Source organism: Macaca nemestrina, chromosome X, assembly GCF_043159975.1.
Source record: "Macaca nemestrina isolate mMacNem1 chromosome X, mMacNem.hap1, whole genome shotgun sequence".
Lineage (NCBI taxonomy): Eukaryota > Metazoa > Chordata > Mammalia > Primates > Cercopithecidae > Macaca > Macaca nemestrina.
In genome coordinates, this window is record NC_092145.1 from 106,756,326 (window position 1) to 107,028,523 (window position 272,198).

The following is a 272,198-nucleotide window of genomic DNA, read 5'->3' on the forward strand; positions in this document are numbered from 1 at the left end:
TTATTGCTATCAGTTCTCCAATCTTGTTCCTTCCAAGTTTCTGACTATCTGGCCAGACGCAATCTGTATTGATCAGTGCCCCTGGCCAGGTCACTTTCTGGACAGAGATCAACCACACGGCGCGCATGGCTGTTTTGACTCTGAAGAGGATTTCCCTTCCTTACTTCCCATCAGGGTCACACTTGTTTATTATGCGTGTCATTTGCAAACCATGCTCCTGGGCTTTTTTCCTTCTTTGGGAAGCTGCCTGTTGGGAACTCCACACAAGGCCCTCGGTGTGAGCGGAGGGAGGGCAAGCCATGCGGCAGGAGAAGGTGTTATGGGGAGGGTGAGCCTCCCGTAACTCACTTGTGCCTGCAGGGCCTGCTCCGGTCTGATCTCCTGTGACCACTGCCCTTTGGTGACAAGCATTGTCATTGCCTGCCCGACTTTATGATTTGGTGGATAAGATGGCACAGGCCCAGGGTGGGCAGCTCAGGTTGCATGGTCACTTGGGGTCCCGTGGTTAAGTGCTCACACTCTACCAGGAGCCAGTAGTTCGACCTTGTGTTAATCATCAGGTGCCAAGTGCCGCTTCTCAAAAAGTGAGCGGTTATTTGATGAAGAGAGCATGGCTTTTGCTCCAAAATGCTAGAAGCTCATGCTTCGATTCTCCAGATGGGGCTTGTCACAGGCTCCACACAGCATCCCAGTCTGTCAGATACTCAACGCATTCAGACATTTATTTGTTCCTTCAACTGTCATGTATAGTGACTGCAGGGTTCCACGTAGTGAGCACCCTGTGCTGGGTGCTGGGGTGTTCCTGTTCTCAAGACACGGCCAGTCCAGTGAGGGAAACACTGGCAGCACCGAGGGGAACCATAAAGGGCTGTGGGAGGCCAGAGGAACTGGTGATTCACTCCTCTGTGGTTAGGTGTGTTGTTAACCGCTGATGGCATGTGTTAGGAACATCTGCACAGGTGCATAGGTCCAGGCACACATTTCTATATGCGGATATAGGCGTTTCATACATACATTTTATTATGGACATGAGTCAGCAGTCAGCGTGCTCTGGTGGAAGGAGCCCTTGACTGGGAGGTAGGAGCCGTAGGGTAAACTCCCCCAGCTCCCTTACATGGTCCCTTGTGCCCTCGCACATGTCCCTGCCCCTCTCTGGCCTCATATCCAAAGAGCATTGGCTCACCCGGCCTGCTCTCTGGGGGCCACACTTTAGATAGTGGGTGGGGAGCACCCAGTCCGCGGCCTGATACACAGCGGGTGCTGCACAAGTGACAGCTACCTCGACGGGGAGGTGCTTTGTAAACTGGGCCTGGTGCTCTGTGATGAACATGAAGGTGGCACCGGCTGTATGCATGCACACACACGCTTGTGTGCAGGGAGGTATGCCCTGTGGAGACGGCCACATGTCCATCTGGGCTCTGAGCTGTGTCGGCAAGGCCGGGCTGGCTCCAACCAAGATGGCCCTGGCTGTAGGGGCTGCCATGGGCCAGGGTCACGCCTCCAGCGACCTCTGACTCTGCTCTGAGGAGTGGGCCATGGGGCAGTCACAGGTCAGAGTCTACCTAGAGAGGAGGCTGTCAGTCTGGAGGTAACAGAAAGGGAGCCACTAGGACGGGGCCATCGGAGCAGCTCCTTGCCCGGGGCACCACCACCTCTCCAGTAGGGGAGCTGAGGGCAGGCGGGTAGGCCCAGCTTTCAGTCTGGGATTTGTTTTGTCCCGACCACCTGCCCTGGGGCTGCTTTCTGCTTCCTCATCCATAAACCGGTGGCAGGAATGTCCACCCCATGGAGCTGTGGTGAAGATGAAATGAGCCACACATGCGGAAGCAGATGGCACCATGACTGTGCATAGGTGTCCAATAAATGACAATTGTGACAACAACTGTCCTTCCTGCACTTCATTTCCCACCTGTCCCACCCCCAAGCAGTCCTGCCAGCAGGAACAATACCTGTGCTAACAAGCTGAGGCACAAGGCCAAATGCTGTAGTAATGGATCCCTTTATTCAGCCAGCAATCAGAACGTGTAGGTCACTGTGCTGGGCTGGGGAGAAGAGACTCGGGCCAAGAGAGTCACACATGGGCCAGAACTGGGAGAGCTGGAACCCAGGTCACAGCAACCTGCCTGGGAGGGAGGAGAGGATGGGGAGGGCTTCCTGGACCACACCATGGAGTGGGTGCTGGGCCTTGGAAGGAAGTTGGGGGACAGGCAGGAAGGACACAGTCACGGATGGGGACAGGGGCTGCCAGTGTGACACCTGTGTTGGGGTGAGGCGGAGAGGGCAGTATCTGCCCTGTGTTGGGGAGAAGAAGAGTGATTCAAGGGTGGGTGTCTCAGGGCAGCTGTCTGTGTGACCAGTATTGGTCACCCGCTGACAGATGGAAGAGAGGAGGGCCGTCTAGGTGGGGAAACTGTACCAGCAAAGGCACAGAGTTGTGAGAAAGATGAGGGGACCAGTCAGGCAGGACCAAGCGGGTCACTGTCAAGGAGCAGCTGGCTTTGGGCAGGCCTTGGGTGCCAGGGCCAAACTCTTAGACCTGCAGAGCAGGTGGCATTGGGAGCCATTCGGCAGCTGAGGCAAGACTGAGTGGCTGACGGGTGGAAAAGCAGGAGTGACAAAATCTGCTTCTACCGCATCCCTGGGTGGCCCACCTCAGGACCCAGAATGTGGCCACCCCTACACCTCCAGCCCATCTGGGACAGGCCAGCCAACCCATCTGGGTGTGTGTGGCCCTCCCTACCTGCTTGCCTCCAATGCGGCCTCTGAGGTTGAGTTTGCTCTCACCATGCTGGTATAGGTAGATGGAGTGGGGCGTGATGGGATGTTCATGAGGTAGTAGACTGTGTGGCTCGGGATGTGATCCTGCCCTTGGTTACCACGTAGCATGTGCCCACATTGAAGACCTTGAAGTGGGACGGGTGGTTGGGCCAGACCCAAACAGGAGCGAGGGCAGCTCAGGGGCTAATGGTGGGGGGCTTTCTTTGTTACTCCCCGCTTGCTCCTCTAAATCCACTCCCCATATATGCCTGTCCCGCTCTGTGCTTCAGGAGACTGACCCCTGCTGATTGCATCATCTGGGCTCCTTGTCCTGCAAGTGAGAGACAATGGCACCCGATGTGCGGAGGTCAGAGCAAGATCTTTCGGGTATTTATCCCTATGCCTCCCTATCTGCTGGGTTGTGCTTTAGCTGTCGCGAGGCTCCCCTAACTCGGGCCATCAACTCCCATGGGCAGCTCCTCTTCCATGGCTATGACTCTTGCCACTTTCTTTTAACTGCCATTGCAGCTTGACCCTTCAGGGCTTTTGGCAGATACAGTTCCTCAGTCTCTGCCCATCCCTTGTGGGTCCTCTAATGCCACCCACCTCTGTAAATTATGTCCTCATGAGTTCACCGTCAGTTTGCCCATGGAGTTTGCCATGCGTTTTGGGACAGCAATCTGCCTGACACAGAGAGTGAATGTGAGTGTAAAAAGGAATGAATAAATGTGAGTGAAGGAAAGAGTGGGTGAAAGTAATGCCAGTAAATGCGTGAATGAATGAGAAAACAAGTGTGAATCAGGAATTTTTGTGTGAAACTTTCCCTGTTTATTCTGCTGAGATTGTAGAAGCCACACCAGCCAAATCGTGCTTTTCCCTGGATCCCCACTGAGAATGGCAGGACAGTGAGCGCACAGCAAGTGCAGGCTCTTTGGAGGACACCGTCTCACACCCTGGAGGGAAGAGAAGCTTCTTGCCTCACAGACTTGCTTCAAATTTCACCCAGAGGTTTTGGAAGGCCAGACTGGCTACATCAGAATCACGACATGGGCTGCCAGAAATGCAGACTTCTGGTGCCCAACCTTCAGGATCTGGCATGGGGATGGGGCCCAGGAAGCTGTGTCTTTAACCAGTCTCAGGCAACCTTGATGTCAAGACAGGTTGGAGAACCACGGAGCTGGCCTGCTCACCTCATCTGAGACGAGAGGACAGATACAGAGAAATCCCTGGTTCATGTGGCCACCCCTCCAAAGCTGCTTAGCATAGGAGGTCCTGCCTGATTCGACCCTGCTGAACTAGAGAAGCACTGGTGAACAGTGGATGTAGCAGACACAGACAGACACACAGACTGGATCCAAATCCCAGTGTTGACACTCCCTTGATGTGGGACCATCAAAGCCAGTCACTCCACTGCTCGACTTCACTTTTCCCATCTGTAAAATGGACGAGATGCCATCTACAGCTCAGGACCATTGTGAGACTTTGAGAGATTCCTCCCTCCCAATTACGTGGTGAAGGGAAGATTGCATGATCATTGTATTCGTTAGGACTAGGTGGCACTCACTGAGATGCAGGTATGGCTCCAAACGCTTTACATGAATGGCCTCATTTATTTCCAACAGCACTGCCTATGAAGTAGGAGCTGTGGTCATGCCTGCGCTGTAGATGAGGAGCCAGAGGCTTAGAGAGATTGAGTGGCTTGTCCAGGGACACACAGCAGCAGCGGGGAGCTGGGCCCACAGGCCATTTGAGTTCCTGCAGTCTGCACTCTTCAGCCCTAAGCTATAAATGGCAGGTCCCTCCCCCATTCTCCTTAAAGGTTAAAACAGAGGGTAGAACCAATCCTGTGGGGGAGAAAACAGAACAAAGAGCTCTGAGAGGAAGGAAGCCAAGGGAATGTATGTGAGCAGGCGCCTCAGAGAGTATGGGGCTCGGTGTGCCCCTGAGCTTCCTGACAGCTGTAGCAGGAAGGAGGCGGGGGCAGAATTCCCAAGTTTCCATTTTCTGGAAAAAAAAAAAAAAAAAAAGGAGAGACATTTCTTTTTGTTTTTTTTTCTTTTGTTTTTTTTCTTTTTTTGAGAGAGAGAGTCTCGCTTTTTCGCCAAGGCTGGAGTGCAGTGGCGTGATATTGGCTCACTGCAACCTCTGCCTCCCAGGTTCAAGAGATTCTCCTGTCTCAGCCTCCCAAGTAGCTGGGACTACAGGTGTGCGCCACCATGCCTGGCTAATTTTTGTATTTTTAGTAGAGATGGGGTTTCACTATGTTGGCCAGGCTGGTCTCCAACTCCTGACTTTACATGATCTGCCCACCTCAGCCTTCCAAAGTGCTGGGATTACAGGCGTGAGCCACCATGCCCAGCCAGGAGACATTTCTAAGTGGAAATTTGCCTTGGAATAAAATTCCAGGGGAGTTTATCTTGTGGCCAGCTCAACAAACATCTAGGACCAGAAATTCATTTGTGGTTTCATGAGACATTAAAAGAGGTACTCACACACATAATTCTGAGCATCTCCCTTTGAAGGCAGAGAAAATATGAAACTCTAGCCCAAATCTCCGCAGCAGTTTTGCCAAATCCCCATTCTCTTCAGCCTTCCCACACCTCTACCTCACCCTCACACTCACTGTCATCTCACCTTCTCTGCGTTGAAAATAGAAGACAACAGACGAGAATGTCCTCAACTCCTTGCAACAAACTACTTACAAACTTAACCATCCCTACCTGTCCTGTACTCACTCCTTCCCCCTGACACAGTGGAAGAGGTGCTCTTTTTCACATCCGCTACTTCTTCTACCAGTGTTATGTGTCCTATTCCCCACTACCTCATCTGGAATCTTGATAAATCAGTTACCTCTCTCCCTTCTCTATCTCCAACCTCTCCCTTTCTCCTGACTCAGCCTTTAAACATGTTCAATTATCTTACATTATTTTTTATTTTTTTTTTTTTTTTGAGACGGAGTCTCGCTCTGTCGCCCAGGCTGGAGTGCAGTGGCCGGATCTCAGCTCACTGCAAGCTCCGCCTCCCGGGTTCGGGCCATTCTCCTGTCTCAGCCTCCTGAGTAGCTGGGACTACAGGCGCCCGCCACCTCGCCCGGCTAGTTTTTTGTATTTTTTAGTAGAGACGGGGTTTCACCATGTTAGCCAGGATGGTCTCGATCTCCTGACCTCGTGATCCGCCCGCCTCGGCCTCCCAAAGTGCTGGGATTACAGGCTTGAGCCACCGCGCCCGGCCATCTTACATTATTTTTTAAAAAATATGGAAAAGATGTGAAGTCCACTTCTAGGACAGTATAATGAGCTCCATGGACCCACACCCTAGCATACAAGCAAAACTGATGAAAATGATGGAAAGAACAGCCATTTTAAATGTCTAAAAATTGAGCAAATGAAGAAACATTCATTCAAGAAAATTCACTCAAACTTGATAAGAACAGTAAGAGTCTGTGGCTTTTGAGTTACAACCCACTCACTCCCTCCTTCCTCATTTTCCCACTCGACTTGATGGGAGAAAGACGGGCTCCCTCTCTTCTCAGCACCCAACCAACAATTACCATATCTGACCTGGAGGGACAAGCCACTAGAATTTCTCATCCCTTCCAACTCTGAGTTGAAGAGGCTAAATTCCTGGCGAGTACAGTCAAAAGGCATAGGGGCTCCCTTCCCCCACTTAGCTCCTGCTCATAGGGCAGAGGCTCTACCCCAGGGATGAAAGTCCAGGAATACAGGTGGCCCAATCAAGTTCACTCCAGTTCAATCATGGAACAGAGGTTCCACTCTGAAAGAGGCAAGCCGAGAAGACAAGGGTCTACTGCCTTGCTCAGTGCCCCAATAGGGGCTCAGAGATTTTTTTCCTAGGGGGAAAGGAAATGTATAAGAAAAGGAGCTCCTGGCTCATGCCTGTAATCCCAGCACTTTGGGAGGCTGAGGCAGGCAGATCACCTGAGGTCAGGAGTTCAAGACCAGCCTGGCTAACATGGCAAAATCCCGTCTCTACTAAAAAATACAAAAATTAGCCATGTGTGGTAGTGTGCGCCTGTAATCCCAGCTACTCAGGAGGCTGAGACAGGAGAATTACTTGAACCCGGGAGGCAAAGATTGCAGTGAGCCAAGATCGAGCCACTACACTCCAGCCTGGGCAACAGAGCGAGACTCCGTCTGAAAAAAAAAAAAAAAAAAGAAAAGAAAAGGAGCTGCAAAGCACTCCCAAAAGAATTGACTTTGTCTGTAATCAAGTGTGAGGAAGTCGAAAACTAGAAACACTTGAAAACAATAGCTCCTCTTCATTAAGAGCAACAAGCAAAATCATAGGCCAGCTAGTTCACCTGACAGAAACAGGGAACTATACAGCTATGAAGAACCCTGCTGGGATTATAACAAACTTCATAGCCTGGCCTTAAAAACTACCCCTGCCTGAAACTCACTGAATCGGACTGTGGAGCAAATTATGCCCCAGAGCATTGTCAAATATAACAGAGCAATCCACCAGGAAGTAGTGGAGACTGACAGCTGTGTGTGATACCAAGTGAAGTAGATACTTTGACAGAGAGATCAGGGAAAGAGACTGTCAAAATGAGCCCTGCTAAAAGCACTGTCATCTCATGGCGACTGTGCACATGCCCAAGTCAGAACCCTGAGGAGCAGCACCAGAGGTTTCATACTGTGGGGAGATAGCTTTCAATAGTCTAGTTAAGCTACCAAAAAATACGCAGAAAACAATGACAACAACAACAACAACAAAACAAGCAACTACATAAACAAACATTGGACAGAGGGCAGGCAAATCAGTATCTAGAGTTGCTACAATATATTACCAACAACGGAAAGTGTGACCAACAACGGGAAAAAAAAAAAAAATCAGGCAACAGAAGCTGCCTAGAGAGGGGCCAGATATTGGATTTAACACAACAGGCAGGCTGATCTCTAGGCTCAGAATAAGCCTAATTGGTAAGGATGGCCTCAGCAGAGGGCCAGTCTGCAAAGATTAGGACAGGTGGTTGATCTCTTTCTCTTTCTCTCTCTTTGGATTTTTTTGTTTGTTTGTTTCTCTGTTTCTATCCCTGGAATTCAGAGGAATTTCTATCAAAATATTAGCTGAACACAAGCTAAAGGAACATAGATTATAGTGAGCACGTGTGACAAGAAATGGTCTTTGAAAAATAGTTTGGAAAGATCTAAAAGCAAACAGACTCCTACAGCCTTCAATTAAAAAAAAACAAAAAACAAAAAACAGAAAACCCTAGGGAAATGGGAGAATTTGATTTCCAGAGTTATTACATTATAATAATAAATGCTCAATTTTGAACCAAAAAAAATCACAAGGAATACAAAGAAACAGGAAAACATGGTTCATTCAGATTAAGAAAATGAATTGACAGAAACCGTCCCCTTGTCATTTTTTTCAGAAATAGGAAAACTTATCCAAAAAGTCATATGGCTTTTAAGAGATCCCAAATACTCAAAACAACCTTGAAAAAGATCAGCATTGGAAGATTCACACTTCCTGATTTTGAAACTTACCACAAAGCTACAGTAATCAAAACAGTGTAGTACTGGCATAAAAACAGACATATAGACAAATGGAATGGACTTGAAAGCCCTGATATGAACCCTCACACATAAGGTCAAATGATTTTTGAGAAGGATACTGAGACTAGTCAATGGGAAAATCTTTTCAACAGTTCGCGCTGGGAAAACTGGATATTCGTATGCAAAAGAATGAAGATGGATCCTTATCCTCCACCATGTACAAAAGTAAAATAAAAATGGATCAAAGACTTAAACATAGGAGCTACACTTGATCTTAGCCAAAAGACTGAGAGGTGATAAACATGGGAGCTAAAACTGCAAATCTCTTAGAAGAAAATAGGAGGAAATCTTCATGACATTGGATTTGGCAATGATTTCTTGGATATGACACCAAAAGCACAGGCAAAAAGATAAAAAATAAATAAATTGGGCTTAACTTTTATGCATGAAAGGACACTATCAAGAAAATGAAAATTGCCTGTAATCCCAGCTACTTGGGAGGCTGAGGCAGGAGAATTGCTTGAACCCAGGAGACGGAGGTTGCAGTGAGCCGAGATGACACCACTGCACTCCAGCCTCGGTGACAGAGTGAGACTCTGTATCAAACAAAAAAAAAAGAGAGAGAGAGAGAGAATGAAAAGTAACCCATAGACTGGGAGAAAACATTGTATCTGTTAAGGAATTGTTATGGGCTGAATTGTGTCCCCTCAATGTAACTGTATTTGGAGATAGGGTCATAAAAGAGTTAATTAAGGTTAAATGAGGTCATTAGGGTGGGTTGTAACCCAATTTGACTGGTGACCTTATAAGAAGAGGAAATTAAGAGACAGATAAACACAGAGGAAAGACCATGTGAAGACAGGAGAAAATGGCCATCTACAAGCCAAGGAAAGAAGCCTCAAAATGAAACCACCCTTGATCTTGGATTTCTAGACTCCAGAATAATGAAAAAATAAATTTATGTTATTTATGCCACCTAGTCTGTAGTTTGTTATGGCATCCCTAGCAAACTAATACAGGGAATACTATCCATAATATGTAAGGAACTCCTACAATTCAACAACAAAAAATAATCCAATTAAAAACTGGGCAAAGAACTTTACACATTTCTCCAAATAAGGTATACTCGTGGCCAATAAGCACATGAAAAGATCTTCAACATCCCTAATCATTAGACAAATGCAAACCAAAACAAACATACTGAAAAAAGAAACAGAAAATGACAAGTATTGGTGAAGATTTAGAGAAATTGGAACCCTTGTGCATTATGGTGGGAATGGAAAATGGTGCAGCCACTGTGGAAGATAGTATGGTGGTTCCTCATAAGATTGAGCATAGAATTACCATATTATCAAGCAATTCCACTTCTAAGTACATAACCAGAATATTTCAAGCAGAAACTAGAACAGATATTTGTAACTAATATTCATAGCAGCATTGTTCACAATAGCCGAAAGGTGGAACCAACCCAAATGTCCAGCAAAAAATGAATGGATAAACAAAATGTGGTATATACATACAATGGAATATGATTCAGCCTTAAAAAAGAAGAAATTCTTTTTTTTTTTTTTTTTTTTTTGAGACGGAGTCTCGCTCTGCCGCCCAGGCTGGAGTGCAGTGGCCCGATCTCAGCTCACTGCAAGCTCCGCCTCCCGGGTTTATGCCATTCTCCTGCCTCAGCCTCCTGTGTAGCTGGGACTACAGGCGCCCGCCACCTCGCCCGGCTAGTTTTTTGTAATTTTTAGTAGAGACAGGGTTTCACCGTGTTAGCCAGGATGGTCTCGATCTCCTGACCTCGTGATCCGCCCGTCTCGGCCTCCCAAAGTGCTGGGATTACAGGCTTGAGCTACCGCGCCCGGCCAAAAGGAAGAAATTCTGATAGATTTTGCAACATGGATGAACCTTGAAAATATTATGCTCAGGGAAATAAGCCAGACAAAAAAGGACATATGTTGTATAATTTCACTTACATGAGATACCTAGATTAGTCAAATTCGCAGAAACAGAAGGTAGGTTAATGGAAACTAGGAGGGAGGGAAGAATAGGAATTTATTGTTTAATAACTATAGAATTTCAGTTTGAGATGACAAAATAGGCCTGGAGTCAGATATGGTGATAGTTGCACAACAGTGTAAATGTACTTAATGCCACTGAATTGTACACTCTAAAATGATTGAAAAAGTAAATTTTAGTTTATGTGTATTTTACCAAAATAAAAAAATTAGCAAAGTATCTGAATACATATGTATCCAGGCAAGATATACAAATGGTCAATAACCACATGAAAAGGTGCTACACATCATTAGTCATTAGGGGAATATAATGAAAACCACGATGAAATACCATTTCACACCCATTAAGATGACTATAATTTTTTTTTTTTTTTTTTTTTTTGAGATGGAGTCTCACTCTGTCACCCAGGCTGGGGTGCAGTGGCACGATCTCAGCTCACTGAAACCTCCGTCTCCCAGGTTCAAGAGATTCTCCTGCCTCAGCCTCCTGAGAGGCTGGGACTACAGGCATGTGCCACCACACCCAGCTAATTTTTGTATTTTTAGTAGAGACAGGGTTTCACCATGTTGACCAGGAGGTCTCGAACTCCTGACCTCATGATACACCCGCCTCGGCCTCCCAAAGTGCTGGGAGTATAGGCTATAATTATTTTTAATGGAATATAAGGTGTTGTTGAAGATGTGGAGAAATTGGAAGCTTTGTACCTTGCTGGTGAGAAAGCAAACTAGTGCAGCCATTGTTGAAAAAGTTGGGTGGTTCTTCAAAAAGTTAAACATAGAATTACTGTATAATCCAGCAAATTCCACTCTTAGGTATACGTCCCCCAAAACTGAAAGCAGGGACTCAACTATTTGTATACTCATGTTCATAGCAGCATTATTCACAATAGTCAAAAGGTGGAAACAATCTAAATGTCCGCTAACAGATAAACAAAAGGTGGTATATACATACAATGGAATACTAGGCCGGGCGCGGTGGCTCAAGCCTGTAATCCCAGCACTTTGGGAGGCCGAGGCGGGCGGATCACAAGGTCAGGAGATCGAGACCACAGTGAAACCCCGTCTCTACTAAAAATACAAAAAAATTAGCCGGGCGCGGTTGTGGGCGCCTGTAGTCCCAGCTACTCAGGAGGCTGAGGCAGGAGAATGGCGGGAACCCAGGAGGCGGAGCTTGCAGTGAGCCGAGATCGCGCCACTGCACTCCAGCCTGGGCAACAGCGTGAGACTCCGTCTCAAAAAAAAAAAAAAAAAAAAAAAAGGAATATTATTGAGCAGCAAAACAGAATGAAATTTTGACATATGCTATGACATGGGTGAACATCAAAGACATTGTGCTAAGTAAAACAATCCAATCCGAAAAGGACAGATATTGTGAATGTAGTTAATGCTATGGAATTATAAACTTGAAAATGGTTAAAATGGATTATTCTAATTTGCTCATTACACGTTACATGTATCAAAATATCACATGTACTCCATAAATATGTACAATTATTTTGAATCAATAAAAATGCTAAAATGGCAAATTTTATGTTATGCATATTTTATCACAATAAAAAAGTAAATAAAAATAAAATAAAAAGAATAAGGTAACAATCAGTGAAATCCAAATTGTGGGAAAATCTATAGTGCAAACAACCTGATTTCTTCAAAGGATAAATTTCAAAGAAAAAAATATAGGTGGAGGGCAAACCTACAGAGCTAAAGGAATGTGAGAGATATAGCAACTAATTACAATGTTCAGGCTTTATTTATATCCTGACTCAAGAAAGCAAACTATAAAACAAAATATGGCATATATGAGACAGTTGGAAGTTGGAATACTGATTGGGTATTTGATGATATTAAAAACTTGACTATTTCATAATGTTTTAAACTTGTTCATTTTTAGGCATGAAATGGATACTGTAGTTACTTTTATAACAAATGAGTCATCTTTAGAGATTAATACTGAAATATTTACAAATTATGGAAAAAAGGAGGTTGAAATAAAGACATTTTCAGTCAAACATAAGTGAATTTGCCATGAATAAACCCTGATGAAAGGACATCTTTTAAGGCCGGGCGCGGTGGCTCAAGCCTGTAATCCCAGCACTTTGGGAGGCCGAGACGGGCGGATCACGAGGTCAGGAGATAGAGACCATCCTGGCTGACACTGTGAAACCCCGTCTCTACTAAAAACTACAAAAAACTAGCCGGGCGAGGTGGCGGGCGCCTGTAGTCCCAGCTACTCGGGAGGCTGAGGCAGGAGAATGGCGTGAACCCGGGAGGCGGAGCTTGCAGTGAGCTGAGATCCGGCCACTGCACTCCAGCCTGGGTGGCAGAGCGAGACTCCGTCTCAAAAAAAAAAAAAAAAAAAAAAAAGAAAAAGAAAAAAAAGGACATCTTTAAAAAAAAAAAAAAAAGAAAGAAAGGACATCTTTTAAAGAATGTATTTCAGGAAGAAGGAAAGTGATTCCAGATGGAAAGACTGAAGATGAAAGAGGAATGAAGAATGAATGTGGTAAACATTAATGTCTTCAGGAGTTAAAAACAAGCAAGATAAACTAAAATATAAGACAACATGGCACCCCTTAAAAGTATAAAAGGTAGGTTTTTTATTTTTATGAAGTCCAATTTACATATATTTTTTCTTTTGTGACCCTTGCTTAGTGTCATATTTAAGAAACCATTGCCTAATTCAAGACCATGAAGATTTATTTTTGTATTTTCTTCTAGAGTTTTATAGGTTTAGTTTTTGCATTAGGTCTAAAATCCATTTTGAGTTAACGTTTGAATATGATGAGATGTGGATATATAGTTGTTCCAGTACCATTTGTTGAAAAGGTTATTGTTTTCCTCTGAATTGTCTTGGCATCCTTGTCAACAAATCAGTTGGCCATAAATGTAAGGGTTTATTTCTGAATTATCAATTCTCTTCCATTGGTCTATATAGCTATCTTTTTGCCAGTAGCACACAGTCTTGATTACTGTAATTTTGTAGTAAGTTTTGAAATAGGGAAGTGCAAGCCCAAATTTGTTCTTAATTTGCCAAATTGTTTTGGCTATAATTGTGTATATTTAAGGCATACAATATGATGTTTTAAGATATATATATATATATATGTGTATATATATATATATATTACAATGGCCACCATAGTGGAACAAATGAACATGTCCATTATATCACATTGTTATTCACATTTCTCCCCTGTGGCAAGAGCAGCTATAATCTACTCATTCAGCAAAAATTCTGAGTACAGTGGACTATTACTAACTATAGTCTTCATATTGAAAGTTAGATATTTTGACTTGTTCATCCTAAATATCTGCTACTTTGTGTTTTTTGACCTACGTCTCATTTCCTCCCTCTCCACTCCCCTGCTGGTAACCACTATTTTATTCTCTATGGCCTTTTTAAAAAAGATTCTACATATAAGTGAGATCATGCACTATTTTTCTTCCCTTATCTGGCTTATTTCACTTAGCATAATGTTCTCCAGGTTCATTCATGTTCTGGTAAATAGCAAGATCTTCTCCTTTTTAAGACTTAATAATATTCTGTGGTATAGACATGTATATATGTATACACGCTCCCAACATGTATATACGTGTGTGTGTATACACACACACATACACACACCCGTTTCTTTTTTTGTTCATCCATTGATGGACACCTAGGTTGTTTCCTTATTTTAGCTATTGTAAATAATACTGCAATGAACATGCGAGTGCAGATTTCTTCACAAGATGGGGATTTCCTTTCCTTCAGTTATGTACACTGAAAAGGAATTGCTGGTTCATATGGTATTTCTGTTTTTAATTTCTTTTCTTTTTTTTTTTTTGAGATGGAATTTCAGTCTTGTCACCCAGGCTGGAGTGCAATGGCGTGATCTCGATTCACTGCAAACTTTACCTCCTGGGTTCAAGCGATTCTTCTGCCTCAGCCTCTCGAGTAGCTGGGATTACAGGTGCCCACCACCACACCTGGTTAATTTTATATTTTTAGTAGAGATGGGGTTTCACCACGTTGGTCAGGCTGGTCTTGAACTCCTGACCTCAGGTGATCCACCTCCCTCAACCTCCCAAAGTGCTGGGATTAAAGGTGTGAGCCACCACACCCGGTGAAAGCAATACACATTCAGTAGAAACCATAGTTTTTTTCTTGAGGAAAACTACAAAATAGTGGTGAAATAAATTGAAGAGGACACAAACAAATGGAAAGACATCCCATGCCCATGCATCAGAATTAACATTGTTAAAATAACCATACAACCCAAAGCAATTTACAGATTCCATGCAATTCCTATCAAAATACAAAGATTACTTTTTACGGAAATAGGAAAAACAACTCTAAAATTTATATGGGAACATAAAAGAGCCTGAATAGTCAAAGCAATCTTGAGCAAAAGGAACAAAGCTGAATGCATCACACTGCCTGACTTCAAAATATATTATGAAGTTATTGTAACCAAAACAGTATGGTATTGGTATAAAACCAGATACAGAGACCAATGGAACAGAATAGAGAGCCCAGAAATATACCCACCTATTTACAGCTAACTGATTTTTGATAAATGTGCTAAGAACATACACTGGGGAAAGAACACTATCCTCTTCAATAAGGGTGCTGGGAAAATTGGATATCCATATGCAGAAAAATGAAACTGCACTCCATTCACCATATACAAAAATCAACTTCAGAAGGATTAAAGACTTCAATGTAAGACCTGAAACTATAAAACTACTAAAGAAAACATAGGTGAACACTTCAGAACTTTATCTAGGCAAAGATTTTTGTGGCTAAGACCTCAAAAGCACAAGCAACAAAAATAAAACTAGACAAAGGAGACTATATTAAACTAAAAAACTTCTGCATAGCAAAGGAAACAATCAACAGAGTGAAAAGCCAACCTGCTGAATGGGAGAAAATATTTGCAAACTATTCATCCAACAAGGGACTAATATCCAGACAATACAAGGAACTCAAGCAACTCAACAGTAAAACAAGCAAACAATCCCATTAAAACGTGGCCAAAGGACATAAATAGATATTTCTCCATAGGAAACATACAAATGGCCAACAGGTATATGAAATAATGCTCGATGTCACTAATCAGGGAAATGCAAATCAAAACCACAATGAGATATCATCTTATCCTGGTTAGAATGGCTATTATCAAAAAGACAAAAAAAATATAACAGATGCTGGTGAGGATGCGGAAGAAAGGGAACTTTTATATATTGTTGGTGGGGATGTAAATTAGTACAGCCAGCATGCAAAACAGTATGGCGATTTCTCAAATAACTAAAAATAGAACTACCGTATGATTCAGCAATCCCACCACTGAGTATTTAGTCTAAGTAAAGATATCAATATGTCAAAAAGATACCTGCACCTCCATGTTTATTGTAGCACTATTCACAATAGCAAAGATACAGAATCAACCTAAGTGTCCATTAATGGACAAACGAATAAATAAAAATGTGATATATACACATAATGGAATACTCTTCAGGCTTAAACAAGAGTGAAATCATGCCATTTGCAGCAACATGGATGGAACTACAGGTCATTATGTTAAGTGAAATCAGCCAGGCACAGAAAAACAAATATTGCATGTTCACACTTACACGTGGGAGTTAGAAAAGTTGATCTCATGGAGATAGAGTAGAATGATAGCTCTACAGCCATACCACCCTGAATGCACCTGATTTCATCTGATCTCAAGGGTAGAATGACAAATATCACAACCTGGGAAGGGTGTGTGGGTAGGGTGGGGGAAGATGAAAATTTGGTTAATGAGGCCGGCTGCGGTGGCTCACGCCTGTAATCCCAGCACTTTGGGAGGCCGAGGTGGGCGGATCACGAGGTCAGGAGTTCGAGACCAGCCTGGCCAACATAGTGAAACCCCGTCTCTACTAAAAATACAAAAATTAGCCAGGCATGGTGACGCGTGCCTGTAGTCCTAGCCTCTTGGGAGGCTGAGGCAGGAGAATCGTTTGAACCCAGGAGGCGGAGGTTGTGGTGAGCCGAGATCACGCCACTGCACTCCAGTCTGGGCAACGGAGCCAGACTCTGTCAAAAAAAAAAAAAAAAGTTGGTTAATGGGTACAAACATACACCTAGACAGAATAAATAAGTTTTAATGTTCAATAGCAGTGTAGAGTGACTATAGGTAGGAATAATGTATTGTATACTTCAAAGAGCTGGAAGAGAGCACTTGAAATGTTCCCAACACATAGAAATGATAAACTCTTCGGGTGATGGATGCCCTAAATACCCTGATTGATCATTACACATTCTACGCACGTTGCAAAATATCACATGTACTTTATAATATGTACAAATATTAGATATCAAGAAAAAGTTCAAAAAAAAACTAGAATGAAGTAGGAAGGTGACCTTTTTACCATATAGCCAAGATTTATTTTAAAGCTATGGTGATTAAAACAGTGTGAGTCTGGTGCAGGAATAGTCAAATGGATTACTGGAAGAGAATAGAAAACCCAGAAACAGATTCATGGAACTTAGAATACTATAGAAGTGGCATTTCAAACACCAGGGAAAGGAAAGAATATTCAATAAGTGGTGTTGCAACAACATATTTTTACATGGAAAAAATAAAATTAGATCACTACCTTATATCTTACACAGAAATAAATTCTAAATATATTAAACCTCTAAATGTGAAAAGCAACATTTTAAACCTGTTAAAAGAAAATCTATGAGAATTTATGACCTTGGAGCGGGAACAATTTTCTTTTTTTTTTTTTTTTTTTTTTTTGAGACGGAGTCTGGCTCTGTCGCCCAGGCTGGAGTGCAGTGGCTGGATCTCAGCTCACTGCAAGCTCCGCCTCCCGGGTTTGCGCCATTCTCCTGCCTCAGCCTCCCGAGTAGCTGGGACTACAGGCGCCCGCCACCTCGCCCGGCTAGTTTTTTGTATTTTTTTAGTAGAGACGGGGTTTCTCCGTGTTAGCCAGGATGGTCTCGATGTCCTGACCTCGTGATCCGCCCGTCTCGGCCTCCCAAAGTGCTGGGATTACAGGCTTGAGCCACCGCGCCCGGCCTTTTTTTTTTTTTTTTTTTTTTTTTTTTTGAGACGGAGTCTCGCTCTGTCACCCAGGCTGGAGTGCAGTGGCCGGATCTCAGCTCACTGCAAGCTCCGCCTCCCGGGTTCACGCCATTCTCCTGCCTCAGCTGGGACTACAGGCGCCTGCCACCTTGCCCGGCTAAGTTTTTGTATTTTTAGTAGAGACGGGGTTTCACTGTGTTACCCAGGATGGTCTCGATCTCCTGACCTCGTGATCCGCCCGTCTCGGCCTCCCAAAGTGCTGGGATTACAGGCTTGAGCCACCGTGCCCGGCCGCGGGAACAATTTTCTTATCCAAATTATAAAAAGCCCAAACCATAAAGGAAGAGAATCGGTTTGACTTTATTAAAATTAATATTGCTGTAAAATAAAAGCACCATAAGTAGATTAATAAGACAAGTGACAGCCTGGGAAAAGATACTCGCAACACATATCTTAGACAAAAAAAAAAAAAAAAAAAAAAAAACCTCCAGAATTTATTAAGAATTCCCTTAACTCAATAAGAAAAGACAAACGAAACTCAACAGAGAAAGAAGCCAAGTAAATGAAAAGACTATTACAGAAAAGGAAAACCAAATGAAAAGGTACTAATACTCACTGAATATCAAGAAATGTACATTCAAATAATGAAATATCATTTCACATTTATCGCATTGGCAAAAATTTAAGTCTTTTGACACAGAATATGTAACAACAGAAACCCTCACACACTGCTAGTGGATGTGTAAATTGAGACAATCACTTTAGAGGACAATTTGAAACTATTTAATAATATAAAAAGTATATTTACCATATTACCCAGTAATTTTACTCCCAGTTATTTTCCCTACGAACCTCTCCAACATGTGTACCAGGAGAGTGTACTAAGATATTCATTCGGGAATTGTAATAGTATAATATTGGATAATGTGGCTGGGTGTGGTGGCTCACGTCTGTAACCCCACCACCTTGGGAGGCCAGGCAGGGGGCGGATCACGAGGTCAGGACATCAAGACTATCCTGGCTAACATGGTGAAACCCCGTCTCTACTAAAACACAAAAAATTAGCCGGGCATGGTGGCATGCACCTGTAGTCCCAGCTACTCGGGAGGCTGAGGCAGGGGAATCGCTTGAACCCAGGAGGCAGAGATGACAGTGAGCCGAGATGGCACCACTGCACTCCAGCCTGGTGACAGAGCAAGAATCCATCTCAAAAAAAAAAAAAAAAAAATTGGATAATGTGTAAATGTTCTGAATATGTAAATAGATAAATAAAATGTGGTACACTCCTACAATCAAATACTACATAGCAGTTAAAAGAGATGAACTGGATCTATATATTATCAACATTTGAGTGGAAAAGCAAGTTGCACAACAATGTATATTATGTATATGTATAGTCTGAAAGTATTTTTGTAAAATTAAAAAGTACATAATGCAATACTTTATTGCTTACAGAGACATAAATGTGTACAAATAGTATTAAAATATGAAAACCAAATTCACAATAGTATTTGCCTTCAGATGTGAAGAGGGAAGTAGGATGCTTCAACTTAATTGCTTAATTGTTTTTATCACTTATAATAATGCAGATTTGAATGTGTTATGAATGTGCGTAAATGTGATAAAAGGTTAACAATTGAGAACCCTGGATAGTTTCTATTGGTGTTTCTTATATTATTTTTTGCATTTTTCTGCATTTTTTTGCATTTTTTAAGTTATAAAATAAAGTATGCCATACAAGGCAATATTAGAGGCTCTTCTCAAATGATGCTGACAGAGGGTCACATTTTAGGGCCAATTCCAAGATGTTTGTGCTGAGTAGCAACCAAAAGTGTAAAAGGAACAAAAGGAAAAGACGATCATATGCATAATCACCACACTGTTCCCATGGACACGCTACTCAAGTATTCTTGTCTATTTGCAAATCATATTAGTCCTCCCAAAGCTTAAAATGATATGATGAGATGACTCATACACCATTAATATTCCTATGTGTTCTATGAGGAGAAGCTTCTAAGGCTTTGGGCAGCAACTCTATAAAATGTCAAATTTTATAGGAACATAAAATATAGATGTACAAAATTATTGAAAACCTTGCATATTAAAACAAGATTTCTAAAGGGGGGACTTGGTAGAGTAGAAGCCCTCTTATCTGATGCAGCTAATGGAAAAAGTCAGTAAAGGAGGGAGTAATATGATATATTAATACATTAAAATGTTAAGTTAAAATATATAGATGTGCATTATTCACCTTTCTTTTTTTTTTTTTTTTTTTTTTTTTTTTTTTTTTTTGAGACAGAGTCTCTCTCTGTCACCCAGGCTGGAGTGCAGTGGCATGATCTGGGCTCACTGCAACCTCCACCTCCTGGGTTCAAGTGATTCTTCTGACTCAGCCTCCCGAGTAGCTGGGATCACAGGTGCGCACAACCATGCCCGGCCAATTTTTTGTATTTTTAGTAGAGATGGGGTTTCACCATGCTGGCCAGGCTGGTCTTGAACCCCTGACCTCGTGATCCACCCGCCTTGGCCTCCCAAAGTACTGGGATTACAGGCGTGAGCCACCACGCCCAGCCTTATTCACCAATCTTTAAGATCAAGGCATTTTCTTTGTGTGTACTTCCACTGGTTGGCCTTTGGTCTCATTTTTCCGACATAAACCATACTCACAGTGCATTAGCTATGAGATACAGTTTCGGTCTTTAAAGTGGAGCAAGAATTTAAAGAAGATTCTGAAGCAATCTGAGAGCAGGATCCTTTCAGAATTTTAAGTTCTGTAAGTGTAATGATATTGAATGTCTTTTCATATGCTTATGTGTCATACATATATCCCCTTCCATAGAATGTCTCTTCATATCTTTTACCTATTTTCCAATTGGGCTGTCTATTTTTCACTATTTAATTTTGAAATTTCTTTATAAATTCTGCATTTGTGTCAATCGTATTTAATGACTCAATTTTAAAAAATGGATTTGCTTTTATCAGGTCTTCCCAAAGCACTCAATTTAGTTTTTAAAGAAACTACAACTCTCATTTTTTCCGCATTTTTATTTTATCAGTTTATGTACTATTTAACCAAATTATGTTATTACCATTCCAAATGCAATGGCATCAATAGGTTTGAGAATAATAGAACTGATTCTTAGTAATCATACAATCCATCTTGTGAAAGCGAAGTGTGGGCATACTCGAGAGGAGCCTACTGGCTGTTAGAATTCTTTGTATTAGGTGCATCAATTAGTACGCTTTTATGGAAGGGCTGTAGAGATCTAATGGTAATTAAGACAGCTTCCTTTGTAAATGACAAATGAAGTATGACAAGCCAGTTGGGGAGGGAATGGGGTTTTCAACAAATGGTACTGAGGCCGGGCGCGGTGGCTCAAGCCTGTAATCCCAGCACTTTGGGAGGCCGAGACGGGCGCATCACAAGGTCAGGAGATCGAGACCATCCTGGCTAACACGGCGAAACCCCGTCTCTACTAAAAACACAAAAAATTAGCCGGGCGAGGTGGCGGCGCCTGTGGTCCCAGCTACTCGGGAGGCTGAGGCAGGAGAATGGCGGGAACCCGGGAGGCGGAGCTTGCAGTGAGCTGAGATCTGGCCACTGCACTCCAGCCTGGGCCACAGAGTGAGACTCCGTCTCAAAAAAAAAAAAAAAAAAAAAAACAAAAAACAAATGGTACTGAAAATGTTGCCTAAGTATTTGCAGGAAAATAATAAAATTCACTTGTTTCCTCTCTACCTGGAAAATATAATCAAGAAACAAATAGGTCTGAAAAGAGCCCAAGCAGACTTTCTAGAAATTAAAAATCTAATAACTGAAATTAAAATGTATTGGCTAAAAAATGTATAACCTGAATATAGTTATGAAAACATATTAGACAACCCCAGAATGAGAGACGTTCTACAAAATATCTGGCTTGTACTCTTCAAAAATGTCAATGTCATTTTTTTCCTATAAATGACATTATTGGGTGGTAAAATTTGAGTGAGATCTGTTGATTAAATGATAGTGCTGTATCAATATTAACTCTTGATTTTGATAACTGCACTATGGTTATGGACACTGTGGATGCTCTTGTTTAAAGGAAATACACTGAAATATTTATGGATAAAGGGGCACTAGGCCTGTAGTTTACTCTCAAACATCTCAGAAAAAAAAAAAAAAAAAAATATATATATATATATATCTCTCTAAAATCACACATGTATATATATAAAATCACACATGTATATACAGGAGTCCCGAACTCCTGACCTCGGGATCCATCCTCCTCGGCCTTCCAAATGTTGAGTTTACAGGCGTGAGCCACTGTGCCTGGCTGACTGATGGTGTTTTTAGCACATACTGAGTCCTTGAAAATCAATAAATCAGCTAGGCGCGATGGCTCACGCCTGTAATCCCAGCACTTTGGGAGGCCAACGCAAGTGAATCACCTGAGGTAGGAGTTCGAGACAAGCCTGGCCAACATGGTGAAACCCCGTCTCTGCTAAAAATACAGAAAATTAGCCAGGCGTGGTAGTGGATGCCTGTAATCCCCAGCTACTCTGGAGTCTGAGGCTGGAGAATCGCTTGAACCTAGGAGGTGGAGGTTGCAGTGAGCTGAGATTGTGCCACTGCACTCCAGCCTGGGTTATAAGAGCAAGACTTCGTCTCAAAAAAAAAAAGAAAAGAAGGAAGGAAGGGGGGGAGAGAGAGAGAGAGAGAGAGAGAGAGAGAGAGAGAGAGAGAGAAGAAAGAAAGAAAGAAAGAAAGAAAGAAAGAAAGAAAGAAAGAAAGAAAGAAAGAAAGAAAGAAAGAAAGAAAGAAAGAAAGAAAGAAAGAAAGAAAGAAAGAAAGAGAGAGAGGCCGGGCGCGGTGGCTCAAGCCTGTAATCCCAGCACTTTGGGAGGCCGAGACGGGCGGATCACGAGGCCAGGAGATCGAGAGACGATCCCGGCTAACACGGTGAAACCCCGTCTCTACTAAAAAAATACAAAAAAACTAGCCGGGCGAGGTGGCGGGCGCCTGTAGTCCCAGCTACTCGGGAGGCTGAGGCAGGAGAACGGCGTAAACCCGGGAGGCGGAGCTTGCAGTGAGCTGAGATCCGGCCACTGCACTCCAGCCTGGGTGACAGAGCGAGACTCCGTCTCAAAAAAAAAAAAGAAAGAAAGAAAGAAGTAACAAAATAAGTGCAAGACTTGTACACTGAAAGCTACGGAACATCATTGAAATAAATTTTAAGAAGGCCTAAGTAAATGGAGAAAATGCTGTGAAGGATTCAGCTTAAAAAGATAGAAATTTTCCTAAAATTTATATACAGGTTTAGTGAAATTCTTATCAAAATCCCAGCAGGATGTTCTGTAGATATAGACAAGATTATTCTAAAATTTACATGGAAAAGCAAAGGAACTATAATAGCTAAAACAATTTTGGAAAAGAAAAATAAAGTAGGAGGACTCACTTCACCTAATTTGAAAACATATCATATGGCTGCCGTAATCAAGTCTATGAGTTATTGGTAGAAGAATAGACACATTGATGAATGGAACGGATAGAGAACCCAGAAATGGACCCACACAAGTCTCAGCAATTGATTTTTGACAAAGATGTAAACATAATTCAATGGAAGAAACAGCCTTTTCAACAAATGGTGCTGGAGCAATTGGATATACATAAGCAAATAAATAAACCTCAACCTAAACATCAAACCTTATACAAAATTAACTTAAAATTAACTATAGATTGAAACATAAAATGTAAAATTTTAATCATCTTAGAAGAACACATAGAAGAAAATCTTCAGAACCTAGGGCTTGTCGAAGTGGTCTTAGACTTGACACCAACAGCATGATCTGTAAAAGGAAAATATCAACAAATTGCACTTCATCAAAACTTAAAAATTTTTCTCTGCAAAACACCTTGGCAAGAGGATGAAAAGGTAAGCTATGGACTGGGAGAAAACATTTGCAAATCACATATCTGTTAAAGACATATCTAAAATTTATAAAGAAATCTCAAAACTCAATTGTGCAAAATAAATGATTCAATTAAAAGGTAGACAAAATATATCAAAGGAGATTTCACTAAAAAGGATATATGGATGGCACATAAGCATATGAAAAGACATTCAACGCCATTAGCCATTAGGGAAATGGAAATGAAGACGACTACACACCTATTAAAACAGCTGAAGTAAAAAAAATAGTGACAAACCCAGTGCTGGTAATGATATGGAGAAACTGGATCTCTGATGGTGAGAACGCTGATGGGAATGTAAAATGGTACAGCCACTCTCAAAAAGTATGACAGTTTCTTATAAAACTAATCATGCAATTTTCATATTATCCAGGAATTGTACTCTTAAACATCCCAAAGAAATGAAAAATTATGTTCACACAGCAACCTGTACACAAATGTTTACAACATCTTTATTTCTATAGAAAAAATATTAGAAACAACCAGAACATCTTTCAATGAATGAATGACTGAACAAACTCTAGTACATCCATACAATAGAATCCTACTCAAGAATAAAAAGGATTGAACTATTGATGCATGCTACAATTTGGAGGATCTCAAGGGCATTATGCTGAATGAAAAAAGCTAATCACAAAAGGCCACACATTTATGATCTATTTACATAATATTCTTGGAAAGACAAAAGAATAGTGATGTAGAATAGATTGGTGGCTGAAAGCATTAAGGATACTAGGGGATGGGGAAGGGCTGGGTGTGAATAAAAAGGCATAGCACCAGGGGATCATTGTGGTTATGGAATAGTATTGTATGTTGGCTGCAGTGGTGGTAACACATATCTACATACTTTATACTAATGTCAATGGGGGAAACAGGGGAAGGGTATCCTTGATCTCTTTGTACTATCTTTTTAACTTCTTGTGAATCTATAATTTTTCCAAAATAAAAAGTTTCTTTAGAAGACAAAACGGGTTGCTTACAAATCAAGCTGACCTTCCCTGTAATACTAAATTCCAAAAGACAAGAGATCTAGGTCTATAGTTTTTAATGGAAATGGTTGTGACCCAAGAATTTTATGCTTAGAAAAATTCTTTCACATGTGAAGTAAAAAAAAAAAAGATGTGTTCAGTTTCATTCATTTGTTCTGTAAGATATTTGAGCTACGGCCGGGTGCGGTGGCTCAAGCCTGTAATCCCAGCACTTTGGGAGGCCGAGACGGGCAGATCACGAGGTCAGGAGATCGAGACTATCCTGGCTAACACGGTGAAACCCCGTCTCTACTAAAAAATACAAAAAACTAGCCGGGCGAGGTGGCGGGCGCCTGTAGTCCCAGCTACTCGGGAGGTTGAGGCAGGAGAATGGCGTGAACCCGGGAGGCGGAGCTTGCAGTGAGCTGAGATCCGGCCACTGCACTCCAGCCTGGGCGACAGAGCGAGACTCCGTCTCAAAAAAAAAAAAAAAGATATTTGAGCTCCTGCTCCATACAATGTGCTAGCCACGGGAGATAAAACAGTTCACAATGCAGATGTTTCCTGACCTTGTGAAGCCCAAAAAAGTCTAGTGGTGTAGAATAACAATTAAAAAGTAGGCCAGGTGCGGTGGCTCACACCTGTAATCCCAGCCCCGCTCTTTGGGACGCCGAGGCAGGCGGATGACCTGAGGTCAGGAGTTCAAGACCAGCCTGATCAACATGGAGAAACCCCATCTCTACTAAAAAAATACAAAATTAGCCAGGCGTGGTGGTGCATGCCTGTAATCCCAGCTACTCGGGAGCTGAGGCAGGAGAATCGTTTGAACCCGGGAGGCGGAAGTTGCAGTGAGTCGAGATCACACCACTGCACTCCAGCCTGGGCAACAAGAGTGAAACTCTGTCTTAAAAAAAAAAAAAAAAAAAAAAGCAAAGACATAAATGAATAAATAACTTAAAACTGAGATAGAGTCCAAGAAGGAAACAAATAGCCATGATTCAGAACAACATGGGACAACCTAATTTAGAAGATATGGCAGTCACTCACTACTGGTTTCCTGCCCCAATCATTTCAGTTCTTTTCTTTGTTAACAGTCTAGACCACTTTTTTTCTTTCTTTCTTTTTTTTTTTTGTTCCCAGGAGGAAAACATATGCATATTTAATGAACATGCAACGGGGTAAATCACAGGAGAGCAATGACCCAACAATCCAAGGATGGCCAGATGCCCCCATGCCTTCACAGGAGCCAGGGAGATGGGGGAAAGAAGGTAATATTGAGGGGTAGTCAATATTTTTAGGGTTGGGGGATGGAACTCCCAGGAGGCAGACGTTAGCTTATCAATGACTCTCTTTGGAACTTGAATGAACTGGATGTCTTGTGAAAGTCCTCCAGGTGGGATTGCATTCATGTCTTCCCCCTGCCATCCAGAATGAGGTATCTGGGAGGGAATGAAAGGCCATTGTGTTTTCCATGGCAGATTGGTCTTGGGGCAGATAAGTAAATATCAGAAGAAAGCCTCTTGGGGAACCTGCTGATCTTCAAGGGACTTGAATTGGAAACAATTAGTAATCCTGGGCTGTCCTATGTAGGCTGACACTCTCCGGAATCCTTCAAAGCCAATATATCAGGATACACCAGAAGGTGGTTATTCTGACTTTTTTGATTCATCCTGAATATTAAACCACAATAACACTGGATGCTTTCAGACACGTCTTCTTCTTAGGAAGACATAACGTAATGTTTAGTAAAGATGAACTGAAAACCAGGTTGAGAACCACTGGAGCCATTTGGTTGAGTGTGATTGTATAAGGATCTTCTTCCCTAGAAAGGGACTCATCTGTTATAGGAAAACCATGAGTGCATTCTCTGCATGTGTAATTCTTCTGGAAGATACATTCTTCCCTTATATATGACCCATGTGGCCACAACCTCCAGGAGCAATTCCCTGGCTGTGTGTTTGATGTGGGAAATCATAGATTCCTCGGAGAACAGCATGAGTGTGCCTGTTTGCCTCCTTCCTCATGGTGATTTCAGTTCTGAAGTATCTTCTTTTTACAGAAGTCACCAAAATGCGTCAAATGAGTCCTAATTGGCCACAGAGAGGGTGTAGGAGGTAGATGGGTCCCTCCACCAGTTCTGAAGAGCAGGAAGAGGCATTCGAAGAGCACAGCACTGGACCACAATTAAGTGCACAGGAGAGTGGAAAGGGTGTTTGTCAAAAGCTTTTGTGTCTGAAGATAGGATCATTGCAGTTCTTTGAATACTGGGGAGCTCATGAGTGGTCCCTACAGACAGTCAGCTTTTCTGATTTTACACAAAGAATTCATGAGAAAGACCCAAAAATTCTTGCACCCCTTTTCACCATAGAGGCTGAGAAAGCTAAACACTCACTTTGCAGCTAGGCGGTGGACCCAATACTGGCCAATGGGATCTAAGGAGTCTACTGTGAGGCTTCTTGGAAAGATTTCTCTCTCTGATACAGAGGAAAACTTTTTCTTTCCTGTCTTTGAATGTGGTTGCATGGGAGATCAATGTCCAGAACTGGGGCCACCACCTGCAGAAAACAGGTTAAGGACAAAAGCCAAAAAGTTTTCTACAATTAGGCCACCATTTTCCTGGCCTTTTGACTAGATGGGAGAGGTTTTTCTTGGAGCCTTTTTGTTTGTGCTGTTGGCAATTTGGGGTTGGAAGCACCACCAGCACCCTCAGCAATCAAGAAATATGAGGAGCACTAAGGAAACCCAGGGAACTCACTGCTGTGTCATTCCTCAAGTCATAAGATCCCGGGGCAGTGTGCCTTCTTTCTACTTTTCAGAGCTTTCCTATGCTTGTTTGTTGAGTTCTGTCCAAGATTTGCCAGTTTTAAGAAGGAAGACCAGGAAGGAATGGGGTTACTCCATATTGGCGAGAACTGGAAGTCCAGAAATAAGATTAAAATATTAATTCTGGTTGCTCTGTAGAGCTTGGCTTATATGGAGGCAAGGATGAAGCACAAACACTTGCTGAAAGACTGTTGCGTTATTCCAGGACCCAGAGGGTAGCTTGGACTAGAGTGATGGTGGTGGAGTGGGATAGACACAGACATACCTGAAGTATACTTTAGAAATAGAATTAGATAAATTTACTATTGGATTATGAGGAGCGAGAAAAAGAAAGAAATCAAATAAAACCATTAAATATCTCTGGCATTTTCTGAGCTGGAGAAGACTGGGGCAAAGCTGGGCTTCAAGGGGAGGGGAGAGAAAAATCAGCATTTTCACATGTTAGATTTAAAATGTGTATGAGACATCCTAGCAGAGATGTCATTAGGCAGTTGGATGTATTAATCTAGATCTTGGAGGAGTGGTATGGGCTAGAGAGTTTAAATTAGGAATCTATGAGACTGAATGAAATCACTTAGGGGCTTACATTTAGAGAGAGAAGAGGGTTCAGGAGCAAGTCTCAAGGAGCTCCAAAGTGTAGAGGAAGGGAAATCATAAAGAAGTACAAGAGGCAAACCCACAAACCTTCTGTGTCTGTGGCGTCACAGTAGCTGAGGAAGAAAACATTTCAAGAAGGAAGGAGAGGTAAACTGTGTCAAATCCTGTTGAAAGTAGGAATTAGAAGGCAATAAGATGGCCATTGGATTTGGCAATATGGCCATTGGATTTGGCAATATCATCAGTCATATTGACAAGAGCCGTTTCAGTTGAGTTATGAGGGTAGAAGCCAAATTTAAAGGGGGTGATAAGGAAAGTCAAGAGGTGGGAGCAATAAAGAAGTGTACAGACAACCATTTTTATAAGTGTGGCTCATGAAGAACAACAGAGATATTCATTTATTCACTCCACAAATAATTACTAAATGACTAATAAGACCTAGGCATTATTCTAGGCTCTGGGGATGTATCTGTGAACAAGAAAGGTTGGCATATCCCCTAATGTGGAAGTATCTGCAGGACTCAAAGGATGATTGTTAAGGTTGGAGAAGCTAGGGTACGGCAAAAATCTAGTTGAGAGGGAAATACTGATTGTATGACAGAGGGCATAATTCGAGTAGATTCTTCTTTGTTTTAAGAAGACAAAAGGTAATTGCAGGCTCAGAAAATAAATATCCCCAGGGCCTTATTGTGAAAATTACTTGAAGATGTTCTCCAAACAAATGTGAAGTGAAGTTAAGTTTAAGAATTTATTTCCAGGCCAGGTAGGGTGGCTCACGCCTGTAATCCCAGCACTTTGGGAGGCTGAGGAGGGCGGATCACCTGAGGTCAGGAGTTCGAGATCAACCTGGCCAACATGGTGAAACCCTGTCTCTACTAAAAATACAAAAAAATTAGCCAGGCGTGGTGGCAGGCACCTGTAGTCCCAGCTACGTAGGAGGCTGAGGCAGGAGAATCACTTGAACCCGGGAGGTGGAGGTTGTGGTGAGCCGAGATCATGCCTCTATACTGCAGCCTGGGTGACAGAGCGAGACTCCATCTCAAAAAAAAAAAAGGAAAAAAAAAAAAAAAAGAATTGATTTCCAGTTTAAAGATAATGATTTTTCAACATTGTATTATGATACTTTTCAAATATATAAAAAATTACAGATATTATATAGTGAACACTCATACTCATCACCTGGATTCTAGAATTAATATTTAGCTGTATTTGTTTTATCACATATATCTATCCATCAACTCATCTTATTTTGATGCATTTCAAAGTCAGTTGGAGACATCAGTATACATCATCCCTAAGCATTTTGGTATGCAGAAAAGATAATGATTTCAACACATATGTTTAAGTCTCTTTCTTTCATAATCTGATTGAAATGACCAAAGAAATGTAAAATAGGAAAAAGTCTTTCTCAGTTAACAACGAATATATCAGAAACTTTATAAAACATCTAAAAGACAGTTTGATAAAAGCAGCAACTAACACACAATTCAACACAGGCAAAGTAGGGCTCAGTTTTTTAAAATTTTATTTATTTATTTATTTATTTATTTATTTATTTTGAGACGGAGTCTTGCTCTGTCGCGCAGGCTGGAGTGCAGTGGCGCGATCTCGGCTCACTGCAAGCTCTGCCTCCCGGGTTTACGCCGTTCTCCTGCCTCAGCCTCCCGAGTAGCTGGGACCACAGGCGCCTGCCACCTCGCCCGGCTACTTTTTTCTTTTGTATTTTTCAGTAGAGATGGGGTTTCACCGTGTTAGTCAGGATGGTCTCGATCTCCTGACCTCGTGATCCGCCCGTCTCGGCCTCCCAAAGTGCTGGGATTACAGGCTTGAGCCACCGCGCCCGGCCTTATTTATTTTTTTGAGACGGAGTTTGGCTCTGTGGCCCAGGCTGGAGTGCAGTGGCACGATCTCGGCTCACTGCAGCCTCTGCCTCCCAGGTTCAAGCAATTCTTCTGCCTCAGCCTCCGGAGTAGCTGGGATTACAGGTGCCTGCCACCACACCCGGTTAATACTTTTATATTTTTAGTAGAGACGGGATTTCACCATATTGGCCAGGCTGGTCTCGAACTCCTGACCTCAGGTGATCCCCCGGCCTCAGCCTCCCAAAGTTCGCGGATTACAGGCGTGAGCCACCGCGCCGGCCAGTAGGGCTCATTTAAAAGGTAAGAAGGCTATTCCCCAGAAGAGATTTGGAAACGTTCAAAGTTAGTAGCAGGAACTGGGAGCAGGGACAGATTCCACAGAGAGACCCAAAGGATTGCGGTAACTGTCCCAGCATTCCACATCGGGACCAACTAGCTGAATCCTGACCCCAGCCTTCGTTTGCTGCAGATGGCATGAAAAGTGGGAGGCGTCATCACAGTAAGATCCTAAAGAAGGTCGTTGAACCAGTTAGAGGAGGGGTATTATGCCCCAATTTACTGCAGGCTATCATAATAAACATTGGCACATCAGGAAGGTTCTTGTACCATGAGCTCCCTATTTTCCACAGGCAGTTACACTTATGACCTGACACAGGAACTCCAAACCTCAGACAGCAGGAGCCTGAGGCAAAAATGGAATGAAATGTCACTCTAAGGAGAAAAAGGAGAAAATTCAAGTCATGAGAGACATTGGGAACCACATGGACTGGCCCACAGACTACTTAAGGGGGGAAAGCTCATCATTTCAAAAAATAGTTTAAATCCCTGGCATATAACTACATATAACTACATTTTGGTGGCTCATATCATACTCCTCATGTCCCAATTGAATCCCCCAACATAGAAAAATAAAACTACAGAAAATATAAACTTTCTCTTTTCTCCTTTGTCTGAAATACCATCTCAGAGAGAACCTGTCTCTAATACCAGTAATAGACAAACATTAAGTCCCTTCTTCAGAATGAACAGTCAGAGACAAATCATGAGTTCATGAAAATACTCAAAAATTAAAGAGAGGGGACAATTCTGAGAAAACATTTACTTTTTTTTTTTTTTTTTTTTTTGAGACGGAGTTTCACTCTTGTCGCCCAGGCTGGAGTGCAACACCACAATCTCGGCTCACTGCAACCTCCGCTTCCTGGGTTCATGCAATTCTGCCTTAGCCTCCCGAGTAGCTGGAATTACAGGTGCCAGCCACCAGGCCCAGCTAATTTTTGTATTTTTAGTAGAGATGGGGTTTCACCATGTTGGCCAGGCTGGTCTCGAACTCCCGACCTCAGGTGATCCACCCGCCTCGGCCTCCCAAAGTGCTGGGATTACAGGCGTGAGCCACCGCACCCAGCCACATTTACCTTTGAAATGGACTTGCTGCAATAAATAGGTGGTAACTTTAGAAAATTGCAAATTACAGTTCACCCTCAGACAATGTAGAGTACTGACCTCCACACAGTCAAAAATCCACATACAACTTTTGACTCCCCAAAAACTTAACTACTGTTGATCAGAAACCTTACTGATAACATAAACAGCTGATTAACACATAGTTTGTATGTTATATGTATTATATACTGTAGTCTTGCAATAAAATAAGCTACAGGAAAGCAAATGTCATTAAGAAAATCATCACGAAGAGAAAATATATTTACTATTCATTAAGAGGAAGTGGATCATCATAAAGGTCTTCATCCTTGTTATCTTCACAATGAGTAGACTGAGGAGGAGGAAGAAGAGGGGGTTGGTCTTGTTGTCTCATGCGTGACAAAGGCTGAAGAGTTGGAGGAGGTGGAAGGCGAGGCAGGAGAGGCAAGTACATTCTGTAACTTTACAGAAATGCATCATAATTTCTGTCTGACTGTTTTGCTTTTTCATTTCTCTAAAAATGTTTCTATTCGATACCAGTCTTTCTTCCATCATTTGCTTTAGTTTCAGTGGCACCGTCATAGACGGGTCCATGTCATAAAAGAAGTCAAAAGTATTCTTGAATAATCAGAAACCTTCTGCCAGATTGTCTAATGTCAATCTGTTTTCTGGCACTGCTTCTACCTCTTCTTCCTCATGGTCTGGTACTGGTTCAGAAGCACTCATCCCCATCAAGACGTCTTCTGTTACTTCCTTTGGTGTGGTGTCTATTAGCTCTTGAATTTTTCCAAGATCCATATCTTGAAACCATTCACCCCCCACCTTTTTGCCGTATTGACAATCTTTTTCATGATTTCCTTGATTGGCTCTGTCATAAATCCTGTTAATTATTGCACAACATCTAGACAGTTTTTTTTCCAGCAGAAATTTATTATTTCAGGTTTGATGGCTTTCATAGCTTTTTCTATAACAACGATGGCATCTTCAATGGTGTAATCCTTCCAGACTTTCATGATGTTCTATCTGGGTTCTCTTCTATAGAGCAATCCTTTCCATAGGATATTGCATGTAATAGTCTTAAAGGTACTTATGATCCCCTGATCTAGAGGCTGAATTAGAGATGCTGTGTTTGAGGGCAAGACCACTCCAGCGCCTTTGTTCATGAACTCACGGAGTGCTGGGCGGCCAGGGGCATTGCCCAATATCAAAAGAACTTTAAAAGGCAATCCCTGATTGGCATGGTACTTCCTGACCTCAGGGACAAAGTTTGGATTGAACCGATTCAGAAAAAGGGTTCTCATTGCTCAGACCTTCTTGTTGTACAAACAGAAGATTGGTAGCTGGTGTTTATCTTTTCCTTTCAAGGCTCAGGGGTTAGTAGCTTTATATTAATAGATAAGGGCAGGCCCGGCATAGTGGCTCACGCCTGTAATCCCAACACTTTGGGAGGCCGAGGCAGACGGATCACTAGGAGGATGGGTCGGGAGCTCAAGACCAGCCTGACCAACATGGAGAAACCCTGTCTCTACTCAAAAAACAAAAAATTAGCCGGGCGTGGTGGCGCATGCCTGTAATCCCAGCTACTGGAGGCTGAGGCAGGAGAATCACTTGAACCCGGGAGGCGGAGGTTGCGGTGAGCCGAGATCGCGCCATTGCACTCCAGCCTGGGCAACAAGAGCTAAACTCCATCTCAAAAAAAAAAAAAAAAAAAAAAGATAAGGGCAGTTCTGATCATAAACTCAACTGCATTTACACTAACAGGAGAGTTAGCCTATCCCTTCCTGCCTTAAAACTCCTGGTACTCACTTCTCTTCCTTACTAGTAAATGTGATTTGTGGCTTTTTTTTTTTTTTTTCTTCAGAATAGGGCACTTTCACCTACATTAAAAACCTGCTCAGGCAGATATCCTTTCTCCTCAGTGATTCTTTCTTTCTTTCTTTCTCCTTTCCTTCCCCTCCCCTCCCCTCCCCTCCCCTCCCCTCCCTTCCCCTTCCCTTCCCCTCCCTTCCCCTCCCTTCCCCTCCCTTCCCCTCCCTTCCCCTCCCTTCCCCTCCCTTCCCCTCCCCTCCCCTCCCCTCCCCTCCCTTCCCTTCCCCTCCCCTCCCCTCCCCTCCTTTCCCCTCCCCTCCCCTCCCCTCCCCTCCCCTCCCCTCCCCTCCCCTCCCCTCCCCTCCTCTCCTCTCCTCTCCTCTCCTTTCCTCTCCTTTCCTTTCCTTTCCTTTCCTTTCCTTTCTTTCTTCTTTAATGGAGTCTCACTCTGTCACCCAGGCCGGAGTGCAGTGGCGCAATCTCGGCTCAATGCAACCTCTACCTCCCTGGTTCAAGCGATTCTCTTGCTTCAGCCTTCCGAGTAAGCTGGGTTACAGGTGCACGCCACCACACCCTGCTAACTTTTGTATTTTTAGTAGAGGCGGGGTTTCACCATGTTGGTTAGGCTGGTCTAGTACTCCCGACCTCAGGTAATCTGTCTGCCTTGGCCTCCCAAAGTGCTGGGATTACAGGAGTGAGCCACCACGCTTGGCCTCGTCAATGATTTTCTAAATGGCATCTGGGAACTCGTCTGCTGCCTCTTGGTCAGCAGAAGCTGCTTCTCCTGTTATCTTAATATTTTTAAAACCAAAAATCTTGCCAGGTGGGGTGGCTCATGCCTGTAATCCCAACATTTTGGGAGGCGGAGGCGGGCAGATTATGAGGTCAGGAGTTTGAGACTAACCTGGCCAACATGGCGAAACCCCATCTCTATTAAAAATACAGAAAATAGCCAGGTGTGGTTGCGGGCGCCTGTAATCTCAGCTACTTGGGAGGCTGAGGTAGGAGAATCGCTTGAACCGAGGAGGCGGAGGTTGCAGTGAGCCGAGATCGCGCCACTGCACTCCAGCCTGGGTGACAAGAGCAAGACTCCGTCTCAAAAAACAACAACAAAAACTCTTTCTAAATTTTTTTTTTTTTTTTTTTTTTTTGAGACGGAGTCTCGCTCTGTCGCCCAGGCTGGAGTGCAGTGGCCAGATCTCAGCTCACTGCAAGCTCCGCCTCCCGGGTTCCCGCCATTCTCCTGCCTCAGCCTCCCGAGTAGCTGGGACCACAGGCGCCGCCACCTCGCCCGGCTAATTTTTTGTGTTTTTAGTAGAGACGGGGTTTCGCCGTGTTAGCCAGAATGGTCTCAATCTCCTGACCTTGTGATCCGCCCGTCTCGGCCTCCCAAAGTGCTGGGATTACAGGCTTGAGCCACCGCGCCCGGCCTACTCTTTCTAAAATTATGGTTTCATCCTTTGCTGGCATTGAATTGTTCAGCTTAGATCTTTCACCTTCCTTTTGCTTATGTTGACATATAATGGCTTCACTATTTCTCACATCATATTAGAATCTATACATATCACTTTCTTATAGGAATCCTGCACCCACATAAAAGCTGCATTTTCGGGGCCGGGCGCAGTGGCTCAAGCCTGTAATCCCAGCACTTTGGGAGGCCAAGGCGGGCAGATCACGAGGTCAGGAGATTGAGACCATCCTGGCTAACACGGTGAAAACCCGTCTCTACTAAAAATACAAAAAATTAGCCAGGCGTGGTGGTGGGCGCCTGTAGTCCCAGCTACTCGGGAGGCTGAGGCAGGAGAATGGTGTGAACCTGGGAGGCGGAGCTTGCAGTGAGCCGAGATGGCCCCACTGCACTCCAGCCTGGGCAACAGAGTGAGACTCCATCTCAAAAACAAAACAAAACAAAAAACAAACAAAAAATAAACCTGCATTTTCAGTACAAGATAAAAGGGTATTTCACAGAAAGTACAAGGTTTTCACAACAGTTTTTACTTTTCTCTCTCTCTCTTTTTTTACAGTTATCCTTACACTGGATTTATTTGAAATGGCAGGCGATAGCAGTTGAAGTCCTCAATCTACAGAACATATCAAGCAATTCAACTTCTTTTTGTAATGTCATGACTTTTCTCTGCTTCCTGGGGACAGTTCCAGCATCTTTAGTGGCACCTCTTATGGGTCCCCTACTGTTACTCAAAGTTTACAGTATTGCAGTAAACATCATGAAAAATATGCAAGAGCTGTGAGGGATCACTTTTTACTGGAGATATGAATTACTCACATGGAGATGATTAGTGTCACATAGCATTTTAAGCAGATACTTGCAATACTTGCGCTCACCTAAATAGTGGTTATTACAAATTATTACAGCAGACACAAATACATTGTATAGCTATACAAAAATATTTTCTCTATATTCTTATTCTATAAGGTTTTTTTCTATTTTTAATTTTTTTACTTTTTAAACTGTTTTGTTAAAAACAAAGACACAAACACACACATTAGCCTAGACCAACACAGGGTCAGGATCATCAAGACGTCACTAGGTGATAGGAATTTTTTAGCTCCATTATTAATATTAGGGGACTACCATAGTATACCATATATACTACTCTTCACCAAAACAGCATTACGCTGGCACATGACTGTCTGATTTTCTGTCTTTGGCTGTCTACAGAAGTTGCCTGTTGTATTTGCTTTATAGAACTCCTTTTTGTCATTTTTCATGTTTTATTTCTGTATTAGTCAATGTCCTTTGGGTTGCAAGTAACAGAAACAAACACATTAATTTATGCAAGAAAGGGATGCTTATTAAGAATACAAGAGTAGCTTGAGAAATCTAAAGACAGGAAAAAACTCGGTCTCAGGAAGGAACTAAAGTCTCAAACATTACAGAGAACCCTGAAAGTCCTCTTTCCATCTCTAATCTCTGCTCCTCAATAAATATTTCCTTCATTCTTCTCTCACATTGTCAATTGATTCCTGGTGCTTCCTGGTTCACAGAGTGATTACTAAAATGATTACCAACAGCTCTGGAGTTTTCTTCTCCATCATTTAAGAGAGCAATCAGACTGAGACTGGACTCCCTTAGCTTCAATTCCAAGGGCTGCAGGGACTCCCTTAGTTTCAATTCCAAGGGTAACCTTGTGATTACACCAAAAACATTGAATTGTATACTTTATAAGAGTGAATCTGGCCAGGTACAGTGGCTCAAACCTGTAATCTCAGCTCTTTGGGAGGCTGAGGCAGGTGGATCATTTGAGGTCAGGAGTTTGAGACCAACCTGGCCAACATGGCAAAACCCCATCTCTACTAAAAATACAAAAATTAGCCAGGCATGGGGGCACCTACCTGTAACGCAGCTATCTGGGAAGCTGAGGCAGGAGAATTGCTTGAGCTTGGGAGGTGGAGGTTGCAGTGAGCTAAGATTGTTCCACTGTACTCCAGCCTAGGAGACAGAGCAAAACTCCGTCTAAAAAAAAAAGTGAATTTCATAGCATATTAATTATATCTCAATTTTAAAAATATATGAAGAAAAAATCAATAATGAAAGAGACCTGGCCGGGCGCGGTGGCTCACGCCTGTAATCCCAGCACTTTGGGAGGCCGAGGCGGGCAGATCACAAGGTCAGGAGATCGAGACCACGGTGAAACCCCGTCTCTACTAAAAATACAAAAAATTAGCCGGGCGCGGTGGCGGGCGCCTGTAGTCCCAGCTACTCAGGAGGCTGAGGCAGGAGAATGGCGTAAACCCAGGAGACGGAGCTTGCAGTGAGCCGAGATCGCGCCACTGCACTCCAGCCTGGGCGACAGAGCGAGACTCCGTCTCAAAAAAAAAAAAAAAAAAAAAAGAAAGAGACCTTTGCTTAGTATTGCTTATTATTGCTTATTGCAAAAAGAAAAGAAAAAGAAAATAAATCTAAACAAAGATCTTTTTTTTTTTTTTTTGAGACGGAGTCTCGCTCTGTCGCCCAGACTGGAGTGCAGTGGCGGGATCTCAGCTCACTGCAAGCTCCGCCTCCCGGGTTTACGCTATTCTCCTGCCTCAGCCTCCCGAGTAGCTGGGACTACAGGCGCCAGCCACCTCGCCTGGCTAGATTTTTGTATTTTTTAGTAGAGACGGGGTTTCACCGTGTTAGCCAGGATGGTCTCGATCTCCTGACCTCGTGATCCGCCCGTCTCGGCCTCCCAAAGTGCTGGGATTACAGGCTTGAGCCACCGCGCCCGGCCAACAAAGATCTTATGAAGTAAAAAGTATAAGTTGTTTTCTGACCACCTGTAGGGAGTAATCCTTATTAATAATTTGCTGTATACTATTAACAAACTATATAGGCTGGGTGCGGTGGCTCACGCTGTAATCCCAGCACTTTGGCAGGCTGAGGTGGGCGGATCACAAGGTCAGGAGATCGAGACCATCCTGGCTAACATGGTGAAACCCCGTCTCTACTAAAAATACAAAAAAATTAGCCAAGTGTGGTGGTGGGCGCCTGTAGTCCCAGCTGCTCGGGAGGCTGAGGCAGGCAGAGCTTGCAGTGAGCCGAGATGGCGCCACTGCACTCCAGCCTGGGCGACAGAGTGAGACTCCATCTCGAAACAAACAAACAAACAAACAGACAAACAACTATATCGTATACAGCAAAAACCTTTTGCTGTATAGACCCTTTTTTTTTTTGATACAAAGTCTCACTGTCACCCAGGCTGGAGTGCAGTGGCGTGATCTCAGCTCACTGCAACCTCTGCCTCCCGGGTTCAAGTGATTCTCCCACCTCAACTTCCCAAATAGCTGAGAGTACAGGCACGTGCCACCATGCCCAGCTAATTTTTGTATTTTTAATAGAGACAGGGTTTCACCATATTGGTCAGGCTGGTCTTGAACTCCTGACCTCATGATCCACCTGCCTCAGCCTCCCAAAGTGCTGGGACTACAGGCATGAGTCACGGTGCATGGCCTAGATCCTTTTTCTGAGTTTGTCTAATGCAGTCTTGCCCTGTCGCCCAGGCTGGAGTGCAGTGGCATGATCACAGCTCACTGCAGCCTCCACTTCCTGGGCTCAAGTGATCCTCCCACCTCAGCCTACGGAGTAGCTGGGACTACAGGCATGCACCACCACTCCTGGCAATTTTTTTTAATCTTGGGGTCTCAATATGTTGCCCAGGCTGGAGTTCCAGACCCTTTTTTATGCATATAAAATGTGTATATGCTTTCCATAAATAGGTTTGATGAGGTTTTTATTTTTCTTTTCAAAGATCAAATAAAGGGAATTATACTACACGCTGATTTGAAATTTTCTCTGAGCCTCGCAAAAATGGTGGGTTGTGTTAAACAAAACCTGCATTGGGGTTGTGGTACAGTAGATGTGCTGCTGGACAGAGCGTACTCGTAGGTAGTCTTCTAGGGGTGGGAGAATTTCTTTCCTTTCAAGGGACATTAGTTTCCTGGATACTATCTTGCTTCTGTAGCCCAAGGGCTTCTCCTCACATGACCGTCCCTGTTTTAGCCTTCAAGCAATCACTCTTGGCTCTCTTGCTACAAGTTTCTATTATCTCTAAGCTTGGAACAACCCCTCCTCCAAGACGTTCCCACCTTTTGCAACATGTTTTGCCTGCTTGCTTAATTCAAGGGTTTAGTTTCCTTTGTCTTTCTAATCACATCTGCCTTTCTTCTTTCAGAGATTCCTTGTAATTCTAGGTCTACTGAAATATCTCTTCTAGTTTCCAGGCACTATATTTACATTTTTTAAGATACATCATTTCTGTCATTTCCAAATATTACGCTAGGAGCAGGGTGTTGGAGTATATGCTTAGTCTTCCATTTTGATCTACTCTCCTCCATGCTGCTTTATGACTTGCCTTTTTCATTCAGCAGTATATAATGGGGTATTGATTATTGCAAGAAATCAAATCTGATTTATTCTAATGAAAGAACAAAAGGAATTTACTGGAAGAAGAATGGGACCAAAAAAATAAAACAACAACAACAAAAAAAAACAAAACAAAGCGAAAAAAAAAAGCAGAATGGGATCACAGAATGAAAGAAGAAACCAAATAACTGAACCTTAGAAAGGACACGACTCAAGACAACTTTTAGGGATCTGGATCAGCTTTAATAAACAGGATACGGTGATCGAGATGAATCTGCTCCATCCATATTTTTCGCAATCTTCATGTTATTATATGCAAGGTTCAAGTTCCTGAGAGAGTTGTATTGTCCTAAACTAGATCACTTGCTCACCTCATCAGCATGAGAAATAAAAGAACTTAATGGGCAGTTACACCAAGAGTGTGTGGAATTACTGGGGTAGGGGAGTTCCTGTGGGAAAAAGGAGGAGTTGTTACTAAAAGGAGGACACATGCTGCACAGACAAAACCAGCATTTGTCCACCACAGGCCACTCTTTGTCTGTCCAACAGCCACTCCCTTATACATACAATTTCAGAAATGCCCCCTTCATAATGCAACTATTCCATATGCAACTGAAAGCACATTCACCCCTTCCCCAAAGGGAATCAAGAGTCTCATCAGTTACTGCGTCCAGACCCAAGTCCAGAATTTCTGGGTAAGGCCCTTTGATTCTCCGGTTCCATCCTGATTCCTATTTTCTGTAACGTATGGACCAAATGATGAAATTCACCACCACATCCTTCACTTTCTACATAGAGCAATGAAAAGAGTAATGAAAATTAATTTTAAAACATATATAAATATATATACACAGGAGTAACACATACAGTAAGGATATTCAGGTAGAAATCTCCCTTTCTACAACTGATCAAGAGGCTGTGGCTGGTATTTATCACTTCCTTCCTCCACTACCTATTCTAAATTCAGAGCCTTTGGTGGTTCCACCTACATGGAGTTGCTTTAGTCTTCCATTAACTTTTACTCCTGAATATGGTAGCAGCAGGAAGTACCCCAGAGGCCTCCCTGAGTGTCTTCCATACTCATCTCTACCCAACTAGACAGTAGCAACCTTATTTCCTCTTGACTGAGTCTGTCATCCCAGCCTAACCAGTAACTCCTTCCCATTTTTGTGGCCTGTTTGTCCAGTGGCATAAGAAACTTGAAATGACTAAGTGGCTATTGCCAAATATACCTCAGAAAAAGTTTATATCTTCAGTACTAAAAACCTCTAAACTGGGCAGTTCAGAATTGCAGAGAGAGGAAACAAAATTTTTGCAAGTGATTCATTAAGTATAACAGTAAGAGGGATGACTCTTCACTCCATTCCTTAATTCCTGAGTCTATATGTTCTGCCTATGACAGAAAAAGCAACGGGTATTTATCAGCTACTGTACGATGTCACCCCGACCTAAGTGTTGTCTCCCAATTTGTGCTATGACTGCTCTTTTCATTCTGTAAGGTCAATTATTTTTTGGTGCTAGGATAAGGGATAAGACCAGTACATTTCACAAATATCCATTCATTCCTGATTTTTTGTGCTGTAAGATGATGACGTAGCTTGGATACTTGTCCCCTCCAAATCTCATGATGAAATATGATCCCCAATGGTTTTTTTGTTTTTGTTATTATTATTTTTTTTTTTTTTGAGACAGAGTCTGGCTCTGTCGCCCATGCTGGAGTGCCGTGGTGTGATCTCGGGTCACTGCAACCTCTGCCTCCTGGGTTCAAGTGATTCTCCTGCCTCAGTCTCCTCAGTAGCTGGGATTACAGGCACAAGCCACCATGCCCGGCTAATTTTTGTATGTTTAGTAGAGACGGGGTTTCACCATGTTGGTCAGGCTGGTATCAAACTCCTGACCTCAGGTGATCCACCTGCCTCAGCCTCCCAAAACGCTGGGATTACAAGCGTGGGCCACCGCGTCCGGCCTATGATCCCCAGTGTTGAAGGTGGGACCTGGTAGGAGTTGTTTAGATCCTCGGGGTGGACCCCTCATGAATGGCTTGGTGCCATTCTTGCAGGAGTGACTGAGTTGTCACACTTAGTTTCCACAAGAACTGCTTGTTGTAAAAAGCCTGACACTGCCTGGGCACAGTGAATCATGCCTGTAATCCCAGCACTTTGGGAGGCCAAGGTTGGGGGGGGATCACCCTGAGGTCAGGAGTTCGAGACCAGCCTGGCCAACATGGAGAAATCCCATCTCTACTAAAAGTTACAAAAATTAGCCAGGCGTGGTGGTGCATGCCTGTAATCCTAGCTACTCAGGAGGCTGAGGCAGGAGAATTGCTTGAACCCAGGAGGCAGAGGTTGCAGTGAGCTGAGATCGCACCACTACACTCCAGCCTGGGCAATAGAGTGAGACTCCATGAAAGAAAGAGAGAGAGAGAGAGAGACAGAGAGAAAGAAAGGAAGGAAGGAAGGAAGGAAGGAAGGGAGGGAGGGAGGGAGGGAGGGAGGGAGGGAGGAAGGAAAGAAGGAAAGAAGGAAAGAAGGAAGGAAGGAAGGAAGAAAACCTGATGCCTACTCCTGTTTTTCTTTATTTCTTTCTATCTTACCATGTGAGCTGCACATGCAGGTTCCCCTTCATTTTCTGCCAAGAGTGGAAGCTTCCCGAGGCCCTCATCGGAAGCAGATGCTGACACTGTGCTTCTTGGATAGCCTGCAGAACCGTGAACCAGATAAACCTTTTTAAAAATAAATTACCCAGCCTCAGGTATTCCTTTATAGCAACGTAACTGGACTAAGGCAGAAAATTGGTACTGAAAGTGGGATGTTGCTATAAAGATAGCTGAAGATGTAGAAGCAGCTTTGGAATCACGTAATAAGCAGAAGATGGAAAAATGTGAAGGGCTGAGAAAACAGGAAGACCAGGGAATGTCTGGAACTTATTAGGGACTGGTCAGTGGTTATAACCAAAATACTGGTAGAAATATGGACAGAGGCCGGGCGCGGTGGCTCAAGCCTGTAATCCCAGCACTTTGGGAGGCCGAGGCAGGTGGATCACGAGGTCAGGAGATCGAGACTATCCTGGCTAACATGGTGAAACCCCGTCTCTACTAAAAATACAAAAAACTAGCCGGGCGTGGTGGCGGGCGCCTGTAGTCTCAGCTACTTGGGAGGCTGAGGCAGGAGAATGGCGTGAACCCAGGAGGCGGAGCTTGCAGTGAGCCGAGATCACGCCACTGCACTCCAGCCTGGGAGACACAGCGAGACTCCGTCTCAAAAAAAAAAAAAAAAAAAAAGATTTAAAAAAAAAAAAGAAATATGGACAGTAGGCTGGGTGCGGTGGCTCATGCCTGTAATCTTAGCATCTTGGGAAGCTGAGGAGGGCAGATCACTTGAGTTAGGAGTTTGAGACCAGCCGGGCCAACATGGGGAAACCCTGTCTCTACTAAAAAAAAAAAAAAAAAAAATTAGCAGGGCATAGTGGTGCACACCTGTAGTCCCAGCTACTTGAGAATCGCTTGAACCTGGGAGGATGCAGTGAGGTGAGATCGCAAGATTGCACCACTGCACTCCAGTCTGGGCAACAGAGCGAGACTCTGTTGAAAGAAAGAAGGAAAGAAGGAAAGAAGGAAAGAAGGAAAGAAGGAAAGAAAGAAAGAAAGAAAGAAAGAAAGAAAGAAAGAAAGAAAGAAAGAAAGAAAAGAAAGAAAGAAAGAAAAGAAAAGAAAAGAAAAGAAAAGAAAAGAAAAGAAAAGAAAAGAAAAGAAAAGAAGGAGGAAAAGGAAGGGAAGAGAAGGGAAAGGAAGGGAAGGGAGGAAAGGTGAGGCTGACGAAGTCTCAGATGGAAATGAGGAAGTTATTGGGAACTGGAGCAAAGGTGACCCTTGTTATGCCTGAGCAAAGAACTTGGCTGCATTGTGTCCATGGCCTGGGGCTTTGTGGAAGACCAAACTTAAGAGCAACGACCTAGGGTATACGGCAGAAGAAATTTCTAAGTAGCAAAGCATTCAAAAAGTAATGCAGCTGCTTCTAAAAGCCTATGATCATATATGGGAGTAAAACAATGGCTGGGTGCCACGGCTCATGCCTGTAATCCTAGCACTTTGGGAGGCCAAGGCAGGTGGATCACCTGAGGTCAGGAGTTTGAGACCAGCCTGGCTAACATGGTGAAACCCCATCACTACTAAAAATACAAAAATTAGCTGGGCATGGTGGTGGGTGCCTGTAATTCTAGCTGCTCAGAAAGCTGAGGCAGAAGAATCGCTTGAACCTGGGAGGCAGAGGTTGCAGTGAGCTGAGATGGTGCCACTGCATTCCAGTCTGGGGGAAAAGAGCTAAACTCCATCTCAAAAAAAAAAAAAAAAAAAGGGAAACAGCATGAAAGTTTGGAAAATTGCAGCCTGGCCATGTGGTAGAGAAGGAAAAAGCATCTTCATGAGGGAAATCCAAGGGTGCTGGAGAACAACCACTTGCTAGATAGAAGATAAAAGGGAGCCAGGTGCTAATAGTCAAGACAATGGGATAAAGGCCTCCAAGCCATTTCAGAAGACTTCCAGCCCACCCCTCCCATCACAGGCCCAGAAGGCTAGGGAGACAGAATGGTTTTGGAGGCCAGGCTGGGGCACCACTACCCTGTGCCACTTTCAAACGTTGCTCCCTGCATCCGTGCTGCTGAGACTCCAGCTGCAGCTCAAACAGCCCCAGGAGCGGCTCCCACCACTCCAGACGATGCAAGCCATGAGCCTTGGTGGCTTCCTTATGGTGTTAAGTCCACAGGTGCACAGAATGCAAGAGCCATGGAGGCTTGGTAGCTTCCCCCTGGATTTCAGAGGTTGTATGGAAAAGCCTGGGTGTCCAGGCAGAAGCCTGCCACAGGGGCAGAGCCCCCACAGAGAGACTCTACTAAGGCAGTGCTGAGGGGAAATGTGGGGTTGGAGCCACCACAAAGTGTCCCCACCAGGGCACTGCCTAGTAGGGCTGTGGGAATGGGGCTGCTGCCCTCCAGACCCCGGAATAGCAGAGCCACCGGCAGCGTGCAATCTCAGCCTGGAAAACTCACAGCCATTCAGCTTCAACCCGAGAGCAGCCACATGGGCTGTGCTCAGCAAAGCCACAGGGGTCGCACTGTCCAAGGCTTTCAGGGCCCACCCTTTGCACCTGTGTGCCCTGCATGTGGAACATGGAATCAAGGATTATTCTGGAGCTTTAAGATTTAATGTCTGTTCTGCTGGGTGTCAGACTTGTGTGGGGCCTGTTGTCCTTTTCTTCTGTCTGATTTCTCCGTTTTGGAATCCGAATATTTACTCAATGCCTGTACCACCATCATATTTTGGAGTAAATTATTATTATTATTATTATTATTTTTTTGAGATGGAGTCTCGCTCTGTCGCCCAGGCTGGAGTGCAGTGGCCGGATCTCAGCTCACTGCAAGCTCCGCCTCCCGGGTTCACGCAGTTCTCCTGCCTCAGCCGCCCGAGTAGCTGGGACTACAGGCACCCGCCACGTCGCCCGGCTAGTTTTTTGTATTTCTTAATAGAGACGAGGTTTCACCGTGTTAGCCAGGATGGTCTCGATCTCCTGACCTCGTGATCCGCCCGCCTCGGCCTCCCAAAGTGCTGGGATTACAGGCGTGAGCCACCGCGCCCGGCCCGGAGTAAATTATTTGTTTTTGATCTTACCTGGAAGGAACTTGCCTTGAGTCTCAGGTGAGACTGGACTTTTGGGTTGGTGTTGGAACAAGTTAAGACTTCTGGGGACTATTGGGAAGGGATGATAATATTTTGCTATGTGAGAAAGACATGAGATTTCAGGGGCCAAGGACAAAATATAGTTTGGATATCTTTCCCTTGCAAATCCCATATTGAAATCTCATGTTTGGGGTTGCACCTGGTGGGATGTGTTTGGATTCTTGGGGTGGATCCCTCATGAATGGCTTGGTGTCATTCTTGCAAGAGCAAGTGAGTTTTCACTGTTAGTTCCCACAAGAACTGCTTGCTGAAAAGTGCCTTGCATCCCTTCTCGGCCTTTTGGCTAAGATCAAGTGAAAAGCGCCTGGCACCTCCTCCCGTGTTTCTTCCTTTCTATTTTGCCACGTGATCTACACATGCAGGCTCTCCTTCACTTTCTCTCATGGGTGGAAGCTTCCTGAGGCCCTCATCAGAAGGAAATGTTAGTTCCATACTTCTTGTACAGTCTGCATAACTGTGAACCAAACAAGCCTTTTTAAAAAATAAACTCAGATATTCCTTTACAGCAACACGTATGGACTAAGACAGATGAGTTGCTTGGTCAGAGTACTGTTCTACTCTATATCATAATGGTGAATAAGAGTATTCAGTAAGCCCATGAATGGCGAGATTTGGAGAAATATGGTGGGCAGGGAAGGTAAGTCCATTCCCGGAATAATTAGGCATTCTAGTGACAATGAATGGCTGCCTGCTCCATAAGGGAAGGAGTATAGTACAATTAAAATACCACTGTGTGGCTGGTTTGTCCTTTCATGTCATAATCTCTCATTGGAAGCTCATAATAAGTAACTAGGGTTAACAAATTGGCCACTCACCAAAGGTCAATTCAGCCATATGAGGGGAAATTGGCCCTTTGTTCATGAACCTCTTGGGCAAGCACTGAAGTGCCTAGGAAAAGAAGGCTGACAACCCTAGGGTGAGTCACTCAATTTGAGAGCCTCTCCCATAGTTGGGAGCTTTGGTGAGTATTCTCAAGTTATTTAAGCAGTCTGAAACTCTGGGACCATTTTGAGAGTTCCATGTTCATGCTTTTTCCCCAGATGTCTATGCTATCAAACCTCCAATGTTGTTCCTTTCTATTTCTTGAACCTCTAACCAAACCATTAGAAATGTTTTCGTGTAGATTCACACCTCTATCTCTCCTTCCTGGCAACATGGACAACCAGATTTATTGCTTGAAGTTCTTCCTGCTGAGAATAAGTCCTTTCACCATTGTCCAGGACAATGCCTGAGTGGAACTATAATACTGCAGCATTTTACTTCCAACTGGTGCCAGCAAACATATCATAGAAATATCCATAAAGTAGGCCCAATCATTTTTTAAATTCCTCTATAATCTGGACATAGATAATTCTTTATGATCCATAGGTGTGGAATCCAGGAGATGTAAACTCCCTGTTCATGCAACTTAATTGTACCTCTAGGATCTGTTTGAGCCCAATCTTCTATTGACTTCCCTTTCTTTCTTTTATTTATTTATTTATTTATTTTTGGTTTTTTGTTTTTTGTTTCTTTGAGATGGAGTCTCACTGTGTCCTCCAGGCTGGGGTGCAGTGGTGTGATCTTGGCTCACTGCAACCTCTGTCTCCCGGGTTCAAGCGATTCGCCCGCCTCAGCCTCCCGAGTAGCTGGGATTACAGACTCCCACTACCACACCTAGCTAATTTTTGTATTTTTAAATACAAAAATACGGGGTTTCACCATGTTGGTCAGGCTGGTCTTGAACTCCTGACTTCAGGTGATCCACCCACCTTGGCCTCCCAAAGTGGTAGGATTACAGGTGTGAGCCACCGTGCCTGGCCAACTTCCCTTTCTTTATGGAATACTGGTGTGAACACTATACTTTACCACTTGAGAGATCAGAAAAGATTAATTGTAGGCAGCTTAGGTTGTATGTCTGAGGATGTCCTAGGGTCATGAATTCTGTCTCCACCAAGGCAAACTAAGATATGCTATTCCTAAAGGAGATTAGTGCTTGATTTTTTTTTTTTTTTTTTTAAGGCATAGCTTTTCTTTAAACCCTTAAATATTTCAGCTGTGATTCCCCTATCAGGGCCTTCTATTGGATCCCTTCCCACTGCAGATTAAGCTGTTTGTTCCGGCCAGGCGCGGTGGCTCACGCCTGTAATCCCAGCACTTTGGGAGGCCGAGGCGGGCGGATCACAAGGTCAGGAGATCGAGACCATGGTGAAACCCCGTCTCTACTAAAAATAGAAAAAAATTAGCCGGGCGCAGTGGCGGGCGCCTGTAGTCCCAGCTACTCGGGAGGCTGAGGCAGGAGAATGGCGTGAACCCGGGAGGCGGAGCTTGCAGTGAGCCGAGATTGTGCCACTGCACTCCAGCCTGGGTGACACAGCAAGACTCCGTCTCAAAAAAAAAAAGAAAAAAAAAAAAAAAAAAAAAGCTGTTTGTTCCATAAGGGAGACAGAGGAAAGAGTCTGGGAGAACTGGGGATTTTCGCAGTGGATACTATCCTCCAGTCCCCAGCCAGCATCTTAGGGATGGAGGGAGGAGGAAGGGAGCTTTCTCAACATTCTTCCTATGCTTCCTGTGAGAGCCTGGGATGGAGGGATTCCCAGAGGAGAATGCAGCAAGAGGTTTGGAGTGTTCCTGTCACTGAAGCTCTCAGGAGATCCATACTGTCGCACTAGCTCACACTTCAGCAATTGCCTCCAGGAATTCATCAAAATTTCTAGTTTAATGTTTTTACTGGCTTATATAGTATAAAGCAGAGTCTGCCCCCGGTAAGCAAATGCTTGAGTCTTCAGTCTCCCTGCAGGCGCCTGTCTCTCTTCAGGTCATTTGGCCTGTGACTTCAATTCTCTGAAGGGTTCATAAAGGGTTTGAAGAGTTGCTCATATGCAGTATGTCCTCCAGCTAGCTTGCTTCCTTCCTTCCTTCCTTCCTTCCTTCCTTCCTTCCTTCCTTCCTTCCTTCCTTCCTCCCTTCCTTAGTATCTTGCTCTGTCGTCAAGGCTGGAGTGCAGTGGCATGATCATAACTAACTGTAATTTCGAATTCCTAGGCTCAAGCAATCCTTCCACCTCAGCCTCCCAAACTGCCTTGATTACAAGCATGAGCCACCATTCCTGGCCTCAGTTCTCATTCTTATTAGCGTAAGAGTGACATCTTTTTAACTCCTTACATCTCCTAGTTGAAGTGGAAAGTTCTCTGGACACTGAAATTTGAGTTTCATATAATTTTCACATGTCACAAAATATTATCCTTCATTTAATTCTTTTAACCACCTAAAAATATAAAAACCACTGTTATATCATAGGCTGTACAAAAACAGGGAGCAGGCTGGAGTTGGCCCACTAGCAGTAGTTTCCCAACCCCTGATATAAGGAGTTTATGCTAGTCTAATTTGCAGATGGTTATGTGACTCAGTGCTGGTCAATGAGATGTGAGTAAAGGTCCTCTGGGGTTCTTCTAAGAAAAGTTTCCTCACTCTTAATGAGAGACAGATAGAAAAGATGGTCTAGATTCTTCCTTTCTCTGCTGCATGTCTGTATGTGACGCAAGGAACTTCAGCAGCCACCTTGTAACTAGCCTGAAGAGTACCAGGAGCCTGAGGATGACAGAGCAGAAAGATTGAAAAAAAGAATCTGGGTCCTTGATAATATTGCTGAGAAGCTAAATTAACCAACACTGGAGTCATCCTACCTCAGAATTTATTACAGGTAGAGTATGCCTAATTCAAAAATTCAAAATCTGAAATGCTCCAAATTCTGAAACTTTTTGAGCAATGACTTGGCACTCAAAGGAAATGCTCACTGGAGCATTTCAGATTTTTGGATGTTTGAATTAGGGATGCTCAGCTGGAAAGTATAATGCAAATATTATAAAATCTGAAATCCAAAACACTTCTGGCCCCAAGGACTTCAGATAAGGGATACTCAACCTGTATTATAATAAGTTGGAGATAATAAAATTTTCTTTTTCTTTCTTTCTTTCTTTCTTTTTTTTTTTTTTTTTTTTTGAGTCAGAGTTTCACTCTTGTTGCCCAGGCTGGAGTATAATGGCACAATCTCGGCTCACTGCAACCTCCGCCTCCCAGGCTCAAGCAATTCTTCTGTCTCGGCCTCCTGAGTAGCTGGGATTACAGGCATGTGCCACCACCAAACCCAGCTAATTTTGTATTTTTAGTAGAGACAGGGTTTCTCCATGTTGGTCAGGCCGGTCTCGAACTCCCAACCTCAGGTGATCCACCTGCCTCAGCCTCCCAAAGTGTTGGGACTACAGGCGTGAGCCACCGCGCCTGGTCAATAAAATTTTCTTATGGTTAATTATCATTTTCTTATTGAGTTATGTTTTCTGTTAGGCATTCTAACTGAAACAATGAGTCAAAAATTCTCACTTCGTCAAATAAAGAATTCTACTGTTTGAAAGACACTGTTAAAAGAATGAAAGGACATTCAGAGTGGGAAAGGACATTCAGAGTGGGAATGAATATTTGCAAATTATGTATTTGATAAAGAACTTGAATCTGGAATACAGTAGTCCTACCTTATCCACAGGTTCTAAGACCCTCATTGGACACCTGAAACTAGGAATAGTACTGAACCATATGTATACTATGTTTTTTCCATCTGATAACCAAGTTAGTTACTAAGTGACTAATGGGGTGGGGAGGTAGCATAGACAGCGTGGATATGCTGGACAAGGGGATGATTCACAGCCAAAGGCAGGACAAAACAGAACAGCATACGATTTCATCATTCTACTCAGAATGGCGCACAATTTAAAACGTATGACTTGTTTATTTCTGGAATTTTCCATTTAATATTTTTGGACTTCACTTGATCTCAGATAACTGAAACGGCAGAAAGTGAGACTGCAGATAAGCGGGATGTTCTAGTCTGTGTTGCTATAAAGGAATGCCTGAGGCTGGGTAATTTATAAAGAAAAGAGGATTATTTGATTCATGGTTCTACAGGCTGTACAAGAAGCATGGTGCACTCAGCTGGGCGTGGTGGCTCATGCCTATCATCCCAGCACTTTGGGAGGCAGGAGGACTGCTTGAGCCCAGGAGTTCAAGACCAGCCCTGGCAACATAGCAAAAGGCTATCACTACAAACAAACAAACAAACAAAAAATTTAACCAGGTGTGGTGGCGCATGCCTTGTAGTCCTAAATACTTGGGAGGCTGAGGTAGGAGGATCCTTTGAGCCCAAGGGTTTGAGGCTGTTGTGATCTATGACCATGCCATTGCACTCCAACATGGGTGACAGAGCGAGATCCTGTCAAACAAAAAAACAAAGAACAAACAAACAAAAATAAAACGATGACGCCAGCACTTGCTTCCAGTGAGGGCTTCAGGAAGCTTCCAGGAAGCTCCCAATCATGGAGGAAGGCAAAGCGGGGCAGGCATCACATGATAAGAGAGGAGGGAAGAGAGAAAGAAGGAGGTGCCAGGCTCTTGGTTAACAATCAGTACTCATAGGAACTAATACAGCAAGAACTGACTCCTGACCATGAAGATGGTTCATAAAGAGCCACCCCAGTATCCAAACACCTCCAGGCCTCAACCTCAATATTAGGTATCAAACTTTAACATATCCGAATATAACATTCCACCCCTGGTTGCCCAAATCTCATGTCATTCTCACATTGCAAAATACAATAATTCCTTCCTAATAGTCCCAAAAGGTTTTTTGTTGTTGTTGTTGTTGTTGTTTGAGACAGGGTCTCACTCTGGTTGCCCAAGCTGGAGTGCAGTGGTATAATCTTGGCTCACTGCAGCCGCAATCTCCCGGGCCCAGGTGATTCTCTCACCTCAGCCCAAGTAGCTGGGACTACAGGTGTGCACCACCATGCCCAGCTAAATGTTTTTTGTACTTTTAGTAGAGATGGGGTTTCTCCATGTTGCCCAGGCTGATCTTGAACTCCTGGACTTAAGCAATCCATCTTCCTCAGCCTCCCAAAGTGCTGGGATTACAGGCCTGAGCACCAACCCAAAAGTCCAAAGTGCAAAGTCTCGCCTGAGACTCAAGGCAAGTTCCTATCAGGTAAGATCAAAAACAAATAATTTACTCCCAAAATATGATGGTGGTACAGGCATTGAGTAAATATTCGGATTCCAAAACGGAGAAATCAGACAGAAGAAAAGGACAACAGGCCCCACACAAGTCTGACACCCAGCAGAACAGACATTAAATCTTAAAGCTCCAGAATAATCCTTGATTCCATGTTCCACATGCAGGGCACACAGGTGCAAAGGGTGGGCCCTGAAAGCCTTGGACAGTGCGACCCCTGTGGCTTTGCTGAGCACAGCCCATGTGGCTGCTCTCGGGTTGAAGCTGAATGGCTGTGAGTTTTCCAGGCTGAGATTGCACGCTGCCGGTGGCTCTGCTATTCCGGGGTCTGGAGGGCAGCAGCCCCATTCCCACAGCCCTACTAGGCAGTGCCCTGGTGGGGACACTTTGTGGTGGCTCCAACCCCACATTTCCCCTCAGCACTGCCTTAGTAGAGTCTCTCTGTGGGGGCTCTGCCCCTGTGGCAGGCTTCTGCCTGGACACCCAGGCTTTTCCATACAACCTCTGAAATCCAGGGGGAAGCTACCAAGCCTCCATGGCTCTTGCATTCTGTGCACCTGTGGACTTAACACCATAAGGAAGCCACCAAGGCTCATGGCTTGCATCGTCTGGAGTGGTGGGAGCCGCTCCTGGGGCTGTTTGAGCTGCAGCTGGAGTCTCAGCAGCACGGATGCAGGGAGCAACGTTTGAAAGTGGCACAGGGTAGTGGTGCCCCAGCCTGGCCTCCAAAACCATTCTGTCTCCCTAGCCTTCTGGGCCTGTGATGGGAGGGGTGGGCTGGAAGTCTTCTGAAATGGCTTGGAGGCCTTTATCCCATTGTCTTGACTATTAGCACCTGGCTCCCTTTCATCTTCTATCTAGCAAGTGGTTGTTCTCCAGCACCCTTGGATTTCCCTCATGAAGATGCTTTTTCCTTCTCTACCACATGGCCAGGCTGCAATTTGCCAAACTTTTATGCTCTGTTTCCCTTTTAATTATAAGTTCCAACTTTAGGTCTTTTTTTTTTTTTTTGAGATGGAGTTTAGCTCTTGTCACCCAACCTGGAGGGCAATGGTGCTGTCTCAGCTCACTGCAACCTCTGCCTCCCAGGTTCAAGTGATTCTTCTGCCTGAGCATCCCAAGTAGCTGGGATTACAGGTGCCCACCACCATTGCCCAGCTAATTTTTTTTTTTTTTTTTTGAGACGGAGTCTCGCTCTGTCGCCCAGGCTGTAGTGCAGTGGCGCGATCTCAGCTCACTGCAAGCTCCGCCTCCCGGGTTCCCGCCATTCTCCTGCCTCAGCCTCCCGAGTAGCTGGGACTACAGGCGCCCGCCACCTCACCCGGCTAATTTTTTTTGTGTGTTTTTAGTAGAGACGGGGTTTCGCCGTGTTAGCCAGGATGGTCTCGATCTCCTGACCTTGTGATCCGCCCGTCTCGGCCTACCAAAGTGCTGGGATTACAGGCGTGAGCCACCGCGCCCGGCCTAATTTTTGTGTTTTTAGTAGAGACAAGGTTTCACCATGTTGGCCAGGCTGGTCTCAAACTCCTGACCTCAGGTGATCCACCTGCCTTGGCCTCTCAAAGTGCTGGGACTACAAGCGTGAGCCAAGGAGCCTGGCCAGTCATTCTTTTACTCCCATATGTGATCATCGGCTTTTAGAAACAGTTGCATTACTCTTTGAATGCTTCGCTGCTTAGAAATTTCTTCTGCCATATGCCCTAGGCCATTGCGCTTTTTTTTTTTTTCCGGAGACGGAGTCTCGCTCTGTCGCCTAGGCTGGAGTGCAGTGGCATGATCTCGGCTCACTGCAACCTCTGCCTCCCAGGATCTAGTGATTCTCCTGCCTCAGCCTTCTGAGTAGTTGGGACTACAGGCACATGCCACCACACCCGGCTAACTTTTTGTATTTTTAGTAGAGACGGGGTTTCACCGTGTTAGCCAGGATGATCTCGATCTCCTGATCTCGTGATCGGCCCTCTTCGGCCTCCCAAAGTGCTGGGATTACAGGCGTCAGTCACCGCACCCGGCTGGTCATTGCTCTTAAATTTGGTCTTCCACTAAAGCCCCTGGGCATGGACACAATGCACTCAATTCTTTGCTCAGGCATAACAAGTGTGACCTTTGCTCCAGTTCCCAATAACTTCCTCATTTCCATCTGAGACTTCATCAGCCGGACCTCTCCTGTCCATATTTCTACTAGTATTTTGGTTACAACCACTTGACCAGTCCCTAATAAGTTCCAGACATTCCGTGGACTTCCTGTCTTCTGAGTCCTTCAAATTTTTCCAACTTCTGCTTATTTCCTGATTCCAAAGCTGCTTCTACATCTTCAGGTATCTTTATAGCAACATTCCACTCTCGGTACCAATTTTCTGTCTTAGTCCATTTGTGCTACTATAAAGGAATACCTGAAGCTGGGTAATTTATTTTTAAAAAGGTTTACGTGGTTCATGGTTCTGCTGGCTACACAAGAAGCACGGTGTCAGCATCTGCTTTTGGTGAAGGCCTTGGGAAACTTGCACTCATGGCAGACGGCAAAGAGGAGCAGGCATCGCATGGTGAAAGATGAGGGAAGAGAGAGAAGAGGTGCCAGGCTGTTTCTAACAATCCGTTCTTGCCGGGCACAGTGGTTCACCTCTGTCATCCCAGCACTTTAGGAGGCCTAGGTGGGAGGAAAGCTTAAGCCTGGGAGTACAAGACCAGCCTGGGTAACATAGCGAGACCCCATCTCTATAGAAAACAAAAAAATCAATCAATAATCAAAAAAATCAGTTCGCGTAGGAACTAATACAGTGAGAACTCACTCATTACTGCAAGGATAGTTTATAAGGGATATGCCCCCATGATCCAAACACTTTCCACCAGGCACCACTGCTATATTTGGGCTCAAATTTCAACATGAAATTTGGAGGGGACAAACATCCAAGTAACATCAGGTAACTACGGTATATAAAGAACTTGCAAAACTCAGTAATAGAAAGCAAACAATCCAATTAAAATTTTAAAAAACAGGCAAAAGATTTGACCAGACATTTCACCAAGGAAGATATATAGATGGAACTTAAGCACATGAAAAGATACTTCACATCGTTAGTCATTAGAGAAATGAAAATTAAAACCACAAAAAAATACCAATACCCTTTTATTAGAATGACTAGAATTAAAAAGGCTAACCAAATCAATGGAACTGGAACTCTCCTTCACTGTTAATGGAGTGTAAAATAATACAGGAACTTTGGAAAACAATTTGACACTTTCTTAAAAACTTACATATATCCCTGCCACATGGTTTCACCATTCTATTTTTAGGAATTTACCCAAGAGAAATGAAAGTATGTTTCCATATGAAGACTTGTACAAGAATGTTGATGGCCACTTTATTTTTAATAACCCTGAACTGAAAACAATACAAAGATCCTTTAGCAGGCGAATTAATAAACAAATTAATCCATACAGTGGAATGCTACTCAGCAATAAAATGAATTACTGGCCAGGTGCAGTGGCTAGTACCTGCAATCGCAGCACTTTGAGAGGCCGAGGCAGGAGGATCACTTGAGGCCAGGAATTAGAGATCAGTCTGGGCAACATAGCGAGACGTCCGTCTCTACAAAAAAAAAAATTTTTTTTAATTAACCAGGCGTGGTGGTGTGCACCTGTAGTCCCACTGTCTGGGAGGCTGAGGTGGGGCCCTTGAACCCAGGAGGTCAAGGCTGCAGTAAGCCATGATTGCACCACTGCATTCCCGGCTGGGCAACAGAGCGACCAGAACTGGGCAACCTTGTCTCTAAAAAAACAGAAAGAAAGGAAGAAATAAACCTAATCTCAGAATAAAGTATGCTGAATGATAAAAGCCAGACAAAAAAGACTGCTTATTATACTACATGATTCGATTTATCAAAAAGTCTAGAAGATGCAAATTAATCTATAGTGACAGAAAGCAAATCGCAAATCAGTGATTCTCTGTGGATGGGGACAGAGGGACAAAGGTGAGAGGGAGAAATAACAAAAGGACACAAGGGGCTGGACGTGGTGGCTCATGCCTGTAATCCCAGCACTTTGGGAGGCCGACGCAGGCAGATCACCTGAAGTCAGAACTTTGAGACCAGCCTGGCCAATACGGTAAAACCCCGTCTCTACTAAAAATACAAAAATTAGCCAGGCGTCGTGGCACACACCTGTAATCCCAGCTACTTGGGAGGCTGAGGCAAGAGAATCACTTGAACCCAGGAGGCAGAGATTGCAGTGAGCTAAGATCATGCCACTGCACTCCAGCCTGGGCAACAAAGTGAGACTCCATCTCAAAAAAAAAAAAAAAGGTCACAAGGAAATTTTGGATGGTATGATGGTTAATACTGAGTGTCAACTTGGTTGGATTGAAGGATGCAAAGTATTGTTCCTGGGTGTGTCTTTGAGGGTGTTGCTAAAGGAAATTAACATTTGAGTCAGCGGACTGGGAGCGGCAGACCCACCCTCAATCTGGGTGGGCACCACCTAATCAGCTGCCAGGGCGGCTAGAATAAGGCAGGCAGAACATGGAAGGACTTGACTTGCTGAGTCTTCCAGCCTTCATCTTTCTCCCATGCTGGATCCTTCCTGCCCTCGAACATCAGACTCCAAGTTCTTCAGCTTTGGATTCTTGGACTTATACCAGTGGTGTGCCAGGGGCTCTCAGGCCTTTGACCACAGACTGAAGGCTGCACAAAAGAAGGTTTCCCTACTTTTAAGGTTTTGGGACTCTGACTGGCATCCTTGCTTCTCAGGTTGCAGACGGCCTATTGTAAGACTTCACCTTGTGATCGTGTGAGTCAATACTCCTTAATAAACTCCCTTCAGATATATGTCTATCCATAAAATTCTGTCCCTCTAGAGATAGAATAGAGACAACCCTGACTAATACAGATGGTGAGGTTTACATTCATTGATTGTGATATACATATATATATATATATACATACATATACCAAATTCGGCACCTAAATATGTCCAATTTAATGCATACCAATTCAATCTCAAGAAAACTGTTAAATTAAAAAATATTTGCTTGCCAGTATTGGTGGGTTTTCTATCACTTTTTTTTTCTTTTTGTGATGGAGTCTCACTCTGTCACCCAGGCTGGAGTGCAGTGGCATGATCCCAGCTCACTGCAACTTCTGCCTCCCGGGTTCAAGCAATTCTCCTGCCTCAGCCTCCCGAGTAGCTGGGATTACAGGCGCCCACCACCATGCCCGGATAATTTTTGTATTTTTAGTAGAGACGGGGTTTCAGCATGTTGGCCAGGCTGGTCTCGAACTGCTGACCTCAGGTGATCCTCCAGCCTCAGCCTCCCAAAGTTTTAGGATTACAGGCATGAGCCACCGCGCCCTGCCTTCTATCACTTTTAACTGAAAAAAGTCTGAAATGATACAGTCCTCATGGTTGGGCAAACCATATTTAAATTATACTTTTAAGCAAACTCCAATATAAACAGTGCACAACAGTAGAAGGAAAACCAGATAACTGAAATTAAAACTACCATTTGGAGTTGGCAGAGGGATGAGATGGTATATGGAAACTCTCTGTACTTCCTGCTCAATTTTTCTATGAACCTAAAACTGCTCTAGAAATAAAGTTCATTAATTTGAAAACAAACCAACAGCAACAGCAAAACACCTACCATTCGGAAAAGGGAAGAGGAAACAGCACATAGTCACTACCAGTCCAAAGTCCTGACTACACTGGGGTAGCAAAGATCCTCTTCCCTGATAGTAGAGTGAGTTCCTTGATCAACCAATCTCTCTGCTCCCAACTCTGGCTCTGTCTTGGGAGAATTCCTCTGGCCTGTTGTCCCTCTTGGTCCCATGGAAGATGATTATTGGGGAGAATTCTCCTTCTTGGGACTGTATCCACTTTAGTGGCCCATTTCTTGTTGGCAGGTTCAGTGTTTCTTTTTTTTTTTTTTTTTTTTTTTGAGACGGAGTCTCGCTCTGTCGCCCAGGCTGGAGTGCAGTGGCCGGATCTCAGCTCACTGCAAGCTCCGCCTCCCGGGTTCACGCCATTCTCCTGCCTCAGCCTCCCGAGTAGCGGGGACTACAGGTGCCCGCCACCTCGCCCGGCTAGTTTTTTTGTATTTTTTTAAGTAGAGACGGGGTTTCACTGTGTTAGCCAGTATGGTCTCGATCTCCTGACCTCGTGATCTGCCCGTCTCGGCCTCCCAAAGTGCTGGGATTACAGGCTTGAGCCACCGCGCCTGGCTCAGTGTTTCTTAAAGTATGATCTGTGATACCCCTGAACCAGAATCACCTGTATAAAATGTACACTTCTGGACCTCATGCCTGAACTACTGAATCAGAATTGCTGGGAGTAGGGCCTAGGAATGTACATTTTACCAAGCATTGTAGGTGATTCTTATGCATACTATATTAAGAAACATTAGATTAAGCCTTTAGTCATCACCCCTCATGTCACACAAAGAAAAGTCCAATTTAGGTTTTTTTTTTTTGAGACGGCGTCTCGCTGTCACCCAGGCTGGAGTGCAGTGGCGCCATCTCGGCTTACTACAAGCTCCGCCTCCTGGGTTCAGGCCATTCTCCTGCCTCAGCCTCCCGAGTAGCTGGGACTACAGGCACCCGCCACCAGGCCCGGCTAATTTATTTGTATTTGTAGTAGAGACGGGGTTTCACCGTGTTAGCCAGGATGGTCTCGATCGCCTGACCTCCTGATCTGCCCGCCTCAGCCTCCCAAAGTGCTGGGATTACAGGCGTGAGCCACTGCGCCCGGCCCAATTTAGGTTTCAATATTACTTCTTCTCATATTGATAATCTCTTCCGAGACTGTCCTAACCTAATGTTTCTCAAACTAGGGTCCATGGTCTCCTGGGAATCCAAAAATGTATTCTCAGCTGTTCATAAATTCTTCAAATACATTTTAATTTTGTATTTTTCTTTTGATAATAATCTAAATACAACAATTATAAGCATGTTCTAAATTTGGATGACTGCCTTATAATTAAGTCCAGCCATATAGTTTTAGTACCCACATTGTCATTGGGTTTTTTTTTTTTTTTTTTTTTTTGAGATGGAGTCTCACTCTGTTGCTCAGGCTGGAGTGCAATGCGTGATCTCTGCCTCCCAGGTTCAAGCAATTATCATGCCTCTGCCTCCCAAATAGCTGGGATTACAGGCGCCAGCCACCACGTCTGGCTAATTTTTGTGTTTTTGGTAGAGACAGGGTTTCACCATATTGGCCAGGCTGGTCTCAAACTCTTGACCTCAGGTGATCTGCCTGCCTCAGCCTCCCAAAGTGCTGGGATTACAAGTGTGAGCCACCACACTCAGCCTGCTGTTGCTTTTTATAATAAGATTGGTATCACAGCCTAGTATTTCAGTTTGCAAGGGTATAAAAATGTCTACGCCCCTCTGTCCCTAGCTGGTGATGTACTAAATGTCCCAGTCCATGTCACAAAGTGTAGGTATAAGAGCTCCTCTCTGACACCAGTAGATGACCAGGGTAATCTGAAAGCACTCCTAGAAGTGCTGTGGCTAAAAGTTCTCACACATTGGCTAGATGACTGTGGTACAAGGTCTTGAAGCACAGACAGCATATTGTTTCCATTTATGTAACAAGAGGGTAGTGATAAAGTGAGGTCCTGGAGTACCGGCAGGACAACAGTTCTCTCATGTATTCACAGAGGCATGGATAGCAAGATCTCAAAGCATAAGTAACATAATGTTTCTGTTCATGGGATGGATGCCCTTGAGACTTAGCTCCTGGCCATTGGTCTAAGTTTGGTTCTGTGGTCCAAATCAGTTTTTCTCACGGTACTACTCGTCCTGGTCCATTAGTCTGGCCCTTCTCACGCCACTAACCAGCTACATTACTACACCCAGTGGTTGGTCTCCATTACCTTGAAGGACCGGTAAATGTTTCATTTTGTTCAGGATCTCAGCCTACTCCCCAGGACTCCTTGCCACAAGGTATTTGCCAAAATGTGAGCTTTCATAACCTGCTGCTACACTATGTTCCCAGTAAAAATCTTTGTGCCTACGCGCACACACACACACACTCTCTCTCTGTCTCTCTCTCTCACACACACACACACACACACACACACACACACACACAATTCACTCTCCATCCCACGACCCTTTCCCAGATAAAATGGGATGGGTCATTTTCTAGAATTGGTACAAAAATTCCTACATGGTGGTTTCAGAGTTGACTGAATCACCAATCAAATGGCATCATCAAAGGCACAGGGGCTTTCATTCTTTTTTCTCTGCCTTCCTCTGCTGACAGCAGATGTTGCTTCCTGGTTGCAAGGTGGCTGTAGCAGTGCCAGCATTGCATGCAGACCACATCCTGTCAAGAAGAGGGGAGTTTCCTCCCATAAATCTCTTTTTATTACAAGGAAACCCTTTCCCAAAAGTCCCCAGAGATTTCCCCTCAGGTCCCAGGACTGTGTCACATACCCATACCTAACCCAATCACTATCAAGGAGCATGAGCCCATCAATTACTGGCATTGACCATTCAAGATTCCACCATCACCGCAACACAAGGCAAGGGTAGGGTCCTTTCCCTAAGCATATGACCACAACAGGACCAAGCCAATGAGGAAGAAGGGGGAGAAATGGATTTGGGCAGCCAGACAGCGCTGTCTGTTTTACCCACCTACCTCCATGTATGAATTGTTTGGTTCAAAGGGTGCTGCACAGGATTCCCCAGGGCTACACGTGAGTAGGCAGCTTGATAGGTGGCTGTCCCCCTCTTCCCACTTGAATTCACTACCCAACTCCCTCACTTTCTCATGGTTTAGATAGAGTTTTCCTCAATTTCATACAAAGCTGTATCCCTCAAGGGATTTGTTCTTGCCTTCTGATCTGGGTGGGTAGAGGTGGGGAGGGGTTGTTCTCTGTCTACCCTGGAGTATGTGGGGATAATTTTTCTAACCAATTCTTTTATAAGCAAGAAGTTATTTTGGTAGATCACTTTATCTGAATTTGCCCCACTTTGTGCCTACACCTTATACGCAGCAGAGAGGCCCAAGTTTCCTTACCACATGCTAGGAAATAGCTGGCTAGTGATGGCTCACCAGGCAGCCCCAAGTTTTACAACAGCACTCAGTCTTCTCAGCCTGCTGTTGCCCTTGCTTTTGCATTTTCTTATTCATAAAGAGCAGCAGTAATGGCTAAGTGGTAGGACCAAGGGTAGCTGAACACCGAGTGAAGTTTCCTGTAGTCTTGCCACCCTCATCCACTTCAAATCAGAAATCAGTGGGCAACCAAGTGGAATATCCAAACACTTAGATGCAGCAGCAAAACCTATGACACTAATTCATCCTTGTGGCATTTCAGGTATGTACCAAGAATGCCTCATATTTGTTCCACTGCTGTTTCTGACCAGATCTGAGCATCCCAAACATGTTTAATAAAAGTCAGTTAAACCTCTCTGGTTGTGGGTCTCTTCAGGGATGGTGGGACTCAATTTTGTGCTTCTGTACTCTCGCTGATCCAAGTACTGTTGTCAGCAAATGTGAATCTAGGTAAGAGTTGATATACTAAGAATTTTAGAGCAGAAGCTCCCTAGAATTGTTATATCTAGACATCTGTGGAACTAAATGACTGCAACCAGAAAATATATTGTGTTGCCCGACTTTGTCCTCAGTTATGTTTAGGTGCGGCCCATCCAGGGATCAAAGGCAATGGCTTGCTGAGAAAAGTACAAGTCACTCTAAAAATCTCTCTCCCCACCCACCACTACCACCCACTCGCCCCCAGACCACCCAAGTCAGGATGCCAGGCTCTCTAGACAAGGAAGTTGTATTCTCAGGACAACACCGATTGCTTTCTGAGTTGTACCAGGCACTGAAGCTCCTGGTACAGCTCCCCTCTCCTTTAGTCAGTTCTAATTTCCTCCAGTCTTGCAGCAAAATATTAAGGCCCTGGAGGGAAACAGAGCTCTTGTTTCTCTGATCAGTTTCCTCAGCTCAGGGTCAGCCTACTCTGCCCCCAAATGAGGTAGCAATGACTAACTTGGGGGCCACGTGACACCGAGCAGCCTCCAACTGTCAGCCTGTGCTGGGTCATTTGCTATTCTTTTCGGGTGTACATTTGAACCCACTTCCTCTGGTTGGGGACTTCCCCATCTTATGATTCTTGGAAGGAGGCAGAGCCTACCTCCCTCTACAGACTCGAGAATGCCACATTCACTCTCCCTCCTCACAGCTAGGGGGCTGGCACATACCCTAGCCCAGTCACTCTCAACTTTGTCTTAGGAGTTAGAGACAAAGATTCAAGGACGCTGGAAGAGTCTCTCTGTCAAGGCAGTGCTGGCATCTGCAGCAAGATAGAGCTCCCTGCAGGGTGGCCATGGCGAAAACTGCAGACAAGTGCTCTGAGGTGCTGCTGCAGTGGGCTCCTCACCAGACCAGTTCTGCAGCGTGGTTTGAGTGTTGTTCCTAGCTGCAAACCTGCTTCTCCAGCCCGCCTACTGATTCTGGAAGCTGCCCAAATATCCTTTTAATGAATTCCTCTTCTGCCTAAATCATCTAGAGTCCAATTCTGTTGCTTGCAATCAAGGTTCTAGACTGATACGCACCTATAACTCCTTCAGGAATTTGTCCTACTTCTGAGAAGTCCTAAAGGGCTTTGTCCCCACGGACAGTTTCTATGACAAATCTACAAAGGGGATTCTCTGTAAATGCCCATTCTGTTATGAATACTAAAATTAGAGACCGTAAGGCTACCCACCATTGTTCCATAGTATCTAGTTTAGTACCAGCGAGCACATATGTTCTGAGCAATGCTGGAAAGCCCCTTTCAAATAACTTTTGCCTTGGCAAAAGACATTGTAATGCTTCTTGAAATAGTTTCATGATGTCATTTATGTAGTAGACCTGATTTCTGTGAACACATTATTTTGAAATAAGGATTTAAATTGTGCTTTGGCAGGAACTGAATATTCAAATGTAATGAGTTTAATTGATTATGAAAATGTTTCTTTTGAGATGATGCAATAACTGCCTGATATTGAGCCTGCTGCTCCAGTGTGCACTAGTAGAAAGGCTTTCAAAGTTGATCTTGGTACATTTGAAATCTGGTAAGCAATTGATTCTCTCGCTAAGCCTCAGTATAGGATCTAGTTCTAAGTGATAAGGCACTAACAATGCCCTGAATCCAGACCAAAATGGGGCTGCCTCTTGCTAGAGCTTTGAATTCCAGCCATGGGAGTATGACTGGGGAGAGTTTCTTTTTTTTTTTTTTTTTTGAGACGGAGTCTCGCTCTGTCGCCCAGGCTGGAGTGCAGTGGCCAGATCTCAGCTCACTGCAAGCTCCGCCTCCCGGGTTCCCGCCATTCTCCTGCCTCAGCCTCCCGAGTAGCTGGGACCACAGGCGCCGCCACCTCGCCCGGCTAATTTTTTGTGTTTTTAGTAGAGACGGGGTTTCGCCGTGTTAGCCAGGATGGTCTCGATCTCCTGACCTTGTGATCCGCCCGACTCGGCCTCCCAAAGTGCTGGGATTACAGGCTTGAGCCACCGCGCCCGGCCGACTGGGGAGAGTTTCAACCTGTGGGGCCATCTCCTCCTCTCATGACTGCCTGGACCCACTTTCCCCATTTGTCTCTACCTGCTGTGTCCACTTCAGGAGGGCCAAAAGTTTGCTGTATTCGAGGTTGTACCAAAGATGTTACCAGAGCTGCTGAGCATCTGAGACTTAGTGGGTACAGAGGGTGCCTGCATGCCAAAAATATATGTGCTGGCAAAGGAATCTTGGAGGGGCAAGAAACTGATCTATATCTAGATTGTGGTGGTGGTTATGACTCTAGGCTTCTGTTTAAACTCATAGACCTGTACACTAATATGAGCAAATTTTACTGTATGCAAATTAAATATAAACCAGGCATGTCAATTTGCATGTGTAATCTCAGGTACTCAGGAGCTGAAGTGGAAGGATTGCTTGGGGCCAGGAGTACAAGAGCAGCCTGGGCAACATAGCAAGACTCTGCCTCTAAAAAAAAATATTAATTAGACCAGGCGTGGTGGCTCAGGCCTGTGATCGCGGCACTTTGGGAGGCTGAGGCGGGTGGATCATGAGGTCAGGAGATGTAGACCATCCTAGTTAACAGAGTGAAACTCCGTCTCTACTAAAAATACAAAAAAATGAGCAGGATGTGGAGGCGGGCGCCTATAATCCCAGCTACTCAGGAGGCTGAGGCAGGAGAATGGCGTGAACCCAGGAGGCGGAGCTTGCAGTGAGCCGAGATGGCGCCACTGCACTCCAGCCTGGGCGATAGAGTGAGACTCTGTCTCAAAAAAAAAAAAATTAATTAATTAATTAAACATAAATTTTAAAACAAGAATATATGTGCTAGAATATCCACTTTCCACATGTGAATTGCTGTACAGTGGCACAGCGTGCGGGCACATGACCACAGTGTCTCCAATCTAATCTGGAAGCATTATGTAGCTCAGTTCACACTTCAATACCCAGCTCAATTATGTAATTCTTTCTTTTTTTTTTTTTTAAGACAGGGTCTCACTCTGTCACCCAGTCTGGAGTACAGTGGTGCCATTAAAACTCACTGCAGCCTCAAACTCCTGGGCTCAAATGATCCTCCTGACTCAACCTTCTGAGTAGCTGGGACTTTGGGTGCATGCCACTGAGCCCAGCTAATTTAAAAAACTTTTTGTAGAGACAAGGTCTCGCTTTGTTGCCCAGGCTGGTCTCAAACTCTTGGACTCAAGTGATCCTCCCACCTTAACATCCTAAAGTGCTGGATTTGCAGGCATCAGCCACCGTGCCCAGCCTCAATTATGTAATTTTTTTTTTTTTAAATAGAGACAAGGTCTCCCTATGTTGCCCAGGCTGGTCTTGAACTTCTGGGCTCAAGGAATCCTCCCTCCTCAGCCTCCCAAAGTGTTGGGATTACAGTCATGAGCTACCGTGCCTGGCCCCAATTATGTAATTCAAAAATTTGTGAGTGACTGCCCACTTTTGGGCAGAGAATTAACAGGTGTGAGGAAGGTACGGGGCTTGGTTTTCTTGCAGGCTCCTACTGAAGGTCAAAAGAATCTGTTCTAGTAAGCTGTGATTGTGCCACTGCACGCCAGCCTAGGCAACAGAATGAGACCCTGTCTCAAAAAAAAAAAAAAAAAAGCGTCTCTTCTATGGTACTATTCCTAGAACCTAAAAGCTGACAACTTACGTGTATTGGTGAAAAACTTGGTGGGATCACCAAATGCTAAGAAAGAAGTCTGTAATCAACAGTCCACAAAGACCCAAATTCCCAGTCATAGAACCAACTTTCCCTAAAAGTTTTGCGGGGTAGCTGCATTCCTACCATTCTCCTGCTTTGTTGGCAAAGCCCTGGTCTCTGTTCATCTCCAGCTGCTGGGCCATGCAACTCTTGGTTGACCTCTGAGCTCAGTAGTTTTCAACCTTGGCTATAGTTTAGAATTGCCTGGGGAGCTTTTAAAAACCTCATAATCTGGCCACCACCCAGACCAATTAGATAAGAATCTCTGGGATGTGGGACACAAGCAGGAGTATTTTTTAAAACCCCTCAGGTGATTTCTACACTTTTGAAAGAGGGCAAGTTTCTATTTCATGGGCCAGTAGGAACACAGGAAGAGGTACGTATTTGTCTGCTCAGGCTGCTGTATCAAAATACCAAAGACTTGGTGGCTTAAACAACAGAAACTGGGCCGGGTGCGGTGGCTCACACCTGTAATCCCGGCACTTTGGAAGGCCAAAGCGGGCAGATCACAAGGCCAAGAGATTGAGACCATCCTGGCCAACATGGTGAAACCTCGTCTCTACTAAAAATACAAAAAATTAGCTGGGTGTGGTGGTGCGCACCTGTAGTCCCATCTACTCAGGAGGCTGAGGCAGGAGGATCACTTGAACCCGGGAGGCAGAGGTTGCAGTGAGCCGAGATCACACCACTGCACTCCAGCCTGGTGACAGAGCAAGACTCCATCCCAAAAAACAAAACAAAACAAAGCAGAAACTGATATTCTCACAGTTCTGGAGGCTGGACGTCCAAGATCAAGCTGCCAGCCTGGTTGCTTTCCTCTGAAGCCTCTCTCTCTCCTTGGCTTGCGGGCGGCCACTCTCTCGCTCCCTCTTCACATGGTTGTCTTTCTGTTGTCTCTCTTTGTAACCTCGTCTCCTCTTCTTGTAAGTACACCAGTCAGATTGGATGAGGGCCCACTTCAACAGCCTCGTTTTAACTTAATTCCCTCTTTAAAGGCCCTGTTTCCAAATACAGTCACATTATGAGGTACTAGGGGTTAGAGCTTCCACATATGAATTTTGAGGGGGCACCATTTAGCTCATAACAAGGGAGATCATGGTTCCTCTAATAATCTTCACACTTTTTTTTTTTTGAGACGGAGTTTTGCTCTTGTTGCCCAGTCTGGTGTGCAATGGCACGATCTCAGCTCACTGCATCCTCTGCCTCCTGGGTTCAAGCGATTCTTCTGCCTCAGTCTCCCGAGTAGCTGGGACTACAGGCACCCATCACCATGCCCGGCTACTTTTTGTATTTTTAGTAGAGACGGGGATTCTCCATGTTGGTTAGGCTGCTCTTGAACCCCTGACCTCAAGTGATCCACCCACCTCAGCTTCCCAAAGTGTTGGGATTACAGGCGTGAGCCACCGTGCCCGGCCAATCTTCACACTTGTGTTATTTTAACCTGTTGTTTTTGATAGCCAAAGCCATGGGCCATTAGAAATGTGACTGCCTGCATCAGGATAGAAGACTAGAGTTCAGCAGGCCAGTCCAGGTTCTACCTTCATGAAACCATTCTCCTAATACCAACTCCTGTTTCTCTTAGCACTAATGTTGGGACAGTTCTGCTTTGCCTCCAAAAAACTCTGAAGTGGATCAGAGTAAGATATTAATTAAATTAACTCCAAGTTCCCTGCTGCATCCCAGGCTGTAAAAGCTATCCCTGTTGTATTTCCCATCCTAAATTATGCCCAGCCACATTGTCCAATGGAGTTCACCAGAAGTTGCGTTTTCAGCCCAAATGATAGCATTAAAATGTTCCAAATAATATATAAATGTCCAAATTTGAACGATACAAAGTCTCTCCACTTCTGAAAATCTTGGGAGAAAGATTAATTCCAAAATGCCAGAGAACTTTAAGTCCAAAACTATTTCTTCCCCAATTTCTGTTTCTGCTCAGTCTCAGCTAGAAGGATCTTGCTCTGAGATATGGGGAGAGTGGAGGTTCCTTTGGCTACTGCAACCTGGGCTCTCATCCACTGAAATCAGTGAAGTGCCTGTAGGACCTTCAAGACAAAATTAATCCAGTGTCAAGATTCTCACATGCCCCACTTCCTAAGAGTTCAAAGAGTTAATTGGGCACATAAGATTTTCCCAGTATCAATGACACATGCACAAAATTTAGAAGAAAACAACACAAAAAAGCAATCAGACAAATCTCATAAGTGGAACATTCTGCAGAACTATTGTCTTGGTATCTTCAGCAAAGCAGTATCATTAAAAACTGGTGTCTGCATGAAAAAATGCTCATCATCACTCGCCATCAGAGAAATGCAAATCAAAACCACAATGAGATACCATCTCACACCAGTTAGAATGGCGATCATTAAAAAATCAGGAAACAACAGGTGCTGGAGAGGATGTGGAGAAATAGGAACACTTTTACACTGTTGGTGGGACTGTAAACTAGTTCAACCATTGTGGAAAACAGTATGGCGATTCCTCAAGGATCTAGAACTAGAAATACCATTTAACCCAGCCATCCCATTACTGGGGATATACCCAAAGGATTATAAGTCATGCTGCTATAAAGACACATGCACACGTATGTTTATTGCGGCACTATTCACAATAGCAAAGACTTGGAATCAACCCAAATGTCCATCAGTGACAGACTGGATTAAGAAAATGTGGCACATATACACCATGGAATACTATGCAGTCATAAAAAAGGATGAGTTCGTGCCCTTTGTAGGGACATGGATGCATCTGGAAACCATCATTCTCAGCAAACTATTGCAAGAACAGAAAACCAAATACTGCATGTTCTCCCTCATAGGTAGGAATTGAACAATGAGAACTTGGACACAGGAAGGGGAGCATTACACACGGGGTCCTATGGGAGGGAGTAGGGGAGAGGGATAGCATTAGGAATATACCTAATGTAAATGATGAGTTCATGGGTGCAGCACACCAACATGGCACATGTATATATATGTAACAAACCTGCACATTGTGCACATGTACCCTAGAACTTAAAGTATAATAAAAAACAAAACAAAACAAAACAAACTGGTGTCTGTGCTAGATTAAAAGAGACTTAAGGGACATAAACCAGATGCAATGCATGGTCTGGATTGGGCACCGATTTGGATGAAACAACTGCATAGGACATTTTTAGGTCATTTGGGAAAATATGAATAGAAGCAGGGTGTTAGAAGGGTTGAAAATGTACTGAAATAGCAAAAAGGAGGTTAATGACTGAAAAAAACAGAATGAAGAACATTATGTGTAGTATGATCTCAGTTTGGTAATAAAATAAAAGCATGCATAGACACACACATGCACAGATCCTGTAGGTTATACACTAAGGTCTTACAGTGGTGATCTCTGGGAGGTGGAAATTTTACTTATTTATTTATTATATTTCTGCTCATCTATATTTTCTAATTTTCTACAATGCATATATACTGCTTCTGTATTAATAAAAGGTTAATCAAAGAAAAAAATTCTTAGACGCCGGGCATGGCGGTTGACACCTGTAGTCCCAGCACTTTGGAAGGCCAAGGCAAGAGGATCCCTTGAGGCCAGGAGTTCAAGACCAGCCTAGACAACATAATGAGACCCCATCTCTACAAAAACTTTTAAAAATTAGCCAGACATGGTGGCTCGCACCTGTAGTCCCCGTTACTCAGGAGGCTGAGGCAAGAGGATCGCTTTAACCCAGGAGTTTGAGGCTGCAGTATGATCATGCCACTGCACCCCAGCCTGGGTGACAGAGTGAGACTCCATTTCATAAAAGAAATTTTTAAATTCTTAGAAGTCACAAGCAGGGCCAGGCGTACTGGCTCACACCTGTAATCCCAGCACTTTGGGAGGCCGAGGCAGGGGGATCACTTGAACTCAGGAGTCTGAGACCAGCCTGGGCAACATGGCAAAACCCTGTCTCTACAAAAAAATACAAAAATTAGCCCGGCATGGTGGTGCACGTCTGTAGTCCCAGCTACTCAGGAGAGGCTGAGGTGGGAGGATTGCTTGAACCCAGGAAGTAGAGGCTGAAGTGAGTTGTGATCGCCACTGCACTCCAGCCTGGGCAACAGAGGGAGGCCCTGTCTCAAAACAAAACAAAAAAAGTAACAAGCAAACCTCAACCCCAAAGCAGTTATTATAAATAAAATTATATTACTAGAAACCAGTACATAAAATACTGTTCAGACCCACATTGCTGTCAGAAAGCAAAGCTTACAGTGGAGACAATGATATCTGGGGGAAAGGAGAATAAATATAGCAAACGTGAGAGAAAAAAACAAACTGCCTTGCTTTCAGCTTCAACAGGAGACAAGTTAAATTGTGCTAGTTGTCTAGGGTCCACAACCTCTTAAGCTTAAACTCTGCTGGGATTTATCTAGAGACTAATTATGGCACTTCGTTTACCAAACGGGAATAGGGTGGAGTTCCATGCATGTGTACTGTTTCCTCCCTCAGGAGGTGATATTTGCGACATTCCTGTGTTCTTGAAAAGTTAGATTTTCGTGGGGTGACACCCATAGTCCTCAGGCCATCCTCAAGGCTTCGTTCTTCAAAATCCAGGCTATTTGGCCAGGCGGGGTGGCTCACGCCTGTAATCCCAGCACTTCGGGAAGCCGAGGGGGGCAGATCACGAGGTCGGGAGTTGGAGACCTGCCTGGCCAATATGATGAAACCCTATCTCTACTAAAAATACAAAAATTGGCCGGGTGTGGTGGTGTGTGCCTGTAGTCTCAGCTACTCGGGAGGCTAAGGCAGAAGAATCGCTTGAACCCAGGGGGCGGAGTTTGCAGTGAGCCGAGATCACATCACTGCACTCCAGCCTGGGTGACAGAGCAAGACTCCGTACAAAAAACAAACAAACAAACAAACAAACAAACAAACCAAAACAAAAAAAACCCAGGCTATTTAAAACCTCTTAAATCCCCATTTTAAAGCTGTGCTTCTGGCATCTCAGCATAGCCCTGAGGCTGCACTCAGTTTGGTGACACAGCTTTTCCACACTCTCCTGTGAACAGCCACCTCCTTTTGGAATAGTCATGGTTCCCAGTATGATTCAGACCCTTGCTGTATTAGTTTGCTCTTGCTGCCATAACAAATTACCACAAACTTAGTAGCTTAAAACACACATCTATTATCTTACAGGTCTGTAGGTCAGAAGTTACAGGCAGGTCTCACTGGGCTATAATTAACGTGGGCTTGTTCTGTGAACAAAAGTTCTCTGAAAAGGAATTTGAGGAAAGAGACTTTTAGTCCAGTGAACAGTTTGCAAACCTGGGTCACAGCCTCCAGTGTAAAATGAAGGTGCATTCCAGAGAACAAAAAGAAAGCTTATTTTGTTGTTGTTTGCTCGCATGTTTGTTTCAGAGACACTGTTGCCCAGGCTGGAGTGCAGTGGTGTGATCATAGCTCACTGTAACCTGGAATCCCTGGGCTCAAGTGATCCTCCCACTTCAGCCTCCCATGTAGCTGGGGACTACAGGGGAATGCCACCATGCTCCAGTTTTATAGCAAAAATTCCTGCCCAAGTTCCCAATCAGATCTGTTTATGCCAATTAAAGATTGAAAGTCAGTTCTCATTGGTTGAGGCAGCTGAGTTCTGATTGGTCAATACAGCCAAGCCCTGATTGGTTGACACAGCTGAGCCCTGAATGGCCAAGGCAAGTGAGCTCTGATTGGCTAGTTCTGATGAGTTCTGAAAGTCCAAAAGTTAAAATACGTGATCTTCCGGTCATGGTTGCTCATGGCTGTAATCCCAGCACTTTGGGAGGCTGAGGTGGGTGGATCCTGAGGTCAGGAATTTGAGACCAGCCTGGCCAACATGGTGAAACCCCGTCTCTACTGAAAACACAAAAATTAGCTGGGTATGGTGATGCATGCCTTTAATTCCAGCTATACAGGAGGCTGAGGCAGGAGAATCGCTTGAACCCGGGAGGTGGAGGTTGCAGTGAGCTGAGATCACACCACTGCACTTCAGCCTGGGCAAAAGAGTGAGACTCCCTCTCTAAATAAATAAATAAATAAATAAATAAATAACTGACATATTTTACAATGATCCTCTTGGTCTTTCCTTCATAAATCTGTTCAAATTTTATGTACCACTTTATATGATGGTATGTAGTAGTTTCCTATTGTGAAACCCCACCTCTACTAAAAATACAAAAATTAGCCAGTTAGCCAAGCATGGTGGCAGGCGCCTGTAATCCTAGCTACTCGGGAGGCTGAGGCAGAAGACTTGCTTGAACCCAGGAGGCGGAGGTTGCAGTGAGTGGAGATCGTGACACTGCACTCCAGCCTGGGCAACAGAGCGAGACTTTGTCTTAAAAAAAAAAAAAAGATGTGAGCTTTCTGGAAACTCTGAGTATATGTGGGACCTCTAGTCAGCAATGACTGCAATGGCTTTATTTTAAATTTAGGCCCAGTTAGCCACTTGGGTTCCGTCTTGAAAAATTGGCTCTTCCAGGTTCACAGATCACAGCTTCTTTCTGGAGTCACTAGGGGAGAATCCCCTTTGTGTTCATTTGGGCTTTTTGGCAGAATTCAGTTCTTTGTGGATGTTGAACCAAGGTCACCATTTTCTTCCTGCCTATAAACTGAGGCCACCTACATTCCTTGGTTTGTGGCCCCTCCTCCATCTTCAAAGTCAGCAACCATAGATTCAGTCCTTCTCATGTGGTTTGTCAAATGATCCCCTCTTCTTCCATCATCTTCCACTTTTAAAGACTTGTATGATTATGTTGGGCTCACCCAGGATAATCTACCCATCTCAAAGTCCTTAACCTTAATCACATCTGCAGATTCTCTCTGGCTATGTAAAGTAATATATTCACAGGTTCCAGGGATTAGTACATAACCATCTTTGGGGGATTGTTATTGCATTCTGGGCACATCATCTTTTCTTGGTCTGGGATTGGCATTTCTTTACATTAGTTTTGTGCCTCAGTAGTTACTGCCACTGCCTCTTGCTCTGGAATTCCTCGATTACATGAAGCCTGCCTCTTAGTGGTGGTTTCCCCTTTACTTCCAATATATTTTATGTGACGAATTGCCTTCAGTGGAGTCCTAAAATGACATTCAGAAGCTTGTGCCCTTTGGTCCTGGGGAGGAAAAATTTCTCTGCCTTGGGCTTGCCGCCCTTGCAAAAAGCCTTCGAATTTTCTAGGCCTTAAGTGGAACTTCAACAACAGCAGAAACAGTTCTTTCTGTCCACTCTTGCAGCTCCCTTTCTCCTTTGAAGCAGGCTCAGCTGAGTTTCCTCTTTCTTTTTAATTGTGAGAAATGTGAAAACTACAGAAAAAGTACAAGAATATTATAATAAAAACGCATATTCCTATCACCCAGAATTGTAGACATCTTGTCATATTTGCTTTCTGCAATTAAAAAAATCTTAGAAATCTAGCTAAAATTTTGTTTAGCTACCATCTGCATTGCCATGCTCATCTGAAGCAACTGCTATGGTCTGGAGTGTAGTCTCATCCATTTTTATACTTTACAAACATCCATCCATCCATAAACTATATATGGTATTTTTGTGCATATCCATTTACATAATTGTATCTTTTTTTAATTCAACGGCATGCTTTTGAGACCTGTCCATATTGCTATATGTAGATCTAGCACCACTTCAGTGCAGTGTTCCATTGTATGACATCATCACATTTTATTTTTTCACAACATTTTGACAAATTGCTCTCTAAAGTGGTTGAACCAGTTGATATTTCTACCAGCAGTGTAGGAGTATGCTTATTTCCCCACATTCTTCCCAATGCTTTGGGGAGGTTTTTTTTTGTTTTTTTTGTTTTTTGTTTTTTTTTTTTTGAGATGGAGTTTTGCTCTTATTGCCCAGGCTGGAGTGCAGTGGCGCAATCTCGGCTCACCGCAACCTCTTCCTCCTGGATTCCAGTGATTCTCCCGCCTCAGCCTCCCGAGTAGCTGGGATCACATGCATGCGCCACCACTTCTGACTAAGTTTGTATTTTTAGTAGAGACGGGGTTTCTCCATGTTGGTCAGGCTTGTCTTGAACTCCCAACCTCAGGTGATCTGCCCGCCCCGGCCTCCCAAAGTGCTGGGATGACAGGCATGAGCCACCGCCCCCGGTTGCTTTGGGGAGATTTTAAATATTTGTCTGTCTAATGGGTAAGAAATTACACCTCATTTTTGTTTTAATGTTCATGTGTGAAGTGTTGCTCACTCTAGGTTGATTTCCTGACACATGTAGGGCCTCAGCTCCTCTATCTAAGCAGGAACTGAAACTCCGGCCCCTATAGCCGGTGTCAGTTCTGGCTTCTTCATCTGCACACATATCTATCTCTCCTTTACAGGTTCTCATTCTGTTTCTGACCCCTGGAGATCTCCTCTTTTTTGTTTTCAAGCACAGCTGTTTATTTTTTAACCTTAAAAATATTTTATAAAAAGATGGGACAAATTCAAACTGTTCCAAAAAACTGTTCCAAATTCAAACAAAAACACATAACAGAATGTACTGCATGAACCTTAACTGGATCCTGGTTTTTTAAAAACGCTATGAAGACATTGGGGAACAATTAGGGAAATCAAAATATGATCTAGATGATGTTATTAGACTATATTAAAATATTATTGTTAGAATATTGTTCATATACTTAGTTGTGATAAAGGTTTTATAGTTATACAGGAGAACAACCTTTGAAGATACACACTGAAGTACTTAGGAGTGATGTAGTCAACTCACTTTCAGATGGTTCAAAAAATTAGATAGATAGACAGATAGATAGAGCTAATAGGGCACAATGTTAACAGTTGTTGAAATTGAGTGATGGGGCCAGGTGCTGTGGCTCACGACTGTAATCCCAGCACTTTGGGAGGATCACCTGAGGTGACCCCAGCACTCAGGTGGATCACCTGAGGTTAGGAGTTGGAGACCAGACTGGCCAACATGACGAAATCTCATCTCTACTAAAAATACAGAAATTGGCTGGACGTGGTGGTGTGCACTTGTAATCTCAGCTACTTGGGAGGCTGAGGCAGAGGAATCACTTGAACCCGGGAGGCAGAGATTGCAGTAAGCCAAGATCGCACCACTACACTCCAGCCTGGGCGACAGAGTGAGACTCCATCTCAAAGAAAAAAAAAAAAAGAAGAAGAAGAAATTGAGTGATGGGCATAATGATAGTCATTGTACTAGTTTGAACTTTTCTATATATTGGAGATTTTTCACAATAAAAAGTTGGGACCATTTACACAAGATTTCTAGGTATTTGAAACAGGGCTGATGGCAGGTTTTAGCAAATGCTCAAATCACCATCTTTTTTATTTGAGGCTGGAGTGCAGTGGCGCAGTCACGGCTCACTGCAGCCTCAACCTCCTGGGCTTAAGTGATCCTCCCACCTCAGCCTCTCCAGTAGCTGGGATTACAGGCATGCTTAGAGACAAGATTTCACCATGTTGCCCAAGCTGGTCTCAAACTCCTGGGCTCAAGCAATCTTCTCACCTCCACCTCCCAAAGTGCTGGGATTATAGGCATGAGGCACAGTGCCGGCCTCAAATCACCATCTTGAGCCAGATGCTCAGCTAAGGTGTTTTTTTTGTTTTGGCAGGATCTTGCTGTCACCCAGGCTGGAATGCAGTAGCAGAATCACAGCTCATGCAGCGTCGAACTACTCTGGGACTCAGACCATCCTCCCACCTCAGCCTCTCCCCAAGTAGCTGGGACCACAGGTGTGCACCACCATGCCCGGCTAATTTTTTAATTTTTTGTAGAGATGAGCCCTCACTATCTTGCTCTGGCTAGTCTCAAACTCCTGGGCTCAAGTGATCCTCCTACCTCAGCCTCCCAAATTGCTAGGATTCTAGGCATGAGCCACCATGCCTGGCCTCAGCTAAATTTTTAACTTTTTTTTTTTTTTTTTTTTTTTGAGACGGAGTCTTGCTCTGTCACCCAGGCTGGAGTGCAGTGGCCGGATCTCAGCTCACTGCAAGCTCCGCCTCCCGGGTTTACGCCATTCTCCTGCCTCAGCCTCCCGAGTAGCTGGGACTACAGGCGCCCGCCACCTCGCCCGGCTATTTTTTTGTATTTTTTAGTAGAGACGGGGTTTCACCGTGTTAGCCGGGATCGTCTCTCGATCTCCTGACCTCGTGATCCGCCCGTCTCAGCCTCCCAAAGTGCTGGGATTACAGGCTTGAGCCACCGCGCCCAGCCAATTTTTAACATTTTAATCTGCTCCTTGAGTTGGTCACCTTTCCTTACCTAACATGTACATGGCTATATTAGTTAGGATATAGGTCCAGCTTCTTGTAACAGTAACACAAATAAACAGAGGCTTAAATACAACAGAACTTTATTTCCTTCAGATGTAACAGACCAGAAGGCAGTACAAGGCTAGTGTAGTAACTGTTCCATGAGGCTATCCATTCATTTACTCTCTTCATCATCACTAGAATGATACTCCCATCATATGCTACAAAATGGCTCACATTTTAGTTAGCAGGATGAAGAAGGGAAGGAAAGAGGATCCACCTTTCACAGTAAGGGCACAACCCAAAAGATATGAGTACACATCTTTTCCAGTCTCATCTCATTAACTAATATTTAATCACACTTAGCTGCAATGGAGAACGGGACATGCAATGTTTAGCTGAGGACGCATACACATTTCTAAAATGATAATAATTTTAAAGGAAAGTGAGAACAGATATTAGAAGACAATTAGCAATGTCTGACATGATGGCCACTCCTTTCTCAATCACAGTGTGTTCTTTCCTTTCTTCTTTAATTTTTCTTTTAGATGCAGCCATTTGTTTTCCTAACAAACTCTTTGTGACTCGGAGGTTCATCATTAGTAAAAGATATGCAGTCGAGAAATTTTGGATCTGGCAAAAGCACCCACTGTTCAACAATTCTTGTCTACTTTCACCTTACTGGAATTGCATAATTCCACCAGGGGGTATTCTCTGACCAAAATCAATATATATTCCAGGCTTAACTCAGTCTATCATTAGCTTGCCTGACTCCCCTGTAGTATGTCTCAACTTCTGTGTTTCCTTCTTGTGGAGTTCTAACTCTACACATGTCCTGAGCATGTACCCACAAGGACATGCCATACCTGCTTCTCGGCCCATAATTGTGTTGCCTTGAAACTCATCTAAAATGCATGACAGGCCAGGCACGGTGGTTCACGAGTGTGTAATCACAGCACTTTGGGAGGCCGAGGCAGGTGGATCACCTGAGGTCAGGAGTTTGAGACCAACCTGGCCAACATGGTGAAACCCCATCTCTACTAAAAATACTAAAATTAGCCAGGCGTGGTGGTGGGCGCCTGCAGTCCCAGCTACTCGGGAGGTTGAGGCAGGAGAATCGCTTGAACCTGGGAGGCGGAGGTTGCAGTGAGCCGAGATAGCACCACTGCACTCCAGCCTGGGCAACAGAGTGAGACTCTGTCCGAAAATAATAAAATAAAATAATAAATAAAATGCATGATATATTTTACAATGATCCTCTTGGCCTTTTCTTCATAAATCTGTTCAAATTTTATGTACCCACTTTATATGATGGTATGCAGTAATTTCCTATTGCAGTCAGAACAAACAACCAGAACTTACAGGCTTTTTTTTTTTTTTTTTTTTTTGAGACGGAGTCTCGCTCTGTCGCCCAGCCCAGGCTGGAGTGCAGTGGCGCGATCTCGGCTCACTGCAAGCTCCGCCTCCCGGGTTCACGCCATTCTCCTGCCTCAGCCTCCCGAGTAGCTGGGACTACAGGCGCCCACAACCGCGCCCGGCTAATTTTTTTTTTTTGTATTTTTAGTAGAGACGGGGTTTCACCGTGGTCTCGATCTCCTGACCTTGTGATCCGCCCGCCTCGGCCTCCCAAAGTGCTGGGATTACAGGCGTGAGCCACCGCGCCCGGCTCTTACAGGCTTAAAAATACAAACTTGTTCTACTACTGTTCTGTAGGTCAGAAGTCTGGTTTAGCTCGTCTGGTTTCTCTGCTCTGCGTTTCACAAGGCCATAATCAAGGTATCAGCCAGCTAGACTCTCTCATCAGGAGGCTATGGGAAGAATCTGCTTCCAAGCTCATTCAGGTTGTCAAAATCTAGCTCTTTATGTTGATAGAACTGAGGACCCTGTTTACTTGTTGTCTGTCAGTTGGGAGCCATTCTTGGCTCTCAGAGGCCTCTCTCCCATCCTTGCAAATGGCCCCTACATCTTATGCTTGTAATTTCTCTGACTTTTCCTTCTGCCATATCGCTTTTGCTGCCAGCTAGGGCAGGTTCTCAGCTTTTAAGAGCTCATGCCAAAATGAGATTGGGCCTACCTGGGCAATCCAAGATAATCTCCCTATATTAAAGTTTGTACCCTTAATTACATCTGCAAAGTCCCTTTTGTCATATTAATATATCATATTCACAGGTTGTAAGGATTAAAGTATGAACAGTTTGGGGTGGGGGAGGGGTGCGCAGGGGGGCGGGGATGCATTTTTCTACCATGTGTTTTTTTTCCAATTGCTCTAAATTTATATGGACTCTTTAAGTGCACGTTTAGGAGGACACCACTCAATAGCATTGTAGATCTGGATTCCAACCAGTAGAGTAATTCCTGTGCTTTTTTTTTTTTTTTTTTTTTTTTTTCCTTCTCTTCCTGTCTTTCCCTGGTCTCTTTGAGACCTAGATAACCTCTATGACCTAGTAACAAAATATCTCCCTGTTTTCTAGTTACATCTTTAAGAACCTTTAGCTCTTGGGTGTATCTTCTTTTTCCTTTCATCTCTGTCTAGCTTGCTCTCCAAGATCACGTTTTCCTAAGAATTGATTGCTAAGGATGAGAATTCCCAAGGATGAGAATTTTCCTTCTTATCCTCCATCTTAAACACTATATCTTCTTGTACTGTTTTCTTTTATTGTCTCACTGCTCTTGTTCTGACAGTAAGACCAAAGCTTATTCTTATTTTTTCTAGTGATTTACTATGGGAAATTTCAAACATATACAAAATTAGAAAGAATACTATAACAAACCCATATAGAATAGCATAATGAATCCCTCGGCTTCAATAATTATCAATACTTTATACATTTTAATTCATCTACTCATGCATTTTTTTGGAATATTTTAAAGTAAATCCCAGGACATCATGTTATCTCACTCACAAATAAATCGATATGAAGCATTATTTTGAAAGAAATTCAGTACCTCCTCGATTTTATGAGCAAACCATATTCCTAGAGAAGTTAGTCTTTAAAGGTTTTTGCTTAGCCTCTGGAATTTTAATGATTTCATGACTTGTTTCTCCACCTCAATACAAGATGATATATCCTTTGTATGATAAACACTCCCATTCCTCTAGCTGTAACTTGATAAAAATCACCTGCCTTCCTAGGTTAAACGCATTGTCTGGGTCTTTAAAATCCAAAGTCATGGTCATGGCTCTCGTAACTAATAAATCCAGAGCCACCCTGAGGTCATGCAGAGGTGGTGGTAGGTGGGTGAATCTAGGAATCTGTGAATGTGCCACAAAAATTCAAGAAGGCAGCCCCTTCATAGTTGTGTTTTGTTGTTGTTGTTGTTGATGTTTGTTTGTTTTTGCTTGTCTCTTGAATGGGATGCAATTCAAAACACGATAGAGGAACAGTACTGATAGAAATGCCACCTACTAAAATGTAGAAGATACAATCTCACTTTAGTACTTTGTGGTTCACATGGAATTTGGCTACTTTTGCAGTTTAAAGTCCTGGCCTGTAATCCTGGCTGAGAAACAGAGGAAAGGGAGCAAATATTTTTCAGCCTTCTGATAGTGAAAAGGTCTGATTATTGAAACTTTGTTTTGAGGCAAACCTTAGCCAAGGCTAAAATATTATTTTCCTGATACTCTTATCCATGCCTCAGCCACAAAAGCATGCACAGTCTGTTCTTACTTAGGGTCTGCATGGGCCTATCTGCTTTTAGATACCAGCTACGATTGCAAGGTCAAAAACCTTTGAGGCTTATGTTTTCTAAGGCCACTGTCTATGAAGAGCAGTTATGTGCCTGCAGACACCAGTTATCATATAAACTGCTGTAAACTCCCAAAGTCAATGATGCACATGGCCAGTACTTTCTAGGGCCTGCCCTTATGAAAAAGAAAAAAACAGCCAGAACACCTTTGCATACCGGCCACCACACTGCTACAAAGAGAATTGCCTCCCTCAAATGCCAGTCATTGCATCCATTTCTCAAGGTTTCCCCATTCATACACCATGGGATCTCTCCAAATATCATATAATCACACCAGTCTCTCCCTCCACTGAATTCCTAATTGAGAAATAGACACAGGAATTAAAGAGGAATCAGAATATTGAGATATATTGTTGTTAAGACTGGTTTGGAGAACAGGTCTGTGGCCTGTAGCCTGAATTAGGTTTCCAATTCATTTATCCCAAGCCTAGACTTTTTCACCCTCCTGAGGTGACAGATGGGTCTGTATAGCAGACCCTCACCCCACCAGTCACAGAAAGGGTGCTCATCCACCTGCAGGCCTCCCTACCCTTGTAGGCTGATAACATGGAGGGGCAGAGAGGAGAACACAGGTGTGCTGTGGGCAAGGGAACTCCGAAAAAGAGAGAGCAGGGAGCTTAGCAGGGGCTGAGCAACAGGCACTCAGTCCTATCTTGGAACCTCACCAATGAAGTCACTGTGGGGAGGAGGTGCGGAGGGGCTGCGGGAAGCTTTCTTCACAATACTTCTGAAAGTGCAGAAGTTCCTATTTCGTGGACAGGTGGGAATACAATGGGGGATGTCAGCTAACTTATGGCTGCGGTTAAAGGGAAGGGCCCCCTCCCCCAGAGGTCAGGGCTTTCTCCAGGGGCCAGCCTTACAGCCTTACATTCTTACTGTACGACTGAAACAAATTGGAACAGAAGAATAGGTAGAATTGGGTGTTCTGGTGCTCAGCAGAGACAGTGGAACCGACTGGTTTTGCTCCATGAACACCTCTTAAGAGTCTTTGCCTAATTGCTGTGGCTACCTGGGAGGGAGAGAACTTTAGAGTTAATTTAAGCCCAGTTATTGTTTTTGTTTTTGTTGGCCTCAGATGGCAGAGGACATCAAGTCCAAATGCGAGACAGAGGATGAAAGAGTTTAAAACACAACTTGCAAACCGGTAGCCTGCTGAATAGATCCAACCCACAGATGTGTTTGACTTAGCCCATAAGAATTTTCAAAAATATTTTGTAAATTACTTGTCAGTATATAAAAATTGGTAGAGTTCACATAAGGACCCAGATTTTATGGCTTCTCTGGAACAGTTCAAAGATTCTGGATATGCGGATGTGCATTTCTATAGGGCAAAATCAGCTGGATAGAATAGCCACTGCTTCATTTAGGAAGGGGTACAGTTTCCATCCAGGCTCTTGTATGACCTGCTTAGCCCCTGCCCACGTTTGAGTTTGTGTTCTCTCAGTTAAATTGGCCAGCACTAGAGGTTGTTTGTGATCTGAAAGAAATGCAAATCATCCATCTCTGTGAGTGTCTAATCATGTCAGAGCGAGTATTTGGCAATGTGGAGAGTGCCAGGGAGGTGTATGCCAAGAATCTGACCATCCATCGGGAGGGGGAGGAATGAGGAGACATCTGTCTATATAATGAGGATGGAGGAATTGTTATGAAAGGCAGGAGAAAAGGGGGCCACAGCCCATAGTGCAGAGAAGCAGGCTAGACTGGAGCAGGTGACTGCGGGAGTCAATTACAGCCAAGTGTTGCTAGGGCAACTCAGGCTCCGCGCACAGCCTGGAGGGCCTCCGGCCTTCTTACTGCTAAGGCAGCTGATTTAGGAGGCCGGAACTCTGAAGTCTGAGAAGCTGATGAGGAAAAAGACAAGGTTGCAGAAGCATTGTTTTAGGTTGGGGCTAAAGTCTTGAAGCAGACACAAAGGGAGCTACAATGTCCCACATGGGGCTACTGGTGGTCATTCTAAAGGCCTCTGGAATTGGGAACCATCACATCTCACCCCTTAGGGCAGTTCTTTCCAAACTGCAGGTCTCAAAGCATTGGTGGGCTGTGAAATCAATTTAGTGGAGTGAAATCAACATTTAACAGAATGAATAGAAAAATAAAAAAAAAGAAATAGTTTTTTTTTCTTTAAACAGAGTGCATTCACATAATAAAGGTAAATATTATTTTGTGAAACACTGGCTTCAGATGTGTGTGTGTGCGCGCGCGTGTGTGTGTGTGTTTGCATGCACAGGTACATGTACTGAGTTGTGATGTCAAATATGGTATGTTTCTTATTCTGTAAATTGATCTCAAAAACCTTTGAAAGCCACTACCACAGGCCACAGAATCAGTCACCATGGCTAGCTGACTGGATGGACCTGATTTGGCATGTCCATTTGACTTCTTTTCTCTTTATTTTCAGTTTTTGTTGTTCTTGTGAGCAAGATGGGCAGATGTAGACCAATCATAGCTTTCTAAGGAGCCACTCTCTGGTATCAGAAAACAAACAAAACAAAACAAAACAAAAAACACAGGTAATGTTGAGCCTGCTGGGAAACAGGTTTTGGGGTGTGGCTTCTCAGAGAGACACAATTGCTTGGGATTCTACACCCTGGGAGTGGTAGAGTGGTAGCACTACAGAAGAGCATGCGAGTAAAGCCAAAAGGAGAGCCTGCTCCATGGTGCTGGTCCCAAATTCTATCCTCGTGTGGAATCTTCCAGGATTTCTAGGAGCAATATCATCCCTACCATTTTCTGCATGGCCCACACTATTGATGCCCCACCCAATGGCCATCCTTCACTTTCTTCCTCCCTCATAGAGACCCTATTTTTGTTCTCACATAGGGCAACACTGTACATCAAGGGAGCAGGGATTTTCAAATGAAGACCTACAAAATACAAGCCCCAAATTTGTATTAGCTTCAAAAGACATAACAATTACTCAATTTGTTATACAACTTTCTAAATGTGTATTCTCAACTTTTGTATTCAGCTTGTCGCAGTCTGGTAACCAACAGTTTATAGACTCGCACCAGTCCAGGGACCACACCATGAGTGGCACTAGTCTGAGCTGATTAATCATGATAATTCTATTTCCCTTGCCAAATGATTGGTTTAGGCATGGGCATGAGACACGATTTCTGGCCAATAAGAGGGGATATCTACTGGGGGCATTGGGAAAAGTTTCTCTTGGTCTTAATAAAGGGCATATAACAGTTATGTTCTTTCTTCCAGACTCTTAATGCTATTATATGGCCTTGGGATACCTGAGTACCTGTGGATGTCTTATAATCATAAGGTGAAGGACCAATAGGCTGAAGATAGTGGAAACAGGTGGAAGGAAACTAGGTCCTTAGGGATGTTGCTGGGCTGCTGAATTACTTGCCCTGGAATCCCTCTATAGCCCAACTTATGGGAAATAATAAAATATTGTGTGTTTGGCTTTGCTATTATTTGTAACTGAAATAATTCTAATTGATGCACCTTGTAGAACATGACAGGGTTAACTGGTTTGAGCACAGAGGCTTACCTGTACTAAGGATATTTTACAGTGAGCTTAGAACTCCCAGAAGAAATTGTAAGGATAAAAAAATGGTTAGATAAACCTAAAGTTGTATACTGACCCACAAGACATAGCAGGTGTCATTCTAATTATAGCATCATTTCTTGTACTTTTGTCCATACAGTAATTTTGACGTTTTGTGTATAGTTCCAAGAATTTTAACACATGCATGGATTAATGTAACCACCACCACAATCAGGATACAGAAAAGTTCTATCACCTCCAAAAACTTTATCGTGTTATTGCTTTGAATTTGCATGCCTCCACGCCTAATCTCTGACCTGTTCTCTATCACTATAGTTTGTCTTCTGAAAAAATGTCATATAAATAAAAACATACAGGCCGGGTGTGGTGCCTTATGCCTGTTATCCCAGCACTTTGGGAGGCCGAAGGGGGCAGATTGTTTGAGGTCAGGAGTTTAAGACCAACCTGGCCAACATGGTGAAACCCTGTCTCTACTAAAAATACGAAAATTAGCCTGGCATGTTGGCACGCGCCTGAGTCCCATCTACTCGGGAGGCTGAGGCATGAGAATCTCTTGAACCGGTAGGCGAGGTTCCAGTCAGCCAATATCGTGCCACTGCACTCCAGCCTGAGCAACAGAGCGAGACTCCATCTCAAAAAGCAAAACAAAACAAAACAAAAAACAAATTAGCCTAGCGTGGTGGCGCGTGTCTTTAAGTCCCAGCTACTGGGGAGGCTGAGGCAGTAGAATCACTTGAATCCGGGAGGTGGAGGTTGTAGTGAGCCGAGATCATGCCATTGCACTCCAGCCTGGGCAACAAGAGTGAAAGTCTCTCTCTCTCAAAAATAAAAATAAAACAAAACAAAACAAAACAAAATAAAATAAAAAGAAAGAAAGAAAGAAAGAAAGTTCCAAATTTTTCCCTATGTTTTCTTCTAAAAATCTTATAGTTATATTATATTCAGATCTATGCTCCATTTTGAGTTAATTTCTGTATAAGGTGTGAGGTTTTGATCAAGATTTGTATGAGTCCATTTCTGCATTCTCTATTCTGTTATGTTAGTCTATATATCTATCTCTTCTCCAAAACCGTACTGTCTCGATTACTACAGTTATGTGGTAAGTCTTAAAATCAGGTATAGCAGTGTGATTCCTCCAACTTTATTAATCTTTTCAAAATTGCTTGGCTATTCTTGGTTTTTTTTGCCTTTCCATGTAAATTTTAGAGTTGATGTATATCCACAAAAAATCTTGCTGGGATTTTAATAGGAATTGAATGAAGTCTATAGATCAACTTAGAGAGAACTGACATCTCTAATATGTTAAGTGTTCTAGTCCATGAACACGGTCTATCTCTCCAAATTGAGGACTTTGGAGATTTCTTTCATCAGCATTTTGTACTTTTCAGCATAAAGGTCCTGTACACGTTCTGTTAGATTCTTACCTAAGCATTTTATTTTTGGGGAGCTATTACAAATAGTATTGTTCATTACAAGGATAAAGAAATGTGATTGATTTCTGTGTGTTGACTTTGTATCCTGCAACCTTGCTAAATTCATGTATTAGTTCTAGGGAGGTGTGTGTGTTTGCGTGTGTGTGTGTGTGTGTGTGTGCGCTATTTGGGATTTTCTGTGTAGACAGTCATGCCATCTGTGAATAGGGATGGCTTCATCTTCCTTTCCTCTTCTCTCCTCTCCCTTCCTAACTACCTAGAGTTTAGAAACCTAGTTTGGACAAGATATGAGGATAGGGGATAAGTAGAGTTGTAATAGGTCATCTGTAAATTGTTCAAGTTGATTAACAGTCACTCTACAAGGCGATAAAAATATCATTATGTGCAGATGATGTGATTGTGTACTATGAAAAATTTAAAAAATACTAACAATTTAAGAATAATAAATACTACAAAAATACCAAATACTTATTGAGGGCCAGGAACAGTTCTAATCATTGTACATAAATGAACTTATCCAGTAATTGCAACCTTATGAGGTGGGCATTATTATCCCCATTTTACAGAAGAGGAAACTATGAATGGCAGAGCTGGGTACAAATCCAGCTCCAGTGCTGGCATTCTTAACTATTGTGCAATGGAACAGAAGATTCTACAAATGGATCCCAAAATGTCAGGGAGTTTAGTATTTGATAAAGGGGACATTTTAAGTTAATGAGTGAAATGTCAACCATTCAATAATTATGAAGAACAATTGGATAGATCTTGAGAAAAAATTAAACTTGGAACCCTACATTTGTACTACAGGCCAAAATAAAACTCACATGAGACAAATATTTAAATGTAATATTCAAAACCATAAAGGTGTTAGAAGAAAACATAGATGAAGAGTTTTCTAGTCTTGAAGTGGGCAAAGCCTTTTAGAACACAGCACTTAAACCAGCTACTATAAATAAATGAAATGATAACAAATTTGATTATATAAAGGATGTTAAACTTGTATGTTCTAAGAAACAGTTTTACAAGGTTAAAACACAAACAAAAAACTGAAGAACATATTTATGACAGGAAGACAAGAGTATTATCCGTGATATAAAAAGAGCTATTCCAACTCAACAAAAAAGACTATTCAACAAAAAACATGGGCAAAATATACAAACAAAATATGCATTTAAAAGAAGAAGAATACAAATGGCCAAGAAACTAATTAAAAGACATTCAACCTTGCCAAAAATCAAAGATATGAAAATGCAAAGAATGACATATCATTTTGTAAGTATCAGATTACCAAAGAAAAAAATTAGTGAAAATGCACGGCTCTGGCAAGGGTATGGGGGGAAAAGCACTCTCATACTTGGGTACTACAAATATAAATTCACATAATCTCTTTTGGAGGGCAATTTGGCAATATCTATCCAATTGCAAAATGTGCATTCCCTTTGCAGGAATTCAATTTCTACTTATTTATCTTATAGGAGTACAAACATGTGTAAAGCTATTTCTACAAGAATGTTCATTTCAGCACTCTCTATAATAATGAAAACTCAGTAAAAATCCAAAGGAATATCTACTCTATGTGAATAATTTAAAAATAAGGTAAATCTTTTATGTATTGGCATGTTAAGACACTCATAATCTGTTGTTACCTCTATTTATTTCTGAGTAGCCTCAGGGGATTTCTTATAGGACAACTGTTACTTAAGTTAGCACAGCTTTCTATCCTGTAAAATGGGCATAATCACATCAAAAATATTTATTGAACAGATACAATTGCCAGGCACTGTAATAGGTGGTGGGGTATGAGTAGGAAAAAAAACAGGCTTGGTCCCTGCCTCCGAGGAGCTCACTGTTCAGTGTAGAGGTGTGAGGTGTGTGTGTGTAGGGTTGGGGGGAACAGATGTTAATCACACAATTGTATAATTGTTTTGGGTGGTGTGGGAGGAAAATAGCAGAGTATTATGAACGCGTATTACAGTGGGCCTTGATCTAGTTTTTGGGGGGGGGTCAAGGAAGGCTTCCCTGAAGCAATATTTAATTTTTTTTAAAAAACAAGTGATGGGCCAGGCACTGTGTAAGTGCTAGCTCCAGAGATCAATAAAAAAGAATAAGGTAAACATATAGACACTGACAGAAAGAATTTCAAGAATGCATTGTCAATAAGGCAAATTGTAAAACTTAAATATATCATTATTTCTTCTTTTTTGGTTTAAAAAATCTGCATTGTAATATAGGTGTAAATGTATATATAGAAAAAGATCTGAAAGAATATACATCATGCCATTAACTCTATTCGAATAATTTATGGGTTTGTCTGATCTTCTGTATGTAATCAGTTAAAAAGAAAGATATTTATATATACAAAAATGACAGCATGAATATTAGAAAAATTGGTATTCAGGCTGGGCACGGTGGCTCACGCCTGTAATCCCAGCACTTTGGGAGGCTGAGGTGAGTGGATCACTTGAGGTCAGGAGTTTGAGATCATCCTGGTCAACATGGTGAAACCCCATCTCTGCTAATAATACAAAAATTAGCCGGGTGTGGTGGCACGTGTGCCTGTAATCCCAGCTACTAAGGAGGCTGAGGCAGGAGAATCGATTGAACTGGGGAGGCAGAGGTTGCAGGGACCCAGGATCGCACCACTGTACTCCAGCCCGGGCGGCAGAGTGAAACTGTGTCTCCAAAAAAAAAAAAAAACTTTAAACAGGGTAAAGAGAGATACTGAAGAGTTTGAGGTGACAGTGAGCTATGATTGTGCCACTGCACTCTAGCTCTAGGCACCAGAATGAGATCCTGTCTCTAAAAAAAGAAAAAAAGAGACTATCTACCAAGACTATCTTCTGTCATAAACATACATAGCAAACAATATTCCATTAAATGTATGAAGAAAACAGTTACAAAAGCACATAAGTTGTACGCTATAAAGTTTTAAAAAATGCCTATGCAACTCTTGCCAAGATTGATCAGGTACTGAGTCATTAAAGAAAGCACAATGCATTTCCGATAGTAGAAATAATAAAAGTCACATTAATGGAACACAGTGCTGTACAGCTAACCTCTAACCACAAAAACATCCAGATAAGAAAAAATGTGAGTCACCTCACAAAGAAAATACTTCTAAATATCTCATGGTCAAAGAAGAAATCAAACCTAAAATTATAAACTAGAAATTAATGAGAATGAAAGCACTTCATATGAAGTAAAACACTGAAAAAAATAAACTTAGAGAAAACTGGAGGAAGATATTAATAAACATGAAAGCTGAAAATAATAACTTAAGTAGAGAATAGGGAAAAATGGTAGAATAGAAAGATAAATCTAAGAAATAGTTCTTTGAAAATACCAACAGAATAAACTCTAGAGAGTTTAGTTAAATGAGAAAGAGAAATGCATAAAAATAAGATGGCTTGATTGGTGGATAGATAAATGATATATATGTAGTACAGTTATAACAAAACATGGTGAAATCAATGTGGTGGGTATGCAGATATAAAATTCTTTCAACGTTGTCGTATGTTTGAAAACATTCATAATAAAATAGTAAAAATCTCTTGGGGCACAGCGCAGTGGCTCATGCCTGAAACAACAACTTTGGGAGGCTGAGGAGGATTGGAGAGGATTACTCGAGCCCAGGAGTTTGGGACAAGGCTGGGCAACATAGTGAGACCTCGTCTTGTTCCCCACTTTCCCCCTGCAAAAAAAATTTAGCCAGGCATGGTGGCTTGCACCTGTAGTCCCAGCTATTCGGGATGCTGAGGCGAGAAGATCCCTTGATCCCTTGAGCCCAAGAGATCCAGGCTGCAGCAAGCCGTGATCATGCCCCTGGGAGACAGAGTGAGACTGTCTCAAAAAAAAAAAAAAAAAAAAGAAAGAAAGAAAGAAAGAAAATACTCCTTAGCTAATAATCAGGGAAATGTAAATAATGAGACATTTTTCACCCATTATATTGGAAAAATATTAAAATGATTGGTTAATATCGAGTCCGGGTAAGAATTTAGGGAAATGGTAATTCTTACTCACTGCTAGTGGAGGTATAAACTGAAATAGTCGTTCTACGTGGCAATTTGTCATTTGACATTATGTACTAAAATTTCAAAATGGGCTATCTTTGGGCAGAGCACAGTGGCTCACGCCTGTAATCCAAACACTTTGGTAGGCCGAGGCAGGAGGATCAGTTGAGCTGAGGAGTTTGAGACCAGCCTGAGCAACGTAGTGATATCTCATCTCTACAAAAAATACAAACATTAGCCAGGCGTGATAGCACAGGCCCGTAGTCCCAGTTACTCGCGGGAAGACTGAAGCAGGAGGATTGCTTGAGGTGGGAGGATCGCTTGAGCCTTGGAGGTCAAGGCTGCAGTAAGCCCTAATCGCACCAGTGCACTCCAGCCTGGGTGACAGTGAGACACTGTCTTAAAAAAAGAGAAAAAGTGTGCTACCTTTATCCAACTATTTCATTTCTCCATGTTTATCTCACAGAAATATTTTAGCATCTGCAGAAAAAAGCATGTACAAGGAATTTTATTGCAGCATTGTTAATAGTAGGAAAAAAACCCCACTGTAATAGTCAAAGATGGAAAATAACATGTGTTTATCCATAGGTGAATGATTACAGTATATTCATTCAATGGAATACTATGCAGTAGGTAAGATAAATGAGGTAGATTTATATATATTGACATGGAAAGATCTTCAAGCTACATTAAGTGAATAAAGCAATTAACAGAACAATACATAGGATGCTATTCGTTTTTTAAATGAAAAACAAAAACAGAGTCATGTTTTTCTATTTGTGTATACGAATGTAAGGGGAACTTTAAATTTATCCGTGTTTTACAATAATCTTGTGTAATTAGGAAACCAATTTTAAAATGAAAAAAGAACAAAAGTTAATTACATGCTAAAGAAAGTATAGTTTCATGTTGCCACTAAAATGTTGCAGATGGGCCGGGCGCGGTGTCTTACGCCTGTAATCCCAGCGCTTTGGGAGGCGGAGGCGGGTGAACTGCTTGAGCCCAGGAGTTTGAGAACAGCCTGGCGACATAGTGAGACCCCGTCTCTACAAAAAATAAAAAGTTATCCAGGCGTGGTGGCGCATGCCTGTAGTCCCAGTTACTTGGGAGACGGAGGCAGGCAGGAGGATCCTTGAGCCCAGGAGGTCAAGGCTGCAGTGAGCCGTGACCATGCCACTGCACTTCACCCTGGGTGACAGAGTGATACTTTGTCTCAAAAAAAAAAAAAAAGTAAAAATATTTAAAGCAACAATGTATCTCGAAGGGGCCCTGTACGTCTCCTGAGATCATATACAAAATATTATGTGTAAGTATATATTGGGGTGGGGGATCCATTCAGCAGATTCTCAATTCGAGGGATGAACCACTGCTCTGGAGGGCTGGAATTAGAGAAGTGGAGGGTATAATTACAGTTTTTATTTCCTCGATGTCTCAGGAGTTCTTTTAATAGTGCTTTTGTCTTTAAATACTAAATTAATACATACTTTTTATTAAAAAGTGAAACCTTATCGAAGTAGCTAGAGTTCCAAGTCAAAGTCCCTCGTCCCTCCAATGTCGTCCGCAGCCCACAATAAGCAGGGTTAACAGGGGATCTCTTACCGGGTCCTTTTTATTCCCATGTATTTACAGATGCAGATCCTCTACAGGATCCTTGTCAATCGCACTGCCGTTCCAAATAATCAAAGGAGAAAAAGAGAATGTTTATTGAGGGCTTACTATGTGCCTGAAGTGTTTTAAGGGTTTGCTCGCGTGAACTCTGGGTGGTTGGCGTCCCACATCGTCTCCCACCCTCCGCTCTGGGTCCAGGCTTGCCCTCTTGCCCCACACTCCCCATTCTTCACAAGGCATCTGGCGAGGTCGTTAATTTTTAAAGGTAAATCAGATCAAATCATGTTCCCTTCCACGGCTTCCACCGTGCCTCGAATCAAATCCCAATTCTTAGCGACCCTATCATCCTCTATGGTTGCGTTTACTGGGCCTCGGGTAGCTCAGGCGCGGTCCCCTGCAAGGGACCCAGCTTCACCGCGGAGGGAGCTCCCTCCCGAGGGGCAGGGGCGGGGCTTCGCGTGCGGTGGGTGGAGCCCCAAATCGAGTTTGAGCTGAGCCGGAGCGAGGAGGCTTTCGACTGAGGGCTAGCGAGGGGAGCAGGGCTGGAGCAGGGCTGAAGCAGGGCTGAAGCAGGGCCGCGGACCCCGCACGCTCCTGCGGGCCCCGCGGAGCCATTGCGGCCGAGGTGAGCGTCTATCCCTGGACTGGGGAGCGAGCTCTGTACGCGCGGCCGTTCTCGGCTTCTCGCGGGTGGCAGTGGCGAGGTGGGGGGGGGGGAGTTCCCACGGGACCCTGCGCGGAGGCGCGGAGGTGGCGGCCTTGGGGAGCCTGCGGGAAAGGCTGCTGGAGGGGCTGGGCGGCCTGCCCCAACCCTCCCTGAACCCCGCCTCCTCTCCCCTCCCCCAGGCCTCGGCCGGCGCCAGCAAAGAGCTAGCCGCATCTTCGGGGGCAGCCGGGCAGCGGCCGGCGGCGCGGCGAGAGAGCGACTGACAGAGGGGATGCGAGGTACCGGCATTAGCCATGGCCAAGTGGCCCTAAAGAGGGAGTAGAGGCCGGGCCTTCAGCATTTCTCACTGGTTCGAGGAAGGCGGCCTCAGAGGAGAGGGAAGGTGAGGGGCGGGCAGGCAGGCTTCGCGGGTAACTACTAGGCGTTGCATATATATGTTTTGGTATCTAAATGGTACTACACATACTCACACACATTCATTTTGACTAATTGCTTGTTTAAAAATCTAAGAATATGTCTTGTAGATCTTCTTATATCCGGGAATCCAAATTTATGTCGGGTTTTAAACAGCTGCATTGTATGATTGTACTACAGTTTAACCATTTCCCGATTGATATACATTAGCTTGTTTCTCTGTTGGGGGAGGGAGGGGACTATTACAAGCAATGCCATAATGAATGGGTTTGTGTATTTGTATCATGCCATGTATGAGTATTTCTGTAGGATAAATTCTTAGAAGAGTAATCGCTGGGTCAGGGTGTATATGCATTTTGAATTTTTATACATTTGTCCAAATTGCCTTCCCAAAAGCCTGTACTAATTTACACTCTTTAATGTTGTGCGAGAGTGCCTATTTTTCCACAGTTATGCCAACACGTATTATCAATCTTTGTAATTTTAGCCAATTTAAAGGGCAAAAAATCGTATGTCATTGTTTTCATTTGCATTTCCCTGATTACTGGTGAAATCGATCATATTTTTGTTTGTAAATAGGCAAATATCAATAGTTTAGATAGGCAGTTTTCCTATTTATAAGCAATAAGCATTTTGAAATTTTAATAATAAAAAAACCTGTTCGCAAGAGAAACGAATACAAATACCTGGAAGTAAACTATAAAACTTTATTGACGAATACCATAAAAGAACATCTGCATTAAAGGAGAAGGAATACTATGCTTCTGAATAAGAAGGCTCAATATTGTAGTGATGTCCATTTTTCCTCTATTGGTTTATACAGTTGATGCAATTTCAATAAATATACCAAGTTTTTTTGGAACTTACTATGATTCTAAAGTTCATCTGGGGGAAAAATGGCTAAGAATAACTGAAAAAATATTTTAAAACGTAAGTTTTAAATAGGGATATTTGTACTACTGGCTATTAAAATGTACTCTAAAGGAACTATTTAAATTAGAACGGACAGAACAATGCATTAGAATGGAAAAGCCCACAAATCGAGCCAGATTGGATCCCAAGATTTGTTGGAGAAACACTGTTGGCTAGACGTGGAAAAACTGCCATATTCAGGCATTCCCCCCCATCCCCGAAGCTTGAATATTCCTTTGAGGGCAGACTCCTTTGTTTGGAGAAAACCACTTTATTGGATCTTTTTGGTTATGCCAAGGTAAAGCTTCAGTAGTTAAAATTGGTGACTTTGGAACTAGAACTAATGATACGGCCTTTAGTTAGATTAAGATGGATTCAGGTTAGCCTGCAGTGCGGCGAGGGAAGGAGTCTGGATAATACAGGTTTAAGAATTTTTTTCCCTATCTAATGGGCAAAAAATGTTATGTCATTGTTTTCATTTGCATTTGTGTGCTTACTGTGGGATTGAACGCCTTTTAAATGTTAGTCCAGGAAAATATGTTATTCCTGGAGACAGGTAACAATGGGGGACTCTTTGCTCCCCTTCCAGAATGGAGTTTGGCTAATTGGTACAGCCTTGCCCGGAAGCGTGAGAATAAACAGGTTGACTTTTTAAATTTTCCTCAAGCACTAGGCTCTAGACACCTAGATCGGGGGCGGAGGCAGTTTTCAGGACATGGCCGAGATTTGGCGCTGAGCTGTGTCATCGCGAGGTTTGGCAGCCAGCTCCGCAGTGGGTCGGAAACCTCGTGGTAGGCGAGATCCCTGCAGGACGGGAGGTTCCTCCCTTCCCCCGAAAAACTCCCAGTCATTTTCACGAAGCCCCGCCTTTCTCCTTTTTAGGAGTGTGCACCAGGTCTCGCGATATCTTATGTTTCCTAAAGGCGAGGCGCGGGCGGCATCCTGCGGTGAATTAAGAAGGTCTCGCCGAGCTAAAGCGTAATATCGCGATAGTTCTCAACGCATGCGGGAGCCGGCCCTGGTAGGTTGGCTCCGCCCCTCACTGCTTCGTTAGGTTGTGCGTCATTTGCTTTTGGCTTCGCGTAGGGTGAAGCTGTAGCTACTTCGGCTTTGGTGGGAGGGAGGAGGGGTCTGGAAAGGGCTGGGCTCAGGCTTTTCCCGTCCGGTAGAGGCTCTCGCGGGATCGCGCGGAAGCGGCGGTGGCTCGGCTACTGACTGCGGTAGCCGCGGAGGCGGCGGCAAGGTCTTCGGCTCGTGCCGTTCTAAGCCGGAGAATTCTCGCGGGAGCGGGGTTACGTCCTCGTGGGATTCGTTGGCGGTGGCTGAGGTAGCTCAGGGGTGGGGGGGGGCAGTGACTAGGGTCGGTCCGCCTGCTGTTAAGATGGCGGCGGAGGCTGATGTCTGTCCGGCCAGGACCAAGCACAGAGGTGTTGGCTATCTGCCTTTATGACGCCTCTGAGGTACCCAGCGTTAAGGAGGTGACGATTGGCGAAACGCCGGGGTGCCGGTAAACCAGACCTGAGGCGAAGACCACCTAGTTTCTAGTCCGTTGAGGCGACACCATTTCCCGGGCCTCGGCCGCGTGTGGGCCCGCCTTTGCTCCACCGATCGGTCAACGCCTCCGTTGTCGCCGCCGCAGTGGGCGGATTGGGAAGGGTGGGAGGGGAGTCTGGAGTTCGCTGTGGAGTGGGGTTGGGGGTTAAATTGAACGGTGGGAAAGAGAGGAGCAACCAACGACGACTGGCCCCTATCCCCTACCTTTTCTGCCGGCCAGCCTCCGTTCTCAGCACCTCCGACGACCCGGATGAGTACCCTGGTTTTTCTCGAGGTGGGGTCATCTTCGCCAACTCCCGCGGTTTTAGAGCTAAGGCTTAGGGGTCAAGCAGTAGTGTCACTGGCGTACTCCTCCTCTCCCCACACCCCTCCTAATTCTATCGTCCCATCTAATCATCTTCTACGTGGATAGTTGAGGTTCGTATTTAAGGGAGGGGGGAGTCAAAGCTTTTTCCTGTGATTCCTTCCCCAGTTCTTCTAAATTCGAGGTTAGCCTGAGTCCCCTAGCCCGCCTCGTCTCCCCATTTCATTGGTCCCCTTGGCGCAGGCGTTGAATAGAGCCTATCCTGTTGCCTGCATTTACTCCATCTTTGTGGATGGAGCCATAGTAGCCTTCCATTTCCTGAAGTCTTCATGTTTGTATGACTCTGATCCGGATTTCTTAGCTCTGCATGCTGCTAAACCACTGTTAAGCGAAACTTTGAACGGGTCGGTGGTTGGATATTGCAGTTTAAGTGGCCTTTACGTTTATGGCCATTAGCCTTCCCTTCCTCATTCCTCCCCCTCAAAAGGCTGTAGAGGATAACCCTCCAGTAAGACCGCTTTCTGTCTTCATCCCACTTCCATTTCCCTTGCAAGCCTGGGAACCGCCCCTTTTCCCTGCCTTGCTCTGAGTTTCTAGGAGCCTCTTGGTCTGTGGACATCTGTTTTTGCTGCTGAGTACCTCTTACCTGCTTCTCACTTCTTAATCTTTCTATCCCCCACTCCCCATACTCCTTTTCCAGGAGCTGAATCCCCTAGAAGGAAGATAACCCTCCTCTCAGGCTCCCCTACATTTTACCCCTTCCATTTACTAGAAAACAGCATTGATTGTCCTGCCCCTCAATCTGCCCTGTTCTTTATTTTCTCTTCCCCCCATGCCACCGTTACTGTAGGCAGTTAATTTCCTATCATTTTTTTCTCCTTTGTAGATTACATGTTCAGCATTGTTTTAGCCCCAGTGTTGCATAGATTGAGGAGATACCAACATTCCCCAGTCATAGGCACGGCCTGGTATGGTGGAATTATTAGTGTGTGTTTTGGGTTCACATCGAACCTTGTGACCTTGGGCAAAATTTCAGATTCTCAGTTCATCTATATAATGGGGATAGTTGTGCTTACCTTAGAGGGTTGTTGCTAGAATTAGTTTAAAAAAAAAAAAGTAAAATGTCTTAACTCATGGTAGGCACATGATAAATTAAGATTACTTTTTGGTGTAAGAATATATTGGTAGATGTACCTGTGTCATATGCTACTTTTATGACCTGGGAAAGAATAAGAGATTTTTGTGTCTTTAACTGTACATTCTTGGTATATTTCTAGGCCAGATCTATAACTTTTTTGTTTTTTTCCTCATAGGCCAAACTTTTTATCTCCAATGGTTCATGATGTTTGAGCGTGATTCCCACTCTTTGTTTCCTTCTAATGGTCTAGGAATTTCAGTGCGTAATCATTATCCTGGAATGACCACCAGCCATAATGTTCCTGTCAAGAACCACACCCAAGTGTTCTACCTTTTGGAAGGGGTGCCTCATGCCCTGCCTACTCATTTCTTCCACTCCTCCAAAGGCAGTCCGTCCTGTCATTCACTCTACAAAAGTAATTTGGTGCCATGCATTTCACAGTGGTAAAAGGAGCTTCTGTTAGCTAGATTTCAAGTATTCATGCTACTTTTCCCCTCCCTCATTTGTTTGGTTCCTCAGATCAGTGTGGGGATCTGCTGTTTGGCATCTTCTTACCTGAGCAAGATAATTCCTATCTAAGAGAGAAAGATCATTTGAAATACCAAGCTGCTTTTCCATAGCGAATTACTGTTGGCTCTTTAATACACTATTTCCTGTTGTGTTATTGCCATTTTATATTTTCTAACGTACTTATTAAACAGATGTGACTGTAGTTGATTTGGATAAAGTTTTCCTTACTTTTTTTTTTTTTTTTAAGATGGAGTCTTGCTCTCGGCAGGCTGGAGTGCAGTGACGTGATCTCGGCTCACTGCAACCTCCGCCTCCTGGGTTCAAGTGATTCTCCTGCCTCAGCCTCCAGAGTAGCTGGGACTACAGGCGTGTGCCACCATGCCCAGCTAATTTTTGTATTTTTAGTAAAGACGGGTTTCACCACATTGGCCAGGATGGTCTCGATCTCCTGACCTTGTGATCTGCCCGCCTCAGCCTCCCAAAGTGCTGAGATTACAGGCTTCCTTACTGTTAATATATTGATTAGACCAATATTAAAGTGTAACATTTTACAATTTTTTTTTTTTAACTAATTCTAGCAACAACCCTTTAATACAAGCACAACTATCCCCATTATTTTACTTCGGCTGGGTGATGGGAATTGAAGTAGAAACATGGTGGTGAAAAGTTTACTAGGATTTAAAATTTGCGGGAGGTAACCATCCCATGATTAGCTGTATGTGGACTGTAGTTTTGAACTTCAGGGTCTGCTTTATTTAATTTGAAGTGCTTTGTAGGTAATAAAATTTTCTCCCATTTTCATTGGAGGGCAGGAGATCACTTTTTGTTTTGAGATTTTGCATTGGTGCATTTTACAGTGGGTTAAGCAGTGATCACAAATTTACTAAACCTCAATTTCAGTTTGACCCTTATTGAGCATTAGAATAAATCTGGGAATGATAATCTAGGTGTGACCTAAAAGTTTAATTTATTCTAGGTAGATCTCTGAGAAGAGAGGAAGGAGTGACAATACCAAATAAAAACTTTGTCTAAGGTTCAATGGCAAAGTTCAACCTGAGTTGCCAGGATGTTTATCGTTTGTCTCCCAGTATGGCCAAAAAGCATGTATGAAGGTGAAGAATAATTTTTATATGTACAGTTTTTTTTTTTTTTCACAGAAACAATAAAGCAAATATATCCTTAGTGTTAGTTTATATTGAGGGTAGAAACTTGTCTAAAAAATAAAATGACTTCTGTAATTTCATTTGGGTTGAACTGAGTTGTTTGCAGGAATGTTAGTCTAAGTGTTAGAAGTATTACAGTTGTTGGTTCTGAATTCTTCAGTTACTTCTCAAAGCAGGTACTAAAAAATGCAAATAGATATGTAAGGACTATTGCTTTAGAAATAATAACTGGCTATGTTTGAACATAATAGAATGGTTAACCCTCCTCACACATACTAATAAATGTGTTGTGTATCTCACTCCTCTCCCCCAACTTATTTTTTGTAGGTCCTCCAGTAGCCTGACCTGAGTGGGTTAGTGATCCAGAGAAACCAGCAGGCCAACTTGGTCAGGAAGGTTCGGGAAGCTGTTGGAGCAGTGTGGGGAATTTCCCACCAGGATGAGTATGATTGGCTGTGATTTTAGGTTAGTTTTTGTAAATCTCTGTGGGAAGTATTTGTATTTTACTTCCTGGAATGGAGATAGTAGGGGTGGATGTATTCCCATTCTGTAATTGAGCTACTTTGGTTTCTTCCATTTTCTGGATCTGATGTGGTACTGGTTGCTTCTTTTGTTAAAGTGGAGCTCATTACTGCATTAAAGGAAATTGTTTAAATGAATGATGTCTGTACATGATTTTTTAAATCACCCTAGGCATCATTCAGAAAATAAAATTGCAAGGCATTATGTTTAACCAATTCTTGTTAAAGAGTTATGAAAAATTTCAAACATGCAAAAATTGAATAGTGTAATAATCCCCCCGCTTACCCATCACCAGCTCTAATAGTATCAACTTGCACATTCTACTTCATCTATGCTTCTGTTTTTTTTTCTTAATTTTTTAAAATTGAGATGGGGTTTCACTGTGTTGCCCAGGCTGGTCACAAACTCCTGGGCTCAAGCCATCCTCCCTTCTTGGCCTTCCAAAGTGTTGAGATTACAGGCATGAGCCACCATGCCCAGCCTGTTTCATCTATACTTCTAACCACTGCCCCCGTCAATGGATTATTTTGAAATAAATCCCTGTCATACTTATTTGTAAAATACTTGTTTGTATTTCTAAAAGGCAAGGGCTCTTTAAATACAAGATCAAAACTATTATCACAACTGAAAAAATTAACAAATATTTAAAAATATCAAATATAAAATGTTCAGATTTCTCTGATTTTTTTTTAAGCTCTGTTTTTTTTTTCTTTTACAGTTTGAATCAGGATCCTGAGAAAGCACATTTATTGCAAAGCATTGATACAGCCCTTAAATCTATTTTAATCTGCAGATTCCGTCTTTTTTGTTTTTTTTTCTTCCAATTTGTTTGTTGAAGAAATTGTCCTATATATAGTTTCCCGCCCCCCATATTTGGGGATTACAGCCCAGTAGTGTTGTCTAACCCATTCTTGCTAAATTAAAGACCCTGGAGGACCCATTATAAGGGAACAATGGCTATAATCTCCTGTATCCCAGTTGGAGTTGATAGTGCTGTCCTAGGCACTATCCTAAAATAACTAGTCATGGATTCCTTTTTCTGTGGCAAAGTCTGATTTGATACCTGACTTCAGTTCCATGTCTTGGCCTTGCTTATTGCTCCACGTGAAAAGTAGGCCTCCTGGTGGAAGAAGCTAGTGTTTCCTAATGACCTGATTGTGCCTTTGGGGTTTTTCATGCATGGTTTCAATTTCCTTAGGTGATTTAGTTATTTTTATACTACTTTATAATGTTGCTTTTTATTCTTTTGATTTTAGTATCTCAGCTGTTCTGACCCATAACTTCTAAGCTATTAAGACCTAATAATGGCTGTCACACAGTTCTTGAAATGGCAATACTAAAACAATTTTTGAGAGCTTCTACTTACATCTTGATTTTCAGCTATTATACACAACCTTAGTTTTCCTACTGTGATTTTTCATTTCATTTCATCTGAAATTTGTGTTTCCTTAGCATAAATTCCTTTAAACTGTTCATTTCTTTCCTTGTGCAGCATTGCCCATTCTGGGATCTACCCTGTGTCCTTTTCATGGCCAAAACCTGAGAATGGAAATTGGACCCATTAGGCTCTAGTCAGCCTTTGACTTAGGCACAAACAGGGGCAGAGCAAGGCCACACTTGTGCCTGCCTTTAAAATGAGAGTAATTTCAAGGGGCAGGGAGGGTAGAAGTAACAAGTAAAAGTTTTTGAAGTATTTAGATGAAATATGATTGTGAATCAACCAAGTGCTATGGATCATGAATTCAGGCCTTTTCAATTATTTGTTCATTAATGGAGAAATAAATCACTGGTTGAAAATTGATTAAATATGAAGTGATTTCTTGGGAGTTGCGGTAAATTCGTGAATTCAACAAAAATAATTTGAGGCACGTTGGATATAGTGATTAGATACTTAGCCTTGAGTTTTCTGTAGTTAGGAAGTTTGGACGAAATCACTTAATCCTGAATTTGTGAAACTAGGATAATTGTTCACAGAGTTTTTGCACACAGTAGGCATTCCAGTATTTGAGTTTTTCCCACAATTCTTAGCTGCAGATTTACAATGGAAATGCTGCTGTTTTTTTTTTTCTTCTGTTGTGTGTTTTCAACCATGAGTTCAAAGTGTTATTGAAATGCCAAACTTGGTTGCTTTGAAAATATTTGTCCTTCACATTCCATGTTACCTCTTCTGGAGTAAGATTAAGTTGTTGATTGTTGTGTAGTTGTAACCATTTTAGACTGCTTTACAATGATCTCGCTATCTATAAGGTTGATATAAGTACTTGGGCTTTTGGTGTTTTGCTGTATTATTGTTTCCTCAATGACTGGTTACTAGATGTTTATATATGTTAATGTCAGGAATAATTCAACTTTTAAGTCGTTTGATGTGTCATAGGTGTTGAGTTGTTAAAAGTTGATGTACTTGTTGACCAGCTTGGTCTTCTGGATATAGAAATCCTTACAGGTAGTAAAGAAGTGGCTCTATGAGTAAAACAACTGTAGGTTTTGTTTGGGCTGTTAACCTGAGCATTTTCAGCTTTTAAGTTCTCTTTAAAAGTTTTTAGTCATTTGGCTTTAAAAATTACAGTTGGTGGCATAGAGTGATCCCATAATGTGATTTTACAGAAAGTTGGAATGTTTTAATTTATTATGAATGTACCATTACGTGGAGATTGGGATTGTAGATCTGATTCAGTCTGGACTGCTGATCGAACTAGATGAATGTTAAAATTCTTCAACTCTTGAGATTCTGATTGTGTAATCTTAGGTATTGAAAGACAGCAGTTTTTCCTTTCAGTAGTCATTAAGTAAATGGTGACTAAAAGTAGGGAGATGAATCTTTATTCTGGAATGACCTTTCACTATAACCATTTAGATTTAAAAGATTGGTGAATCTGAAGATACTGTCATGAATTTACCACCTTTAGCACAACCCAGGTTTTAGGTCCTTGTGATTAGATATCAGAGATAATTGCCCCAGCAGTGCTTGGGTATATTGCATTTGGTGGCTGTTTATGTTTTGGAATGATTTTGGAAAATTACTTTGGGTACATTGTTTGCTATGATTATTTCCTTATATGCCTGTCTATTTTATAGTGAGGCGTATTTCTCCTGGTCTTTGCTTTTTTTTCTTTTTCTTTTTTTTTCCAAACTTCCACTATTCTTTATTACGGCATTCTGACAACTACGGCATTGAGTTCTTATAGGTGGAAAGACCTTTCAGCACAGCGATTGAGAACATGAACTCTGGAGCTAGATTCACAGAGTTCAAGTTCTGATTCCCATTTCTTACCAGGTGCGCCATGTTGTGCAAATTACTTAACCGCTTTGTGCCACGCAGTCCTTCATCTGTAAAATGATGATAGTACTGCCTGCCTTGTAGAGTTCCGAAGAAGTTTAGCTGAATTAGTGCATATAAAGTGCTTAGAACAATGGTTCTGAAACTTTAGGGAACATCAAAATCACCTAGAGGGCTTCCTAAGACAGATTGCTGGTCCCCACTCCCAGAGTTTCTGATTCTGTAGATCTAGGAGGGGCCCCAGAGTTTGCATTTCTGATAAGTTCCCAGGTGATACTTCTCTATTTCCTGCAAATTGGCAGCTGGATCTAGAGGCTTGATAAATTTCAGGTTCATTCCCTTTGGCAAATACATTGGGGGGTGGGGGGAAGGTGTTCATTCACAACGTTGATTATGTTGTGATGACTTGAATTTTTTGGATCCATTAATTTGTTGGGGGGGGCTACAAAATGGTGACGTTCTAATGCTATCATTTTGTTTTCATCTGTTAGCTGGAATAATTTTGTGTTTTCCCTTATGTTTTATTTGGTTACTCAGCAATATAGTTTATATAGGAAGAGCAGGATAAATACTCAATTTTTTTAAACTTTGCTTTCAAGGTGATGAATTGGTTTCCTGTCATCTTCAAAAGGTTACACATATAAGTGTATATATAACTATGCATCCATAGATGTAAACATTTGATGGGTTTCAATACATTGCAGTTCTAATCCTTAGCGAAATTCAAATTGTCCCACTTGTGGCTAGTGGGACTTTCTTAAAGTTGGCTCCTGATTCTTACTGACATGCTCTCTAGTAGTCTTTGATAGAGCTTCCTTGCTATCTGGTATGTCAAGATGTTTCCAGGCTCATTCTTGTGCATTTCTGCCCCAGACCTGGAATCAGCTAATGGGATTAAGATAAAAGGTGAAGTCAAAAGAAATTCTGTTTTTGCCAAAGGTAGCTTGGAACTTTCTATCAAGTTCTACTTTTCTCTTTCCACTTAACCTCCCTAGCCTGCCTCTTCATTCTTCTCTACCTTTTTATTAGAGTTTAGGTGGAAAGGTTTGAGAAGCCTTATAATCATGGGACGATCATGGAGCCCAGGCAATTCCGGATTTGGGACCTGGCCACTTACTAGGTCTGTCAGTTTGGGCAAGTTAACCTGTATCAGTTAGGATCTGGGGAAATACCTTACTCATACGGTTATTGGAATTAAAGAGAAAATGTAAGGTGTTAGTACATGGTAGGTGATCGGTAGATGGTGATTTATTTAATGTACTATTTCACATAACTCCTTCAACGCCTCAGAGGTGGACAGTCAGGGTAGTGAAAATAATGGCCGTTTAACAAAATGTGTCTGGACACTTTAGGTCTGTGTGGGATCATCAGTGGTGAGGTGGGATGGGGTTTTTGGGTCTGAGACTTTGGCCAGTGATAACTTAATGTTCCAAAGAGTAGTTTTTCACTTTGAAACTCCTTAGTAGTCACATTTATACCCTCTGAAGGGTCTTAGCCAGTTCTGTAATGTGTATTACATTGGTTACCTTGATCTCTCTCCATCTATACAGGCCCCTCCTATTCAAGGTGTTCAAGGTTCTGTTGTAACCTTAGTAACCTATAATGAGTCTTCCTAATAGTCATCAGTATCACCACTGTTAACACACTTGAGCAGCACCATACATGGCAGGTCAGCAAACAGGTAAATCTTATTTTTTTAAACATTACACATAATATCTAAAGTATAGTATGTGGCACGTGGTAAGTGCTGCTCAATAAATGGAAGTAATTGTTCAGTTTTTAGCTTAATATTCTTTTTTTTTTTTTTTTTTTTTTTTTTACATTTACTGAATGTTGCTAAGTATAAGGAGTAAGGGACATAAAATGAATGAGACTTGGTCTCTGCCCTTGAGAAACTCACAGTCGAGTTAAGGACTGTGAAATCATGTTTAAAGTTCCTTAGCCTTTTCCTTTGTGTCATCATTTCTTCCCCTGCACTGTCTATGCATGATATAGCCTGTCCATTGTTTCTCACAGCTTTCCTAATTCTGTGTGCCTCCCCAGCCTTTGAGACTGCTGATATGTGAGAAAGCCAACAATTGTCTTCCATTAATACAGGGTTAATATCAAGAAAAACCTTTGGGCTAATACTGGATTTCAGAGTGGCACGTGCAGTTGACATTACAATACCATTTTATGGTCTTTAGATGGGCCTATATACCTGGGCTCCAGCCTCTTTCCTGTTCCTTTTAACTGCCTTCCTTCCATCTTTCCTCCGCTATACCCTACCCTTAATTTATTTAGTACATAACAATAGAGGCTCCCATACCCAGGTAGTGATCACGTATCTAAAGAGACCGCTGTGCTTCATATAAACTAGGATTTGAGTGGGCCTAGGGTATATCACTAAATTTCCATTCTTATCTATAAAACAGTAATCGGAAAGCCTATTTCATAGGTTGCTATGAGCATTAAAGCGAGATGGTGCATTTTTAAATGCTTATAAAGTATGAAGATAAGGTCATTATAATTTATATGAAATATTTACTAGCTATGTTACTTGGGGCAAATTACCTCATCACTGAGCCAGTTTCCTCATCCTTTAAATGAAGATGGTGATATCTCATTCATTTAACAAATACTTATTGAGGACGTAGTCGTTGCAGCTACATCCTGGGAATACAAAGATAAGTGACTGCAGAATGTAGGACAGTGTGGTCTAGGGGAAGGAGACTTGCGAATCACACAAAGGGATCAGTATGGTAATGTGAGGAATGAACAAAATGTGCTGTAGCAGTTTACAGGAAGGCATCAGAATGTCACAGAGTTTTGTTAGGGTTAAGCAAGATAAATGAAAAGTACTTCATGAATTCAAAAATGCTATACAAAGAAGTTAGTTAAATGTATCCCAAATGAATCAATGGTCTCAACTATTATTGTTTCTTCACAAGACTTACTCTTTAGATGCATTTATTTCTTTGAGCTAGATTTTATGACCTTAAGGGTGTTACCTGTAGTAGAGTATCCTGAAAGTAATGCTTTTGTCTAAAAGGATTTTTTTCATCCATTTTATCATTTTCTAGTTTTTAATCACTGAATTAATTCAGGAAAAACTAGAAAATGTGTGCATATTTGGGGAGGGGATATACATAATTCCACCACAGTGTTTGGTCACTGTTAACATTTTGGTGTATTCACATCTTAATGATAAGGGTAGTATTTAAAATCTAGTAGGAAATTTTAAGGATAGGCATTTCCTAGAATAGGAAACTAAAAACGTCCACTAACAAGAAAGGGTACTCAAACGGATAATCAGAAATGCAAATTTAAATAAGTTTTTTAGTCATTAGATTGGTAAAAAATAATTTGATAATATCAAGTCATCGTGAAAGGTATAAGGAAGAGTCTGGCCTTATAATACTGCCTACAAGTGGCGTAAATTGATACAGCTATTTTGGAGGTGATTTTGGCAAGTTGCAAGAGAGTACATACTGTGTGATGCTATTTATGTTTTTAAAAAACCATGGCAAATTGACAAGTTTATTTGGGAGGAGGGATCATGGGGAACTTTACCTTCTTCTGTAATGTGTGCATTTCTACTTCTGAAAAATTTAAAATATACTGAGAAGTACAGAGAATAATAAAACAAAAATCCCTGTCCCTACCCCTACTCCAGAATTGATCATTTTTAACATTTATTTTTGCCTTAAATTTTTTTGTGGGGTGTGAAGTAACACAAGTTGAGCGTCCCTAATCTAAAATTCAAAATGCCCCAAAATGAGTGCCAACACGATGCCACAAGTGGAAAATTCTACAGCTAAGTACTTAACACTTTGTTTCATGAGCAGAATTATTAAAAATATTGTATAGGGTACAACGAACATTATTTGGGTGATGGTTACACTAAATGTCCAGACTTCACTACTACGCAATATATCCATGTAACAAAACTGCACTTGTGTCACCTACATTTATACAAGAAATTGTGTATAATACCTTTAGGCTGTGTGTATAAGGCGTGTATGGAACATGAATGGATTTCGTGTTTAAACTTGAGTCCCATCCTCAAGATGTCTCATGATGTATAGGCAGATATTCCAGAATCTGAAATCTGAAGTCCTGCTGGTCCCAAGCACTGGATAGGAGATACTTAACCTGTATAGGTAAATAGATGATTTTTTAATACCCAGCATTCCCTTCCCCCCCCACAATCAGTACAATGAATTGCTTGAATTTTTATACTGTGAGAATGGTATAAATTATGAATTTATAAATAAATTAATTACTAAAATCATTTATTAAGAATGCTTTGGGAATAGAACTTTTTTTCGTTTGCTTATTTTCTTCTTAACTCTTGTTTGAAAACACTTTCCTGAATTTGTTTTTAAGTAATCTTCTTCATGAATATAGAATTATACATGGCTTATTGTTGAAAAATACAGATAAACAGACAAATCTCCGCAAACCCCAAACTCACAGATAAAATACTCTTAACGTTTTGGTATGCAGTATCTTCCAAGGCTTTCCTTAATAGCTGTGTAGACATATTATATATTTTTTCAGAAATACTCTTTTTAAAATGTAATTCATTACCTCCCTTACAGCTTTCAATTTTGTATGAAAAATTTCAAACAAAAATGCTGAAAACATAGCACAGTGAACATCTGTGTACCATCAGCTGGATCCAACAATTAAGTATTTGCCATATTAGATTTATATGTACAGATGTGTGTTTAATTTTTCTGAACATTAGAAGTAAGGATGACACTTTTAAGGATAATGTTTCAGCTTCATGTCTTAAGAATAAGGACATCTCGGCCTGGTGCAGTGGCTCACACCTGTAATCTGAGCACTTTGGGAGGCCAAGGTGGGTGGATCATCTGAGGTCAGGAGTTCGAGACCAGCCTGGCCAACATGGTGAAACCCTGCCTCTACTAAAAGTACAAAAATTAGCTGGGTGTGGTGGCACCTACAGTCCCAGCTACTCGGGAGACTGAGGCAGGAGAATGGCGTGAACCCGGGAGGCGGAGCTTCCAGCCTGGGCGACAGCGAGTCTCCGTCTCAAAAAAAAAAAAACAAGAGTAAGGACATCTACAAAACCACGATACCATTATCATGCCTAGGGAGTTTGTTATTTTTTCTTAATATTGTCTAATATCCAGTTCATATTCACATTTCCTCAGTTGTCCCCAAACTGTCTTTTTTTTCAAGCTGTTTTCTCCAAACTAGTGTAGAAATGGTATTTTTATATTTGCTCTTCCCACATATTGACCCCTGTTCTGTGTCTTTGTCATTATGTATACTTCTGTAGCATTTTTAATGGCTACATTGTATTCTATTACATGCAGAATTTGTTTAACCAGTTTACTGTGTTCACACCTTTTGCTGTGTTCATACTTTTCCCTCAGTTGTCCCCAGACTTTTTTCAAGCTGTTTTCTCCAAACTAGTATAGAAATGGTATTGTTAAATTTGCTCTTCCCACATATTGACCCCGTTCCATGTCTCTGTTATTATGTACACTTCCGTAGCATTTTTAATGGCTACATTGTATTTTATTGTATGCAGAATTTATTTAACCAGTTTGCTGTGTTCACACTTTTCCAGTCCCAGTTTCTCATGATTTTAAGTAATGCCTCCTAACATATAGGTAATTCAGCATTCAGTAAATAAGTGTCGAATGAAAGAAGGAAGCATAGATACATCCTAATAGATAAATATTTATGAGATCCGTATTTAATATTTTTAATTTTTTATTTCCATAAGTTTTTGGGGAACAAGTGATACTTGGTTACATGAGTAAGTTCCTTAGTGGTGATTTGTGAGATTTTGGTGCACCCGTCACTGGAGCAGTATACACTGAAACCAATTTATAGTATTTTATCCCTCACTCCTTTCCCACCCTTTCCCCGAGTCCCCAAAGTCCATTGCGTGACACCCATATTTATGTCCTTAAGAAATTTCTACAACCGGAATGCAAAAATGTAAGGCTTTTGATACTCATTGCTAAATTGGCCTTTAGAAAGGCTAACCTTGGATTTTTCACTGTGATATGTTTAGTATATGATCCATCATGATTTACAATATTATAGCACATCAGGATAAGCCTTGATAAATCAGAAGAGTATAAATCTGGATATAGCCAGTATCATTGTTACAGATGGCTCACTGCATATTTTTTATATATGTATGTATATGTGTATATATATATGCTGCCATATTTTTCCAGGGGCTAGTTTGACTTCTCTACCTTGGAGGGCTTTGCAGTTTGTTAACCCAGGTCCCTGCTCCTTAAATTTCTTTAAATATCTTGGTGAGACCAGCCTTAAAAGGAAGTATAGTCTGGAGAGATGCAGACGTCACTAGAAGATATCCTTTTACCTAGAGAATTTTAGATTTTTGCTTTTAAAAAGTAAAGACAGGCTGCTTTTATGGGTGAATTCAAATCTCTCCCTCTAGCAAACAAATTACCAGCAGCTTTAAAAGGGCAGTCTTCATGTCCAACAGAAAAGCTGGATGATACCCTATATTTCATATTATCCATATCAAACTCCTTATTTTATAGGCCTAGTTGCAGGAGTAATGACATCCATAGTAACATGGCTGGATAGTGATGAAATTGAGCATCAAACCCAGATTACCTAGTCTAGTATTGTTTTCACTATGTTTTATCTTTCCTTAAAACTGAACTTTATTTCTAAATATGCCATCTGGTGTCATCTGTGGAAATACAAAGTAAGTGGCCCTCTTCCTATGAGAAAGTTACTCCCCAAATAGGGGAATTTTAGAGTAGAAAGTTAACGTGAGAAAGGCAGAAATCCAAAGAAAGCTCAGTTTCTTTGCCCTTGTGACCGTAGTTATTACTTTCTGACATGAGGTCAACTTGGAGCTCATTCACAGAACAGTTTGATATGGTCATGTGTTTTCATGCATGTATGGATGCTATAAATCAGTAGATGAGATTGAATTTCCTGTTTGTAAAACTTTCAAATTAAAGGGATGCTTTCTAAGTCCATCTTATTTTCCCTTTTTTCGACGATTTTAAACTATAACATGTTTGCTATTTTTAAAAAGACTGAAACAAAATAAATGTTCACACCTTTTAGCATTATAGTTATTACTATGTTAAGTATATGCTATGTTAAGTATTTATATACTATGTTAAGCTTTTTATGCTGAAATAACGGTGTGAAGTAGGTGTGTACATTTATTTTCATCCAAATAGCCAGTAGCTCCTGTTTTTCTTCCTGGCAAACTCTATTTGATCTTTAAAAATATTCTCAGGTTGAAAGAATTATTTGCAGAAGTGTAGTTTTATTTTTTAAAAACCTAGGAATTTGTGGCAAGTAGAAAACTAGCATGGTTACTTTTAGCTATTTAGTTTTTGAAAATAATTCAGATTGTTCATGTTTAATATTTAACATTTGTCTTAGACTGAAGGCAAAGTATTACAGATAGTGTTTTAAGGGATCTTAGTTATTGTACTTCCATTTTACATTATGTTGGAAGCCCAGAATGTCATAAGGTCTTAAAGCCAGTTGGTGGCTGAGAACTAGAGTACCTTTGCGTACTTCTCTTTCATTTTCAGTAAGCATCTTTCATGTAAATAGATACGTTGTAAAGCAATAGATTGTTCAGAATTGTCTGGTTTATTTAAGAACATTTGAAATAACTATTTGGCAGGCTGTGTGGAGTGCTATTAAATTTACTCAGCCATTTTTTTTTTCTATATGTTGGGACACCTTTGTTTTTAAAGGCTTTGTTTTACAACTTTCTTATCAGTGAACTAATTTTATCTTCATAACAAACCTGTGAAGTTGGAATTCTTTTCAACGTCCTGGAAGGAGTTTGCTGCCAGGTTGATAATTGTTATAAATAACTTGCTCTTTTAAACCATGCAAAAGAATCTTTGTCTCCATTCCTTCCAAATTCACTTGAACCAGATCAAAACAGTTGAGACCCAGTTAAAAATTTTGACTGAGTGGCATGGCCTGCACATTATTTAGTAGACTGTTTACCTTTTGCAGAACTGTATAATTTGAGAATGAGACTGGAGCCTCCCAATCTCATTGTCATCAAAGTAGAGTTTAAGTTGTTGGTTGTCTGCAGTTATGGCTAAAAGTATGGAGATTAATATATACTGTATGTTTTCCTTCATATGCAGGTAACGTGTAGAAAGATTGAGAAGGTCAGCTCTTTTGCATTTGATCAGATCTGTATATCTGTATTTCTGTCTTATAAATCTGTAGAATACCTAGCATAAGGTTGCTGCCCTTAGATTAATCTGGAGCCAAAAGAGATAGAACAAATAACAATATGGCTTACTCTTTGCTGGGCACAATCCTATGAGATAGACTTGTTTACTTTACAGAGGTGACTGGACTCAGAGATGTATGGCAACTTGTCTAAGATCATACACCTAGTAAATGGAATTTAGGCCCAGGTCTGTCTATTTTCCAGGCCTTTCCATTATGCTGTTGTCTTTTACTACTTTTTTTTTTTTTTTTTTTTTGAGATAGAGTCTCCCTTTGCCACCCAGGCTGGAATGCAGTGGCGTGATCTCAACTCACTGCAACCTCCGCCTCCCAAGTTCATGTGATTCTCCTGCCTCAGCCTCCCGAGTAGCTGGGAGTACAGGCGTGTGCCACCATGCCCATCTAATTTTTGTATTTTTAGTAGAGACGGGGTTTCACCATGTTGGCCAGGCTGGTCTTGAACTCCTGATCTCGTGATCCACCCACCTCAGCCTCCCAAAGTGCTAGGATGATAGGGGTGAGCCACCATGCCTGGCAGGCGAGGTTTGGTCTTCAGACATGCTGCTTGTTTCTCTGTAAACCCAAGGACGTGAGAGAATTGGAGCTGAATAATGCAAAAGGGGTGGAATTCTATTTCTTTCGTATCTGGTACCATCTTTATTGTATTTGATAGTAGCCTATCATGGCTTTGGGAAAAAATACCGTATACTTGTGTTTCATAAATGAAAGGGAAAACATTGTCATGGCTAAGCAGACAGTGTCTTAGCTTTCTTTAGGGCATTGGTTCCTAATGTTTTTCAGGTCATGGATCCTTTTAAGAAGCCAGTGAAAGCTGTTGACCATCTTCTGGGAAAAAGACCCACATATGTAAAATTTTCCATAGAATTTCAGGGTTTTTGTGGTGGTCATCCTTCAGTATAGGATGAGGAATTCTAAATATTCCTCTACACTTGTTTTTCTCTATATGTCATTAAGATGTCTAAATGGCTGTGTTGTTTGTTCTTGTATTTCTTAGTACAGGTGTCCCCAACTTAATGATGGTTCAATTTAGGATTTTTTGACTTCACGATGGTGTGAAAGCAAAACGCATTTAGTAGAAAGCATACTTGAGTACCCACATAACCATTGTGTTTTCCACTATCAGTACAATATTCAGTAAGTTACATGAGACATTGAACATTTATTATAAAATGGGCTTTGTAGGCCGAGCGCGGTGCCTCAAGCCTGTAATCCCAGCACTTTGGGAGGCCAAGATGGGCGGATCACAAGGTCAGGAGATCGAGACCATCCTGGCTAACCCGGTGAAACCCCGTATCTACTAAAAAATACAAAAAACTAGCCGGGCGTGGTGGCGGGCGCCTATGGTCCCAGCTACTCGGGAGGCTGAGGCAGGAGAATGGCGTGAACCCGAAAGGCGGAGCTTGCAGTGAGCTGAGATCCGGCCACTGCACTCCAGCCTGGGCGACAGAGCAAGACTCCGTCTCAAAAAAAAAAAAAAAAAAAAAAAAAAAAAGGGCTTTGTGTTAGATGATTTTGCCCAACCGTAGGCTCTAATGTAAATGTTGGAAGCATGTTTAAGGTAGGCTAGGCTATGATGTTTGGTAGGTTAGGTAAATAAAGTAAGTGTATTTTTGACTTACATATTTCCAGTTTACAATGGGTTTATTGGGATATAATCCCATCATATGTTGAAGAGCAACTGTGTATATTTTTCTAGACTTATTTTTCTACACTGTGGTCAAAGGGGTAAGCTTGGCTAACTGTCACTTTTGCTTAAAGATATACTCTGTATTACGCAAATTTAATAATTTATCTTCTGTGTTGATCTTATAATTGGTTGTGTTTTCAGCCTTTGGGCATGAGGAAGTTGTAATTCTCTTTTTTTGGTGTATTGATTCATTGCCTTTGTATTATGATTGCTTCTAATCTACTTTATTTCTGATTTTTTTTTTCCTTATTTTCTACATTTCTGTACACCTGGCTATCTGAGTAGTCATCTCAATGCCCTGCATATAGTATGTTTATAATTGTTGAATGGAAAGATGAAGGTTAAATGAATCTAAATTTCTTTTTTCAGTTGAAAAATTCACCAAGAGTTTAATGTGACTTGGATTTTTTTTTTTTAGTTAAGCATTTACTGGATAGTTATTCATTTATTAATCTGCTGTTAATAAATGACAGTTAATATGCTGGTACAGGAATGCAAAGATAAATATGATACAGTCCCACTCTTGCAGAACTCACTATAGTGGGGAGACTGTCAGGTAGGTAAAGAGGTGTGCTGATTAAGGATCAATATGCAGGATATAGTTGGGGCTAAAGCATGTGGGGAGCTGAGGGAAATATTATGTAATATCATAGCACTGGTAAGAGAGGTAAGCAGGGACCAGGTCCTAGAGGTCTTGGATGCTGGTTTGAATAAGGAGTTTTGATGTAGGTGGGTTTTGAGTTTTAGGGAGATTGCTCTGGCAACAATGTGGAGGATAGAATGGAGGGATCCAGCAAGAAAAAGTCTCACTTTAAAATAACTTCAATTTATGAGACTTTTCAAAACATACACAAAAATAGAAAAAAGCATAATGAACACCCATGTAACTGTCACCCAGCTTGAACAGTTATCAACACAGGGCTGCTGTTTTATTTATACCCTACTCCTCCCCTCTATATTTTTATTAAAGCAAATTCCTAAGTCACAGAATGACAAAGCATATATTTAATAATCTAATGCCATGGCTTTCAAGGCTGGTCTGTGCTGCCAAATCACCTATACAGCTTGAAGAAGAAAAAAATCCCCACTTAAGACCTACTGAATTGGATAGCTCTGAAATGCCTGTGTGGTCAGGCATTTTTAGTTTTCAAAATAAGTCTCGGGTGAAGTAAATTATTTTTAAGATAATTTTAAAATAACTTCTGACAAATGAAAATATTTTCCTGAACTCACTGAATGCTGCCTGTGGCCCTTCTGGGTGAAATTCACCTATTCGATAAGGGCAGGCTTTTCTTTTACATTTTTATTTATTTTTTGTAGAGACGGAGGTCTCACTCTGTGGCCCAGGCTGGTCTCAGGAAAACAACTGGCCTCAAGTGATCCTCCCACCTCAGGCTTCCAAAGTGCTGGGATTACAGGCATGCAGCAAGAAACTGACAATTCTTAAGGTGTAGACTAGGAATGTTCCAGAGCACCAATTTAAAATGTGTAGACCAGGAGTCTGTTCCTCTCCTGCTTAATTTGCATAACTTACACTTAGGCATTGCTGTTTTTATTTTTTGTTTAGAATACCAAGAAGGGCTCCTTAGCATGCTGCCATTTCCTCTCTTGGTAAAATTGATAATCTACAACTTTGGTGAGCCATGTTTGGTTGCCTAGTTCTTCTGATGCCAGTTTCTCTAAGTAATTGGGAGTATCTGGGAAGAATAACTCTCAGATTTGCAGCTTCCCTGGACTGTGAATAGAGGATGTTGCAGGTGATGTGTTCTCAGATACCATTCTCACATCCAAAGTCAGTGTTGGAGGTTTCAGATTCCTCTTTCTTAGTATCCCTCCCTGCCCATATTTTCTTTGCTTAAGCATAACTGCAGTGCAGAGAAACACCCAGAGCCAGTGTAAACTCTTAATCTGAGGTATAGTGTTTTCAGATTTTAAATGAGAGACTCTTTCAAGGTATTTCTGCAAATGATTTCCAGATTTGTCTTGGGTGAGTAAAGGCTATTTTTCAGTTGCTTTATTATGACACTTTACTGTCAATGTGCAGTGAAACCTAGGTCAGCAATTCTCAGGGCACTTGAGAGTCATATTTTATGTGCCTAAGGATAGAGAGACTGGTGTCTGTAGGAGAGGGGCATAGCAAGATGGGCTGTGCGTATAGACATTATGTACAATGTAGAGTGGTGGAACAGATTTGGGTTTGATGCCAGGTTTTGCCACTTACTAGGTATGTGGTCCCTCTCAGTAAACTGGGCACAGTCTTCATCTCCAAGGATTAAAGATAATGCATAATAGGCATAGAGTAAGTGTTAGCTGTTGTTTTTATGATCATAAATGTTTTTCACAATATGTGTTGAGTGGATATTAATGTATTAATAGATAATCAGAAACTGGATGGAATGGAAAGCCCTGACAGTTATGTGGTGTTCACTTTTCATAATCAGTGACACCTATGCCTCTATAATCAAATAGTGAAGACCAGGCTGGGTTTCAAGATGCATCTTACTGCTTGACATGATGAATGGTCAGGGCAGCTGTCACCTGAATTTACTTTCAGAGACTGTAGGAGGCAAAAGGAAATCGTTGCAAGGCAAAAAGTAAAGTATTTTGCTTTGTGGTACTTTGGAGTTTAGTTTTCTCTAAGCATTTATTGTTTAAGAACTGCCATAATGCTTCCATGATTTCTATGGGGATTTTAGGCTCATTTTGATTCATCCCCACTCCCATACTTTCGTGCAACATCTCTTACCTGCTAGTAATAAACCAAAGTGCCTCCTGTGTGCCAAGCTCCAAACACCAGAAGATGTAGGAAAGAAGCTCCTAGAGTAGGCAGCAGCTAATCTAAGGCATTTGTTTAGATGGTGTTCTTAATTTGGTGCATGTCCTTTGGCTCAGGGGCCAGTGTTTTCTTCTTTAAGGAAAATTTTAGGCCTGGCACAGTGGCTAACGCCTGTAATCTCAGCACTTCGGGAGGCTGAGGCCAGGAGGATTGTTTGAACTCAGGAGTTCGAGACCGGCCTGGACAACCTGGCGAAAACCCTGTCTCTACAAGAAACATAAAAATTAGCCAGGCGTGGTAGAGTGTTTCTGTGGTCCTAGCTACTCTGGAGGCTGAGTTGAGAGGATTGCTTGAGCCTGGGAGGTTGAGGCTGCAGTGAGCCAAGATTGTGCCACTGCACTCCAGCCTAGGTGACAGAGCGAGACCCTGTTTCTTTAAAAAACAAATTACAAAAGGAAATCTGATTATAAATGGATCTATGATCTACAGGAAATTTGGAAGGTTCAGAAAAGCATGAAGCATAGATACAACTATGTGTTACCCTGCCACCTAGAGGCAACCATTAGAGGCCAACTACTAATAATGTTTATTTCTTCCTTTCCAAGGTTTTTTTACTTTCCCACCCTGTGGCAGACATTTTCTCATTAATAGGGAAGTGATAGGTACAGACTGCAATGTAATCACATATGGAGGGATATCCAGTCAAGATTTGAGGGGTTCGGGAGAGGATTGTCCTAATTCTGGATAGTATTCTGTTCAAACCCACATAAGTGCTTATTAGATTACAGTGAAATAGAGGCTAAATGGTCCCCTACCCCCAGTTTTCAAAGGGATTCTTACAGTTATCCCCTCTTTTCAAGACAATTTGCAGCCACTTGAGAACATAAGCTAGTGTCTTTATTTACCTTTTCCTCTACATTTTAGTGACCCCATAATTCTCTGCTTCCATTTACAGCCAACATATTTTTTTTTCCCCCCGAGATGTAGTTTCGCTCTTGTTGCCCATACTGGAGTACAATGGTGCAATCTTGGCTCACTGCAACCTCTGCCTCCTGGGTTTAAGCGATTCTCCTGCCTCAGCCTCTGAAGTAGCTGGGATTACAGACATGCACCATCACACCTGGCTAATTTTTTTGTATTTAGTAGAGACGGGGTTTCACCGTGTTGGTCAGGCTGGTCTTGAACTCATGACCTTGGGTGATCCACCCGCCTTGGCCTCCCAAAGTGCTGGGATTACAGGCGTGAGCCACCGCACCTGGCTCAACATTTTCAAAAGAAGTTTTTACACATGCCATCTATGCTTTCTCACTTTCCATTGATTCCCTGACTCTAGTCTGGCTTCCATTCCCTCCATCCCACTGAAACAATTGCTTGTCAAATTGTCTCTGTTACCAATTTCAGTGGACATACCTCAGTTTGACATTTGATGCAGTTGATCACTCTTGCCATCTTTCGTTTCTCGTGATAGCATAATTGGCTAGTTTTGCTCTTTCCTCACCAGCCTCTCCATTGCTGGGTTTTCCTTCTTTCTTTGCCTTTACATTTTTATTATATTGTGTTTTTTTGTGTGTTTTTTTTGTTTGTTTGTGTTTCTTTTTGGTAGAGTCAGGGTTTCATCATGTTGCCCAGGCTGGTCTCCAACTCCAGAGTTCAAGGGATCTGCCCTCAGCTTCCCAAAGTGCTGAGATTATAGGCATGAGCCATTGTACCCGGCCCCACTTCTTTGCCTTACCTTTAAATGCTAGAGCAAATAACTCAGTTGTGGGCCTCCTCCTTTCCTTCTTTGTAAGCAATCATCTCCAGACCCATGGCTTCAAGTAATATATGTGTGCTGACAGTCACAGATTTTTTTTTTTTTTTTTTTTTTTTTTTTGAGATGGAGTCTCCCTCTGTCTCCCAGGCTGGAGTGCAGTGGCCGGATCTCAGCTCACTGCAAGCTCCGCCTCCCGGGTCCACGCCATTCTCCTGCCTCAGCCTCCCGAGTAGCTGGGACTACAGGCGCCCGCCACCTCGCCCGGCTAGTTTTTTTTTTTGTATTTTTTAGTAGAGACGGGGTTTCACCGTGTTAGCCAGGATGGTCTCGATCTCTTGACCTTGTGATCCACCCGTCTTGGCCTCCCAAAGTGCTGGGATTACAGGCTTGAGCCACCGCGCCCGGCCACAGATTTTATTCTTAATGCATACTTCTTTCCTGAACTCCATTCTACAAATATTTGCATACCTATCGTGGAAGATACTGCGCTAGGTGCTGAGAGCTTAACATCATAGAAAATCAAATCAGTAATTACAATTGATACTTGTTATGAAGGAAATAAACTGGGTGCTATAATAGAAAAATTACAGTGGGACCAACTTTAGGTGGGTTGTCATGAAAAGCCTCTCTGGGTCTTAGTTTCAATGTCAGTTCCTCAAATGGAACTAGTTGTGGGAAAGGAGGGGTGGCAAGAACAATCCAGCGGCAAACTTAGAGTGTTCTAGGAACTAAATGGAAAGAGTAATTACACAGTTGAGGAAACAGAAGCATAGAGAGGTGGATTTGTCCACGGTTATGCAGTAAGTGATATAGCAGGGATTCTAGCCCAGGTTATCTGAGTCTGTATTCTGATCTAGTGCTTCTCAAACTTTCTTATATGGATCACCTAAGGATCTTGTTAAAATGCAGATTCTGACTCCTCACATCTGCGTGGGGCCTGAAATTCTGCAACTTTTAATAACTCCCAGGTGATGTCAGTGCTGCTGATCCTTGGACCACACTTGATTAGTAAGGCTAGTCTTCCACTACACCCGACTGCTCTTGATCCAGTTTTGGGAACTACAGGTGTCCTGCACCCTTAAACTGATTCAGTATTGAAAGTCATTATTTTTAAATATTGTCAACTGGAGGTGATTACTGTAAAATGAGTCACTCTTTGGCTTCCCTCAGGATATTTTAGTTGTATATACTTGTTCTGCAGGTAAACTCTACAAAACCAAGACTCAAACCTCAGGGGTGTAAGGAAAGGTTGGGGGAATAAGGAAGTGAAAAAAAAAGATTAGATAAAAGTATTGAAGTAATGGTAATAGATACGGATGGTGATTCATAGTAATTGTTTTCTTGAAGTTGGCCATCTCTCTAACCTAAGTTTAGGAAGAAATATTTATTATATATAGAGATTGGTTGGTGCCCTGAGTTCTGGTTTTGACCCAACAAAGGCAGTAGGCCATTTCTAGGAATTTGTTTCTTTTTTTTTTTTTTTTTTTTGAGACGGAGTCTCGCTCTGTCACCCAGGCTGGAGTGCAGTGGCCGGATTTCAGCTCACTGCAAGCTCCGCCTCCCGGGTTCACGCCATTCTCCTGCCTCAGCCTCCGGAGTAGCTGGGACTACAGGCGCCCACCACCTCACCCGGCTAGTTTTTTGTATTTTTTAGTAGAGACGGGGTTTCACCGGGTTAGCCAGGATGGTCTCGATCTCCTGACCTTGTGATCCACCCGTCTCGGCCTCCCAAAGTGCTGGGATTGCAGGCTTGAGCCACCGCGCCCGGCCGGAATTTGTTTCAAATTAACTTATTTTTGTTGAAGGATTTTAAAAAAAAAATGTAATAGGGTTTTCACCTGATTAACTTCGAAGCGGTAGAACTCATCCCCCAGTTACTGTTCCTTTCATTAGTGAAATTACAGCATCTCAGCTTCTCATCTTGGGCCCCAGTTTCCTCTCTCGGAGTAATTTTTTCAAACAGATGGGATTCAGCAGTCTAGTAGAATCTGTCACAAATTTATATTCTTATCTGCCAGTATTTTGTAGTAATAAAACTGGTTGAAAAAAAAGGCGAGGCCGGGCGCGGTGGCTCACGCCTGAAATCCCAGCACTTTGGGAGGCCGAGGCCGGCGGATCACAAGGTCAGGAGATCGAGACCATCCTGGCTAACAAGTGAAACCCCATCTCTACTAAAAATACAAAAAATTAGCTGGGCATGGTGGCAGGTGCCTGTAGTCCCAGCTACGGGAGGCTGAGGCAGGGGAATGGCGTGAACCCGGGAGGCAGAGCTTGCGGTGAGCCGAGATGGCGCCACTGCACTCCACCCTGGGCGACAGAGCAAGACTCCATCCCCCATCCCCCCCCCGCCAAAAAGAAAAACGGTGAATAGCATATTATTAAAGCATAGACTTGGTAGTCAGACCTGGATTTAGATCTTAGTGCTAACATTTACTGACCAAGAAAGGTACTTTTTTTCCTCTCCTCTTAACTTCAGTTTTCTGTCTGTAAATAGAGGCAAAACTTGAGTGGTGAGGACTGTATGAAAGAATATCATGTGAATTCTCTAGGTAGTATGTCTCAAACTGTATTCTTTGGAATACCTCAGTTGGACTTTGAGTAGATGCCACTTGAGAAAATGGTTCTGTGCCCTAATAAGCCTCCTTTACCTAAGATGTGTTAGAGCCATTAATAATGTCAATTAGCTATGTGACTGCCCTAGTGGAAGAGAAATTCTGTGTATAACATTTCCCAAATTACAGGATTCCTGTCTCCCTTTATAGAGCAAGACATTCTAACACACTTTGGGGAACTCCAGTCTCAGTATTGTCTGGCTTGTAACGGACACTCAGTAAACGTTCCCCCCTCCCACCGTTAAAACCAGTTTTAGAAATATGAGAACACAACAACTTCTAAATTTTTAAAGTTGATGTCTCATGAACAGTGATGTCTTGGTTTTTTAAACTGCAAATGTTTCTTGCAGTAGAATTATAGACACCAAGGTAGGATTACACTTGTTATGGGGACATTTGTGTGTGTTCATTCATATTGGCCGTATTATTTTATTGGGTGCATCAAATGCTTATACTTGGGACTTAGAGTCTAGTGCCACTCATGCAAATAACCTGAGATGATTTAGAATTATTATGCCACCAGCATAGTTTTTAGGCATCCAGAGTCTTGTGTTGGCAGCAGAAGCACCCCCAGCTAAGCTGTTTCCGTGGGGGGTCCTTGGCTGTAGTTCCAGGCTCCCTAACTTCCTTGGTTCCTCTTAGTGTTCTGCATGTGGAGCTCTAGCCTTCTGTCAGTTCTGTGAGCTATCAGATACTCTTCCAGTAAATTACTTGGCTGCATTAATTATCCAGTCTTTCTGTAGTTACAGACACTTGACTAGTATAGTACCCTAGGTCAAAACAGCATTAGTTAGAGCAAGATGCTTATTTGTTTGAAGATTCATCAGTGACTCATCTGCATTAAAAAAGTAAAATGGTTGTGATTTACTTATTTCAGTGCATAAGTTACTCTGTGCTCTTGTTTTGGAGGATTGTTTTTTTTTTTTAAATAGACTTTATTTTTAGAGTAGTTTTACATTCGCAGCAAAATTGAGCAGAAGGTACAGAAATTTCCCATATACTGCCTGCCTCCACACATGCATAGCCTCCCTTGTTATCAGCATCTCCCACTAGAGTGGTAACACTTGTTACAATTGATTAATCTACATTGATACATCATTATCACTCAAAGGCCGTAGTTTACATTAGGGTTTTCCCTTGGTGTATACTTCTGGGGTTTAGACACATAATAACATGTGTCCACCATTATAGTATCACACAGAGTAGTTTCACTGGCCAAAAAATCCTCTATGCTCCACGTCTTCATTCTTCCCTCCCCACTAACCCTCTTCAACCACTGATCTTTTCACTGTCTCTCTAGTTTTTTCTTTTCCAGAATGTCATGTGATTGGAATCATACAGTATGTAGCCTTTTCGTACTGATTTCTTTCACTTACTAGTATGCATTTAGGTTTCCTCCATGTTTGTTCATGGCTTGATAGCTCATTTCTTTTTACTACTGAATAATACTCCATTGTCTGGATGTACCACAGTTTATCCATTCACCTACTAAAGGACATTGTGGTTGCTTCCAAGTTTTGACAATAATGAATAAAGGTACTATAAACATCCACGTGCAGGTTTTTGTGTGGACATAAGTTTTCAACTCCTTTGGGTAAATACCAGGGAGTATTGATTGCTGGGTCATGTGGTAAGAGTAGTTTTGTAAGAAACCACTGAACTGACTTCCAAAGTGACTACCATTTTGCATTCCCACCAGCAATGAATCAATGTTCTACTTGCTCCACATCCTCACAAGCATTTGGTGTTGTCAGTGTTCTGGGTTTTGGCCGTAGTGATACCTCATCATGGTTTTAATTTGCATTTCCCTGATGCCGTATGATGTGGAGTATCTTTTCATATGCTTATTTGCTATCTGTCTGTCTGGGTGAGGTGTATGTTAAGGTCTTTGACCCATTTTTAAATCAGCTTGTTTTCTTACTGTTGAGTTTTAAGAGTTTTGTGTATTTTGGGTAATAGTCCTTTGTATGTCCTTTGCAAATATTTTCTCCCAGTCTGGCTTGTCCACTTATTCTTTTGACAGTTTCTTTTACAGAGCAGAATATTTTACATTTAGGTCTGTGATCCATTTTGGCTTAAGTTTTGTGAAACATGTAATTTCGGTCTAGATTTTTTTTTTTTTTTTTTGCATGTATATATCTAGTTGTTCCAGCACCATTTGTTGAAAAGACTATCTTTTGTCCATTATATTGACTTTGCTTCTTTGTCAAAGATCATCAGTTGACTATATTTATGTGGGTCTACTTCTGGGCTCCCTAATTCTGTTCCATTGATCTGTTCATTCTTTTACTGGTACTATACTCTTGCTTACTGTAGCCTTATGATAAGACTTGATTTCAGGTAATGTAGATCTTCTGATTTTGTTCTTGTCCTTCAATGTTGTGTTGGCTATCCTGGATCTTTTGCCTCTTCATATAAATTTTAGAATCAGTTTGTCAATATTCACATAATAACTTGTTGAAATTTTAATTGGAGTTGCATTGAATATGTAGAGTTGGAAATGACTTAACATTTTGGCATTACTGAGTCTTCCTATCCATGGATTTGGAATATCTCTCCATTTAATTGTTCTTTGATTTCTTTCATCAGAATTTTATAGTTTTCCTTGTTTAGATCTTACACATATTCTGTTAGATTTATATCTAAGTGTTTCATTTTTGTAATGTAAATAATATGTTTTTGATTTCAAATTCTACTTGTTCGTTGCTAGTGTATAGGAAAGCAATTGACTTTGGTTTTTTTTTGGTTTTTTTTGGTTTTTTTTTGAGACGGAGCCTCGCCCTGTCTTTCAGGCAGGAGTGGTGCAGTGGCGCGATGATCTCAGCTCACTGCAAGCTCCGCCTCCCGGGCTCATGCCATTCTCCTGCCTCAGCCTCCCGAGTAACTGGGACTACAGGCGCCCGCCACTATGCCTGGCTAATTTTTTTGTATTTTTAGTAGAGACGGGGTTTCACCGTGTTAGCCAGGATGGTCTCGATCTCCTAACCTCATGATCCTCCCGTCTCGGCCTCCCAAAGTGTTGGGATTACAGGCGTGAGCCACCGCGCCCGACCAGCAATTGACTTTTGTATATTAACCTTATATCCTGCAAACTTGGTGTAATTGCTTGTTAGCTCCAGGTTTTTTTTTTTCCCCTATTCTTTCAGATTTTCTACATGTATGATCATGTCATCTCTGACAAAAAGACAATTTTATATCTTCCTTCCCAATCTTTATAATTTTTATTTCCTTTACTGCTTTAGCTAGGACTTTCAATAAAGTGTTAGAAAGCAGTGGTAAGAGAGGACATCTTTTTCTTTCTTTTTTTTTTTTTGAGACGGAGTGTCACTCTGTCGCCCAGGCTAGAATGCGGTGGCGCAATCTCAGCTTGCTGCAACCTGGGCCTCCTAGATTCAAGGAATTCTCCTGCCTCAGCCTCCCAAGTAGCTGGGATTAAGGGATTTTGCCATGTTGGCCAGGCTGATCTTGAACTCCTTACCTCAAATGATCCGCCACCTAGGCCTCCCAAAGCGTTGGGATTACAGGCATGAGCCACTGAGCCCGGCCTTTTTTGTTTGTGACTATTTAAGGGGGAGTGCTCCTAGTTTCTGACCATTAAGATGTTAGTTGTAGCTTTTTTTGTAGATATTTTAATCAATTTGAAGAAGTTCTCTATTTCTAGTTTACTGAGATGTTCGACTTTTTACTGTTGAATTTTGAGAGTTCTTTATGTATTTTAGATACTATGTGTGGTTTGCAAATATTTTCTTCTAGTAAATTTTATTGTTCTACATTTAAGTGATCCATTTTGAGTTAATTTTTAATATAAGGTATGAGGCTTAGGTCGAAGTTGATCTTTTTTGCCTGTGCATGTCTGTTTTCTCTGGCACCATTTATTGATAAAACTATCTTTCCTTGACTGAATTTTTTTTTTAAATCAGTTGGGCATATTTGTATGGGTCTATTTCTGGGTTCTTTATTCTGCTCTATTGATATTTGTATATATATCAGTACTACTTGATGTCTGTAGCTATTTATATAATAAGTCTTAAAAGTGGGTAGGGTGATTCGATTCCTCCCTCCTTTTTTTTTTTCCAAAACTGTTTCAGCCATTGCTGTTCTTTCTTACACCTTTCCATATACACTTTAGAATAATCTCAGCTTATTTACAAAAAAAATCTTGCTGGGATCTGAATAGGAATTATATTAAACCTGTATAACAATTTTAGGAGATTTGACATCTTTACTAGAGTCTTAAATCTCTCCATGTATTTAGATCTCTGATTTTTTTGTTGTTCTTTTCTTTGAGACATCTCGCTCTGTCGCCCAGGCTGGAGTACAGTGGCGCGATCTTGGCTCACTGCAAGCTCCGTCTTCCGGGTTCACACCATTCTCCTGCCGCAGCCTCCACAGTAGCTGGGACTACAGGCACCCACCACCACGCCTGGCAGAAGTCTCGCTCTTGTCCCCTGGGCTGGAGTGCGATGGCCTCCGGGGTTCAACTGATTGTCCTGCCTCGGCCCCCTGAGTAGCTGGGATTACAGGTGCCTGCCACCATGCCCAGTTAATTTTTGTATTTTTAGTAGACGGGGTTTTAATATGTTTGCCAGGGTGGTCTAGAGCTAGTGACCTCAGGTGATCCACCCGCCTTGGCCTCCCAAATTGCTGGGATTACAGGCGTGAGCCACCACGCCCGGCCTTAATTTTGTTTTTGTATTTTTAGTAGAGACAGGGTTTCACCCTGTTAGCCAGGATCGTCTCTATCTCCTGACCTCGTGATCCGCCCACCTCGGCCTCCCAGTGTTGGGATTACAGGCATGAGCCACCGCGCCCAGCCTAGATCTTTGATTTTTTTAAATCAGTGTTCTGTAGTTTTCAGCATATAAGTCTTGTACATATTCTGTAGATTTATACAGAAATACTTCATTGTTTTTTAGTGATTGTGAATGGTATTGCATTAACTTTGGAGTGTACGTATCCATTGCTAGTATATAGAAACATGATTGGCTTTTTTAACATTTGTCTTGTATTCTATGATTGCTGAGATTGGTTATTAGCTCTGGGAGGTTGCCAGGCTGGAGTGCAACGGTGCAATCTCGTCTCACTGCAAGCTCCGCCTCCCAGGTTCAAGCAATTCTTCTGCCTCAACCTCCTAAGTAGCTGGGATTACAGGCATGTGCTACCATGCCGGGCTACTTTTTTTGTATTTTTAGTAGAGACGGGGTTTCACCGTGTTAGCCAGGATGGTCCCCATCTCCTGACCTCATGATCTGCCCGCCTCAGCTTCCCAAAGTGCTGGGATTACAGGCATGAGCCACCGCGCCTGGCCTTTTTTTTCTTTTAAGATGGAATCTCGCTCTGTTGCCCAGGCTGGAGTGCAGTGAGCCACTGCACCCATCCTCTGAGAGGCTTTTAAAATAGATTTCTTGGGTTTTCTATGTGGATGATCCTTTGACATCTGCAAATAGGGGCCATTTCTATTTTTTCCTTTCTGATCTGTGTGCCTGTTACTTATTTTTCTTACTGTATTGTATTGGCTAGAACTTTCAGCAGTATGTTGAATAAAAGTCATGATAATGGACTTCTTTGCCTTGTTTCTAATCTTAGAGGGAAAGCATCAGTTATTTGAGTTGCATGGTATTGAGGCTGGCTGCTACGTCTTGCAGCAGGGGCAATTTAATAACCTCCCTGCAAATGACTGAAGCCACAGTAGTGTGGCAGCCACTTGCGTAAGACATTTGTGAGAAAAGGGGAGAAAAAAAGCCTTGAGAGTAAGCGTACAAATAGCTCAGCTTATAGTTTCCACCACATGGACAGGATTGTTGCCAGAATCCTGTTGGCTTCATTTGAGATATTTTGAGGTGGTTGGCACCAGGCATTTTGTTCATTTTGTATTGATACTGAGATAACTTTTTAAAAAGTAATCTGGAATTACATACCCTAAGTATCAACCATAGAAAACATTTTTTCTTCTTAAGGAATGGTCTCTACAGAAATGTTTTAGAACGTATTCTGAATTCTTTACAAACTCTTCCTTGAATGCCTGCTGATTGAATGGATGCAGGTCATACAGGCAAATACACGCTATTTCCGTAGTACTGAGTATATTGGACTAAATCTAGGCAAAAAGCTGCCTAAAATTTATACTGTAATTGGTCAGCTTTATATTATGGCAGCCTTCTTGGGGGAGGAACATTGATTTCTAGTGACTGCTACTGAGTTAAATACATTGTTAATAGAATCTTTTGTGTGTAAAGAGCCTGCAACCCACTTCTACCTCTGTGCATGTGTCTCAGTTGCTAACAGGAGAAACATTTCTTGTGCTTTGGAGGACTTGTCTGCCATCAAAGATCTAGGGATCTGATCAGGCTGTTGTCTGCTTTTGAGCCTTCCAAATTACATGGCTTAATAAAATGATTGTTTTCTGTGCTCGGAATATTTCTGTTGGGATTCTTCATTTTCTAATTGAAAAATAAAAGTATTGTTTTGCCTTTGCTCTTAGGATACAACTAATACATTTTTATTGGTAGAAACGGTAAAAGGTGCATAGGTAAAACAGTCATACATAATCCTTTCGGTTAACAATGAATTAATATTCTGATGCCTAGCCCTTCTGAGCTGTTTGCAGTAGACATAAGTTTATACCATATGTTCCGTTTTGTAACCTTTTTATTTCATCATGAACATCTTTGTGTATTATATAGTTGTCTGTAATATTTTTAACAGTTGTGCACTATTCCATTTTAAACAAATCATATTTTGGACATTTGGTCTTTTTTTAACCTTGTGATGGAACAGTAGGTCTTCAGTCTTTTACTATTACACATGGTCATGCAATATGGATTCTTGTGGTTAAATATTTGTGTACATCTTTATGACTTTCTTTGGATTCCTAGAAATGGAAGCTATCAGGAAACTGCAGGGCTGTGGTGAGTTTTTCCATCCTGAGATGTGTTGCAAACATTGTACACTCTTACTTTCAATTAAGAGTTGGAGATGCTTGTAAAAGAAAAAAAAATTTTCATTTTGGCTTGACTTGGTTTCAGTCTTGTGCAACATGGGGATGTGGGCCAGTTTGATCTGGAGAGATTCTTTACCTCTCTCTACTCAATAGTTGTGCCTCTGAGATGGCATAGCATCATAACTCCAGTGTTTTTACTTTAAGCATTTTGCATTGCTCTTCATTCTGTATTGTCTATGTCCAAGCTTGTAGAGCTCAAGATTGTAGCTTTAAGTTCTCACTTCTTTGGGGATTTTCTTTTCAGATCGTAAAGCTGAAAATTGAAATCATGAAAGTAGACAGGACTAAACTGAAGAAGACACCTACCGAGGCTGTAAGTATCCAAAAGTTTGCTTTGCTTATTTTTTCTTCATTAAAAAATAAAAAATATTTGTGAACAGTTCATCCATGCTCTTCAAGTCTCATCACCCATATATACAAAAGGCGATAAAACAACAACTTGTCTAGAAACAGTAAGATTTTCTTTTGAACTTCCCTGGATTAAAAAAGTGGATAGCCAAGAGACCAGTGGAAAGTGAACACTGATCAATTAGTTCTTGGTAGCTGTGTGTGCCTGAAGTCAGCTCTCAGGCTGCTGTGCAGTTCCTTCCTATGCAGAAAGGAAGTGTGGTATAATGGAAAGAGCAGATGTGAATTCAGATTTTTAATGTACTTCTGGGATGTTGCAATTTTGTTTTTTAGAAAATGAAAGTGGTGGCCGGGCGCGGTGGCTCAACCCTGTAATCCCAGCACTTTGGGAGGCCGAGGCGGGTGGATCACGAGGTCAGGAGATCGAGACCATCCTGGCTAACATGGTGAAACCCCGTCTCTACTAAAAATACAAAAAACTAGCCGGGCGTGGTGGCGGGCGCCTGTAGTCCCAGCTACTCGGAGGCTGAGGCAGGAGAATGGCGTAAACCCGGGAGGCGGAGCTTGCAGTGAGCCGAGATCACGCCACTGCACTCCAGCCTGGGCGACAGAGCAAGACTCCGTCTCAAAAAAAAAAAAAAAAATGAAAAGTGGTAACATTTTTCTTACTAGTTTTTTTTGTTAAGGCCAGTGTTTTAGCTGTCTTTATTACTGATTCTTAATCACACAATTCAGCTTAACTTGTGTATTGGGTGGTCATATCAATTAACCCTTTATCGACAGTAGAAATCCCAGCTTCAATCTAGTAATATTCCACCAGCTAGCTTGAACTGCTTTCTGAGGTTAAGGAAGTGGTATTGCATTGTGATAGTCCTGTTGACCCTGTGTGCTTAGTTCAAAGAGCACAAGCTTTGGAATTAGACCTGGGTTTGAATCTTATTAGACTTTTGTGGCTGAGAGGTTATTAACTTGCCTGGTTTCCACAGCTACAAAAAATTTTTTCCTTCTTGATGTGAGGCAATTGCTTAGCATAGTATCTGGCACGTAAGTTAGTTCATATTGTAAATACAAGGTTTTCAAAAAATGTAAAAGTACCTGGCAAGTATCACCAAAAGAGAACAATAACATTTTGCTGTTTTTTTTCCAGTTTTTTTTTTTTTTTTTTTTTGAGGCAGGGTTTTGCTCTGTCACGCAGGCTGGAGTGCAGTGGCGAGATCACAGCTCACTGCAGCCTTGACCTCCCAGCTCAAGCAATGCTCCCACCTCAGCTTCCTGAGTAGCTGGAACTATAGGTGCATGCCACCATGCCTGGCAAATTTTTTATTTTTTGTAGAGACAGGATCTTGCCTTGTTGCCCAGGCTTCTTCCAGTCTTTTAAAAAATTATTACATGTGCACACACAATTATCCTGCCCTTTTCATTTAGCATTGTACTAATGAGTATGAGCAGCACTTTCTTCACATACCTTTGTCACTATTACAGATTGTCTTTTAAATTTTTGTTAATTTCATAGGTGGGGAAGAAAGTATTTCACTGTTCTATATCAGTTATCTTCTTGTGCTGTTTATTTTGTATCTGACATTGGAATATCAAGTGTTTCTCTTACCGAATGCCATATATATTGAACGTACTCATTTTCGTATCTGTTGGAAATATCTTCATTTGCTTTTGATTTTGTTTTTGATGTGTTCTGGCATCTAGAAGTTTTGACAACTGTACTTGAATGTCTTTTACTGAAGGACAAAAAGAAAACTTGCTTAAGAAACTGTAATTTAAAAATTTAAAGTGAAACCAGTGTAAGAATCTACTGCTACGAGAATAGAAGACCTAGAAAAATGATCCTAGTGTATATAAGAACTAGATATGTGATGATAGAGGGATTATAAATTGGAAAGAAGAGACAGTATTAGGAAACCGTGCTAGACTAATTATTTATCTTGTGGAGCATGGGTTACTATTATATTGTGATAAACTTTAGATAAACCAAAAGTCAAATGTTCTTAAAAGAAATAAGCTGTAGAGAAGTAGAACATGAAGGTGAATGTTTACTTTGTCTTAAGTGGGGATGGTCTTTCCAAGCATTAAAACAAAGGAAAAAACCAAAATGGAAATGTTAAATACTGTATCCAAAATTTAAAAGACATGACAATAGCCATCCTAACAGGTGTGAAGTAGTATCTCATTGTGGTTTTGATTTGCATTCCCTTGATGATTTCCTTGATATGGAGCACCTTCTTATATACTTTTAAACTATTTGTATGTAAATAGACATCTGGATAAGTATCTGTTCAAGTCCCTTGCCCGTTTTAAAATTTGTGTTATTTGGGGTTTTTTGCTATTGAGTTGCAGGAGTTCCTTATATATTTTGGAAATTAATCCCTCGAAGACATTAGGCAAAGTGAAATAAGTCAGCCGCAGAGGGACAAATAGTGCGTGAATCCTCTTATATGAGGCATCTAAAATAGTCAAAGATATAAAAGTAGGCAGTAGAATGATAGTTACCAGGAAATGGTGGGGAGAGAGAAGGGGGAGTTGCTGCTCAGTGGATATAAAATTATACAAGGTAAGTAAGTTCCAGAGATCTGCTGTAGAACAACATAGTGCCTATAGTTAACAGTCAGGTATTGAGTATAGTCTGCCCTCCATGTGTATGGGTTCCACATTTGCAGACTGAACCAACTGGGTAGTAAATATTTGGGGGAAAAAAACAATAAAAAAGAGTAATACAAAAGTAAAAATAGAAATTTTAAAGCAATGCAGTGTAACAACTATTTACATTGAATTGAATTCAGTATTGTAATACTAGAGATGGTTTAAAGTATATAGGAGGATGTGTATAGGTTATATACAAATACTGTGCCATTTTATACAAAGGGTGAGCATCATAGATTTTGGTATTCATGGGGGTCCTAGAACCAATCCCCAGCGAATACAGAGGGACTAATCAAAAATGTGTTATGAGGGTAGATCTCATATAAGTATTCTTACCACACGCACAATCATGCGCACACATAGGGACACAAGGAAACTTGGAGGTGATGGATATGTTTATTACCTGGATTGTGATGGCAACATGAGTGTATACATACATCCAAACTCACCCAGTTGTATACGTGAATTACGTGCAGTTTTTTGTATACCATTTACACCTTAATAAGCTCGGGTGGGGCGGGGGAGGAGGAAGACACATGACAAGCTGGGGAAGATATTTGTAACCCAGTGTAGTTAATGTTTTCAGTATCTAAATCAGGAGAAATGAATATCCCAATGACAAAATGGGCATAGGGCATTTAAGAAAAGAACAAACCCAGTAAATGTTCAGCAAGATTCAACTCTGTGGGTAATTGGAGAAATGCAAATTAAAAGAAAGTTTTTAACCTAGTGGATTGTAAGGGGTTGCTCTTGGAGTCATATGCTGATTTCTGGCTCTTATTTCCTAGTTACTAGCAAGTTACTTAGCATAAACTCCTAGAAGTAGAATTTTTGTGTCACTGGTTATGGACTTTTTAAGACTTGAGTTGTCTATTTTCCTTGAGCAGCATACAAAATTGCCCCCATTTCCCATACTGTGGTCAATGCTAGGTACTGTTTTTACGAAAGGCTTTTATTGATCACTTTATTAGCAGCTGTGCAAAGAATTTTTTCCCCAGATTTGGTATCTATTGAAATAAATCACTGTAAACCCTGGCAGTTGGTATTCAGCTGTCGAACTGGCAAATGCTTTCTTGTATCTTAACGTTGTGCTTGCTGCTTTCTCCTGCAAAATGCAAGGAATCTTGATAGTCTGATAAAACAGAGACCATCATACTGGTACATTAAATTGATACCATTATGCTAACTGGATCTTGTGAACAGAAAACACAAGCACACCTTAGATGCCTCAGACATATTTGTGCCAGAGAGTCAGAAACAAGCCTTGTGGAAGCTTGAGGACCTTTCACATTAGGAAAGTTTCTAGTGGCCACATGGTTTGGGAAATATTGGGATATCCCTTCTAAAGTGAGAGGGAAGTTGCTGCACCTTGTACCACACATTGTGAAGAAAGAGGAACAATGTGTGATGTGTTTGGATTTTGGAGCCAACATATTGGTTGGTCACATTTGGGCATGCTATTTTGACCTATTTACTGCATAACCTCTAACACATTTAGTGGGGTACCACTAAAGTGTTAGTAAGGTTTGGATCTAGAAAAGACTCTGCAAAAGGTCCAGGCTATGATACAAGTTGCCCTATCACTTGGACATTATGACCTAGTAGACCCAGGTGACTGACTTAGGTATCAGCTAAAGATGCCATGTGGTATGTGGTGCTTTTGGCAAGCCCCAGTAGAATTACAAGTAAGACCCCTAGACTTTTGGCTGTGCTGTCCTGTGCCACCAGCTATTCTACATTCACAAAAGCAGCTTCAGGCTTGCTACTGGGCCTTGATAAAGACTGAATGCCTGGTTCTGAGACATACCGAGTTATTATAGGATCCAAATGTTCCTCATGACCTGGGTGTTATCTCACCTACACATCATAAAGTTGGACTCGTATAGCTGCATTCCATTAGAAATAGAAGTAACATGTTTGATGCTGGACCCAAGTAGGTCCAGCAGGCACAAGTGAACTGCATAAGCAGGTGGTTCAAATTTCCATGTTATCTATTTCTGCTGCTTCACTGCCTCTCCCTCAACTTATACATCTTAGAGGAGAGGAGGAAAAAGTGCAGGCCTGGTTTGTGAAAGGATTTTGTGCCAAGGATTTTACATACATTTAATTACCATGAACATTTGAGGTAGATCTTAATAATGCTTAGAGGGAGAAAAGGTTTGGACTTAGCTTAAATAAACGCCCATTAGGTTCCATGTTTTTTCGGATGCCAAAAATACATTTCTCCCAGTTTGAATCTCACGACAGCATTGCTGGATATATAGGTACGTGTTAGTTTATTTTGCAGAAGAGGATGCTGAGATTCAAAGAGGTAGCTTACCAACTACCTGATTCCAATACTCAATACTCTTTTTAATAGTATGCCGTCTCTGAATATTTAAGCTCCTGTTATGGGAGATAAGCATTTTATGTATGTGGCAGACATTTGAGTTTCATATTTGTGAGGTAGCTATTACGTCTGTTTTTCTGATAAGAGAGCTGTGGCTTAGAGGTTAGACTTGCCCATGATCAAACAGCTTAGTAAACATGAAGCTAAAAAATGAATCCAGACTTGTTTGTTACCAGACCTCTGGTCCATTCCCAGGATGCTGTACTGCCCTTATGGAGTTAAAGAACAGGTGTAATAATCACTTCTCCCAGCTGCCGTTCATTAACGGAAGGCTTCTCTCTCCCAGCCCCTATCCCTTTCCCTCCTTCCAGTTTCAGAAACTTGACTGTAAATACTCAATCCACTCCTTGTTACCTGACAAATAGGCCCATTCATCAGTAGAAGAGAGCAGAAATGTATGGAAATGGGAACCCCAAGAAAGAATGGAGTCCTAGTTTTACGAAGTTCAGAAGCTCTTTACCACCTTACAAGTGAAGGGTTTTATGTTACAGAAAAATATAGCTAATGCTAATCTTCACCTTTAATTGTGAATTCACTAGGACTTTGCAGTCTCTGATTCAATATAACCTACCAGGCATTCTGGTTAACTTTCAGACCATGGTATAGATTCCTTAATTTTTTTTTTTTTTTTAGATGTTTAACTTTTTATTATTACTGTCTTTGTTGTCTGTATCTTTCCAAATAGTTTGTCTGCATCTACCTTTATCCAAGGTGTTTTTTTTGTTTTTTGTTTTTTTTTTGAAGGCCAGGTGGATTGTTGGGGAATAAAAACGTTTTCTCATGAGGTTTCCATTTTAATCCCAAGAGATTATCTGGCACATCTTGTTTTCTTAAGTAGTAAATCCTAGCAAAAGGAAAATTACTGTGTGAGCTTAAGGGTTCCTTTTCCGATTCTCCTTGTTTGCAACTCCCTCATTCCAAAACATCTTCGTGAATACTTTTTTTTCTCAGCCTGCAGACTGCAGAGCCTTAATAGACAAACTCAAAGTTTGTAATGATGAGCAACTTCTCTTGGAACTGCAGCAGATCAAAACATGGAACATTGGAAAGGTATGTGAAGCCATGCTCCCAAAAGACAGGACTACTAAGACATCATTTTGTATGCTCTGATATGGAATAAGAAACCATAGTGGGATAGCCTCATTCAGCAGTTACTTAATAAGCATCTAGCGAGTGCCACATGCCTAACATAGCTTTCAACCAGTGGCAAGGAAAATTTTGCTGGCTGAGGATGAGGAATTGATTTCACAGGTGATGCTTAAGAATCTCAATCACAGAATTCCTGTAGTTTGACAATATAAGTTTGAGATAATTTCTGGATTTTTAGTTCAGAAGAACTTTTATTAGATAACTCTAAAAAATGAATTTTTCTGATAAAATGGATTCTGGCAAGGATGGTTCTCTTGTCTTCGTAGATCTTAGAATATAACCAGAGTTCTCCATCTAAAGACCTAGCTCTAGCGGTTTTATGGTGTCTAGTGGTGTTAGCACATATGTCTAGATGGATATGAAATGAACTCCAGCCCTTTTAGCTCAGAGTATGATCTTTCTCATATGGGCAAGAGTGGGACGTGAACTTGTCTAGGTGTCATGCTCAGCAATCTCTTGTAACAAAGCTCAGTTAGAAAGCACCCATGCGGCACTTCTACCTTATTCTTACATCTTCTTTTTCCTCCCCTCTCCAGTGCGAGTTATATCACTGGGTGGACCTGTTGGACCGCTTCGATGGAATACTGGCAGATGCTGGACAGACAGTGGAGAATATGTCATGGATGCTCGTATGTGATAGGCCAGAAAGAGAGCAACTGAAAATGCTTCTCTTGGCTGTGTTGAACTTCACAGCCTTGCTCATTGAGTACAGCTTTTCCCGGCATCTGTACAGTTCCATAGAGGTAGGGGAGGTTAAAGCCTGTGTACTCTGTTCTTAAACTAAAATTGTGTACATCCAGAAATAAGGAAATTGCCATTTCTCTCTATTGCTTCTTTCCTTTTCATGATGGAGCTCTGGGTTTTTCATTGTCAAAGATAATAGTAGAATGTTTCTTGGATATAGATATCCTTCATAGGGTTGATGGGAAGATTCTGTACTATCACCTTTGTTTTGCCTTTTCAAGATTCAAGAAATGAGTGAAAAATGTTATATATATATTAAAGTATTTAAGGAAATTTACATGAATTTATTTTTGCCCTAGGTTGTTAGAGCAGCCCCACATTACTTTTAAATTGCTGGAAATAGTTTGATTTTCTCATCACATTAATGTACTTCTCTAAGTTTTAGTGTGCTGCTTTCAAGTCTCTCTGTATTCTGCCACACCCATCCCAAGATATATATTCATAGCATCCTTTGTGTCCTTGAAGAGTAAGGTGGGTGCAGCAGTCAGTGAGCTTTTCAGTTAGTTAAAAATCACTGTAATAAGAAATTATTTTCTTTTTATAGAAGCCCAACTTTAGACTTTCTGTCATCATTAGTTAGGTGCCCTGTTAATTTTAGGTGTGTTTTCCTGCATCTTCAGTAGAGAAACAGAATCAGAACAAACAACTTAAAATGGCTTAGGAAAAGAAGTGGGATAACTGAACTAAAGGCCTAATATACAGAGCTTTAAGTGGGAGGTAAATAGGCAGTCTGTTGAAGATGAAATAGATATGCTGCCCATGGAAGTCCATGGCCTTTGGTATAATTGGCAACTGGAAATGCCTTGGTTCATTTCTAGCTATATTACATACTGATTTTAATTCTGACCAAGTGCTTCAATGTATTGGTGAATTTTAATTGTATTTAAAAGCCAAAGTAAGGCCAGGTGCAGTGGCTCATGTCTGTAATCCTAACACTTTGGGAGGCTGAGGCAGGAGGATCACTTGAGCCCAGGGTTTCAAGACCAGCCTGGGCAACATAGTGAGACTCCATTGCTACAAAAAATATAAGAGCTAGCTGGACGTGGTGGTGCATGCCTGTAGTCCCAGCTACTCAGGAGACTTAGGTGAGAGGATCGCTTGAACCCAGGAGGTCAAGGCTGCAAGGAGCTATGATCATGCCTTTGCACTCCATCCTGGGCACAGAGAGACCCTGTCTCCAAACAACAACAACAAAAAAACCAAAGTAGTCACTCAGATTCCTTATGAGCATATACTGTACTGTAACAGTTATATGTTACATAATTGCCACGAACTGTTGTGGATATCTTTAGCTTCTATATGAAGGACCCTGTTTTAATTAATTTCAACTTTATGTTTGTCATAAAGGATACAGAAGAGAACATAAAATATCTTTCACAATACTTTTAGTCCAGTTAGAGACTTAATGTTCTTCTTGAGTCCCTCATGTGTATTATATCACATTTGCCTCTTTTGTCTCTTTTCCTTCCTGTGGGAAAACCTGTGCAGTTTTGAACTACTGTTTACATTTTTTTACTTTTATTGCACTTTATAACTAACTGCCAGATTTTAAGCTCCTTGGGGGATAAGGTTGCATGTTGTAGATTATCAAATACATACATGTGTATATACACACACACACACACATACACACACACACACACACACACACTTTTTTTTTTTGAGACGAAGTCTCAGTCTGTCACCCAGGCTGGAGTGCTGTGGCGCGATCTCGGCTCACTGCAAGCTCTGCCTCCCGGTTCACGCCATTCTCCTGCCCCAGCCTCCCGAGTACAAATACTTATATATTTTTTGTATTACGTTACTAAACTTTTTGATAGCTTTGTAAATGTTGACAGGTACATTTTGTTTTGTTTTCAAGGCCAGTTGTTCCTGATACCTTGAGCTTTGCCCTTTTTTGTCCCTTTAGCATTTGACAACTTTATTGGCTTCCTCTGATATGCAAGTGGTGCTGGCAGTCCTTAATCTCCTATATGTATTTAGCAAAAGATCAAACTACATCACTCGTCTGGGATCTGACAAGAGGACCCCGCTGCTAACTCGGCTACAACATTTGGCAGAGGTGAGTCTTGGGTGAAGAGTGGAGGGGTGCAAAAATTGGAGCATATGGTTCCTTTCAACAGGTGTTTCTCAGAGTGTTAAAATGTATTAGAATCCCTAAGTTAACTTCACTAGCCTAATTGAGTTAGAACTATTGGTGTCCTCTTTTAAAACCTAAGTATTCTCAGTTATTAAGTAATTTTGAAGGAATTCTTTAATCTCTGCTCACCAAACAAAATCTCTCTCTTCAGAAGTGGCAATTTCTCTTCTGAAAGGAAAGTTCAAAATTATATTCAATTCTGTGTGAGAAGGAAGTATAATGCAATAATATGATCTAGATTTGAGTCCTGGCCCTGCGTACTAGCTCTCATACTGGTTTCCTCTTCTGGGAATTTAACATATCTACTTCAGGGTTGATTTAGAATAAAATGAATTGTGGGTACTCAGTGCTGTGATCAGTAAGTAGTAGTAATTGTAATTGAAGCCAAAAGCTCTCATATAAAAGTTCAGCTCTACCAAACTATTGTCCTGTGTTCCCGGAGACAATTTCTTAATATATACTTAGGTTTGAGAGGTAACCCACTGTTGGAAAGCTTTCTTAGAAGAAAAGTGTTAACGGCTAGCTTTTTAAAAGCGTATTTATTTAATGGTTACCTCAAAGTAATTCAAGTTTTCAGGCTAATTTACGTGCCATGATTACTTATAAATTAGTTTTGTATAATTATAACATGTATTTTGAAAATTCTAGGAAAATATAGACAAAATGTCAATCACCTATAATTCATCCCTATGAGACCTCCCTTAAAGTCAGAGCATTTTTTTCTTGCATTTGGAAATACGTGTATATAAGCATGTAACTTGTTTTCTTAAGATACTGTAAACATTTCCTCCTATTAAAAACCACAAGGAGGTTTAACATTGGATTCCCAAGTCACAGTTAAAAGGAAAAAGGAACTATTACTCAATAGATGCTTCCAAAGCACTTGATAAAATTTATCACATTAACAAAAGCTTCATATAAACTTTAAGAAACTAGAGTTACCTACCGGAAGTCATAATGGGGGAGCTAAGGCATTTCCATTGAATTCATAAGTCACACAAAAATGTCAGACATTAACTTCTGTCATTTACATTTGTAGTACAGATGCTAACCAACAGAAAAGAAAGAAGCGAAGAATACATATTAAAAGAGAAAATTTGGGCTGGGCATGATGGCTTCATGCCTGTTATTACTGGCACTTGGGGAGGCTGAGGCAGGCAAATTGCTTGAGCCCAGGAGTTTGAGACCAGCCTGGGCAACATGGCGAAATCCCATCTCTGCAAAAAGTACAAAAATCCGCCAGGTGTGGTGGCACACACCTGTGGTCCCAGTTACTTGGGAGGCTGAGGTAAGAGGATCACTTGAGCCTGGGAGGTGAAACCTGCAATGAGCCAAGATCGTGCTACTGCATTCTAGCCTGGGCGACAGAGTGAGACCGAGACTCTGTCTCTAAAAAAGAAAAGAGAATATTTGTTACTATTTGCATGTAGGTGATGAGTCTCTTTGTTTCTTGGGGAGATAATATTATTACAACTAGTAAAAACACAGTGAGATAGCCAAGTAAGAGATCAATATACAGAAACAGATAGCTCCTCCATGTATTAATAGTAACCAATTAGAAAATGATTGGTGAGGCCAGGTGTGGTGGCTCACGCCTGTAATCCAAGCACTTTGTGAGGCCGAGGCAGGAGAGCGAATCACCTGAGGTCAGGAGTTTGAGACCAGCCCGGCCAACATGGTGAAACCCCGTCTCTACTAAAAAAAATAGAAAAATTAGCTGGGCATGGTGTTGGGCACTTGTAATCCCAGCTACTCAGGAGGGTGAGGCAGGAGAATCGCTTGAACCCGGAAGGCGGAAGTTGCAGTGAGCCTAGATCATGCCACTGCATTCCAGGCTGTGTGACAAGAGCGAGACTCTATCTCAAAAAAAAGGAAAATGATTGGTGAAAAGACCCCATTCACAGTATGAGCAAATATTCTGTCTGTAAAATAAGTCATATTGGCTAAAACTGTAAATTTAAGAGAAGTTAATGTAGGAGGTTGTGTAGTAATAACAGTGGTGGGTAAAGAATTCTTAAAATCCCCATGGCATAAACCTAAAAGTAAAATTTTGAATATTATATTTAAAAATATACTTCCCGACAGAAAACACATAACTCCAGGCTACTCCTTAGGCCCTTACACTGGAATATAAATCAACACACTGCTTCCTTCATCAAGAAAAATGTCAGTTGTACTAACTAGTATAGTTACCAATGTAGTTAAATAACATTCTGGTACAACCTCATTTTGTCCTGGACCAATAACACTTGGAAACAATTGGTGTAATGGCAAGCAGCTGGTCTGCAGGCAAAATTAGGCAGCACTTCGTACAACAGAAGTTAACAGACTCATGGTAGATTGAAAATGCTTAACAATGTTTTAAAACTGGAAGGGGACTGCTAATGTAGAATATTCAAGGAACTCTTCCAGATCAACAAGGATGAGCAAAGGATATGGATAGGCAGTTTATAGAACAGGGAATTCATGTGAGTAGATGCCCAGACTCAGTAATTAGAGAAATAAAAATAAAACAAGATACAGCTTTGTAAGCATTAGATTTGCAGAAATTTCTTAGAAAACTATATAATGGTAAGTGCTGGCAGGTATGTGAAGCTATGGGAACCCTCATGCATTGTTGATAGGAGTGTAGACTGGTTCTCCTGGGTGTATATTTCAAAGATGAGATCACATCATTTCCATAAACGTGATCTCTGTCCGAATATTGCATCATCGTTTGTGGTAGTGAGGAGTTGGAAGCAACCTTGGTATCCATCATTAGTAGGTATTCGAATAAGTAAAATGTGGCACATGCACACTATGGAGTATGTAGCAGTTAGAAACTGTGGCCCAAATAATACAGCAACATCGATGGCTTCTAAACATAGTGGTTCGTGCATAAAAAAGTAAAAGCAACAATTTTCATTGCTCAGTACCATTTCTGAAACTTAAAAAGATGTACACAATGCAACATATAGTTTCAAGAAAGAAAAATTAACAGACATCAAAAGTTATACCTTTGATAGAAGGGAATCTGAATGGGCAATGATGCGACAGATATATGAACAAATACAGTAGTCTCCCCTTATCCGAGGTTTCGATTTCCATGGTTTCAGTTACTTGCAGTACAGTACAATAAGATATTGAGAGAGAAGCCACATTCACATGACCTGTATTATAGTATATATTAAACTTTATCATCAGTATGTATATATAGGAAAAAAAAATGTTTGTGTGTGGGTGTATTATATAGGGTTTGCCACTACCTGTAGTTTCGGGCATCGCCTAGGGGTCTTGGAATGTATCCCTATGGTTAAGGGAAAATAAATCTTAACAGCAGTATTTAAGATCTGTTAGACCAACACTAAACCTTTACTTACAGATTTAAAGGATGGTCTAAATAGAGACCAGTAACATTTTTTAAGTGGGAAGACTTAATATGGTAGAAGCCCTTTAATGAAATTAGGACCAATGATTGGTAGTTTAATTATTTTTAAAATCTTGTTAAAGCAGGAAATGTTTAGAAAGTGATTTATACATACGATTTTTTAAAAACGAAAATAATTCCCTTTCCCATCTTATGTGGGGCCAAAGACTTAGTAAGAATCATTCTGTTTTCTGACATAAACTACAACTGTAATCTGTGATTATGGAGTTGCACTGATGTGAAGAAAAGGAACCTGCATACAGGATTCTAAATTTTTTAGAGTTTACTCTTGAATCTTTTCATAATATGACACTTTTTATTTTAGCATATTGTCTTTTAGATGAATATTTTGCAAAATATTCAACTTAGTTTTTGTGAAATAATTCCGTTTCTCATTTAAATCAGTCAGTCAAATGATTGAGTGGAAGTCTGTTAATAGCATCAACTGAGACACAGAAATAAATGTCTGAGAAAACACTGATAATCAGGGTGAGTTGCTGTATCAGATAATATCATAAAGCTATAGTGATTTTATTATAAAGCCAAGTTTTTATCATAAGGCTTTTTATCATTAAGCCAGTTTTGTAATTGGCACAGGAGTAGACAATACATCTGCAGAGTGAAAGAGTATGCCTTATGTTGCTTATATCAGAACAGTGGGACAGTAGGCTGTTTGAGGGAAAAATGGGTTTAGAACTTTTCTTCACACTTGACATAAACCTAGAAACATATTTAGAGGTAAATACAGGTGGCTTTTAAGATCTTTGGTAAAGAAAAGTTTGCTAAGAGAGTTAACAGACCTAGAAGTCATTAAAAATACAGCTTTGATCATGTTAATTTGGTTATTTGTATAGGGCCACAATAGCATCTGACAGAATTCACATCTTATCACTCTACTTTTAGGCTGATAGAAACACACTAATATTTCATACTTTAATTAAATGTTCTGACAATTTAAGTAGAAGTTAAAATGCAAACTGTTTTTGGTATAAATGGCTCACATATGTAAAGTATGAGGGGTTTGTTTCTTTGTGTTTTTTTTTTAGGTAATTGAGATCCAGTTGTTTTCTTCCTTTGGATGATTTTGCCACAGAAAGGACTGCTTAAATGATTGCTTTTTTGTCCCTTTGCATTTTTGACACTTTTTACCTTTGACAGGCTTGCTACTTTTCGCTCTGAATTGATCTAAAGAGATTGTAGATTGAAGGTTAATTTCTAATCCTGGACAATTTGTAATCTTGACAGGTGCCGTACATTGCAGCCTTTGGTAATAGATTTGTGTGTTTGGTGCTTTGCAATAAAAGATTTTTACAGGTGTTTGAGGTTTAGAGATAATTAGGTATTTAGTAATGGTACCTCCAATACTAATACCCCTCATTAAAATTTAAAAATTTCGTGTTTCTCTAAAATGTAAAATTTCTCTAAAAACTTGACTTGTTCATGTGGACTTCTCTTATTTCTGTATTTATTTTTTTGAGACAGAGTCTCACTCCATTACCCAGACTGGAGTGCAGTGGCACAATATCAGCTCGCTGCATCCTCAGCCTCCTGGGCTTAGTTGGTCCTCCCACATCAGCCTCCTGAGTAGCTGAGACTACAGGCACGCACCACCATGCCCGGCTAATTTTTTATATTTTTTGTAGAGATGGGGTTTCGCCGTGTTGCTCACGCCGGTCTCCAACACCTGAGCTCAGGTGATCCTCTCGCCTTGGCCTCCCAAAGTGCTGGGATTACAGGCGTGAGCCACTGTGCCTGGCCTTGTGGGCTTCTTTAACAATGCTCATAGAAGTCTTGGTTCATGTCTCTTCAGTCTTTTCAGGCAACTTCCTTTGCAGCAGACACATTCACTTGCATGTGTTTAAGAACCTGGATTTGGACATGAAACCGACTTTAGCCAACAAATCACATTAACCTGTTTCTGTGTCTGTAAATTGGGGGTTACAGTATCTACCTCATAGTTCTTTTAGGATCAGAGTAAAGGAAGTCATAAATAAAACCTTATAGGGTTAATGCCATCATGTTGGAAGTACTTAATAAACAGGAGCTGTCATTTATAGATGGATGTCAACCAGAGAAACTACATGCCATTCTTTTGTATTTGCTTTCTTTTAAAATGTTACACACACATTATTTTATAAGTGCATGCATATTGTCACATGATTATTTTCAGAACAGCCTTTTACCTCTTGGTTTACCTCCCCGTAACCTCAAGCGTATTCTCTATATAATATCTTCGTATTATATTGACCCGTTGAGGGTGTTTTTGTCCTTCAGTTACAAATGCAGGATACCTTGCATCCTTGTTTTCTTATTTCGGACCTTGTTAAAAAATCACTTTAAAGTCACCTGTATAGCTATAGGGTTCTTTTGATGGCTGCATAGTAGTCCATGCTTTGGATGTACCATATTTTACTCAACTTCCCTATTGATGCATGCTCATATTTGTTATGAAAGATGCAATAAGCAATCTTATATATATTAAGCAATCTTATATATGCACTTAGTTACTGATACAGTAACAACACCACAGACTTTCATGAGTCACGTTTGAGTTGGCAGGGTGTTTTAAGGATCTCAGCTTACCAAAACTTTCTAATTAAAGGTGCTTGTTTTTTATCAGGTTGCAAAAGTTGGCAAGAAAGATTTTGTGGTGACACTAATAAAGGTGGTCTGAAACAATTAGTTGGAATAACAAAAGAAACAAAAGGAATATAATTGTGTAGATACACAGCCTTTCAAGCTTATTCTGCCTTGCAGATTCAGACTTTCGGTTTGACTTACCTGTCTGTTCTGTGTAGCATCAAGCCTTTCTACCCTCATCCTTACTTTATGGTTTTCAGCAAATTGCATGTGTCTTCGTCTTCACCAGCTGTCCTGGGAAGAGCCAAGAAAATATCGAAAATGTAATGAAGTTCTTATTAGGTATTAAACCATTTTATAAAGCTGTAGTAATTTAAATAGTGTGGTAATTAAGGGTGGAATTGACCAATCAATAGGTTCCAGAAGCAGATCCAATGTGTAGGAATCGAATTTATGGTTAAGATGGCATTTCAGATTAGCAGAAAAAGAATGCATTATTCAAATAAGATGGTGTTGTAAAAACTGGCTCACTTTTTGGGAGGCAATTAAGCTAGATTCTACCTCATCACAGTAAAATTAAGATGTAATAAAAAGCTAAAATGTTAAAAACATGAAGTTATACAAGCATTAAAAGAAAGTATAACTGCATGGTTGTATGCTGCTTGACGTGGCAAGGTATTTTCAGGAATGAGACTAATGCCATGAAAGAAGAAATTGATTCCATTACAATATGATTTTATACCTTCTGTATGTGAATATTTTAAGTACTGTCAATTGTGCCATCTATGGTTATCTCGATTTACTTCACATTTTTCTTCTTACTTAGGTAATTTCCAGTTTTTTTCTGTGGTAAATTATGCTACAGTGAATATCTTTAATACATGAATATTTGGCCATATTTAGCACCAGGTGTTTGTTACCTTTTTTTGGGTCTCACTCTGTTGCCCAGGCTGGAGTTGGCAGTGGTGCAGTCTTGGCTCACTGTGACCTCTGCTTCCCGGGTTCAAGCCATCCTCCCACCTCATCCTCCCTAGCAGCTGGGACTACAGGCGTAGACCACACGCCTGGCTAATTTTGTATTTTTAGTAGAGATGGGGTTTCACCATGTTGGGCAGGCTGGTGTCAGACTCCTGACCTCAGTTGATCCTCCCGCCTCAGGTATGAGCCTGTTAACATCTTAATGAATGTCGAACCTTGTACTTTACAAATTCTTGTCTCATTACCTTAAACTTGCCTCGTTGTTTTAAACTTCTGATTATTTTTTAGAGTTCTGATAGACTTGAATTCCGACAGTCAGTTTATTCACTGTTTTTGTGAAGGCGTGGGCTTATGGAGTTCCCTATTCTGCCATTTTCTTTTTTTTCTTTTTCTTTTTTTTTTTTTTGAGGCGGAGTCTCGCTCTGTTGCCCAGGCTGGAGTGCAGTGGCGCCATCTCGGCTCACTGCAAGCTCCGCCTCCCGGGTTCCCGCCATTCTCCTGCCTCAGCCTCCCGAGTAGCTGGGACTACAGGCGCCGCCACCACGCCCGGCTAATTTTTTTGTATTTTCAGTGGAGACGGGGTTTCATTGTGTTAGCCAGGATGGTCTCGATCTCCTGACCTCGTGATCCTCCTGTCTCGGCCTCCCAAAGTGCTGGGATTACAGGCTTGAGCCACCGCGCCCGGCCTATTCTGCCATTTTCACTGACATCATTCCTAGTAGAACATTCTGTTTTTAAACAGCTGGGAGTGGGGGGTATACATATCTGTGTCCAGGCAGACTTTCTCACTTAGGTTTTCACTAGAGAAGTAAGCCTTAATGCCCTAAGGTATCCATTATTAATGTAGCAAAATGACTTCTCTCTTGTGTGTCTAAGGTGGTGCTAGTTATGATAAAAAAATTACTCACCATATTCTGTGTTTCATACATGATACCTGGATTGAGAAAGGCTGCCAGTAGTTCAAGTGTAGTTTGAGAAAGCTTATTTCTCATGGGATAGTCAGGTGATGTTTTTTAAATTAATTAATTAATTTATTTATTTATTTACAGGTTTAGAAATTGCATTCTATAGTATGTACCTTTGTGAATGGCACCTTCGGTGATTTACACTGTTTGTTTTTGAGACTTCTTTGGCAAGTAGTGATATAATAGCATTTAACAAAGAGGAAACAACTTAGATGTAGAGAGAGAACCATGTTAGTTCATGGTGGCAGCCCAGATCTGAGGTGATTGGGACCCATACTAGACAGGAATAAAATGAAGACACAGAATATAAGTAGCATTTTGTGCTTCAATCATGCCAGACTTAAAAACATGGTAATTCTTGACTGGAAAAGGTGGCTCACAACTGTAATCCCAGCAGTTTGGGAGGCCAAGGCAGGAGGATCACTTGAGGCCAGGAGTTTGAGACCAACCTGGGCAACATAGCAAGACCCCTACAAACATTTTACAAATGTAGCCTGGTGTGGTGGTAGCATATGCCTATAGTCCTAGCTATGTGACAGGCTAAGGCAGAGGATCCTTTGAGCCCAGGAATTTGAGGCTGTGGTGAGTTGTGATTGTGCCATTGCACTCCTCTCCAGCCTAGGCAACAGAGGGAGACTTGTCTATCTCTCACACTCTCTTCATATATAGCTACATATATATAATTTTTATTTTTATATATTTATATAAAATTTATATATTTATAATTTTAAAAATTATACAAAATACATCTTTATATGAAATGTTTTATATTTGTAATATAAAAATCTCTTTTCAGTTTGACGTGATAAATTAATAAATTTGTTTCAGATGATATCTAATTTCTTTCACTTTGTCAATTGTTTGCCTGAACTATATGCCTTGCCCCATGAGGCAGGGAGATATATATATTTTACATATATAAATACATATTTTATGTAATATATGTAAAATAGTTATATATATAATTAAAAAATAAAAATACAATAATGCTCTTAATATTAAAGTGATATTTTAAAGGCTGTTGAAGATACAGGCTAGGTAGTGAGACTATATGACAGTAGTTTTGTAGTTAGAAGCCAGTTGAGCCATTCCCCCATTATCTCAGGGGCTTGTTGATGAGTTTTTATTTTGAGTGGCAAAGTACAGTAGTAATAAATAAGGCAGAATTTTCTGCCTTGTAACTCAGCTAATGTCAAAAAGAGAGGAACTGGAAAGTGTGATTCCTCCCTAGTGCAGAAGGTGAGTAGGCAGAGCCTCAGGCAAGGCCTGATGGGACATGACCGACCTGTCAGCATACGTGACTACAGGGGTGTGGAATACAATGGCTGGCAGTTGCTGCTTGAGTTCTTCCTAGGAGCATCCTCACTGAACAGTGAAATTAATCTCATTGAAGAAATCACCTTTAGACAGACCATCTTGCCTTGAATCTTAAGTTCTTATTTCTGTTCTTTTTTCCTCTTGTTTGACTTTCACGTTGGATGTCTTCTCAACATTATGTTCCAAGCAGCCACACACTCTTAAATATATATATATATATGTGTGTGTATGTATATATACATAGAGAGAAAGAGAGCTAAGGTCTCACTCTGTTGCCTAGGCTGGAGTGCAGTGGCGCAAAGTCAACATAAGCACTGTCTTAACACTATCTTTTTCCTTTTTCAAGAGCTGGGGTGGAAAGGAGAATGGCTTTGGACTTGCAGAATGTTGCAGAGACTTGCATATGATGGTAAGTAACTCTTTGGGATATGGGTATCTTTTGACAGAGCTGTTTTCCTCTCTATGAACCTTACTTTACAACGAATTGTGGTATATGAAGTGGCTCCTTCACATCAAGACTTTTGAGGAACCTAAGATCAGTTCAGACATAGCTGAGCCACATCTATAGGAAGCGGTCTATCAGTGCTTGGGCTCTTGATGTGCTGGCGGTAGATAAAAAATCTGAGAAATAGAGTGTGTGTTCATACCCAGTTCTTGAGTAGGTAGCTATATTTGTTGAATTGATTTTAATGTGATTTTTTTTAAATCCCAGAAAGTATGTTTGCTTGCATTCTCACATTGTATCAGAACTCTGGACAGTATGGTGTGATTTAGGAATGGCTGCTTGGAGAGCAATTCTACCATTAGGTTTATTGAGAACTTACAATGTTTTATGTGCTTTCCTTGTTTATCTCTCTGCCTTTTACCCATGCTTAAGTTATTAGCTCAGGCCATCCTCCTTTCTGCTTTGATATGTTGCTGTGGAGCTACAAAACACAATTTGGTTTTCAATAATTATTTTGCATCTGGAAGCAACTGTATTTTCCATGTGGAATTTGTCTTGTCAGTTTGTCATGTTTAGCACAAATGGCTGCAGTGAAATTTAGCGTATTTATCTTAGCAAGCCTTTTCCTAAAAAGAATGGCTCTTTTCTGGTCTCAGAAAACCACAGATTAGATCAAGTTACTTTCCCACGTTAGCTGGCATACTTTTCTTTAGTGATTATTTTATGAAGAGATAATCGGGTAATATAGTCGGCGAGTGTTGTCTGTTTAATAATCAAAATTACATAAATCTTGAAGTATATTCAGAGTTTGGAATTCTGACAACATAAAGGTTGACGTGTACTTTAAAAGGAAGTTTTATATATATATATATACACACACACACACACACACACGTTAAAAAATTCAGAGTATAAAAAGGTATGCAGTGGTAACTTTTTAATTTTCCGGAGGCAATCACTGCTAGTGGTATCTTTCAGTGAGATGTTTTAGTGGGCACTCTGCTGTTATCTTATTTTTGTTCATCATGTAACTTTTCTGGAGTTAAAGAGAATGTTTTTTTAGGGTCTGATTTATATTGTCTTGGTGTCTACCTGTGCAGAAAAACATACCATGAGAAGTGGTGTAGAATGGTATAGAAGGAAAGTGTTTGAAGAATTATGAAGACATGCCTATGAGGCATACTTTGAATAAAATATTTCAGAAGATAGATACAAGGTTTTCGTAAGAATGTTCTTTTCCATTCTTTAGCTGGTTTCTGAACCCTGGTATTTGTTCTCTATCCTTTCTTGGATTCTTATTCATTACTGCTTGGCAGTCTTGCCCCTCTTTTCCCCCTTGGGAATAGCCACAGTCAAAATTGATCTCTTGCAAGAAAGGGAAACTAGAAATTTGTAAGTATGAAATGCAGAAGGTTTGGGAGCTCTGGGCTCTATCCTTTTGTTTCTGTTTGAAAAGTCTCATCCTATCTGAGCTCTGCTCTAAGACAAACAGTTAAAGGCACTGTAAGTACTGAATGTACTGCTTGTTCTTCTGCCACAATAAGTTGAACAAGTGGCTAGGACTTTGAGGGAAGATGTGGGGGATAATATTTATAATCAGTTGAAACTCAACGTCTGATTCTTTGATGTGCTTTATACACAGAAATATCCACCCAGTGCAACTACACTACACTTTGAATTCTATGCAGATCCTGGGGCCGAGGTCAAAATTGAGAAAAGGGTGAGTCTGATTCAGATTTGTTCCGACAAAGTCTACAGTTTACGGTAACTGGGATTGCCTCTTCTAGAACTCATCAGTTAAATGAAGAAATGGTTTTGAGCTACACTGCTGCCCTCGCAAACTATAAATATACCTAGCAGCTCCTCAGGAGTGTTAATTGCATCCCCAACTCTGATAAGGTTGGGTCTCATGTTGGGGGCTGCCAAAATATGGAAGTCCCATCCGTTATGAGGCACTGCTATGACCTATGTGCTTTTCCCACAGTCTCTGAGAATTCCAGCATGTAGTATAGTAGTATGAATGGTGATGGCTCAGGTTTCTCTACTTAGGAAGCCTGTAAAAGTCTTTATATATTGTCGATAGTGTCCTGCTTAAATTATCTGGTCATTCTGTATTGTTTGAGGAGGTACTAAAGAGTTTGGTTTAGAAGTAGCTTAGTGAAAATATAATTTCTCTTCTACCTATACTGTTAAATAAATAAATAAGTAGTATTTCTAGATTAATTGCCTTGAAAGCAACTCTAATACATGTTCAAAGAGAAACCATTTTCATGAATTCGGTCTTTGCTATGAATACTGAAGCTATGGAGATTAAGTCAGTGGAGGGTTAGAAAAGGACAAAGAAGAATATGAAAGGTGCCTGGCTATGCGCATTATAGTTTGATACTACTGGTTTTAAAGGAGCTTTCCTAAGAATATATATAAGATGGATGTTTTGGAGGACTCTCAAGTTACCTTGATTTTAAGAGCATTCACTTAGGCTTCAACCTATCGGGTGACATCTTGGTTTTCAGACAGCCCTTGGAGCTCTATGGCAGGGGAAGCTAGAGTGTTCAGTGACTCCTTACAGCTCTCTTGTCTTTTTTAATTTTAGACAACTAGTAACACACTACATTATATTCACATAGAGCAACTTGACAAGGTAAGAGGAATCTTTGACTCTTGGCTGGTTTCTTAATGTTTGGTTCACTTTTTGTTCCTAACTATCTTTTTTTCTAATGTAGATTTCAGAAAGCCCTTCTGAAATCATGGAATCTCTTACCAAAATGTACAGCATTCCTAAGGATAAGCAGGTATGATTTGGCTTTAAAATATCCACAGGATGTGGTTGTTATCTAAATAGATTGATGTGTACTGGGGTGGGAGATTGCATAGCAGAAAGAATGTCAGCTTTGGAGTCAGACCATGGGCAAATTGTTAGCTTCTCTGAGCCTTAGTTTCCTCGTCTTTTATGAGGTTAACACTTAATAACTTCCTAGGTCCTTATGAGGGTTTGAGGAAAACATGAACTACCTCACTGTGAGCAGCTAATAAGTGGTGGTAGCTTTCTCAACACTTTGGATACCAAAGGAGAAAACGTTTAGTTCTGTTGTTTTTTGAGTTAGCTCTCATAAAGAGTATTCACCTTCTTCATTGATGTTTTTAAAATGTAGGTCTTATCTCTCTACAGATGCTGTTATTTACACACATACGATTGGCCCATGGCTTTTCTAATCACAGGAAGCGATTGCAGGCAGTTCAGGCCAGGCTGCATGCAATATCTATATTAGGTAAGAGAAGAATACTTTAATTACCAGGCCCTATTAGACAGTTTGGGCCTGATTTGCTTTGAACATTCATCTTTGTTGCTATGAGTCCTGTTATAGTTACCTAGGTAGCAACTTAAATACTTCCACCCCTCCCAGTATTCACTGTATTTATTCATTATCCTTGAGCTTCTTAATATTGGACCAGAAAGAGGGTGTGATGATGTTCATTGACATCATGTCACCAGGGTTTATTCTTGGTATTCGTCTCTTTTTTTTTTTTTTTTAAATGGGTATGCTTGTAGCTATCGCTCACTGTCCCCCTACTCTTTCTCTTGCCATTGTGTCTTCCTCCTCTCTCATCCTTTCAGGGGTATCATTTTGAAGTAAGTCAGAAAATATTCAGTAGTCAATACAGTGTATTTAACTTCTTTTACTGTGGCACAGTAGAATGGAAAACACGTGGTTTTGGAATCAGTCCTGTACTCTGGCCCTGATTCTGTAGATTATTAGCTACATTTATCTTCTCAGCCTCAGCTTATTTGTTTAATATTGAGATACTGACCGTAGAGGTTCGTTGGTCTAAAGATTAAATGAAAACCTAGAAAGCAATCTAGCACAGAACAAGCACATAGAAGGTATAAAATGGTAACCATTGCTATTATTATTAATGTTCATTATGTTATTACTTGCCTTCTCTTTTAAACTATGAGTTCCTTGGCATGAAATTCTTGCTCTTTTATGTGTACTCATACCTAGCATGATTTCTGGCATGTGAGTGGGTGCTCAGGAAATCTTTGTTGAAAACTAAATGAATATGCCCAAATCCCATTAGTTTATGCTTCAGGGTACTGTGTCCGGTATTACCTCATTGTGGAATTCATTGAATGTGAATTACATTCTCAAGTTTTACTACAGTGTCACACGAATTTCTGACTTACTCTGCAATGGTCCATAAATTCTCTTCTTTACAAGTGTTTACAGTAAAAGCAGAAGCATAGGAAGAGACTAAAATGGAAATCTTATATCCAAGGCATAATGAAGTTATATTGAGTAGTAATGTTATGAAAAATTAACTCAGAACTTTTCCTATTTCCATCCCCCAAAATTCTTTCTCGAGACTGATAATACCTTTAGTAGCGGAATCTGTCAGTTTAGTGTCTATTTAGAGCTTATCACTTGTATTTGATCCAGTCCTTCAGAATTTAATTTGGTGATGATTCTGCCCTCCATTGCTGGTTGGGAATGGAATTCTTCCCCAGAACCTATAGATACCAAAAAGTTTGTCATTGGGCAGTGGCTTGACCACTGCCTTCTTGCCTAAAGTGTTTGTTTCTCCTTTTGCAGTGTATTCCAATGCCTTGCAGGAATCAGCAAACAGTATCTTGTATAATGGCTTGATAGAGGAGTTGGTAGATGTCCTTCAGATAACGGATAAGCAGCTTATGGTAAGTATTTACAGGTTGAGTAACCCTTATCTGTAACACTTGGGGCCAGAAGTGTTTTGGACTTGAGGTTTTTTTTGGGGGAGGGGGATTTGCATATACATAATGAGATATCTTGGGCATGGGACTAAGTTTAAACACGAAATTCACTGATGTTTCATATACATATTATATTCATAATCTGAAGGCAATTATATACAATATTTCAAATAGTTTTGTCCATGAGGTCAGGTGTGGGATTTTCCACTTCTGGCATGCAGGTATTCCCAAAGTTTTGGATTTGGGAATATTTCAGATTTTTGAATCAGGGATCCTGCATTAATGTTGTCTGTATATCAGGCTTATGCTTGTTTGCCTTTTGGTTTTTCCCAGAGGGTTAGAAAGAACTCCCAGTACTTCTCTCTTTGGGTATTAAACTGCAAAACTAACAAATACTAGGTTTTTCATTGTTGCTCTTAGCAGACCTCCATCCCCTCAAGCAGTTACCAGTGGAATGACCTATATTTTAAAGTTTGGATATTAGCGACTGGAACTTGGTTCAGTCGTCTTATTATATTTAACGCATTATATGTTTACCTTCTAATTTAATAGGAGATTAAAGCAGCTTCTTTACGAACATTAACATCAATTGTCCACTTGGAGAGAACTCCCAAACTCAGCAGTATTATTGACTGTACTGGAACTGCTTCCTACCATGGATTTTTGCCAGTGCTTGTAAGGAACTGTATCCAGGCCATGATTGGTAAGTTTTGATGGTGATTATCTTAGGCAAGAAGAAACCTTTGCCCTCTGCCTTTGTCTTTTTTAACATCCTGCCCGCTTAACAGCAATTTTGAGCTTGTTTTTGTTCTCCCTCTCTCCACCTCCCTTGTAGATCCTTCCATGGATCCATACCCTCACCAGTTTGCCACTGCTCTCTTCTCTTTTTTATACCATCTGGCCAGCTATGATGCTGGTGGTGAAGCCTTGGTTTCCTGTGGAATGATGGAAGCCTTATTGAAGGTACCGTATGGTTTTTTTTTTTTTTTTTTTAAACTACATGGAGAAATCAACGAAGGGTATAGAGATGCAAGTTTGGGGTGTTGCACAGTGAGGGCAAATAATATAAGAAAGCTTATCCGGAAAAAGTTATACTTAACTGGAAGGCCAATTTGACTTTCTAGTTATCTCATTAACAACGTTTAAGAGCAGCTACTTCCATTATTGAGACTTTATCATAGTGTAGAATGGTCAGGAGGTCATGGGTTCTGGTTAAAACATTGCCACATGTTATCATGCCTTTTCACAACCATAGGGAAAATATATGTCAAGGTACTTTGTAAATTGTATTGTAGTAGTAATAGCCTTTACTATGTGCAGAACACTGAGCACCAGCTTTTTTTCCCCTAAATATCTTACTTAATCCTGCAAAATAATTGATGTCCCCATTACCTCAGAGGTTGAGTCGCAGAAGTCATAGAACTGTCATTTGGCAGGCACCAAAAATAAAACACATACTTTCCCCCTATACTGTGCTGCCTTACTGAGGCCCCAGACTACATGTATACAAAAGAATGCAATTTTTACAACTTTGTATCTTTATAGTTCATTGTTTTTGCCTCTTTTTCTCCCTGATAGGTCATAAAGTTTCTCGGAGATGAACAGGACCAGATAACATTTGTCACCAGAGCCGTCAGAGTGGTTGACCTTATCACCAACCTGGATATGGCAGCTTTTCAATCCCATAGTGGACTTTCTATCTTCATTTATAGACTTGAGGTATTATTATACAAGGAATACTTTGCATAGAATTTAATACTCAGAGCTGAACCTAAGGATTGTCCTGATAACCCTAAAGAGCTGTCTTACCTCTCTTCTGTTTCTAGAAATCAACTGTGTATCTGCTTGCAGTATTTTTCCATTATAATAGTCTTTAATCCCTGAAATATAAATATATACACTTGATTTTCTTACAACTTTTCTCTTGATTGTAGCATGAAGTAGATTTGTGCCGAAAAGAATGTCCATTTGTGATCAAGCCAAAGATCCAGAGACCCAGTACTACACAGGAAGGAGAGGAAATGGAAACTGATATGGATGGTAATTAACAGTTATTAAGTCAGTATTTTTGTGCTTGAGATTTTTTGTCATCTCACCCCAGTTTTCATTCTTCCTCATAAATTCCAAAGTACGCAATTCACTTGAGTATATACTTTAAGCAACAAAAAATTTTTTTCTATGTAAGTGATTTGCAAATTTGTTTTTCACAAGGATAATCAGAAAAGAAAGGTACGAATTGTTTGGAGTAGAGATGGGAGGTAAAGCAGATGCTATAGCTGTGATGTTAATCTGTTTTGTTTCATCACATTATTTTCTTACGTATTTCTTACTGTCTTATTTCCACTAAAATTCAAGCTCCATGGGATCAGGATATTGTCTTTTTCACTGCTGCAGTGCCTGATAACATCCTAGGTGTTAGAAATATGCTTGGTAGAGAGAGACTCTAAAATGGGACCTTTTAAAACTTTACCTATTTTGAGAAGAGAAAGGAGAGGTAAAAGGGTTTTTGGGTAGGCAGAAACATCCCTGAGGCTGGCATATCACTTGAGCCCAGGGGTTCGAGGCCAGCCTGGGCAACATGGCAAAAACCCTGTCATTACAAAAAATGCAAAAGTTAGCCCGGTGGGGTGGCATGCACCTGTGGTCCCAGCTACTTGGGAGGCTGAGGTGGGAGGATCATCTGAGCCTGGGAGTTTGAGGCTGCAGTGATTTCAAAATGTAAATAGTAGTTTATCACTAATTGAGCCTTAAAAGATTTTATAAACTGTAGTAAATGATTGTGTATCTTATACTCAGTTATTCAAGTGTATAAAGTAAAAATGAATCGTCACTTACCTACCATAGCTACTAGTTTCGGTGTGGTTCTTTCCAGGCTTTTTTGTGCATATTCAAATACATGTTGATGTTAAGTATGTAGTGTTTTACAATGGGAAGATGAGATCATAAACATACTATTCATCTTGCATTGCTCATTCAGTGTTTCATAGACATTCTTCCAGATTGGAATATTGAGTATTAATCTTTTCATGCTTTTTATGTTTATTATTAATTACTCTCTTGAAAAGCTGTACCTGTTTGTATACTACCAACTAGTAGTATGTGAAATTGCACATTTTACTTACCACTCTCCCCTTCTTCCCCAATTTGGTAGGTGAGAAATATTGAAGGACTTCTGTAGGATTGTTAATTTACACACACACATATATATGTGTGTATTAATACATGCAACTAGTGATATATTTTCATTTTGGGGTTCAGCATTCCTGATCTTCATTTTTATATTCATTTCACATTAATGGAAGAAATTTTCTCAAACAAAATTTTTCTTTTTGTGGTACCTTTTATTCTAGTAAGTTTCTTTATCATAATTTGTACTTTAGTTGCAGATGTGGCTATGGAAAGCAGTCCAGGCTCATCCATCTCTATGGAGCACAGGCTGGATGTTGAATTAAGGGCATCAGGTTCCAGCAGCAGCACTAACATCTCTTCTGGCCCCAGCCCCGGTCCCAGTCCCGGCCCCGGCCCTGGCCCCGGCCCCGGCCCCGGCCCTGGCCCCGGCCCCGGCCCCGGTCCTGGTCCCGGCCCCGGCCCCGGCCCGGGCCCTGGCCCCCGTCCTGGTGCGTACACACATAGATGTGCAGTCTTTCACAGTGGTAGAGTTATTAAACTATTGAAGAAGGCGGCTTTAGTCAGAACTTAAATGGTACATTTGGAGGTTAGCATCCCATGACTACTCATGCTCCTTCACCATTCTGGTGTTCCATTTTCTTATATTAACATGTCTTTCATAGCATTTTATACTTTTCCAACAATTCGTACATTGATTATCAAAACAGCCATGTTGGAGGGCAGATAATATCCAAAATGGGAACTGAGTGAGGTAAAAAAAAGTTGAACGTTTTTACTTTGTAATTTTTCTTTTTTACTTTAGACTTTTAATTTTAGTATTGGTAAAATTAAAAGTATTCGTAATTTTTTCAATTTCAAAGCTTAATTAAGTATTCTTCCCAAGATTCAGAGACCTCACTTCGAATGTCTTCTAATTTTATTATAGTGTATTTGGGTCTGTTAAAATTTTGTTTTATGTGCTTGGAATATTGAGTATTAATCTTTTCATGCTTTTTATGTTTATTATTAATTACTCTCTTGAAAAGTGAGTAATTTTCATGCTTTTTATGTTTATTATTAATTGTGGTTTAATGGCCAACTCTGCATAATTCTTTTGTCTGTCTTCATTGCCAGGAGCCCAGTGTATTCCACAACGAGCAGCACTTCTGAAATCCATGTTGAATTTCCTCAAGAAGGCCATCCAAGACCCTGCTTTCTCAGATGGCATACGACATGGTATTTGATTCCAGATAACTTTTTTTGGAGGATATTTTACTCTCTAAAAGATTGGTTCTTGTCATACTGTTCTGGCACCTGTTGTTCTACAAGGCAGTCTTTGGTAAAGGCCGTGCCATTTTCACTAGCTTTTAGTTGTTTTTTGTCACTTTTCCTAGATGTAAGGGTTGCTTAGCTATTTTCATAATGATTTACCATGTTTTCCCCCTTTTCCAGCTTTTGACTCTGTGCTTAATTCCATCTTATTACCCCTCTCTGACTCTTAGGTGTTTGTGTTCTTTTTTTTTTTAACCCATGTTAGAAAGCCTATTGCATGGACAAAGAACAAATAATAAAATAGTAGGAGACAACTAGGGGCCATTAGATTAGAATTAACACAGGCTTTGAGGACCACAGTGTGATAATACATATCACTCAGTTATCCCCACTCCTCACACCTTTCCAAACTAATCATATTCTCCGTAATGTTCACTTTTCTCTTAGTGATGGATGGTTCTCTGCCTACCTCCCTGAAACACATCATCAGCAATGCAGAATACTATGGCCCATCACTCTTCCTCCTAGGTAAGTGGAGTTGATAGTTGGTTATGACAATTTGGGATAACCTGGCAGAGCTTTCTCTCTGTGTATTTATTTACTTACTATTTATTTATTTATTTATTTATTTTTGAGACAGAGTCTTACTCTGTTGCCCAGACTAGAGTGTAGTGGCATAATCTCTGCTCACTGCAACCTCTGCCTCCCGGGTTCAAGCAAGTCTCCTGCCTCAGCCTCCCGAGTAGCTGGGATTAGAGGTGCCTGCCACCATGCCTGGCTAATTTTTGTGTTTTTAGTAGACAAATGTGAATAGTAAAATCCCGCAAGGAAATAAAACACAGAGAGGCCGGGCATGGAAGCTCATGCCTGTAATCCCAGCACTTTGGGAGGCCGAGGTGGGTGGATCACCTGAGGTAAGGAGTTTGAGACGAGTCTGGCCAAAATGGCAAAACCCCGTCTCTACTGTCTACCTGGACAGTAGACAAATGTCAATAGTAAAATCCTGCAAGGATATAAAACACAGAGAGGTCGGGTAGATATCTGTCTTATTGGTGATGCAATAAAGAAAGGTCAGAATTCAGTTTTAAGTAAATATCTATTTTCTGGGTGCCAAATATACCTTCATTTGTAATAAGTAACATTATCATACATTTGGCTTATCTGTGCTAGAATTCTTAAAACGCTAAAGGAGTTAAGTTGGAGACGTGGAAATAGGGAAAATCTCCTTGTAGTAGTGAGCACTGTTTTACATTTTGGGGTGTTGGGGAGACTATTTTTGGCTACTACAACTTAGATACTTCGTTCCCCCCTTGCTGAAGAAATTTGGGATTTTTGTTTATTAACCTTGTAGCCTTTAATCTTGCACAATTCATTTATTAGTACATATTCGTTTTGTGTGGTTTTTTTGTTTGTTTTTTGTTTTTTTTTTGAGACGGAGCCCTCACTCTGTCACCTAGGCTGGAGTGCAGTGGCGCGATCTCGGCTCACTGCAAGCTCCGCCTCCCGGGCCCACGCCATTCTCCTGCCTCAGCCTCCAGAGTAGCTGGGACTACAGGCGCCCACCACCACACCCGGAGAATTTTTTGTACTTTTAGTACAGATGGGGTTTCACCGTGTTAGCCCGGATGGTCTCAACCTCCTGACCTCGTGATCCACCTGCCTTGGCCTCTCAAAGTGCTGGGATTACAGGCGTGAGCCACTGCCCCCGGCCTTGTTTTGTTTTCTTAGGATATTCTACATAGTCTTGCCATCTGCAAATACATTTTTATTTTCTTTATGGTCTTTGTGCCTTTTTTTGGTCTTACTATGTTAGGAAAGATTTCTGATACAATGCTGGATAGAAATGAGAATGGGCCTCTTTGCTTTGTTCCTGAATTTAGAGGGAAAGCATTTAATATTTTACCATTAAGAATGAGGTTAGCAGAGGTTTTGTGTTGAAGGTTTTGTCAATTTTATCAGGTTGAGGAAGTTTTCTTGTGGTGTAGCAACTCCACCATGCTATGGAAAAGCTCTCTGCCAAGGTTAGATTCAGATGGCAAAATTCAGACAATAGTTCTTTGGTTTTTTGTTTTGTTTTGTTTTTAAGATTTGTTTTACAGGTGGGGAAGTCTCAAGGCCAGGGGCAGGGAGAATGCCTCTCTTCTGGGAGAATAATCCAGAACAGAGAGAAAGAGAAAAGGAAGTACACAGGCAGTTTTCAATAAATGGGAAGCTTAGAAGAGGCAACAATTGCCATTGACAGGGATATTGTTTAAAAGAGGGAGGCAGCAAGAGGATATAGTGCTTAGGTGCTCGGGTAGTGGTGAGGAGCAGGTGAGCCCTATGAGGATGATGCCAGAAGTGAAGGACACAGGCAGGAAATGAGACTTAGAGCACTAAATCAAAGGTCAGTGAAGGTCCAGCTTCCTTCCCTTTGGTTTTCTTAATTCATCTCTGACATTTCAATCAGCATAGCAACCTCCCAGTTTTCCTATAAAATATACTTGTACTTGAGAGAGACCAGATTTGCAAAGCCAAACCTAAATAGACTAGCCATTGTTATTTTAGCTCTCTAAATGATAGTACAGAACCTTTCACTCCAGGTGGAAGGAGATGGCTCAGGAAAGACATAAGGGAGGTCTGAGAACCTCTTGGAGTATTTTAATAATATAGTTGGCTGTTTGAGTTTCTTTTATTTTTGTTGAACTATTCTGGATACCTTTTCTTTATTAATGATCATGCAACAGGAGGTCCCTTTAAGACACAAGCACTACCTTGAAATCCCAGTAGGTAGTTTCATGCCAATCTGTTATCGACTGTCATAGTAACTAAACTGCTTTGTCCCTCATTGAGGGCTTCTAAGGCCTGAACTGTTTGGTTAATGTGGTCTTCCAGGAGTTACAACATGTCTGGGTAACCTCTATGAGTTGAATCTGTGTTACAGAACTGGAAATACCTAAACTTGTGCCCATTACACCAAAGATTCTGATGAGGTCTAGAAGAGGTAAAAAGTGCTCCCTTTTGTGGCAAGACCTGATAAAACAGCTGGACTTTCTAGTTGGATTTGAGGTGCCCTGGGCACTAAATGTCCATAGTACATAGGTCAGCTTGTATGGGTAGAAGGGAACAGGATCACTGAATAGAATGTATAACCCTGCTGAGCAGGAGTTGTAACACAGAAGAATCAGTAGACCAGGAGGTTGGAAGGTGAAGTTTCTAGGGAGTAAATTTATATTAGGGTGGACATTCTCAACAGGGGGGCATCATTGTATGTACTATCAGTTGGTGGCAGAGGCTGGGAAAAATATGAAATCCTTAAGGGGGAAGCTAATGAGGAAGCACCCAGTGAGGTCACGATGTCCTGCTTATAATTTCACACTCAAACTCACTAAATATTCTGACTCCTTCTCCATCACGTGTCCGACCTCTGGCTCTTTCTTCTGTGCCACTTTTAGCCACTTGTATTTCATTTGTAGTATCCCATGTAACTTCCCTCAACTCCCCTCTCTTCTTTCTCACCTCCTGCCTTACCAACCTCTTGTTGTCTGTTCGGGTCTGTTTGTAGCCTATGCTAACGTCATCGTGCTTATGATTGACTGCTTAACCAGAGAGTGTAGCAGGTAGTCAATATGAGTATTAAAATCCTCCAAGGGAGCAAGATACAGTTGTATAAGTGGTTGCCTGGGCTAGGGTGTCTGTTAATATTGCAGGAGGTTTAGTATGTAGGTGGCATTTTGTGTACCTAATACATAGATATGATCTATCAGGTTGAGTGAGGGGAAGCAGGAAATATAGGTAGTGACTGGAATAGTGAAATTAGAGTGTAAATAGTGAAAGTGGAGTGTGGGCTGGCTGTCAAAGAGTTGATGGGGCAGTGGAGTTATGAAGAGTCATATGGGGGCAGTTACAAGGGCATTTACTATCTTGAGGGTGTCAGCATCAAGGTTGGGACTGTCAGTTGTGCTGAAATCATCATCTAGGATGCTTTGGTATGCTGTATAGATAGAAGCCCTAGGCTCACACTTGAGAAATTATTATAACAGAGTTGTAGAATAATTTCAGATAGGGAAGCTGCGGACTGATTACCCCCAAACAAGTGGGATCACAGTATGGACAAAAAGGAGCCCAAGAAGTTTGGCATTGAGCTGGAGTAGTAGTATCCCAGACCCAGGCCATGAGCCAAATGAGGTATAGACAGGCCAACTAGAGCCAGAATATTCCACAAAGATATTTTCAGGCCTGTGGTGCATAGACTTTTGGCATGTCGAAATGCCAGTTTATTATGGAAATCACAGGCATTGCCATCCCATATCCTGCAATAGTCTCCCATTCAATACCTCTATAATAAGGTGGATCCAGAACTAGCTTCCTAAGAATGTTGGTATTAGGAACTAACAAGATTTTTCTTTCCTCTTTGGAGGAACCATACAGTTGTGTATGTGGACCCAGGCAGAGAGACCAAGACCTTCATTTCCTACGAAGAGAGATCTCTAGTTAGCAATCCTTTAAAACCATCATATTAGGAAAGGACTTTGGCAGAGACCTTCTGCATAGTCTTAGAGGGTGAGGGCCCTCAATTTTCTGTGGGTCCCATCCTGTTATCTACTTTCAGTCTAGGCACCTGTCCACCATGGATTGCACCAACATCAAATGAGGAGGTGTCGTTAAGTGAGAGGGATTCTGTTTGGGTATTATAGACTCATAGATGGAAAGTATCTCATTTTGAGGCTAGAAAGGGGACAAAGGAAGCACTAGTCGTGTTTTTTCAGGATGTCATTTAACTAAGGCAATCGGCAAAAGAGAGATCCATTTAAGAGACCATTGTCCACTTTGTAAGTTTAAGAGAGCATTGAACAAGCCATTTTGCTTCTATTAGGCCTGCTTTCTGTGAACAGTAAAACAAATGGGCCAGGCACTGGCTCACACCTGTAATCCCAGCACTTTGGGATGCTGAGACAGGCAGATTGCTTGAGCCCAGGAGTTTGAGACCAGCCTGGGCAACGTGTGAAATCCTGTCTCTAAAACAAATAAATGCTGGTGCGCTACTCAGGAAGCTGAGGTGGGAGGATCACTTAAGTACTGGAGGTTGAGGCTGCAGTGAGCTATAATTGCGCCACTGCACTCTAGCCTGGGGAACAGAGTAAGACTTACTTTGTCTCAAAAAAAAAAAAAAAAAAAAAAAAAAAAAAAAAAAAAAAAAAGACAAATGGAAGCTCCAAGGTGATGCCTTGTTTTAAAAGGTCCATGCCCAGACTGAATGAGCGGTCAGAGTTAGTGTTACCAGAAGCCCAGAGGGAACTAACAGGCCTATAATGGTGGTGTTGGCAGTGGTTTGGCAGGAAGGATAAGCCAAGAATAGGTCTGTATAACAATCAGTTGTGAGGGCGTAGCGATTTGTGCCAGCAGATTGGGGGCAGTGGCCCAAAAAAATTGATTTGCCAGTGAGAAAAGGAGTGTTCACATCTGGTATGGTGAGCCCCCGTTGGTGTTGATGCCAATGGCAAGACGGCACAAAGAACATACTGGGAGGCTAGGGTTTGAGTATGGCTAGTGGCATGGGGATGCAGTGGCGTTTGGGCCCAGGGATTGTGATGACCTGCCTGCCTTTACTCCTCTCCCCTCCCCTCCCCTCCTCTCCTCCCCTCCCCTCCCCTCCTCTCCTCCCCTCCCCTCCCTTCCTCTCCTCTCCTTTGTAACCTTGACTTTCCAAACTCTCTTGGATTCATTTTCAGTTCTATTGAAGTCCATCTGTGGGTAATTTTTAAGGTGTTAGACTTCTCTTTCAGAAATTGGTGGCTGCTTTCTTCATTGTATTCTAATGCTACGTTATTGTAGATAACTGTGGTGTCAGACTGGTTCTTGTTCTTATCTGTGTATATCTCCTGCTTCTTCTTTTTTTTTTTTTTTTTCTATTTCTCTGATTTCTTTTTACTTTCTCCTGGAAACCCTAATTACCTTTTTTCCCTTTTTTAGTTGATTGGTTCCACACTGAGCTGATTGCTCTGTGCGTGTATATACCCTTTAACTCTAATTCTTGGTTATCAGTGTTTTTATGTAGGGGTCCCAGTGCACAGTGTCATTGCGACCTCTTTTTTTTTTTTTTTTTTTTTTTTTTTTTTTTTTTTTTTTGAGACGGAGTCTCGCTCTGTCACCCAGGCTGGAGTGCAGTGGCCGGATCTCGGATCACTGCAAGCTCCGCCTCCTGGATTCACACCATTCTCCTGCCTCAGCCTTCCGAGTAGCTGGGACTACAGGCGCCCGCCACCTCGCCCGGCTAGTTTTTTTGTATTTTTTAGTAGAGACGGGGTTTCACTATGTTAGCCAGGATGATCTCGATCTCCTGACCTCGTGATCCGCCCGTCTTGGCCTCCCAAAGTGCTGGGATTACAGGCGACCTCTTAATAAAATAACAGGTTTGTTGTCTTAGTAATTGCTTGTAGAACACTAATTTTAATTTTTAAATACTCAATTTTAGTGGCTCTATAGAATTCATACATTTCTACAAATGTAAGTCAATCGAGGGGAGTGTCATATACCAATAGGAACCCCAAAAAGGACTTAAATTTTTCAGAATTTTATAGCCCATGAGGGAATCCCAAAGGCCATTGGAAACTGTTGGTCCCCGGTAATTACTATATATCTGCCATTCCCCTAGCATTTGGGATAAAGGAGAGATGCTATATTCACCAACTTGAATAGAAAATCCTCTGCTTTCTTTTAGATCTTAGGCATTACCATAAACAAGTTTGTTCTATATACATGGTTTATGGGTGTTGTATGTATATTCCTCTTTGTCAGATTTTTAAATCAAAGTTATTGTAGTTATTGTAGTCTTATGAGTTGGGAAGCCTTAATTATTCCTGGAAGGTTTAATAAAACTTTTGGCTTGGTGCCTCTCTATTACCTGGATTTTTTTTTTTTTTTTTTTTTTAACTTTTAAAAATTCTAGAACGGGCGCGGTGGCTCACACCTGTAATCCCAGTACTTTGGGAGACGGAGGCAGGCAGATCGCCTGAGGTTAGGAGTTCAAAACCAGCTGGCCAATCTGGTAAAAACCCCATCTCTACTAAAAATGAAAAAATTAGCCAGGCGTGATGGGCACCTGTAATCCCAACTATTCAGGTGGCTGAGGCCGGAGAATCGCTTGAACCCAGGAGGTGGAGGCTGCAGTGAGTTGAGATTGTGCCACTGCACTCAAGCCTGGGCGACAGAGTGAGACTCCGTCTCAATAAAAAAGAAAAAATTCTTGTTATTGGTCTAATCTGCTCTGCTGTCACTTCCTGAGATTTGATTTTTATGACATTTTCTTATTAAACTATACATTTCACTTGTTGGCATACACTTTGTAGAATATATTTTTCTGTTATCTAGTTAAATCTCCTTTCTCATTCCTCACGTGTATTACTGCTCTTTTTTCTAATTTATATTATTTCACTTGTTGGCATACACTTTGTAGAATAAACTTTTTTTTTCTGTATCTAGTTAAATCTCCTTTCTCATTCCAAATCTATATTACTGCTCTTTTTTCTAATTTATATTGTTGCTTTTATTTTCCATAGGTTTATAAGCTTTTCCAGTGTCTTCACAAAGCTAGATATTGGCTTTGTTTATCTTTTTTGCTTTTGGTTTCGGTGAATTCTTTTTTCTGTTAATTCTTCATAGCTTGTTTGGTTACTTTTTAATAAATGCCTTAATGCTATACTATTTCCTCTTGAGTAGAGTTTTTCCCATGTTCCAGAAGCTTTGGTAGTTATTACTGCAATTTCTAAATATTATAATGTCAAAAACTGGTCAGATTAATACTCAAGGACTCTCACATTGCTGAGATAGTTTAAAATTGTTGTACGAGGCAGTTTATCTATTTTCATCAGTTAAGCTTGCATTTGCTTTAACCCAGCAAACCTACATCATAGATTTTTTTTCCTGTTAAAAGCAGACAAAAACGGGTATGTGTTTAGGTTTATCATTTTCACAATTGAGGAGTGATTTCTATACATGTGGTACATGCGTTTAGTGGAATAGTAGGCAGCCATTCAAAATGAATGGGTCATTGTGTCGGGAGAGTACATTATACAGTATAACAATTGTGGGGAAAAGCAAGATACATAAAACAATGTAACCTCATTTATGTAAAAATATGCCCATAAAAATCCTGGAAGTGTAGTCACTAGATTCTTTATAGTTATGAATCTCTGATGGAACAGTATTACGATCTTTAATTTCATAGTAAGCACAAGGGTTTAAATTGCTATACATTGAGAGTGTATTTTTTTTTTTAAGCTTTTGGTGTTTTGTTTTCAATTCCTGTGAGGAATCTCTCAGTTTTCCATATTTTCTCATCTTTTTTTAGCTACTGAAGTGGTGACTGTGTTTGTATTTCAAGAACCATCACTGCTCTCCTCACTCCAGGACAATGGATTGACAGATGTCATGCTGCATGCACTGCTTATCAAAGATGTAAGTCTTTTCTGCTACTCGGTAAAGAATGTCTTAGGGAGTTAAAATCCTCTCTCTTCTGTGTGTAGTGTTGAATCTGATTGGGACCTGGTTGTCAAAATTCCTTCCGTCTCAGCTTGATACGCATGGCCGGATTTTCCTAGCATCTACACTCTTAGATGCATTCAAGTTCACTTTGTTTTCTCTCTAGGTTCCTGCTACCCGTGAAGTCCTTGGCTCCCTCCCAAATGTATTCAGTGCACTCTGCTTGAATGCCCGAGGTCTTCAGTCTTTTGTTCAGTGTCAGCCTTTTGAACGCCTCTTCAAAGTTCTTCTGTCTCCAGATTACCTCCCAGCCATGCGGAGGAGGAGAAGTTCTGATCCCCTTGGTAAGTTGTTAAGATTTATTTTATAGTAGAAAATTGATTTAGTTTGCAAGGAAACTCTTCCTTGATCTCTCTCATCATTTTACTGATTAGGTTTGCTAAGTTTAATGGGGATTATCATCATACATTCTATTATAATTCGGAAGGAATACTTCATCTTTAGCTTCTCTGCTCATAATATTTCCATGCTTCTCAACAGTTCACCATTGCATTGTCATGGTACTGGTAGAAAACAGGTATTAAGAAGCAGTGGTAGATTTCCAGGTTCACCATCTAGTCTGCAGCAATGAGAAATATGGAGTCCTGAGGTGTTCATCTGGTAATCTGGTGTTCTAATGTCCAACTCTCTAAGATAACGACACATGGATAGTTTTTTTTACTCAGTATACTTGAGACCAGATCATTGAGAGATTATTAGCAAGAAGGTAGGGCTCCAGAAAGATTACAGTTTTCAAAAATGTGCTTTGTACTTTTCAGCCACTGCTGTAGCATTTAGACACTATCATTCTTAACTGGAGCAGCCAGAGGGTTAATGGTTTGTACATCTTTCTTCTCTCTCACTCTGTAATACTAGTTTAGATCTTGACAGCAGAGATTGCCAGAGTAGAGTGCAGCACACATAGTTACTTTAAAATAGTTTACTAAACTGATTCCTTCCTTTTCCCCCATAATTTGGGGGATAGGGGCTGGGTGTAAATTCTTTAAAGAAGCTGTGGCATTAGAAAATCACAACCAAAAAAAAAAAAAAAATAGAAAAAAAAAAAATCACAACAGCCTGGCCTGGCACGGTGGCACACACCTAGCACTTTGGGAGGCCAAGGTGGGCAAATTACTTGAGCACAGGAGTTTGAGACCAGCCTGGGCAACATGGCCAAATCCCATCTCTACAAAAAATACAAAAATTTCTTCAGGCATGGTGGCACACACCTGTAGTCCCAGCTACTTGGAGAACAGGTGGGAGGATCGCTTGAGTCCAGGAGATCGTGACACTGCACTCCAGCCTGGGTGACATAAAGTCTTTTAAGAAAATCATAACCAGGCTCAGTTTTTTCTTTCCACCTTATGTTGGTACAGAAAAGAGCCCAAGCTCTATTTTCTTCAGTCTTTCTAATTCTAACAGTTCATTTTTTGCCTTAAGGGGATACTGCATCCAACCTGGGGAGTGCTGTCGATGAGCTCATGAGACATCAGCCCACCCTTAAAACAGATGCAACGACTGCCATCATCAAGGTAGAAAGTGATAAGGATGTGATCATGAGCATGAGAGAGCAGAGAAGGGGAGGGTTTTAGAAGATTTGGCCTACTGGATGTCATTAGGATTCTTGGGCTATAGCTATAAGAGCATTATGTCTGCCTCATTGTTTCCATGTCCTTAGGTTGGTCCTTTATAAAAAAAAAAAAAAAAGGTTGTCATTTTAGTTCATCTTAGAAAGAAGTCTCTGTTAAAAGTTTTTTAGCCTGGGTGCAGTGGCTCACGCCTGTAATCCTGACACTTTGGGAGGCTGAGGCTGATGGATCGCTTGAGGCCAGGAGTTTGAGACCAGCCTGGACAACATGGTGAAGCCCTGTTTCTATGAAAAATATAAAATTTAGCCGGGTGTGGTGGCGTGTGCCTGTAGTCCCAGCGACTCTGGAGGTTGAGACAGGAGAATCACTTAAACTCGGGAGGAGGAGGTTGTAGCGAGCTGAGATCATGCCACTGCAAGACTCTGTCTCAAAAAAAAAAAAAAAAAGTTTTTTAGGTCGAGAATTGTTTTCCTTAAAAAATTTTTTCCATTTAATGTAAACCTCTATATAATGATTTCTTTTATGTATTATATGGACAAGCAGACATGGCTTAGATTAAGTTTGTAAAATGTATTGCCCTTTCTAGTCTCTGTTTGTTGATCCCTGTGGCTGCCCCCCACCCCGCCTTATTAGCTCTGCCAGTTTCCTTTTAGAATTGTTATTGAAACTAGTATATAAGTTCCTGGTGCTTGGTGAATTGGGAGAGGGAGTCAGATTTGTCAGTCGCTTATACAGCCCTGTGACCCTCAACAAATTACTTAAGTTTGCAGCACGTCTCTTCCCTTGTTTATAAAATGGAATTAATGACCATATTCTGGGAATGGTGTATATAACATGTATATGAAGTGTTTGAGCAAATATACAACACATAGAAAATGCTCTAAATATGTTATCTGTCTCCTCCTCCCCATTCCATGATTACTAATAAGTAATCTTATTTCCTGTGCCTTTCAGTTACTTGAAGAAATCTGTAATCTTGGAAGGGACCCCAAATACATCTGTCAGAAGCCATCAATCCAGAAGGCAGATGGCACTGCCACTGCTCCTCCCCCAAGGTCTAATCATGCTGCAGAAGAAGCCTCTAGTGAGGATGAGGAGGAAGAGGAAGTACAGGCCATGCAGAGCTTTAATTCTACCCAGCAAAATGAAAGTGAACCTAATCAGCAGTAAGTGTTTACAAAACAGATCCTCTAGCCGTGTAATCTTGGGCATGTTGTAACCTCTCTAAGTCTTAGTGAACACTTTCATCTATAAGACACAAGAGAGTTGTATTAGATCATTTTAAAGTTCTTGCTGGTTCTAAGAGTGTATTAGTTTTTCCTTTTTTGACCCTTGTGTGTTATTTGTGCTTTGGTATTTAATTGTATTAGTTGCCTTAGGAAGTGATCTTTTTTTAAAAAAAAATTTATTTATTTTTAATTTTTATTTATTTATTTTTTTGAGACAGAGTTTTGCTTTTGTTGCCCAAGCTGGAGTGCAACGATGTGGTCTCGGCTCATTGCAACCTCCACCTCCCGGGCTCAAGCAATTCTTCTGCCTCAGCCTCCCAAGTAGCTGGGATTATAGACACCCACCACCACACTCGGCCAATTTTTGTATTTTTAGTAGAGATGGGGTTTCATCAGCCTGTTGACCAGGCTGATCTCAACTCCCCATCTCAGGTGATCTACCCATCTTGGCTTCTCAAAGTGTTGGGATTACAGGCGTGAGCCACTGCACCCAGCCTGGAAGTGCTCATTTTTTTTTTTTTTTTTTTTTTGAGACGGAGTCTTGCTCTGTCGCCCAGGCTGGAGTGCAGTGGCCGGATCTCAGCTCACTGCAAGCTCTGCCTCCTGGGTTTACGCCATTCTCCTGCCTCAGCCTCCTGAGTAGCTGGGACTACAGGCGCCCGCCACCGCTCCCAGCTGGTTTTTTTGTATTTCTTAGTAGAGACGGGGTTTCACCGTGTTAGCCAGGATGGTCTCGATCTCCTGACCTCGTGATCCACCCATCTCGGCCTCCCAAAGTGCTGGGATTACAGGCCTGAGCCACCGCGCCCAGCCTGAAGTGCTCATTCTTAAAAGCTGTTGATGCAATTGAATCAGAATTTGGTCTATCAAGTTAATGGACTTTGCACAGAGACCTTATTTTCCCTTTGTTGATTTAATATTCCACATCATTGACTGCTTGATTTTTTTCAGGCACGTGTGAAACACATTGTACTTTTGAAGCCTGTCTCCTAAGAAGTCCTTAAGGGGTGTGTGAGGATTTGTTGTTGCTTGTTGTTTTTTTAATTTTTGTTCATTTTGTTACTATTTGTTCGTTCCAGATTAATTGGAAGGCTTTGGAATTTACTGTATGACTGTAAACAGTCAAGAATTGAGTTCTTAGATGAAAGCAGGGAGTTTGCTTAAAGGCTGCTGACTGTTAGGAGGTAGTCCACCAGGCTCTTTGAGCAGTATTCACATACCGGGGATGAACTGTAACTCTATACCTGTAACTTTTAATCACCTGCATGCTGAAAATGGGATTGATCCTTCTGGACAGTCATGTACTCACTCATTCAATAAGTACTCTTTTATTGTGTAGGTAAGTCATTCTGAGAAAAGCTTGAGCATTTTAGGCACAGATATGAATGCATTTGAGCTGGTCCTGAATGGTACCTTGGAACTTAAAATTTAAGGTGGAGTAGACAACAGGAGCAAAGGCCTAGAATCCAAAACTGGTATGTCCTCTTGGAACTCTAAATAGTAATGAGCCTGTGGGTATCAGGTGTTTTAAGGAGAGGCATTAACTACTAAGTATATTACTTTGTTGAACACATACCTTAGCCTCTCTGAGAAGGCAAACCTACCTTCATTCTAGCAGTACCTTTTGTTCTCTTTTAAGTGTTCTTTTTCTAGAAAAGGAGGACACCCTGGAAGAAAGCATGACATTTTTTTGTAGACGAGTCTTAGTGCTTCCTTTGTCACACCCTTGAATGTCAGTGACCCTACTGGAGTGGGGTTCCTTCTCCTGGCTACAAATAAGGGAAAATTTTAAGACATAGGTGGTAGTGGTTTTAAGTCAAGCTTATATATATTCATCTGCATGTGACTTCCCTACCTGGACATTTTCCAGATGCCTTACGTCTGATGTGCCCAGATTTCAAGCTGTCGCAGTTAATCAGCATTTTCTTCACTACCCTCATTTGTTTACCCTCCTTTCCTTTCTCAGGATATCGTGTATCACTGTGTTCTATCCACAGCCATTCCCATTCCCATAACACCTCCTTTTCCATCCACCAGATTTCTGTAAGGCCAGTTCAAATGTCTTATTCTTGAAGGAGTTTTTTTTTTTTTTTTTCAACTTCCAAATGAGAAGTCAATCTTGTGTTCTCGCAACAGTTTTGTTAAAATTATTCATACATGTTAATGGTTTTCCTCACTCACCTATAAGCTCCTCAAGAGCAAGACATTGCCTCATTCACCAGTATATCCCTATCACTTTGTATAATAGTAGGTAGTCAGTAAGTTTGTTTATTGAAATGAATAAAGAGCCTTAAATTAAGGATTCCTGAAGTCTTAAATGCTTGGAGAGCTAGGCCTAATGAGACGTGAATGAAAATGAAGAGAAATTAGAAATATAAACCCAGTAGCATTAATATTCTACCATAGTGATATTTATATGTAACTTCTAAGATGCAGAGGACTCTAGTAGTTACTGTACCCTAGTATCAGTAGTTTTCTACATTCTGAATGCTTATCACTACCTCATTTGCGTGATCCAAGAGTCTCACAGATGTTGACACATGTATTTTTTCACTTCTACCATCTTCAGAAGCCTAGATTGGGTCACTAAGTAAATTATTAGGGCAGGAAGAAAAAGCAAGAGACTGTCTAAACTCAGCTTCATTTTGAAAACCACAATATATTATTAGCAAAAGTTCTTTTTATATTCTATCCCAGGCAGTTGTTATGGGGGAATTTTGTACTTTCTCACAATATGGTGAAAGGGCTTAGAAAAATTGGGAATATGTGTCACGCTTCTCCCCATAAGTCTTGTCCGTCCCTTCCTCTAAATTCAAAGTTCTTCAGTGGAACTTCCGAATTTCTGTTTCCCATGCTCTCATGTTTTCCAATGCCTTACCCACACGTAAAATGATTAACTCTTATCTTTATTTTATTTTATTTATTTATTTATTTTGAGATAGAGTCTCACTACATCACCCAGGCTGGAGTGCAGTGGCACGAGCTCAGCTCACTGCAACCTCCACCTCCCGACTTCAAGCAGTTCTCGTGCCTTAGCCTCCTGAGTAGCTGGGATTACAGACACGTGCCACCACGCCTGGCTAATTTTCGTATTTTTAGTAGAGCTGGGGTTTTGCCATGTTGGCCTCAAACTCCTGGCCTCATGTGATCCACCCACTTCAGCCTCCCAAAGTGCTGGGATTGCAGGTGTGCGCTGCCGCACCTGGCCAATTTAACAGCAGTTTAAATTCAGGTATGATTTCCATACAGATTCTGCATTTCCAGTTTCCCTGCCCAAAATTGAGGCAATTTCCCTGTCCCAAAATCTTACTTCTGTCATCATATTATTATGTCTATTCCAGAATATGTTTAAATAAAAATGATCATATAAAGTCGTATGTGTATATTATATCTGATGTATATATCTTCTTGTATCTAGCTTCTTTGTTCGATGTGTTTTGGAGGTTCATCTGTGTTATTGCATCTGTCAGCAACTTGTTACTTTTCATTGCTGAGTAGTATTCTGTTGTGTGATAATTGTGTAGTGATTATCCATTTTCCAGTTGATGGACTTAGGTTTCTGGGTTTTTTCGAGGCTTAGACAGTACCCTTTCCTTTTTTTTTTTTTTTTTTTTTTCTGTTTTAAACAAAAAATCAGCAGCTAGTATTTGCAAATGGCGTTTGTATTTACTCTTGAAACACATGGTTTTGTGCTGGAGATCTGGAGTATGGAAACTTAGGCACTATAGTCTACCCCCAATACATAGGGTGCCTTTCTACATTCACTCATTCACCACAAGTAGTTCTAAATACCTGTCTTTTCTCCCTTTCTTCTGCCTTCTAAATTGTTTGATCTCAGAAAATCTGATATTGCTAGGGATGAATATACTTGCCAGTAAGTAACCAGGGTTTGTAGTTGATGCATCACGGTTCACTTTGTGGTTGATTCCATTAGTGTGCCTAGATTACCACCCACCACTCATGAGCAACTTGAAAGAAATGGGCTATATAAAGTCTTTGTGATCGTTAGAACTCGAATAGCAATTGTTTGGACTTTAAAGGTAATGAGTCCAGAGACGCAGTTGTTCCCTGAAATGTGGTCCACTGGGAGGGCTCCTTCATCAGAGTGAGCTGTCTCCTCAAAAGCTGGAGGAAGCACCTGACCACGCCCCTACCCCGAAAAACCCCATGTACATCATACTATGACACTAAATTGAAATCCTCCTTTACTTTCTGGGCATGGGCTGGGGCTCCACCATCATAAATACAGAAAATTGACCAGAGTTTGGCAATGTGTATTTGTTTGGGGAAAGAGAGAGAAACAGGAAGTTTAGGACTTTTAAGTTGAGTCCTGTTGGAAAGAGTTGATCATTTTGATTATTCCTGTACGGCTTCTTGGGCCTGAGAGCCAAAAGATGAGGGTAAGGAGAAAAGTGGTACTGAACAAATTTATTCCTGGAATTATATTAAGAACCACTATTGGTTTGCTTTCTCTCTGTTCTTCTCCCCAGTTTCCATGTAGCAAATAAAGGGGGTATATAGGTCTCATTTGATTTTACTACTTAGGCTCTTTGCCATCATATCTGGCTTCTTCAAAGGGTTTGGTGTCTCTGGGCTGGATCCACACTTGCACTCCTTATTGATAGAGGTGGATCTATAGGTAATTGATATAAGTAACATGGAATGCTACAGTGGTTCTGAGGAGGAAATTAAGGTTTTGTGGTCTTCTCATGGAATCATTTCAATCTTGCCTTATAGGTATACTCCTTTTCTACAAAGTTCTTCCCCACATTTTTCATTGAGGAGGTTCACAACATCCTACCCAAACCCTGGTTCTGGGTATTTTTGTCACTGAAGTCATTCATAATGCCTCTCCACTCTCTCCTGTTCTAAATTCTGCTGCCAAATGTTCTTGTGCCTGGCAAATCTTTGTTTACATTTTGTCTTGCTTAGAGATGAGAACTACTAGCTTCTTGCCAACTTTCTTGTCTTCTTCCTCTACCTCTCCCTCTGTCTCTGCTCCATTCCACTCTCCTGCACCCTGCCTAAATCTGTTTCAAGGGCCTGTGTCCAAAATGCTCCATTTTCTAAAGTATTTGTTCCTTCCTGGGGTTTATCTTAGAGGTAATATTTTGTTTCATCACAATATACTGTATGTGTAGTTTTTTACATTGAGCTGCATTTTCTGCAGCTATGGTATGTTGTAGCCTTCTCATCTGCTGTGCAGTATTGAAGCAACTGAAAAGACAAAAGACCTGATCAGTTTTTCGATAGTTCAGGAACTGTCATGTGCAAATACCAATTGTTAGGCCAAGGAGGCCTCAGGTGTATGAATCTTTGAACAGAATTAAATTCTATTTCCTATTCTCCATAACTTTAAACGTGATGCAAAAACATCATATGATGTTTAAGTGTCTCTTTGTCTAGCCTCTTTCTTCAAGCAGATGTTGAGTCTTTTAATTGAACTTATTTTAAATGTTTTCATATGGATAAATTTCTCCAACAGTAGTTTGCCAAAGATAGGATAGTTTCTCTTGTGATGTATACAAATGTTGAGTTTTTAAAGGCTTGGTTTTCCCCTTTATGCTTTCAACCTTAGTCAGGCTAGGAAAGGTAGATTCAGGATTGATTTCAGCTGTTCTTTTCCTGGGGTATATGAGTCTAAAGGCTCATCTCTACCCCATAAGCCTGGGAAGTAAAGGCTGCAGTGAGCCGTGATTGTGCCACTGCACTCCAGCCTGGGTGGCAGCAAGACCCTGTCTCAAAAAAAAAGAGCAAATAAATAAATAGAAAAAGACCTAGAATTTTATACAGTACCTCTTCCTCTGTTCTCTTAATATTGGTATTGTGAATTTCTGTGTAACTCACTCTTTTCTCCCCTAACAGGGTTGTTGGTACAGAGGAACGTATTCCTATTCCCCTCATGGATTACATCCTTAATGTGGTAAGATTCAACACAGGGCAAACTGAGTAAAGGTGTATGTATGCTTTTCTGGAAAATGTGTAGTGTTATCAGAGTCCAGTAATTACCGTATTCATTTTATTTGGAATCCAATTAAGAGGAGAAAGATGTGCCACCCTTTTGTTTTTGTTCTAGACTGGTTTGCCAGAAATTAGCCAACATGACCCCCATTATTTTTTATTCCGGATTTTTTTGTTCACTGTTACCATTCTTCATTAGAATCCAGACAGGATTCTGTAACAGGTTTTGTTTTGCCAGTCTGGTACGGGCTGATCATCCCAAATCCAAAATGCTCCAAAATTTGAACCTTTTTGAGTACCAGCATAACACTGAAAGGAAATGCTCACTGGAGCATTTTCAGCCTGAACCATATAATGCAAATATTCAAAAATAAAAAATCTGGCCTGTAATCCCAGCACTTTGGGAGGCCGAGACGGGCGGATCACGAGGTCAGGAGATCGAGACCATCCTGGCTAACACGGTGAAACCCCGTCTCTACTAAAAAAAAAAAAAAAAAAGATACAAAAAAACTAGCCGGGCAAGGTGGCGGGCGCCTGTAGTCCCAGCTACTCGGGAGGCTGAGGCAGGAGAATGGCGTGAACCCGGGAGGCGGAGCTTGCAGTGAGCTGAGATCCAGCCACTGCATTCCAGCCTGGGCGACAGAGCGAGACTCCGTCTCAAAAAAAAAAAAAAAACAATTAAAAAAATAAAAATAAAAAATCTGAAACATTCATGGTGCCCAAGCATTTTGAATATGAGATATACAACCTGTAACATGTTTTCCAAACGTGTCCAACATATATTTTCCCCTTTTTTTCTCCATTACTTCCGGAGTATCTCTCCAAAAAAGTGAAGTTTGAATTTTCCCAGAATTGTTTACCAATAAGGGAGAGACCTCTTAGCATTTGTTTTAGCCTACTAATCACTTCCAAGACTTCCAGAGATAGTTTCTCTTGTGCCTGTGTGTTTATTGCCCACATTTTACTTTTTTACTCTTAAAAATATTCTGTTTGAAACAGACTCTTCCAGAGATCAGCGTTTCATTTGCATTATAAGCACATTTGGGGGAAATTTTCCATGATGTTTGCCTGCAGGAGAAAGGCAGGCAAGGAGCACTAAATAGCAAATTAAGAGATTAGACATGATTGTACCACTAATTCATAATGTGGCCCTGAGCAAGTCACTTAACTTCTCTGTTATCTCAAATTATCCGACTCTTGGTGTGCTTGAAAATGTAGATTGGGCAGAAATCGTAGATATTCTTTACTTCCTGGATGTTTTAGAGTCCGTATCATACATCTGGTTTATCTGAGGTTTTGATACTCTAGAAAACACTGATATCATGACTAGAAGGCTACCCCATCCTTATTCCAGGCTGGCCTTTTAGTTCTACCTGTCAGGCTCTAACTTCTTTAAAAAATTTTTATTACCTAGATGAAATTTGTGGAATCTATTCTGAGCAACAATACAACAGATGACCACTGCCAGGAATTTGTGAATCAGAAAGGACTCTTGCCTTTGGTTACCATTTTGGGTCTTCCCAATCTGCCCATTGACTTTCCCACATCTGCTGCCTGTCAGGCTGTTGCAGGTGTCTGCAAATCCATATTGGTAAGAAGCATCTGGCCAAATGTTTTCATTTCTTTTTGGAAATCAATTTTGCGATACTTCTGTATATATGTTTTTACTGTGGTCTCCCTTCAACTAAAAAATAATGAATAAATTTGTGTTATGTTGTTTAAGTGAATTTTGTGACTAATATATAGTGTGCCATGTTATTTCTCATTGAAAAGTCAAAGTATTTTTTCTTTGTTCATCAGTTTGGTATGTAGTTCTACATCATTAGAGTTTATTGGAGGGAAAAGTGTATCTCCAAGAAAGCTTTTCTAGTTGGGTTTTATTAGTATGTCACCCTTCTTTGTTATAGGTGCTTTTTTAACACATTTTATGTTTATGGTTATGTTTAACCATGTGTTTTCCTCCCCTTTCAAGCTTGATAGTCGTGTATTAAGCATAATTGACATGTAGTTCATTGCCGATATTTAATTCCCCCCTTTTCAAGCCCGATAGTCATGTATTGTAAGCATAGTTAACATGGTAGTTCATTGCTCATGTTTTGCCAAAAATGAAGCTTCTTTATTTTTTCATAGTGGTAAACTATACATAACATGAAATGTACCATCTTAACCATTTTGCAGTGTAGAGTTCAGTAGTGTTATGTGTATTTATATTGATGTGCAGCCAATCTCCAGAACTCTTTTCATCTTGCAAAAATGAAATTCTGCCCTTGAACTTCTCATCCTCCCTTCTCCCCAGCCCCTGGCAACTACCATTCTACTTTTTGTCTCTAAATTTGACTACTCTAGGTACCTTATATCAGTGGAATCAGAAAATATTTGTGTGTGCGACTGGCTTTTTTCACTTAGCATAATGCCCTCAAGGTTCAACCATTATGTAGCATGTGTCATAATTTCCTTCCCTTGTAAGGCCTAATAATATTCCATTGTGTGTTTATACCACATTTTGTTTATCCATTCATCTGTTGATTGACACTTGGGTTGCTTTCACCTTTTGGCTGTTGTGAATAATAATGATGCTGTGAACATGGATGTACATATAACTCTTTGAGACTCTACTTTTAATTCTAATTTTCCCACATCCTAACCAATACTTATTTTCTGTTTTTTGATAATAGCCATTCTGGTGGGTAGGAAGTGTATCTCATTTTGTTTTTCACTGGCATTTCCCTAATGCTTAGTGATAACGAACATATTTTCATGTGCTTGTTGTCCATATATATATCTTCTTTGGAGAAATGTCTATTCAAATTCATTGTTCTTTTTTAATCGTGTTATTTGTTTTATTGTTGAGTTGTAAGAGTTGTGTATTCTTATACATATATTAATACCTGATATTAATCTCTTCTCAAGTATATGATTTGCATATATTTTTCCAGTTCTGTGAGTTGCGTTTTCGTGGTTGTCTTTTGATGCACAAACATTTTTAATCTTGATAAAGTCCAGCTTCTCTTTTTTTGTTTTTGTTGCCTGTGTAAACACCTGTGTTTTTAGTGTCACATCCACTAAAACCGTTGCCAAATCCAGTGTTTTGCAGCTTTCCCACTATAGCTTCTTCTAAGAGTTTTATAACTTAGCTCTTATATTCAGGTCTTTGATCCATTTTGATTAGATTTTTTATACGGTAAAAGTCTGTCCTTTCCTATTGCATGGTCTTGGTACCTTCGTCAAAAATCATTTGACCATATATATGTGAAGATTTAATTCTGGGCTCTCTATTCTGTTCCATTGGTCTTTATGTCTGTCTTTATGCCAGTATCACAGTTTTGATTACTGTAACTTTGTAATAGAAATCAAAAAGAGTGAGACCTCCAAAAATTTTCCCCCAACTTGTTTTGGCTATTTGGGGTCCCTTAAGATTTCATATAAATTTTAGAAGGGATTTTTCTATTTCTGCAAAACCAAAACAAAAAACAGCATTGGAATTTTGATAGTGATTGCATTAAATCTATGAAACTCCTTTATTAGCTGGGCTGCAGAGTGTAAGTAATTCCTGCTGAATGAGAAATCCATTTGCTTACAGACTTGGAAAGATCCATAATTGTGACATGACTTCATTTAGTTTATTTTGTTTTACTCTTTGAAATACTGAATTAAATGCTCTTCATCAGAGAGAGAGGAAAATATCTTTATCCTACCTATAAGATACTGTGGAAGCATAGATAGATTTATTTAAAACCATAGGAAGGCACATGATTTCTCCTATCTTTGCATGGCAAGTGATGGTGTTTTGCTGTCAGATTTTTCTCCAGACTTGAGCAGAAATCACAAGGGACATATAATCCTTGGGTTGTCTGATAAAAACAAATCGCCTACCTGATTCCTATCTCAGAATAATCTCTCTTGTTTTAAGAAGAAAAGAACAGTATAATAGTGATTCTCTTCCATGCTTTGGAACTTTGCCTAACATGCTTTCCTATCGAGCAAAATTTGGAATTAATCCTATAATGTAGAGTCCTTGCTGTAACAGTATTCAGTTTGACTGTCATAAGCTTTTAAGTGTTATTGGCTCACCAAGTTTGAAAGTAGTATGTTGCTCTAGAAACAGATGTTAAGTATATTGTACCTGACTTCATATTTGGGTTCCACCATTTACCAGGTGAGAGACCATGGCCATATCTAAAATCTGGGAGACTTCCATTTAATTGTCCACTTCCATTGTGACTATTAAAAGACATGAAGAATTTGAAGTTCATTGTATATTAACACTTTAATTATTCTTCCTGTTTCAGACACTGTCACATGAACCCAAAGTCCTTCAAGAAGGTCTCCTTCAGTTGGACTCCATCCTCTCCTCCCTGGAGCCCTTACACCGCCCCATTGAATCCCCTGGGGGCTCAGTGTTGTTGCGAGAACTGGCTTGCGCAGGCAATGTTGCTGATGCTACCCTCTCAGCCCAGGCCACACCTCTGCTGCATGCACTCACTGCTGCCCATGCCTACATCATGATGTTTGTTCATACTTGCAGAGTTGGACAGGTAAAAATAATCTTAGGGGTGAACATATTAGTTTAAAGGCAGTGAAATATTTAGGGCATACACTTTAGCAGGGTTACTGTGCTTGAAAGGAGGTCTGCCTGAGGTAGCAGCTAAAAGAACAGTTTAATTTAGGATGAGATTTTTTTTCACTGTCAAAAAGTTGAGTGACTGTATAATTTATTATGTGAAGTGGACTTTCTTGAGAGCAAAACAGGTTATTACAGACAAACATCAGTTGGGTATTCATCTGGCCTTAGTACTTTCTAATCTTTCCACGAGTCCTTATAGGTCTGATAATTGGATGGCATAGGTAGGACATTTTACCAAAGAACATTTAAATCAATAGTAATTAACAAATTACTAAAAATTTTCTACATATCAAACGTTTTGCCTGCAATCCATAATCCATAGGTCCAGAAAGAAGGCATTTTGTGTATGTCCTCACAGTTTTACTACATTTATTCCTCAGACAATTGATTCTAAAGATTAATGGTATCAACATTAAACAAAACAGGGTTCAACAGTCCTGTTTTATGCTATTGAGCAGGAGTGTGTTCTCTGTTACTTGTGAATCGATCAAATCTGAAGTAAAAAAAAAAAACAGCACAATTATAAACAATTTAGAAAATTAAATTACTTAAATTTTAGGGATTGATTTTTATGACTTTATTAAATGAAATAAAATGAAAAGGAAAATTTAAAGTAAGGAATTAAATAAATCTAGGTATTTACTGAAGTAAAGAAATTGGATGGAAATAACAATACCCCCAACAAATAATTTAGAAAGTAGTTAATGAACCTGTAAAACCGTTTCTTTGATTCAGAAAAAAAGAGTAGCCTCTGATACCTTTCTTTCACTTCATAAAAAACAATGATAAGGGATGTTGTGGAAATAATTTGTAAATGTTGTAACAGAGTACCTTGTGGAACTGTCATCTTGAATGTGGACATTTTGATGAGGTGGATAACTCTGAGAATAGCAATGAAGAAAAATCCCTTATTCTTATAAAACTATTGAAGGTCTTTTTTTTTTTTTTTTTTAAGTATAATTGTTAGAAAACATCCCAAAGGTGAAATTCTTGTTATGATTGCAGAGTGAAATTCGTTCCATCTCCGTAAACCAGTGGGGCTCTCAATTGGGTCTGAGTGTTTTGAGCAAGCTGAGCCAGTTATACTGTTCCCTGGTGTGGGAAAGCACTGTCCTCCTCTCTCTGTGTACCCCAAACAGGTAAGAGAATGGCTCTCTCTCTCATCACTTTGTTATTTAAGTTCGGTGAGCCTGGAGGATTGCTTTGGTTGGGGATAGGAGGGTATGGAAGAGAGTTCAGAGGCTTCCTTGTCCTTCCCTCTTCCCAGCCTAGGAACTTGTTGACAAATTGTAGCATTTTGTGCATCTTTGATTTGATATACCAAGTATGCTTTGTCGGCGTGGTAGAGGTTTAAAATGTGTTCCCGTTATTAGCCAGATATAAAAAACTGAGTTGAGGCCGGAGGTGGTGGCTTACGCCTGTAATCCCAGCACTTTGGGAGGCTAAGGTAGGTGAATCACGAGGTCAGGTGTTCAAGACCAGCCTGGCCAACATGGTGAAAACCCTGTCTGTACTAAAAATACAAAAAATTAGCTGGGCGTAATGGCGGGCGCCTGTAATCCTAGCCAGTTGGGAGGCTGAGGCAGGAGAATCACTTGAACCCGGGAGGTGGAGGTTGCAGTGAGCCCAAGATCATGCCACTGCACTCCAGCCCAGGCGAAAGAGTGAGACTGGGTCTCAAAAAAAAAAAAAAAAAAAAAAAAAAAGTGTTGGAAAGCTTGTGGGGTGCTACCTCAGGAATTATAGATGCTTTGTTACATTCAGTTTAACCTACCTGCTATTGGAGGGATAGTGTCAGCCAAGCAAATTAGAGACCATTTATAATATAAGAGGTGAACTATCAGTATATATATATAATTTTTTTGCTCAGTATTTCTCTTGTTGCAGCCTACCATCTGGGTGTGAATTTGGCCAGGCAGATATGCAGAAACTGGTTCCAAAGGATGAGAAGGCAGGTACGACCCAGGGCGGAAAAAGATCAGGTAACTCTAAGAAACTAAAATGTTAGTCATTAATTCTGAGTTTTGTTCCTATGTCTTTATAGGTTTATTATGAAAATTTTTAGTTAGTTCTATCATCCATAGTCTAGTTTTCATCCTCTCACTAATTTTTAGTCGTTTCCTGCATAAAGACGTATACATAACTGTAAAAGTTAGAAAATGTAGTTGAAAGAATTACCCATATTTCTGCCACCCAAAAAAAAACATTTTGAAAGTGTCTGCCCATCTTTTTTCTCTGAGTGTATTTGTCAGTGTCTTAGATAAAAACATTTCGTAGATCTCTTTCTTCACTTACTGTTAAGTACCATATAAAGGTACACGAATTAACTATTCCCTGTTAAGTTTCTAATATGCTGGTTTTTTTTAAATGAACATTTTTGTGTTTACTTTTCTGCAAATATAAGATTGATTCCTACAAATTATTGTATCAGAGGGTATTAACAAATAATTTTTAATGTGGCTACTAGAAAATTTAAGTTATATATGTGTTTCACGTTATATTTCTGTCGGCAGTGCTGCTTTGTAAAGAAGATTGCTTTTATGTTATCTCACAATAAAAATTCCAAATTTTGGCGAGGCTCAGTGGCTCACGCCTGTAATCCCAGCACTGTGGGAGGCCGAGGTGGGCAGATCACCTGAGGTCGGGAGTTCAGACCAGCCTGACCAACATGTAGAAACTCCGTCTCTACTGAAAATACAAAAAATTAGCCGGGTATGGTGGCACATACCTGTAATCCCAGCTACTTGGGAGGCTGAGGCAGGATGATCGCTTGAACCTGGGAGGCGGAGGTTGCGGTGAGCCAAAATCGCGCCATTGCACTCCAGCCTGGCCAACAAGAGCGAAACACCATCTCAGAAAAAAATAAAAAATAAAATTTCCAAATTTCAGTAAGTAGAAATCATACACAATTTTCTGACTCTAATGCTACAAACATAAAATGAATACGAGCAACTTTTCCAGAATGTTTTTTCTCCTGTGTTCAGTATCAACGAGGAAATTAAAAAAGGATAAACTATTAAGAAAGCAATGAAGGTAATTCTGTGTATCAAAATGCATCAGACCAGGCACAGTGGCTCACACCTCTAATCCCAGCACTTTGGGAGGCTGAGGCAGGTGAATCACTTGAGCCCAGGAGTTTGAGATCAGCCTGGGCAACATGACAAAACCCCATCTCTGCAAAAAAAAATACAAAAATTAGCTGGCCATGGTGGTACATGCCTGTAGTCCCAGCTTCTAGGGAGGCTGAGGTGGGAGGATTGCTTGAGCCCAGGAAGTTGAAGCTATGGTGAGCCATGACTCAACTCAAGCCTAGATGACAGAGTGAGACCCTGTCTAAAAAAAAAGTCTCAGATATGCTTAAAACTTGTACAGAAATTACTAGAAAGGGAAATTTCTAAGGAACTAATAAAGCTGACATAGGCTTAGAACCAACAAACAAGGACTTACATATGACAGCTGGTTATTGTGAGGGATGGGATAACATTAATAAAGTATAAAGAAACCTGACAAAATGAGAATCTCAAATTTAGTGAAAATATACCAAATTTAACTCAGGGAAAGAATAAATTTACTAAGAACTGAGAATGAAGTTAGATTCACTGTCAAAGAATTGCCTCTCTAACATATATTTTTTCTAGCAATTTATTTAACACATTTAACAAAAATGACTCAACTTCTCCAAAGTTTTTCTGGAATGCTAAGATTAAAATTTGGTGAGTTGTTTTATAAGTTTGCATAAAGCTCATTCTTAGATCTAAGAGCACACATATACCAAAGAAAAAGACGCATCTCACATTCATATACATAATTCTTAAATGCTAGGGAATAAAATTCTCCAGTGGCAATCTGTGATGTCCAGTTTGAACTTAACGAGCTGTAACATTCTAGTAGGGCATCCACATTGACAGCACTGGGCACTGTGCACACTGTAGTCCATGTGAATGGTACCCCCTGGGTTGAGCTGTGCCTATAACAGTCTTCCAAGGTAGCCCTGGGTTAATACTATTCATATGCTGTCATTTGAAGATGTCAGCATTAGGTACTTAGAACTCCAAACAGAGGAGCATATCAGTACAATACTTGGGTTGTATTTTTGTTTTTCAAATTTAGGAAGCCATGGGAATTGAAAGAGTAACAAAAACTGTAGGTAATCTTTGTTGGTACTTCTCAAGGAACCAGGTAAATGTTGGCTCTACAATGTCCTATTGCTCCCCTCTTATACATCTGTAGATGGGGAACAGGATGGAACAGCTGGAAGTATGGATGCTTCTACCCAGGGCTTATTAGAAGGCATTGGGCTAGATGGTGACACGTTGGCTCCCATGGAGACAGATGAACCTACTGCTTCAGACTCTAAGGGCAAATCTAAAATCACACCAGCAATGGCTGCCAGAATTAAGCAAATCAAGCCTTTGCTATCAGGTGAGTCATTCTCCTTTCTCCTACCTTTTCTGGCTTTCAGTCCCTTAGTCCTGAAACAGATTGAGTTAGAAAGGCTATGTTGTTTCATTTAAGGAAGTTTAAAACTTCTGTGACTCATTTTCAAGTGTCCTTTGTTGAGTGGCTGCTATGTGACAGGCTTTGTAGTAGCTGCTACAGATACAGAGATGACCGAATCCCTTCTTGAGAGCCCTATCTGCTACCCTCCCTTGTTTAATTTCTTCCTCCTACTTTTCGACTATTGCATATTGCTTCTGCTCCTACCATTTCACTGAAATGTCTCAGCAAGGCATCTATAACATCCTTGTCCTAAGTCCCTTCTCACTTGTCTGCCACATGGTAGTTGACCCACCATCTCCATCTAGAAATATTCTTCCTTTGGTGTTTGTGTTATTAAGCTATCTTGATTCCCTGTTAACTATCTGGCTATTCCACCTAGTCTTCTCTTTTTGTGTTCCTTGAACATACCTGGAAAGAGACATAGTCTGATAGGTGTTTTATATTAAAGTCACTTTGGCAGCTTTATTGAGACTATATTAGCAGCATATAAAACTGCATTAATGATTTGCACTGGTCTGTCTTTGCCCATTTTTTCCCCCTTTAATGTAATACCAATGTTTGGGAACCTATTTGTGTGTTCTTAAATTGTCGTCACTTTCTGGCACCTTAATTTAGTGGAAAATGGAGACCTAACTTACAGGAATCTGGGGCCCTTCGTAAAAGCAAACAGAAAATGGCCTTTGGTGTTTCCGTTTGTTATCTCAAATTCCCATTGCGTTTTACATTTTACTCTTAATTAGTTTAATTCTTCATTTATTTTAATTTGAAAATCTACCAACGTTATCTTCAAAGGAAAATTGACCGTGCAAGAACATGTACATATTTCTCTCTCCTTGCTTTGTCATACTTCTTTGACTTTGGAGCATTCAGGGGTTTCTGTGTGAACCCAGTCCATGTACTGTTTCTCTCTGGTTACTGGCTTTTTGCCATCCTCTTGTCTTTGGACTACCGCCACTTTGCTATCTGTTCACCTGAAAGCAGTGGTGAGAAAGTGTAAACCCAATGATTGGATTCATTAGGTTTTCAAGTCTGGGTATACCCATATCCGTAGCCTATTCCCTAATTAGGATAAAGAAAGCTTAATTTGGATGTAATAGGAAGAAGAAAGGAGCGTTTCCTTGTTACTATACTGCGTACATTTAAGCTTATTACTAAATTTGAGCAGTATATGTAACCTAGGCTCAAGTAGAGCCTGTTTTTACACAATGAGTTTATATGTGCATGTACATCCTGAGAAGAGATAGATTTAACCCTTGAACAACATGGGGTTGAGGAAACTCCTCCACGCAGTCAGAAATCCATGTATAACATTTGACTCCCCAAAAAACTTAACTACTAATAGCTATCTGTTGACCAGAAGCCTTACCAATAACATAAACAGTCAATGGACACATTTTGTATGTTATATGTATTATATCCTGTATTCTTAAAGTAAGCTAGATAAAGGAAAATGTTAAGAAAATCTTAAGAGAAAAGTATATTTACTATTCATTAAGTGGATCATCATAAAGGTCTTCATCTGGGTGGTCTTCACATTGAGTAGGCTGAGGAGGAAGAAGGAAGTGGTGGGGGATGTTGGTCTTGCTGTCTCTGAGGCAGTAGAGGCAGAACAGGTAAAGGAGGTAGAAGGAAAGGCAGGCATGCTTGGTGTAACTGTGGAAATACACGGTACTTTCTTTCTGACTTGGTTGCTTTTTCATTTCTCTAAAAATGTGTCTGTACAATACCAATCTTTCTTCCACCATTTGTTGTAGTTTCAGTGCCCATATCATAGTAAGGTCCACATCATAAAAGAAGTCAAAAGTATTCTTTAGTAATCAGAACCCTCTGCCAGATTGTCTTATGTCACTTTGATTCCTGGCACTGCTTCTATGTCTTCTTCCTCATCATTTGGTATCCGTTCAGAAGCACTCATCTCTATCAAGACGTCTTCTGTTACTTGCTCTGGCGTGGTGTCTGTTAGCTCTTGAATTTCACTAAGATCCATATCCTGAAATTCTTCACCCGTCACCTTTTATGCCATATCCACAAACTCGTGATTTCCTTGATTGGCGCTGTCATAAATCCTGTTAAGTTCTGCACAACATCGGGACAGTTTTCTCCAACAGGAATTTATTTCAGGCTTGATGGCTTTTTCTCTAACAATGGTGGCATCTTCAGTGGTGTAATCCTTCCAGACTTTCGTGATGTTCCCTCTGTCAGGCTTCTCTTCCACAATATTAATAATCCTTTCCTTAGAGTACTGTGTGTAATAGCCTTAAAGCCCCTTATGACTCTCTGATCTAGAGGCTGAATTAGAGATGTGGTTTTAGGGAGCAAGTAGACCACTTCAGTGCCTTTTGTGTTGAATTCATGGGGCTCTGGGTCACCAGAGGCATTGTCTAATGTCAAAAGAACTTTAAAAGGCACCCCTTTACTAGCAAGATCCTTCTGACTTCAGAGACAAAACATCAATGGAACCAATCCAGAAAAGGGGTCTTGTTGCCCAGGCCTTCTTGTACAACCAAAAGACCAGCAGCTGGTAGTTTATCTTTCTCCTTCAAGGCTCAGAAGTTAGGAGCTATATAGGTAAGGGCAGTCCTGATTATAAACCCAGTAGCATTTGCACAAAATAGAGGAGTGAGTCTGTCCCTTCCTGCCTTAACTCCCTCTGCTCACTTCTATTTCTTACTAATAAATGTCCTTTGTGGCCTTTTCTTTTTCTTCAAAATAGGGCCCTTTGTCTGTATGAAAAACCCTTTCAGGCGGATACCCTTTCTCAGTGATGTTCTTAGTGGTGTGTGGGAACTAATCTGTTGCCTGTTGGTTGTCAGAAGCTGCTTCTTCTGTTATCTTGACATTCTTTAAGCCAAACCTCTTTCTAAAAATTATCAAATTATCCTTTGCTGGCTTCTCCAGCTTTAGATCCTTCACTTTCCTTTTGCTTTAAGTTTTCATATAGTGAGTTCAGTATTTTCTTGAATTGCAGTAGAATCTATAGGTTTGTCTTTATTATGGCAATCCTGTACCCACATAAACGTGCATTTTCAATATGAAATAAGATTTCACAAAAGTGCAAGCTTTTCAAGCCTGCTGGTGTAGCTGCAGCAGCAGCTTCACTAATTTCCTGTTCTTTGTTTAACAATGGTCTTTACACTAAATTCATTTTTCCTGAAGTGGTGGGCAATCTGTAATCCACATCAAGCAATTCAACTTTTTCTTGAAGTGTCATGATTTTTCCCTGCTTCTTGGGAGCACTTCCAACATCACTAGTGACACTTCATATGGGGTCATAGAGTGACCCAGGTTTATTCCAGGTTTACGGTATTGCGGTAAACATGAAAAACAATGTGAGAACCATGAGAGATCACTACACAATTTATTGGAGAGATAAACTGTTCATGTAGAAGTGCTTAGCCTCACACAGTGTTTTAAGCATATCGTGGTAACACTTGAGCTCACCACAGTATCATGGTTACAGTGTCGTGGCTACAAAATTATTACAGAGTATAATATGTACTAAATTTTATCCAGTTATTCAATTCTGCTTATTTACTGCAGATGGCACCATATATAAGTGTATGTGTGTGTGATAAATTTTAAATTTTTATAATTTGTGTATATTTTGTGGTAGTAAATGATAAAATAGACTAGTATCTACATATATTTTATACATTTGTGACATAACTTTTTGTTAATTTTTCAATGTTTTGAGGCTACATGTTTCATCTGGGAGTTTTTTCAAATTGTCACAAATCTCCAAAATTTTCAATATATTTGTTGAAAAAAATTCACACATAAGTAGACATCTACAGTTCAAAACCTGTGTTGATCAAGTGTCAGCTGTACTTTGATTCAGACCTAGCCCTTCTTGTCTCTGGATCATGGTGAAATAACGTTTATTTTTAAAATGCTCTGGCAACATTTTCATTTATGATTTTAAAAGTATATTTCATTGTAGAAATATAAAAACATAAAATATTTAAAGAGAAGCTGGAAAGCATTCAGTTTTTTATGTGTTTTCTTTTACATATGCTTGTATTTGTGTGCTGCCTTTTCTTTGTTCAATTATATATTGAAAAGCATCCTATGAAATTGAAAAATTGAGATGTCCATAATCTGCCTAATACCTTAAGAAGCTACTTGTAACAGTTTTCATGCTTTTCCTAGTTTTTTTTTTTTTCTCTGGGACTACATATTTTTTGTTGTGATCAGACTGTGTATATTGTCAGTGATCTTTTCTTATCTAAGTGGTTAATCGGTTTTGGCATTTTTAAAGTTCTTTGTAGGCATTTTCAGTGACTTCATCATCCACTAGATATCATTTAACTTAAATAGTGCATGTTGCTGTGTTGCTTCTACAAATGTGGTTTCAATTTATGTTCCTCTAACAGTATGAGTGCTTATTTGTCTTTTACATTTGATATCTATCGAGTGGCACATATCTGTCTTCTACCGTCAAAAGTGGCATTTGTTCCTTGTGGGACTTCCTTTTTGGATCATTGAATGTAGAACAAATCCAAGCATTAACTAGGGGTTGTAGGAGGAAGTGGTGAGTCATAAAAATATGTTAATGGGCCGGGCGCGGTGGCTCAAGCCTGTAATCCCAGCACTTTGGGAGGCCGAGATGGGCAGATCACGAGGTCAGGAGATCGAGACCATCCTGGCTAACACGGTGAAACCCCGTCTCTACTAAGAAATACAAAAAATAGCCAGGCGAGGTGGCAGCGCCTGTAGTCCCAGCTACTCGGGAGGCTGAGGCCGGAGAATGGCGTGAACCCGGGAGGCGGAGCTTGCAGTGAGCTGAGATCCGGCCACTGCACTCCAGCCTGGGCTACAGAGGGAGACTCCGTCTCAAAAAAAAAAAAAAAAAAAAAAAAAATATGTTAATGGTAATGTGTCCGTTGTAATTAAACTATTCTGAGAATACTGTACAGTCTTATTCTGACTTCTGGTTCCAGCTTCCTCCAGATTAGGCCGAGCACTTGCTGAGCTATTCGGACTTCTTGTTAAACTTTGTGTGGGATCTCCTGTCCGTCAGAGAAGGAGCCATCATGCTGCCAGCACCACTACAGCACCGACACCTGCCGCTCGATCAACAGCCTCAGCTCTCACTAAGCTCTTGACTAAGGGGTTATCTTGGCAGCCCCCGCCATATACACCTACTCCCCGATTCAGGTGAAGTTCAGCTTGAGATTGAGGGACTAGAAAGTTACAATTAAAAAAAAAACAAAAAACATGTAATTTGTTCCTATACTACTTAAAATGGAGAGTGAGCCACTGAATTTGAGAACTTGGAGGTCCTTTGTTTACCGTAGAAAATGCAGTGTAAGTTACTTGTCTTGGTTGTACCAGTATAGAACATGGGTAATATTTTAGGCATTTACCATCAAACTGTATTTCAGTAGTCTTACATAGGTAGTATCCCTTATCCAAAATGCTTGGGGCCAGAAAGTGTTTTGAATTTTGGAATTGTTTGGGTTTTGGAATATTTGCGGAATACTTATCAGTTGAGCATCCCTAATCTGAAATGCTCCCGTGAACATGTCCATTGAGCGTCACGTCAGCAATCAAGAAGTTTCAGATTTTGGAACATTTTGAGTTTTCTGATAGGGATACTCATCCTGTATTCTTTAGTAGGTGGGAGGTGTCACTTCAGTGTGTAAATTTTACTCTTGCCTTTTACATGAATTTCCTATTGCTTCTGTGTCTGCTTTACAGAAGGTTAAATTTTTGCCTTTTTGTTTTCCACCTTCAGGCTGACATTCTTCATCTGTTCAGTTGGTTTCACATCCCCAATGCTGTTTGATGAGAGGAAGTATCCCTACCACCTCATGCTGCAAAAATTTCTCTGCTCTGGAGGCCACAATGCTCTTTTTGAGTAAGGATCAAGTTGCTTCACAGAGGAGCATTTCTTGGAGTTTGGTCTTTGCTGTGTACCTTCCCAGCCCACTGTTTTTAAGTACCCTATCTTGTAACAGTGGGATATATAGAAATAGCCATTGGTTGTATCCTTCAGTGTTCTGGGAAGTAGCCATGTTTGTCTCCATTTACCTTGGAGGGTAGGATTTAGCCTGCCCTGGAGTTGTGTTTATAAGGGTCTCTGCTTTTTCTCGTGTGGCTTCCGGTTCCCAGTATGGGTTTTTAAAATAGGTTTGTCTTTTTCTGTTGTTTCTCTGAATATAATTTTTCTGGTTTTCTTGGTCAGATGATTCCAAGCTGAGTTTCATAGGTTTAGGTTTTTTTTTTGTGGGGGGACGGAGTCTTCTCTGTCGCCCAGGCTGGAGTGCAGTGGCACGAACTCAGTTCACTGCAAGCTCCGCCTCCCGGGTTCATGCTGTTCTCCTTTCTCAGCCTCCTGAGTAGCTGGGACTACAGGCGCCCTCCACCACACTCAGCTATTTTTTCTGTATTTAGTAGAGATGGGGTTTCACCGTGTTAGCCAGGATGGTCTTGATCTCCTGACCTCATGATCCACCCGCCTCAGCATCCCAAAGTGCTGGGATTATAGGCATGAGCCACCGCACCCAGCTGGTTTAGGTTTTTAAGACACTGAAAAGTAAAGGAGGGGAGGTGGAACAAAAGAAAAAAAAAATAGTGTAGCTGAAGGCTGTCGGACAGATTAGACATAATAGCTCTAAGAAGATGGGACATGTAGTGCCAATATAGAGATTGGGGGCCTTTTAGATGTAAACCCCCCTTGCCAGGGTAAAATACTAATATTCTATCTGTCTACTTTTCCTTATTTGAATTTAGAACTTTCAACTGGGCTCTGTCCATGGGAGGTAAAGTTCCTGTTTCTGAGGGATTGGAACACTCGGACTTGCCTGATGGCACAGGAGAATTCCTAGATGCCTGGCTTATGCTGGTGGAGAAGATGGTGAATCCCACCACGGTGCTTGAGTCTCCACATTCACTGCCTGCCAAATTGCCTGGAGGTGTCCAGAACTTTCCCCAATTCAGTGCCCTCCGCTTCCTTGTGGTAACTCAGAAAGTGAGTATTCGGTATTCTAAAATCAAAAGAAATTTCTCATGCTAAGTAGTTCCCATTCTGTTTTGTCCTGCTTAATGAAATAACATGCTTATTTAAGAACCATTGGATCCAGCTCCCAGATAGGGCTGCCTTACGTAACGGAATATAGACCATTTGAGAATTCTCCGTGATAAACATTTGAACTGTAAATTTCAGATTGGTACTTGCATTAGGCCGTTCTTACATTGCTATAAAGAAATACCTGAGACTGGGTAATTTATAAAGAAAAGATATTTAAGTGGCCTACAGTTTCTGCAAGCTTTAGAAGCATGGTGCTAGCATCTGCTGGGCTTCTAGGGAGTTCTCAAGAAGTTCACAGTCATGGCGGAAAGTTCAGTGGGAGCTTGCGTGTCACGTGGCAGGAGCCAGGAGGTGGAGAGGGTGCTACACGCTTTAACTCATTATCATGAAGACAACACTAAACAATGAGGGATCCACCCCATGACCCAAACACCTCCAGCATTGGGGATTACAATTCAACATGGGATTTCGGCAGAGCAAATATTGCAAACTATGTCACTACTTCAGGTTGAGTAAAATGCCTCTTCTCTGTGCCTCCTTAGACCCTCTTATGTTGGCCAAGGATTTTGTTGTTGGTACTAGTTGTGGAAGGACTGTTCCATAGGTCTTTAACTTAATCTTTCTGAGCTTTGAATTGAGGCAAAATGATTATTACACACTTTTCAAATTACTTATAGGCAGCCTTTACTTGCATCAAAAACCTATGGAACCGGAAACCTCTGAAGGTATATGGTGGACGAATGGCTGAATCCATGCTGGCCATTCTGTGCCACATCCTCCGAGGAGAACCTGTGATTCGAGAGAGACTAAGCAAGGAGAAAGAGGGGTCTCGAGGAGAAGAGGATACAGGGCAAGAGGAAGGTGGCTCCCGCCGGGAACCTCAAGTCAACCAGCAACAACTGCAACAGGTAGGGTGCTGGCCTCACACTCCAGGGTCCAGACTTTGCACCCAGTGGAGTGTGATGCTTATGGATCTTCTAAGCTCACACACCACTAAGTCCCTGATCACATTAACCAGGAGACAGTTTAAATTTGCTCCTTCCTTTAGTATTTTTTTTTTTTCTCCTGAGGAAGACTTGGATGCTCTGCACAGGTAATACTCCTCTCAAGCATGTTGATGAGTATTCTCAGTAGCCTCCTGCTGCCTCGGTGGAGGCAAACTGTCCTCAGTTAACTTTCTGGTTAACCTGTAAAGAGAATGGATATTGTGAACCAGGTTTATTCTCCAACAAGAGCTTTCTGAAACTTTGGTCACGGCCGGGCGCGGTGGCTCAAGCCTGTAATCCCAGCACTTTGGGAGGCCGAGACGGGCGGATCATGAGGTCAGGAGATCAAGACCATCCTGGCGAACACAGTGAAACCCTGTCTCTACTAAAAAAATACAAAAAACTAGCCGGGCGAGGTGGCGGGCGCCTGTAGTCCCAGCTACTTGGGAGGCTGAGGCAGGAGAATGGCGTAAACCCGGGAGGCGGAGCTTGCAGTGAGCTGAGATCCAGCCATAGCACTCCAGCCTGGGCAACAGAGCAAGACTCCGTCTCAACAAAATAAATAAATAAATAAATAAATAAAATAAAATAAAAAAAGAAACCTTGGTCACCTACAAAACTTTTGTTTTCACTTGCAAATAAAATGTATAAGGGGCATTTTAAAACTTGGGAGGCTAGAAAGAGGGGAGGGGAAAGGCACGTAAAGTCCTGCCATTTCCATCTCAAAGAGCATTTTAACGTCTTCTTCCTGGAGTTTGTATGTATGTTTGTTAGCTTTGTGTATAGAGTCCTGTTCAAATCTGTCTACTATATACACTTGTCCCGTTTTTTAGTACTCTCATTACCAAATTTGGAAAATACAGGACTTTTAAAAGGCATTCATAATTTTATCACGCAAGATAGTCATTGTCTCCTTTTTCAGTCAGTTTTGTGCCTAATTTTTACATCATTAACATCAAGCAATATGTATACTTGTATTGCTTTTATCAAGAACTTTTTTTTACTAATTGGTCATTATTTTATTGTTGGATGCTAATTTTCTTACAGTTTGATGTTTTAACACTGTGTTGTATAGTTTCCTTATGTACCAATCCTTACATACATCTCATTATTGCCTGGTAGTAGAATAACTAGGTCAGTTTTTCAGGCACTTGGTCTGTTACCAGTTTGTTTTCCAGAAAATTGGGACCAATTTATACTTCTTTGTATGAGTCTCAATCTTTTAATTATAATAATTCTGTTAATCATAATAACCATGCATTCCCCCCCCCAACTTTTTTGGAGGATGAAATTGAGAATCTTCTTGGCTCCTTACCCAATGTGTAGCTTAGAATGTTATAGAAGCACCAAACAGAAAGGATTGTTCATTTTACCTAATTGCCCTAGCTCATAAATGCTGTCAGCTCAGGTGAAGTTAGAAAAAGTTATTTCCATCTTGGAAAGGTTCCTTCCTTTTAAAAATGTATTTGGATTTCTCTTATTATGTGATTCTGAGCCCTTGCATTCTTTATGTAGCTCATGGACATGGGCTTCACAAGGGAACATGCCATGGAGGCACTGTTGAACACCAGCACCATGGAGCAGGCCACAGAGTACCTTCTAACCCACCCCCCTCCAATCATGGGAGGAGTTGTTCGGGTAAGTTGGCTCAGGAGCAGTGATTTTCCAGGATATTGGTTTGACTGCTGAAGTCCTTTTTCCCCTTATTATTCTGTCATTGGTCTTCCTTTCTATAAACTGCTTCTCATTTTCAGACATGTGCATGCCAGTATTTTCTTTTCATAATAACAGAAGTTTTCTATCCCCTAGCAGTACAAATTACTATACTTTGTTTTCAGAAGAACCCTCAGTCACAAAACAATAGAAGAGGCACACTTTTCTAAGATGTAGAATAGATGGTCACATTGAAGCCCCTTTTCTGTACTTAATTTTACATGTGATTTTCCTCATCTGTTCTTGTTTGTAGTAACCACATAAGCCTGATTGGTTTTGACTTATACAAGAGCAGCATTTTGAGCCCCTTCCTCTCTCTTTAGCTTGAGCACAAGATGTCTGATTGATTCCCTGTGAGTTGCGGTGGTCTCGTTGGGTTTCTTTGTTTTGAATGTGTCTCCTCTCTGGCTATTCTCTTAATACTCTGTAGGATCTCAGCATGTCTGAAGAGGACCAGATGATGAGAGCAATTGCTATGTCTCTGGGACAGGATATTCCAATGGATCAAAGGGCAGAGTCACCTGAGGTAACTATAGGACACTGCATCCTAAAGGGCATGGCATATGAATCTTAGTATTCTGTGAACATTGTGCTGTAATTGCAAAGTAATGATAGAATTCAAATCTAAGGGAATACCTGAGAAGAGTGCTAATCCCAGCTTTGCCATCTGTCATTGAGCTACCTTGTATTGACCTGAAGCTTTAAGGGAGACAGATGAAGCATTAATCTTTATTGTCAAATAAGAGACCCAAAGTGTACTCAGTAATGCCATTAGGCTGAACTTGGCTGTATATTCCTAGGTGACAGTTACTTTAATTTTCCCTGCTGGCAGAGAATATAGAACAGTGTCTAGAAATGATTTTGCAGGAGGTAGTATAGAATGCTAGAAATGACTTGACAGTAGAAGTTGTTTGAAGCGTCCCTCCCTTCTACCTTCCCTGTCTTGCCTTAAACTTTGTGGCTGCCACACCCTGGATAAAAGTATCAGCTGCTTGAGGAGAAGGTTGAGGGTATTTATATGGTAGAGCAAATACATTCTCAGAGTCTCTCTTATCTTTCCTCCTTCACCTCTCCTGTGTACTATTCACACTTCCTTCCCTGCTTCCAGGAAGTTGCTTGCCGGAAGGAGGAAGAGGAACGGAAAGCTCGGGAAAAGCAGGAAGAGGAGGAGGCTAAATGTCTAGAGAAGTTCCAGGATGCTGACCCGTTGGAACAAGATGAGCTCCACACTTTCACAGATACTATGTTGCCAGGCTGCTTCCACCTTCTTGATGAGCTGCCAGACACGGTATACCGTGTGTGTGACCTGATCATGACAGCAATCAAACGTAATGGAGCAGATTATCGTGACATGATTCTGAAGCAAGTAGTCAATCAGGTGAGCTCTCAAGTGGTCAGAAGAGGGGAGTATGTGAAGTGGTTTGCCTGCCTGTGTCAAAACCTGATTTCTGAAAAATCAGCATATTTTCATTCTACCTGATAGGGGTATATTCTCTCTTTGGATTATTTCAATCTGGTAATCCTGAAACAGTGTATTAACTACATCACACACACAAAAATGTCTTTAGAAGGGAAAAACAAAGCTCTCCTTTTCTACTTTTCTCTTAAAATGTCCAAAATGTGCCTCACCCTTGAGTCAAGTTCGTCCCCTGGACTAATACTGAATAAATGTTTTTTCCTGTGTAACAGCGACTTGAACAACTGAGTCCCCATCCTGATGAATACTTGTGACCTGATATTTGTCCTCTTTTTCTTTTCTCTCATTATGAAATTACTGTATGCTAATTACAGAAGTGGGATAAGAAAGAAATTACCTTAAATCCCCACACCCAGATAGCCAGTTAACATTTCTATTGTATTTAAGTTATTGGAATCTTGTTTTATATAATGGTTCATTCTACAAGCAGGGAAAGAAATTAAAAAAAGGAAAACTTTTTTCTGAGCTTTGTAAAATAGAACTTTAATGCACGAGAACACAAGTAAAGGAAAACTGGATAAAACTTTTTTTCACAGAAAGTTTTAGTGTCTATTTTTTAACAATAATTCTGAGAGATAATGAAAGATTACTGATGGAAGTATAAGTTGATAGAACCTTTTTGGGGTTGACTGTATGCACCAGGAAGTTTTAAAATATCATTTCCTTTAACTTAGATTTTAGGCTTCTTATAGTCTAGCCTAATAAAGTAATTGTTTAGTGGTGATCCTTTAGTAACATACATCTTTTGGTATAGATTCTAAATCCCTATGGTAAATATGTTAGATTTACCTACCTTTCTTCAGTGGATGTGTTGGAGGCGGAGGGAGTATTTTAAAAGATTGAGAATATTTTCAGAAACCTCATCTTGCTCTGAGGTTCCATGACTTAAACCTTTCTTTGTTCTTCAAGGTGTGGGAAGCTGCTGATGTATTGATCAAAGCTGCTCTTCCCCTGACAACAAGTGACACAAAAACCGTGTCAGAGTGGATAAGTCAGATGGCCACACTGCCCCAGGCCTCCAATTTGGCTACTAGAATCTTGCTTTTAACGCTACTTTTTGAGGTAAGTTTTAGATCTTTGGGGCCCTGTAATTCATTTATGAAAGAATTACCAAACACTTACGATATATGAGGAATTGAAGACGATTAAAAGAAGAATAAGGCATGAGTCCTGCATTTCGTGAGCCCCGTTTCTGATAGGCTAAAATGCACATAATTACGTATAAAAATACAGCATTCTGTGTTAGAGTGATGTCAACAGTTTTATCTGGGTTTAGGAAAGTCGTATGCATCACTTTGGATTTATGTGAGAAGAGCTTCTGAGAACAAGCATTAATTGAATTGAGTCGGAATTGTGAGGTGGTAGTTTAAAAGAGAAGTATTTAAATTACTCAAAGAGCTTGGTCATAGAATATTTTTGCTCTGAGGAAACTTAACTGGCAGCCACATAGTAGAGTAGGGTATGCAAATTGAATGTGGTCATATTGAGGTGATAGGCATTAGATGGAATCAGATTCCTCTCTTCCTTGCCTATTTAGTCAGCAGATTATTTGAGGCAAGAGAGTGGTTTGGGCAAGACCTGATCCAACCAACATAGGAACTAGAAGGCAACTGACCTTGGTCAAATGACTTCAATTGTGGCTCACTATTTTTAAAACCTGAACTTAATGAAGTGAACCCTTTACATACTCAGGAGATAAGTCCAATATAAGAGTCAAACTGTGTAACAGCTGTCTTGGGGGTTTCCTTTATCATGGAAGTGATAACTCTTACTGTAGCACTTTGTAAAGAGATACTTGTGGGAAAGGTTTCAGAGTACTAAAGAGAGAATCATTCATGGACCCCCATCTAAAACAAATCACAAGTAACAGTCTTGTATTTTGTTTTAGTATTTTTTCCTGTTCATTTAAACAATTGGGATAAGACTGTATAGAAAGTTTTATATTCTTTTTGTTAAGTATTACGACTATTTTCCCATTTGCTATGCACATTACTCCATCTTTTGAATGTTCTCTAATTTATTTAAATGATTACCTATCCTTGGACATTTACTTCCAGTAAGTTCCTGTTAAAAGTAACACTTTAGTGTAGCCCCAGTAAGACGAACCACTAACTGCGTTTAATTATTGCATTTTCCTTGAAAGATTATAAAATTTCTCTGTAAATCTAAAGCTTTACAACTTCAACACCATTAGACTGCACAACCTAGGTGACAAACCGTTTCCATATTAAGCATATACTAATATGCCAGGCACTGGGTACTTTATATTAATATATAGATGAAACCTCAATCATCAAAATTATTCTGAAGGTAAAAATTATTTCCTCTGACCCATGAGGAAACCAAAGCCTAGAAAATTTAACACATCTTAGATTACACAACTGGTAGATAGATGCTAAGGGGTAAAATTTGAATTCAACCAATTCTATTATTATTTACCCTTATGTTCCCCTATCCCATGCTAATCTTTGATACTGAGTAGAAATTAGTATCTGGTTGTTTTGTTTTTCCCTTTGATCTATCAGGAGTTGAAGCTACCTTGTGCTTGGGTGGTTGAATCGAGTGGCATCCTTAATGTCCTAATCAAACTCTTGGAAGTGGTTCAGCCCTGCCTCCAGGCAGCCAAGGAGCAGAAGGAAGTCCAGACCCCAAAGTGAGTGACCCTATATCTTTCCTAGTTTCATTTCTATTTCCCTGGGACATGGGCCTGAATCAGGCACTCTTCTGGGGCATGTATGGGGCAAATTTGTGGTACTTCTGTAGTTTTAAAATTATAAAGGAAGCACCTAATGAAATTAAGATATATTTTCCCAATTCGTGCAGGTTTCTTGCTTGCCCAAAACAAATCATTTTCCTTTTTTAGGTGGATCACACCAGTGTTGCTCCTGATTGATTTCTATGAAAAGACAGCCATCTCCTCAAAAAGGAGAGCCCAGATGACTAAGGTGTGTAATGTAGTATGTATGATTGCAGGACGGTTTAGCTTCCTGAGGCAAGAGTAGACCAGAAGAGAATATGAGAGAGTAGTGAAGAATGTAGAAGTCTCTGACCAATGTATAAATCTCTTTAGGGATTTTCATAGCTAGGTTTCTCTTCTGAATAATTTACTGTGGAAGTAAATTTTGAAGGAGCATGCTATCTCCAGAGGAGGAGTGGCTTTTCTGTTATGTAAAGGACTGAGTATACAGCAATCCTTCCAAAAAGCAAACACTTCTTAGATCAAGATTATTGTGCCACATCATCTCACTACGTTCTTGGAAACAGGATTTTTGTTTCAGTACATCTCAGGTGGACATTCCCCTTTTAGGGAAAATCAGTGGAAACAAAAGGAAAGTAGAAAATGGCAAGATAAGGGACTGTAGATAGTTTTTTGTCTAGGAAAAGTACCTTAGTCCGTTTTGCTGTTGCTGTAACAATACCACGGACTAATTTATAAACTATAGGCTGGGCACTGTAGGCTCACGCCTGTAATCCCAGCACTTTGAGAGGCTGAGACAGGTGGATTACTTGAGTTCAGGAGTTGAAGACCAGCTTGGGCAACACATGGTGAAACCCCATCTCTCCAAAAAATAGCCAGGCATAGTGGCGTGCGCCTACGGTCCCAGCTACTCAGGAGGCTGAGGTGGGCCTAGACCCCGGGAGGCAGAGGTTGTAGTGAACCGAGCCGAGATTGCTTCACTGCACTCCAGCCTAGGTGACAGAGCCAGACCCTGTCTCCAAAAAAAAAAGATATTTAGTATAAACTGTACAAGTTTATTTGGCTCATAGTTCTAGAGGCTGATCTAAGGGACCACATCTGGTGACAGCCTTAGTGCTGCATCCTTCTGTTGCGGAAGGTGGAAGAGGAAGAGGTGTCCAAACTCTCTTTTATTTTATTTTATTTTTTGAGACAGAGTTTCACTCTTTTTGCCCAGGCTAGAGTGCAATGGCGCGATCTTGGCTCACCACAACCTCTGCCTCCCGGGTTCAAGCGATTCTCCTGCCTCAGCCTCCCGAGTAGCTGGGATTACAGGCATGCGCCACCACCCCAGCTAATTTTGTAGTTTTAGTAGAGACGAGGTTTCTCCATGTTGGTCAGGCTGGTCTTGAACTCCCGACCTCAGGCAATCCACCTGCCTCGGCCTCCCAAAGTGCTGGGATTACAGGCGTGAGCCACCGCGCCTGGCCCAAACTCGCTTTTATAACCAACCCAGTCACAATGACTAACCCAGTCCCTGGATAATGACATTAATCCATTCGTGAGGGACAGAGTCCCCATGACGTAATTATCTTTTATTAGGCCCCACCTCCCAACACTGTTAAATTAGGGATTAAGTTTTCATCACCTGAACTTTAGAAGACACGATTTTAAACGTGTAGCTGAGAGACTAAGGAATGTGAGAGTAAATGCATATGAAAATTTTTCTCTTGGTTTTTAAAATTTATTAATTGTCCAGTATATTTCTTTTTCCTGGTTGAGTTTTAGCAGTGAACACTGATGCAGTTACTATTTTTTCTAATAATCAACCTTGAAAGGAATACAAAGAAACTTTGTACTTTTATATTCAGTACCTGCAATCCAACAGCAACAACTGGCGCTGGTTTGATGATCGCTCTGGGCGTTGGTGTAGTTACAGTGCAAGCAACAATAGCACTATTGATTCTGCCTGGAAATCTGGAGAGACAAGTGTGCGATTCACTGCAGGCCGAAGAAGATACACAGTCCAGTTCACTACAATGGTGCAGGTACATGCTCACTCACCAAGTTTGTCTAACCCGTGGACCACAGGCCACATGTGGCTCAGGATGGCTTTGAATGCAGCCCAACACCACACATTGAGGTTTTTTTTGTTGTTCTTTTTAGCTTATCAAATATCGTTAGTGTAGTTTTTATGTGTGGCCCAAGACAATTCTTTTTCCAGTGTGGTCCAGGGAAGCTAAAAGATTGGACACCCCTACTGTAAACTTTGTCAAAAAGAGGGGTGTTTTGGTTTTCTTCTTTATGAACCAGCATTCCTAACATGTGTTATGAGGAGGAGAGTTACCATTACCTACTTAAGTATAGATTTCAGAAAATTGAGTCTTCCTAAGGTCATTGATTAGACCTTGAGTCTGTGGCAATTTGATACTATCCCTCTTAGAAATGATTTTAAGTGTTTAGTCAAGGGCTAGGGAGTGGTTAAGGATGGTATTTGCTCTGTTGGAAGGTTTACAGTTCATTATAAGGCCTTGTGTATGCCACTTGCCTTCTGGGGACTTTCAGGTTTTTTCTCTATAAATGATAAAGGTGAGATAAATTGCCAGAGTTCCTTCTGTTGTAGCATTTTATCTGGGAGATGTCCCTCCCCTTCCCCACCTTTATAATTCCTTTTTGGTAGAGGTTTTTTTAATGTCTGTTTGAATTCCTAGGTTAATGAGGAAACAGGGAACCGACGCCCTGTGATGCTGACTCTCCTCAGGGTACCTCGGCTGAATAAAAATTCAAAAAACAGCAATGGACAGGAACTAGAGAAGACACTGGAAGAAAGCAAAGAAATGGATATCAAACGTAAAGAAAATAAAGGCAACGGTATGTACCAAGAGTGTTTTACCTAAAGCTAATGTGCCTTTGTGGCTTAAGGTCTGGCCAATTTCATTGCGAGTTATTTTCATCAGCTTGATTAACAGATTAAAGATATATAGGCCTCCCTTATGCTTTTTCATCTGGTCTTAAAATTGGTATTTGGCATGCTTCTCTTAATAGGACCCAAGTGCTTGGCCAGTTACTTAGGAGGGAGGCATGGAAGGAAATAAACATCAAGTTAAACTGTCTTAAACTGTTATTTTCCCATTTCATAGATACCCCTTTGGCCCTAGAGGGTACAAACACTGAAAAGGAGACAAGCCTGGAGGAAACAAAAATCGGGGAGATCCTGATCCAGGGCTTGACAGAAGATATGGTGACTGTTTTAATCCGGGCCTGTGTGAGCATGCTGGGAGTCCCTGTGGACCCAGATACTTTGCATGCCACCCTTCGTCTCTGCCTGAGGCTCACCCGGGACCACAAATATGCCATGATGTTTGCAGAACTGAAGAGTACCCGCATGATCTTGAATTTGACCCAGAGCTCAGGCTTCAATGGGTTTACTCCCCTGGTCACCCTTCTCTTAAGACACATCATTGAGGACCCCTGTACCCTTCGTCATACCATGGAAAAGGTGAGTGTGTTTTGTATCAGATTCTGGTTTAGCTTTACATCATACCTTTGTTCTCCTTGGTCTGAGAACAAATAGACTTCTGGTTCTTCTTACATGTCTATAGCTGGATATGTATACTGTATACTCCGCCCAACAGAATTTTCCAATTCTGTGCTTGGGAGGGATGATCCTATTGCTAGAAAGTCCTCTCCAGCAATCTGGATTTCTTTTTTTTTTTTTTTTTTTTTAATCTAGGTTTCATTAACCAAGCCAAAAACTGTTAGTAAAGAACTGGAATACCTTCTCCTAAGTTCATACCTTCAAAATCATTCCTTTGTAGGAGTACCTCTCAGGTGTTCAGCCAAGAGCATATTCTCAAAACAGTATATTTTGGAATATAAAAGTATAGTTAAAGCTTTTTGAATGTTTGTAATCTGCCAGGCACTGTGATAGACACTTAACAAATACCCATTGTGCAGGTCAGAAAACAGCTTATTATATTTTGGGAAACTTATAAAGCAGTAGAAGAAATAGCAACATAATTATAAAAAATAAAAACATTTGTAAAGTTTAGACAACAGGCTGGGCGTGGTAGCTCACACCTCTAATCCCAGCACTTTGGGGAGGCCGAGGCAGGTAGATCACCTGAGGTCAGAAGTTCAAGACTAGCTGGGTGTGGTGGCACGGCCTGTAATCCCAGCTACTTGGGAGGCGGAGGTTGCAGTGAGTTGAGATGGCACCACTGCTTTCCAACCTGGGTGACAGAGTGAGACTGTCTCAAAAAAAAAAAGAAAGACAACAGTGGAGGGGTAAGGGGCAAATGTCCTACTAGTGAGGCTTTTCCTTCTCAGTACTTCTACAAAATCCTTTCTTCTACTGATTCTTTGTCATCAATAATGACTGTTACTAGACTTTGCTTCCATTTTCCTCTCTTAGGACATTGTTTCCTGCATTTATAAGTAGTGTTGCAATATGCGTTTTTGTGCCTAACTTTGTTCATGTTTAAGATGGTTACTTAGGGATTTTTAGTAATTGGATCAAAAGGTATTACAAGTATTTTTTTAACTTGCTTGCCAGAAAAGTGGTATCAGTTTTTGTATATCTGAGTATACATTTTAGATTCTTCAGACAGTTCTTTACACAGCCTGCTTGATTTCACCTCACATGTGCCAAATCAAGAGAAAGAGAGCTGTTTAAGGTAGCTTGTACAGTGATCCACAGTCCAGGAGATAACCCAGCAGGGAAGGAACAACTGTATACAACTCAATTCTGATGTTAGAAACTTGAAATGCTTTCTATAAATAAATGTTTAAAAGTTACAAGTTCAAAGGGCTAGGAGAAAGTGTAAGTCCTCATTGGATGAGGGAAAACTTTTAAAGTTTTAAACTTTAGGTAAATTATAGTTGGGGTGTGGGGAACAAAGGAACATCAGTGACAGTCTTAATGTATCAAGATGGCAAAATGTAAACTCTTGATACTATTCATTACTAGTATGAGTGTGGAAAACCAGGCATACTCTTAACTTTTGGTAGGAGTGGAAATTGGTGTAGCCACATTGGAGGGCAATTTGATACTCTCGGTTTAAGATATCCTTTGACCTAGAAATTCTATGGCTAAGAATTTATCTGGTAACTAACATCAAGTATGCCAAGATGCATATGTAAGAGTGTTCACTGTGGAATTGCTTGTAATATCAAGAAACTGGAGGTCTAATGTCCAGCAGTAGGGGATTGGATAAATTATGGCTCATCCTTTATATTGAAATTAAACTTTTCTGTGTTTATTAAATGGAAATTATTTTATAATTACAGCCAGACAGGCAAGATACAGAGGTTATAATACACTAAAGGGCATGATTGATTTGGTTAAAAAAAAAAAGGCATTAAGATACCAAAAGATGTTTTTCATTGTGAGCATGTAGTTTGCGAAATTATAGATAATGGAAAATAATACAATTGAGTTATTTTCTTCATGCTTTCATGGATTTTCCATTATTAACAAGCAATTTTATGAGAAGAGCAAAAGCATAGCTATATGTAAGCCCTATGTTATCAAGGCAAACAATATATAGATAGTTCAGTATCTCCAGTGGCTATCATTATCTCAGACTGATGGTTGACTTTGAGACGTAAAGAAAATATTTAATTGTGTTCCAGTACACTAAGTGGATTACAGTGTTACATATTTTTGAACCATTCTGATTTAAAATTGTGACAGTTTGGAGAGGCTTAGGAGCTGACACTTTAATGTGGAAGTTATGTGGGATCTATAGTCTTGACACATCTCCCAGTTTCTGTAAAGATCACATGCAGTCTGGTCTAATACTTGACAGTTTTGAGACATGCTGCAACTTTTTTATAAGCCAGGTTTTTTGAATCAAGAAAAGATGGGACAGTACTTAAAAATGAAATATCATTCTCCCAAAAATCAAAAGCTTTTAGTCTTGGTAACTCTTCCTTGACTGCAGTTGTATTTTTAGAAAGTAGTGTTTAATCGGCGGTGTTTCTTTCTCTCTTTACTAGGTTGTTCGCTCAGCAGCTACAAGTGGAGCTGGTAGCACTACCTCTGGTGTTGTGTCTGGCAGCCTCGGCTCTCGGGAGATCAACTACATCCTTCGTGTCCTCGGGCCAGCCGCATGCCGCAATCCAGACATATTCACAGAAGTGGCCAACTGCTGTATCCGCATCGCCCTTCCTGCCCCTCGAGGCTCAGGAACTGGTAAGTTTCACTTGCTCCTGGCCTTTGAGATTAAGTTTGTGGCCTGGTATAAATCCAGAAATTTATCTATGAGGGGGTCTGTGACTTGAAGAGCCTCCTTAGGCAACTATTAGGACATTTGCTAGCTAGTTGATCATTTGGGTCAATTCATTAGGTACTTCAGTAGCTTCTCTGGGCCTTGCCCTGTTGTAATCCCTGCCAGAGACACTGAGGACTCATTCATTCTAGTCCTTCCCTTCAAAGAGCTCATTTTAGTGGGGCAGTAGGCTTTACATATAGTTAATGGTTTACAAATCAAGTGATAATTGAGGATTAAATGGATGTACATCTCATGTTACACAGTGGGAAATAGACATCATCTGTGTGTTCCTGTCAAGAAATGTTTGACCTGTATTTAATTATGAGGAAACAATTAGAAAAATACAAATTGTGGGATGTTCTATATAAGACAACTGTCCTAGACTCTTCAAAAATATTAATGTTATGAAAGAAAAAAATACAGGATCATTTCTTCTAGAGAAAAGTAGTCTAGAGAGATAATCGCCACCAGCCTTGGTTGGGCTGTGGATGCAGATAAAGGAGATTTGGAGAAAACTGAGTGCTATGTATTAGGTAATATAATTGTATCTGTTAAATTTGGGGAGTATTATAATGGTATTGCAGTTTTGTAGAAAAATACCCTTGATCTCCTCTCTGCTGACTTTTTTGGTAATAAAAAAGAAAAAATACATATGTCCTTGATCTTAGGAGCTACATGTAGATGTATTCAGGAGTAGTCACTTGGTAATTCTGGATGAAAAGTATATAGATGTTTATCATATTACACTATTTGAACTTTTCTGTAGGTTTGTTGGGTTTGTTTTGTTTTTTAATAAAAAGTTGGGAAGGGGACGAAATTATTTTGGAAGTTCTAGCTATGTGCCTGCCCCTGTGTTGGGCATTTCTCGATTATATCCTCATTTAATCCTCAAAATGAATTTGAAGAGTGAGAAAATTGAGGTTTGTTGAAGTAACAACTGGATTTCAAAACCAGTTTTCTCTAACACAAGCCTTTACTATTTGGTAGTGCTATATTAAATCCTGTGGAATTTAAGGAAAGTAGAAACCAGGTTTTATAGTAGAGTACTTGAACATTAATTGAAAATGGTCTCCTATCTCAAGCGTGTATATTACACATGCCCCCTTCTGAGTCTTTATTAATAACCTAGTTTAGGTACTGGTTCATGATTGACTGGTTTTTCTCTCTCATTTTGGCTTAGCTTCAGATGATGAATTTGAGAATCTTAGAATTAAAGGCCCTAATGCTGTACAGCTGGTGAAGACCACCCCTTTGAAGCCCTCACCTCTGCCTGTCATCCCTGATACTATCAAGGAAGTGATCTATGATATGCTGAATGCTCTGGCTGCATACCATGCTCCAGAGGAAGGTATGTGGCTAGCCTACCTCAGGAGACTGGGCACTAGAGGATATGTTACTTTGCCTGGGTCATTTCAGCCAACTCATGGTTTAGTGAGCACTCACTATGTGCCCATACTCTGGGGCTCAGTTAAATAAGATACCCATTGCATGTCTTTGAAGAAGCTAATAGTCATATAGTATGACATACCAGGGTGATGGTAAATCCTTAGGGTGAGGCACCTTACCTAGTGAGGGTGCATAGGTAAGAAAATTTGTTTGTGTACGTGATTTCTAAAATGAACCTTTAATGGATGAGGAGATTGCCAGAGTTCTGTTATATGAGAATACACACCATACAGGGGGAAGAGTGAACAAAGATTTAAAAGGACATAATAGCGTTCTGTGAGAGGTTGAAAATAAGACACCAGGAAGTCTCTAATGTTTTCATACTCAAGCAAAACCTTTTCATTGTTGTTTTATTGTTTATTGAGCTGGAGACAATATTAGGAGGTGTGTCTGGGCTTCCTAACTGTTGAGACCACCACACCCATCCACCTTTATTCCTAGTTAAGGTGCATCTTACAAGCACTAGGAAAGTCATGATTGAATTGCTTGGAACATAGGATTTCATTATAGTAAGGTCCTTCTAGATTTTATTCAGGACATACTTATTTGATAGGTAACAACTGCCAAAAATTGATGAATACTGCCTTTAATAAGTAAAAGAAATCTGAGTCTTGACTTTGGTGCTTTTCATCTGTACAGCACCCTGATCCATATAGAATTCCTTGGTTCTCCTACCACCCCAGAATCTTTACCCTATCTTATCACCTCCTCCCCGAAATAGTTTAGCTATATAGTTGTGGCAACCATTTATTGACCTACCACTGCATGAGCAATACTGCCAGCTGTGTTCACTTAAGGTTTGTGGTTACAGCTTAGGAAAGTGAGACTAAGTTAATTGCCTGTGATCACAAGACTAGTTTTTGTAATATTAGGGTGAGGCACTCTAACATTATCTATAATATCACCATGTAAACAGTCATAGGCACTTGATGTGAAATTGACCAAGACTACTAGATAGGTATTAACATTGTCCAATTGTAGAAGAGGTTTATTTTGTTTTTGATGGTTGTTACTGTTTTTCTAGCAGATAAATCTGATCCTAAACCTGGGGGTATGACCCAAGAGGTTGGCCAGCTCCTGCAAGACATGGGTGATGATGTATACCAGCAGTACCGGTCACTTACGCGTCAGAGCAGTGACTTTGATACGCAGTCAGGTTTTTCCATTAATGTAAGTCAATTCCAACAGCATTTTATCTTTCTTCTCATTTTTTAATGCCTGTGTATTGAAATGTCTCAGTATTTAGGGCTATCCCAGGGGAATTTCAAAAGTATTAATTTTGATGTATTTGTAAATTATCTGTTGACTACAAAGACAAAATTGGGGTGTCCCTGGAGATTTTTTTTTTTCCTCTCCTAGGATTAGAACTGTTTCCTTAATTTTTTTTCTTTTCCTTTTCCTTCCCCACCTCCCCCTGCAGTCTCCCAGTCACTGTATTTATAATAGCTTCCCACAGATTATAGTATAAAGGTGTAAGGTGGTTAAAAGGTTGGCCAAAGAGAATCTGTGGCATTCCAAGCCAGTACCCTGGGAAGGAGTTCTGCCATTTGCAGGCGGGTGTTTTTGAAATTCATAATAGCTCAGGAGTTTTCTTCTTCTACAGAGTCAGGTCTTTGCTGCAGATGGTGCCTCCACTGAGACTTCCGCATCTGGGACCTCCCAAGGAGAGGGTAATGATTTGCTTTTCTCCCTCCTGTGTTCTTATTCCTTAGGAAAACAACTTGAAAAAACTATGGGTGTCCTGTGCAGGGGGGAGGAGAATACATACTTAATTATTAACGTTTACTTGTCTAAGTGAACTTTCTCAGGTGAGCTCAGTGTTCTGTAAATAAAGAGTCTCTATATGATAAAGTTAAAGGAACTATAAGTTAACCAACCTAGTAATGGTTGCTATGGTAACATATTTTAGTTTTAACTTTTTAAATCACCCTATAGTTATTTTGGGGGCTTCTAAAAGCTGACTTATAGAGATTTTGTGCCAGTGATACTATTCTAGCTACATGCTTTACGTGGTGGATTCCCGCCTTCCAGCAGTGTTAACAGAGCCCGTTGACTACTCACCATGAACTAGAAAAATGTCACGTGGAAGTAAGTCTAATGAGACCCTTAAAGAGCTGCTTCTCCTTATATAGGAAAGGTCTTTGTGATCCAAATTAGGAGACATTTTGTTTAAAATCATACTAGTTCCTGGAGATAAATTTAAAAGGCTAATATTAGTGAAATATTGGTTAACTCATTTTACTGGGTGTACTGGCCATATGTAGTGTATAGTATGGATGATGGTGCTGATTCAAGAGAAGCATTGCCCACTATGTGGCAGACTATATTGGACACCAAAATGGATCAGATTTGTTCCCTGTACTTAAAGAACTTTGTCTAGTGACTGAGACCTGCAAGAGTTATAATGCAAGATAACTGCCAGAATGAAGGCATACTTGGATAAGGTATGATGGACACGTAAAGTATCTCACAATGTGTCTAGATGAGAAAGGAAAGCATTTATGGAGGAGGTCAGCATTTGAGCTGAACTAGATAAAAGTGTGCCAGGCAGACGTAAGGGAAGAAAGAAATAAGGGAGTAAGACGTGTTTGAAGAACTGTTAGTAGAGTATTTCTGGAGTATGTAAAAGGAGAGAAATGGAGGGAGATGCACAAATAGTTGGGCAAAGCATCCCTGTTGTACTGTAACCACATACGTCTGAGACCTGAGTTATCCTGGTTCTCTGCTCTTCCACTGCGGTGTCACAAGAGCATTCAGTTTGTACAAGTAGCTTATAGAGGAGGAGAAATAGCATTCTTTCCATCTAAGACTTGATTTTGCCAGTGTTCCAGTGTGGAATTGAACCGGTGTTTGACTTTTCTCAACAGCTTCAACTCCAGAGGAGTCTCGAGATGGGAAGAAAGATAAAGAAGGGGACCGGGCCTCTGAGGAAGGCAAACAGAAAGGCAAGGGCAGCAAACCTTTAATGCCTACCTCCACTATCCTTCGTCTTCTGGCAGAGTTGGTGAGGTCCTATGTTGGTATTGCTACCCTGATTGCCAACTACAGCTACACTGTGGGCCAGTCTGAACTGATCAAAGAGGTAATATTTCCAACTTCTACTTAAGATGTTATACTGTACTTCCATCATTTGGGTACCGCCTGTGTCAGACACTGCTGGGAAGCTGTGCATGCTAAGTGCTAACCCAAGTAATGAGTGAGAAGAGGCATCTTAAGACATGCAAGGCCGGGTGCGGTGGCTCACGCCTGTAATCCCAGCACTTTGGGAGGCTGAAGCAGGCGGATCACCTGAGGTCAGGAGTTCGAGACCAGCCTGGCCAACATGGCAAAACCCCGTCTCTACTCAAAATACAAAAAAAAATTAGCCAGGCATGGTGGCGGGCGCCTGTAATTCCAGCCATTCGGGAGGCTGAGGTAGGGGAATCACTTGAACCCAGGAGGCGCAGAGATTGCAGTGAGCCAAGGTTGCACCATCGCACTCCTGCCTGGGTGACAAGAGTGAAACTCTGTGGCAAAAGAAACTTCAAAGAGCTAGGCCTTTTTTCATCAGGTTCACTGAGAGAGTTAATGAGATTTGTTCTATTGAAAGTCCCTTGTGTTCTGCATTGTGGAGATTGAAGAGGGAAGACTGCAGTCAGAGAGACCAGTTAGGAATCTGATTGAGTAATCTAGTAATGTATGATCTTGGTGAAGTTGGAGGAAAATGAGTGAGTTGAAGAAACTTTTTTTTTTTTTTTTTTTTTTTTTTTTTTTTGAGACGGAGTCTCGCTCTGCCGCCCAGGCTGGAGTGCAGTGGCCGGATCTCAGCTCACTGCAAGCTCCGCCTCCCGGGTTTACGCCATTCTCCTGCCTCAGCCTCCCGAGTAGCTGGGACTACAGGCGCCCGCCACCTCGCCCGGCTAGTTTTTTGTATTTTTTAGTAGAGACGGGGTTTCACCATGTTAGCCAGGATGGTCTCGATCTCCCGACCTCGTGATCCGCCCGTCTCGGCCTCCCAAAGTGCTGGGATTACAGGCTTGAGCCACCGCGCCCGGCCAAAGAAACATTTTTAAGGTACAAATTGACAAGAAATGGGTTTGGAAGATGAAGAAGGAAAAACTCAAGGATGTTTCTTGATTTGTGGGGTTTTTTTTATTGCTTTTATGGGTTGGCATCTAACAAGAAAATAGAAGGGGAGGGGAAGGTTTGAAGAGAAAATGTGGAGTTTTGAGAGGTATCTGTGGGGCATCTAAGTAAAAGTGTCTAAAGGACAGTTGAATAAACCTTATAAATAAGAATGTAGGTGTTTATCTTCCAGATGTACTCACACATGTGCAAAGACACCAGATGTGGTAGCAGTATTGGTAATAAAAATATAGGAAAAGCCTAAATGTTCATTAGTAGAGCTGTGGAAAAGAATGAAGTGTCCTGATGCGGGATTATCCTCAGGTTAGATTTTTTTAAGTTGAGTGGGCCACTTTGAGAAACTATATCATGTTCCCACATATGTAAAATGGGTGCCCAGATATTTTTTCCCATAAGGGTGTCTTGTTTTGTGGATCACATTGTAATTTTATAGTTAGTAAGTGGCAAAAGGGTCTGAGAGTGAGTAGGGGCACTAGTGTTGCAGTCTTTGAAAGCAACTGCCATTTTTAAAGCTATTCTTACTTTAATCCAAGTTTAATATACATAGAAAAATACACAAATCTTTAAAATAGTCTATTTTTCCTAGGTAACCACTGGCCAAGTTAAATAAAGCATTACAAGCTCCCCAGAAGCTGCCCTCCTTGTTCTTTAGTGCATTTCCTCCCAACTATTTCACCTTCACTCAACCATTATCTTGAGTTCTAGTGCCATAACTTGGTTTTGTAGTTCATATAAATGGAATCGCATAGAATGTACTTTTTTTTTTTTTTTTTGGCCTGGATTCTTTTGCTTAACATACTCGCAAGATTCATTTTGCGTGCAGGTGAAGTTTATTTTCATCTGTATAAAATTCCACTGTGAAATGCACCATGTACCAAAACAAATACATCTTTTACCCATTCTACTGCTAATAAATATTTAGGTAATTTTCCCTTTGGAGCTATCACAAATAGTGCTGCTATGAGCATTCTTATGAATATGTCTGTTGGTGAACTACCCAATTTCTGTTGGGTAGTATATGCTTAAGAGTAAGAATTGCTGAGCTCTAGAGTGTGATAGTTGTTCTGCTAATGCCAAAAGTTTTCCGGAGTTGCCAGGTCAGTTTATATTATTACCAGCAGCATATGGGAGATCAACAGTTGGTGTTTTTTCATTTTACCAATTTTAGTGGGTTTGTAGTGGTATTGTATTATAGTTAAAATTTGCATTTCCCTGTTGACCATTTTTTTCATGTCTTTATTGGCCATTTGTTTATTCTCTTTTGGGAAATGTCTGTTCAACTCTTTTATTCTATTTTCTTATTGAGTTTTTTAATGTATTCTGGACATAAGTCCTATAAATACATAAATAGGCTTCTTTTTTTTTTTTTTTTTTTTTTTTGAGACAGAGTCTCGCTCTGTTGCTCAGGCTGGACTGCAGTGGGGTGATCTTGGCTCACTGCAAGCTCCGCCTCCCGGGTTCACGCCATTCTCCTGCCTCAGCCTCCCAAGTAGCTGGGACTACAGGTGCGCACCACTGCACCCGGCTAATTTTTTGTATTTTTAGTTGAGACGGGGTTTCACTGTGTTAGCCAGGGTGGTCTCGATCTCCTGACCTCATGATCCGCCCGCCTCTGCCTCCCAAAGTGCTGGGATTATGGGCGTGAGACACCGCGCCCGGCCAGGCTTCCTTTTTTAAAGAGAGTCTCACTTTGTCTCCCAGGCTAGAATGCACAATCATAGCTCACTGCAACGTTGAACTCCTAGGCTCAAGTGATCCTCCCACCTTAGCCTCTCAAGTAGCTGGGACCTATAGGTACATGCTACCATGCCCAGCTAATTTTATTTTTTGAGATCTTGCTATGTTGCACGGGCTGGTCTCAAACTTCTGGCCTCAAGTCATCCTCCTGCCTCAGCCTCCCAAAGTGCTAGGATTACAGGCATGAGCCATCACACCTAGCCAGGCTTTATTCCAAAGCTTTAACTCATTTATGCCAGTTGTATTCATAATGTATAATAGTATTACTTGTGGATTAAGACATTTAATTACAAATTTATTAAGTATCTGCCTAATATGTGTCCAGTGACCTACCAGTACTGGGTACTGGTAAGTGCTTTATAAATACTTTGTTAATCCTCACCTCCACACTGCAAGGTTGTTGATACTGATCTCTTTAATAGAGGAGAGTAACTTGCCTGGGACCATACTACAGAGTAGCAGAGCTAAAATTGGAAGCTAGGGCTGTGATTCTAAAGCTAAGTCCTTTCTATGTGGTTATTCAGAAAACAGTTTTAACTTTGTATGTATTCACCACTGGGAAATTAATGGTTATTTCTAATTGTTTTGTTTTAACAAGGTCACTTTATTCAGTTTCCCAGACTTGAATTATTCAATGCATTTTCTTTATTGAGGTAAAAGTTACAAATCAAACATTTTAAAGTGTACTGTTGAGTGGCATTTAGTACATTCACAGTGTTGTGCAACTGTCACCTATCTAGTTCCAAAATATTCAGTGTATTTTCATCCAAAATTTGCTTGAATGACAACAGAATTTGTTTCTAAGATACGGAATTGTCTAGGCAGGAATTATAGTTAGAGAAAAAAGAAGAGTCTGACTTAATTTCCGTCCTCTATTGAGCCTTTTTCGTTATTTTAAATAACCTTGCATTAAATATTTTTGCATATTAGTTTCTGTGACTTTGCTGTCTCTTGCTCAGCTCTTACCAGCTTCTATTGTAGCACAGGGTCCTGGGCACATTGTGTCAGTAAATAATTTCAATTTAATTGAACACTGAAGGGTTTATACCACTTAATTAGGAATCAAGGTTTGAATCCTTAGCCCTTGACTAAATTCGTTTGTGCAAGCCACTTTTTTAGGAGGCTTCAGATTACTGCTTATCAGATGAGAAAATACTTACCTATTTATAGATTTGCTGTAAGTAGTTCTATTAAATAACACATGTAAAAATATTTTAAGATAGGTGCAATAGCACATACCTGTAGTCTCAGCTACTTGGGAGGCTGAGGTGTGAGAACAAACGCCCAGGAGTTTGAGGCTGTGGTGTGAGATGATCATGCCTATGAATAGCCACTGTACTCTGGCCTGGGCAATCTAGTGAGACCTCATCTCCTTAAAAACATTTTAATAAAAATAAAGTTTTTTAAAAATGGTTTTAAAAATACATGACATCTACATAACAGTGTATAAGCTGTGTAGTGGGAAATGGGTGGCGTTTGGAAGTTTTCTGAAATCCGGATTTGCTCCTTACTTGCTTGTATCTTTGAGCCTTGGCTTCTTCATCTATAAAGTGGACATCATAATCACTCATTGGGTGACTTAAGGAAATACTATGTGTGTGTGTATCTTTGGTCCTGTGCAAATGATATGGCATAATTGTGCTTGTAAGTAAATGTCATGATTCATGACTTTTCAGGACTGCAGTGTGCTAGCTTTTGTCCTGGACCACCTGCTCCCACATACCCAGAATGCAGAAGACAAGGACACCCCTGCCCTGGCCCGCCTGTTCCTCGCAAGCCTGGCTGCAGCAGGGAGTGGCACAGATGCCCAGGTGGCCCTAGTGAATGAAGTAAAAGCAGCCCTGGGACGGGCACTGGCTATGGCTGAGAGTACAGAGAAGCATGCCAGGTAAGATTCGTACCTGATCCAGGGCTAATAGCCAAGAACATCCCCTTACTCTTTTCTTAGTCCATGGGTGGTTTTGCATTTGAACAAAACTTCTTGTCATACTGGCATCATACACTCTGGTCCGCTCAAATAGTTCTGGTGCTTGAAAATACCCAGAGCACTGATTACCATTAGAGTAAGTGGGTAAACATAGAGAAAACAAAGGGAAATGTTAAGTGTATTTTTAGGGTCTTCAAGGAAGTTGAGCAGGTTATTTGATCTTATATTTTAAATTTTATTTAAAATGGGGGCTGAGCGCGGTGGCTCACGTCTGTAATCCCAGCACTTTGGGAGGCCAAGGCTGGTGGATTGCTTGAGCCCAGGAGTAGGAGTTGAAGACCAGCCTGGGCAACATGGCGAAACCCCATCTCTACAAAAAATTAGCTGGGCATAGTGGCACCTGCCCGTAGTCCCAGCTACTTGGGAGGCTGAGGTGGAAGTGTCACTTCAGCCCAGGAGTCGGAGGTTGCAGTGAGCCAAGATTTCACCACTGTACTCCACCCTGGGCTACAGAGTGAGACCCTGTCTAAAAAAGAGAAAATGAATGCTATCACCTAGGGAGTGTGTTTTCACCTGTTTGTTTAGATGTTATTTCCAGAAGGAAGCACAGAAGTTACAGGAGGGTTATCTGAGGCTATTTTGTAAAGACTTGGCCTGAGAAATGGCTATATTCATATGATAGAGATGTCAAACTTCTCTCCCAGGCTTCAGGCAGTAATGTGTATCATCAGTACTATCATGGAGTCCTGCCCCTCCACCTCCAGCTTCTACAGCAGTGCCACAGCGAAGACCCAGCACAATGGCATGAACAACATCATTCGGCTCTTCCTGAAGAAGGGACTGGTTAATGACCTGGCTAGAGTACCTCACAGCTTAGATTTGTCCAGGTAAAATCATGCCCCAGCCCCAGGCTTTCCTTCTCTTCAGCCTCACTATGTGAAGGATGTGGAGGTAGCTGGTGTGGTGCGAAAACTTTGGGTACAAGTGGGAGACCCGAGTCTTTCTTATTGTGGCTTTTAGCACTTGTCTTTCTTAAAGCCTTGATTCTTACTTGCTATAAACTCAAGAGTTGAACTATTAGTGACTTTTTTTTTCAAGTTTCCCCCATTTTAATTAAAAATAACCACTTATTAGATTATATGTATATTATAAGAAATAACAGATGAGTAAAAATAAGAAGTATTCCTACCACCCAGATACCATAATGACCTTATTGGTTTATTATTCAGTGTTTTTCTTTGCATGCATGAATAATGTATTTTTTACTAAAATGATATTATATGATACATGCTATTGTGTTGGGGGAAATTTGGGGCATTTTCGTTTTTATTTTCAGTTACCGATCACTTCCTTGCTATGAAAATAAATTTCATCCTACCTGATGCCCAAATCCATAATTAAGCATTTTTCTCCAAACCAGAATCCAATTAAGGACTTGTTTTACATCTGGCTATGTCTTCTGAATCTCTCTTATTCTAATACAAATTTTTTTTAAAATTATTTCGATCTTTATTTTGTTTTTGTTTTTCATGATTCTAGCTTGTTGAAGCGACCATGTTTTTGCCTTCTAAATTTGGTGCAGTTGCTTCCTTGCAGTGTCGTTTAACTTGATCCTTTACTTCCTGTTATTTTCTGTAAACTTCTAGTTAGATCTAGAGGCTTTAGAGGCTTATTGAAGCAGTTTAAACATTTTGGGCTGAAATGTGTAGCCTAGGTAATGTATAGCTCATATTGTATTGTGGGAGACACATCTCCCATGGTAATTGCACTTTTTATTCTTAATAGAAAGTCATCTCTGTTGTTATTTTGGCACTTTACAGATGTCTGCACTGTCAATCATATACCTAAATAATAGCCTTAACATCAGTTGATAATTCTTGCCTGGGTCAATTATTTGAGGCTTATGAATAACAGCTTTCTAATTTCTCATTTCGAATACATTATTAACTGGCATTTTTCTGTGTTAGCCCCAAAGGGAATGTCTGGTTGTGCTAAAATACAAGTTCTATTAGGCAGTATAAAAACTTAATTTCTTAATTTTTTTCTATTTACATTTGAGATTCAAATGTAGGTTTTTTTCTGGCTTTCTGTTTTTTAAGTCTATTATGGACTCAACTTTTCATTGTTTTTTGTTTTGTTTTTAAACTGGTGATTGAATTTATTTGGATCATTGCAGTCACTTTTTCATGCTCAAATTATTATACCTTTGACCTATATGACCCCTTCAAGATGACTAAATTGTCGTTTTGCTACAAACATATCAATTTTTTGAAACATTTATAAATCTCAAACTCACAGTACTGTAATGAACACCGTGTGTCTACCTAGATTAACCACTGCTGAACATTTTGCTTTATTTCTTCCCTTTCTGTCCTTTCAGGAGCTGAATCATTTGAAATTAGTTGCAAACAGTATAAATCTTTACCTCTGAGTACTTGATCATCTGTCTCCTAAGAACAGACATTTCCTTGTATGGCTACAGTTCCATTGTCATATCCAAGAAATTTACCAATAATATAATAATACTAAATTTATATAATTTTATATTGACATACTTCCAGTTATTTCAATTATGTCTTTGTACTCTGGGGGAGAGTGTTTTGATCCAGGCTTCAGTGAGTTATCACATGTTGCATTTGGTTGTCACATTTTTCTTTTTTATGACATTTTCCTGTTTTGATGAATCCAGGCTTGATGTCTTATAGAACATCTCACAGTCTACATTGGTGTAATTGCTCCCTTAATGGTTAGGGTCAGGTTAAACACTTTTGGCAAAAATACTACATGGGTTATATTTGCCCTTCTCACATCACTTCAGGAGACAGGTAAATACTACTTGGTCCCATTACTTGTGATGCCTAATTTGATCACAGCTGAGGCTGTTGGACACTTGAACCTAGGAGTTCGAGGCTAACCTGGGCAACATAGTGGGACCCTGTCTCTGCAAAAAATACAATAATTAGCTGGGCGTGTATGCCTGTAGTCCCAGCTACTTGGGAGGCTAAGGTGGGAGGGTGGTTTCTGTTAGATTTCCACTTTGCAATGAATAATTCCATTACTATCATTATTCTTTTTGATACTCACTGGGCCTGTGGTAATGATCCCATTAATTTTTTCTCCCCATTTTTGTTGTTGTTTTTCCTCTTAATAGAAACGGTGTCACTATGTTGCTCAGGCTAGGCTCAAGCAATCCTCCCATCTCAGCCTCCCACAGTGCTGGGATTACAGGTGTGAGCCATCACACCCAGCTGTCCCATTAATTTTTGAAAGCTTTTTGGCACAATATACCTTCCTTGCCCTATTCCTGGGATCACTTGTTCTGATGAGTCTTGGTTACTTTTAGTGTGATATGGTATCAGAGACTGCCATCTTGGTACTAGTGGGTATACACACATACACACACACACACACACATATACACATACATAGGCTCACACATAGATGCACACATAAAGCAGATAAAAGCAGAGCTGCTCTTGTTTTAGTGGGCACCTAGTTGGTCTCACACACCTTATTACACTTAGAAATCACACCACACCTTCAACTGCAGCCCGTTGTACTTTTATTTAACTCTAGGAAGCCCTACAGAGTATAATTTCAAATTCACAGAACTTCAAACTGTTATCAGCTGGGCGAGGAGGGCAGGTTGCCTGAGCTCATGAGTTCGAGACCAGCATGAGCAACATGGCGAAACCCCATCTCTACAAAAAAATAGAAAAATTAGATGGTCATGGTGGCTCACGCCCGTAGTCCAGCAACTTGGGAACCTGAGGTGGGAGGATCACTTGAGCCTGGGAGGTGGAGGTTGCAGTGAGCCGAGATCATGCCACTGCACTCCAGCCTGGGTGACACAGCGAGACCCTGTCTCCAAAATAAAGGAAAGAAAGAACTTTTATCATGTTCCTTCCTTTGAGCTCTTAGGGTTTGGGGACTAAATGCTGATAGTTTAAAAAAAAAAAAAAAAAGAAAAAATCCTGAGTACGTCTGAGAAGTGCCTTGCTTGCATGTGGTCATCCAGAATACTTTCTGACTTCCAGTCAAGAATTTTTTTACTTATGTGCTTTCCATGGCCCCATGAAATATGGCATTGATTTAACTCTTGCTTTTAGGTTGGGTCCCTTAAAGACATTTAAGTCAGATTTTTTTTTTTCTAAACAAAAGTAGAATGTTAGCTGTATGACCTTATGCCCCTTTTCTCTTAGTAGATTCCATTGTAAGAAGCTTAGTGTCACTTAGAAGATAGATACCTAGTATTTCTGTGCTCAGTCCATCTCTTTACCTTCCCTTATCTCAGTCCCAACATGGCCAACACAGTCAATGCTGCTCTGAAGCCTTTGGAAACACTTTCCCGGATTGTGAACCAGCCCAGTAGCCTTTTTGGCAGTAAGAGTGCTTCTAGCAAGAACAAGTCTGAGCAGGATGCCCAAGGAGCCTCTCAAGATTCCAATAGCAACCAGCAGGACCCAGGTAGGGAATCAGAGCCAATGGACTGGAGAGCTGGAGGGGTGGGAGTAGTTGTTTTATGGGCCTGGGATCACAAAACTGTTCTGGCTTGGTGGTGTTTCCCTGGGAACTTGCTGGCCTTCCAGAGATCTGTCATAGTGGCGTGGGAATCTGCCCCACAAAGAATTCCTTCAAAATGCAGCCTTGTTTGGCTATCCTCACACGTAGCCTTGTCTTTTCCTTTGTCACCCATTCGTTTATTCTCTGAGAACTTGTAAACTTGCCCAAGGAAGGGACCTTATTGTCTTTGCGCTTGCCTCGTGGTGCCCAGCACATAGGCACTCTTTGATTATTTTGCTGGTTGGTTGATTGTTTCAGGCGAGCCTGGGGAAGCAGAAGTGCAGGAGGAGGATCATGATGTCACTCAGACAGAGGTGGCAGATGGGGATATCATGGATGGGGAGGCTGAAACCGACTCAGTGGTGATTGCTGGGCAGCCTGAGGTGCTCAGTTCACAAGAGATGCAGGTAGGGAGGCAGATCACCCAGCATTTCCCTGTTGCGGCGCTGAATCAAACCCTTGCCAGATGGTGTGGGTGGGTGAGTACTTTAGATCCTTGCCTCAATGCTGGCTGCTTTGCAGAGGAGCATGGGTGGTGATATGCTTAGTAGATGCTCAGTAAATGTGTTTGTATTGTATTAAAAGAGGGGTGGGGGCAGGGTCAGGATGCCATGTACTATGAAATGATGAAGATCCCAACCAGAAAACAGGCACAGGTGAAATGTTGAAGTAGAAAGCTGGCCTGAGACCGTTGGGCCCAGGGTCTTTGATTTACTTTGGCTCTGGTTATTAATGGAAGCTCCTTAACACCACCTTCTACCTATAGCACCAGCTCTTGCTGGAGCATTAAAACAGCAGTCTTCTAAAGACCCTAAAGGAAAGCATTGTACTTTCTGGAGCTGGTAGCATTGGGTAAGAAATTGGGCCTGTGGTCCTAAGCTGCTGGCTTTAAAGAGATCTATTATGTCTTCCTGGACAGTATAAAGACAACCCAGTATCAGATAACTGGGATGGACCCATTTGAAGGACAGTCTGATTGTGGATTGGCAGCACGTGGTAGTTTCTGTGCTAATTAGCACCGAATGTGTGGTTTCATGTAACATCCTCTGTCACATGTTATCCTAGAAATGTATGCTCCTTTGCTGGCCTTTTTTAGGGTTTCAGTGCTAGCACAATGATAGACTTGTGTGCATCCATATATATGTTCTATTTCTCTCCAGGTTGAGAATGAGCTGGAGGACCTGATAGATGAGTTGCTTGAGAGGGATGGCGGATCTGGGAACAGTACAATTATAGGTGAGAGCCCCAGAACTGAGTATAGCCTCTTCCTTTGCCTCAGTCTCTCTTGGGAGGACCCTTTTTCTCATCATCTGCTTGCTCAGCTCTGCCTAAGGGCTCATAGCCAACCTAGATCGCTGCTTGTCTTGATGTTGACGGTCTTACAGATGAGAAATTCACAAGACATCTACAGGCCTGTGGCAGTCTGAAGTGTTGCCTGTGTGGGGGAGGTGGTGGGAGTGGCCATTGATACAGATGTTACATCAAGCACATCAAAAGAGTGTTTATTCATGGAGGCCTAGAGGAGGCTGTAGGGTGAGAAAGCGCTTCCTTTCAGTTCTTCAATGAAGTCCAGGGGCTTTCTGCCCCTGAGTCTCAGTAGTGTAAAAAGAATGATCATTCCCTGAGGGTGGCCCTTTATAAATCTCAGAGGGAAAATGGCAAAGGTACCCTACTGTCACCTGGCTCTGAGGGTGTATGTGTTACTTGTTTTTACTTTGTTGATCGAGGAAATCAAAGGATAAATGGAAGTAGACATGTATTCTTAAGTGTTACAAAGCTTTTTCACACCCAGTATCCTCTGTGGTTTCACAATTAGTGGGATTGGCAGGGCAGATGTAATCATCCCGTTTTACAGATGAGGAAACTGAGACTCTGACAGGTAAAGTGACTGGCCAAGCTCACCTAGCTATCTGACAGCAGACAATCCAGGTCTTCTCCCTCATCCAAAAAAAATGGATATCTGCTAGGTGTACATAGCTACTTTAGACGCACCCAGTCTGGAAAGGGAAGTCCTCTGTTGTTCAGTGAAGGCTCTGCTCTGTAACCTTCAGTGAGCAGAAGTGGAGAGGATGAATCACAAGAGGACGTGCTGATGGATGAAGCTCCTTCCAACCTCAGCCAAGCTTCCACCTTGCAGGCCAACCGAGAAGGTGAGAGTGCCGAGGCCAGAAAGGCCTCCCTTCTTGCCCTGCACGTCTGACAGACACTACACTAGGGTTTTCCTGGAGGCAGCTGCCCACATGTGCAGAATAAGGAAGCATCTGTCTGCATGCGCTGACATACACCATCCACTTTATCCTCAGCCAGTTTTTCAAATAACATGTTACTACTGCTTGCCCAAAGTTTGTCACTTCTTACTTGGTTCGCTTTCTTCTCACCCGCCTGCTATCATCGCTGCAGGTTCCCTCTTGCCAACAGGATATAGTCAGTAGCAAAGTAGGGCTGAAAAGGCAAGGGGGCACCAGCAGACTTGGCCAAGTCCTAGACCATGGCTCCTCAAGCACCACCCTCTAGCCAGCCTCCACATTCAGCCACCCTGCTCAGTGTGTTGATGCATTGATTGGCACTCTCAGGAAATCGGGTCTGGCTCAGTAAGTCTGTACATCACCCCAGATCTGGTTCTTCCTCTCATAGAGTCAGATATCCCATCACCTTCCCACTCAGCCTGCTGGCCTGCACAGTAGCCTGTTTTCTAGCTACTCAGTTTAGTCCTCCAATGTGCTCCCTTTGTTTTAGATTCCATGAATATCCTGGACCCTGAGGATGAGGAGGAGCACACTCAGGAAGAGGACAGCAGTGGCAGTAACGAGGATGAGGATGATAGTCAGGATGAAGAGGAGGAGGAGGAGGAAGATGAGGAAGATGATCAGGTGAGGGGGGACTGCGTTTGGGTTGGTTCAGATGACCTCTTCCATGGGAACATAGAGCTGCAGAAAACCAACAGTCTGGGTTGCTAGCCTCAACGTCTCCCTCCCTCATGTGCACATGTGGCCATGGCACCAGGCTTCAGAAAACCCTTACCTCCAGCAATTCTCCATCTCCTATTTTCCCTTAAGGAGGATGATGAAGGTGAAGAGGGAGATGAAGACGATGACGACGATGGCTCTGAGATGGAATTGGATGAGGATTATCCTGATATGAACGCTTCTCCCTTGGTCCGATTTGAGCGCTTTGACCGGGAGGATGATCTCATCATTGAGTTTGACAACATGTTCTCCAGTGCTAGTAAGATACAGGGGCTCAGCTGGGTTTTCTCTCTTGATTCTTATACCCTTCTCTAGGGTAAGCCAAGCAGTGGACCAAACCGATCTGATACAGACAGCACTTCTTTTCCTATGCTGACTTCCTGGGGCAAGGGATATCTGAATCCATCTGTCTCATTAGTGTATACTTAGGAGAAGGAATAGTGAGAGGCTGCTTTTGTTCCCTTCACCTCAGTAAATAGGCAGCCATTTTAGAGCCTGGACAACTTGATGATGTGCTTGATTAAAAAAAAAAATGAGACCAAGGCTGACTGCATCAGGCACCCATGTGCACACCACAGTGGCAGGGCAATCAATAATCCTTATGTCCATAACACAAGATCTTGAGGATTTGAATGGTCACCTTTGAGCTTGGCATTAGGGAGCAGATTTGAACATACTCACTCTATTCATCCAGGATGCATCTTTTCGGGAGAACGAGTGAATCTCTTCCTCCCCCATCAGCGTCAAAGTTCCCTTTTAGCGTCAAGTTAGAATCAAGTTCTTAGAATCAAGCTGTCTTGATAGGGCAGGTCTTGACAACTTAAATCACAAGCATGATGTAGCAGAAAACACTGAACTATTCTGGTCTGTTATCTTGGCCAATTAATCTCTTACCTCTTTGAGCCTCAGTTTGTCACCTGTAAATGAAAAGTTTGAGAAAAAAAATGGGTTGGATTAGATAACTTTCAAGATAACGTCTATGATTCTCTTTGCATTTTTGTGATTTTCATCAGTTTCCCTTAGAGTTGAGCCTCTGTCCATTCAGCAAATTGAACAATATTTGAGGAGTGCCTACTGTATCCTAGGTACTAGGGATACAGCAGTAAAGAAGAAAACAGTCCTCGTTCCTCATAGGAGTGGTCTGTTAGGAATTATAGCTAAGCAGGCATTACATTGCAGTATGGTAAGAGAGCACAGAGGTAAAGAGTTATCTAACCCAATCTGTAGAAGTCAGGCTTTACAGAGAAAGTGACATCTTAGGCCAAGAACAGAAGAGCAGGTAAAGAAGCGGGAGAGGAGTCTTCAAGGTGGAGGGAGCAGCATGTATCTGAGGGGCCTAGAAGCATCACTGTGACTGTAGTGTGGAAAATGGATTGGGAGAAGGTACTATTTAGGAGGCTGTTGCAGTATCTAAGTGAGAGATGATGGCATAAGCTATGGTAGTGTCAGTGATTGTAGATGAGTTGTGGGAATGAGGGAGAAAGGACAAAGCTCAGGTTTCCGTGTGAGGAAGTAAGGCCCAGGAGACATGATTCTGCTTGAACAAACATGGAAGAAATTTCTTTTTGACACTGACCCTTTTACATATTGTCCTTGCAGCAGACATCCCCCCATCCCCAGGAAATATCCCTACCACCCATCCACTGATGGTGCGCCATGCAGACCACAGTTCTCTGACACTGGGCAGTGGCTCTTCAACAACTCGTCTCACCCAGGGCATCGGGCGCAGTCAGAGGACCCTAAGGCAGCTGACAGCCAATACTGGCCACACCATTCATGTTCACTACCCTGGGAATCGCCAGCCCAACCCTCCTCTTATACTCCAGAGGTGAGTTACAGAGATCTGTTGGATTCATCGGAGCTCTTGTAAGAATTTTCGCTGTGCTTCAGCGTTGTCTTAACCTTGGGGGAAATAGTCCATCACTTAATGTTCTTGTCACACACACAAATAAAATATTTGTTCCATTTCTTTGTGGATTACATGTGCAACCTTTTGGGGAGTGCAGCCTTTTGGGGAATACCAAATTATGTCAATAGTTCTGTGCATGTATTTAGCAATTATTAAGTGTCTCCTGCCAAGCACTTAACACTTTAGATAGAGACGGGACAAGAGCCCTGCCCTCCGGCTTAGAGTGTAGTGAAACAAACAATCTTAAGAAGTAAAAGAAAGGCATGTAAGTGTTGTAATGGTTGGTGTACAGACAACAGAGAGGGTGTAGTGGAGGCAATGTGACCTGATGCAGTGCCTGGCACGTGGGAGCTTATTGACACCCACTTGGTGCCAGAAACTATGGAATAATATACAACTTAAGTACAAAACCAGGGTGGTATTCAGAAAAACAACTTAGACTTGTGTGCACATCGTAAGGTTTATAATGTTCTGCATTTAATAGAGGATGCGTGAAGAGGATCTCAGTAACAGATTGCAGGGCACCTCTGGACTTAACAGTGATCATGGTACCCACCATTACCCTACAGGTTGCTTGGTCCCTCAGCTGCTGCTGACATCCTTCAGCTGAGCAGCAGCCTTCCCCTACAAAGCCGGGGTCGGGCCCGCCTCCTGGTAGGCAACGATGACGTCCACATCATCGCCCGTTCTGATGATGAGCTGCTGGATGACTTTTTCCATGATCAGAGCACAGCTACCAGCCAAGCAGGCAAGTTTGTGTGGTGAAAGGGAGGGTAGAATTTGTCAGATTCTACTTTTTCCCTGTTGAGGAAAAGCAAGACAGTGTCTGCCTTATCGAAAACCCCCATTTTATAGGAGCCAGAACCACTCAGTGACTTAGCCATGGGCAACAAAAACTTTATTGTCTCTAGGTACTTGTTATGTGCTAAACATTGTGATAGACCTTGGATCCTTTTAGGGAAATACTACAATTTTTGAATCGGTGGATCAGTTAATGCTTGACAAGGCCAAGAATCTCATTCCCCTTTGTTCTCCCTACAGGAACCCTGTCCAGCATCCCCACAGCCCTGACCCGCTGGACAGAAGAATGCAAAGTTCTCGATGCTGAGAGCATGCACGACTGTGTTTCAGGTGCGTGGCAGCTTGGTTATCAGGGCAGCAGTGAGCCTTCTAGGGCTAAGACAAGCATGTGGAGAGTTGTTTCCCTGGCTCTCTGTGGCTACAAGCTCTGGCTCTTGGCTTCCTCCCTGACCCCACCAGAGCAGCCTTTGATTTTTGCCTCTTTGGAACAGTGGTTAAAGTGTCCATTGTCAATCACCTGGAATTCCTGAGGGATGAGGAGCTGGAAGAAAGGCGCGAGAAGCGCAGGAAACAACTGGCTGAGGAAGAAACAAAGATAACTGATAAAGGCAAAGAAGATAAGGAGAACAGGGATCAGAGTGCACAGGTGATTCCCAAGGGCTGGGAGGATTCATCTTTGACTGTGTCTGCCGTAATGTGGTTTTGGCATACACATAGCACCAAGAATCACTGAAGAATCCTAGAACGTTCACGTTGAACCTGGAAAATTTTTTATTTCAAATTCACCATACATTCACCTGGTTTGTAGGGGAAAGAGTTTAAACCTAGAGGGGAGATTTCTCCAGTGTCTCACTGAGAAAAACGAGCCAGAGGCAGAATGGCTTCTCACTTAACAGTCACACTGCGTAGTCTCTGCCGCCAAGGACAGCATCGAGACAAGGAGAATAACCTTGTCTAAGTCCATGCTCTTGGTTGCCCATTTCCGTTTCTGTTGGTGGACTGCCAGTGTGGGGAATCTTACCAAGATGACCCCATTCCATCATTTAAGTAAGATCAGCCTAGGTGTCAGATCAGAGAAAATGTTGTACTCTGAACCCCGTCACCATATGTCATTTTTTCTAGGGCTCACATGTATAAAATCACTAATATAATTTTGATTTAGAAGGAAGTTACCTATTTTTTTCTGAAACTTCTGGGACTTCAGACAGAGGTCTTTTAAATGTCTGAGTAAATGAGGATAGAATGATACATTACAGTGTATCACTTGATATAAAAGGGGGGAATCTGATAGAAATACAAAGAAATAAGACTTGAGAGTGAAAGACTTCAGTATACCCTACTCAGCAGTTAGGGAATCAGGTAGATTAAAAATAAGGGTAGTGAAGTGTTCAGTTAAAATAACAAGCTTGATGTAACAAGTATCTATATAGAACTTTTTACCTAATACACAGTTACATTGTTTCAAACATGATATAGGATGGAAAATAAGTGAACCTAGCATATGACTGAAAAGGCTAGAGTGGACAAAATAAAAAATAAGCCCCATGAAGGGAAAGATACATAGATGAAACCAAGAAATTCTTGCTAGAGTGATCATGATCGTGCCCATTCCTAAGGGGGTTTTTATTATCCTTTCCTTCCATGTTTATTTCCCCCTCACCCTGAAACCATTCTTGAACCTGAGTATGTATAGAGAAATTGGACATATATTTGCACAGTGAAATGTTCACCTTCCTTTGGTCACATGGCCAAAGCATTCTCCATTAGATCACTGAACTCCTAGATGGTCTGGGTGGAGGATGGTGACTATTACAGTTGACCTCTATCTTAGGTGCTTGCAAAGTTCCACATTGGTCTATCCCTTCTTTTGCAGTGTACTGCATCTAAGACAAATGACTCTACTGAACAGAATCTCTCAGGTAACTCTCCTTCCCTTTCTCCCTTCTTACTAATTGATTGGTTGCTTTCTCCTGATAGTTCCGAGTAGCTGGCCCACATAGGCTGAAGATGGACACTGGTGCTCTGTGGGATGAGGTAGTAGATTGTATAGTTTTAGGGTCATACCCCATCTTGGAGATAACTATACAGTCTACTGTCTTTCCCACGGTGCTACACTTCTTCTCCGACTGGCTCTGTTCAGGTTCTTGTTCTGGTTATTATCTACTTCATTCTGACATGGGTAATGAGATCATGTGTCTTGTTTATTTCCTGACTGCAACTCTGTCCTCTGAAACAGCATGTTCATGTACATCTTTGAAGTGGCTGGTCCTTTGATGACCACCATGGTGTGGCACTTCATGAGAATGATGACAGTGGTTCTCAAATGCCAGTCCTCTGTGGAAACGAACAAAATCAAGGAGCTGTAATGCCTTTTTCATAAAGCTGAATTTATTCCCTTTAAAAGACTCTTTTTGTATTTAGAGATTATATTCCTAATTCTGTGGTATCAAAATATTTTTATTAAACAATGTTGATTGGGTGTTTTTTTCTTACATGACTGAACTAAAAGTTGGCAACCCCTACATTAGTCTCTACTTTTTGTTCTTTTTTTAATTAAATTTTATTGGTCCATGGAATCTAAAAGTCTAGGAACATTGTCTTGGATAGTGTGCTATTCAGGAAGGTAGCTCTGTGGGCTTAGTGGTATGACTGCCATATGCTCCCTATTCCCTCTGATCTTCATAACAGTGGTCAGTAGCCATTTTGTGATTCTATCAATTGGGTCGTGAGATATCATATGTCTTTTCCACCCATATTTCCTCAGAACATTGTTCTGCCTCCCTACACCTGTCTCCTTTGGCACTTGAGTTGGAAAATCATTGTACTAAAGTCTGCACAATATTTTTTAAAGCGGTGAAGTAGGGTAGATACCTTGGTACCCTTAATCTAGCAAAAGATCTTTAAAAGAGTCTGTCACCACGTAAAAGGGCCTTTTGCCTGCTGCCCTTATTAGAGGATTGTGCTCATGCCAGGGTGAGGTAGTAAGTTGTATTGTTGTGGGGTAGGGATATTAGGCCCCAATTAGAAGATAACTATACAACTTACTACTTTCCCTGGTGTGTGGCATATTCACACTTAGCCTTAGCAGTGTTGCCTCCATCAGACAAAGTTGTAGATGATCCTTGGATAATTAGGACTGGAAGAAAAGAGACATGGAAGGGGACAGATAGTGTTTAGGGTGAGGCAGATGTCATTATAAAGTGACTTGTCTTTCATTAATTGGAGCATATAATTATTTTATCTTTGGGCATGAACTCAAACATTTTGCTTTTCTTCAACTGTGTAATGAGTGCATTTTCTTAGTAGTAGAACAGGAACGTGCACAAGGGAATGGAAAGCATACTTTAAGAATTTTGGGCTGGGCGCAGTGGTTCATGCCTGTAATCCCAGCACTTTTGGGAGGCCAAGGCGGGTGGATCACCTGAGGTCAGGAGTTTGAGACCAGCCTGGCCAACACTGTGAAACCTCGCCTCTACTCAAAATACAAAAATTAGCCGGACGTGGTGACACTCGCCTGTAGTCCCAGCTACTCAGGAGGCTGAAGCAGGAGAATTGCTTGAATCCAGGAAGCGGAGGCTTCAGTGAGCTGATAACACGCCACTGCACTCCAGCCTGGGCAACAGAGCAAGACTCTGTCTCAGAAGAAAAAAAAAAAAGGTTTTGGAAGGCTGGACGCGGTGGCTCACGCCTGTAATCCCAGCACTTTGGGAGGCCGAGGCAGGTGGATTGCTTGAGCTTAGGAGTTTGAGACCAGCCTGGGCAACATGGCAAGACCCTGTCTCTACTAAATATACAAAAAATTATTCAGGTGTGGTGGCACATGCCTATAGTCTCAGCTACTTGGGAGACTAAGGTGGGAGGATCACCTGAGCCTGGGAGGTGAAGGCTGCAGTGAGCCATGATTGTGCCACTACACTCCAGCCTGGGCAACAGTGAGACCCTGTCTCCAATAAAAAACAAAAAGAGTTTTGAAATAAATTCTCACCATTTCTTGCTCCAAACAGATGAAGTGGGAGGATCAATCGGATTTTGGTAGTTAGATTTTCTGTGTACCTACAGAGACATTTAGCCTCACCCTATATGGCCTGAAATCTTCTCCCTTCCACCTGGAGGGCACAGAAAGGATTTTATTCTTAGGATCCACAGAGTCAGAGCTCCAGTTCTTGCATTCTTGGGACAGAGATAGCACTGTGCCTTAGCCTTCATCCTTAGTATACCAGACCAGAGATGTTCCTTTGTGGGGGAACATCTTTGGGGGGGGAGCATTTTCACTGTGGGGGTAATCACTGGCTGGGTGGGATACTTGTCAGGCCACATTTGCTGATTGGGATGGCCTCCATTATCATTGGCTGATTGCCTCTTAACCACTATTGTTGTTCTTTCCGAGAAAGATGGGACGCCTATGCCTGACAGCTACCCAACAACCCCATCTTCAACTGATGCAGCTACATCTGAGTCCAAGGAGACCCTTGGCACTCTGCAGTCCTCACAACAGCAACCAACACTCCCAACCCCACCAGCTTTGGGAGAGGTTCCTCAGGAGCTGCAGTCCCCAGCTGGAGAAGGGGGCAGCTCTACACAGCTATTGATGCCTGTAGAGCCAGAGGAATTGGGTCCCACAAGGCCAAGTGGGGAAGCAGAAACAACGCAGATGGAGTTATCCCCAGCTCCCACTATAAGTGAGTAGAATTTCAACATTTGGGAAGGATGGAACAAGAGGGAAGAAAGGATGTCTTTGTAGCTTCTCTTTGCTCTCTTGCTTGAGAGAAAAAGTCGGAGCTCAACTTCTCAAATAATAAGATCTCATCTTGCACATTCACTTTCTTAAGTGAAATTGAGGTCCTGAACTGGTGATAGTTCAATGTCTAACGATATTGGTGATGATACCAACAGTTCATTGAGGCAATTACTCTTCCTGGGCTATCACCCCAGGCTTATTATTTAAAAACAACCCTCCAGCTTTGCATGGTGGCTCATAATCCCAGCACTTTGGGAGGCTGAGGCAGGGGGGATCATTTGAGCTCTCAGGAGTTTGAGACCAGCCTGGGCAACATAGTGAGACCTCATCTCTATGGGGTGGGGGGGGGGACTCCAAAATCGATGGTGTTATTTACATGAGTAAACTGAAACTCAGAAATGAAATAATTAACCCAAGTCACTCTATAAGTGGTTGAATTGGAATTAAAATCCAGATCTGTCTGACTTTAAAACTTACTCTCCTTTCACAGTTTCCAGGATGGCAAGCATGTCACCCCACAGTTAGAGCTCTCCCATTCTCCTGGCAGACACTTTTTATCTCATTACACTATTTCTCACTGGTTTGAAATGGGGCCTCAAAAGTCTTCTCAGCAGTATTTCAACAGGGTAATTTGATACCTGCTTGCCATCCCTGTTCTATACCATCTTGCTTGTGAAGTTCTCTGGAGAGACCTTAAGGTGTCAGTTTTTTCTTTCAAGGAACCTTGTTTATTTTATTTTATTTTACTTTATTTTTATTTATTTATTTATTTTTTGAGAAAGAGTCTCGCTGTGTCACCCAGGCTGGAGTGCAGTGGTGTGGTCTTGGCTCACTGCAACCTCTGCCACCCGAGTTCAAGTGATTGTCCTGCCTCAGCCTCCCAAGTAACTGGGACTACAGGTGCACGCCACCATGCCCAGTTGATTTTTGTATTTTTAGTAGAGACAAAGTTTTGCCATGTTGGCCAGGCTGATCTGGAACTCCTGACCTCAGGTGATCAACACGCCTCAGCCTCACAGAGTGCTGGGATTACAGGCATGAGCCACCATGCCCTACTGAAACCTTGTTTCTTTAGAGAACCACAGGATATACACATGCACGTGGTGCCTGCAGTCAATCAAAGTGAAAAAAATCCCTTACCCAGGCTGGGCACGGTGGCTAACACCTGTAATCCAAGCACTTTGGGAGGCCGAGGCAGGTGGATCATGAGGTCAGGAGTTCAAGATCAGCCTGGCCAAGATGGTGAAACCCCATCTCTACTAAAAACTTAAAAAATTAGCCGGGCGTGGTAGCAGGTGCCTGTAATCCCAGCTACTGGGGAGACGCCGAGAATTGCTTGAACCCGGGAGACAGAGGTTGCAGTGAGGCAAGATTGTGTCACTGCACTCCAGCTGGGCCACAGAACGAGACCCCATCTCCAAAAAAAAAAAAAATCCCTTACCTGGGTTGCCTAGGGAAGATGTTTCACAGGCATGCCTGGAACACAGTAAATGTTCAAGAATTGATAGAAAGGGCTTGAGCTGAATCTTAAAAAACTCAAAGTGAGATTGAGAGGGAGACAGCAAGGGAGAAGTGAGAAGTCTGAGCTGAAATGCCCCTAAGGAAGCAGCCCTATCAAAGACCTTGTCTGTCATTTTGCCCCCTTTCCAGATAGAAGCCTAACTTCTCCCTATGACTTTTTCCTAGCCTCTCTTTCCCCAGAGAGAGCTGAGGATTCTGATGCACTGACGGCTGTCAGCAGTCAGCTGGAAGGCTCTCCTATGGATACAAGCAGCCTGGCTTCCTGTACCCTAGAGGAGGCTGTGGGTGATGCTTCAGCAACTGGCAGTTCTGAGCAGCCCAGAGCAGGCAGCTCCACTCCTGGGGATGCCCCACCAGCTGTGGCGGAAGTGCAAGGCAGGAGTGATGGGTCAGGGGAATCTGCCCAGCCACCTGAGGACAGGTAAGCATGTGTGGGCAAAAGAAGGGTAGGATATATTGGAGGGTCTTTCAAAGCACATTTCATACTTGTCAACTAATGGACATGCTTGTTATGCTGGGGAGATAAACCTGGTTTCTGTGAGAAAGGGGTATTGTAGGACTGTTTTATAAACGAGAAGACATAATACAACAACCTGAGCATGATTTCCCTCAGCTCCCCCCCTGCATCCTCTGAGAGCTCTTCCACCAGAGATTCTGCCGTGGCCATTTCTGGAGCAGATTCTCGAGGAATCCTAGAAGAGCCGTTGCCTTCAACAAGCAGTGAAGAAGAAGATCCCCTTGCAGGTGAGCTCCATGTATGCCCAGGTCATCCTGGGATTGTTTTGGCTTCTAGTGGCCCTTGGCATGGAAATGCCCACCAGCCAAACAGTTCCATTCAGGTGGAGGGCATGTATGTGGGAGGACTGACAATAAGGGGGGTGCTGGTGTGGCATAATGAAATGGGTCCAGCCTTAGGAGTCAAACTGGTCTTGGCTCACTCAAATTCCCCCACTCTGCCACTTCTACCTTTTACAACCTAGGGTCATTATTTAATTTCTGTGATCATGAATGATACCGAGGGGGTGATGATATCTGCGTGGTAGGTTATTTATAAAGGGTAAGTAACAGTGCATGCAGTCTAGCAAATAACAAAAGCTATTCTAAGCCCAGGGAAAGTGGGGTGGGCCTTCTCTGTGTCCCATGTCTTGCAAGCAGTGAAGACATACACACTGGTTTCCCTCAAGCAGTGGCATAGGTTTATTTTCTCCAAGTACATATTAGGCACCAATAGAGGTGTGAGAGGCTGGGCACGGTGGCTCATGCCTATAATCCTGAAAATTTGGGAAGCAGAGGTCAGAGGATCACTTGAAGCCAAGAGTTTAAGACCAGCCTGGGCAACACAGGGAGACCCCGTCTCTACGAAAATATATATGTAAATTAGCCAGGCATTTTGGTGCATGCCTGTAGTCCCAGCTACTCAAGAGGCTGAGGCAGGAAGACTTGAGCCCAGGAGCTCAACACTGCAGTGAGTCAAGGGTTGCACCACTACACTCCGGCCTGGGCAACAGACCAAGACCCCATCTCAAAAATTTAATAAGGCATGAATCCCTTTACATGTTATATCTCCCCTTAGGTATCAGTCTCCCTGAAGGCGTGGACCCCTCTTTTCTGGCTGCCCTGCCTGATGACATCCGTCGGGAAGTTCTACAGAACCAGCTAGGCATTCGTCCACCAACCCGGACTGCCCCCTCCACAAATAGCTCAGCGCCTGCAGTGGTGGGGAATCCTGGTGTGACTGAAGTGAGCCCTGAGTTTCTGGCTGCCCTGCCTCCAGCTATTCAGGAGGAAGTATGTGAGCGGGAAGGTGGTGGGGCCAGGCTGCCTGGCAGGAGAAATGCCCTCATTGACTTCTTCTGCTCCATAGGTACTGGCACAGCAGAGAGCTGAGCAGCAGCGACGAGAACTGGCACAGAATGCCAGCTCAGACACCCCTATGGACCCTGTGACCTTCATCCAGACTCTGCCCTCAGACCTGCGCCGTAGTGTCCTAGAGGATATGGAGGACAGCGTGTTAGCTGTGATGCCACCTGACATTGCAGCTGAGGCTCAAGCCCTGAGACGAGAGCAGGAAGCCCGGCAGCGACAGCTCATGCATGAGCGTCTGTTTGGGCACAGTAGCACCTCTGCACTCTCTGCTATTCTCCGAAGCCCGGGTACAGAGGGAGGCAAGTGGGAGGGCTCTCAAAAGCTTTAGCTAGATGAGGCTGTATTTTCTTACCTTTGTATTACCTGTATCCAATTTACACCCTCTCCACAATCTCAGTTTTCTTTTTCTTTTCCTTCCAGCTTTCACCAGTCGCCTAAGTGGCAACCGTGGGGTCCAATATACTCGCCTTGCTGTGCAGAGAGGTGGCACCTTCCAGATGGGGGGTGGCAGCAGCCATAACAGGTACCTTTGTCTATTTTTACCTTACTATATCACCACTCAAGTCTACTAGCCCAACTCCCTTAGCTTTATAGGTGGAGAAGCTAAAATCCTGACAGGCAGGCAGGATGGTCTCTCTAAGCCATTTCCTTGAATAAGTGAGAGAGCCAGATCCTTGGACTCCCCATTCAGAAAACTACACCTTTTGGTTAGTCTTGCTACTGAAGACCACAATCGCTAAAGCAGGCTGGCAGCAGGTGCTAACTATGGTTTTAACGAGAAGGAACACCACTTGTCTCCCATGCAAGTAGTAAAACAAGTAACACCTGCCTTGAGTTTATAACACCTAGGCTAGGGAAGTATAGAGGAGTGAGTTAGCCAGGCTAAAACAGAGTGGGCCTGACATGGCAAAATGTGAAAAGAGTGATTGGTTCCTATAAGGCCACAAACTCCTGGTAGTCTAGAGAAGGCAGAAACTAGCATTGTCTCCTAGACTTAGGTACAGTCAGATTTTACCAGTCTATGGATGACACCTCTGCTGTCTTCTCAGTCGCCGTGTGATGTAGGGCAAGTCACTTAACCTGTTTGAGCCTCTTGTTTATCATCTCAAAAATGGGTGGTTCTCGGCCAGGTGTCGTGGCTCACGCCTATAATCCCAGCACTTTGGGAGGCTGAGGCAGGTGGATCACTTGAGTCCAGGTGTTCAAGACCAGCCTAGGCAACATGGCAAACCTGATCTCTACTAAAAATACAATAAGTAGTCGGGTGTGGTGGTGCACACTAGTAATCCCAGCTACTCGGGAGGCTGAGGCACGAGAATCACTTGAACCCCGGCGGGTGGAGGTTGCAGTGAGCCGATACCGCGCCACTGCACTCCAGCCTGGGTGACAGAGTGAGACTCCATCTCATCATAAAGCTGGTGGGGGTGGGGGTTGATTCTCTAAGCTGTACAGCAGCCCTGAAAGGATGATGTACAGTCATTGTAAAGTGCATGGTACATAGTAGACACCCAAGAGGGCAGCTGTTACTATGAAGAGCCCTTGGACTGGACACCCTTCTTTCTCAAGCTTCCTTGGAGATACCCAGCTCATTCCCCTCTCCCATTCTTATGCCTAATCCCAGAGCTCTAGCCACTGAAGTGTTACCCAAAAACCATGTTCTGTTTCCAGGCCTTCTGGCAGTAATGTAGATACTCTCCTCCGCCTCCGAGGACGGCTCCTTCTGGACCACGAAGCCCTTTCTTGTCTCCTGGTCCTACTTTTTGTGGATGAGCCAAAGCTCAATACTAGCCGTCTACACCGAGTACTGAGAAATCTCTGCTACCATGCCCAGACCCGCCACTGGGTCATCCGCAGTCTGCTCTCCATCTTGCAGCGCAGCAGTGAGAGTGAGCTATGCATTGAAACACCCAAACTCACTACAAGTGAGGAAAAGGGCAAAAAGTCGAGCAAGAGCTGTGGGTCAAGTAGCCATGAGAACCGTCCCCTGGACCTGCTACACAAGATGGAGTCGAAGAGCTCCAACCAGCTTTCCTGGCTCTCAGTATCCATGGATGCAGCCCTAGGCTGCAGGACTAATATATTTCAGATCCAGCGTTCAGGGGGGCGTAAACATACAGAGAAGCATGCAAGTGGTGGCTCCACCGTCCACATCCACCCCCAAGCTGCTCCTGTTGTCTGCAGACACGTTTTGGACACACTCATTCAACTGGCCAAGGTGAGGGTTTCGAACCCAACTCCTGGGGATGGAAGAAGGGTGGCAGCAAGAGCCTGGGTGAAAGTTGAACACTAAGCAGGCTAGCGTGTCTTTTTGCTCTTATTTTAAGTGTTGAGCCCTGTATTGTTTCTGGGGGATTGTCCTATATATTCCTGGGGTTTTTTCATTCTTTTCCATTTTTATGTATTGTCTTAATCATCAAAACAACTGGGCTATATGATTCCTGTTTTACAGATGAAGAACCTGGGATTCAGAACATTTTATTCATTTTGTCATATGATTAGAAAGTGATGGAGCTGGACCTAGAATTTAGTGTTCTTTCGATAATAAGCATTGCTGCCATCTATCAAAGGCCTGCCTTATGCCAGGCACTGTGCAATACATCATGTCGTTTAATCTCCAGCAACTTTGCAAGGAAGTGTAGTTATCCTCTCCATTTTATAAGTGCAGAGACTAAAACTCAGGAAAAGTTTGCTCGTGAGTCTGTATTGCTACAAAGCCCTCATTCATTTCTCTAGGCTGCTTTACTATCTGTTGGATAAAACTCTTATATGACATATCCCCCAATATTTACCAAAATTGTCTGAAGGAGAGTCTGGGAACCAGTTGTCTTTTCCCTATCAGGAAGGCTCATCCTCTGTGAAGACGTCCTAGACCAAGCCTGTCCTCCTTTTCCCGGCAGGTATTTCCCAGCCACTTCACACAGCAGCGGACCAAAGAAACAAACTGTGAGAGTGATCGGGAAAGGGGCAGTAAGGCCTGTAGCCCATGCTCCTCACAGTCCTCCAGCAGTGGCATTTGCACAGACTTCTGGGACTTATTGGTAAAACTGGACAACATGAATGTCAGCCGGAAAGGCAAGAACTCCGTGAAGTCAGTGCCAGTGAGCGCTGGCGGTGAGGGGGAAACCTCTCCATACAGCCTTGAGGCCTCTCCACTGGGGCAGCTCATGAACATGTTGTCACACCCAGTCATCCGCCGGAGCTCTCTCTTAACTGAGAAACTCCTCAGACTCCTCTCTCTCATCTCAATTGCTCTCCCAGAAAACAAGGTGTCAGAAGCACAGGCTAATTCTGGCAGCGGTGCTTCCTCCACCACTACTGCCACCTCAACCACATCTACCACCACCACCACTGCCGCCTCCACCACGCCCACACCCCCTACTGCACCCACCCCTGTCACTTCTGCTCCAGCCCTGGTTGCTGCCACGGCTATTTCCACCATTGCCGTAGCTGCTTCGACCACAGTGACTACACCCACGACTGCTACCACTACTGTTTCAAGTAAGTGTGGATGTAGACTGGGAGCTATAGGGTATATACTGTTGCACCCACTTCACCCCCTTTTCCATCCAGATAGTTCTCCCTCAGTGATAGCAATCAGCTTGGTTTGTGTTTGTGAGAGCAGAATGTGTCCATTCTCAACCTCATCTGTCCCAGTTCTCTCACTCTCCCTCCATCCCTGTCTCTCTCTCTCTCTCTCTTGCTCTCTCCCCTGCCTCTCATACACACACACCTTTGAAGGTCAGCAGGCATTCACTGAATTTGGCTTCCCTAGGCTAGGCACCAAAAGGAGGAAAGAAAGTTCCATCCTCAGGGAATTCCCAGCCTTTCCAGTCTTGTTGAGGGAGCCAGTTCTCGTGGGAAATAGTTAAAGGGCAGGCAGGATACAGTGTGATTCAGAGTAACCAGATCATCCCTGGAAATAAATGGAAATCTGTCCCTGCTACAAATTAGTAAGAATTATCTGAAGAAGTAGGTTTTAAAGAATAGAGGGGGCCATAATGGTGGGGGAATCGTTGGAAGAAATGCCTGGGGTTCTTGATCAGCTTAGAAGTTACAGTCATAGGAGTCCTCTTTGAGTTTATGGTGAGACCTGATTGCACCACTGCATTCTAGCTTGGGCAACAGAGCGAGACCCTGTCTCTAATAAAAAATAAAAAGCCTTTAGCATCCCAAGTCATTTAGATTTGCCTTTGGTGGGTGGGTTTTCCTTTTCAGTACTTTCCCATTTTGAAGCCCTGGGCAATTCAGTGATTCCTTGGTTTTGTCACTTAGTCCCTGGCTTGTGAGTTTCACAGAGGCTTAAAGTGTTCTGTCTGTTTTCTCAAAGTTTCTGCCACTACTAAGGGCAGCAAATCTCCAGCGAAGGTGGGTGATGGGGGCAGCAGCAGTACAGACTTTAAGATGGTGTCCTCTGGCCTCACTGAAAACCAGCTACAGCTCTCTGTAGAGGTGAGTCCAAGCTCTTCTGACCTGCTAAGACTTGGGGAGAAAGGATAAACAGGGTAGATAATGATTTTGTTCTCAGGCTGGAGCTTACTCCTCCTGTCTTCTTTTTCTCAGGTGTTGACATCCCACTCTTGTTCTGAGGAAGGCTTAGAGGATGCAGCCAACGTACTACTGCAGCTCTCCCGGGGGGACTCTGGGACCCGGGACACTGTTCTCAAGCTGCTACTGAATGGAGCCCGCCATCTGGGTTATACCCTTTGTAAACAAATAGGTAATAGCAGGAGTAAAGCATTCTTCTCTCTTTCTGAAAGTTTCCATTTAGCTGCTTCCTCTTTCTGGAATCCTTTCCTGAATCCCCAAGCTGAATCAGATACCTCCATGTCCCTATAACACAGCCTCCATGCTCCCTCTGTCTGTCGTAACACAGATTACCCTGGGTTATCATCTGTTTTCTTCTGCTCAGTTATTTGAAAGCAAGGCTGGGTTTGTCTCCTCATCCCCGCTGCCCAGCACACATTGGTGCTTAATAAAGGGAAAAAAGAACACGTGGGAACGGCAGTGCCTGTCTTCTCCATGCTGGGCACTCGTAATAACCCTGTGATAAGACTGCTGAGGCAGCTTCACTCCTTCAAAGTATGTGCCTACACTGCATTCAGCCTCAGGAATTACAGAGTCAGAATAGTACTCTCTGCTCTTGTGTAATTTTGAAGATACAAAAATTCTAAGAACAGTTACAAATTACCTAGTTTCTATCACCTTCCTCCCTGTTTTACTGAGAAGAAAGCCAAAACCCAGGGTGATAAAGTGATTGGACCAAGGAGTACAGCCAGGTTTTCTTTCAACATAGAGTCTCTCTACCTTGTCCCACCCTCATCCCAATCATGAGTCTCCCTAGATCTTGGCTACATACTTAGTTCTGTCTCTCCTTCACTCCCATGTCCCTAAGTCTGGGGTGATAGGAGAGTTGGTTGGCCTGTATAACTCAGGGTGTTCTTTGCTGCATGAAAATTACAACATTCTTCCAGAAAGAATTTAGCCTCTGACCTTTCTCTCTTGGCTGCCACCATCTATTCCACACCTATGGGCCAGGTACTGTCTAGGCAGTCTACCATATATTTATCTCTTAATTCTTATAGCAACCTTGTGAGGTTAGGCAGTAATATTCCCAATATTAATATTGGTAAGCAAATTGGGCAAGGGGTCAAGAAATTTGCCTGAAACCACCACAGAACCTCAGTAATTTTGAGAGATATATGGGATTTCAATCAGGATCTGTCTAGCTTCAGAGGAGATACTGTTTCTCTTCTACATGAAACTCATTTCATACAGATTCAGCAGATCCCTGTGGCCATAGGTAAATTGATAGTCCCAGGTGACGATCCATGGACACACATAAAAAGCTGAACAGAGTACGATTCCAACTCACTCTAGGTTCTTTGCAGCTGAGCAACGAAGAGTGGCCTAAGCAGGTGTCTTAGAGAGATTTGGCTTTTAGCCACTCTACCAGGGGAGTCTCTGAACACTTGCTGACTCCTCTGCCTGCTCAGGTACCCTGCTGGCCGAGCTGCGGGAATACAACCTCGAGCAGCAGCGGCGAGCCCAATGTGAAACCCTCTCTCCTGATGGCCTGCCCGAGGAGCAGCCACAGACCACCAAGCTGAAGGGCAAAATGCAGAGCAGGTGGGTGGTAGCCACCCTTTCACTGGGGGCTTGAATCTGGGATATTCTGGAAGATGGCTCTTGCTGGTTTCCTGGTCTTTTTTATTTCTCTGGGTGATTTTCGTATCTTTCCTATACACACTTGACCCATTTTTTTCTACTTTCTACTTGGAAGATTTCCTTCTGAGTTTCCTTACCCCTCTGGTTGACACCAGGAAGCCTTGCTTGCTTTGGGTGTTTATACTTTGATGCTGTCAATATACGCAAGCCACCTCTACACTATCCAGGTTTGACATGGCTGAGAATGTGGTAATTGTGGCATCTCAGAAGCGACCTTTGGGTGGCCGGGAGCTCCAGCTGCCTTCTATGTCCATGTTGACATCCAAGACATCTACCCAGAAGTTCTTCTTGAGGGTACTACAGGTCATCATCCAGCTCCGGGACGACACGCGCCGGGCTAACAAGAAAGCCAAGCAGACAGGCAGGCTAGGTATGGAACTAGAGTGTCCAGTTGAGGGGAAGGGTTGGTGGCGGTAAAGCCAGAGTCCTTGGAGGTGCAGGACTTAACGGCCTGTCTCCTTCCTGTTTGACCTTTCCAAAAGGAAAATGATTATCCTTTTTTCAGAATGTTGATGGCTGCATTCTACATCTCATTCAAACTATCTGCGTAGGAAATTCATTAGGGGGAGCGGGAATTAAGGGGGAGTGGAAATCTGGCAGGGAAGTTGGGGGCCAACCTTTTGCTGAACAAGACTTAACTCACTAGGTGCATCTCCTTTCTGCTTCCTTGGTCATTTCTAACTAAGCCGTGGCTTGACAAATCATTTTCCCTGCCTCTTTCCTCCTGTCCCACAGAACCCTCTCGCACAAAACCATCCGTCTGTCTAGCATCATGCCCCCTGCCCTTATCTGTAATGGTAAATCTTAGCGCCTGATGATGAGTGCTCTGAAGCTTCCTGAGCTAAAGCTCAAAAGACCTCAGCAAGATGCCCTGTGGCAGCCCAGGAGATAGGAGAGAGAATATTGGGCTTTCCCTCTTCCTATATTTTATATCTTGCCTTCCTCTTTCTCTTTCTCCCAGGTTCCTCCGGTTTAGGCTCAGCTAGCAGCATCCAGGCAGCTGTTCGGCAGCTGGAGGCTGAGGCTGATGCCATTATACAAATGGTACGTGAGGGTCAAAGGGCGCGGAGACAGCAACAAGCAGCAACGGTTAGCATGATGCCTGTGGCCCCTCATTCATTTGTCTCTCCACTCATCCCCCCACCATGTCATCAGTGGGGTTTCATTGCCTTTACCTTGTATGCTTTTGCATTAAGTTTGCTATATGAATGCTTCTGGACAAAAGGGTTACTTTCTGTTGGTGTTTTCCTATTTGTTGATTGGTTTGTTGGTTTGATTTGATTTAAAGCTTGGCCATCATACCCCACTCCCAGCTATCCAGTCAACAGTGGCGCTTTTGCAAACTGCCTGATGCTAAGTGTTGTCTGGGTTCTGAGGGGATATGGGGTGAAGTTTTTTTTCAGTCTCATGGAACAATGCAGGTACATCAGAAACATCTCAGGAATCCTACCATTGAAAGTCCCCCAAGCTTGGTACATATCCCACACAGCCACTTCTGTCTGTGACTGCTCCCTCCACCCTGCCCTCTGCCTTTATTCTCCGTAACCCCTTGGTACCTAGGCACTCAGGCACTTTTAGGAGGAAACCTTCAGGTACTTAAATAGCCAACTCAGTGCTGGGGTCCCGGCATTGAGTGGCTGCAGTAAAAGCCTGGCATCACATATGTATGCTGTGGCACTCCCTCATTGTTTTCCTGTCCTTGCAACATGTAAGTTACCTTTCCAAGGTCCAAGAAAGGTATCCTAAGACCTGATATTTCTTTGCATATAATTACTGTTATACAGTATGGTTTTATTGAATAGGCAGGGAAAAGCCTTGAACTTAAGGGAAGTGACTCTAGGAAGGTAGAAAGGGGAAATAAAGCTGTTATTCTGGAGTATTTTTTCTGCCTAGTCTCTTTCCCATTACCCGAAAAGATGTTGGCTTTTTAAATTATCCCACTCATGAGAGGTTGCTCTAATTCTCCTGTTATTTCCCCTTTTGTGAGCAAACAGAAACAAAGAGCAAACCTACCTTCCACCCATCTGAATCTTTTATACATACATACATACACACACACACACCCCCACACACACACACCCCCCCACACACACACACCCCCACACACACACCCCCCCACACACACACCCCAGAAGACGACAAAGTTTGTATACAGGAGGCTAGTTCTGACTGGTCACAGATCTGGATTGTAGACTGTAGGAAATGTAGGCATCCGAGGAGCTGTTGGGAAAAGCTTGGAAAACTTACACTGGAGAAAAGCAGAAGAGTTGAGAAAGGCATCCTTTTGTCCTGGATAGCTACAGTTTCCCCACCCAAATATGGGAAGTTTCTTTGCAAGCTCAATGTGTGAGAAGTGGAAGGGCCAACCTCTAGCCTGCCTCTAAGGAAAGCAGAGTTGCACCCTTATGTGATTTTTGTCTCCCTTTTATCCAGTCGGAGTCTAGCCAGTCAGAGGCATCTGTCCGGAGGGAGGAATCACCCATGGATGTGGACCAGCCATCTCCCAGTGCTCAAGATACTCAATCCATTGGTCAGTACTACTTCCTGTTTCCAGCCAAGCAAAAGTCTTCTGGAATGTCTGCTGAATCCTCTGCTCCCAGCATATATAAGCCCAGTGTTTTCCCATTTCTTCCAGTAAACCCTGGTTTCCGTAAATGGTAACAGGTGTTTGACAACCAAGGCACACTTTTCTTTCCTGTAGTAAAGAAACTATATGGTGGGATATTATGCATTCAGACAGCATGTTTTTGTGGGGTTTTTTGTTATTGTGGTGGTGGTTTTTGAGACAGCCTCCCTCTGTTGCCAGGCTAGAATGCAGTGGCACGATCTCTGCTCACTGCAACCTCTGCCTCCTGGGTTCAAGCAATTCTCATGTCTCAGTCTCCCGAGTAGCTGGGATTACAGGCACGTACCACCACACCTGGCTAGTTTTTGTATTTTTTTTTTTTAGTAGAGACGGAGTTTTGCTATGTTGTCCAGGCTGGTCTCAAACTCCTGACCTCAGGTGATCCACCTGCCTTGGCCTCCCAAAGTGTTAGAATTACAGGCGTGAGCCACCGCACCCAGCCCAGCACGTGTTTTAAAACTTTTGTTTTATTATTGAGGCAGGGTCTTTCTCCGTCACCTAAGCTAGGATGCAGTAACGCAGTCATAGCTCACTGCAATCTCAAACTTCTGGGCTCAGTCAATCCTCCTGCCTCGGCTATGAGTAGCTGGGACTATAAGGGACAGGCCACCATGCCCAGCTAATTTTTTTTATTTTTGTAGAAATGGAGTCTCACTATGTTGCCCGGGCTGATCTTGAACTCCTGGCCTCAAGCCATCCTCTCACTTCAGTCTCCCGTGTTTTATTGATTTATTGATTTATTGATTTTTGAGTCATAGTCTCGCTGTGTCGCCCAGAGTGGGGTGCAGTGGTGCCATCTCGGCTCACTGCAACCTCCGCCTCCTGGGTTAAAGTGATTGTCCTGCCTCAGCCTCCCAAGTAGATGGGATTACAGGCGTCCGCCACCATGCCCGGCTAATTTTTTTTTTTTTTGTATTTTTAGTAGAGACAGGGTTTCGCCATATTGGCCAGGCTGGTTTCGGACTCCTGACCTCAGGTAATCCACCCGCCTCGGCCTCCCAAAGTGCTGGGATTACAGGTATGAGCCACGGCCGACCAGCCCTAGTCTCCCATGTTTTAAATCTTGGCTCCCCCATTTACTGGCTCTGGGACCTGAGGCAAACCTCTTCGTTAGGTTTCCTTGTTTAAAATAGGAATGTTCAGTTCTTAGGATTAAATGAGTTAACACATGTATAGTGGTTAGAGAAGCCTTGTAGGACAACCATTGTTGAAATGCTGTATTAAGTCATTTACTTTCCATCAGGATTTGGGGAGATAGATGTTATTCCTGTGTTCTGTATTCACCTTCTTTTACCTAAGGTAATATTTGCAAGTACCAGAGCCAGGATTCAAACCTAAGGCTGTCAGAACCTTGAAGAATAGTCAGGATTTGGGTAAAGAATGAACAGCAAAGGTCAAGAAGAAACCTAAGCAGGGCAGGTGTATGGGGGTCGGGGATTGATGAGGAAACAGTCACTCCCCACCCAGAAGATGGGGCTGGGTCTTGCTGCTGAGCAGAGGTTAGAATAAGCCCCCAGTGAGTATCAGGAAAAGTACCAGCCATGGGGTTCCATCAGTCACACCATGGCTTCTCAGGGTTTTAAACTGCCCCAGGACAAGATGACTAATTTAGAAGGCATTAGACAGCCGGGCGTGGTGGCTCAGGCCTGTAATCCCAGCACTTTGGGAGGCCAAGGCAAGTGGATCACAAGGGCAGGAGTTCAAGACCAGCCTGACCAACATGATGAAACCAAGTCTCTACTAAAAATACAAAAATTAGCTGGGCATGGTGGCTTGCGCCTGTAATTCCAGCTACTCAGGAGGCTGAGGCTGGAGAATCACTTGAACCCGGGAGGCAGAGGTTGCAGTGAGCCGAGATCACACCACTGCACTGCAGCCTAGGCAGCAGAACGAGACTCTGTCTCAGAAAAAAAAAAAAGGCATTAGACTTAGGGTTAGTTAGAAAGATCTAGTTTGATGTCCTGGTGCTGTCCTCCTCGGAAACCAAAATGAGGGAAAGACAGCCTACTTTCCAAGGCCAGCTGTCAGAATTCAATGACGATAGTGTCCTAAAACGTCCTGTGTAAACTGGACAGCAACCATCCAAAACTCCACTGTTGTCACATTACCCTGAGGTAATCCACAGATTCTCTTGAAACTAGTGAGGCGGTGACTAGACTAGCACTGTCTGGAACTGCAGTAGCACCTGTGGCTTTTGAGCACCTTAAATGTGGCTAGTGCACCTGAGGAGCCAGATTCATTATTTTATTTATTCTATTCAATGTAAATGCCCTACAGTATAGTCCTAGACCTTGTTTCAGATGTTGCTCAGTGAGTACCACTGAGTGGCCACTGATCCCCTCTACTTAATCTGTATATTAGTTGGTGTGTTTGGTCTAGAAAAAGCTAAGTAGAAGGGAAATTTTGAAAACTTTGACTCTCTTCTGTGTGCCCTTCAGCCTCCGATGGAACCCCACAGGGGGAGAAGGAAAAGGAAGAAAGACCACCTGAGTTACCCCTGCTCAGTGAGCAGCTGAGCTTGGATGAGCTGTGGGACATGCTGGGGGAGTGTCTAAAGGAACTAGAGGAATCCCATGACCAGCATGCTGTGCTAGGTAAGTTGTGGGCTAAAGGCCCAGGTCCCAACCCACTGGTCTGCTCTGGGGACCTTCCTGCCAGCTTGTTTTTCTTCCTTCCAGGTTATTCCTCTCAGTGTCTCTGTAATGAGAATTCAAAAGAGAAGCGTTTTTTCTCTGACCTCAGTATAAAAAAGATTGACCTTTTAATAACTGGTGTCTTGCACTTTGTAGAGAAGGTGAATCTTTATAACTGGTTACCTATCCCATTTTTCTTTGGCTTCAAGGAAGTTCCTCTGTGACTTGGTTCTACTATCATATTTCCCTGCAAGTTCTCATTGTTTCTACTTTTTTTTTTTTTTTTTTTAAATCAGAAATGAGGTTTCACTATGTTGCCCAGGGTGATCTCAAACTCCTGGGCTCAAGCAATTTTCCCACCTCGGCCTCCCAGATTGCTGGGATCATAGGTGTGAGCCACCACACCTAGCCTAGTTTTCATTATTTCTTCTTCCATATTTATTTTTATAATTTGTTTTTGAGGGCAAACAGGTTTGCATGTTGAAGTTTGCAAAGTAAAATGTTACTTTCCCATCATTCCTACCCCTAGTGCTACAGCCTGCCGTCGAGGCCTTCTTTCTGGTCCATGCCACAGAGCGGGAGAGCAAGCCTCCTGTCCGAGACACCCGTGAGAGTCAGCTGGCACACATCAAGGACGAGCCTCCTCCACTCTCCCCTGCGCCCTTAACCCCAGCCACGCCTTCCTCCCTTGACCCATTCTTCTCCCGGGAGCCCTCATCTATGCACATCTCCTCAAGCCTGCCCCCTGACACACAGAAGTTCCTTCGCTTTGCAGGTACAGGGAACTTTTAGGCTGCCAGGTGTAGAAGGCTTCATTTTAAACAGTATTGTTCCATACAATTAATCCTTAGCGATTCCAGAGCGGGGGGGAGAGAGAGAGAGAGAGAGAGAGTGTGTGTGTGCGTGTGTGTGTGTGTGTGTGTGTGTGTACACACCTGTGTATGTAAACCCTGCATGGTTTCCCATGGCCTCAGGATACTCAGATTTAGAATAGAAATGCTCAGATTCACGTTCACACCTCAAGGGTTGGCCCTTGGTTTTCATTAGTCCTTTTAGAGCCCTGAAATAGGGAAGAGGAAGGAAGAGAGAGTTACTAGCTGGTTGGCTGTCTTACAGCTTCTGGGGCCCATGATGTGCTTAATTCTCGCTGTCACTTCTCCCCTCAGAGACTCACCGCACTGTGTTAAACCAGATCCTACGGCAGTCCACGACCCACCTTGCTGATGGGCCTTTTGCTGTCCTGGTAGACTACATTCGTGTCCTCGACTTTGATGTCAAGCGCAAGTATGTGTCCTGGATATTGGGGGGTGGAGGGGTGGTGAGAACTCCTCAAATGGTAACTCGCCTCTGAAGTTACTCTTGAGGCCACAAGTTTCCTTTGGTGGCAGCACTTGGAATATAGTGGTGGTGGGGAGGGAAGAGACAGCTGTACCATTGATGGCCATCATACCTAAATACTCCTTGGGCTTCTCCCCCGCCTTCTGCATTTTTCATCAGCAAAGCAGAGTCACATGATTTTTGAACCACACGATTTCTAAAGTTCTGTTTCATCCTTTGGGGGTAGTACAGGAGGCACAGGTGGCCATAGTACACGCACAGCAGGGTTCCAGGGCTTCCACAACACTCTTGGAGTCTTCCCTGTGCCTCTCCTCCTCCTCGTGCATGTGTACATGCTTACCTGCTTGTGGGAGAAATCACATGTCACAATCTTTGTGGGTCCTTACTCAGTGGAGGTAAGAAAAATTTAGAGTTGGTAATGAGTGATCTACCTCTCCCAACTACTGGGCATTTCCCAAACAGTGGGGAGCAGAGATCAAAGTGTTTGGAGGATAGAAGAAGCATCATTGTGGAAGGTCTTCCTAATCACACAAACAAATTTGTTCTGCCACCCTTAATCCTGTCTTCCTTCCTTTTCTACCTCCCAAGATATTTTCGCCAAGAGCTGGAGCGTTTAGATGAGGGGCTCCGGAAAGAAGACATGGCTGTGCATGTCCGTCGTGACCATGTGTTTGAAGACTCCTATCGTGAGCTGCATCGCAAATCCCCTGAAGAAATGAAGAATCGATTGTAAGGGCCCAGGAACGGAGAAAAGATGGCGGGTGGGAGGTGGGGCCTCCTGCACAGTAGTGATGGCTTGCTCTAGCCTCAAATTTAGGGAGGTGCTGCCTAAATTTGAGACAGGAAAGTATTTGGTGTTTATAAAGATATACCTGCTGGCTTTGCAATGAGAGCTTTACCATTGCTGTACTAGGAATGCCCATGTATGAGTGGCTCCACCAAACTGGTAACTGCTCACTGGTGATTCTGAAGCCACCTAGAGGAGATCAGCAGTTTTTGATACTGAGCATAGGAGCTGATGAGATGAAAGACCTATTCAAGTCATTTAATGATTCCTCCCCATCTCTTGTGTGGGCTCACCATCTGTGTAATCACAAGAAGTCAGGGAGTCTCCCTAGACAGACTATATGCCATGTTCTTCCACCAAATACCTTTAAAGAATTAGGACTCTGGGCTTATCCCTCTCTAATACCACTTTTCTCCCCTCCCGACTTAACCTAAGCAAGCCTTCATTTATTCCTCTGATACCTTTCCTATTGGTGTTTTCCGGAATATCTGTTAACCTTGACTATTTTGGGACATCTCCGTCAGTGGTGCTTTTGTTTGGTCCCAGATCTCCACCCCACTTCTGGGCTGTCCTGGCACTCTCTGTTCACCTCTTCATCTGACACTGCACCCCCAGACACTGCTTCACAGTCTCTCACTCATACAAATGACTGGATGTATCCTGGGTTTTCTGCACAGCTCTTTTCTGCTTCTGCTTTCTTATGCAGGTATATAGTGTTTGAAGGAGAAGAAGGGCAGGATGCTGGCGGGCTCCTGCGGGAGTGGTACATGATCATCTCTCGGGAGATGTTTAACCCTATGTATGCCTTGTTCCGTACCTCACCTGGTGATCGAGTCACCTACACCATCAATCCATCTTCCCACTGCAACCCCAACCACCTCAGCTACTTCAAGTTTGTCGGACGCATTGTGGCCAAAGCTGTATATGACAACCGTCTTCTGGAGTGCTACTTTACTCGATCCTTTTACAAACACATCTTGGGCAAGTCAGTCAGGTGAGAATGAGGCATAGTCCTGGGACTATCCTCAGTCCTGGGGGTCTTGTATTTTTGTGTCCCATCCTTGTGCTCCCTCTTCCCCCCACCCACAAACCATGACCCTGTATAATTGTGTTTTTCTAGATATACAGATATGGAGAGTGAAGATTACCACTTCTACCAGGGTCTGGTTTATCTGCTGGAAAATGATGTCTCCACACTAGGCTATGACCTCACCTTCAGCACTGAGGTAGGTCAAGAAATCCTAATCACAGCACATCCAGCCAGTATAGAAGATCCATTCCAGGTTCACCTTAGAACTAGCACTGCGTGACTTTCTCATAGTTCTAGGGAAGCATCTTGACTTCTTAAAGCTGCAGCAGGTGTTTGTGAGTGACATCACAAACAGGAAAACCAGGATTTGCAGGCCATTCCCTAGTTTCACCTTTATTTAAAAAATAAATAAATGAATAAAATGCTCTAGTGCATAATTCTTCATTACCAAGGGTGAATGTAGAAATTTTGTACACCAGCTATTGATTGTAGAAAAATTGTACAAATGTAAGTGGGGGGTAAATGAAGGTAATTAAGGTTATTCTTCTCCCAAATTGTTTTCGTAAGAGATTACATTCCGTTATGTAAGTTAGCCATTTCCTTTTCCCTTTTACCACTGACAGTTGCCTTACTCTCTTCTGGTTTCTTTGTGGGTCTTAGAGCCAAAGAGTATTTTCCTCTTTCCTACCCAAAGCCTTTCCCTATCAGGCGAGTTGCTAGCTGTGAGTAGTGAAAAAAGTCACTGTTTTGTATGGACTTGCCTCATCTCTCTGCCCAGGACATGGCAAGGGGTTTAGGGTGTGTTCCTAGGTATCTAATCCCATCCTAGACGAAGTCTGATATGTATGATTGGTGTTTTGGTTGTTCTAGGTCCAAGAGTTTGGAGTGTGTGAAGTTCGTGACCTCAAACCCAATGGGGCCAACATCTTGGTAACAGAGGAGAATAAGAAGGAGTATGTACACCTGGTATGCCAGATGAGAATGACAGGTAGGGGAAATGTTCCTAGTCCTCTAGTTGCTCAATATGAGAAGAGGTCAGACTTGATTCATTTGATAGGCATGTTTTGTTTTCCTCCACTATGACAAAGCCACAAATACCTTGCACAAAAGACAAAACACTTGATCAAAAATACTTAACTTTGGGCGTGGTGGCTCATGCCTGTAATCCCAGCACTTTGGGAGGCCAAGGCGGGTGGATCAGTTGAGGTCAGGAGTTTGAGACCAGCCTGGCCAACATGGTGAAACCCCGTCTCTACTAAAGTAAAAAATTAGCCGGGTGTGGCAGCGTGTTCCTGTAGTCCCAGCTACTTGGGAGGCTGAGGCAGAAGAATTGCTTGAACCTGGGAGGTGGAGGTTGCAGTGAGCTGAGATTGCACCACTCTACTCCAGCCTGGGTGACAGAGTGAGACACCGTCTCAAAAAAAAAAACAAAAACAAACAAAAAAACACCACTGGGCACAGTGGCTCACACTTGTAATCCTAGCACTTTGGGAGGCTGAGGCAGGAGGATAGCTTGAGTCCAGGGAGTTGAGACTAGCCTGGGCAAAATCAACCAGGCGTGGTGGTGCATGCCTGTAGTCCCAGCTAACAGTGGTAGATGGGAGCCAGACTGGGGATCTCTGACCTCTACAGTTGTGTGAGTTTAGAAATCATGTGGCTTTTTGGTTATCTCACCAGGAGCCATCCGCAAGCAGCTGGCGGCTTTCTTAGAAGGCTTCTATGAGATCATTCCAAAGCGCCTCATTTCCATCTTCACTGAGCAGGAGTTAGAGCTGCTTATATCAGGACTGCCCACCATTGACATCGATGATCTGAAATCCAACACTGAATACCACAAGTACCAGTCCAACTCTATTCAGGTGAGCTGCTGCTGGCATCCCTCTTCATATGGTCCTCTCATACGGTCCTCTAGGCAACGCTAGTTTGTGTGATAACAAATAAACCAGTAGTACTCTTAGAGGACGGTGCATGTAGAAGACAGTCTACCTATATCTAACTCTGTTCTCCTGGAACATAGCCGACTTCTCTTGGCCATCTTATGAATGAAAGGGACTAAAGCTCATCCTACAGAAGGGACTTGCCTCAGATACCAAGTCCAGTCCTATTTCCCAGATTCCATCCCCCTACCCTGCTTCTAGGAGCTTTCTACCTAACACTGGCTTCATGGGTCCTTTCTTACAGATCCAGTGGTTCTGGAGAGCATTGCGTTCTTTCGACCAAGCTGACCGTGCCAAGTTCCTCCAGTTTGTCACGGGTACTTCCAAGGTACCCCTGCAAGGCTTTGCTGCCCTCGAAGGCATGAATGGCATTCAGAAGTTTCAGATCCATCGAGATGACAGGTCCACAGATCGCCTGCCTTCAGCTCACACATGGTAAAAGGAAGGGTTTGTTTCTCCTTTTCAGCGCTTAGATTGAGCTTGCATACTTGATGTTTTCAGGACCCTACCCAAGATTGGGAACGCAAATGTGGCTGAGTCCTGGACCTTGGGTAACTCACAGTTTGGTGTTTCTATGGAGGTGATGTTTGAGATGAGATGTGCTAGACACAGTGGGGGCTGGGGAGACACTGGCAGGTAAACAGCACCACAAGAGAGCATGGTGTATTCCAGGACCAGCGTGACTGGAGCAAGGAGGAGTTGCAGGGAGCAGAAGTCTAAAGAGCTCAGCAGAGTGACTCTGAAAACCTCCTTCAAGTTTGCACTTTAGCCTGTGGGCGAGTTGAGGCCAGGGTGTTTAAGGAGGAGTGACAGGGTCAGATTTTTGGTTTTGGTGCCCGATTGCCAGTTTGGGAGCCAGATAAAGGAGGGCAGACTGGGCTGAGACAAGATTGGGAGTCATCAAGAAGCAGGGAGTTGGTTTCTTCAGGGAGGGGAGGGGCTGGTGGGCACCATGGGAACACACAGGTTTGGTTATCTGTCATCCCTCACCACGAACTGATCTTTCTTCTTTCCTTAGTTTTAATCAGCTGGATCTGCCTGCCTATGAGAGCTTTGAGAAGCTCCGCCACATGCTACTATTGGCTATCCAGGAGTGCTCTGAAGGCTTTGGGCTGGCCTAATAAGGCCCTGCCCACCTCTGTGGGTTTTTTTTTACCATTGTTGGACCTGGGGAGGGGGGAGTTAAAAAAAAGAACCAGAAAGAAATTGTCAAAAACCAATAAATGAAATCCACCAACTCACCGTGTGTGTCCCAGCTGCCCCATCTTCCCCAGCGCATACCTATTCCTCTTCTCATTCTCTCCCCGCCACCTGTTTCCTCACCTTCTCTCCCCTTTCCATGCCGTCCATGATCCCCGCCCCATGTGTTTAAAAGGCAGTAGCCTTTGCAGGGACCTGTCTGTCCCGACTGTTTGAACAGTGTGCTCCTCAGATTCTGTGTTCAGAAGGATTTGCTGCATTGAGACTTGAAACCTTTGGATAGGGGAAAAAATTATATATATATATATTTTTTTGTTCTGTTTGCATTTCTTAATTTGTGCTTGGAATGTGTTGATGTGCACAGCTAATGATTCAATGCGAGACAAGATTGGCGTCTGTGTTGTGGAGGTTTCAAATAAAGAGCACTCTTCATAACTTACTTTTCACAATGGAGTTTTTTTCAAACTTTAAAAAAAAAAAAAACTCTTAAGCACATGCTAGGCATCTGGAGAAAAGATCCAAATGGATTCTCCAGGAAACCATCCCTGCCCGACCCGCTTGTCCACCTGCCTCCACCACTGGTGCAACTTCATCCTTCAGAGTCAGTTTCTGCAGTCAGGAGAGATTGGCAGTTCACCAGAAATTGGGGGTGGGGGCATCTGTTTTTTTTAGAATGGGAGCTGCACTTGGGGATGGTGATGGTGTTAGAGATTGCAGCCTAGGACAAAGCATCACCTTGCTCAAGGGGAACAAACTGCAGCAGGTTGTACAAAACAGAGCTCACTTGACCCAGCCCAGGGTTTTACTTGGTGAGCCTTTCCAGTAGTCCTGAGTCTGGGGCTCAGTTTTAGGTTTTTATTTCATTAATGTTTGTTTATTTCTAATAAATTTTAATAAACAAGTAATTTAGGTCACCAGAAGACCATTCTTTTTGTTTGTCTATTTTTGTTGTTACTCCCTCTCTCATCATCTGTCTGCCAGTCTGTTCACAGATCACCTTGTAGTCCCTCGTGGTTTTTACTCCAGTGCTTAAAGCTGATCTAAGGACTTCGATGGTTCCAGCCTTCAAAGAAAAAAATAATAAAAATTTAGTTAGAAAAAATATCCCCAAGTGGTGCTTGCCTTGTGTGGTTTTTCTCATTCCCTGAGGGTGCTACTTCTGAACAGATTGTCCCTTTGACCTTGTCCCAAAGTGTGGGTCTAGGAAAGCAAGGGTGTGTCTTTAACCTGATCCCCTGGTCCTGGAGCCAAGGCTGCTAGCCATTTCCCCCTTTTTTAGTGTTTCCACTCTTGTGCCTGGCCCTTCTGAGAAGGCAGGGGAATCGCCCCGTCCCTGTTACTGAGCTTCTAGTAGGGAGGTGAAGACAGTGATTAGTTTTGTGACACATAGAAGTGCCTGGCCTAGCCTCGAGAGTCAGGGAAAGCTTTCCATCGTCAGTGCACTTGGATTGCAGCCTAAAGCTGTGTAGGAGTTGAGGTTAAGCACGGAGGGGTCATACAATTCAAGGCAGCAGGAGTTTAGTTGCTTAGAGTCCAGAGGGACTTTAAAATGGAAGAGAGAGACCAGGTGCGGTGGCTCACACCTGTATTTCCCAGCACTTTGGGAGGCTGAGGCAGGTGGGTCACCTGAGATGAGTTCAAGACCAGCGTGGCCAAAACGGCAAAACCCTGTCTCTACTGAAAATACAAAAATTAGCTGGGCGTGCTGGCGGGCGCCTGCAGTCCCAACTGCTGGCGGTCCTAGCCACCGCGCCAGTCCCAGCCAGGCGCTGTGACACACGCCTGTAATCCCAGCACTTTGGGAGGCTGAAGCAGGAGAATTGCTTGAACCCAGGAGGCGAAGGTTGCAGTGAGCTGAGATCACGCCATTGCACTCCAGCCTGGGTGACCGAGTGAGACTCAGTCTCAAAAAGAAAAAAAAAAAGGAATAAGCAGAAAGAGTAGAATTTGTCAATAAGTAATAAGATTAACTGGTTCTTTGAAATAAAGGTCTGGCAGGTAATTTAAATTTGAAAGTAAAGGGGATTCCTGGGTTGGAGGTTGGGGGTTGGATGTGGAAGCTGGGAGTACAGATGAAATAATCCTGTGGGAAATGGAAGCGAATCTCATTCAGTGGGATACTACAGAAACAGAACATGATCAAGTATGATTTGCCCCTGGGATATGTGTAATGTGATATTAATCACCTGTCAGATGAGAAACATTGTCCATAGATGGCAAGGCATTTGTTCACATTCAAGAACCATTCCTGGCAACCTTTAAAGGTAAAGTTCCTAGCTCGATAGGTAGTTTCAGACCAACAGCCAACATCACACTTGAAAGATAAGGTGGCTAATTATCACCATTAGTGCTGCTCTGCTATTCTGCAGTTTTCTATTTCAGTAAAACAGGAAACAAATGGTATAACTGCTAAAGAGAAACCATTTGCTAACAGAGTCAAAAGTTATTGGAGCGGGGCATGGTGGTTCATGCTTTGTAATCCCAAGGCTTTCAGAGGCCAACGTGGGAGGATTGCTTGAGTTCAGGAATTCAAGGCCAGCCTGGGCAACAGCAAGACGTCCCCTCTACTAAAATTTTTTTAATAAATCTAGGCATGGTGGCACACACCTGTAGTCCCAGCTACTCAGGAAGCTGAGGTGGGATGATCGATCTCTTGAGCCCCAAAACTTAAGGCTGCTATGAGCTATGATCACGCCATCGCACTCCGGCCTGGGAGACAGCAAGACCCCGTCTAAAAAAAAAAAAAGTATTGGAACTTAAAACAGTCTAGCAAGAAACTTGGCTATAATGAACAAATTATTCACATAAACTTATTATCTAACATAAATGTGAATTGTAACAAATTCCTACAATGGAGTCCTACACAGTAGTAAAAATATCAATTGCATACATCACATGCACAATCTCAATGATAAAGTTTCAGGCTGGGCGTGGTGGTGTGTGCCTGTAGTCCCAGCTACTTGGGAAGCTGAGGCGGAATTATCACTTGACCCTGGGAGGGAGGTCAAGGCTGCAGTGAGCTGAGATCGTACCGCTGCACTCTAGCCTGGGCAGCAAAGTGAGACCCTATCTCAAAAAAAAAAAAAAAAAAAAAAGAAAGTTTCAGGAGGGTATATACATATGAGACCTGCTTAAAAGTTGCAAAATCATGCAATATGTGTAAAGAGTATGAAAAACCATGAGGATGATAAAATCTTGCACAATGTTCAGGATAAGTTATGGGACAATGCAGGGGTAGACAGAAGGGGATGTGACTGGGAAGAGGCACATTACAGAGGGCTTCAACTACACTGGTGATGTTTTCTCTTTTTTTTTTTTTTTTTTGAGACAGTCTCGCTTTGTCACCCAGGCTGGAGTGCGGTGGCACATGATCGGCTCACTGCAACCTCCACCTCCCAGGTTCAAAAGATTCTCCTGCCTCAGCCTCCCGAGTAGCTGGGACTTTGGGCGTGCACCACCACACCTGGCTAATTTTTTTAAGTTTTAGTGGAGTCAGAGTTCATCATGTTGGCCAGGCTAGTCTCCAACTCCTGGCCTCATGTGATCTGCCCACCTCAGCCTCTAAAAGTGCTGGGATTACAGATGTGAGCCACTGCACCTGGCCTTTTTCTTTCTTTTCTTTCTTTTTTTCTTTTTTTTTTTTTTTTTTTTTTTTTTTTTTGAGTAATTTTTTTTTTGTCTTTGTTACAGAGTCAGAGTCTCAACTCTGTTGCCCAGGCTGGAGTGCAGTGGTGCAATCCCGGCTCACTGCAACCTCTACCATCAGGGCTCAAGCCATCCTCCCACCTCAGTCTCCCAAGTAGCTGGGGCTACAGGCACATGCCACCACACCTGGCTGATTTTTGTGTTTTTTGTAGAGACATGGTTTCACCATGTTGGCCAGGCTGGTCTCAAACTCCTGGGCTCAAGTGATCCACCCACCTTGGTCTCCCAGAGTTCTGGGATTACAAGCGGGAGCCACCGCGCCCCGTGATGTTTTGTTTCTTAAGCTGGGTTGTGCTGGGTACGTGAGTGAATGTTCCTTGTAATACTATGTACTATGAAACGTCATAACTTTTATACATCTGAAATGTTTCATAACACCCTTTTTGAGATATAAAATTTATTAAATTTTACAATGCATTTGAGGTAGGTAGCAGGAAGATATCAGTCCTGTTCAGTAAAAATTATAGGAGGCCATTGGTTTGAACTAAGCTCCTGCACTAGGCTCTAACAGACCAAACAAAATAAAAATGGAATCACCCATACTAAAGTTCCACTTCACCAAACCTAAACTAAGTTATTACCTGACCTTCCAACAAATCAGGAGAAAGAGATAACATCCAATTTCCCCAGCAAGTCAGTTTAAATCTTCAATCAGCATGATAATAAAGCTCCCTCTGCTTTAATCCTTACACAAAAAAGCCTGAAGTTACCTGATGCTAACTACAACTGACCCTTGAACTACGTGGGGGATAGGGGACTGACCAACCATCCGTGCCACTGAAACTCCACATATGATTTTGGACTCTCCCAAAACTAGCCAGGCGCAGTTGACTCACACCTGTCATCCCAACATTTTGGGAGGCCAAGGCAGGAGGATCACTTAAGCCCAGGAGTTCAAGACCTGCTTGGACAATACAGTGAGACCATGTCTCTACAAAAAATATAATAATTAAAAAAAAAAAAAACTGGCCGGGCTCGGTGGCTCACCCCTGTAATTCCAGTACTTTGGGAGGCTGAAGTGGGCAAATCATGTGAGTCCAGGAGTTTGAGACCAGCCTGGGCAACATGATTAAACCCCGTTTCTACAAAAAATACAAAAAAAAATTAGCTGGGTATGGTGGTGCACACCTGTAGTCCCAGCTACTCAAGAGGCTGAGGTGGGAGGATCGCTTGTGCTGGGAGGCAGAGAGGTTGCAGTGAGCCAAGATCATGCCACTGCACTCCAGCCTGGGTGACAGAGTGAAACACCATTAAAAAAAAAAAAAAAAAAAAAAACTTAAATAACTAATAGCCTACTCTTGACCAGAAGCCTTACTAATAACATAAACAGTCTGTATTAGTCTGTTTTCACATCGCTATAAAGAACTGTCTGAGATTGGGTAATTTCTAAAGGAAAGAGGTTTAATTGACTCACAGTTCTGCCTGGCTGGGGAGGCCACAGGATACTTACAATCATGGCAGAAAGCAAAGGAGAAGCAAGGCACCTTCTTTGCAAGATGGCAGGAGAGAGCACAGGGGAAACTGCCACTTTTAAGCCATCGGATGTCATGAGAACTTCCTCACTGTCATGATAACAGCATGGAGGAACCACCCCCATCATCCAATCACCTCCCACCAGGTCCCGCCCTCGACACATAGGATTACAATTCAAGATGAGATTTGGGTGGGGACACAGGGCCAAACCATATCATTCCACCCCTGGCCCCTCCAAATCTCATGTCCTGTTCACATTTCAAAACAAATTATGGCTTCCCGACAGTACCCCAAAGTCTTAACTAATTCCAGCATTAACTCAAAAGTCCGAGTTTAGTCTTATCTGAGACGGGGAAAGTCCCTTCCACTTATGAGCCTGTGAAATCCAAAGCAAGTTAGTTACTTCCAAGATACAATGGGGGTATAGGCATTGGGTAAATGTTCCCATTTCAAATGGGAGAAATTGGCCAAAACAAAGGGCCCCAGGTCCCACGCAAGTCTGGAACCCAGTGGGGCAGTCATTAAATCTTAAAGCTCTGAATTGATCTCCTTTGACTCCATGTCTCACATCCAGGCAACACTGATGCAAGGGGTGGGCTCCCAAGGCCTTGAGCAGCTCCTCCCTTGTGGCTTTGCAGGGTACAGCCCCCACAACTGCTTTCACAAGCTGGCATTGTGTGTCTGCGGCTTTTCCAGGTGCATGGTGCAAGCTGTCAGTGGATCTACCATTCTGGGACCTGGAGGACAGTGGCCCTCTTCTCACAACTCCACCAGGCAGTGTCCCAGTGGGGGGACTCTGTGTGGGGGCTCCAACCCCACATTTCCCCTCTGCATTGCCCTAGTAGAGGTTCTCCATGAGGGCTCTACCCCTGGATCAAACATGTCTGGACATCCAGGTGTCGCCATACATCCTCTGAAATCCAGGTGGAGGTTCTGAAACCTCAACTCTTTTTTTTTTTTTTTTTGAAACTGAGCATCGCTCTGTCACCCAGGTTGGAGTGCAATGGTGCGATCTCAGCTTACTGCAACCTTTGACCCCGGGATCAAGCAATTCTCGTGCCTCAGCCTCCAGAGTAGCTGGGATTATAGGCACATGCCACCATGCCTGGCTAATTTTTTGTATTTGTAGTAGAGATGGGGTTTCACCATGTTGGTCAGACTCATCTTGAATTCCTGACCTCAAATGATCTACCCACCTCGGCCTCCCAAAATACTGAGATTACAGGCATGAGCCACCACGCCTGACCCCAAACCTCAACTCTTGTCTTCTGCACACCTGCAGGTCCAACCCCACATGGAAGCTGCCAAGTCTTGGGGCTTGCACCCTCTGAAGCAAAGGCTGGAGCAATACCTTGGCCCTTTTAGACACAGCTGGAGCTGGAGAGACTGGGATGCAAGGCACGAACCCCCGAGGCTGCACAGAGCAAGGGGGGGGTGGGGCTGGGTCTGACCCACAAAACCATTTTTCCCTAAAAGGCCTCTGAGCCTGTGATGGGAGGGGTTGCTGTGAAGACATGCCCTGGAGATATTTTCCTCATTGACTTGGTGATTAACATTAGGCTCCTCTTCACTTTTGTAAATGTCTGCAGCCAGTTTGAATTTCTTCCCAGAAAATGGGTTTTTCTTTTCTGCTTCATGATCAGGCTGCAAATTTTCCAAACTTTTATGCTGTTTCCCTTTTAAATAAAAGTTCCAGTTTCAGATAATCTCTTTGTGAACATATATGACTGAAGGCGTTCAGAATCAGCCAGGTCACCTCTTGAATGCTTTGCTGCTTAGAAATTTCTTCTGCCAGATACCCTAAATCATCTCTCTCAAGTGCAAAGTTCCACAGATCTCTAGGGCAGAGGCAAAATGCCACCAGTCTCTTTGCTAAAGCATAGCAAGAGTGACCTTTGCTCCAGTTCCTAATAAGTTCGTCATCTCCGTCTGAGACCACCTCAGCCTGGACTTCATTGTCCATATCACTATCAGCATTTTGGTCAAAACCATTCAACAAGTCTCTAGGAAGTTCCAAACTTTCTCACATCTTTGTGTCTTCTTCTGAGCCCTCCAAACTGTTCCAACCTCTGCCTGTTACCCATTTCCAAAATCACTTCCACATTTTCAGATTACCTTTATAGCAGTACCTGAGTCTTCCAGTACCAGTTTTCCGTATTAGTCCATTTTCACACTGTTATAAAGAGCTGCCTGAGACTGGGTAATTTATACAGGAAAGAGGTTTAATCGACTCTCAGTTCTGCATGGCTGGGGAGGCCTCAGGAAACTTACAATCATGGCAGACGGTGAAGGGGAAGCAAGCACCTTCTTCACAAGGCGGTAGGAGAGAAAGTGAGAGGGAGGGATAGCTCAGCGGAAACTGCCACTTTTAAACCATCAGATATCGTGAGAACTCCCTCATTATCACGAGAACAGCATGGGGGAAACCACCCCCCTGATCCAATCACCTCCCATCAGGTCCCTCCCTTGACATAGTCAATTCACACATTTAGTATGTTATATGTAACATATACTGTATTCATGCAGTAAAGTAAGCTAAATAAAATAAAACATTATGAAGATCATAAGGAAGAGAAAAGAGACTTACTGTTCATTAAGTGGAAGTGGACCATCATAAGGGTCTTCATCCTCAATCTTTGTTGTTGAGTAGGCTGAAGAGGAAGAGGAGGGGTTGGTCTTGCTGTCTCAGGGGTGGCAGAGGCAGAAGAGGTGGAGAAGGTGAAAGAGGAAGCAGAAGAGGCAGGCACACTGGTGTAATTATGGAAATACATTGTAATTTCTGTCTGACTTGGTTGCTTTTTCATGCCTCTAAAAATGTTTCTATATGGTACCAATCTTTCTTCCACCATTTGCTTTCGTTTCAGTGCCCATATCATAGTAAGGTCCACATCATAAAAGAAGTCAAAAGTATTCTTTAGTAATCAGAACCCTCTGCCAGATTGTCTTATGTCACTTTGATTCCTGGCACTGCTTCTATGTCTTCTTCCTCATCATTTGGTATCCGTTCAGAAGCACTCATCTCTATCAAGACGTCTTCTGTTACTTGCTCTGGCGTGGTGTCTGTTAGCTCTTGAATTTCACTAAGATCCATATCCTGAAATTCTTCACCCGTCACCTTTTATGCCATATCCACAAACTCGTGATTTCCTTGATTGGCGCTGTCATAAATCCTGTTAAGTTCTGCACAACATCGGGACAGTTTTCTCCAACAGGAATTTATTTCAGGCTTGATGGCTTTTTCTCTAACAATGGTGGCATCTTCAGTGGTGTAATCCTTCCAGACTTTCGTGATGTTCCCTCTGTCAGGCTTCTCTTCCACAACATTAATAATCCTTTCCTTAGAGTACTGTGTGTAATAGCCTTAAAGCCCCTTATGACTCTCTGATCTAGAGGCTGAATTAGAGATGTGGTTTTAGGGAGCAAGTAGACCACTTCAGTGCCTTTTGTGTTGAATTCATGGGGCTCTGGGTCACCAGAGGCATTGTCTAATGTCAAAAGAACTTTAAAAGGCACCCCTTTACTAGCAAGATCCTTCTGACTTCAGAGACAAAACATCAATGGAACCAATCCAGAAAAGGGGTCTTGTTGCCCAGGCCTTCTTGTGCAACCAAAAGACCAGCAGCTGGTAGTTTATCTTTCTCCTTCAAGGCTCAGAAGTTAGGAGCTATATAGGTAAGGGCAGTCCTGATTATAAACACAGTAGCATTTGCACAAAATAGAGGAGTGAGTATGTCCCTTCCTGCCTTAACTCCCTCTGCTCACTTCTATTCCTTACTAACAAATGTCGTTTGTACCATCTTTTTTTACAAAATGGGGCACTTTCATCTGCATTTGAAACCTGTTCAGGCAGATATCCTTTCTCCTCACTGATTTTTATTATTATTATTATTATTTATTATTATTGAGACAGGGTCTTACTCTGTTGGCCCAGGCTGGAGTGCAGTGGCACAATCATGGCTCACTGCAGCCTTGACCCCCTGGGCTCAAGTCATCCTTCCACCTCAGCCTTCTGAGTAGCTGGGACTACAGGCATGTACCACCATACCCAGCTAATTTTTTATTTTTTGTAGGGATGGGGTCTTGCTATGTTGCCCAGGGTGGTCTCAAACTCCTGGGCTCAAGCAGTCCTCCCACCTCAGCCTCCCAAAGTGTTGGGATTACAGGCTTGTTACCACAGCTGGCCTCAGTGATTTTTTTAATGGCATCTGGGAACTTGTCTGTCTCTTAGATTGCAGAAGCTGCTTCTCTTGTTAACTTGACTTTTTATTTATTTGTTTGTCTGTTTATTATTTGTTTATTTATAGAGACAGTGTCTCACTATGTTGCCCAGACTGGCCTCAAACTCCTGGTCTCCTGGGCTCAATCGACCCTCATGCCTCAGCCTCTCAAGTAGATGGGACTACAGGCTTGCCCATGCCTGGCTTATCTTGACATTCTTTAAACCAAACCTCTTTCTTATTTTTATTTTTATTTTTCGAGACCAGGTCTCACTCTGCCACCCAGGCTGGAGTACAGTGGCATTATCAGGGTTCACTGCAGCCTTGACCTGCTGGGCTCAAGCACATTTTTTTTTTTTTTTTTAATTTTAGTAGAGACAAGGTCTCACTATCTTGCCCAGGCTGGTCTCGAACTTCTGGGCTCAAGCGATCCTCCCACTTCAGCCTCCCAAAGTGCTGGGAAAGTACAAGAGTGAGCCACCGTGCCCAGCTGCCAACCCTCTTTCTAAAATTATCAAACCATCCTTGCTAGCATTAAATTATCCAGCTTTAGATCCTTCACCTTTATTTAAGTTGTCATATAATGACTTCACTTTTTCTAGAATTAGAATCTACAGGTATGCCTTTCTTATGGCAATCCTACTCCCACATAAAAGCTGCACTTTAAATACAAGATAAAAAGGTATTTCACAGAAGGCGCAAGGTTTTCGCACCTGCTGCCAAAGCTGCAGCAATGGCTTCAAAATTTTCCTTTTCCTTTTTACCATGGTCCTTATCTTGAAACGGTGGGTAACTCCAGCTGCAGACCTCAATCGGTGGTACATATGAAGCAGTTCAACTTTTTGGAATGTCTTGACTTTTCTTTGCTTCTTGGGAGCACTTCCAGCATCACTAGTGGCACTTTTTATGGGTCCTGTGGTATTATTTAAGGCTTACAGTATTGCACTAAACACAGTAAAAAAACTTGAGAACTGTGAGAGATCACTTTTTCTGAGATACACTATTTACTGGAGAGATGAACTGCTCGGGGAGAAGACTGGCGTCACACAGCCTTTTAAGCAGATACTTGTAAAACTTGAGCTCATCACAATAGCAACAGGCTACGAAATAATTACAGTAGTACAGCATGTACTACAGTTAGATTATGCAGTCATAATCTAATACTGCATCTTTACATTTGTTTATATTTCTTTCAACTGGGAGTGGTACCATGTACAGTCTTTAAAGTGTGTGCCTAAGTTTTGTTTTGTTTTGTTTTGTTTTGTTTCCAGCTTCCCAAGTAGTTGGGAATACTGGTGTGCACTGCCACACCCAGCTTGTGTGCATGCTTTGTTGTTTTGTTTTGTTTGTTTGTTTGTTTGTTTGTTTTGAGTCAGAGTCTCGCTCTGTCACCCAGGCTGGAGTGCAGTGGTTTGACCTCGCAGCCTCAAGTGATCCTCTCACCTCAGCCTCCTGAGTAGCTGGAACTACAGGCATGCTAATTTTTTATATTTCTTTACTACACCCAGCTAATTTTTTATTTTTTTGTAGAGACAGAGTCTCGCTATGTTGTCCAGGCTGGTCTCAGAACTCCTGGGCTCAAGCAATCCTCTACTTCAGACTCCCAAAGTACTGGGATTACAGGCATGAACCACTGCACCTGGCCCGTAAGTTGTGATAAATTTTAACATTTTATAGTGGATTTGTGTATATTTGATGGTAGTATATGATAAAACAGACTAGCATCTACATGTATTTTATGCATTCATGACACACCTTTTTCTTAATGTCTTCAATATTTCTAGGCTATGTGGTTTTGTTACGGTAGGGTAGGGTAGCTAGTCAGACATGAGCAGGGCAGGAGAGGGCCTTGCCCCCTCCCCGCTAACCAGGAATGTGAGGTGACCATCAGGTGATAGTCAAGTGGTTGTTAACTATCTCTCTAAAATAATAATTGGTTGCAGCCAGTGCCAGGGAAAGGCAGTCTCCTGATAGATAGAAAAACCTGAAACTGATGATCAACAGCTTCCCAATATCTCAGGAGTTGGACAAGTGGACTCACACATGCACACTAAGAGGTATATGACTTTCTAGGGACATTTGACTGGTAAGGGAAGAATCCCTCAACCGAGCATAGGTACAACTCCAGTAAATATACTGCACATGCTCCTCTCCCAAGCACTGGCAGGCTGCTCTGCATGCTCACGTCCACTCCCAGGGAAGAATCAGGGGAGAGGAATGCAAGATCCTGGAAGCATGCCAATGTATGAAACCCCAAATCAAAGGTCAAACTATGCACACTTGATCTCTCAAGTTGCCCGCTACATCCTCTTCTTTTGATTCATGCTCTAACGCTTTTTAATAAACTTTCACTCCTGCTCTAAAACTTTCCTCAGTCTCTCACTCTGCCTTGTACCTCTCAGTCTAATTCTTTCTTCCAAGGAGGCAAGGACTAAGGTTGCTGTTACAAATAGAGTTTCAGTGCCACAAAAGAAATAGCACTTGAAATTAAAATTTCTTTTTAATATTAAGCAAGGCAATGTACTTCTATAGAAGGGTGCACCCTTACAGATGGAGCAATGGTGAGCACACACTTGGACAAGGGAGGGGAAGGGGTTCTTATCCCTGACGCATGTGGCCCCTGCTGCTGTCTTTTCCCTATTGGCTAGGGTTAGACCGCATATGCTAAACGAATTCCAATTGGCTAATTTAAAGAGAGTGATGGGGTGAGTGGTTTGGCAGGAAAAATGGTTATGGCAGAGCAGGAAATTGGAATGAGTCAGGGTGGAGAATGAGCAGGTAATCGGAATGAGTCAGGGTGGAGCAAGTAATCAAAAAAGGTTGCTTTACAAGGAAGTTAAGTTTAAAAGTAGAAGGCAAAGAATTGAACATACTGACATATTGATTCTTTGAAGAGAAATTTAGAACTCATATCTAACATTGCCACAGACACATATGGATTTGCTGCCACTAACAGTTTGGTTTTTGTTTTTTGTTTTTTGTTGTTTTTTTTTGAGACAGAGTCTCACTCTGTCACCCAGGCTGGAGTGCAGTGGCGCGATCTCGGCTCACAGCAAGCTCCGCCTCCCAGGTTCACGCTATTCTCCTGCCTCAGCCTCTGAGTAGCTGGTGTAGCAGGACAAGCGGCAGACAAAACCCCTCAGACACCGAGTTAAAGAAGGAAGGGCTTTATTCGACCGGGATCTTTGGCAAGACTCACGTTTCCAACAACTGAGCTCCCCGAGTGAGCAATTCCTGTCCCTCTGAAAGGCTTATAACTCTAAGGGGGTCCGCATGAGAGGGTCATGATCAGTTGAGCAAGCAGGGGGTGCATAACTGAGGACTGCATGCACCGGTAATTAGAATGGAACAGAACAGGACAGGGATTTTCACAGTGCTTTTCCATACAATGTCTGGAATCTATAGATAACATAACCGGTTAGGTCAGGGGTCGATCTTTAACTACCAGGCCCAGGGCATGGTGCTGGGCTGTCTGCCTGTGGATTTCATTTCTGCCTTTTAGTTTTTACTTCTTTCTTTGGAGGCAGAAATTGGGCATAAGACAATATGAGGGGTGTTCTCCCTTATTCCCCCACTTTGAGAGCTTCACTCATTAGTGGGAGTTGTCACTTTCATATTCACTATCCATGTCTTCTCGCAAGACAGATTGATAGTGATTCATATAGTACACTTGTGCTAAAGCATTTTGGTGAACTAAGGTGGCGACGAAGCTTTTTATCATTTGAAGAAGTACAGGCAGCAAACAAGGGAGCAGTAAGCAGGTTCCTATTACTATTATAACTCCTATTATAAGAGTTTTAAATCTTTCTAGCGCTGGGAACCATTTTCCAAACATGGCCCCAGGATCAAATCCATGCCACACTTGCACAGGCACATGTGCCAGTTTTGTCATATCTCTATGTCTTTAACTACTTGCCCTTGTTCGTCTATGTGTAGACAACAATTAGTAAGGTTAAATTTCCTACAGACCTCTCCTTCAGCTGCTAGCAAGTAGTCAAGAGTCAATCTATTTTGATAGATAGCATTTCTCATCTGAGTTTCTTGTCAGGCCAGAATAGTCAAGGTTCTGCCAGTCTTATTAGTGATTATTTCTAAGACAGCTTGTAACCATATGATTCGGTTGAGCATGTAAATGGGGGTCCGGTATCCCCACAAGCCGTCTTGTGCCCAAGTAGCAGGCCCATAATATTGTATGATTTTCTCAGGGGGCGATTTCTTATCTTTCTTATTTTTTATAGCTATGCTTCTCTTTTCGCAGGAAGCACAGACAGGGAAACCCAGGAGTTCACCTGTCTTTACGGGCAGTAGGAAGAAAGATGGTTAATAGTGCCAATAACACAACTACCTGCTCACTGGTCGGGTAATTTGGCGTAAGGTCTATGCCCACATATCCAGTATAATCCAGTGGGGGCTGTCCAGTCCCGGTGGGACTCTGGGTGGGTCCACACGGTTTGCAACTTTGGGAATTTACTAAATGGATTTTTCTTAGTGTGGTTTGAACTCCACTAGGTGGCTGTTTTTGTAGTATTATTATACAGTTTTTGCCCAAGGCAGCTGAGTCTTCCCTCAGGAAGGGTGAAGTCCTTCCCCACTCTTGCTATGCAGTATTGTCTAATGATTGAGGCTTTTAGGACCCAGAAGTAATCAGCGTGATTCTTTTGAGCTGGGAAGTCATCAGGAACTGGGTCTGTAAGTACCACTTCTCGGGCTTCCCATGGTCATTGATCTCCCATTACAGTTATTCCATATACATAACTTGAAGTGACATTGAGAGACTGGGCTACATGCTCGGCTAACTGCAAAAACAAATTTCTTGTTTTTCCTGGAATTTCGGGTACTGGCACATTCAGTTCATCATGGAAGGTTTGAAATACTGGCTCAGGAGAGCGTTTATAAACTTCTCCTCAAACTACAATATTTACTTGAGGATTCAGTCTAGCCCCATCGATTCCTAGGGTTAGTGCTCCCCTTTTTTCCAGCGAGGACCAAAGGGGTTGGTTATTACTAGTTCTAAGGGGTTACACTAACCACTGGTACAGGAAGGGCCACTTTTCCCTTTCTGAAGGTGACAGGATTTTGTCCATTTTTTATCTAAGTAGCCTAAATGACACAAGACCAGTATCCACATTTATTTCCATACAGTCCTAATTCATGACAAATGTACTTATTTTCTGCCATATAGCCTCTTTTCTAATTAAGAGAACCACACCCTATTCCTAACTTATTACTGTTAATGACAGCACAGGCATCAAATTTCAAGGTGACTTGTTTGGGCACCCCTTTTTCTTCTGTTTTGGCTAACACTTTACTCATATCCTATATGAGCCCCCACCAGTCCTCAGTCCTTAATCTTATTTCAAAAACTGTGGTCATGGGAGGCTCAGATGGGTCATAACCCACATCAGGTTGGTCATTTTCTGGGCTACATACCTTGTATAGAATAACACTATACAAACAAGCTCTTTTTAGAGTTCCAGTACACTTACAATAACCATACAATACTAGGACCCGAGCAACCTTTTGTCCTACCTCAGTGACTTGATGTATACACTGGGAGCAGCCCTCAGTCTGAGGAAGGTCAGTTGAAGTCCTTACTGTACAAATCCCAATGTTAAGGAAAATGAGTCCCGCGATGAGTTTCCTCATGCTTCGGCCGTGCATGGACCAGTCGGCTTCCGGGCGTGACTGGAGCAGGGCTTGTCGTCTTCTTCAGAGTCACTCTGCAGGGGTTGGCGAAGGTGCTCCCGTCCACGTACAGCTCACAGTCTACTGATGTTCAAGGATGGTCTCGGAGGTTGGGCCCACTAGAATAAACTGAGTCCAACACCTCTACACAGTTATATTCAACTGGGCTCTTTTTTTTTTTTTTTTTTTTTTTTTTTTTGAGACGGAGTCTCGCTCTGCCACCCAGGCTGGAGTGCAGTGGCCGGATCTCAGCTCACTGCAAGCTCCGCCTCCCGGGTTCACGCCATTCTCCTGCCTCAGCCTCCCGAGTAGCTGGGACTACAGGCGCCCGCCACCTCGCCCGGCTAGTTTTTTGTAGTTTTTAGTAGAGACGGGGTTTCACAGTGTCAGCCAGGATGGTCTCGATCTCCTGACCTCGTGATCCGCCCGTCTCGGCCTCCCAAAGTGCTGGGATTACAGGCTTGAGCCACCGCGCCCGGCACAACTGGGCTCTTTGATACCGGGAGCAAGGTGCCAGGGTCTAGGGTGTAGAAAACTTCAATGGTTATGCAGAGATTTTCACCTAGCAAGCTTTGGTACTTGGTTAATCTAGCATTTGTTAACCAATGATGTCCTTTGGTAGTCATTAAAGTTACCACAGCATGGGGGGCCTTTATATTCAGGTTTTGCTCAAGGGTTAGTTTATCTGCTTCTTGTGCTAACAGGGCCATTGCTGCCAGAGCCCTTAGACATGGGGGCCAGCCTTTGGAAACTCTGTCTAGTTGTTTTGAGAGATAGGCCACTGGCCTTGGCCAGGCCCCACAGTCTGGGTTGATACTCCAACTGCCATTTTTTCTCTTTCTGACACATAGAGTGTAAAGGGTTTTGTCAGGTCAGGTAGCCCCAGGGCTGGGGCTGACATAAGTGTTTCTTTTAACTCATGAAAAGCTTGTTGCTGTTGGTTGTAATAGATGTAGTTTATCTAATCTACATTTTTATTAACTCTCACTCACCAAAATCTTGATTCAAATCCTGCAGCTATTTGACTTCAAGTTTTAAATTGATCTGGCATTTCCCCGTGGGACTCCAGTTGCGGTCTAAATAGATGTGAGAGTCGAAAGACCTATAAGGGGTTTCTCTCGCTTTACGATGTCTTATTTTTCCTCCCTCTGGTTGATGAAATGCCAGGGTGAAAGGGATAGCCAATTGGACTAAAGTACAAGTGCCACTCCAGTTATTCCGCAGAGTACCCAGTAAAGGTCCACCACAATACCACCACACGTCCACTTGGGGATGAACAAGGGCTGACTAATTGATAAGTTCTTGAAAACTCTTAAGCTCTCTGCATCCCTTCAGGTCTCCAAGGAGCGCTAAATATCCTCCCTATCGTGAGAGACACGAAGGGAACTTACTGTTGGGAGATGGAGGCTGGATGGCCCTCGGGGGCTGACCCACAGGGTGCTGAACTTTGGGATATAGCAGAGAGAGCTTTGCACGACTTATTACTCCAGGTTGTAGAATCCTGGAAGAGAGTTACCATGCAGCCTACACCTGGTTGACTGGAGGGCCACCTTAGTGGAAAGGGGACAATCTGGGCCTCTAGCCTACTATATGCACAAGCATAACAATTGCTCTTGTTTAACGTGCGGATGGAATATTTGATCCATTCCAACCAGGTATTTGCATCTTGGTATCCTGTTTTAATTGCCAAAGTTTGTTTTAAGTCTGTAACTTCTATGATTCTCTAGTAAAATGAATGTATGATTTTAGGAAATTACGAAAACCAGTTGGGGCAGTCCATCCTTGCTCTTTAGTGGTCCACAGAATGTTGGACCAACTATGGCATAAAAGTTCTACATTGGGGAGCAAGACCCCTGGTTGACACTGGAGTCTTTTGTTTTGTTTTGTTTTGTTTCGTTTGAGACGGAGTTTCGCTCTTGTTGCCCAGGCTAGAGTGCAATGGCGCGATCTTGGCTTATCGCAACCTCTGCCTCCCAGGTTCAAGAGATTCTCCTGCCTCAGCCTCCTTAGTAGCTGGGATTACAGGCATGTGCCATAATGCCCGGCTATTTTTTTTTTTTTTTTTTTTTTTTTGTATTTTTAGTAGAGACAGAGTTTCTCCATGTTGGTCAGGCTGGTCTCGAACTCCCAACCTGAGGTGATCCTCCCACCTTGGCCTCCCAAAGTGCTGGGATTACAGGCATGAGCCACCGCGTCCAGCCAACACTGGAGTCTTTATCGAACTTTCCTCGGATTAAATGGTCCTAATTTACTAATGCCCAGTCTGAGGAGAGTCAGGAGGGACAGAGGTACTTTTCTGAAGTAGAGAGCTGTCTTTGACTTCGCAAGTCCCCACAGGGTATAACAAGGCAAGCATTAAATGCAATAGTTTGAGGCGAAATTGACTTGGTTATGTTCATAACTAGATGGTCAGCAATAGAGCGAGGAAAGAAGAAAGAGTACTAGAATAGATGAAAGAGCTAAACTTTTCTTAGCTTTAGTTTGGTAGGGTTTTCCCCGGGACTGTAGCCCACGACTCTGGAGGGGGTGGCGCTTTCTTTACTTGGGTGTGATGAGTCCATCCTTTTTAAGCTGTACGAACAGCAGTCTCAGTGGTTAGCACAAGGTAGGGTCCTTCCTAGGCTGGCTCAAGTTTCCTTTCTTTTCACCCTTTGATAAGAACGTGATCTTCAGGCTGGTGTTGGTTTACAGGAAATTCTAGGGGTGGTACATGTACTAAAAGACTTTTAGTTTTGAGGGAAAGGAAAGAGGAAGATAAACCAAGTATATAATTTCTAAGAAATTGACCTTTTGTTTTAAATGTGAACTTCATAGTCCTTGGTGCCTTTCTACTGAGAAATTTCCTTTAGCACCTATTTTTATTAGTTTTTGGACTAAAGAAGCCAAACACCATTTTATATTTGACAATACTTCCTGTATGATTTTTATACCAGATAAGCTAAATTTTACCTTTATATTAGTGTGTTATTAATGTTAAACTTAGTTTTAATAAAACTTTGTATACATATTTATTCAATTTTTAATGTTGGACCATAAGGTAAGATTTTTATAGACTCTTTTTAACCTTTTATAATTTTTGTTAAAGAGTAGGTTGGTGCTTTAAGAAAAACTCATTGTGTTTTTACTTTAACGTCCAGTTCACAGAAAAACTGGATGATACCCCTTTACCTTTAATATGTTTACACACAGAATTTTCTTTACAATTAACATTTTAAAACTTGCTTAAACCTTCAAAACAATAATTTTTTTAACCTTTTAATGTAGGTAAAAATTTACATTCTTATGCCTCCTTATAATCCTTTTTACCAAAGGTATATTTTACTTTCCTTATACACCTTGCACATAAACTGTTTTTGTTTTCAATAGTTTTACATTCAGGAGGCCTAGTTACTTTTAAATTATACAACATTTCTTGCATAAATTCTTTTTTTATAAAATTTTTCTCTTTCCCGACTTTCACAGACAATTCTTTGACATGCCTCAACTTTCTGACTTATTACAAACATTTCTTTCTTTAAACAACCAGTTAATTTATTTCAGGACAAGAATTTACCATATAACACTCTTTCTACATAAATTCTGGCCGCCCCCCCTCGCTTTTTCCCCTTTTTTTCCGAAAATGATAACTATTCTTTTCCAAAGCGAACTTCCTTTACGTCTGTGGACTAGACTGTCTAAGGCCACGAGATTAGAAGTTACTATAATACATGTTACACTGTTAGCTTTTAGCAAACTTTACTTTTGTTGAAAACCTTGTAAGTTTGGGATTTCAATTATCCTTTGCTCTTAACAAGACCTTGTTTAGTGCAAATTAACTTATAATTGGTATAGATGGCTTTTTTTTTTTCTTTAATTACCTGAGAGGAACCATCTATTGCCCTGTCCTGAAAGGAGTTCCTCCTAGGTCTGGTCAGACTTTTGTATGGTAATCAAGATTTAGATCCCCTGTTAGGAAACCTGCTGGGTTAAGGGAATTTTCAGTGGTTAATGTTAAATCATCCTTTTTTTTTTTTTTTTTTTTTTCTTAGGATACTTCTGAACTGGTGAGGTGTGCTCACAATGAGGTTTCCTCTAAAAGTTATTTTTTTACTTTTTTCTGTTAGCAAAGCAGTTGCCACTACAGATTGAATGCATTTGGGCCTTCCACGGGTTACTGAGTTAAGGATTTTTGATAGGAAGGCCTCAGTGCTTTCGGGATATGCCCTCGTTTATACTGACAATGAAGTGGTATTGGAGTGTTACAGAGTTACAGCGAAGACCTTCAATTATCAATTATAGGTTTTAAATTTACCTTGGCTTTTAAAGGAATAGGGTACACTTTTTTTTTTTTTTTTTCTTAACTACTTGTATATCTCTTTCTTTCTTTCTCTTTGATTTTCTGTCTTTTTCTCTTTGACTTTCCTTTTGCCTTGGTCTCTTTCTCTCTGCTTCTCTCTCTTTCTCTTTCCTTGGCTCCCTCTTTGTCTGTCTCTTCCTATTTGTCTCTTCCTCTCTCTCTTTGCCTCTTTTCCTCTCTGTCTCTTTCCTTTCTCTCTCTCTGCTGGTCTTTCCTTGCCTCTGCCAGCCACTTATGCTGCTGTTCTCTCAACCACTGTGGTGGGGGATGGGAGGGGGTGGCATCTAAAACCGGCTGTAACCAAGTGTCTATGTACAGGAACTGGTCTGGGTGCCCTGGCTTACAGGTTACCTTGTGCCATACCTTTGAAACAAGGGACCTGTCCAGGCTTCCTTCTGATGACTAATCCACCTCTAATGCTGGCCAGTCTATCTCACACAACGTTTTAAGTTTTCCTGGTATCATAGTACTCCATAGTCTCCCTTAAATCCTTTCTTGAAATTTTTGAACATAGTTCCTAGTGGGATGGGCTTACTTTGTGCCTGACCCATGCTTCTTTGAGACAAAACACCACACTCACACCACACGCACACCACAAAACAAAGAATGGGTAAAAAGGGCACATACACACTTTTACAGTTTACACTAAACCAAAATCAAAACCAAAATCAGAGTATCAAGAAATCCAAGCCAGTTCAAAACCAAAACCAAAGTATCAAGCAATCTAAGTCAAGACAAAAACCAAAACCAAAGTGCCAGTACAGGCACGCCATGGGTGATCAGGCCACATTTCCACTCAAATGGAGTTGGCAAGTTCCAAAGACTACTCTTACCAAGTTTCAGATGTCCGGACTCCAAGTGCCAGTTCCTTCCTGGTGTTTAGCCACTGCATTGATCCTCCATGGGGGCCTGCCACATGCTGCTCTGGTGAGGCGTTCCACCGGGGCAGTTGCCTATCCGGGAGTGCTCTCAGGATCTGTGTCACTCAAGCTGGCCGGAGTCCCCCACAGGGATGCTCCACAGGGCAGGCCTAAGCCGCCTAAGGGACTGCCTTGACTGTCCATTAATCACCTCGCTTCCTGGTCAGGGAACCAATAAATGTAGCAGGACAAGCTGCAGACAAAACCCCTCAGACACCAAGTTAAAGAAGGAAGGGCTTTATTTGGCCGGGAGCTTTGGCAAGACTCACACCTCCAACAACCAAGCTCCCCAAGTGAGCAATTCCTGCACTGGTAATTAGAACAGAATGGAACAGAACAGGGATTTTCACAGTGCTTTTCCATGCAGTGTCTGTAATTTATAGATAACATAACTGATTAGGTCAGGGGTCAATCTTTAACTACCAGGCCCAGGGTGTGGCACCGAACTGTCTGCCTGTGGATTTCATTTCTGCCTTTTAGTTTTTATTTCTTTTTTCTTTGGAAGCAGAAACTGGGCATAAGACAATATGAGAGGTGGTCTCCTCCCTTACTGGGACTGCAGGTGCCTGCCACCACACCTGGCTAATTTTTGTTTTTTGTATTAGCCAGGATGGTCTCAATCTGCTGACCTTGTGATCTGCCTGCCTCAGCCTCCCAAAGTGCTGGGATTACAGGTGTGAGCCACTGCGCCCCACCTGTGTTCTGTGTTTTGTTTTGTTTTGTTTTAAGACAGAGTCTCCCTCTGTCACCCTGGCTGGAGTGCAATGGCACGATCTTGGCTCACTGCAACCTCCACCTCCCAGGTTCAAGCGATTCTCCTGCCTCAGCCTCCCAAGTAGCTGGGATTACAGGCACATGCCACCATGCTCAGCTAATTTTTGTATATTTTTAGTAGAGACAAGATTTCATCAGTTGACCAGGCTGGCCTTGAACTCCCAACCTCAAGTGGTACGCCTTCCTCGGCCTCTCAAAGTACTGGTATTACAAGGGATGAGCCACCACACCCAGCCTGCCTTTTTTTTTAATTATCCAAAAATGTTTATCATATATTTTTTGGAAAAGATCTGCATATGGGTGGACCCACAGTTCAAATCTATGTTGTTCAAGAGTCAACTTTGATCAGCTTTATATTGTTTTGTCTCTCTGTCTCCCCTTTACAAAAAAGAAGCTTTGGAAAGACTAATATGCTTTTCATTCTTTGCTTCCACTTTCTTCAGTCTTTCTCTGTCTATGAAGCCAACCTCTTCTGCTTAGCTCATTGGAACACTTATTCAGTTTTATGGAATGATATGTGGCCTGGTTCTAGAATTGTGAATAAAGACAACTGAGATCTTTAAATTACATTTGTTGTAAGTTGTCTTCTGACAGTCCTATATTACAGATGAGGAAAGCATTTTTCTTTTTCACAAAAGCATTTTTAACCACTGACAAAAAAAAAAAAAAAAAAAGTATGATTAACTCATTGTAGGGACCGAGGGAAAACTTCCCCTTCACTCTCTGAAGATTCACTGAAGATCAACTGGCAAGAGGCAGATTAATAGGAGAAAAGGCATAGAAAATGTATTAATGTGTACACATGTGCATGGGTGATATGGTTTGGTTCTGTGTCCCCACCCAAACCTCATGTCGAATTGTAATCCCCATGAGTCAGGGGAGGGGCCTGGTGGGAGGTGATTGGATCATGGGGGCAGATTTTCTCCCTTGCTAGTGAGTGAGTTCTCACAAGATCTGAGTATGGCACTTCACCCTTTGCTCTCTCTCTCTCCTGCTTCACCATGGTAAGAAGTGCTTGCTTCCCCTTATCATTGTATGTTCCCAGCCATGCGGAACTGTGAGTCCATTAAACTTCTTTTCGGCCAGGTGCGGTGGCTCACGCCTGTAATCCCAGCACTTTGGGAGGCCGAGGTGGGTGGATCACTGGAGGTCAGGAGTTTGAGGTCAGCTTGGCCAACATGGTGAAACCCCATCTCTACTAAAACTACAAAAATTGGCCAGGTGTGGTGGCAGGTGCCTGTAATCCCAGCTACTCGGGAGGCTGAGGCAGGAAAGTCACTTGAACCTTGAAGGCTGAGGTTGCAGTGAGCCGAGATCGCACCATTGCACTCCAGCCTGGTAACAAGAGCAAGACTTTGTCTCAAAATAAATAAATAAACAAAACAAACAAAAAGCAAACAAAACCCCTCTTTTCTTTATAAATTACCCAGTCTCCAGTAGTTCTTTATAGCAGTGTAAGAACAAACTAATACAATGGAAGTCATATGAAATAAGAAAACTCAAAGAAAGAACCAGAAGATTGAAGTTTTTACCATCCTGAGGTTACAGAAATAACAGGAGAGCATAGCAAGACTGGTTATGGGAGGGAGAGAAGAGGAAAGACCTGACTAGCAAAGGCGGTCTTGTCATGCAGAAGAAACCTCACTGGGCTGGGCACAGTGGTTCACGCCTGTAATCCCAGCATTTTGGGCGGCCGAAGTGGGCGGATCATCTGAGGTCAGGATTTTGAGACCAGCCTGGCCAATATGGTGAAACCTCATCTCTACTAAAAATACAAAAAAATTAGTCGGGCGTAGTGGTCGGCACCTGTAACCCCAGCTACTGAGGAGGCTGAGGTAGGAGAATTGCTTGAATCCAAGAAGGCGGAGGCTTCAGTGAGCCGAGATCACGCCATTGCACTCCAGCCTGGGCAACAAGAGTGAAACTCCATCTCAAAAAAAAAAAAAAAAAAAAAAGAAAAGAAAAAGAAAGAAACATCACTGGTAGCAGCTTTCAGAATACGTGTCTATCAGACTCCCATAGGTGTCAGACTCTCAGTCTGTCTCTGCCACAAGCCAATCCTTGCTAGATCGGACAAGAGGGCGGGGGTGGAGAAAGCCCGGCTCTTTATTTCATCAATGCAGATTTGTCTACAGATGCAAATGTCCTCCACAAAAGGCAGTTTGCAGGGCTATTCCTGTCTGCAGGCCCTCTGAATAGCCATCTCAAAATATGTCAAAGAAGTGTATTTTGGGGTGTAATATTTTTGGTTTTCTTTAGTCCCCCATTTGAAACTTTATTTTCAGAAAGTTTCACATATTAAAGTAGAATTGGTAGCTATGGAGAGATTTGGGTTAGACGTTCTGAGATAAGAAATAGGCACAGGGGGAGAAAACATAGATTTGAAGAAGCAGGGAAAAAAATTGAGCACGCTGTTCTGTATCTTCTTTATTATTATTATTTTTTATGTTTAAAAAATTTTTTGGCCGGGCGCGGTGGCTCAAGCCTGTAATCCCAGCACTTTGGGAGGCCGAGACGGGCGGATCACGAGGTCAGGAGATCGAGACCATCCTGGCTAACACGGTGAAACCCCGTCTCTACTAAAAAATACAAAAAAAACTAGCCGGGCGAGGTGGCGGGCGCCTGTAGTCCCAGCTACCCGGGAGGCTGAGGCAGGAGAATGGCGTAAACCCGGGAGGCGGAGCTTGCAGTGAGCTGAGATCTGGCCACTGCACTCCAGCCTGGGCGACAGAGCGAGACTCCGTCTCAAAAAAAAAAAAAAAAAAAAAAAATTTTTTTTTGTAGAGACAAGGTCTTGCTATGCTGCCCAGGCTGGTCTCGAACTCCTGGTCTCAAGTGATCCTACCACCTCAGCCTCCCAAAACGCTGGGATTACAGGCATGAGCCACCACGGCCAGCCCCATATCTTCTTGAATCATGCTTTTAGTCCTGAGAATAGGTTGATTCAGGGTTGGTTGGTTGCTTGGTTGTTTTAGGGATAGAGTCTTGCTCTGTCACGCAGGCTGGAGTACAGTGGCATGATCATAGCTCACTGCAGCCTCAAACTTCTGAATTCAAGAGATCCTCTTGCCTCAGCCTCCCATGTAGCTAGGACTACAGGCATGTGCCACCATGCCATGCTAATTTGTTTTTTATTTTCTGTAGAGATGGAATCTCACTGTGTTGCCTATGCTGGTTTCAAACTCCTGGCCTCAAGCAGTCCTCCTGCTTCGGCCTCTCAAAGTGCTGGGATTACACGTGTGAACCACTGTGCCCAGCCTGTTCAGTTAACTAGCTGTGTCTCATTTCAGGAGATAGTGTTGCAGATAGGCTCTCGAAGCTAGGCCTCTATATATGAGGCAGGCAAACAGATCTTAAGAGGAATTTCTTATTTTTTTTTTCTTTGAGATGAAGTTTCACTCTTTTTTTTTGAACAATTAATTAATAATCATTTTTATTAATTTAGTAATAATCTTTATTACTAAATAAAAATTATTTTAAAATATTAATTTTATTTTTGTTTGTTTATTTATTTATTATTATTATACTTTAAGTTCTAGGGTACATGTGCACAACGTGCATGTTTGTTACATATGTATACATGTGCCATGTTGGTGTGCTGCATCCATTAACTCATCATTTACATTAGGTATATCTCCTAATGCTATCCTTCCCCCCTCCCCACTCCCCACAATAGGCCCCGGTGTGTGATGCTCCCCTTCCTGTGTCCAAGTGATCTCATTGTTCAATTACCACCTATGAGTGAGAACATGCGGTGTTTGGTTTTCTGTTCTTGCGATAGTTTGCTGAGAATGATGGTTTCCAGCTGCATCCATGTCCCTACAAAGGACACAAACTCATCCTTTTTTATGGCTGCATAGTATTCCATGTTGTATATGTGCCACACTTTCTTAATCCAGTCTGTCACTGATAATAATATTTTATTATCTATTATTAATACCACATGAAGAGAAAACCAATTTTACTCTTTTATTAGTGTTTTTTTTTTTGTTGTTGTTGTTGTTTTTTGAGACAGGGTCTCTCTCTTTCACCCAGGCTGAAGTGCAGTGGCACGATCTCAGTTCACTGCAGCCTTGACTAAGCAATCCTCCCACCTCAGCCTCTCAAGTAGCTGGGACTACAGGCATGCGCCACGATGCCCAACAATTTTTTTTTTTCGAGACGGAGTCTCGCTCTGTCACCCAGGCTGGAGTGCAGTGGCATGATCTCGGCTCACTGCAACCTCCATCTCCCAGGTTCAAGCGATTCTCCTGCCTCAGTTTCTCAAGTAGCTGGGACTACAGGCACGCACCACCACGCCCAGATAATTTTTGTATTTTTAGTAGAGACGGGGGTTTCACCATGTTGGCCAGGCTGGTCTCGAACTCCTGACCTCAGGTGATCCACCCACATCAGCCTCCCAAAATGCTAGGATTACAGGTATGAGCCACCATGCCCGACCCCAACTAATTTTTTCTTATTTTCTGTAGAGACAAGGTCTCAATATGTTGCCCAGGCTGGTCTCAAACTCCTGGGCTAAAGTGATTGTGAGCCTTCCGCCTTGGCCTCCCAAAGTGCTGGGATTACAGGCGTGGGCATGAGCTACTGTGCCTGGCCTTTTTTTTTTTTTTTTTTTTTTTTTTTTTTTTTTTTTTTTTGAGAGTGAGTCTCACTCTGTTGCCCAGGCTGGAGTGCAGTGGTGCAATCTCAGCTCACTGCAAACTCCGCCTCCTGTGTGCCTGGCTTTCTTTTATGATCATAATGTATAGAGCAATTTCATTTCTGCCACTAGGCCAGTAACAGACTTAATTCTGCATGAAGGCTAATTAATGGCTGCTTGCCCAATAGGATTAAACATGTCTTTTTTTTATCCTCTAATATTTCCCTCCACTGATCTGTTTGCGTATTATGATTACCATTGATTATCTCTTTATTAAAATAGTCCCTTTATCTTATAATTAATGTGACCATGTAAATTACTATCTAAAGTTCGACAAATTTAAGAATAAAAGGGGTACTATTAATAATTATACTGGGCCGGGCGCGGTGGCTCACGCCTGTAATCCCAGCACTTTGGGAGGCCGAGGCGGGCGGATCATGAGGTCAGGAGATTGAGACCATCCTGGTGGTGAAACCCCGTCTCTACTAACAATACAAAAAATTAGTCAGGCATGGTGGCAGGCGCCTGTGGTCCCAGCTACTTGGGAGGCTGAGGCAGGAGAATGGTGTGAACCCGGGAGGAGGAGGTTGCAGTGAGCGGAGATTGTGCCACTGCACTCCAGCCTGGGTGACAGAGCGAGACTCTGTCTCAAAAAAAAAAAAAATTATACTGGAGGCCAGGTGAGGCGGCTCACCCCTGTAATCCCAGCACTTTGGGAGGCCAAGGTAGGGAGGATCACTTGAGGCCAGGAGTTCGAGACCAACCTGGCCAACATAGTGAGACCCTGTGTTTTATTTTAAACAAAGATTTTAAAAATTAGCTTGGCATGGTGATACACACCTGTAGTCCCAGCTACTTGGGAGGCTGAGGCAGGAGTTCAAGGCTGTAGTAAGCTCTGATCACACCACTGTACTCCAGCCTGGGAGACAGAGCAAGACTCTGTCTCTAAAAAAATTTTTTTTGGGCCGGACGCGGTGGCTCATGCCTGTAATCCCAGCACTTTGGGAGGCCAAGGCGGGTGGATCACCAGGTCAGCAGACAGAGAGCATCCTGGCTCATATGGTGAAACCCCGTCTCTACTAAAAATACAAAAAGCTAGCCGGGTGTGGTGGCACGCACCTGTAGTCCCAGCTACTCAGGAGGCTGAGGCAGGAGAATTGCTTGAACCTGCGAGGCGGAGGTTGCAGTGAGCCAAGATCACACCACTGGACCATAAAGCGAGACTCGGTCTCAAAAAAAAAATTAATAATAATTATACTGGGCAATAGGTGTGAACAAACCGCATAAACTGGGATGTGTGGCTCTGTTTTATTTTCTTTTCAATTTATGATGGGTTTATCAGGATATAGTCGCCTCGTAAATTGAGGAGCACCTGTACAACTTTAGCGTCTCTCTAGTCCTCCCTCCTTCTAGATAAGATTTATTCATATACCCAATCATAGGATTATTTTCACTTCTGGATAGCATTCCACCTAACGTAAAACCTCACTTCTTTAAGCCCTCCCGCAAAACATCTAACACAAGCCCAAATCCCATAACATATCTGTTCTGACACCCTCTTTCTGAGATGCCCCAGAGTTCTCTATGGTGTGCATTCTCCTCTGCTGCAAAAAGTAATAAACCCAACTTGTTCAACTAAGGGCATGTTCATGTTCCCAGTCTTTGGCTGCAGGGCACTGACACTGACACATTACAGGGCACTCACGCCTGTAATCCCAGCTACTCGAGAGGCTGAGGCACGAGAATCACTTGAACCCAGGAGGCAGAGGCTGCAGTGAGCTGAGATCATGCCACTGAGCCTGGCCCATCTTTTTCTTTTTGAGACAGGGTCTCACTCTATCGCCCAGGCTGGAGTGCAGTGGCAGGATCTTGGTTCACTGCAGCCTCGACCTCCCGGACTCAAGCAATCCTCCTACCTCAGCCTCCCCACTAGCTGGGACTACAGGCGCATGCCACAATGCCCGGCTAATTTTTGTATTTTTTGTGGAGATGGGATTTCACCACGTTGGCCAAGCTGGACTTGAACTCCTGGGTTCAAGCGATCCACTCGCCTCAGCCTCCCAAAGTGCTAGGATTGCAGGCGTGAGCCACCACGCCCAGTGAGTGACCTTACGAGTCTTTCAGACCAGCTGACATCAGTAGTTTTACTGGCATGCAGAGCCTAAAACAATATTTCAAAGGGAAAACAATGTTTTATAATGTTCAAGTTGCTATCTATAGAGCAATTAAGGGGTAGGATAAACTAGGGTTTATGTGATTGTGGGAAAATGGGCAGCAGACAACTCTGAGGAAGCAGATCAGGGAGCAAGCTGACCTCACGATGAATGCTGAATGTGCTGCAAGCTTGGTTTATTTTTGTTTCTCCCCCTCCCTTCTTCCCTGATTAATTTTCTTTTTTAAGTTTATGGGTTGGTTTCAGCTCCCCTGGACTTGATTATCCCTCAGTCCTGAGGTGAGAGTTAATATGGTGGGAATCGGGCAAAGACCACTCCAGCTTTTTTCTTTCCCGGCAAGGGGCGTAGTCGGAGTGAGATTCAGGATTAGAGGAGTGAAACTGCCTGGCAGTAACCTGTAAGTATCTATGAGTGCCTCGTCGAGGATTTCAGGGGCATGAACACATTAGTGCTGCTGTGCACGGTCTTAGCATAGCAAAACCAGAACCCAATTTTTTTTTCTTTTTCTTCTTTTTTTTTTTTTTTTTGTTTTGAGATAGAGTCTCGCTCTTGTCACCCAGGCTCTAGTGCAGTGTCATAGTCTTGGCTCACTGCAACCTCTGCCTCCCGGTTTCAAGCAATTCCCCTGCTTCAGCCTCCCGAGTAGCTGGGATTACAGGTGCCCGCCACCACGCCTAGCTAATTTTTGTAATTTTAGTAGAGACGGGATTTTGCCATGTTGGCCAGGCTGGTCTCGAACTCCTGACCTCAGGTGATCTCCCTGCCTTGACCTCCCAAAGTGCTGGGATTACAGGCGTGAGCCATTGCGTGGGAGCCCAAATTTTTAAAGTCCTTGTAAAACAGACTGAAAACCTTGGTGTAGCCATGAGGTTTTATTTAACAGAGCCTGTTTTGTCAGTCTTATGATCTGATCTCTAGAGATCTTAACATTAATGCTGGTCAGCTGTTGTGTCTAAACCATAAAAGAGAGGAGGTATAATGAGGTATGTCTGACCTCCTGTCCCATTATGACTGGAACTCAGCTTTAAGCTTTTGGGGGAGTCCTCAGTTACAAAAGGGTCCATTCCGTTGGCTGAGGGGACTTAGGTTTTTATTTTTCATTTACATTTCCCCTTTTGTGGCCAAGATTTGTCAGAGGCAGCACTGATAGCCAAATTTTTAATTTTGTCCCATATCATCGTTAGGGTGATGCAGCTACCTAGCCTGAGTCCACCTTGTCCCTTGGTAAGACCCCTGTGGCCAAGGGACTTAGAGCCAAAAGAATGATAGCCAATTAAATGTTTTAGGGCAGATGGGAATGGAGGTGGGCAGACATTCATTAACCCTTAAAACCTTTTAAGTAATATCTGTCAAAAGTCAAAAGCCAAAATTAAGGTGGCCAGGTGCAGTGGCTCACGTCTAC

The 272,198-nt window shown here is 42.2% G+C and overlaps 1 protein-coding gene across 8 annotated transcripts; it reads left to right on the forward strand.

Annotated features, from left to right (window-relative positions):
* Positions 1-88,685: 88,685 nt before the first annotated feature.
* LOC105493783 (HECT, UBA and WWE domain containing E3 ubiquitin protein ligase 1) lies at positions 88,686-243,308 on the forward strand. 8 transcript variants are annotated; one of them, XM_071088707.1, is made up of 85 exons: positions 91,848-91,992; positions 94,647-94,782; positions 95,161-95,298; positions 122,958-123,026; positions 129,054-129,152; positions 129,788-129,994; positions 131,905-132,057; positions 141,728-141,790; positions 143,469-143,546; positions 144,420-144,467; positions 144,550-144,618; positions 144,996-145,095; positions 146,398-146,519; positions 147,108-147,258; positions 147,391-147,518; positions 148,134-148,274; positions 148,490-148,595; positions 149,936-150,172; positions 150,798-150,899; positions 151,383-151,463; positions 159,265-159,371; positions 159,562-159,739; positions 160,875-160,966; positions 161,978-162,189; positions 168,118-168,175; positions 169,628-169,804; positions 172,503-172,748; positions 173,843-173,976; positions 174,725-174,819; positions 177,068-177,259; positions 182,278-182,494; positions 183,075-183,197; positions 184,073-184,310; positions 185,048-185,278; positions 186,872-186,994; positions 187,500-187,595; positions 188,178-188,447; positions 189,456-189,608; positions 191,072-191,199; positions 191,410-191,491; positions 193,095-193,271; positions 193,935-194,094; positions 194,364-194,722; positions 197,224-197,419; positions 198,679-198,846; positions 199,969-200,114; positions 200,548-200,614; positions 201,812-202,026; positions 206,483-206,694; positions 207,438-207,620; positions 211,028-211,200; positions 211,555-211,703; positions 212,457-212,532; positions 213,348-213,446; positions 214,033-214,166; positions 214,353-214,521; positions 215,862-216,090; positions 216,741-216,919; positions 217,213-217,302; positions 217,464-217,618; positions 218,846-218,891; positions 221,364-221,651; positions 223,397-223,652; positions 223,845-223,975; positions 224,805-225,019; positions 225,096-225,384; positions 225,518-225,620; positions 226,766-227,312; positions 227,995-228,595; positions 229,425-229,546; positions 229,658-229,814; positions 231,091-231,223; positions 231,490-231,692; positions 232,284-232,411; positions 233,756-233,852; positions 236,387-236,542; positions 237,111-237,356; positions 237,748-237,865; positions 238,508-238,648; positions 239,413-239,700; positions 239,827-239,932; positions 240,607-240,724; positions 241,414-241,595; positions 241,918-242,108; positions 242,692-243,308. In XM_071088707.1, exons 4-85 carry the CDS (start codon positions 122,982-122,984, stop codon positions 242,792-242,794), a joined length of 13,383 nt encoding a protein of 4,460 aa, XP_070944808.1. In that variant the 5' UTR covers positions 91,848-91,992; positions 94,647-94,782; positions 95,161-95,298; positions 122,958-122,981; the 3' UTR covers positions 242,795-243,308. The 8 variants fall into 8 exon arrangements, with proteins under 8 accessions (XP_011759999.2, XP_070944808.1, XP_070944810.1 ...); XM_071088709.1 differs by having other exon boundaries at positions 232,284-232,366; XM_071088710.1 differs by having other exon boundaries at positions 224,805-224,971.
* Positions 243,309-272,198: the final 28,890 nt, after the last annotated feature.

Excerpts from the sequence above, each read along its gene's own strand:
- LOC105493783 (XM_071088707.1), top strand. The coding sequence starts at position 122,982 with ATGAAAGTAGACAGGACTAAACTGAAGAAGACACCTACCGAGGCT. Across the intron at positions 148,275-148,489 it reads TCTTCATTTATAGACTTGAG|CATGAAGTAGATTTGTGCCG; the intron begins GTATTATTATAC and ends TCTTGATTGTAG. Across the intron at positions 237,866-238,507 it reads GACTTTGATGTCAAGCGCAA|ATATTTTCGCCAAGAGCTGG; the intron begins GTATGTGTCCTG and ends CTACCTCCCAAG.